The 288,358-nt window shown below is 43.6% G+C and overlaps 1 protein-coding gene and 1 long non-coding RNA gene across 5 annotated transcripts; both read left to right on the top strand.

The window, feature by feature from the left end:
• Positions 1–13,644: 13,644 nt before the first annotated feature.
• bnc1 (basonuclin 1) lies at positions 13,645–153,112 on the top strand. 3 transcript variants are annotated; one of them, XM_041175226.1, is made up of 5 exons: positions 13,645–13,665; positions 110,698–110,800; positions 115,597–115,832; positions 140,068–141,983; positions 151,303–153,112. In XM_041175226.1, the coding sequence occupies exons 1-5, from the start codon at positions 13,660–13,662 to the stop codon at positions 151,964–151,966; spliced, it is 2,925 nt and encodes a 974-aa protein (XP_041031160.1). In that variant the 5' UTR covers positions 13,645–13,659; the 3' UTR covers positions 151,967–153,112. The 3 variants fall into 3 exon arrangements, with proteins under 3 accessions (XP_041031160.1, XP_041031161.1, XP_041031159.1); XM_041175227.1 differs by lacking the exon at positions 13,645–13,665 and adding an exon at positions 56,229–56,473; XM_041175225.1 differs by lacking the exon at positions 13,645–13,665 and adding an exon at positions 56,485–56,742.
• Positions 153,113–167,972: 14,860 nt separating this feature from the next.
• LOC121269771 lies at positions 167,973–195,934 on the top strand. Of its 2 annotated transcripts, none has more exons than XR_005941409.1 (3): positions 167,973–168,128; positions 191,752–191,829; positions 195,604–195,934. It is a non-coding gene; the product is annotated as an uncharacterized LOC121269771 (long non-coding RNA). The 2 variants fall into 2 exon arrangements; XR_005941408.1 differs by lacking the exon at positions 167,973–168,128 and adding an exon at positions 168,446–168,803.
• Positions 195,935–288,358: the final 92,424 nt, after the last annotated feature.

Raw genomic sequence — 288,358 nt, forward strand, 5'->3', positions numbered from 1 at the left:
GTCGTGAAAAGTTAATGCAACTGTTGAGCTGCGTAAATTGGAATCAAGCAAGGGAGATGAGAAGTTTCTTGTGCGGCATTTTGAGAATGACTTTGTCCATTTTAAGAAAGTAAGTCATTTGTACCAGGCTAGGTATTACATCACATCCCTGAAACTTGCAAAGGAGTGTGAGCATACGGCATGAAACAAAATTGTTCTCATGTTTGTGGTGCTCTGCCTTTATTTTCCATTGCGAGATAACTTGAGAAGGTGAATTGCTGTAGGCTTTGTGGTGTTGGTGTTTCTACAAGTGCTGTATGTTGTGAAATCAAGTGTGTTAACCCAGTAATGAAGGAATGGAGATATGTATCCGAATCAGGATGTTATGTGTGCTGGAAGGGGGTGGGGGTGGGGGGGTGTGGTTCTTGTCCATTTTGGTGGTAGGGATCTTGGAGCAGGGAGCTGCTGTTGAAGTAGTAACTTGGGTGAGTTGCTGCAGTGCATTCTGTAGATTATGTATGCAGCAAGCATGGTGCAATAGAGATAGAAGAGTAGGTATTAAACCCAGTAGTGAGGAGGCTGAACAAACCAGTTATTTTGGATGGTGTTGAGTCATGGCTGTACCTGTTAAGGTGATTGTTGAATATTTTGCCACAGTCCTGATCTGAGTCTTGTGGAGTGGCTTTGAGAGGTCAGAAGGAGCAAGTTGAACTAAAGATCTCTGCCCTTGTGTTGTGTTGACATGGCTGATCCAGTCAGCCTCTGGTTTGTTGGCCAAAGTTTATTCCTTAATTAACATTAAAACTGTTGCTCTTTATGCCAGCTTGCATTGTGAAGGTTGGCTGCTGCCTTTCCCAATAATACGACACACTGTCTACTCTGTGAAGCACCTCGGGCTGTTCTAAGTGTCACGACTCACTGGGGATAGTGCGCTGTAATATCCAGCCCCACTGTTCCCCGAGCCATGACAAATGTGAAAAGTTTGACCAAACCACCAGATTGTCCCAATGCTACCGAATTGTTTAATTTAGGTTAACAGATACGAACGCTAGGTTTGTAAACTTAATAAGTAAATAACTGTTTATTGAACAACCTATCTTTAACCAGTGGCAAAAGAAAGAAACATGAACTGCTAATTTGTAACTCTACAGCCTAAACTCTACCCCTCGTTAAATTCACACACGCACACACGGATTTTAAGGGTGGGATAAAACAGTTCAATAACACCAATTCCAAAGTACAGAATTCGATGGGTCCAATTCTGGAGTACAGGATTCGATAGGTTGATTTTGATCTATGTTTTCCAAATTCCTTTCAGTTCTTGTTGATGACACAAGGTAGTCTTCCAGCACTTTCAGTATTTAGTTTACTGGTTGAGCGCTTGCCTTTCAGTGTCTCTAACAGTGATTTCCCACTTTTCCTCTTGACAGGGGTTTTGAGAGAGAACAGGCTTTAGAGATATGAGAAGAAAAAAACAACTAGATATTATTTTGGAATTACTGGAATCTTACACACACAGGAGCAAGAGGTGTTGGGTCTTGTTCCTTTAGGGCTAAAAGCTATTCAACTGCACTGCTCTTCCACAAAACCTGGTCAACTGGTCAGGAGCCAATTAAAATGCTGTTTTCAGGCAGCTCTCTTGGTCCAGGACTCCTTTCCAGCACCATCCTGCCTTTCATGGCACACTTCATTTCAGGACTGCAACATTGTATATATCTTTCATCCTGCTCCAGTGGACATGTCTTTCAACCTGCAGCCATTGTATTTTAATTCCCAGTCCAACAGAAAATAAAAAGATATGTTCTTTACAACAGTCCAACAGAAGTAAAAAGATATGTTTCTTACATAAGGTTAAAAAAGGCAATAAAGTTTATTATTTTCAAACATTGACCTCCAACATCTTGATATAAGGGGACTCAGTGTTGGTGCCTTTTTAAAGTTAGGGAGAGCCTGGAAGTTGTCTGGCTGAAAATGGTCATTATTTGGCATTTACGTGGCACTGGGTGTTGCGCAGGTCCTGTTAGAGGCTGGCACGGGCTGTTTCATTGCAGGTAATTTTAACGTGCGAATGCGTAGGATTGAGTGTGGGTAGGGGGTTGAATGAGGGAAAATTTCAAGCGTGTCAAGAAGCCAGTTCCAACTGGGCAATTTCTGGATTTCAGGGAAGCAGAATTGCGGGGTGGTGGGGGCGGGGGGATTGGAGGCAGCTAACTCGCACCCCGTTAACGTTAGCCTATATTAACGAGACTGACAGCCTTTAATTTACCAGCAATACAGGCTTTTCAGTGGGACGCCAGGTTTCCGAAGCTTTGGGTAACCCAGCAGCTGAAAGAAAATGAGGACAGCTTCGGGGAGAGAAGGCCTTCTTTTGGAGTGGTCTGTGCCTGACTGGATGCTAAGCCTGTCAGGGCCAAAGGAGGTGTAATATGCAGTTAAAACTCAATCAGCATGCAGGAAAACCCAGACTTCCAGTTTCCCATCCGAAACACTGCCCGTCCACCCTGTCTATGTGACCTGCCCCTTTTTTAATATCCAGACCAATGTTGGAAGAGTTATGAGTGGAAGTGAACACTGTGAAATCAGTAAGCAGCCTAGCTGTCATGAGTGAACATTATTGATGAAGCAGCTGAAGATGTGTGGGCTGTGGATGCTTCCCTGAGGAACTCTTGCAGCCATGTCCTGGGGCAATGATGACCGGCTTCCTGGTATAAACCCAGCAGCAGGTGCGCTGCTTGCCATGCAGGAACCGCAACAAGGAAACCCATGTGGAGCTGCTTGTGGTCTCCTGGGATGGGTCTTACACTCAGTGCCTGATTGAGATGCCCAGCATCGGGAAGGGGGGAGGTGCCTGCTGAGAATCAACCCCTACCCTTCCTGCCAAAACCCCTGAAACCAGCCCCCCCCCCCCTTGACCACACCATGTAACACCCTATCCCATGGCGTACTGCCCCCGCCGATGCCCATCCTGCGACCCCATCCCACTATCGCTCACCGGCGGTCTGGGATCCAACGACAAAACTGTAAATGTATAATACTGGGCCTTGGATGAGGTCATTACCAGCAGCGGCCACCCACTCCCCACTGGCACTGCTGGCTGTTAAATTGAGCTGCTGGCCTCTGACTGGCTGACAGCTCCTGGTGGGTTGGATATCTGCCCCCTGGGTCCTTAATCCAGGGAAAACCCACAACTGTCCAGTGAAGTGCCTGAGTAGCACTTAATGTGGGAGGTGCTGGGGTTCCTGTTGGCTCTTTAGCCAGTGGGTGAGACGCCCATCACCTCTATTTAAATACTGCCAGTTAACTCCATACATCAATGTGTGATATTTACATTAACTCCAAGCCGCAACGTGCTATGTTCACATAGTTAGCTCTAGACGACAACTGTGTATCTTACACAGGGCCTCATGATGACAATAAAGTCGTTTCTTTGTGAAGCAACAAACAATTTGAATTTGTCAGTTGTCCTAAGCTGAAACTTTGTGTAAAAAAATCCTATTGAAATATTTAGTGACATAACACATTTAGAGCTCCACTGTTGGGACCCGTGAGACACATTGGCCTATTGCCAAATAGTCACCAAATGTAGAGCTAGACTTATTTCTCTCTGTCAAATCACTTGTTGGAGGATGTTGCCTTCACATACATATAACAGTTTTTAAGGAAAGCGTTCCTTTTGGGGGTGGATGGTGGGAGGACAGGTTTTTAAGAATGTTAATCACTTGGAGCAGCGTTGGTTATATTTGAGTAAGATCCAACCTTTCATGCATTTTAGTACTGAATGTACAATCTATGCTGCCTTTGTTTCTGTTTGTGATATTAAGATATAAAGCAGATCTGACAACATTGTATCTTCTCCCTTCAGTTAGTGTGCTTTTAAGCACATTATCCAGATTTGCTATAATAGCCTGATGAGGTCTGACAAAGTACACAAAGTACTCGGTTTTAAATCCAGACTTGAGTTACTTACCATGTTGCTATTCTTTGTGGGGATGAAGGTAACAAATGTCATAGTGAGAGACGTGTCTTCCCAGCCTTGTATTCAAATCCCCCTGTAGTTACCCCCTCCCTATCTCTGTAACCTCCTCCAGCCCTTACACCCCTCCCTATCTCTGTAACCTCCTCCAGCCCTTACACCCCTCCCTATCTCTGTAACCTCCTCCAGCCCTTACACCCCTCCCTATCTCTGTAACCTCCTCCAGCCCTTACACCCCTCCCTATCTCTGTAACCTCCTCCAGCCCTTACACCCCTCCCTATCTCTGTAACCTCCTCCAGCCCTTACACCCCTCCCTATCTCTGTAACCTCCTCCAGCCCTTACACCCCTCCCTATCTCTGTAACCTCCTCCAGCCCTTACACCCCTCCCTATCTCTGTAACCTCCTCCAGCCCTTACACCCCTCCCTATCTCTGTAACCTCCTCCAGCCCTTACACCCCTCCCTATCTCTGTAACCTCCTCCAGCCCTTACACCCCTCCCTATCTCTGTAACCTCCTCCAGCCCTTACACCCCTCCCTATCTCTGTAACCTCCTCCAGCCCTTACACCCCTCCCTATCTCTGTAACCTCCTCCAGCCCTTACACCCCTCCCTATCTCTGTAACCTCCTCCAGCCCTTACACCCCTCCCTATCTCTGTAACCTCCTCCAGCCCTTACACCCCTCCCTATCTCTGTAACCTCCTCCAGCCCTTACACCCATCCCTATCTCTGTAACCTCCTCCAGCCCCCTACACCCCTCCATATCTCTGTAACCTCCTCCAGCCCTTACACCCCTCCCTATCTCTGTAACCTCCTCCAGCCCTTACACCCCTCCCTATCTCTGTAACCTCCTCCAGCCCTTACACCCCTCCCTATCTCTGTAACCTCCTCCAGCCCTTACACCCCTCCCTATCTCTGTAACCTCCTCCAGCCCTTACACCCCTCCCTATCTCTGTAACCTCCTCCAGCCCTTACACCCATCCCTATCTCTGTAACCTCCTCCAGCCCCCTACACCCCTCCATATCTCTGTAACCTCCTCCAGCCCTTACACCCCTCCCTATCTCTGTAACCTCCTCCAGCCCTTACACCCCTCCCTATCTCTGTAACCTCCTCCAGCCCTTACACCCATCCCTATCTCTGTAACCTCCTCCAGCCCCCTACACCCCTCCATATCTCTGTAACCTCCTCCAGCCCTTACACCCCTCCCTATCTCTGTAACCTCCTCCAGCCCTTACACCCCTCCCTATCTCTGTAACCTCCTCCAGCCCTACAACACCACCCCCCCGCCAATTCTAGCTTTTTGCGCATCCCCAGTTTTCATCACTTCACCGTCAGCCATACCATCAGCTGCCTGGGCTTTAAGCTACAGAATTCCCTTCTAAACCTCTACATCTTTCTGCTTCTCCTTCCTCCTTTTATAACACTCCTTAAAGCACACCTCTTCAACCAAACTTTTGATCACATAACCCCCTATGTAGTCAGTGTTAAGTTTTATTTGATGACATTCCTATGAAGTGCCTAGGGACGTTAAAGTTGCTACATAAATGCAAGTTGTTGCCATCACTAAATTTATCTGTACTGTTTAGTTTATTGTACAGTGTTTAAGTTCCTTATATGACATGTTAAGTTGCCGAATAATTGGTGTTCCCGTTGCCTTTAATAAAATCGCACCAATGTAGCACCAGGCTACTGGCCAGTGTTTATTTATACTAAACCAACAACAACTTTAGTACCCAGCAGTCACGCAAATTCTTACATTTCCTGAGATGTGTCACATTAATTTTTATATGCTCTGTGCAAAAATAAACTACAAGTAACACTTCAGCTTTGTCGCTGTTTTTCCTGCTCGGAACAAGTTAAAACCTGAATAAAGCTTTCAATGCCCATCACTTTTCAAAAAACTTTGAAGGAAACACAAACGTTTGTTTTTGGATGGGAATTTTTTAAAAGTTGGGACCTTTTTTTGTATGCCAAATCTGCACAGGGATCTGGGGTGCTCATGCTACTTTTGTTGTAGTTTATGGCCTTAGTTTGGAGTGAATGGCTTGCCTTCAGCTATCTAATTAGCAACATGTAACTGTGAAATGTGTGGAAACCTGAGTGCTGGTAATGTTATATCTCCAGTTTGGTAAGGTTGGTTGTATTAATAACCAAACACTAAAGTAATTACTCTTCCCCAAGTTCTAAATACAACCTGATGTCATGCTCTTTAAGCAGTTTGATCGCTGGCTGACTATAAGCTTGGCTTTTATACCCCTCTACTACACAATTTGTAGCCTTCCTACGTAGTTGTAACAGCCAGGTGTATACACAAAGATTTGCCTTAGACTAGATCAGGCTATAATGAAGTCATTATACATCACCTTTCTTGGAACCATTTAAAGAGGCTTCTGAGGGAGGGAGCGCTTAAGGGAAACGTCTAAGTCAGTGAAATATATTTGGAGAATCAAAGACAGCATTTTAGGTTAAAACTTTTCAAGCACTGTTTTGTCATGGAAAGAAGGAATTGCACTGCAAGTAATAAACATTGAATACAAACACATTTTGTACAGTTCAGTAATGAATGACAGTGTTACGGTTTGTTTGTCAGAATGGAATGGATGGATCAAGTCCCTCAGCTCCTTTATAGTTTAACCAGCCTTGACTTGCATTGTGGTGACACGCATCTGCTGACTCGAAGGATCGGCGTGTTAAGCTTCAGGCTGACTGGTGGGCCATGCTTAAAAGACTTTTGGCATGTGCTGGTGCCTGCATTTTTCACCCTTGACTGAAAGCATATGCTCTACACAATTGAGACAGTGTTAGTGTGTCGGTCCTCCGCAGTTTCCTACACATCTGGCAGTGCTTGGCCCTGCTTCCAGGTGAATCATTTCTCCTGGGAGGGTGACTTGCAGCTTTGTGGCATCTGCAGGGAATGGCGTGAGTGGCAGGAAGTGTCTGAGCCCCTCCGAGGGCGATTTTTGTCTACACATGCTTTTCCAATTTCATCAGACATTCACAGTACATTCTAAGTGACACGGTTTAATCAGCCATAAACAAGCTAGAGGCCGATTGATAGAAATCGCCTCTGACCCTTAAAGCTTAATGTCATGGGCACAAAAAGGCAATTAGGAGTCCAGATCAAGTTTTGCTTCAGCAGCTTAATACTGTGGCAAGGGGTAGATATTAACTGGCAAAAGTTGGCCAAATAATTAAAGAATCAAGCAATTTGCTTACCATCTTGCTCTTTAAAAGAAAGGTCAAAACATTTTCTGTCAACAATTTTTTTGTGTAAAGCTAATATTTGTGGATTACTGCAGAAAGCTTAAAAGTGATTTAAGTAACACAGCACAAAAGTTGAATAGATACAAATAGTAATGTTCCTTACAGAAAAGCTTCAAAAAATGGCATCAGTCTGTATGAGACAATTTTAATCCAGATGTTAGCTCATATGCAAATCTGTGAAGGTTGATTTGCATAGACTTTAGAGCCCAAATGTTAATCTTTACTTGGTGAGTGAGGTGCCATTGGATGGTCTACATTTTAGGGGTAGAACCTGCTTTTTGCAGAAGAGGTTAGCGATAATAAATGACAGCACAAGGTGTTCATGAATAGTTTCTATGTAACTTTATTTTTAATTGACTTTGGTTACAGCTGTGAATAGTCTTGTGTGTATGTTGGCACCACTACTGACACTTATAGGTCATTTAACTAGGACTTGGAGCGAATCTCACATGGTTTCACTGTGGGTCTAGTGTCTGCATTTATGCTCGAGCATGTCTTGGATCCTAAAACTCATTCCCAGCAAAACACTGGTGCCATGCTTGCATGTAGCCAGCAACGGAAAATAAAAGCTCATGGTGTAGGGGGTAACATATTGGCATGGATAGAAAATTGGCTAGCTAACAGGAAGCAGAGAGTTGGCATAAATGGATCTTTTTCTGGTTGGCAGGATGTGACAAGTGGTGTGCCACAGGGATCAGTGCTGGGGCCTCAACTTTTTACAGTTTATATAAATGACTTGGATGAAGAGACTGAAGGGATGGTTGCTAAATTTGCTGATGACTCAAAGATAGGTAGGAAAATACATTGTGAAGAGAACAAAGCAACATAGACAGGTTAAGTGGGTGGGCAAAGATCTGGCATATCTGGAGTATAATGTGGGCACATGTGAAATTGTTCATTTTGGCAGGAAAAATAAAAATGAATCTTATCTAAATGGTGAGAGATTGCAGAGCTCTGAGATTCAGAGGGATCTGGGTGTCCTAGCGTATGAATCACAAAGGGCTAGTATGCAGGCACAGCAAGTAATTAGGAAAGCTAATAGAATGTTATCATTTATTGTGAGGTGAATTGATTACAGAAGTAGGGAGGTTATGTTTCAGTTGTAAAGACACTAGTGAGACCACATCTGGGGTATTGAGTACAGTATTGGTCTCCTTATTTAAGGAAAGATGTAAATCATTAGAAGCAGTTTAGAGATACCAGGAATGGGCGGGTTGTCTTATGCAGAAAAGTTGACAGGTTAGACTTGTATCCACTGGAATATAGAAGAGTAAGAGATGACATGATTGAAACCTTTAAGATCCTGGGCGGCCTTGACAGAATGGGTGTGGAGAGGATGTTTCCTCTTGCGGGGGAATCTAGAACTAGGGGCCACTGTTCAAAAATAAGGGGTCGCTTATTCAACATAGAGATGAGAAATTTTTTCTCTGCAGTTAGTGAGTCTTTGGAACTCTTTTCCTCAAAAAGGCGGTGGAAGCTGAGTCTGAATATTTTTAAGGCAGAGCTAGATAGATTCTTGATTAACAAGGGAGTGAAAGGTTATCGGGGGTAGGAGGGAATGTGGAATTGAGGTTCCAATCAAATCAGCCATGATCTTATTGAATGGCGGAACAGGTTTGAGGGGCTGAGTGACCTACTCCTGCTCCTAATTCATATTTTTGTATGTTCGTATGAGATGCGGGGTGATGTTGAAGGGTCAAAATTGCGCAATAGTTCGGTTTACATCCAGGCTGGCCTGTTTGGATGAAGATTTCCTGCCGAAGGATTTGGGGTTGCTGATGAAATTTAATTTAGTTTTGCTGATCTTAACCCAGCTGCCGATGCACACGTGGTTAGTGCACGAAAAGCTGGGAATAATTTAGCAAATCTCATCCAGGAGAGCAAGATTCCTAGCTCTTGTGGGAATTGAAGTTTGGTGGTGTTCTTAATCAGACAAAGCAGACCCTTGCAAATAGGAACAGAATACATCGATCGTACTTGGTCACTGGAATGTATTTGTGAGGCCACTGTTAAATATACCGAACCTGCATTCATTCTGAAGTCTCGAGCAATGGTGTTGCCACTCCCATCCTTGAAAGGACAAGAATCCTATAATTATCTATCTCAGTTTGGTTTTGTTTCCCTCTAATTTGCAAATTAAATGTTAAGCATAAAAGATCTTTCTGCTTCCCAATAATTTTGCCCTGACAAGGTGTTCGAAAAGATGTCTTTGGCATCTGTTTCAATATAAATTGAATATCACATCTCATTGGCCAAGAATAATAGTGCGGTGCCAAATTTCACACACAATTGGTGCTACACAATTAATGCTTCTGAGATCCATAATTCTGAGATCTATAATTTAGGTATGGAAACACTGGCCCCGATTTTAACTTCCCCAGTCTGGAGGAAACTGGGCTTGGAGAGATGAGGCTGTTAAAATGATGGCAATCACTTACCCTCTCTGCTCCTACTGCCTGCCTTCCTGTCCTGTTCCAATAACTACTTTTTTTGAGCCAGTGAACGGGACACTTGCAAGAAGGCAGCAGCATCCTAATATAAGGCTGATGCACTTGCAACAATCTCCAGCGAAAAGTGCCAAGTGGATGATCCATCTCTACCTTCTTCAGAAGTCCCCAGCATCACAAATGCCAGTCTTCAGCTAATTCGATTCACTCCACCTGATATCAAGAAATGGCTGAGGGCACTGACAAGTGGCAAGTAACATTGGCGCCACACAAGTGCCAAGAAATGACCGTCTCCAACAAGAGAGAATCTAACCATCATCCCTTGACATTCAGTGGCATTACCATTGCTGAACTCCATTATCAACATCCTGGGGTTTACCATTGACCAGAAACTGAACTGGACTCTCCGTATAAATATTGTGGCTACAACAGCAATTGAGAAGCTAGGATTCCTGCAGTGAGTAACTCATCACCTGACTCCCCAAAGCCTGTCCACCATCTACAAGGCAAAGTCAGGAGTGTGATGGGATACTCCCCACTTGCCTAGATGAGTGCAGCTCCAACAACGCTCAAAAAGCTTTACACCGTCCAAGACTAAGCAGCCCACTTGACTGCCACAACATCTACAAACATTCACTCCCTCCACTAACAACAAACAGTAGCAGCAGTGTGTACCATCTATAAGATGCACTGCAGAAACTCACCAAGGCTTCTTCGACGGCGCCTTCCAAAACTCATGACTTCAACCATCTAGAAGGACGAGGGCGGCAGATATATGGAAACACCGTCGCCTGGAATTTCCCCTCCAAGCCACTCACCACCCTGACTTGGAAATATATCACAGTTCTTTTACTGTCACTGGGTCAAAATCCTGGAACTCCCTCCCTAACAGCACAGTGGGTGCACCTACACCAACATGAATTGCAGCGGTACAAGAAGACAGCTCACCACCACCTTCTCAAGAGCAATTAGGGATGGGCAATAAATGCTGGCCCAGCCAGTGACACCCACATCCTGTAAATTAATCAAAAGAAAGAAATATGCAGATTGCGGCACAACGTCTTCAAACTGTTCCAATTGCAGTTAAAGCCTTAGTGGGAGTGGGGGACACCAATGTTGGGCCAGGCCTGCTGGGCAGGTGATCATGGGTTGGAACAGGCCCAGGCAGATACATTTTAATGTTCAATTTCAGGTTTCATCTTGGGCCAAGAAGAACAGCAGTGATCCTCTGAGCCTCCCCTTGTCCCAGATTGGCCCCTAAACTCCCCTCAACTAACTGAAACCTCCTTATCCCAAATTCCCATTCCTGGCCAGGATTGTGACAACTTTGCCTCCATGGGCTGCATTTTACACGCCCTCCACCTCCCCACCGGGAGTGCTGTCGGGGGTAGAGGAGGACATAAAATACATGAGCACCCCTTCCTGTCCGTCCCTGAGCTGCCCCCAATATTACAGTCAGCGGGTGGGTGCCGAAATCGGCAGCCTGCCCACCATATTTAAATAAACAATTAAAGTTCAATTGAGCTTGAAATTGACCAGGATATTACTCTGCCATAACATAATATGGCCGGTGCGGGCAGGTGGATGGGAGTGGGCAAGCCGTTGTTTTGAGGCCAAGTTGAAGGAAGGGGGTGCACATCATTCGGGGAGGGAGGGAAGGTCACCCCTCCCTCCCTCCCAAGCTGTCACCACCCCAATTCTTTCTTTGCCATGTGCTCTCCAAAACCCAGGGCCTCCAGCCCCCCGCCACTTGGGCTCTCGGACCCCTGCCCCCCCTAAAAGCTTGGAACTTACCTGTCTCCAGCAGCCACTGCTCTTCTTTCTGCTCCTTCTTGCAGTCACAACAGCGCCCACTACTGAGCTCTGAATCTGATTTGGATGGTAGCCTTCCAGGGCACCCCCCCCCCCCCCCCCCCACCCCCCCACCACTGAGGGACGGAAGTCCAATTCTTTCCTGGCTTAGCCACAGGCAGCACTTTATGGCTGCAGGGTAAGCTTCTTCCAGGTGCATCAGCTGCTGGCTGACTTTCCTACAGTAAAATCTAGCCCCATTTCAAAGTAATGAATTGGCTGCAAAACGCTTTGGGATGTCTCGAAGACATGAAAAGCCCAACATAAATGCAAACTGTTCCTTTCCAACACCTGGAGTGTTTTGCTGTTGCACGTTGTTTAACATAAAGCCTAGAAGGAACCAGCAATATTTCTGAGACCAATCAAACTTGTATGTCTTTCAGACCAGAATTTGAACTCCCAGTCTTTTTAGATTGGGACATTTCTGCTGTAAGGCTGGGAGAATAGGGCAGTCCAAATACAAAAGCACCCAGCTGCTTTAAAATACCCTGAGTTTTTCAATTAAATTAATTTGTTGTGTTTAAAAATTTGGACAAGAAGGTTTGATACCTGTGGGAGTCCATTATGGTGAATTTTTAGTATATCTTGTGGAATGCACTTAATGATCCATTCATTGAAGAGCTGTAGATCATAATTATTGTTTTAACACATATTACAAAGTTGTATTTAATGGTGAGTATCATTGGACTGTATTTTTCAGATTTTAAATTGCATAAAACTTGTGTGCTGCACAGAAGATGGGAATATTTTTTGAAGTGAACCTTTAATGTTCAAGTGCAGTTGGTGTTCTGCACGATGGCGATCTAACTACTTGTAAATTTGTTTTAAAAGTAGATGAATTCTACCCCCTTATTATAAAGTGCGCTGTTTGGAATGTTCACCTGTACAGACTGTGACTTTATTAGTAGTTTAATAAGCATTTACGATGTACTTGTTTTTTAATCAGAACTGCCTGTGCATTGGTTACAGCCCCAGAGGGAGAGATGCATCCTCCTGAACTTTTCAGATGCTTTTTCGGCTAAAAGAAGTCAAAATATAGTGCTCAAAAAATATTCAAGTTATTTGATAACCTGTATGAAATGATTGAGAGTAGACAGTGTAGCCTTCATTTAAATTTGAACATGGTACAATTCAAGAGATGGGATAATGTAATCATGTACAGTCCAAATCAAAACTGAGATGCTTATTGTACCAGGAATTCAGTGGTGTGTGACTGAAATTTGCAATGGATCCTTACTTTGTGAATGGCCCAATAAATTCACTGACAACAAATAAACTGAATAATTAATAAGTCATTGTATCACTGAAAACAGAGCTCTTTACCTTGTCAGTGTTTTTTCTTCCCCCAGACAGACATCCCACAAGTTAATGTTTGTTTAACCTTGGCTCCCTGCTTTGAGTGGCAATTTTGTGTTGCCTTCATATGAAAGTATTCTGTTGCAGACAAAGGGTTAAGCGGAATGAGGAACCCGGTAGCTGTCTAAAGGGAGTGTTAAGCAAGAGTTTTCAGGCAAGGCTCCTCACATTTCTGTAATCTACTTCGTTTTCCCTTCCGTACACTGAATATAAACATTGGTGAATGATTCTGAATGGCACACTGTCTCCATGTGCATAAATTTAACTATTCAAGCACTTGATAAGCATATTATGCTTTTAAAAATGCAAATATGATTTCTTAGCCTATAATTCCCAATAGTGAATACTAGTTGGGGAGTGGAGGGTGGGATGTATGTTTCTCAATAAACCACTTAAACATTGTATGTTAATGGTAGGGCTGAAACATTACTGTAGTGTTCAGTTAAAATTAATTCCCTTACTTCAACCAATGTAGGTAGTTGAACATGAAGTTTTTTGGAAGGGCTTTTGTTTTTGCAGTAGTAATGAGCATAATAAACTGGAGAAGTTAGTACTACAGTGCTATTACGATCCCTTCTTTTCGCCCCCTTCATTAGAGCCCTGTTGATGAGAGCTGTCACTTGGCAGCTGAAAAGCCCATAGCTCACAGACAATCCACCTGGTTTGGCAGAAGATTGAGCTGGGCTCCCAGCACACAGAGCTTGCTCCAACCCTTTGATGTAAGAATGGAGGCTTGACAAACCCTGTGACAGGTTTGTCCAGGGGGCTTATAGAGTAACATCAGAGAACATGAAAGTGAGTTACGATAATTAATCTTCAATCACAAAAATAAACTTGATTCATTGCGCACATCAGCTTATGTGCAAGTAATAATGTTAGATTAGTGCAGAAATTATTGCTGTTGCGCATGTTAGGTACTTAACGAGTGATGTATTCGATATTTTGTTAGAATGTAAGCATGTTTTGAGCTTTTCTTCCCCTATGGTTTCCTTACATCTTTGATGGATGGGCTAATCAAAAAAAAAATGGCATGTTTGAAAATGTTTCAATAGCTGCAAATCGCAAGACACTGGATGAGACGAGGGAAAGACGACCAAGTAACAAGGCAGCTTTCGAACAATTATTTTACAGATTTTTCATTATTTCCTCTTTCTTTTCAACTGATGTGCATTAGAATTTCTGTCCGTGATTTAGCACCATCTAGCACTTAATTTGGCTGCAAATAGCTGCATACGATAAAAAATTAATAAGAGTTGGAAGTAAAACATGTGACCTACCATTAAGAGAATCCACACCCCAGTAGTAAGTCATTGCTATCAGTGTGTTACTCACTCTGCTTTCTGTTGAACTGCCACCAATACTTCTCACCTGTTTTACATTTCACTGTGATGAGAGTATTTTAGGGTCACTTTTTTTTTTGGTCACTTTACTTGCCAGAATTGTGGGAAAAGCATTTGATCGGCTTTTTTAAAATATATTTCTGTTTCGTTGCACTACGTAATATGCATGTGCTTCAATGTGCATTTTACTGCATGGTGGATCTCATTATGTAATTTCAGATGCAAGTATGTGTGTATGGACTTTAAATTATCCGAGTTCTGTAGAGAGTGCCTAGCACTTTGTAAAAACATTGCCTGTGACCTTTTTCTAGCATTTAAATAAGCAGAACATGAACGGATAGATTTTTATGCAGAACTTGGGTCTGCAGGAAAATTCCAGGACAGAATTCTTATGCAAAAAAAAATCACTGTGACTCGCAAGACCTAAATAAGTGAGACAATCGAGAAATACAATACTGTTGAGGAACTTTCACAGTAACCGAATGAAAATAAGTTGAATAGAGTGAAGCAAATAAAACTACGGAAGAATTTCAGTGCATTAAGGGGAATTGACAGGGTAGATAGAGCGAAAAGATTTCCTCTGGGTTGGCGAGTCGAGGGCTATAGTGAACATACTCTTTAAAAATTAGAGCCAGTCTTTCAGGAATGAAGTTAGAAACACACAGTGGTGTAAGTTTGGAACTCTCTGCCTCAAACAGTAGCTGATACTGGGTCAGTTTTTAATTTTAAATCTGAGATTGATTTTTGTGAACCAAAGGTATTAAGGGATATGGAGTGAGGGCACAGATTGGCCATGATTTAATCGAATGGCTGTGCAGGCTGAGGGGGTGAATGGCCACTTCCTGTTCCTAACTTCCCATTAGTTTCTCTCTTATTTGAAGGAAAGCTACAGACTTTAACGAACTTGTCTCTGAGGCCCAGAACACTAAAGTGTTTGGTTTTCCAGCTTCAGTGGTATTTATCATTTCAACATGGCAATGTTAAAGTGGGTGTTTTTCTTAATTGGCGGCAATTATTACCTTAACATTTTGTCATCAAGCATTGCAGTCTGGTCTTAGTTTGAATTATGGCTGGGAATTTCCTCGCAGCTGGTCCTGCTGTGCCAGAACTTCACACCGGAGATCACGTTTCCCATCGCACACTTGGTGGAAGTACGGTGAAGCAGGAACACGTCTAAGGAAATTCCCAACCTATATGCTAATTTGAATCGAGATTTTGTAAAAAAAATTGTCTGATGTGTGGTTTTATTAAGGCCACTTTATTCAAGCTACTGGGTAATATGTTTTTTAAAACAAAAAGTAATCAACATGAGTAGATAGAAATATGTTCCTACTATGTTCAAAAAGGGTTAAATACTCTTTCTTTTTGTTTATGTCCAGCAGACAAAATGACAAGAACCTGCTGTTTTGACAAGTGATTTTATTGAATGTAATTTTATTACTAGTAATGAAAGCCCAGACAACAATGACTCTTGTAGAAATGCTCCTTTAACACATCTCAAGGAGTTAATGAGCCATTTAACTGTAATAAATGGAAGTATTCAGCAGTCTAACTGTGGAGTGTGCAATATATTTAGTGAAATATCTGAGCAGCAAGTTCAAAAAGCTTGGTTTTCCTTTGAAGTCCCTCATGTGGTTGTGAATTGTGTTTATTGAAATGGCAATGTTTTAGATACCTGTCAAATGCCCTGCGGGGACATCATAGGTGGCAAATTTCATGAAGACTGCACCATCCTTGTCCACCAAACCTCACATCAGGATGAGCTGACAACCCTCCCAAGCCAGCATTGAGGGATACTGCATCATCGATTTTTGCCAGCCTTTGTGGGGCCTTGGGACTAAGGCTTCCATCGGATTATACACAAGGGATTATATAGGACATGGCACAGAAACAAGCCATTTGGCTCAACCAGTTCATGCCAGTGTTACTGCTCCACTCGAGCCTCCTCCCATCTTTTCTCATCTAAATCTACCATTGTAGCCCTCTTCCCCCATAAGCTTGCTGGCTTCACCTTAAATGCGTCTGTACTATTCACGTCAACGAATCCCTGTGGTAGTGGGTTCCACATTCTTACCATTCTTTGGGTAAAGGTTTCTACTGAATTCCCTATTAGATTTCTTGGTGACTATCTTAAATTGATGACCTTTATTTATGTTCTTCCCCACAAGAGGAAACATTCTCTCTGTATCCACTCTATCAATCTTTCATAACTTTAAAGACCTCTGATACTCCTCAGCCTTATTTTTTCAAGAGAGAAGAGACCCAGCCTGTCAGCCTTTCCTGTATACTCATGCATTTCTGGTATCATGCTTGTAAATCTTCTCTGCACCCTCTCCAGTGCGCCTCAATCCATTTTATAATGTGGTGACCAGAACTGCACGTGGTATTCTAAGTATGGTCTAACCAAGATTCAACACAGGCCTAGCATAACTTACCTGTACTTTTTAATTCTATCCCTCTACAAATAAAGGCTAGTGCTATAAGACTGTAAGGCGTAGGAGCAGAAGTAGGCCATTTGGCCTATGTAGTCTGCTCCGCTGTTCAATGAGATCATGGCTGATCTGATGATCCTCAATTCCACTTTCCTGCCTTTTCCCCATAACCTTCGATTCCCTTACTGATTATAAATCTGCCTATCTCATCCTTGAATATACTTAACGACTCAGCCTCTACAGCCCCTCTGTGATAAAGAATTCCACAGGTTCACTACCCTCTGAGAGAAGAAATTCCTCTTCATTTCTGTCTTAACTGGGCACTCCCATACTCTTAGACTATGCCGTCTGGTCCCAGACTCTCCCACAATGGGAAACAACTTCTCAGCATCTACCCTGTCAAGCCCTCTAAGAATCTTATATGTTTCAATAAGGTCGCCTCTCATTCTTCTAAACTCCAATGAGTACAGGCCCAACCGATTCAACCTCTCCTCATAAGAAAATCCCTCCATACCCGGGATCAACCTAGTGAACCTTCTCTGGACTGCCTCCAATGCCAGTTTATCTTTCCTTAGATAAGGGGACTAAAACTATTCACAGTATTCTAGGTGCAGTCTAACTAGTGTCTTGTATAGTTTTAGCAAGATGTCCCTGTTTTTATACTCAGTTCTCTTTGAAATAAAGGCCAACATTCCATTTGCCTTCCCCATTATCTGCTGAACTTGTATGCTAGTTTTTGTGATTCATACGTGAGGGCCCCTAAATCCCTCTGTGCTGCAGCTTTTTGCAGTCTTTTTCCATTTAAATGATATTCAGCTCCTCTATTCTTCCTGCCAAAGAGCAGAACCTCACATTTTCCTACATTATATTCCATCTGCCAAGTTTTTGCCCACTCACTTAACCTGTCTATATCCCTCTGTAGACTCTTTATGTCATTCTCACCACTTGCCTTCCACCTATTTTTGTGTCATCCGCAAACTTGGTGAAAGAACATTCACTTCCCTCATCTAAGTCATTAATATATATTGTAAATAATTGAAGCCCCAGCACTGATCCTTGTGGCACTCCACTAGTTACAGGTTGCCATCCCGAAAATGCGCCCCCCCCCCCCCCCCCATATCCCAAATCTCTATCTTCTATTAGCCATTCCTGTATCCATGCTGATATTTTACCCCTGACACCATGGGCTCTTATCTTATTAAGTAGCCTTATGTGCGGTACCTTATCAAACGCCTTCTGGAAATCCAAATATATTACACCGACTGGTTCCCCTTTATCTATCCTGCTTGTTACCTCCTCAAAGAATTCTACTAAATTTGTTAGGCATGATTTCCCCTTCATGAAGCCATGTTGGCTCTGCTTGATTATATTATGCATTTTAAATGCTTTGCTATTACAAACTTTATATTAGACTCTAACATTTTCCCAATGACAGATGTTAAGCTAACTGGCCTATACCTGATTTTTAACTCCCTCCCTCTTTGAATAAGGGTGTTAGATTGGCAGTTTTCCAATCCTCTGGGACTTCTCCAGAATCTAAGGATTCTTGGAAGATTACTACCAGTGTATCTACTATCTCTGTAGCTATTTCCTTTAATATTCTAGGATGCAACCCATCAGGTCCAGGGGACTTATTGCCCTTTAGCCCCATTAGTCTCCGTAGTAATTTTTCTCTAGTGATGGTTATTGTATTTATTTCCTCCCCCTCTTTTCCCCTTGATTATTTAGTATTGGAACACTATTAGTGCCTTCTACCGTGAAGACTGAAGCAAAATATTTATTCAACTCCTCTGCCATTTCCTGGTTCCCCATTATTATTTCCCCAGCCTCATTCTTTAAGGGGCCTACGTTCACCTTAGCCTCTCTCTTCCTTTTTATATATTTAAAGAAGCCCTTACTGTGTGTTTTTATATTACTTGCTAGTTTACCCTAAAAGTATACTTTTCTCCTTCTTTATTATTTTTCTGGTCATCTTTTGTTGGTTTTTAAACATTCGCAATCCTCTGGCTTACCACTAATCTTTGCCACATTGTATGTTTTTTCCTTCAATTTGACACGGTCCTTTACTTCCTTGGTTAACCAGGGTTGGTTTATCCCCTTCCTAGAATCCTTCTTCCTCAATAGGATATATCTTCTTGGCTTGCTTTTCTTATGGCCTTGCTAACCTGTGGCACAATGTTACATGCTTGGTGTATTTGTACTCTTGAGATCCCTTTTATTCCTCTACTCCACTTAGACTTGTATCTTCCAAGTAATAACTGACCTCCATATTCTTCCTATTAAAATGTACTATCTCCCATTTAATAAGAACATAAGAAATAGGAGCAGGACTAGTCCATTCGGCCCTGCAAGCCTGCCCCGCCATTCAGTAAGATCATGGCTGATCCAACCCAGGCCTCAACTCCTCTTTCATGCCAGCTCCTCTTGCCCTCAACTCCCTGATATTTAAAAAATTTATCTACCACTTTAAATACTTTCACTGATCTAGCCTCCACAACTCTCTGGAGTAGAGAAATCCAGACATTCACTACCCTCTGAGAGAAGAAATTCCTTTGCATCTCAGTTTTAAATGGGTGTCCCCTTATTCTGTAACTGTCCCCTAGCTCAAGATTCCCCTCACTAGTGGAAACATCTTCTGAACATCTACCCTGTAAAGCCCCCTCAGAATCTTGTACGTTTCAATAAGATCACTCCTCATTCATCTGAACTCTAACTGAATGAAGGCCTAATCTGTTTAGCCATTCTTGATAAGCCAACCTCTTCATCCCAGGAATTAGCCTAGTGAATCTCTTTTGAACTGCCTCCAGTGCCAGTATAACCTTTCTTAAATACAGGTACCAAAACTATACACCATACTCCAGGTGCAGCCTCAACAACACCCTGTACAGTTGTAACAAGACTTGCCTATTTTTAAACTCCAAACCTCTAGCAATACAGGCCATATTCCATTTGCCTTTTTAATTACTTGCTGCACCTACATGCTAACCTTTTGGGTTTCATGCACAAGAACACCCAGCTTCCTCTGTACTCCACTTTTTTGGAGTCTCTGTCCATTTAAATAATAGTCTGCCTTTTGATTCTTCCCACCAAAGTGCATGACCTCACGCTTTCCTACATTAAACTCCATCTGTCAAGTTTTTGCCTACTCACTCAACCTATCTATATCCCTTTGCAGATTCCTTATGTCCTCATCACAACATGCCCTCCCATCTATTTTTGAATCATCAGAAAATTTAGATACAATACACTCTGCCCCTTCCTGCAAATCATTAATATAGATTGTAAATAATTGAGGCCCTAGGACTGATCCTTGTGGCACTCCAATAGTTTGTCTTTCCAACCTGAAAAAGACCCATTAATCCTGACTATCTGTCTTCAGTCTGTTAACCAATCCTCAATCCACGATAATCCATTACCCCCAATACCGTGAGCTCCTATCTTGTGCAACAACCTTTTATGTGGCACCTTATCAAGTGCCTTCTGGAAATCCAAGTACACTACTGATTCCCCTTTATTAACTCTGCTTGTTATATCCTCAAAGAACTCTTGCAAATTTGTCAAACATGATTTCCCTTTCCTAAAGCCACGTTGACTATGTTTGATTGTGTTAAGCTTTTCTAAATGTCCTGCTATTTCTTCCTTGATAATGGACTCTAGAATTCTCCCAAGGGCAGATGTTAGGCTGACTGGCCTGTAGTTTCCTGCTTTTGATCTCCCTCTTTTCTTGAACAGGGGCATCACATTAGCAGCTTTCTAATCTGCTGGGACCCTCCTGGAATCCAGTGAGTTCTGGAATATTTCGACCAATGCCTCCACTATCTCTGGATGCAGGACATCAGGTCCTGGCTACTTGTCTACCTTTAGTCCCATTAGTTTGTCAAATACTTTGTCTTTTGTGGTAGAGACTGTTACAAGATCTTTTCACCATGAAGACCGATGCAAAATATTGGTTTAAATTATCTGCCATTTCCCTGTTCCCCGTTATCAATTCTCCAGTCACATCCTCCAAGGGTCTCAAGCTCACTTTAGCCACTCTCTCTTTTTACATACCCATAGAAGTTCTTGCTTTTTGTTTTTATATTTCTTGCCAATTTACTTTCATAATCAATTTTCTCCCTCTTTTTAGTCATCTGTTGCTGGTTCCTAAAAAAAAACCCAATCCTCCTGGCCTACCACTAGTTTGTGCCGCTTTGAATGCCTTAGTTTTTGATTGGACACTCTCCTTGACCACCTTTGTTAACCATGGGTGGTTCATCCTTCTCAATGGGTCCTTCTTTTTGACCGGGAGAAATTTTTGCTGAGTGTTATGAAACATCTGCTTAAATGTCTACCACTGCTCATCCACTAACCTTCCCCTTAGTCTACTTTCCCAGCTCGTTTTAGACAACTCTTTCTTCATACCACTGTAATTGCCCTTATTTAAGTTGAGGACACTGGTTTGAGACCCGAGTTGTTCGCCCTCAAACTGAATTTGAAATTCTGCCATGATGTGATCCCTACCCCTTAGTGGACCCTTAACTACAAAATCTCTTATTAATCCCACCTCATTACACATTACTAGATCTAAAATAGCCTGTTCCTGGGTAGGTTCTGCAACATATTGCTCTAAGAAACCATCCCTGATGCACTCTACAAATCCCTCTTCCATGTTACCCCTGCCAATCTGATTTGTCAAGTCAATATGCGGATTAAAATCACTCATGACAATTGTAGCGCCCTTCTTACATGCCTCAATTATTTCCCAATTTATACCTTGTCCTACAGTGAGGCAACTCTTCGGGGCCTATAGACCACTCCCACCCGTGACTTCTTCCCATTGCTATTCATTATTTCCACTCGAACTGATTCCGCATCACGATCTATTGCACCTATATCACTACTCACCACTGCACTGATGCCATCCTTTATTAACAAAGCTGCCCCACCTCCTTTACCTTTCTGTTTATTTTTCCGGAATGTCAAATACCCGTGAATATTGAGTTCCCAGTCTTGGTCACCCTGCAACCACATCCCAGTAATAGCAATCAAGTCATATTCATTTATTTCTATTTGTGCCGTCAACTCACCTGTCTTGTTACAAATGCTGCGTGTATTCAGATAAGCTTTGCCTTTTTACCATTATTACTCCATTCTGGTTCTAATTTTTGCTGCACCCTTCTGCTTATTTTCTGTCCCTTCCTGTCACACTTTGATTATCGTTCGCCTCTTTACTACCCTGCACCTCTGCTCTCTCCTTTCTTTTTGAGTTTTTAAACTTCCCTTCAATTGATCCTTCCCCCCTCCTCACCCCCACTAATTAGTTTAAAGACCTCTCTACAACCCTAGTTCTATGATTTACATGTACACTGGTCCCAGCATGGTTCAAATGAAGCCCATCCCTCAGCTCTCTCCTTCCCCAGTACTGGTGCCAGTGCCCCATGAATTGGAACCCATTTCACCCACACCAATCTTCGAGCCACGCATTTACCTCTCTAATATTATTTACCCTATGCCAATTTGCACGTGGCTCAGTTAGTAATCCAGAGACTATTACCTTTGTGCTTTTGCTTTTTAATTTAGCCCCGAGCTGCTCGTAGTCCCTCAGCAAAACCTCTTTCCTAGTCCTACCTATGTCATTAGTACCTACATGGACCACGACAACTGGATCCTTCCCCTCCCACTCCAAATTCCTCCTCAGCCCAGAAGAGATGTCCTCAACCTTGGCACCCGGTAGGCAACACAGCCTTTGGGACTCCCTGTCTTTGCTGCAGAGAACAGTATCTATTCCCTTAAATATGCTATCCCTATTATTATTACATTTCTCTTTTCTCCCCACCCCCCCCTTGAATGGCGCTCTGTACCATGGTGCTGTGGTCAGTTCGCTCATCCTCCCTGCAGTTTGTGCCCTCATCCACACTGGAAGCAAGAACCTTGCACCTATTGGACAAGGGCACTGGCTGAGGCTACTCCAGAGCTAAATTCTGGATCCCCATACCTGTCTTACTCACAGTCACACCCTCCTGTCCCTGACCACGGTCCAAATTTGATGTAATTAATCTAAGGGGTGTGACTGTCTCCTGAAACAGTGTCCAGGTAACCTCTTCCCCCTCCCTGATATGTCACAGTGTCCGCAATTTGGACTCCAGCTCATTAACTCTGAGCCAAAGTTCCTCGAGCAGCCAACACTTGTTGCAGATGTGGTCACCGCGGGTCACACCAGCCTCCACCAGATCCCACATACAACAGCTGCAACACATCACTTGCCCAGCCATCTCTATTCTAATTAATTAATTAATTAATTTGGATGTTAAACATTTTAAAATTAATTTCTTAACTATACTTTTCAGCTGTAATAACGTCTCTAGATTTAAACCACCTGGCCCATCTGTGTTGAACTAATGCCGATTATTTGCTCATTCTGCAAGTTTATTAATGTCCTCCTCTAAATTGGGTACAGTCCTCGTCAGCACTGACTAACCCACACCCCCCTCGAAATTTGGTGTCATCTGCATATTTAGATGTTGGGCAGAATTTTGTCCTTGGCGGGCAGGCTTGGTGGGGGTGGATGGTGACAGTTGGGAAGCCGCCCACCACCTGCGATTGGCACCAGACCCACGATTTCACACTGGCGGGTGAATGAAAGCCTGCTCTGTGTGAAATGTGAGCGGCAGCACTCAGCACTGCCTGTGCGGTGGGGGTGGGGGGGAGGAGGGGGGAGAAGGGTGAGCGGACCGAGCCCGAACTTCAGCACTTCACAATCTCCCTGAGGCACAGAGCTGCATCGGGGAGTTGAAGCGTTGTTTAAGAAAAGAAAATTAAGAAAATAAAAATGATGTAATAAAACAGTGCCCTCATATGGCTCTGTCACTTTCGGCCAACATCAACACACATCATTTCACTCGTGAGTGGGTAGGGCGTGCGCCTGTCCATCAAGTGAAAATTTCTGTCCGTTGTGTTTCTGATTCCATGGTCCAAGTCATTCATGTAACTTGTGAACAGCAGTGGTCCCAGCAGTGATCCTTGTGGAAAGCCACTTCCCACTTTCTGCCATTCCTGAATAGCTAACTATTATTCACTCTCTCTACTTTCTATCTTGAAGCCACATAGCAATCTATTCTGCCACTTATACCCTGACTCCATATTCTCTGACCTTATTCGTCTATTATGGGGCATCTTATTGAAGGCTTTTTGAAAATACGGATAAATTACATCTATTGCATTAACACCTTCCACTCTCTCCGTTACCTCAAAAAATATTTTAAAAAAATTTAATAAGGTTGGTCAATCAAGATTTTCCCTTTTTGAAATTCGTGTTGACTATTTATTATTATTATATTTCTCATTTCTAGATGTTCTCCTATTCTCTACTTTGGTAAGGAATCCATCTTTTTTCCTACCAATAATGTTAAGCTGACTGATCCAGAATTCCCTGAACGTTTTCTGTCCCCCTTCTTAGATATCGGGATTACAGTAGCTATCTCCTAGTCCCCTGGCACTACACCATTTTCTAACAAGTGCCTAAAAAGGGGATTCAGGTGGACATTAAAGATGTCATAGCGTAATTTGAAGAAGTGCAGAGAGGTTTCCAAAGCCAATATTATAAGCTAACACCACCAAAACCAGACTAACAGGTCAATCATCCCATTATTTTTGCGAGAATTTAACTGCATTAAATGGCTGCATTGACCTATTGCATATCAAATTAGCTACTGTGTGCATTTGAGTCATCTATAACTAGCAAACCACTTCAGTATACTTAAGGGAGGTGGACACTATACGAATAGAAGGAGGTGCAGAAGGTGGTGGGTGACCCAAAATTTACAATGGTAAAGGAAGACTCTAACTACGAAGGAGCAGTACAAAGCTCAATTAGCAGGATGACTTCCATTTATATCAAGCACTTCACAACACAGGATACCCCAAAGTTTTTCACAGCCAGTCAAGAACTTCTGAAGTTTTAGTCACTGTTGTAATGAAGGAAGGGGGGGAAGGAAAGGCACAGTTGTAAATGATAAATGCAATAAAGCAATGCATTGACACAGGGGACTGTTTATAAGAATGTAGCAAGCAAGATGCAAAAGTGACATGAGCAGCATTAGGCAAATAGGTTCAAATATGCCATGATAACAAAGAACTTGCATTGCAAGAAGGGAATCCTGTGAGACAGACCATCTACCCCCCCCCCCCCTGCCCCCCATGTCAGTCCACACAGCTCTTAAGGGCCCAAAATTGAGCATACTTTGGATTTTGCGCTCTGATGGCCCCACTGATTAAGAGAATTGTTGAACAGTTCTCTGTAGTGCCTGAGACTGCAAGTGCTGGGGAGTTGAGAAAATAGGTCATTGGTGATCAAGGTAGGTAGGGGTCTGTGAGTGACCGACAGGGCAAAAAGATATTTGGCAGGGATCAAACATACAGTGACAGTCTCAGTAACTTAGACCAAGGACTTAATAAAAGGAATTATTCTGAATCTTTCCATGACAGAAATGCATCTTTTCTTTTTAAGACCGTGCCAACGCGCATATAAGATTTTTTTTTAAATTACTCACAGGAATCATATTCAATTTTACTCATATTATTGCTCAGTTAGTTTCTGAACAGTTTACTTGAGGGAGGAACCAACACGTGTAATTTAAGCGCAAACGTGCTGTGAGATTTGTCCGGTTTTGTGTTGAATTTTGAGTTGGACAGTTTTTTTCAATTTGTCATGCTCCATTTATCGTTTGAGGGATTTTTCTCCCTTTTCTCTTTTCAAATCGATGTGTTTTATCTTGAGCCTTTGAAGATGGTCTGACTGTATAAATAGAGACAACTGATTCCTGTAGCTAAGGTTAAAAAGAATCAATACGTTATAAATATATCTACAGTTTAAATGTGAGTTGCAAGCTATGCATTCCACGTAAGATGAGCTAGTGATGCATAACTATTGCTGAAAATGTTATTTATTTTGCTATTATTTGCTTTGTCCTTTACCGCATTTAAGGTCTAAAAGTCAGGCCGGTGTAAGGGTTACTCTGCCCATTCTGAAGTTGCAGAAGGGGTTGGGAATGGTAGTAGCTGAGTACCTCTAACAGGGAACTGACACAGACACAGTAGGCTGAATGGCCTCCTTCTGTGCCGTAACCATTTTATGATTCTATAATGGATAAAGGAACTAGAAAACATAACTACTTCCATTAGCAGAAGGCATTTCCCTGCTAATAAGAAGGATGTGTGTTTAAAGTTCCAAAACACAATCATTTTTAGGCCTAGCTTACTTGAAGAATGATTGCAGACAACTGTGAAGAATGCATTCTGGGAACTCTTTGAATGCACAATGTGCTGTGTTGTCATTGATCAGTTGGTATCAGAAGGACATGTCATCCTTATTGCTTTTATGGAACATGCCTCCTACGCCAATTGTAATTGTGTGTCATCAGTTTAGAGACTCCAGGAGGATGATTAGTTGTATGTATAAGTAAGAGATTCCTTAGATCCCTCTGCAGTTAGGTGATTGTGCAGCTTTCTGTTTAATGGTATTTCTTTAGCTGAGTAAGTATGTAGTCAGGATTACATCGTAATGCATCATATCAGCAAACTGCACGTAGAAGTTAGTGGTATACCCACACAACATATTAAGCGCACATGCATTAAACATGAAATAAAGTTTATCAGTAATTCACCTTTGTAATCTATCATTGTTTCAATTCATATATGTGTCCAAAACCAAATGAATAGATCATAAGCAGTTTTCTGCACATATACAGATAAAGCAGATAGCAATTCTGTCCTTGTGAAGTGAGTGCATTAATAATCAGTTGCAAAGTTCATTGGAAGAATTGAGCAACAAGTTCCTCACTCACTTGTCTCCTATCCTGACTACACACTTGCTCAGTTAAAGAAGTACCATTAAACAGAAGGCTGCACAATCGCCTAACTGCACGAGGATCTAAAGAATCCCTTACTTGTACATGCAACTAATCATCCTCCTGGAGTCTCTAAACTGATTACACACAATTACCATTGGCATTAGAGGCCTATCTGTTGGTATTTCATTACTCTTCCATAGTTTACTGTAAAATCATTTGGGGTAGCCTGAGGTTGTGAAAAGCGCTTGATAAAAGCAAGTCTTCCTTCTTTCTTATTTGCAGGTTATCACCTTTTAAGTTGATAGTCCAATCTTCTTGTTCAAAATTGCTTCATTTAGGTTATCGGATCTTAATTTTTAAGCATAAAAATCCCAGTTTGCTGTGTTATTCATGTTGATTAATTGAATTATTGGATTATTCCATTTTTAGTGCAAAAATAGCTGAATGATCAGGAGTAGACTGTACTTTGAATTATCAGTAGTGTTTACTTGTATTAACGAGTAGACAACTTGAATTATCAGTAGGTGACAGTTTACTTTGACTTATCAGGAGTAGACTGTATTTACTGCTCTCATTGTTGTGGTTATGTCTTTGTTTTGATTGCTAATGCTACCTCTGACCCAGAGAAATTAGCTTTCTTCCTGGTTTTCTGGTCGCTGTATATTTTTTTGGCGTTTTTATCTTCCCTTTTCTTTTTGATGCTTTTCATAAGCCATTTTTGGATAGGTTCAGTCCTGAGGGCAGATCTTCCTCTGATTTGCACACACTGTTTGCATGTGCTATTCTTTCCCGATAATAAGGAACAGAAAAAGTGAAACCTTGGATGTTGGCTGCTTAAATTTTGAGGGACTAGGAGTTTGCTTCATTCGCTTTCTCTCTTTTCTCCCCCTAGTTGGCTGCATGATGACTGATGGCTATTAATTTGTAGAAAACATCAATTCCTTGAGGGGAGGTTTGATAGCAGTGTACAAGATTATGACAAGTTGAAGATAAGGTGGACAAAGAAAAGCTGTTCCCACTAACTGATGGTACAAGGTCTGGAGGACACAGGTTTAAAGCTTTGGCAAGGGATGTAAGGTGGACATAAAGAAGAGCTTTTTAACGCAACAAGTGGTAATGGCCTGAAACTCGCTGCCCACGGAGGTAGTAGAAGCAGAGACAATGAGTTGTCTTTAATAGAGGCAGTGGGAGTCACACAGACTGAAAAGCCCCGTTGGCTTCCTTTGGGGAAGGTCCACTGGTAGTAAGTGCATCTCATGTACAGTTATTTGGGGTTTTGGTAAGATCACATCTAGAATATCATGTGCAGTTTTGGTCTCCGCATTTAAGAAAAGATCTACTTGCACTAGAGGAATACAGTGAAGGTTCACTGAATTGGAAAGGGGTGGTTGTCCTATGATGGACTGAGTAAATTGGGTCTATTTTCTCTGGAGTTTAGAAGAATGAGAGGTGATCTCATTGAAATGTACAAGATTCTGCAGGGGCTTTAAAGGGTGGATGCTAAGAGTTTATTTCTGCTGATCAGGGAATCTAAAACACAGGGACACCAGTCTCAGGACAAGGGGCCAATCATTTAGGACTCAGATGGGGAGAAACTACATCACTCAAAGGGTCGTGAATCTTTTGGAATTTTCTACTCCAGAGGGTTGTGGATGCTCCATCATTGTATATATTTGAGGCTGTGATAGACAGATCTTTGGTCTCTCAGGGAAACAAGGGATATGGAGAGCAGGTAGGAAAATGGAGTTGAAGCTCAAGATTAACCATGATTGCACTGAATGGTGGATGGGCCATATGGCCTACTCCTGCCCCTGCTTCGTGTTCTTGTATTGGGGAATAGACTCTTCCTTTGCTTGTAAATATTAACACAGGTGTTTCATTTTAAATGCCTCTATTCTCTACTGCAATAGCAGACAAAGGAATTGCATTAAACTTTGTTGAGTTAATATTTACACAGCACAGTTTCCAGACCTATGACCCATACACCATAACCTGAAAAATATACTGTGTGAATATTGGTGGGCAAACCTTTAAGGTTCATGTGAAATCACTTTGATACTTTTAAGGAGACACTAATCTTCTTAAAAGAAAATGGTAGATGGGTAAATAATTTCTTAAGATCATATGTGTACAATATCACACTGTCATTTCTAGACTGATATCATTCTTTTAAAAATTATTTGCAAAGCCATTTATGTTTTCATGTCACACTAGAATAAGGGAAGACTTTATAGTAGGTTTACATGTCAGATGGAGTGACAGTATTTGTCACTTACAGGTTTAGCATAAATTGGAAGCAGTAGGATTTTGCAGTAGTGTCCAAATGATGATCGTGGGTCTTATTCAGCTTGCTAGCCCTGGAAATGCAGCTCATGAGCCTAGATGACTTCTATGCCCACTTTCTGGTTTGATGGTTATGTTTGAACTGGTGGGAGTTGAGGCATGTTCATAGTGCTAAACAATGCCTAAAAGCATTGTTGGTTTTAACTTGTGTAGCTCCCAGGGATCCATGATAAATACTGCTAAAGTGGCCCACAAAAGCTTGGACACACCAGTTTCAACATATCATGTGTCTAATGCTGCTTGTAAATCGTGTTATTGACATAATTTGGAACACACTGCCTTAAAGGGTGGTGGAAACAGATTTAATAACTTTCAAAAGGAAATTGGATAAATACTTGAAAAGGGAAAAAATTTTAAAGGGCTATGGAGAAAGAGCAGGAATGTGGGACTGCTTGGATAAGGTTTTCAAAAGAGCTGATACAAGCACAAAGGGCCGAATGGCCTCTTTCTGTGTTGTGTAATTCTGAGTGGATTCTAAATAGACTATGATCCAATAGAAAACGTTTCTGTCCTCCATGCATGAAAATTAAATGGTTTTAAATTTCTTACTCCTATGTTTCCCCTCTTTTCCCCATCCCTCCAAATTTTACTGAAATTATTTTCTGTCCCTCTTTTTTTACATCTGCTTGTGCCATGATTCTCTGAATGACATTTAAGAAAGGTGACCTGATTCTATCCCTCCACATGTGCCTCTTCTTTAACTGATTTGTATATCCTAATTTTTAGCTTTTCCATTTCGCTCTGAAATTTCCCTCCCTCTCCCTCTGGGGGAATACTTTGCTTTAGTCATGTAACCCCAGACAATCAGCTGAGACTGGGTGCTGCTTGATTCAGGGAACTATGGTATGCAAAGAGCCACAGACTCGATCCTTGACTGTCTGATGAGCAGTTTAAGAGTATTATGTTTGAAAGTGTAGGAGAAAAATGCTTGCAGGCAGCTTCCCTTCAATAATACATAGCACGATGCGTTAGCATTCCTTTTAAGATGACAGAAGGCGACTGTAAGGTGATATTGATGAGCTGTTTTTCCCTAGGGTGAAACATGCAGCCTCTGAAGAGAATTGTGACCAACACAGACAGAAATTGAGACAGACTTTGTTCCTTAGCTATGTCATAATGGCAGGATTGCACTTGAATAATACCTCCTACTAACTGTCACATACAACTGGCCACATTCCTGAGGAATGACATACAATTTAATGCTTAACGGAAAAGATCAGATATGTCCATATTTAGTTTCTTTCCTTTATACTGCAATGAAAATGCATTAAATTTTGTTCTGCAGTCAATCTGGCCAGATTTCAGTTGCCGATGGAGCCAGTACTTGCAGCAGCATTGAATAACATATCAGTATTTCATAAACTAATTGTTCCTAGCAAGAACTTTTCATTTTAGATATCAAAGACAGATAATCTTGCAATATCATTATGTTCAAGTTTTTTTTTCATTCATGGAATGTGGACGTCACTAGCAAGACCGACATTTATTGCCTATGCTAATGGCACTTGAGGAGATGGTGCTGATTCGCTGTGACGAATCTTTATGGTCTGTATAGTGAAGGCACTCTCATAGTGCTGCTAGGGAGCGAGTTCAAGGATTTTGACCCAGCAGCAATGAAGGAATGATGATATATTTCCAAGTCAGAACTGGGTGACTTGGAGAGGAACTTGGAGGTGTTCTCCTTGGTCTTGAGATCTTTGCGTTTGATTCTTTGTAAATATACACTATATTTACTCGGGGCTTTTTGTTCTGCTTGTTCTCAGTCTGTGAAGTTTTATCTCTGTTTCTTCAATCTGTCTCGATCACTACATGAGGTTGAACAGCCATGAAAACAGCATAAAACAAATTGAAAAACATATTAAATAGTGACATAAATTATGCATGGTTAGCAACCTACATTGCTTCAATGACATACCTGATGTACTTTCTGTTTATATTCGTAGGATTGATATAAATGACTTTTTAAACCAAGTATGGATTAGGAAATAGGAATAACAGTGAGTTTGCTTTTACTGCTAAGTTAATGCAAGGTGTAAGGTGATGCAATGTGTGACTATCAGAAGGAAATGCTCTGCCTGAGCAGCAGCTTACATCTACTGACTACCAGCCCAGGGTCTTTGGCAGGAGACAGCAAGTGTTGGGGAAAAAAATCAGCTGGTCTGGCAGCATCTGTGGAGAGAGAAACAAACAGAGTTAATGTGTTGAGTCCAGTATGACTCTTCTTTGGAACAGATTCACATTGGACTCGAAACATTAACTCTGTTTCTCTCTCCACAGATGCTGCCAGACCAGCTGAGTTTTTCCAGCGCTTTCTGCTTTGGATTTCAGATCTCCAGCATCCGCAATATTTCGTTTTTATCTTTGGCAGGAGAGATGGGTTCAGGTGAACCTCATGTTATTGGTACATTGATGAATTACAATAAAACTATGTACCCAAGAAATTAGATGGCAAACTCATATGGCCCCCAATTACATTTAGAAACCAAATGCATACTGCTATAGATTGAGGTGCTTTAAACAGTCCTTTGGAAAGGATGGCCTTCATGAATTCACTCCATATCAGAGAAAGTCTAAAAGTAGATTTTTTTTCCTTGGGTCTCTTAGCACGATCGAGTGCATCCCTGGCACTACCCTGACCTTTGCTAGGCCTTGTGCCTAAAGGTTGGTGAGGAAATTTAGACTCCTGCAGTAATGCACCTGGCTACTAACACTAAGATGCTGAAGAGTCCAACTAACTAGAAAGCCCCAAGATCTTCAGGTAATTCGCAACCGGGGAGGGAGGGAGGGAGGGAGGGGCGGGTGGGGGGTGGGAGAGAGAGAGAGAGAGAGAGAGAGGAGGAGCACTAGAAGAAGACCTGTTACTTCCCTGAAGAGTCCTCGACCAGTCGGCAGGAGTCCTGCAGCAGACCACTGCCTCAGTTTTCTATAGCTGCCCCTAAAGATCATGACTCCAACAAAATGAGGCAGGAGGAATGCAATACCACTCCCACCTCATTATAATAGGAAAGCTTGGCTTGTGCATTCTATAGATACAGGTCCAGTTTCAAATCCTGGGAAATTTGCGAGTAACACAGGACTGGCGGGGAAGAGCCGGAGATTTGACGTAACAAGTCTCCATTCAATTCTACTTCATTGCGCTGGGGGAGTGATTTCCCTGGCACAATGAAGAGAAACAATTATTTGTGCTCTCATATAAAAATGGCTGTGGAACAGGTGGTGTTTTTAATTGGTTATTTTGGGTCTCCTTGCTTCAATATGATTGCTAGAACTTCTTTTAGTGCACGATTTGTTTATTTAGGCAGTTGGAGAGACTATTATATACTGAGCATGTTCTGTTCTGCCTCTATATGCAACAAACGAATTTCATAGTTGAATGGTGGTACAAATCTTCTAAGGTTATAACATCCATAAAGGTTAAGTTCTTTTTTCTGGATGCCACTCCCATTCAATGACTGATTGTTTACTTTTAAAATGTGCTTATTATATTAGCTCAATCCTGGAAAAAGAGAAAACAATTGATAAATTATACACACCTGACTTTCCCCATTCCTTTATTGACTTTCCTAAGTGTAGGCGATAGAAGTTATTATTTCTGCAGAGTGAAATGTGGATGCAAGTATCATTGTGAATAGGAGGCCAGAGCAATGGCAAAGTCTATCAAGACCTTTTATCTGAGATTCCTTAAAAAATGAGCCAGTATTGACTTCTGCCCATTGAGAATTAGGAAGTGATGCATTATTGGTCACCAACCAGCCAGCATATCTACACAGAAGGCCAGACTAGAATGTGTCTGCACTTCTCATGTGGAACACTGATTATTATTTCAATTGTTATTGGAGGACAGAGGGCATTATAATTTAATTATGAAAACCAGTTTTTTTCAGTATTCTCACAAAAATGGAGAGATTAATTGTCTAAATTCTTGCAATTTACTTTATAAGGTGCTTCCTGCTACTAACTGAAATGACAGTATGCATGGACTGATAGAAGTTTTAAACCATACATCTAAAATGATAATTATATATAAATATATATATATAATATATAGAATGATAGAAGCTAATCGTGTGGATTGATAAAAAGCTTACATGTGCAAGTGAAAGCTGTATAGTGAACAAACACTATTGATTAGTTCTACAAGACCCATTCAGCCCTTAACAGACCAGTGTAACATACTGAGATGTCATACTTCATTTTTATTCCTTCTGAAGTTGCGAGTGTCATCTCTCGGTGAAAGATTCCAGAAACATCTCCACCTCTAGGGCTGTTAAGCCAGTCCGAGTGTCCTGACCTCTAACCTGAGCTAGTTGGCTTGCCAGGGTAGTTGTCAGTGCTGTTTATGCTGCAGGAGACTGATGACATCCAGGTGGCTTCCTTTCAGTACTGTGTTATTGACCAGCCATGTTTGACCTCTAACCTAACTGTGTAGTGCCTTGGTACTACTGCTCACAGTTATGTGTGCATTCATTATGAAACTCAAACATTCTAGCAGTGATTCTCTGAAGACTTTTTTTTCCCTCAGAGGCTGTTTCACATGCATGTTTCTTTTCTTTTATATCTTGCAATAACTTGTTGAATAAATTAGGAACAAATATTATGAAGATCTGATTTAAAAATTATAGTCTTAAGTAAAAGGTTTTTGAAATTGTATATTTTCCATTTTGACAGGAGGTTGCCTTTTGTAGCTCCTTGGTTTTGCATGACTTTTTACACTTTTAACATTTAGAATAGGTCAGGGACATAAACAGGACAAGAGGCTATGGACGAAAACTGAAAAAGGCTATTTCCCCAGCTCTGCCAGTGAACCAAAGAAAGCTGCATTTGCTCTTTTAATGTTCAAGCTGTCAATTCAGATTAAATAATGTATTTGTTGACAGATTGATAGTTAAAATATTATGGGGTAACTTTAAGTTAAAATAACACCCTTTATGATTTTGTTGGGGACTGTGGTATAGACATTGGTCCCAATATTTATGGGGTCAAATTTAACAGCAGGACCTCACTTATTTATTTTCTTCCCCTCCTCCCGGCCAGTAACCAGACAGATGAGAGACTAGCCAGAGACTGAAAGCCAATGTTGACATGCTGCAACTGGGAGGCAGAAGGGGAGACCCTGGATGCAAGGTCAAATTGCGTGGGAGGGGGAGGAAAATCATGGATTGAAGGGAGGGGGAGAGATCACAGATGGGAGGCGGTGAGATGTAACTGATGGATGGTCGGTGGGGGGGGGGTGTGAGATTGTAAATGGGGTGGGGGGGAAGCAGAGTAGAGTGAGGGGCTGAGGGAAGCACTCCTCCTCCTGGCACACTTGCAATACTGAAAGGCCACTTACCCTTTTTAGCCTCCCTTTAGCTGTTGTGTTTCCTGAGCCCCAGAAAACCCATGCTGGAGATGTTACATTTAAAGGTGAATAAAATTCTGTGCAAAAGGACCTCATTGGCATTTCATAAAGATATTAAATGCTACAATAATATAACATCAATCCATCTTTCCCTCCGCAAGGGTGTGTTCTGAGGTTATTAAAGGCAAAATTCTGAGAATGCTGGAGATCTTAAATAAAAACAGAAAGTGCTGGAAAAAAACTCAGCGGGCAGGATTTTACCGTCGGCGAGTGGGGGGAGTGGGGCCGGGCCCTCTCACCGACACGGGATGATGTCGGACGGAACTCCTGATGTCACCGTGCCCCATTTAAATTTTCAGGAAGGCGGGCACAGCAAATCAGCTGTGCACCCGCCGACCTGTCAATGGCCAATTGAGGCTATTGACAGATTAATTCAAGTAATTATTGGACCTGTCCGTCCAACCTTAAGGTTAGCGAGGAGGCCGGGAACCCCGGCGGGAATTAGAAAAAACATGAAATCTCATCCACCGGCGGGATGAGGTTTCATGTAGCGTTCTAAAAATTTTGATAAAGTTTTGTTGGATATTATGAACATCTCCCAACTCATGTGACATTATCACATGGTTTTTTTTTCCAATTTTAATATTTTTGCACGTAAAGCTGATCTCCCTGAGGCACATGTGTGAAAGAGCACACTCTTAATTTTAGGAATCCCCCCCCCCCTCCGGCCACACAGGGAGTGCATAGTGCTTCCCTGCGGACGTCACACTGGGCGGGCCTTAATTGGCCCACTCATGTAAAATAGCGCCGCACCTCCAATCGGGGAAAGCCTGCCCGCCCATCAACCTCTCCCCCGACAGGGGGAAATTTCAGCCCAGCAGGTCTGGCAGCATCTGTGGAGAGAGAAAGAGAGTTAACATTTCGAGTTCAGTATAACTCTACTTTGGGATGGTATTGTGGGATTTATAGGAGAGGGCCTATTGGTCTGGGCACCAGGAAGAGGGTCTAGACTGTCTTAACATTTTCTCAAATGCCATCCATACACCACGTGTTACAAACATATGACCCACAGGTATCTAATCCACCTGCCTGGGTGACTGGAGTATCATTTCACCATCTTCATGTTGCTAGTTTTCTGGATGCAGCCTCATTAAGCCTCCATCACCTTAGCAAAGCACAGCTCAGTACCAGTGTTGTTGATAATCACTTTCAACGGAAGTCGAATGGAACCACATTGGGCTGTATGGTCCAGTACCTCAGTCATACTGAGTATGTCTCCATTGAACAATCAGTGGGCTTCACACTTGAAATTAAGTGCTGCTGTTAGAAAGTTTGCTTTCCAAGAACGTTATTTAAATGTTTTCTTAGTCAGCAGTGGTTGGTTACTCCATCATTGCAATGGAAGGTTACTCCAAACCATCACCATCCACTTCCAGATGTGTTTTAGGCAGTTATAACTTAATTGTTTCATACAGGAAAGTGTTACTTTACAATACTAACCTACTCCTTTTCTTTCACCCAATTGTGCTTTTTATGTTTTACATTTAACCCTCTGATCTGGATCATCTGATCTTTTAATGTCCAGGATATTGGCTTCAGTGTGAAGTGGCCGTTCATGTGCCAACATGAACTATTGATCAATTTTCATCTTATTTCAGTTCATAATGTTCAAAAGCTTTCTGTCAGGCTGCATGTATTCTGGTATATCTGTCTCATCGCAAGACATTTTAGATTCATATCCACAAAGGGATCACAATGTAACTCGGAAGACTGCCAAGCACCCTCAAGGTCCAGGACACTGTCTTGCAACAGTTTGAGATCTTAAATTGTACAGTTTAATTGCAACTTCAGAGAACTTTACAACATAAGTGTCCTTATCTGGGCATAACATTAGAAAAGAAAATGATAATTGCCTTCACCTCAAACCTCTCGCCCTGAAGTGAGGACCTTATTCAGTTTAGCACAATGATGCATCCACTCTGGCTGGCCTTCCACAGAACCTGACCCCTCTTTTTGGCGGTTTTGCATAGAACCTCCCCACCTCCGATATGTAGTATGGGTGGCCATCCACAGAACATCCCCTCCTCCTCTATTGGACAGTTATTGATTTACAGAATGAAGAACCAAATTGCCTGTACAGTTCACATTATTGACACAACTATTTTGAAGATGGATTGGAATCTGTGTATGTCTGATCACAGTGTGGATTTCCACAATCACTGCACTGTAGACTAGTTGGTATTACATTTTAATATATAAACTACTCAACCCCTTATGGCTTTATGATTGAGTATAGCCTCCCTCACACCACCCCACCCCCCCACCACCACATGTGGATATGGCCTACAAAGTTGTTTAACATAAATTATATGATAATTCATTTTAGCATTAAATTCCCACTTTGCTACATTGTAACGTAGCTTAATTTAACTTTTCACTGCAAAATGTGTCTGTATTATCACAAGTAGACTAGTGAAATATCACCAACGCACATCTGCTTTGAGATCAAGTAATTCGGACAGACTGTTTCTCCAATGAGCAGACCAAAGTTCCTTGATTTTTATCTTCTCCGATCACCACAGACTGGGTTGTTTTACTATTTTATGTATTTGATTAAGATTTGAGTAACAGATTCTTTTGGGGCGCACGGCTTGAAAGAACTGTTTCCAAAGCAATTTTAAGCGAAGAGCTCAAAAAAAACTTGCATTGAACCAAAAAAGTGACAAACAGAGCAATGATTTGAATTACATTGCACCATGACAATATTATTGGCCCAGAATTTGCTAGGAAAGTGACAAAAGTTTAACATGCACACTGTTATTAATGTGTAGATAACCAGCAATTTGGGAAGAGATGCACTGAGTTGCAAATCATTGCAAATTGCTGGGTGATTTATGCCAATCTGCTGTTGCCCTCTCAACATCAATGGTTTGTGCTCAACCTCCCCTTGAGTTTCAAGGCATTGCAGCATTTACATTGTTAAAACAAGTACAATTTGCTGCAGAAGTTTAGGAATGGTACTTAATGATGTAAGGACCCTGGTAATGACAAAATTTATATTTATGCTAACTCATGCAACCTCTCCAGCCCGGAAAGGGAACAGTTGAAACTGTGGATTCTCATTCCTGCAGGAAGTAAGTTGCAATTTTAAAAACCTAACTTTTTCTTTCTGTCTCTCTCTGCTTTTATTCTCTTTTTGTATCTAATTTGGCTTCAATTCATCCCTCCTTCTCCTCCTCTGTCATTCCTTTGTTTCTTTCTCAATCCTTAAAACTCAATGGTTAAAGTGATACACTGTTGAACCTGTTGTTCACCAAGGTCCCTGTTACCCTAAACAAAAACAGAATTACCTGGAAAAACTCAGCAGGTCTGGCAGCATCGGCGGAGAAGAAAAGAGTTGACGTTTCGAGTCCTCATGACCCTTCGACAGAACTTGCGTTCGAGTCCAAGAAAGAGTTGAAATATAAGCTGGTTTAAGGTGTGTGTGTGGGGGGCGGAGAGATAGAGAGACAAAGAGGTGGAGGGGGGGGGGGGCGGTGTGGTTGTAGGGACAAACAAGCAGTGATAGAAGCAGATCATCAAAAGATGTCAACGACAATAGTACAATAGAACACATAGGTGTTAAAATTAAAGTTGGTGATATTATCTAAATGAATGTGCTAATTAAGAATGGATGGTAGGGCACTCAAGGTATAGCTCTAGTGGGTTTTTTTTTATATAATGGAAATAGGTGGGAAAAGGAAAATCTTTATAACTTATTGGAAAAAAAAGGGAAGGGGGAAACAGAAAGGGGGTGGGGATGGGGGAGGGAGCTTACGACCTAAAGTTGTTGAATTCAATATTCAGTCCGGAAGGCTGTAAAGTCCCTAGTCGGAAGATGAGGTGTTGTTCCTCCAGTTTGCGTTGGGCTTCACTGGAACAATGCAGCAAGCCAAGGACAGACATGTGGGCAAGAGAGCAGGGTGGAGTGTTGAAATGGCAAGCGACAGGGAGGTTTGGGTCATTCTTGCGGACAGACCGCAGGTGTTCTGCAAAGCGGTCGCCCAGTTTACGTTTGGTCTCTCCAATGTAGAGGAGACCACATTGGGAGCAACGAATGCAGTAGACTAAGTTGGGGGAAATGCAAGTGAAATGCTGCTTCACTTGAAAGGAGTGTTTGGGTCCTTGGACGGTGAGGAGAGAGGAAGTGAAGGGGCAGGTGTTGCATCTTTTGCGTGGGCATGGGGTGGTGCCATAGGAGGGGGTTGAGGAGTAGGGGGTGATGGAGGAGTGGACCAGGGTGTCCCGGAGGGAGCGATCCCTACGGAATGCCGATAAGGGGGGTGAAGGGAAGATGTGTTTGGTGGTGGCATCATGCTGGAGTTGGCGGAAATGGCGGAGGATGATCCTTTGAATGCGGAGGCTGGTGGGGTGATAAGTGAGGACAAGGGGGACCCTATCATGTTTCTGGGAGGGAGGAGAAGGCGTGAGGGCGGATGCGTGGGAGATGGGCCGGACACGGTTGAGGGCCCTGTCAACGACCGTGGGTGGAAAACCTCGGTTAAGGAAGAAGGAGGACATGTCAGAGGAACTGTTTTTGAATGTAGCATCATCGGAACAGATGCGACGGAGGCGAAGGAACTGAGAAAATGGGATGGAGTCCTTACAGGAAGCGGGGTGTGAGGAGCTGTAGTCGAGATAGCTGTGGGAGTCGGTGGGTTTGTAATGGATATTGGTGGACAGTCTATCACCAGAGATTGAGACAGAGAGGTCAAGGAAGGGAAGGGAAGTGTCAGAGATGGACCACGTGAAAATGATGGAGGGGTGGAGATTGGAAGCAAAATTAATAAATTTTTCCAAGTCCTGACGAGAGCATGAAGCGGCACCGAAGTAATCATCGATGTACCGGAGAAAGAGTTGTGGAAGGGGGCCGGAGTAGGACTGCAACAAGGAATGTTCCACATACCCCATAAAGAGACAGGCATAGCTGGGGCCCATGCGGGTACCCATAGCCACACCTTTTATTTGGAGGAAGTGAGAGGAGTTGAAGGAGAAATTGTTCAGTGTGAGAACAAGTTCAGCCAGACGGAGGAGAGTAGTGGTGGATGGGGATTGTTCGGGCCTCTGTTCGAGGAAGAAGCCAAGGGCCCTCAGACCATCCTGGTGGGGGATGGAGGTGTAGAGGGATTGGACGTCCATGGTGAAGAGGAAGCGGTTGGGGCCAGGGAACTGGAAATTGTTGATGTGACGTAAGGTGTCAGAGGAATCACGGATGTAGGTGGGAAGGGACTGGACAAGGGGAGAGAGAAGGGAGTCAAGATAACGAGAAATGAGTTCTGTGGGGCAGGAACAAGCTGAGACGATCGGTCTACCGGGGCAGTTCTGTTTGTGGATTTTGGGTAGGAGATAGAAGCGGGCCGTCCGAGGTTGGGAGACTATCAGGTTGGAAGCTGTGGGAGGGAGATCCCCAGAGGAGATGAGGTCAGTGACAGTCCTGGAAACAATGGCTTGATGTTCAGTGGTGGGGTCATGGTCCAGGGAGAGGTAGGAGGAAGTGTCTGCGAGTTGACGCTCAGCCTCCGCGAGTAGAGGTCAGTGCGCCAGACAACAACAGCACCACCCTTGTCAGCGGGTTTGATGACAATGTCAGGGTTGGACCTGAGAGAATGGAGTGCAGTAAGTTCAGGGAGAGACAGGTTAGAATGGGTGAGAGGAGCAGAGAAATTGAGACGACTAATGTCGCGCCGACAGTTCTCAATGAAAAGATCAAGAGAAGGTAAGAATCCAGAGGGAGGGGTCCAGGTGGAGGGAGAATATTGGAGATGGGTAAAAGGATCCGTTGAACTGGGAGAGGACTCCTGCCCAAAGAAGTGAGCCCGGAGACGAAGACGGCGGAAGAAGAGTTCAGCATCATGCCGAGCCCGAAATTCATTGAGGTGAGTGAGTTATCCCTGTTACCCTGTTGTCCTCGGCCCTACTGTACTGCACCGTTAGCAGCTCCCACTTCAGACAATTTGCAGTTTTAAAAAAAAACACAAGCTGAAAGAAATCTAACTGCCAGGGGACAAGCTATGAGGTGCCCTTCCCCAGGGTTATTATATACTGATGACACCGTGGCATTGTTGGACAGGAAATGATGCAGCTTTCTCGCTCATCAGACATGACGACAGCATTGTTTTTGCAAGTTGGATGAATTTTGATTTCAAGTGAAAACAATTGTTCCTTATCTTTATTCTTTCCATTACCTGTTGTATGGTGAAATCCCTCTTCTGGCTTGCATTTTGAAAAACTTAACACTCCCTTTCCAATTCTTCATTACTAATCCAGAATACTGTCTACAGGAAATTTTCTCTGAAGTAATGTGTGACCCCCACATTGACCTCAAAATTAGTTGCTCTTTTTCAGATTTTGGTAGTCATTTGAAGAAAAAAAGTAACATTTATTTTGATGCATTAAAATATTAGACCATGTACATTGCAGAGATTGGGATGTACAATATGTCAGATTTGGTAATAAATTGAACCTGGAAATTTTCAAACAGCTTGGAACTTAATGTTTAAATTATAACTTTTAAAAGATACTGTTCATGATGGGGGAGGGGGGCACATTGAGATATTGATCTTTAGTTTTTGAGCTCCCAAACACTGGTGCACTGCACTGGGAGAGGCCAATTATTTCCATCAAAGAAGTAAGGGAGCATTTTTAAAAAATTCTTTCATAGGACGTGGACTTGGCTGGCTGGGCCCAGCATTTGTTACCCATCCCTAATTGCCCTTGAGAAGGTGGTGGTGAGCTGCCTTCTTGAACCGCTGCAGTCCATGTGGTGTAGATACACCCACAGTGCTGTTAGGGAGGGAGTTCCAGGATTTTGACCTAGTGACAGTGAAGGAGCAGTGATATATTTCCAAGTCAAGATGCTTTGTGGCTTGGAAGGGAACTTGCAGATGGTGGCATTCCCAAGCTACCCTTATCCTTCTAGCTAGTAGAGGTTGTGGGTTTGGAAAGTGCTGTCTAAGGAGCCTTGGTGAGTTGCTGCAATGCATCAAGTAGATGATGCAACTGCTGCCACTGTGCATCGGTGGTGGAGGGAATGAATGTTTAAGGTGGTGGATGGGGTGCCAATCAAGCAGGCTGCTTTGTCCTAGATGGAAAATCAAATGGGAAGTCTGCTCTGTGTTATTATATGATGCACATGTACCTTTCAGGGTGCATACCTTAAACTGCTGTCAATCATTATTACTGAGGATGTGATTTAGTAGTCCCATGACTCTGTGCTCTGAGTACAGCAGCAGAAGTCAGATGTGTATACCTAGCCAGCAGAGTATGTATATGGATTTATCCTCTAATAAAGAACCCATATTATTGTTTTACCAATCTTTGTTGCATGATCGGTATGATTACGTTGAATAGAAGAATGCAACATGGTGGCAGTGTGGTTTTTGAAGATTTAACTGAGAGGTATACAAGTTTCCATGTAGCAGAAGAATTGGTATGTAAGTGAAACAACTATCAAGTACTAACTCGCCGTGTCTAAGAGAGATCTGTAGTACTGTAGGAATCCTACACACTGTACTTTCGTTCTGAGACATGGTACCTCACCCCAGCCAGCAGGCACTGGGTCCCAGTAAGATTGCTCAAATTTGGGAGAACTGATTAATATAAGTCTACCTGCTGTGAAGTTTGTGCAGGAACAGAGATTAATTAGCTGACTCTGGAGGATCTAGCTTTAAGCAGAACTCCAAAGAGAGAGGGATTTATTCCTATTTTTCCTTAGTTCTGATGAAGAGCCATACGGACTTTAAACGGTAACTGCATTCCTCTCCGCAGATGCTGTCAGATCTGCTGAGTTCTTCCAGTTATTTCTATTTTTGTTTTTGTTAGGGATTTATTCCTGCTGCTTGCTGTTATATTCTTCTTCTCTACAGCATAAACATAGCAATCATATACCAGAATTGGTGAAACAATAATGTGGGTTCTTTATTTGAAGATAAGTCTATATTTAACTGTGAAACTATGAATAGTACATCTAATCTCTATCATTGCAGCTTGCAGACTGACTTCACATCCCAGACTATTATATCAGGTCCTGCTGAGGTATGTAATAGTTATACTAGTTTAAGATACAGCCCCCTTAAAGTTACATGTCATCGTACCACAACACTAGCTGTCCCTTTGGGAGGGTGGTGGGTCGATTAAACACTGGGCTAGGGAAGAAGAGTCCTTCCAGTAACAGCTTCCAACAGCCCCTAACAACTAGAAGAAGGATGAAAAAGTCTCTTTTTCTGTTCAATACTCCCTTTGAAGTCTGCAATTTCTTTTCATGCTAAAATCACTTTGTTGGGCGGAGCTTAAACTAAGCCTGAGAAGACAGAAACAGGTCAATAGTTCCGCCATTGCAATTAAGCAACAGCCTATAACCATCTAAGGCTGCGGTCACATAAGACACTGCAACTCAGGGAGCCAAACTAAGTTCTGAAGAGCTGTGTAAAGCCTGAATAGCTGTTTTTGTGGCAGAAACTCCTAAATAATCCTGCAAGAGACCACAGGGTCACCACAAAATTTGCAACACTCAATTGGAAGGCAACAAATTTCCTGTCTGAGGTTACTTTGTTCCACTGACGCTCGAAGATCAATTATTAATGAAGCTCAGCTTCTGAGTACACCATCTGCATTCGTGTCTTTTAGGCAACAACTGATGGAGACCATTGATCAGTTCATAAGTAGATGCAAGTATAAGGGGCGTGATTGTGATTTGACAGTGTCGGAGCTAGCCAGCAATATAATCAAGCTTGTGATAGCATCTAGACCAATGGAAGCATTCCAAAAAGTCCTCTTGGACCAAGTCATTGGTTACAGAGTGGAAGCGTTACTGCATGTACAAAGGCATACTACTGGGTAGACAGAGTCTACAGTCTGTGCCTAATTTGTCCACCATTGGCAGGATAGCCAATGCAGGAAAGCATAGGAAGCAATTTGGGCTCATAGATGCAGCCAGAAATTGCCCAGCTTTTAACGATATATGTAAGGCATGTGACACCAGAGGACACTGAAAGGACCAATGCAGAAAGCAATAATCAGAACAAGTAATTCAACATCATGAGAAGTCACAACTAGAGGCCAGACAGGCACAGCATTCCAATCAACTAAGAGCATGTAAAATACATTGTCATAATAAGACCCATGAAATGTCTAGCCAAGCTATACGGTCAGATGATAAGGATAGCCAGATCATCAATACACAAAGTGAGCAGACGTTCTAAATGGTGAACATTAAAACGTATTGGCACAGTGGTACCAACAGAAGCGTTTGCCACTATCCAGATTATCCACCCACAAGTGCTTGGACAGCATAACTTATACGCAAAATTAGATATGGGTGCAAATGCAACCCCCCTTCCATTTTGCACATTGAAATGTACCACATACATTGGTTAGTTGAATCATCACTTCCACTGCCAAACTCACCATGTACAATGACTCGGAGATTCCATCCCTGGGATCCATTACACTCGAGTGTCGCTACGACAATTCACACTGGTCATTCCAAATATTTTTTGTGGACACCATAGATCCAGTGATCACAGGTGTGAAGGGACCTGTCCTTGGTCACCATACATAGTATTGTGAAGACAATGGCGAAGACCACAAACCAGAAGGAGTACCATTGGAAACCCATGCTTACACTGGAAGAAGACCACCTAATTCTGCAACACAGATCATCAGTTGACGAGCTACATGGCACAATTGGAACTGAATATGTATACACATTCCAAACTTGAAAACTTCACTACTGCAAAACCAATGCAAAATTACTAATTGGCAGTCAAATGTGGATAATGCTCCCCAATACTCCCAGGAGTACAACATGAGTTAATCAAAAATCAGGGGAAGGTGAAAGATACTGTGAAGTAGATATAATAATGTCGATAATGTTTTAAAATAGAATTTAGTGGTGTGTGTGTCTATGTGTTAATTGGATTAAAGCCAGCTGGTCTAGAGGCTTTGATGTATAGAAGAGAAGTAGGTTTGAAATTTAGTTGGATAAACATAGGGAAACAGAAGGTGAGGTGTGATGGTGGCAATTTGCATCTTTAAATAGACCGTTCAAAAGAGCGGATGAAATATTACACCTAACCACGTGAAGCTCAGAAACAATGTGTTTTTAAAGCTTACGAGTCAAGTGGGTATTATGAAAGTGGTTTATTGTTAGAAGATTTAAAGCTAAAAAAAACTGTGTGACAATGATAATTTGCATTCAAAAAGGAAAATATGTATAAAGGAAGATAAGGCTGTTGGTAAAAGGAGGAGGGATTCTAAGATCTAAAGCCTCCAACCTGTCAGCCTCGAGTCTGTCTGCAAGGACCCAGAGCTGAAAGAAACTAATTTTGAATGTGACTGTCCATAGTGTGCTTTGCCTGGGGTCTGTTTAAATCTGTGTTTTACTGTTGCCTTACCGGGGGTCTAACTGAGAGTCAGATTAATTAGAGAATTTTTGTAGTCATTATAGTCAAAATTTTGTAGACATATGTATTTACTTACAACCTTTCTTGTGTTAATAAATATTTAACTTAGTTTTACAAAACAAAACCTCTTGAGACTTGGTGGTCTTGTTACTACTGAATTCAAAGTCTGCATCTCGAAACGTACAAATTGCAAAAATGGGTTATGACAGTTCAAGTTTCCTTCTGGGATTTGAACAACTCAGCCTTTACCATCGGCTGTGTCATAATAATACCCATGACCAGCATGTGGGTAATGAATTACCCAACCTGATCATTGGACAAAAAGTTTGAGTACAATGCCCAACTGATGGCACATGAAATTCAGCAGAAATCGTCAGCATTTGCCCAGAACCAATATCGTATCAAATACGAACACCATATGGCATGATGGTGCAGTGAAATAGATGCAAAATCAGGACAATATCACAACCAGAAGCATTGAGTAATGTTATTGTGAATATAACATGGTCTAAGATGCAACACAGATAAAGCACTGCTCACCAGTGTTCTGAACACATACATCAGCCTCCAACCAAGATCGCTGGAACGAAATCTGAATGGGTAAGCCATCCACTGATACGTTTCAGAGATTTGTAAATTTATTGCTTTGTATAGGGGTAGATTCAGACACAATGGCCCGGATTTTCATCCTCGAGGTGGCTCAGTATGCTCACCTCAGAAGAAAGTGCACACCAAGGCAGGATCTTCACTGCTGGGGGCATGGTGCGAGCTGGAGTCGGGCCAGCTGATGCAGGAAGAAGTGCGGAGGCAGCCACGGGCTGCTGGGTGCTGAGGTGAGCTGTTTAAAAGGCCCGCCTCGGTGCTGGGGGACTTTGTCTCAATGAAAACGAAAGCAAAGGCCCGCCAGCCCTCACCCCTCACGCCCCCATAAACTGCCCATGCCCCCTATGCCAAGCTCTTGAACTTTCATGCCCATTGGATAACTACTTTTAAATGTTAGACAGAACTCCTGGATTGGTGAAAGGGCACAGGAACCCTAGATGATTTCCAGTCAGTGCATCAGACTCAACCTCATCCACTGCCTGTGTTAAACAAAGAAAAGAGGCGTGATCTTATCAAATGGTGGAGCAGGCTCAAAGGGCCAAATGGCCTACTCCTGCTCCTAAGTCCTATCTTAATATGGTCCAATGTACACTTTCTAGAACCAATGAACACCACAGTGTAAAGTGGTATGTTTAAAAAAAGCTTTGAAAAAATGTAATCCTTTGATCACTTTCTGCTTGTAAAAAAAAAGTCTGGACAAGCTACTAAAAGTGTCAATATCCTTGAAACCACTCGAGTTGTGTAAACAAACATTGTGAAATTGACCACAGGAGATCAGAGAGCCTGAGCTGTCAATCAAACATTGTTTCCTCTGGGGTGCAGATGTTCTGCTATTCTAATACATGTCTGGGATCTCAGCCAAACATACATGGGTGGGTGGGGGGAAGTGGGGGATGTAACTTGGCATGGGGGCAAGAGGAGGACTTTTTGAATTTACCTTTTAAGAGGTCTCCTCATGAAGTCTAGGGGTTCACAACTCCTCTAAGGGGCCATGAACCACGACTCTTGAAAAAGCTGGCCCAACTTCATGAAAACTGTGGAGGAGTCGGATATACCTATCCCTGTGATGGAGCTGATCTGGTCGGGAGTGCTGGATGCGAGTTCTGACAGGAAGCAGCCCGCACCCTTCAACGGCACTCCCAAAAATTGCACAGCTCGGGAATGGGGTCGGGAATCCCAGAATCTGGACTCGCCCGCCATTTTTAAAGGGCTCCCGAGTCAACACAACTCAAGTGAAAATCCAGCCAATGTTATTCTCTTTTGCTTTCATGTAAATTGTTTGATTCTTTAAGGCGAAACCTCCAGTTTAGAAAAAATGGAGGATGTTGCACTGTACCTTTAAGAGCGGTATCTTAAACTCATGTCAAACACTACCATCAAAACAGAATGTGATGTAGTAGATCTCTGTAATCCAAACACAGCAGCAGACGTAGAAGTCAGACATATATACCTCACCTCCTAGTTGACACAGTATGTATATACCACATTATTGTTTTACCATTCCTTGTTGTATGATTGACACGTATACATTGAAAAAAAGAATGTAACACTCTGGGTTATACCTTTCATGGAAGCTGGTGTCTCCTGTGTACTAATGCCTTTGTGGACAAGACAGTTTTATGCTCTCCTAAGTATGGGCATGTCCTCTCAAAGTTTAAAATTCAGGAAAATATTGATATTTACTAGATCATCCTTTAGGAAACAGTTTAAACTGCATCAAGATGTGTATGTATTTGAGGTGTCCAAACATAGTGCACTCCCTAACTTGTCCTTTTTTTAATAGTATTTTTGTTCATTTGCAAGGGATGGAGCGCAGCTAACAGTATGTGTAGAACAACCAAGCTCAAAAATCCACAATTACTTGGAAGTTGAACATGTTGAATTTTCCAGCTTTTAAGGTAAATGTTTAAATCCCAAAATGAAAATTCTTCAGCAAAAAGATTTGAAGAGCAGGTCATCCTCTGAATTTTGGAAATATGCTTAGACGGCTATGAATGAAGGATTATATCTAATTTGTACCTCAGACTACTGCATTTCAGGTCCTCACTAGAATATGTAATCATCACCAGATGGTTCTGTTTGGCATTTCCACTTCTGCCATGTGCTGAAGATAGGAATGGGATGTTGATGGCTATTTATAGCCTTCTGTACCGATATTGGAAATATTTAATAGAAAATGTCCAGAGGAGTTGAGATATGAGATCTCCTCTTGATTATTGTGTCACCAACGGTCTCAGGGTAGCAATGTTAAGTTGCTTCTTGATGAATATCATACATGAAAGCAGGAGATTAATGTGCCCGGGCCTAATTATTAAGAGGCTATCTGTCCAGACATGGAATGGTATGTCAGATGCATCTGTTGTATCTCCAAGTGCTGGACTGATGTGACAGAACTATTAGAGAGATGGCTTTTTGACTTCAGGGAAAGGTATGCTTCTCAAAAACTACATGTTCTCACTTACAGTCAGGGCTAATGAATTGTGATGTTCCAGGATGGGTATTTACAGATGTTGTAAATCTGTGGCTGGTATATGTAAAAAGGCTTTTTCAAAAAAAAAGCAAACTCACCAAGCTCGTAGGTATATAATTGCTTCTTATGTTAAAATAGGATTATGTGTATCACTCTGTGACGGATTTTGGTGCATACACAGCGTAATTAGGGAGGATTTGTTTTTATGTTCAACTTTTGAGTGTGTTCTCTCGAATTAAAACTTGTAATATAGTTTTTAATTAACCCCCGCCCCTCAACTGGAACAAGTATGTGGATGGTCAGAGTAAGAGCAGTAGTTTTGGTCAGTAAACCCATAGGCTTTATACCTGGGCTTTGTCACAAGTGCATAAACACTGTATCCAGCTAGTCTCACTGAGTGTGGTGAAGTCCAGTGTATTTCATGCCATGCAATTCCAGAACAAATTATCATTTAACTGTGCAGTCGACCTATGCAAATATACACTAGTTGACGAGAAAGAAAGTATACTGTTTCTTGGGAAAATAAGTTTTCAACAATTTTAAAAGCAACAATGTGATTTTAAAAATTAATGTCAGAACCTTGCCTCCATGTCTCATGATTCATTTGACAGGTATAAGTAAGCTGGTGCAAATGTGCCCATTATTATGTGTCTTATCAGATTGTACTAAAAGCATTATAATTTGCTAATGTACTAATCAATATTGTAATTCTATTAGTAATAAAGTAGAAGCATCATAAACTGGTATTTCCGTACCAATGGATCAGATCAGTCACCAATTTGACCTATGGTGTGAAGGAACACAGGTCATAGAAAATAGATCTCAAAGTGCAGGTCTCCTCAGATAAATCAGTTTTCTCATTTTTTTCAATAAAAATATCCAGTCTTTAGTTTTGCCTGCAATCGAAGCTTTCCAAATCAAAGTGTTAACTTTGCTATCTACAAAGCTTACACATGCAGATTAATTGTGGCACGTCCAATATTCCACAAGCCCCTCAGGTCATTTTGAAGTCGAGAAACACTTGTATGGGGGTTGAATAATGCACAAAGGCAGAGGTGACGCCAATATTTCATTGGGGGCCAGAAGGTGGATGGGAGTGGATATGGGAGCGTTGCAGCGAGATACCAGCAGGAAGGGAGCAGGGCCCTTCTTTAAATATGCAGATTGGGACCAGATGATCACATTGGGACCAACTGCAACTTTAGTCGGAGCCCTGAGCAGGGCCAGACCTGCTGTTTAAGGGGGCTAAGTGGAAAGAAAAGACTGCGGCAGATAACAGTTAAAATGTAATTTTAGGCTCCCATGAGAGGCAAGGAGAGCCTGACTGATTGGAGGGGGCTGTTCCCAAGGGTCCCTGGCTGTAGCCTCCTGCCACTGAACTCCCACTATCATGCAGCAGCCAGGTAGTGGATCTGATTGGATTTAGGCTGGATTCCAAAAAATTTAATGAGGCTTGGCTGTCAATCACAGCTTTCCAAAGTCAGCATTGGTAAGGAGGCAGTTAGGTTGGGATGGATATTTTTATTTGTTCTCTAGATATGGGTGAGATTGGCGGGAGGCAGAATTGATTATCCACCCCTGATTACCTTGAGAAGATGGTGTCAGATCATCTCCTTAAGTCATTGCAGCCATTGTACTGATAGTGGTGCATTCTGTTGTTGATAGATGGAGCGAGGCTGCTCTCTTTTCCCCCTCTGATCCAGGTGAAACTCTGTATTGCTTGCAGAATTTGACATATATCTTGATGTTTGTATGGTTATGATGTAGATAGGATGTCAGGTTGTGCTCAGGATGAGAAATGCAAGCAGTATCTGAAGTTCAGAAGCTCAGGCAGGCTCCAAAACAGCTCCTTTCTGCATGAACAATGGGCAGCTGAGAGTGCAGCTAAGGCAGTGGTATGACAGAGATTGCTGCTGCCTATGTAATATCAGACACTGGATTACTGTAACATAGAGTGCAGTGCATATGAGTGTCATGAGAAAGACCATAGAGGAGCCACATTCAGCAAACATTAAACTATCTATTGCACAAGAACACATTTGAGTAACAGCAGTGGCTCAATGTAACAAATAGCCGATTAACTAGTGCTGCAATCATTGAAATATATTTCAATGGGTGGAAGGTTGGTGTAATGAGTCAGCAATAAGTTATTTGATATCAGCCAGGCAAATGAAGAATATTTCTCTCCTTGTTGTGTTTGGCACCCATTTCAGTTAAGTGAATTTACTGAATCCTTCTCTGACCTCCAGTTCGTCCCATTCCTTTCTATAATGGAAGACACAATAGGGACAAATACCTGTTGCTTTCCTTTTATTGGGATTGCTGAATTATGCAGCTCATTAATGACTATGTATTTCTTGACATGAAATTACAGAGTAGTTACGATTAATTGAATCTGCCACTCCGTAATGACTTGAATTGCTGTTTCCATAACACTTAGATGCTGCTTAAACCTATGTTGAAAACTGAAAGACAGTTTCATTACAAGTAGAATTGCTTTGCCAGATGAGAGTAGGCTATCATCAAAATTACCAGACTTGGAAACTTGCCCTCTCTCAATTCATCAAACACTTAGGCTTTTGTTTCTACTTTCTATGGTATTACATTAGTTGGGGAAATTATTCTGTTTCTGTTGTCCTGTTTCTGTACTTTGTTATCACCCAAAGGTGAGATTCCCCAAAGTTGTTGATCCAGACGAGACCCCTCGATTTGTCGCTGTCTGGCTGGTACACCCTCAAATTGTATTATGCCCCAGGTGAGGAAGGATGCACTGGCTCCCTGCCTTTATTTAGAACCGCCCCCCCCCCCCCCAACAACCCACCCACCCCCGGTCCCTGTTGGTTGCAAGATTCAATCTAAAAAGAGTCCCTTTCGTGGATACCTTTTTCCCCAGACCCAATCATTCTGGCTTTGAAGGAGCCAATTTGAGCAGACTTTCTTGAGTTAAAAGTAAGAGTAAGTTTGTTGCGATTTGAGATTCCAGTAGAATTGACTTTGGTAGGCGAATGGTCGGTTTTGAGGTTCCAGTAGAGTTGACTTTGGTAAAGAGAGAGAGAGAGAGATCTGGATGCCTGTAAAATGGCGATTTGCATGGGTACTGTGTGTGCCTGTTACTTCTGAGCCAAACTTCCAGCCCTTGCTTTCTCTCAGAACACCCTCCAACAGACAGCTTTTCAGCTCATTTTTAACCCCCCCCCTTTGTATATTCCAAGCGGGAAGCCAATTCCCAAATCTGTCTGGGCATTGCGCACAGGATTCCTTGATGAGAATATACTCCTCTCCCGTTATGTCCCATTCTCTCTACTGGAGGGAGCAACTAGATTCTGGATGTCTTTAGAAGTACCTTGTCTGGCAACAGGGTCGGATTCCATTACCTCTTAGGGAGTCACCCTGTAGCATTCCAGCCAATGGCTGGGTGTGCATTTTTTTAAAACTCAGGTTTTATTTTTAAAGCCCAATATTTCCGGATGCAATTCGGTGTTTTCTCCTTCATTTTCATGACAACCTTGATGCATTGGATCACCTGGGTGCAGTGCCACAGTGGTATGTGGAGGATCATTTGGCACCAAAGTACCAGCCAAACTTTCCTCAGTTATGGGCATGTGATCTTAACCCACTCCATTCTTCTGAAGTTGGCCGATCGGACTGAGATGAGGAGAAATCTCTTCATTCAAAGTGTTGTGAATCTTTGGAAGCGCGGAGGGCTGAGGATACTCAGTTGTTGATACATTCGGGGCTGAAGTTGATAGACGTTTGGACTCTAAGGGAATCAAGACAGGAAAGTGGAGTTGCAGTCAAGAATCAGCCTTTATCCCATTTCACTTAACTGAAATGGGTGCCAACCACAACAAAGAGAGAAATGCTCTTCGTTTTTTGGCTGATATCAAATCACATATTGCTGACTCATTACACCAACTTTCCACCCATTGAAATCTATTTCAATGATTGCAGCGCTAACTAATCGGCCATTTGTTACATTGAGCCACTGCTGTTACCCAAGTGTGTTCTTGTTGCCATGCCTCATCAGAGATGCAGACTCAAGGGACTGTAAGGAACACTCCTGCTCCTATTTCTTATGTTTTTTGGGTCCTCCCTGTGTTGTGGCCAGGCACGGAAACAGGAATATCCACCCTATGTCAACGATGACAGGATCACCAAGACTGCAAAAAATGAAAGAAACAATTATTAAGTTGCAAAAACAGTTAAATTAGTGTGATTTATGTATACTTTGTTCTTAAGTTTGCTTTTGTTTTAAATGCTTCCCCTTTAGCTGTAAGAGTGGGATTCTGTTGGTAGATTTGTGTGTGCTAAATGAGTATCTAATCCTTTATTCCCCATCCCCCTCCCCTTTACGCAACACAGCGATGCACCGTTGACCCCAGTTCTTCAGATGTTTCGCTTTTGCAGTAGGAGGATTGACTGGGGAATGCACAGCTCTCAGTGGCCTGCCCTCCTGTTTTGTTTCATTTTCCATGCTTTATGGAGAAATATAAAAAAAAGCGTTGGGATTGAGGTATGTTGGGACGTCCTTGCCAACCTTGATGGAACTCCAGTGTAAATGATTTATTTTCTGATTGGCATCCAGAAGGGTACTGTGCATGTCCTGTTCCTTGTTGGGAAGGAAAAGGTGGCAGATTTGGACCTATAATATCAGTAACTAACCAATTTCATCTGCTTTGCTTCCTTCTCTTCTCCCTTCCCCTTGATTCTGATCCTCTTTGTGAAAGTGGAATTGTTTTTGTATTTACACATAGCGCAAACAGAACTTGAGCTTTGCATCTGAGTGGAAGTTGGCCCCATGATTTCTGACATTTTTGACAAGAAATAACAAACATCGCAGCAGCTTTCTGAATCGACTGTTTTTTTTTCTGTTCCATAATATAAGCTCCGGTGAAATCCTTTTGTTTTGTGTTTGGGGCTTATTATTGCTACAGCACAGTTTATTATTGTAGCTTAGTTTATGATTTCCTGTATTGTACCACATCAGGTGAGTTTGCTGTCCCCTTGTGTGCTGGGCACTCGTTCTTCTTTGAAGATATAACACAGCCCAGAGCCTCACAGGCCAAAAAACACAACACGATCAGAATTATTAAACTTAAAAACAATGCACCTTGGAGTTTTTCTTTTTATGGTTTATTCTGTTGTACTCATTACCCTTGACTGTAGTCGTTGCCCCTTGAGGTGCTGTCAAAATGAAAGGAATTGATTTTTTTTTTGCAGACAACTTCATGACCAAATGAACTAGCTGCTGTATCTTAGCTGCACTTCATTGAATCAGCATGTTCAGCTCATGTTCTGCTCCTTGCCTTTAAAAACACAGCAAAAGCAATTCCGTCAATACCCCTTGTGGCCTGGATATAGTGACCTCCAAAGCCCGAGGTGCTATGCTAGTTACAGATACCATGTGATATCTTGGTCTGTGTTTCAGCAGATTCCCATCCCACTGATAATTGTGCTGCCCAGCATGCAGTTAATTATATTGACTTTATCACAGCTGGGCTTTCCTTGAGCCTTAGGTGCAGTGTGCAGTCAAACCTCTCTATATTTTAACTCTCTACCAAGCTAGAATAGATCAAAATGAGCCCAGCATTTAACTGCAAACTATGGCACATTATTTAGCAGTGAGTTTATGAATCCAAGGAGCAGGCTGCATTACAAGGGAATTTTAAATGTGTAGGGTTTTGCATGAACAGAAATGGATTCTCTTCTCTAGTTTCACTAATGGATCAGGCCTGTTTATAACCGATGATTACTAATTCAGTAGGGTTCTGTGAAGATGGGTATTGCCATAATCTTTTTTTAAGTGCACTAATTTTTCTAACAAGTCAGAGCTGGGCTTTTTGTGAGGCTATTTTTTTGGTTCCTGAGAATAGTGAAGATATTTTAGTTTGTGTACTGTCTTAAAATGCACTTTTTAAAAAAAAATTGGCAAATTTATAACCTATGGAAGTCCACATGAAGAATGTGGTTTCTCATAAATGCAAGGCATTAGGAAGCACTTAGCCTGCAGCTACCAGCTTGAGTTTGAGTTTCAGCCAGATAGTAGGCCCAGCCACACTGCCTGGATGGAGGTTCTGCTCTGAGCTCCTGCCCTACTGGCTAATCTTCAAATCGTCAACACAAAGTGGTGGGCAGTAACTCGCACCCAGTGGCCACCTGAACCTGAACATGAGACCAGGAAGCTTTTCACTGTGGATCTGACGCAGCCAGATCTAATTCTATTCTCAACAGCCATCCACATTCCAGCAGGCTGCACTAGACAATGGTCAGGAGCAGCAAACCTGGACAGATCATCGGGCTAACTGGAGCCCTCTACAATTATCTCATAAAATCTCAGGTGTAGCCCAGTTTATAGTGCTCTCTGAATCAGCAGAGTCTTGAGCACGTAATCTGAGTTGATACTCCAGTGCAGTACTAAGGGAATGCTGCAATGCTGGATGAGACATTAAACCTAAGCCCTGTCCACTCAGCCTGTCAGACAGAAAGGAACCCATTGCACTATTTTGCAAAACAGTAGGGGAGTTCTCACTGGTGTCCTGGCTAATGTTTATTACTGAAAAAATTGATTATCTAGTCATTATCAGTGGACAGGAGCATTCCTGTGTGCAAATTGGCTGCTGTGTTTCTCACGTTCCAACAGTGACTGCACTTCAAAAGTAATCCATTGGCTGCAAAGCAATTAGCGATGTCCTGAGGTCATGAAAAGCATGATGTAAACACACGTTTTCTTTCTTGTCACTGCATGAGACTAAATAACTGATTCCAGACAGTGAATTGTTCCAGTCTGTATGACTTGGCATAAATTTAAATTGCTAGCTAATTTTCAATGGTGTTGCCTATGGTTGTGATGTTTGGTTGCTAAGGTGGAGCTGTTTTCAACCTGGCATGTCCCTTTAAGGGCACTGTGGCTCCTTGTGGTGGAATAGTCTGAATATGTACATCAAGTTAGAGGTTGTTTGTTAATGAGTGTGCCTGTAGGGTGGCAACTACTTTTAAATTCATGACTTCTGACTTTGAGAGGCCGGTTTATCAAGATCAGGAAAGTAAACAGAAAATGACCAATATATTTATGTGTCTGTGTGAGAGACATTTGAAGTGTGGCAAACATGCTGTTAATGCTGATGCATATTAATTTAGCTGTCAGCCTCGGTCCGGTGGGTAGTTCTTGTCTCTGAATCAGAAGGTTGTAGGTTCAAGCCCCAATCCAGTAACTTGAGCATACAATCTGGCTGCCTCTCCAGTGCCCTACCGAAGGAATGCTGCATTGTTGGAGTGCTGAATTTCAGATGAGACGTTAAATCAAGGCTCCGTCTTCCCTATCAAGTAAACGTAAAAAAATCCTGTGGAGTTATCTGAAGAAAAGCAGAATGTGTGCCCTCTGGTACTTTGGCCAATATTTATTCCTAACCAGCATTCACTAAAAGATTACCTGGCCATTGTCACATTTATGTTTATGGGAGCTTGCTGTGGGCAAATTGGTTGCCACGTTTCCTACATTATAACAGTAACTACACTTCAGAAATACTTAGATAAAAGCAAAAAACTGTGGATGCTGGAAATCCAAAACAAAAATACTTGGAAAAACTCAGCAGGTCTGACAGCATCTGCTGAGAGGAACACAGTTAACGTTTCGAGTCCCTATGACTCTTCATTGACTGTAAAACATTTTCCGGTTGCCTGAGTTGTGAAAGGTGCTATGTAAATGCAAGTTCCTTCCTTTCCCTTCTTGGTGATCCTGTTGAATTTAAGTTGCTTTGAGTGGGGGGTTTGTCCACTCACCCAGGACAGTAAGGCGACGGCCAGGGTGCTCCCAACAACTGTCTTTATATAGAGATGAGATTAACTCACCAGACAATAGGAAAGTGCTGCCACTCTGGAACTTCAAATGAAGGGTGAGTAAACACTACTGCCTTTGCATTGTAGTTGTACCGTGCTAAGAGCTTGGACCCATAAACGGCGACAGTCTGCAAACAAAATATGTAGGGCAGTCTCCGGCTCGGTGTGTGCCCTCTTCGCTGTTTGCACACGATCTTTTCTCAAAGCATAGATATGCTAACACCACCCCCCCCCCCCCCCCCATAGTAAGTGACTACTTTGCTATTCGATACATTAGTCTTAACCTGCAACTATTTGCAGAGAGCCGTCAGATCTTTTCTGGCAGGTCAGATGGCTTGCAGTTGCTTAGGTCAGTTTTACAGAGACTTTCTGCTTGTATATGCATTTCACTCGACGTGAGTGGTTGTCAAAAGCATTCACCTGTCCTATTCCCTGCATATGGCGTGTAAACCCTTCACTCTGCCCGCTCAGTCTAACGACTGATCAACCAGTCACTATGCCCGGCACATTGCTTGATGTTTCCCTCCCCCCATTCAAAAAAGACATATATTCCTGCATTTCTAGAATGAAATAGTCCGAAGGTTTCATTTATCAGGATGCTTTACTGCTAAAAGGTTAATCTAATAAATATAGCTTTTTTTAAAAAAAAAGTTCTTAGGCAGTGTGGATTAATGCGGATGTAAACCAAAGGGAGTCAGTGTCTGTTGCAGTGAGCAGGGTTTTTTTTAATCTGAAAAAGAAAGCAGAAAATAGCTGCATTGATATGTCATTCCAGCAGACAGGGCTGAGGTACAATCTGTTCTGCCTGCATTTCTTGGGATGTCGGAGCAGCCAACAAACAGCCTCTGCAATTCCTTTTGATCAAATTTGTGTGAAAGATAAGTGTCATGCCCTGTTTCAAGCAGCTGCGGAGGGAGTGCCCTGTGACTCAAGGGGCATGCTCGGAGCACACCACGCCGGGGCACTGAGGTGAGAGTTTGCTCTGGAGGTGAGCAGGAAACCCAGCCTCCCCCCCCCACCCCCCAAAAAAACTCCAGAGAACACCAAGTGGGAGGGTCTCAGCCCACTCCCCTGTGCCGTGTCGGAGCAGAAACCAAAACCCAGGTTCAGACACCATAAAGACACGTTGCTGGCTACTTGTACAGGCAGGCAGAGCTGATGCAAATCTTTTTAAATCGGCGAGGAATGGCCAAGTGGATGGTAGCTGTAGAGATTGATCACTGCTGACCATGTCCGACGTAAGTGATTTGCTTTCAACTCAGTTCGGGTAAACTGCCCGCACCAGCACCAGGGAGTAAATGAAAGTTTTTATATGTGAATTACTCGGATCTTCCGAAAGAAGTTTACGTAAATTTGAATCAGTGGCTCCTTATATTTGGGGTGGGGTGTGGGGGGGGGGGAGCAACTTGCCATAAGATTTTTGATCCTTGACCTAGTTGATTCTTTTAACATCAACTGTCTGGATACAATTCCTGCTTTGTTTGTGCATGTGGAGAAAATTGACAGGGGAGCCTATACAGTGAAAACATGTCATCCATAATAACTGACCTGTCCTGATGTGCATTCTGTTGCGATATCTCAGTTGGTATATTTCATTCGGTGATTTATTTTGGACTGGAACTCTGTCTTTCCAATGAAGCGAATTAACTGTTCGTCCTGACTTTTTATTTTGTTTTTTTTTTGTAAATTGGGCCGAAAATCCTTGAGGCGAGATGTGTTTCTTCTCTTGCGTGTGTGGTGTGTGTGTGTGCGTGTTTTTTTTTTGTCCCGCAGTTTGCCGAAGCAGTCAGCTTCATTAGTTTCATGTTAGCGCATCAGAATGTGCTGGCTGCTGTTAACTCCTAGAGCTTGTCCCGCAGCCTAGTGCGCTGGACGGGTTTGCGATGAGCTTGTACGGATTTGTCAGCCAGATGTGACAAGATCATCAGGAGGCTGGGAAGAGGGGGGTCTGATATTAATCAGCACATAGCTCCCAGCTAAACTTTCTGATGTGCTGTGTAGTAACATGTTTTTCTCGTTTAGTTGCTCTGCTTTGTGACCACAACACTGCCAGTGTGATTGCCTGTTCCTGAGTGCTTGGCTTTTTACAGCTCTGTAGTGGCAGAACTGTACAACATGCAGGTGACAACTTGCTGTTATGTACATCGCCCGTCTGCACTGAGTTCACAAGAAGCACGATAGTTTGATAATGTATTTCGATTTTCTGTTACCCAAGTTGAACGTTTTATTTATTGCATATGATAGTTTCAATTTTAGTTTTTTTTTCTCTCGCGATTTTGGGCTAAGGTTTCACACCAGAATCATGCCCACAAACCTTGCATTATCGGTAAAATACACTAGATTAACGAGACCTCGGGTCCTTACTTAACTGCCATTACACACCTCAATTATTAGATTCGGAGAGATTAACTCGCTTGTGGCTGGCAGGTGAAATTTTAGTTAAGCTGAAAAGCTTTTAATTGACCCCTAGCTTTTTTGTGTGTAAAACTTTCCCAGGCTGGGCTAAAGGCGTTTAACCTCTTTTATGAACAACTATGAATTACCATCTGTTCAGTCAAAACAGATGCATCTGTTGTACCTGCAGCTCTAATTCAGTTTAATTTGCATAGTTTTACAGCTTGCTTAAATACATGGATCTCAGCTATGTCAAAGTGTGCTTTTACTAATGTAAATTTGTTTCTGAAAGTTTAGATGTAAGAAGCCCTGTGGCTGCATGTTATTAGCTGATATTGTCCATGTTATGCCCTGGCATTTTTTTGCAGATACTGATGGTGAGAGTAGCTGTGACTTAATCCCTTTTAATACTTTGCGCAGTGTATTTCTTTAGGCTTCTCTACTGGTATCTTGCCACTACAAGCTTGGCAATTAGCATGTTCAAAAATTATAAAGCTGGAACAATCAATTGAATACTGCTGTGCTTAGGCTCCATTAAAGTGGATTGAAATGCAAGTTTGCAAGTATGGGGGGGATTCACAGCACCATAACCCTGAGGCCAACCTGCAATCCAAGTAGCATAAACCACGTAGGAGTACCTGGATAAAATTTTACATGGACTGGTAACTTGTTCAAGGCATTCATGCCAAGTTCCATATTAAAGGGAAAAAATAGAAATGCCGCTTTTTTTTGTTGTTCGAATCCAGTAAAACTACATCTGTGATAATGTCTGTTATAATAAAAGGGTTCACAAATCAAATGTTTCCTAAGATGCATTTGATTTCCCACCCCCCACCCCACTTCCTAGTTATCAAGGTGCCAAAATGTGTTAACTGCTAAATGGCTGAATATCAAAAACTAACGCACAAGCTGTTGACCGAGGTAGGCCATAGATTACAGTTTGAACCGTGATCAAAGTTACTTTAAACAGACTGTGGGGTTTGTGAAAGAATAAAATATTTAGTGTAGTTTCGGTAATCATCTGCAATTGAAAAGCCAGCTACGTGCCATGGCGAGATTTAGACAATGGCATTGTTGCTTTAAAATTAAAATTTAGACACACACAAAGACATTGGAAGTGAATATAAAAAATATTAGAACGATACTGGCAGCATTCTGCACATCATTCGAAGTTAGCTGCATTTCTCTGCCAGTCTTGCCTTCACATGTAAACTGTACCATTCGCAATTTGAGGAATATTTGTAAAGATCTGTGAGAAACCATTTAGACAGAGTTGCAGGTGGTTTCAGTGAGAGAGCAATGTTGTGAAATGAAGAGGCATGCACTATGGTTTTTAATCATTTTAAAGTTTAAGCTTCTCAATCAATACTTTTGGTCTCCTTCTGTAACTAGCCATCTACATTTTAGCTTTTATATTTCTTTAGCCAATACAATGAAAAAAAGATAAGTGTAAAGTCATTTTATATTTGTGGAGTACAGGAACTTAGTTTATACGGCAGAACTTGTGTCCAAAATCTGTCAGTATGACATTTATTATGGTTGGAGACAAAATTTCCTTTACAAGTTTAACTTGCAGTTTGGACCCATCTCCTAACCATTATTTCAGCATGTAAACCTACAGCTATTTTTCCTCTGTCTGCTTGACTGCTCCTGTTTTTGTTACACTCAGTGGTCTTCCTTTGAGAAATAACCTTAACCGACTGACTGACTGTTCTTACCTGTGACCAATGGTAAATTTGACGGTGTTCCCCCCAGCTGTGGTTTACTGTGCTTTAAAACATCTTGAATGATAACATTTAATGTGTATATCTGAGGGAAGGTTATGTTTCTTTGTCTTGTAAATTGCTCCTTTAACTTTTATTAATTGGGGGACCTTGCTCCGGTTATAGTCAACCACAATAGTTGTCAAATGTATCCTGTGGAACCTCCTTTCCTACATCTGGGGCCAATCGTTAGGCTACATTTTACATTGAAGAACATGGCCTAAATAGAATTGTAATTAAATATTGCTCAGGCCTTCAGGCTCAAAAATGTACAGTGATCTACAGAAATGCAAACAGTTGTTGCGGTGGCTGTGGACATTTTTCTCTGTACCTTCTCTGGGTGAAATATTTCCTCCATCCCCAATTCTCCATGTACACTGACCTCTTCGGACCTTTTCTGCACGACTGTAGTTAAGGTGACAGAATGTCTACAGAATGGAACATCTTTGATTGCAGAATTAGCATCAGATTTAGAGCGAAACTACCCCCCCTCCCCCAGCCTGTTCCATAACACGGCTAAGCCTCAGCTCTCAGTATACTCCTTACAGTATGTGTATGATTTTTTTTCCCCCCATTGCACTCACCAACTGTGCTGTGGACTCTCTGATTCAGCTTCTCTGTAAGAACCAGTTTTGGGGCTATGACCCACAATGATGGAGGCTGCCCAAACTTGCATCACATAGAATTTTGCAACCTCCTGTACAGGAGACATTCATGCCATCAGTGTGGGCTGAGGTTTAAGCTAGATCGTAGAGGCTAAAGGCACATATCTAGTTAATTGCACCACCCAATCCCCTGCAGCCTTTTTAATTTGTAAAATTTGGCTACTTCGGAAACAGATACAGAATATATGCAGTCTTTGTTTTTATAAAATATCATTACATGTGCATTAGTGTTAAATAATGTCAAGTTTGAAGCTTATGCTTTCCGTCTAGTTTTTGTTTTAGCTTAGAATCAAAATTTCAATGTTTGTAAGATGGCTATGAACACTGTTTTCTGCCACTGTACAAATATTTTTGCAAGTGTAGATTTTCAGGTTAAAGCAACGTCAAGGAAAGAGTTTAAACAACAATTGAGCAAGCATTTACCATTAATATGAATGAGTGAACTACTTTTAGTGGTGACATTTATATACAAGAAAAACTAACTTTAGTTGGAGAAGACTCCACTCTCTTTTGATGCAGTCTTCAAACCCAGTTCTTTCTGCCATCCCTATGTTGCTTCTATCTTATGTGAGGTCATTGCTGCACAATCTGACATTCGAGGCTGGTATCAAATTTGTCCATAATTAATGCAGGACTGCTGATATTTTTAAATGTTGTGTGCCCAGAATTATGACAGGTGAATTGTTTGCGTGAGTAGGCCGGTTCCTTTTAACTTGGAACCATATCGCACAAAATTATTTGTCCACTCTAAGCTCCCCAATCACCTTTGCTTGTGCTGTGAGGTAATATTGGCTGCAAGTGAATGAACACACACACACTTCCACATGAGGTGGCTTAGACGTCAAGTTATTGAAGTATTCTTTAAGTGGTTTGCCAGACAAGGCAAAGATTTATTCAAGTTGTTATCATAATTTTACAAAGCGAGATTTTTTTTTTAAATACTCCACTGATTGACTTGACCTATTGCATACTGTTTAATAGTCAGGGCATGTGTATATCTTCAATGGTCACGTCTCAACAATGATCTTTTGTTAATGTTAGTTGTGCGGGCAAGTTGCAGATTTATTTATGGTGCCATAAATTTGAAACTATATCAACCAGAATTAATAAATTATTAGCTAATTCCACTAAATACTGATGGCGTTACAAGCTGTAACCAGAATTTTTGATTTTAGGGCATATTTAAATTCCAAATTGAATAAATGTTTACAATGTAAGCACTTGAAACCCATTACATGCACTTAAGTTTTTCTCATGAGAACTATCTTTTTCTGAAAGCACATAAATGCATTAATCAATATTATAGAAAGTGATGCTTTAATTGGTGTAAAATGTGTTGGTAATATTAGCTGGGATTTGTTATAATGTTATTTATCTGTTGCTTTTAACTCTACAGAGTAAATATTTTGAAGCTTCCGTTTGCAGTGGTTCTGTAGATATATCATAGAGGGGCGGGGTGGCAGGGAATTTCCCTTTTTTCCTTTGGCGTTCCTCACTCAGTGAAAAAAATTGCACCAGGTCTCGCCCCCCATGCATTCCCTGGGACCCCTTTACTTAGAAGTCAATGAGCCTGCCCCTGTAATAGGCATCCAGCCAGGGTAACCATGTTAGCCAGATGAGAATGGGCCTCCTTATCCTGTTGCCTGTGTGACTGTTGGCCGAGCCTTCGCGGGGCACCGGAATAAACTTGCTGCAACAGCCTGTGTCAGGGCTGAAGAACAAGAAATTCCAGGAAACTGCTCAGTCTTCATTCCATGCTCCATCATTGGTCCTTGTGGCTTTCTGGCTGCTGTTTGTCAGTAATAGCCTCTCGACCCTGTTTCTTGCTGATTTACTTGTGCAAGATCAGGGCCCTCCTAGCTTCTATGATTGCCCTGGAATCTCTAGAAATTGGAGATTAATCTCCTGAGCATTGCTGCAAGCAACGCAGGAGAAAAATGTTCCAAGAAAAATGCTCTGAAGAAGGGTCATACAGACTCGAAATGTTAACTCTGTTTCCCTCTCCACAGGTGCTGCTAGACCTGCTGAGTTTTTCCAGCATTTTCTGTTTTGTTTCAGATTCCCAGTATTTTGTTTTTATCAGGAGAAAAATCATTGGGACATTTATTTTTCTATTTTTTTAAACACTACTTTACTCAAAAAATATCGGAGATAGTGGAAAAGGTTGTACAACTGGGCAGGGAGGTTCATGTGGTGAAAGCTCCAGGACTATGTCCAAGCAGTGTTGGTAACCTTATGCAAGGCCCAGCCAGGAGGTGGGTTTATATCAGAAACATGGAAGGCGATGAAAATGGCCTGCATCTGGAAAATCAGAAGAATCTGCATCATATATGGATGCCCACAGGAGGGAAGCAGCTTTGCTGCATTAAGTATCATTTCCTCACTAAGGTGGAGTGCTAGCAGTGTGTTAAATTCCAGTTAATTTGTATCTATCGGAGTTTCTGACACATGTGGAAACCTATGGATCCCTAATCACACTACTGTGGAACCTATAACAAGCACAGCCTATGCTTGCCTGATACAAAGTTCATATACTCCCCTGGTAGGACACCTCCATTTACCTTATCCCAAAGAATGTTAGGAATGGCTTATCACGATTCAAGGCACGGTGACTCCCAAATGTGCTGGAGCTTAACCAGTTGGTCATGCATCTTACCGGCACAGAACATTGCACTTCCAACTTGCCAGAAGCACCTTAGGCAGCAGAGCATCAGATTGTAAAGCTTCCTGCAGCTGAGTTTGTAAAGTCCCAGCACCCCCACCCCCCACCCCCCACAACAGTTACAGCGTCACCCTTCCAATGTTCAATCAATGAGTAGGCTGCACATCCAACTATCAAGGACACCCTGAGGTACCTCAGAGCTGCCTGGCTCAAGAGTCTGATTATGAGGCAAAAGATGGATTTGATTCCAATTGCCCATTGTGGGGCCAAGTCAACTAAACCCTAAAGAGACCACAATTACAGCTCACAGTTGGACTTTTAACTGAATGAACAGTTTAACCATTTGTAGTAGCAGCCGACAGCTCTTCCGAACTGAGACAGGAGTCAGTTACTGAGCTGAAATAACCCAGGCCTAGCAGCTGAGATTTATCATGGTAAATTGCTTCATTTAGAATATGTAGAGTCTCTGCGATGTTTCCTGTGTGTTGCGATGGGGAATATTTGCAGTGGCAGACCATTACAACTACTAAGAGTTACATACAAATAGAAATGAGCCACAGAAACAAAAGCATAGATGAGTTGGTCTTTAGTACAATCTGATTTATGTTGCATATAACTGTGTTGGCTGTTTAAGAGAGTTTGAGTTTGCCCAGGCTCTCTCTTCCAAAGGTAGGTACTGCTTATGGAGTTCTATCCACCTTCCATAAATGTGACATCAGGAAAGAACTGCAACTCGTGAGCGCAACAAGATTCTTGAGTAATGTGGATAGTGATGGATTGGAGGTCTGCCTTATGTAAGTCAAAAAGGACTAGATTTTAAGCATTTCTTTATGGGAATTTGTGTCTGGCCTGTATGGTGATTACTTTAAAATTGTTACAACATGGTCAGAAGCAGCCAGTCCAGATGGCATGCAGCCATTATGTGAACTAGGGCTCCCATATTCTAAGCTTGGTTGTTATGGAAATTGGGTATCTTTGGGTTCCTTTTCATCTCCGATCTCTTTACACACAGGCATTACACACAGGAGGCTATTCGGCCTTCCGAGCCCATACCAGATCTTGTTGGGCAGCGAGTTCCCGGTCATTACCACTTGCTGCAAAAGAAAAATTCCTCCTCTCATCCCCTATGCCCAAAATCTTAATTCTGTGCCCCCTCCTAGTCCTTGTACTATATGCTAATGGAAACAACTTTTCTTTGTCTACCTTATTCAAATTTGTTATAATCTTGTACACCTCTATCAGATCTTCCCTCAATCTCAGGAGGACAACAACTCCAGTTTCTCCAACCTAACCTGCACCCAAAACCCCTCATACCTGGAACCATTCTAGTAAATCTCCTTTAGTGATATTTCAGGAAATTATCCATGGTCATAGACTAGATATGGAGGTTGGAAATTTCCTCACTTTATTGCTTGTGAGTTGCTACCATGGTCACCTTGGCTGCAAACATCTAATTATCAGGCAATTAATAAGATTGAGGACTAACAGATTGCCGTTAGGAGGTTGTGGTCACAGTCCATATTATTTCCAATATGTGCCTTCCAGTGGTTCATCCCAGATTCCTTTGCTTTCCATGCGGTCACCTTTGGATCATTGGGAGTGTGGGCTCACCTAGTGGAAGGTATGCCTTTGCATTGCACCTGGAGAAATATTCTGGAATATAACTGCGTCCAAATTACATAACTTTCTCCTTTTGAAATTTGGACAATTTCTTTCATGAAAATCAACAGCCAAAATGCTGAGTCTTCACTCTCTGTTTATGTAACAGGTGTGTTTCCTTCTCTTCATAACAGTCCTTCTATTTTAACAACCAAAAGGGTAATTGAAAGTTACATTTTTCTTTGTTCTGTTGCACAAAAGAAAATGGGAGTAGCAGGTTCCCTAGAACAAAATGCACTCCCCAGCTCTGAGTTAGACCAAGGGCTGTATTTTCACGGAGGTGGGGAGAAGGTCAAGTCAAGAAACCTCCAGATCCAGCCGAGCCATCTCCTTTAAAAGCACCCCTGTGTTTTCATTCCGGGGAGGTGGGGGACAGGGTGGATTTGGGCCTGTGGCAACAACTGAGGTTGGCAAATGGCTAGGCTGGAAGGTTGGAATGTCTGCCTCCATTTACTGGGACTTTGGCCCTGTTTTGATGATTAATGCCATGCCCTCAAACTCTCACCCCTCCCACCCACCATACTATCCCCTTCCAATCCCTATGCCCCTCCCCATGTGTCCTCCTTAGTCATTCATCCAGCATCCACTATAGGCAGACCTCAGGATATCTTTGAAATGGACATTTTTTTAAAGTCTAACAATATAATAGAGCTCTTGTGTTCAAAGATACTTCATACTGAACAGAAACTCTTATCCATAAAACCCATTCAAAAATGTAAATGCCTCCCCCAACCACCAAATGTTATAAAAGCAGTTATCCACTTACAACATCAAAGACAAATAATCCTTTTGATAAGATCTTAAAACTATCAATCAAAATGTGAATACAACCCCTAAGCTGAGATAAATGGTTCTGGACCTTTTGAAACTCGGCCAAACATTCATAATAGCCCCAGCTATCAAAACAAATCCTGAAAAATGTCAACAATAGAGTAATTAATGGACAACTTTGCAGGTCAGAGCCCTATAATCAATCACTGTAGTAAAAACATATCTAACTTACAATACAGCAAAAGAACAATTCTTTTTGTATTTCAAAGTAAGCCATGAAAGAATTCCAGGAGCGGGTGGCTTTTGTTTTTGGTTCTTCACTGGGGACCATGATTACTCCATGGTTTGCGACTCACCTGAGATGCTGTGGACCACATTTCCTACCAAAATGGGCCCATCTCAATGAAAATGTCTGGGGACCTGAAATGCCCACCCCCTCAATGTAGCAGGCAAGGGCGGGATTTCTGAGTGTGGAGTCACTACCTGCACCCTTAGTCCAAGCCATAAAACACACAACGGGAATAAGAATAGAAATCCCTGAGCCTCCAATCTGACATCAAAGGAGACATGACACTCTGGGTCCAATTGTCTCACATCTCAGTGTAATCATTTCAATTTTCAATGAAATGAGTAGAGTCCAACTTAGAACTAAGGAATTGTCAGTTTTAATAAGTGTATGCATCTATACAATATACTTAAATACAAGATATCCATATAAATGATATACATATCCAGCAGGGCGTGCATTTTGTTTTCATTAAGTGTGCCTCTTCCCCACTGCTACCCGTCCCATGCCCACACCCAAAGAAAATAGCCACTAGTTGGCCATTGGTTTTAGTAAGAAAAAGAGATTAATCATTCCAAACATTGTTAATACTGCTGAATGCTATGTTCAGTAGCGAGGTGCGAAACAGTGATTTTATTTTTCTGTTGTACATTTTCTAAATCGAACTCCTATTGCTTCTTCCACTCTTACAGTTTGATTTACCAGTATAGCTTTTTGATTGAACTTCATATAAAGCACTTTTCAAATTCCGGAGGGTTATTAGGAATGATCTTCTGTTTTGGAAACAAATTGTCAGGATTATTTCTTATGGGTGTGGGGCAAATATTGTTTGGAATGCCTCAGAAGTGTGCCTTTGATGATGTTCTTATGATTATATGCATGGTGAAAATTTTGCATGATAAATGTTTGTGTACTGTAAATTAAGACTTTTTGTGCTGACACTTATAAATAGCAATTTAGGTAATCCATCATTCCAAAGGTTTTAAAGTCTCATTCTAAATGCCCACAAGGAATTTTCATTCATACACCATCCTACTGCATGTTAATAGACTCAACTATGTCTTATAAGTGGTTGAAAAAAATATCAGCGGCTGATCCTTCAAGTGCCTAATGTGCTTCAAAACCTGTACAATGCCGACTGCTGCAGTTTTTCCCTGTTAAATCACTGAAAGCATTGAAGTAAAATTACAGAATCAACTGGAAGTGTAGGTTCTTTCTAGATTCCTGAATATAGCAAAATGTTCACTAGGAAACAGTAAAAGTGGTAACATTTCAATAACAAGACTGTTCAAATTGTTCATACATACTACGTACATTTAAATAGTGTCTTTAACTTAGGGGAAAAAATTCTCAATGCACTCACAGAATGTGCAGGCATCCATGCCAAAATCCAGTTTATGCAATAGTTATTTTTAAAATGATTAAATTGTGATCTTGCACAGCATCACAAAAATGGGACTTTAAAAAAATATATTTTTCTCTGTATTAAGGAAAGCTAGCATTAAATTTCTATTAGACCAATGAAGGAAAAAATCTCAATTCTTTTAATTTTCCCCATAGATAACTGCCACTAGCTTCATTGTCCCATAGCTGAAGTGTAAAACCATTGATTTTCATTCCCCAATGGACAAAACATCAAACCCTTCCCATCTCTTGGAGTCCACTCATCAGGATCTAATCCCACATCAGACTCTCCAATTTTATCCAGTAGCTTATGTTCTTATAAAATATTCTCAACAATCCACTAACACAGTTGTGACCTTTTTTAACCCACTCCTCCCTGTCTTCCTTCAGGGTCAGCGTTCAGCTGATCAAAGCAAAGATAGCTGACCTATTTGATTAAGATTTACACAAAAAAAATGCAATGAGTAAAATAATAGGAAGCATCAAATTGGCAGTGAGGAACGAAGTCAGTACGAACTGAGCAGTGAAAGAAAATAGATAGGTGACAGAGGGAAGTATGAGTCCAGCTGATGTCCCATCTTCTACTGTAAATCAGTCCCGTAGAACATGGCCGTGTTCACTGATAACATTGTTCCATTCACAAAATGCGTTGCTAAAGCAACCCATGTTATCACGGTTTTGAATGGGATTCAGTATTTCTGGCCATTGTGACGGTGAATATCCGTAACAACTTTATATATCTCACTCAGTATTTTAGCAGTGGATCTTTGATCGTAATGTCTTTTTTCTCCCTTCCTTGTGTCTGTAACTGAGAGAAAATGTCATCATAAAAGTGAAAGGAGTAAATGCAATGAGTAACGATACGAAGCTGGTTAGAAGCGGCCAAATCTAACTTGTCGTCTGATGTAAGCTTATAATTGGGTTATTGCATTTGTTTTGCAAAGTAAGCACCTGTTTTTTATAATCATAATTGCACCACCATTGGTGGCCATGCCTTCAGTTATTACGGCCCCAAGCTCTGGAATTCCCTCCCTACACCTCTCCGCCTCTCTGCCTCGCTTGCCTCCTCTAAGACACTTCTTAAAACCTACCTCTGACCAAGTTTTTTGTCATCTGACCTAATATCTCCTTATATGGCTCAGTGTCATATTTTGTTTTATAATGCCCCTGTGAAGTACCTAAGGACGTTTCATTACGTTAAAGCTGCTATATACGTGTACGCTGCTTTTCTTTTTGTGTTTACTAACTTTACAGATTATCTGTTAATCATATCTGAGTTTAGTTGGACCATCCCTGGTTAGCCAAAACTTAGCTGTCATCTGATACAAGTTCATTTTTGAGTTGTTGAATCTTCCTACGTGCATTTAGAAACAAAACTTTGTGCAAAATTTGTTTTAAAAGTATATTCAGAAATTGGAGCCACAACACTCAGTGTGGGTTGCTTTTTTTATATACACAGTTTTGTTTTAGGTTGTTGTGATTGATGTTGGCTTGACAAATACAGTAGGCATTAAAAATGTTACCACATGTTCCGAGTCGATTTTTACAACAGTGCACTCATTTTCTTTCTGGAGACTTCCACACCCAAATATACCAACAGTGACGTATTGGTCTCCCTGAATTGCAAAGTGTTTTAAGAAAAATCCTCTGGAGAGTGGGGCTGCTGGAGATGCTCAAAGCTGGGGTTCCTTTAGATCACTGATCCTTGTGTCCACACTCTAAAGCTGAGAATACATCTTGCAGCAGCCTAGTTGAGCTTTAGAGAATACAACCTTTGCTGTAAGTTCATGTTAACTGCTCTGCATGCCCATACTTCAATATACTGCCCATTGGGAATAGTTTGATCAAAATAGCCTAATTGTTTATTTACAACACTTGGGGAAAATCATTAAACATTCAAGTTACAAGTATGTAATATGGTTTCAGTGCTTCAGGGTATTCTATTTACTTTGAGATATCCACTGTATAATATGTGCTTGCTGCAAATTGTCAATCCACAGTATCCTAACTTTCTGGCTTCTGTGGTATGTAGACTTAGAAGCTTCCCACATCTGTTGAAGCATGAGGCAGACAAAGCATGTAATTTATGTCTGTTTCCATAGCTAGTTTTTCCTGGAACAGGTCACCATGCTTTCACCAGAGGCCAAAGCTTAAGGGATGCCTCTCCACATCAAGCATGGCTGACCAGGAGATCCCCTGCTCTTACCACTTGCCACAGGCAAATTGAAAGGATTTACAGGTTGATAAACTGAGCGCACCTTCCGTGACCATCAAGTCCTAGAGTAGACTTGTACCCGGAGCCTCTGGCTCGGAGGCAGGGGCGCTACCCACTGGGCCACCAGGCCTCTCCCATGATTCCTCCTCACTAATACTCCCATCCTTAACATGTCCTTCTACTGTGCGGTAGGAGCATTTTTCTCTCGTCCAGAGCACATTTGAAAAAAGCAGTTCCATGCAGCAAATTTTCAGGTCAATTACTTCCTAAAAAATAATTTGTTTCAGTGAAGTTTTGTGGCGCCTCTAATTCTGCAGGTTGTCCCTTTCCCTATTTCTAAGAGAGTCTTGTGCTTCCAGACTTCCAGGAATGGTTGTGCCGTACGTATCGTGTTCCTGTTCCACCTGATAAACTACAGTTTATATACAAAATAGAAATAGTTTGGAGGCAGCCACGGGGTTTGCCGGCTGCCGAAGGGGGCTGGTTAAAAGGCCCACCTCGGTGCACTGGGACTTTTTCCTGGTTTAGTAAAAGCACTTAGGCCCTCCAGCCCTCACCCGTCACATCCCCCACACCCTCACCCATGCCCCATCCATGCCAGCTCATGTCCCCACCCACCCCCTTATGTCCTCCATGTCAACCTAAGTCCCTATATTATAACAGTGACTACACTTTGAATGTATTTTAACGGCTGTAAAGTACTTTGGGATGTCCTGTGGTCATAAAAGGCTTTGTATAAAGGCAAGTTTTGTGATAAAACTAGTTAGACTAATTATAAATTACGTGCCTATACCCACCTCCCCCAATATTGATAGTATAATGTTGAAATACAGCAGCCAGTTTTCACACAGCGAGTCCCCACAAGCAGCAATGCGATAATAACCAGATCATTTATTTTGGTAGTGATGTTGATTGAGGAATGAATATTGACCAGGGCACTGTGGAGAACTCCCCTGCTTTTCTTCAAATAGTGCCATGGGATCTTTAATATCCACCTGGAGAAGGTAGGCACCCAAAATACAATGGCCCAGATTCTTGCTCCCAAGGCTGATGTGCACAGTTGGGAGATTTCCCAGAATTGGGACCATGAACTATGGGATATAATTTGGGATGGGGGACAAGGGTGGGGGTGGCGGTGGGTGGCAGGTGAATGCTAGACTCGGGTCCTCTGGCTGCGCAAATAGTTCGGAAGCAGCCACCCCAGGCTGTCGACTGCTGAGGCAGGCTGGTTAAAGGCCCAACTCGGTGCACTGGGACTTTGTCCTGGTTTTGGTAAAATCAGTTAGGCCCTCTAGCCTTCACCTCACATCCCCCAAGCCCTCACCTATACCCCATCTATGCCAACTCATTCCCTCACCCCTTCATGTATGCCATGCCAATCTATGTCCCCATACCCAGATCCCAATAGCCCCTCATATCCTCCATGCCAACAAATGTCCTTATACCCACCCCACTTGACCCCTTATACAATCTATACCAACCCATGCCCCTCTTCCCACTTCCCATGGCTCCTTATAGCCCCAATGTCAGCTTAGCGCCAACTCATACCTCCTCACCCACCACCCTTTTCCATTCCACCTTCCATGCCAACCCACTCAGTATCCACCATGGATAGACCTCAGTAGTCATGCTGAGATGAAATAAAATAAAGTTCTAAGTATCTGTACAGACTTCATGAAATGAAAACACTCTCATTGATAAAAGCCCATTTGATACTTTTAAATTCCTTCAAATACTTAATCCCTGTAAACACAAGCATTTGTATTCATAGCCCCACATCAGTGACAGCTAATCCTTTAATAACCTCTTGGAACTGTCAATCAAACTATGAATTTGCAGTCAAGCAATAGTAATACTGCTTGGCTCTCAAGCTTAAGTCAAGCTATTGAAATTACAAGTTTTATTTTTCAACTCAGAAAAACAGTCTGTTGTGTCTCTTTCAAAATTTAAAGAGCAGGGGATTTAAATAACCAGATATCTTGACATTTCCACAGATCTTATCTACCTTTTAAGCACATCCATGTTTAGTTTTAAAAATTGTAAGTCACACATTGTGGGGAGAAAGATCTCACTCCAGCAAAAATGGGGATGGTTTGAACTCAACACTGACTTCAAATGGCCCTGCTGATTTCTAGCTTCTGTCATGTGTGTCAGCAACAACCATTCTCCCCCCCCCGACCCACCCTTGCAACCCTACCGGTGAAAATAGGATCTGTTGACAATGGAGGCAAGAGTCCTTATCTTGGGTAAGGCGTGGAGTCTCTACAACTCTGCATAAGTCCGCATCAGTATCTCTGACCATGCAGCACTCCCTCAGCACTGCAGTGGAGTCAGCTAAGATTTTTGTGCCCAAGTATCTGGAGTGGGACTTGAACCCACAACCTTCTGACTCAGTAGACAGTTTATGGTCTCATTCTAAACTATCTCAAGTGGACTTAAAAGATCCCATGGCATATTTTGAATCAAAACAGTGGAATTCTCCCTGTTGTTCTGGTCAAAATTTATCCCATCAAACAGCATTTCTGAAAGACCTTGTCTGGCTATTAACCCATTGCAGTTTTGTGGGAGCTTGCTGGGTGCAAAGTGGCTGTCGTGTATTTTGCGTTACAACAGTGACTGATTCAGAAGTATTTGATTCACTGTAAGCACTTCGGGATGTCCTGAGGTTGTGAAAGAAACTGTAAAAATGCAATATTTTACGTCTTTAAAGTGTGGCTTGTGAAAGAACACCAACTGTTAGTCAGTTTTTAAGGTCTTATCAATATGGGACACTGTAAATGCCTGTAACCTGGTGGACACAGTTTTTGATTAGAGCTCTGATGCTCCTCAAATGGTTTAAAAACATTAACAGTATCCTGAAACTCATCTTCCAGTAAGTTAATCATAGAAATATGTATATTGTCAGAAACATTCTAGTATAACAATTGTTAATCCAAACTTCGAAACCGTTTAATCGAAAAGCGAGCAACAATAAAAGTTAATAAATTATTAAATATGTATGGCCACATCTTTTGGCAGGCTTGGTTCTTACTTTTAGACACTCATTCCTCTGCTGCCACATTAACTGCTAGGAAAACTCAAGATGGGTAAGGGTGGAGGCCCTTAGAGCGAGGGTCCAGAGGACCAACTTGAATAGAACAGAACAAGCAGCATGTTAATCGGGAAGTGATGACTAAGAGACACAGAGGTTGGGTTCAGATAAACTAAAGGTTGTAATAGGAGTGAGGGAAATAAACATGTTGACATTTTGAAATCTTGAAAGAACGAGTCTTGACCTCAACCTAGTGCAGACATAGAGAAAAGGAATGATGTGCACTCAGCCACATTAGGAGTTGCAAGAGAAGGGGGCAGCACTGACCAAAATAATGTTGACTAGAATAGAACAAGCCAAGGAAGGTTGTAGCACACTGGAAGAGATTATAGGCTAGAGGTGAGAAAAGGATTCTTTGGTCTTTTTTGTCTTTCCTTCAGGAGCACAGAGGTGGAGTTAGGCCTTTCGCAAATATAGATGCATTATTCAATTCTTTGATGGATTTGGACTTTATAGAAACTCAGAATTGTCAAGAGGAAAGTGTTTGGCATGGAAACCAAGTGGAAACCAAACTCTTTATGAGCAGCTTCAGGAATGGAAGAGATAATGGAGTTCAGTTGAGGTCACAGGAAATAGTGAGAGCAAGACCATGATATTGACGAGGCTAGAGCAGGGGTGCCCATTACTGGTTCAGAAAGCTGGAAGTATGAGGAAAGCAGGAGTCCTGCTGTATTTAACAGCAGGACCTCACTAGAATCTGTTGAAGGGTCATGAGGGCTCGAAACGTCAACTCTTTTCTTCTCCGCCGATGCTGCCAGACCTGCTGAGTTTTTCCAGGTAATTCTGTTTTTGTTTTGGATTTCCAGCATCCGCAGTTTATTGTTTTTATCTAGAATTTGTTTATTGATTCAGAGACTGGCTGCCAAGCAGGAAAATATGCGATCTAAGGTACTGGTGGCAGGCTGGAGAGAAGATACAGTGAGAGAAATCAGATGTGGGTGCAGGGGAGATTATGAAAATCGCAGTAGTTTTTCTTTTGAGGCTTGGGTGTAGCACTCCTGCTCTCTTGACCCCCAAGCAGCGCTGGAAAAGTATTTGCTAACTGGATCCAGCAGTTCTCACCTCCCTTTTTAGCTGCCAGGTTTCCCGAGTCCTGAACATTGTGGGGTAAATCCAAAGGTCTTAGACACAGAACCCCATTAAAATATTATAATTATTAACCTACCTTTTGAAAGCTCATTACTCATCCACCACAGTTAAAGCAGAAGACATATTCATGGTGGATTGGGGTTAGCTTCACCATTTGTGATATTTAAACCTCCACTCACCAATGTAGCACCCATTTTGGAGGGGGTTAAAATTGCACCTCTATGCCCTGCATCCCACCTCCTCCCCCCCCCCCCCCCCACACACACACACACACACACACACACCCCCCCAATCAAGAATGCTGGCAGAAGAAGAGGAGGTGTGTAAAGATTGAGTAGCAGTGGCAAGAGGTGTTAAAGTTGCTTGTAAAACATGAATCTTTTAGGAATTGAAAACAGTAGAATTCTTTGGTCCCATTGGAAGGCATGGTTTAGGATCTGGTAATTCAGCATTACGCAGCAAAATGACTGGAAGTTGTGGTCACCTGAAGGTGTGCAATCTGTGCAAGGCCAACATCAACCATTTTTAGTTGATTGTTGGTATTTTAAACCCAGTTCCATGTTGGGCTTTCAGCATTTCGGAATAAAAACCAACTTTTTTCTGTGGCATTGGAGGTTATCAACATGAACCAATTAAAGTCATTGGAAGGTACAATTTACATTTCTTTCTCTAACTGTGGTTTGCCAATGAATTTGAGTCAGTAAAGTTTTAAGATGAGCTAATGGTTTGAGTGTCACAGCTACAGGATATATTTATTTAACATTCATAGAATCGCAGGATGGTTACAGCACAGAAGGAGGCCGCTCAGCCTGACCTGTCCATATTGGTTCTCTAAGAGCTACTCAGCTAATCCCAAAGTCTCCAAAGAAGTTATGCATAAAGCAAGCTGCTTTCTCAAATGATCTTTCAGAGACATACTTGTCTCATTTTCAGAAAATGTGGTTTGCTTTTTGTTCGAGCTAAGGATATTTCCTGATGTGCATGCTGTTATTTGAACATTCCTATCACTTCAATGTGGAATTCTTGTGTTTTGGAAAGAAAATGGAACATGAGTTGGAGTAGTCATGAGATTCAGTTATTTTTTTTAAATCAGAGATTCCCATATTTAATATTTAACCATGTGTGATGAACATTGGCCTGTGTAATGTAGACCATTGATATGTGTGTGTGTGTGTATAGCTTTGGACTTCCCAGTATTTAATTCGAGGGAATTACTGCTCATCCAATATTGGATGTCATAAAAGTACCATAATAATTTAGATATAATGTAGGAATCGAGAGAGGTGGCCCTGAGGTAAAGCTGGTTGTCATCAATGTATTTGTGGAAACTGATGCTGTGTTTTCGGGTGTCGTCACTGAGGGGCAGCATATGGATTACAAATAGGAGGGGTCCAAATGTAGATCTCTGGGGACACCACAGGCAATGGTGCCGGAGCAGGAAGCAGGTGGTACTCAGGCTATGAGCTGGGCAATGATGGAGAGGCTTGGATGAGGATGGTGTGGTCAACTATGTCAAAGGCTGCAGTCAGGCCGAGAAGGGCTAGTTTACCTTTTTTGCAGACATATAGGATGTTTTTTGTGACTTTGACCGTAGCCATTCTGGGCCTGTGGCAGGAACAAAAAACATGATTTGAGGGATTCAAACATGGAAGTCCAGGAAAGAGAGGCATGGATTTGGGAGATGAGAACATTTTTGTTTAAACAGTTGAAGAGGAAAGGAGGGGGAGGGGGTTAGGGATGGGCTGATAGTTTGCAAGGATGGTGTGGTGAAGGGTTGATTTTTTTTTTTGAGGAGAGGGGTGATGACAGCAGATTTGAAAGAGAGAAGGACAGAACCTGAGGAGAGAAAGCTGTTAACAATATCATCTTAACGTAGGGACAAGGAAAGGAAGTTGGGTGGTAAGCATTTAAATGGGAATAGAGTCAAGGGAGAAGGAGGTGGGTCGCAAGGACAATATAAGCTTGGAGTATTATGCAGTATTTATAGCTCAGAAACAGACCATTCAGTCCAACAAGTCCAAGCCAGTGTTTATGCTTCACATGAGCCTCCTTCCGCCCCTCTTCAGCGAACCCTATTGGCATGATCTTCTATTTCTTTTTCTCGCGTGCTTATCCAGCTTCCAGTTAAATGCATCTATGCTAGCTACTACAACCACTCCATTTGGTAGTGCACCCCACATTCTGTCTGCTCTCTGTAAAGACATTTCTACTGAACTCTCCATTGGAATTATTAGTGACTATCATATATTTATGGCCCCTAGCTCCAGTCCCCTCTGCAAATGGTTTCTCAACATCTACTCAATCATAAAAACAAAAAAACTGCGGATGCTGGAAATCCAAAACAAAAACAGAATTATCTGGAAAAACTCAGCAGGTCTGGCAGCATCGGCGGAGAAGAAAAGAGTTGACGTTTCGAGTCCTCATGACCCTTCGACAGAACTGGGGTTCTGTCGAAGGGTCATGAGGACTCGAAACGTCAACTCTTTTCTTCTCCGCCGATGCTGCCAGACCTGCTGAGTTTTTCCAGGTAATTCTGATCTACTCAATCATACACTTTCATAATAAGCCACAGCTGACACCACATAATGAGTTCTATTGGGTCATCCCCTGGCCTTCTCTTTTTGTTTAGAGAGAAAAGAGATCAAGCCTGTTGGATATAACCTCTTAACTCCGGTGTCTTCCTAGTAAAACTTGTTTGCACCTTCTCCCATGCCTCTCAGAATCACTGAATCACACAGTGCAGAAGAGGCCCTTCGGCCCATCGAGTCTGCACCAACACATGAGAAACATCTGACCTACCTACCTAATCCCATTTACCAGCACTTGGCCCATAGCCTTGAATGTTATGACGTGCCAAGTGCTCATCCAGGTACTTTTTAAAGGATGTGAGGCAACCCGCCTCTACCACCCTCCCAGGCAGCGCATTCCAGACTGTCACCACCCTCTGGGTAAAAAAAGTTTTTCCTCACGTTCCCCCCCGCCCCAAAAACCTCCTGCCCCTCACCTTGAACTTATGCCCCCTCGTGACTGACCCTTCAACTAAGGGGAACAGCTGCTCCCTATCCACCCTGTCCATGCCCCTCATAATCTTGTACACCTCGATCAGGTCGCCCCCTCAGTCTTCTCGGCTCCAACCAAAACAACCCCAGTCTATCGAACCTCTCTTCATAACTTAAATGTTTCATCCCAGGCAACATCCTGGTGAATCTCCTCTGCACCCTCTCCAGTGCAATCACATCCTTCCTATAATGTGGCGACCAGAACTGCACACAGTACTCCAGCTGTGGTCTCACCAAGGTTCAATACAACTCCAATTGTGTATCCATTTTTTTAATATGGTGAGGAGAATTGCAATGGTAAGAAAGAGAGACAGATTTACATTTATATAATACTTACCATATCCTCAAATTGGCCTCCAGACTTCCCAAAGTGATTTACAACCAATTAAATACTCCAAGTATAGTCACTGTTGTAAAGTTGGAAACATGGCAGGCCATTTGCACACAGCCAACAAAGTGATAATAACCAGAGAATCTATTTTAGTGATGCTGATTGAGGAATGAATGCTGAACAGTCTACCTAGGAGAGCTCCTCTCTCTTCTTTTAAACAATGACATGTGACCTTCTTTGTCCACCCAAGAGAATAGACAGAACCTCAATTTATCCCCTCATCCAAAAGATGGCACCACATGACAATGCAGCATTCTCTCAACACTGCTGTTATGACCAATAAAGTTGGTAAAGCGGAGTTATTTAAAATTCCCAGTGGGAAACTTTAAACCACTGTCATAACCTATACTTTTAAGTGTTGTGTTTGAGATGCGACTCTAAATTCAGGAATCAGACCACCAGCTCTTGCAGCTTTACATTAAACTAATTGAAACATTTTAGTAATTTACACAGGTTAAAATATATACACATGGCTACAAATTACTACTATGATCATTTTGAAAAAATTCCCAAACTAATCTCCATTAAGGCAACAGCGACCCAAAGACTTAACCAAACACCAGGCAAAGCATTTTCACCTTACGAATTCAGAATGAGGTTCTTTTCACTGTGGAGCCAGTTGGAGGCTTGCAGCTGCCTTTTGATCTTACATTGCCTCTGCTCTGCACACCCGAAAACTACTGAAGTTATACCTACCACCACTGATTGAATTCAAATTCTCATTGTCTCCCCAGCCTCTTTGAACTTCACCGTTTAACAATGAAACCCCTTTCATAATAACAATTTTATTGGTAATATAAACATATGGCTTGGTATCTGTTAGAAAGGCATCAAGTTTTCACCCCACTTCTTAAATGCTGTATTCAAAAAATGCAAATGCACACTATCTCTCTTCCATATCAAAACTAGCACCCATCAAAGCACCAATACTAACTTGCTTTAATCCAATTAAGACGCACCCGCATACTAAACCCATATTTTAAAAGAAAAATATTTTACGAAATATTATATACATTAATAGCTTCAAGACAACTGCATTGAAGTATCAATGCAAACTTTGTGTTCAGATCTCTGATGTGGGACCTGAACTCACAACCTCCTGACTTGGAGGCAAGAGTGCCAGCGACTGAGCCACAGTTGACACCACATAATAACTGTTTTGGTTCGAAGCACATTTGGGTGAAATGCATATTCTGGCACAGGTTTAGTGTTGTAAGTCGTGTTTTGCTGAGGAGTAAAAAATATCAATACAGCTACTATTGAGGTGGCAGCTCCAATAAGCACCACAGCCCTTTCCAAACAGATACATGGTGCCTGCATCTAAAATCATTAAGTCCTACTAGATGACTTAATTTGCATTTGAAGTAAAAAGCAGCAGCTACAGATGTCATACAGGTGTAGACTCATCAATCTTTGATCAGGGAGCACAATTCCAAGCAGTAACTTGTTTGAAGCCTGCAAGGTGACCTCCAAGATTTTAGTAAAGCTCCATGGTGGGTGTCATGACCAAGAGGGAATCGCCTAATGTAAGCAGCAGACTGCCAAAACTGGTTACAACTCCACTTTCCCTTTTGGCCAATCTTTCTTGGCCCTTATTCTTACAGTAGTTTTGTTTTTGCATATTGCTAACTCACATGCTTATGTCACCACACTTTCTCGGTTCTGTTCTTCCTGCTCAATTTAATTTTCCTCTTCTCCAAAGTGACTGTACATGTCTTCCTTTAGGATATTTTGAACTGATCTTAACTGTCATGAACAATTCTTTTGTTGGAAACAGATGAATGCAGAGAACACACCAGGAGTTTGTGCGCTAGATTCAAGAGAAAAGCAGTGGAGACAAAAACTGGGGGACACTCATCTTTGTCAGATTGTCATCCCCCAGTTATTGGGCAGCACTTTTGGAGACCAAAACTACAAAGTAGGCTCTGAAGAAGAGCCATATGGACTCTAAACATTAACTCTGTTTCTCCCTCCACAGACTTTGTCAGTCTTGCTGAGTTTTTCCAGCATTTTCTGTTTTTATTTCAGATTTCCAGCATCCACAATATTTTTTTAACTAAAAGTAGGCATGTTGAACATACATATTTTCTCCCACGATATATCAAGCCACTGTGCTTTCAAAGAGTGGGGGAAAATTGAGGATTGCAATAAACTGTAAGAAGCGCTTCCACCATAAATTAATGTATATAAAAATATAAAAACAAAAAACTGCGGATGCTGGAAATCCAAAACAAAAACAGAAATACCTGGAAAAACTCAGCAGGTCTGGCAGCATCGGCGGAGAAGAACAAAGTTGACGTTTCGAGTCCTCAAAAAATAATTAAATTAATGTATTTGGTTACCTGCATTGGTGGACTGTCAAGAAGCACTTTATGAATATTTAAATTTTAGAGATTTTGCAGTCTGCAACATGGATGTTGCTTATGCTTTACCGCTACTTTTGCTAGTTAATAGGCGCTTACTCCAAGTTGATTTAATGCTGCCAAAATAAAATGGATGTAAATGTCCCAGGAACATGTAGAAATCACTAGGAGCTGTAGAGCAGAAAGGACAGGGTGATCTTCTCAGGAGGAGGGATAAAAGTAAAACTAATTTACAAAGGCCCCTGTGAAACCCTTGTTGGAGAGAGAGGCTGTGCCTAAGGTGTTCTAGGCTTGGCTGACGACTCCTGAAATATGGAATGGAAATTTCACCGTCATTTATACTGAGATGCCAAATGTTGCTATGGATTTCTTTCCATTGATTGTGCAATTGGGAAGTAGCCCATGCTTGTAGACATCAAGTAAAACCCAATTTAAAATCTCTAAAGTCAAAGTATAAGTGCTTGCCAATAAGCTTTTGATTCTCGCAAAACTGAAAAGAATTTTCATAGAAGACAAAGTTCTGAAAGATATGTGATTTTTAGTACTTTTTGGACATAGATAATTCCACTCCCCCCCCCCCCCCCCCCCCCCCCCCCCCCACCACCCCCCCCTCCCCCGCCACCCCGCCACCTGATGGTTCACATTGGTTTACAATTCCTCAAGCAGTACCTCCAACCAAGTGGCTATTTTGACTTGTGAGCCAAAATTGTATTAAGAACCTATTGAAACAGGAGGGCCTAATAACCAATGCCAATCCTGTCCTCCGCTTTCATTCTCGTTCTTTTGTGATGAACTAGATTTCTGTCCATTTGCACTTTCCAACAAGGATAGGGATCCACAGAGAATTTACTTCTCTTTCTAAATATTGTGATGGAGGCTAATTGTGGTGTCACTCTGATACAGTTAGCTCCTGGCCATTGTAGCTCAGTAACACATCACAGCCCACCCAGTTACCCACTGGGCTTTACATGAGTGCAGAAATGTTCAGTTTCTTTCAGGCCAGATATTGGATGATATGTTTTCTTCTTTAATCCTTGGTAATTGTCAAGAACACCATACTGTTGAGCTATGTGTTTAGAGTTTGCAATTGTTTCTGTAGTTCAATGTGCATGGTGTTATAGAACTTTGCAAAAACAGAAGGAAGCAATTTGTCCCATGGCTGGCTTTTCAAAGAAAGTATTGGCTTAGTGCCATTTCTCTATCCTGTCCCTCTTTGAATTTCTGTTTGTCCAAAAATGAATGACTTCCTTTTAGAAAGGAATAGGTAAGGTAATTAGCCATAGCCCACATGGGATAATCGATATCTCTCTCTCTCTCTCTCTCTCTGTTAGAGAGACACAAGTGGTTACATAGCTTGAGTGATCATATAGCTCAAGGATTGGGCAAGGCAAGAAGGCAGCCTGCATGAACTATCTCAGGTGATACAGGGATTGAGCCTGTGCCATTGGCATCATTCTTTAGCCATGTAGTCTGTATGTGGTAGGGCATTCCATGTCCTATTAGGACTGGGTAGCCATCAACAATGCTAATCTCTCAGATAAAACTAAAATAATGTGGATGCTGGAAAGCTGAAACAAAAACGGAAAACGCTGGAAAAACTCAGCAGGTTTAACAGCATCTGTGGAGAGAGAAACAGAGTTAATGTTTCAAGTCTGTATGACTCGAAATGTTAACTCTGTTTTTCTCACCACAGATGCTGTTAAACCTGCTGAGTTTTTCCAGCAGTTTCTGTTAATGCTATTCTCTCCCGTTGTGCTTTTGCTAAAAACCTGAAATTAATGTTATCTTGTCACATGACCAGTGGAAATAGCTTTTTTTCTCTATTATTAAAACACCTCATAATTGTGAACATCTCTATCAGTTCTCTGAAGTTTTGTTACTCTACTGAAAAGGACTGGTCTCTTTAGTGGCACCTATTTCTTCCATAGTCCCATTGAGCTTGGAGTTCCCTGTCTCTTGTTGCATTAAGAAGTTCATAGGTTATGAGTTACAAGGCAGACTACTGTGCCTAAGGTACCACTTCAAAAAGTAGAGAACATTTCATTGTTTCATATTGATATTCTTCACTTTGAATAAAACAAAGTCAACCAGTTTTAGAACAAATAACATGAGGGAAAATCTCTCATTTATTGAGTATTCAAGAATAGATAGTGGAGGTCCCTCACCTTTGACTTCAACCACCTAGAAGGCAAAGGGTAGCAAGTGCATGGCAACACCGCCCTCTCCATGCTCCTCTCCAAATCACAAATCATTCCGACTAGAACATTTCTCAATGTTCCTCCATTGGCGCAGGATCAAAATTTTGGAACTCCCCCTGGAGCAACACTGTGGGAATACTTTCACCACATGGACTACAGCAGTTGAAGAAGGCAGCTCACCACTCACTTCTCAAAGGCATTGGGGTTGGGCAATAAATGCTGGCCTTGCCAGCAATGCCCACATGAGAATGACAATTTTTAAAAAGTTGACACCATTTTTATGAGGCAGCTGTACGTTTTGATTACACACATGTGGGAAGAGTGAAGTAATACATTAAGGTTTCTTGGCTTGGGTGTGCTTGAACTGGAAGCAATGAATGTTTCTGGAGTGAAGCAATGTGATCATGACCTCTTGGATTTAATTGAGTTGGAACAGAAGATAGTCTTGCAAATGAGTTGTCACATTGCTTGTGGTTATTGTCCTCGCCTGTCTCTGGGTAAGTTACTGTTGCTGATTTACTACTTCTTCCTGGAAAAAGAAATAGGGGGAGACCATTCTGCCCCTTTTTCCTGAACGGCCATTCAGTCAGATCATCCCGACCCAAATCTCAATTTCATTTTCCTGCCTTTGTACCATTTCCCTTCATACCCTTACCTACCAAAACCTATCAATCTCAAACTTGAAAGTTCCAGTTGACCTTCAACATCCACATCTTTTTGGGGGAGGGAGAGAAAAATGATGCCTGATTTCACTCCTAAATGGCCTATCTCTAACAATAAGATTGTACCCACTTTGAAGAAGCTTTAAGGTGTGGAATACAAAAGAATTGGGGGCGGGTGTGAGGATGAGACTTTGCACCACTCGAGATCCTAGGCTGCATTTTACATCTCCAGTTCCAGGTGGAGGCTGAGTACCTCTTGCTTATCAGGGCTGTGTCTCACTGATGCATTGGTCATATGGTCGTCACGAGGGACAGCTTGACCACAGAATTCAAAGCCATGCTAACCACCCAATGTGGAGGACTTTGTCCTCTAATGACTGAGTTTGGAAAGTTTTATACTGAATCTTGAATTATGAGGCTGGTCATAGGATCATTGTGGATTCCAAGAGCAGTGTGCAGAATGGCTTGCAGAATTACAGAATTGTTACAGTGCAGAAGGAGGCCATTTGGCCCATCGTGTCTGTGCCAGCTCTCTGAATGAGAATTATGACTCATTCTCCTGCTTTTTCCCCATAACCCTGGACATGGTTTCTATTTACCGCCTGCTTTAATTAAAATATATATGGGTAAATGCCCTCTCTTCTGTTCCAACATGTGCAATACATAAAGTGAACAATTGTGAATTGGTTCCTGTGCATTTTTCTGAAGGTAGTGGTTGAGAGGATGTTTCTGTACACTTTACAATTTACTCTTAATTGACCGTATGCCTGGGCTTCATTCATGTTTTCTGCTGGGAAGTGAAGTGGAATTGTCCTCTGATCATTCCTGTCTGGCTGGCTAGCTGCTTTGCTAGGGTGTCTTATAAGCTTGAGGAGTACAAATCATCAATGCCTGCATATGCCAAGGTATCTGTTTTTTTTGCGTGCACTCAGGTAGTGATCATTCTCTCTCTCTCTCTCTCCCATCATATTCAAAATGGTGCACTTTTGATCCAGTCATACTGATGTATCATTACATGACATAGCTGGTTTCCACTGAAATGTGATACACAGAGTGAGTTTGTTGAGTTTGTTTTAGCTTAGTCATTTTTAGCATTTGCTAGATTTAGTGAGCAAAATGCTGCATCCCACTCACTAATTTACTTCTGCTAAATGAATAACTGGTTTCTCACCGCTTTTCGTTACGAACGGGAGATGGTAGTATAGTGGTAATATTACTGGCCTAGTAATCCAAAGACCCAGGTTAATGCTCTCAAATCCCACTATGGCAGCTAGTAGAATTTAGATTCAATGAATAAATTATGGAATATACTGCTAGTCTCAGTAAGGGTGTCCATGAAACCATCAGCAATGATTGTAAAACACCATCTGGTTTACAAATGCCGATTAAGAAAGGAAATCTGCCATCCTTACCTGGCCTATGTTTGACTCCAGACCCACAGCAGTGAGATTTACTCTTAACTGCCCTCTGAAATGGCCTAACAAGCTACCGAGCTCAAGGGCAATTAGGGATGGGCAGCAAATCACCCACATTGCTTGAAAGGATGAATTAAAAAAACATTTTGGATTTTCGATGTATTTTTTTCCTCTAATTACTGTGTGATCTACCCGGGGAAGGGGAGAGGGATGGGAAGGGGGAGGAACAAAGCCTCCTGGCTAACTTTTCCCTGAATCCAAAACATTTTTAAAATTATTTCATAGGACGAGGGTGTCGCTGGCAAGGCCAGCATTTGTTTCCCATCCTTAATTGCCTTTCTTTTAAAAGGATATATTTGCAATTTCTTCTGGATTCTCCGAAGATGGTTTGTATGATACAGTAATCTTGGTATCTTGCCATTTTGAGTTCTGTGGGACATATTTTGCAAAACTCAACAATGAAGCCCAAGAATTTGGTGGTCAAGTCATGACATCAACAAATATTCTGGAAGCCAAAGGATCCACCAGACAGAGGAAGATCAATGGCGCCTGGAAGTAGTAGAAGGAGCCAACAAAATATTTAGTGAAACTGGGTAGCAGGAGGATTGAAAAAAGATGCAATACCTACTAAAATATGACCGTAATGGGAATCATGTAACCTAGAGGAGGATGTGGTAGTCAACAACCTTTTGAGAAGTTTGATGACTTGTGGGATCATAAAGCACCAGGCCAACGGTAAGGATTCCGAGAATACTGGAAGAGTCCTGGACGCTGTCTTTTTGAGACCATAAACAGGAAGACTTTGTTACAGTCTTTACTGCATGGCCCTGTTTCATGTCCTACTTTTACTACAGAATGGTAGTCTGATCGTCCAACGTGAAACCACATTGCACTGGCTATATAGGCATCCTTGTAAATGCAGCTGTAACCAATATGAAGAATGTAACTAAAGCTAAAATTACACAAGTCTAATTTAATCTAATCACACACCTGTATCTCTGATGCAATTGAGTCCTAGCACCTCTATTGATATAATTCTATACATACTAAGTTATTTTGTCATTGAAACTAAGTGCTGAGGTCAAGGTATATAGTGCAATCCATAGTTGTGGTAGTATTTGGATTCTTGGACAATTGTTGGGTGATTTCCTAAATTATATTTATTCCCAAGTTGCCTGGAGAAGGTGATAATGTAGTGACTTGCTAGGCCACTGAAAAGACCATTGAGATTTAACCACCATGGACATAAAGACCAGACTGCATGAGGATGGCAGTATTCGTTCCTTCCATTTAATGAACCAGTTGGATTTTTACAACTATCCCTACAGTTTCATTTTTACCAGCTTTTTAATTCCCAGGATTTTTAAACTGCATTCAGATACTCAAACTGCCATGGTGGGATTTGAACTGTTTTTGCGTAAGTTTATTTTTCGATTTGCTCATGGGATGTGGATGTTTCTGGCAAGGCCAACATTTATTGCCTATCCCTAATCATCCTTGAGAAGGTGATGATGCACTGCCATCTTGCATCGCTGCAGTCCTTCTGGTGTAGGTGCACTCAGTGCTGTTAGAGAGGAAGTTCCAAGAATTTGATCCTATGACAAAGAAGAAATGGCAAATGTTGATGTTCAGGATTCGGTGAAGGTCAAGGGTTGGTTAGATTCTATCTCAGAAGGAGGAAGACAAACTTGCATTTGTTGGCTCTGGACTCATTGTCACCATCTTGAGGTTATTTCATCAACTGTATCAGTGCAGCCTGGTTTTTATACTATCTGTAGTTTGCTACAATGTAAGCTGCAATTAGTGTACAATTACCTGGGGCTGTGACAGTGTTTTGAGTGTGGTCCATTTTAAAATTGTTCACTTTTAAAAGATGAAGTGTAATTGCACTGGCATTGCCTGGCACTTGTGTGGCACAAATAGCACTTGCTGCTTATCAGCACAAGCCTGAATGTTGTCGAAGTCTTGCTGCATGCGGGCATGAGCTGCTTCAGCATTTGAGGAGCTGTGAATGGCATTGAACATTGTGCAATCATCAGCGACCTCCCCACTTGTGACCTGATAACGGAAGGGCGTTGGCTGCACTTCTCCAAGTTACTGATGCAACTTTCAACTTTGTTTGGCTGGGGCACTCGAGGCAGGGAGCAAAATTCCTTTCCTTTCCCCATTCAGTATTCCTGATCCACTGACAAAAATGCAGAAAGTGTAATTTTTGTAAGATTTTGTTAGTGATAATGGGGAATTAGCAGCTAATCGTGAGGCACCTGAGGTAACGACCTTCTCACACTTAAAACACTTAACAAGCCATGTAACTATGAGAAGTGTCAAAAAGTTCATTCATACAACTGGGAAGCACATAATTAAGTACAAGTGAGGCAGAACGCCAGTAACAAAAACCCATTTTACCCACAAGGAACTGTATTATGCCCCTATTGGCCCTCTTCATTCTTCGAGACTCCTTTGAACGATATGTTAATTTTTAACCCTAGTTACAATATCTCTACAATTAACCTGTTTTGATCCATTTTATTGATTAAATTGTAACATTTTAACTTGCATCATTCACTGTGATGTAAAATTTCATGATACAGATTTTCTTCTTCATCACTGTGATGACTCAATGGAGCAGACAGGTTTCATAAAGAAACAGTAAATCTTTATTACGGAGACTCTAGGATGACCTGATCCTGTGTCAGGAAGACTCTGCCCCCCGCCCACCGGACTGCCTGTGCTAAGAGTTCACTGCTCAAAGCCCTCACAGAACATCACATGACCCATGATTGACAGAATGGAGGGACAATACATGCAGTTACCACACTTGGGTTGCAATCTGCTGAAGCGATTTGTTGCTCTTTATAGACATTTCCAGATTATCATTCCATTGGAATTGATGGGTTGCAAATCAAACATAAATCTGCTGTATTTTGTTTTCAGTGATGGATACTTTAAGATTGAGACACAATAGTAGATTAGGTAACAAATAGCTTATAAAACTCCTAATGCTGAATGGTGCAGTATATCTTAGATCAATAACAGCTTACATTGTTCCTATTTGTTAACTGGTTGATCACACTGCTGGCTCACCGGCTCTGCTGAAACCTCCGAGCACTTATATTAAAGGCATCAAAGTTAAACTTTATAGCATTGGCTTTTGAATATTGGCTGAAGAAGATGTTAGTGGTTGTTGGAGGTCAATTATCTCAGCTCCAGGACATCACTGCAGGAGTTCCTCAGGGTAGTGTCCTAGGCCTAACCGTCTTCAGCCACTTCATCAGTGACCTTCCTTTTGTTATGAAGTCAGAAGTGGGGATGTTTGCACAATGTTCAGCACCACTTGTGACTCCTCAGATACTGAAACAGTCCATGTTCAAATGTAGCAAGATCTGGACAATATCCAGGCTTGGGCTGACAATTGGCAAGTAACAATCACACCACACAAGTGCCAGGCAATGACGATCTCCAACCAGAGAGAATCTAACCATCATCCCTTGGCATTCAATGGCATTACCATCACTGAATCCCCCGTTATCAACATCCTGGGGGTTACCCTTGACCAGAAACTGAACTGGACTACCCATATAAGTACTGTGGCTTAAAGAGCAGGTCAAAGACTAGGATTCCTACAGCAAGTAACTTAGCTTTTAACTCCTCAAAGCCTGTCCACCATCTACAAGGCACAAGTCAGGAGTGTGATGGAATACTCTCCGCTTGCCTGCATTAGTGCAGTTCCAACAACACTCAAGAAGCTAGACACCATCCAGGACAAAGCAGCCTGCTTGATTGGCACCCAATCCACAAACGTACTCTCCCTCCACCACCAACGCACAGTAGCAGCGGTATGTACCATCGACAAGGTGCACTGCAGGAATTCACCAAGCCTCCTGAACAACACCTTCCAAACCCATGAATGCTATCATCTAAAAGGACAAGGGCAGCAGATGCATGGGAACACCACCACCTGGAAGTTCCCCTCCAAGCCACTCACCATCCTGACTTGGAAATATATCACTGTTCCTTCACTGTTGCTGGGTCAAAATCCTGGACCTCCCTCCCTAACAGCATTGTGGGTGTACCTACACCACACAGACTGCAGCAGTTCAAGAAGGCAGCTCACCACTACCTTCTCAATGACAATTAGGGATGGGCATTAAATGCTGGTCTAACCAGCAATGCCCACATCCCATGAATTAATATATTTTTTAAAAATTGACTGGAGATCTGTGATGAGAATTTGTGTGAAACCGGATATTAGGCTGAGGTACTCAATGTTAGTGTATTCTGTGCAGTGCCTGACACTATTATTGGGTCTTTTCCCCTATTCTGTATAAATTTGGATGGGAAAATAGTTTTTTAAAAGCATTTATATCTCCCATCACGGAAAAGTTCAGAAGCCTAATATATTTCCTTCACCCTTAAATTCTTGATATGCACTTTCAAAACTCAGTTAATAGCTTATTGGCTTTACTGTACTTAGTTACCCTGATACCAGAGACATGATCCTATTCCAATGGATGAAGTTTTAGGAACTGTTATTAAACAATCTGAAGGGACAATGAATGTAGGGCCAAATGACAGCTTTGGTAATTTTGTTACTTTGCTCGTGAGTGTGACATTGTATATGTGTCACAATAAGGACCCTGACTTTGTCAATTTGAATTAATTGCTTTCAGGTTTAAGAATTCAATATTCAAAGTTTTGGGGCGGAATCATCTCAGATTTGCACTAAATGCTGCCACGAGTGGGAAAAACGACGTTTTACCCACTGGCCGCAGTGGCGGCTTCTAACACCATATCATCCCAAAACTGCCGCAGTAATTGTGCATTCCCGAGGAACACGCTGTTTCGATGGTGGGTGGACAGGCATTCACTCGGCTGCCATGCCAACACCTCACTGCTTCACCATGCCGGGCACCATATTTCATTGATGACCTGTCACAGCGCTCACCCACACCCTCCACCAGCGCAGAGACACACACCTTGGTGGGACCTAGCTTTAGAGTAGCCCCGGGATCACAATCGGGTGAGCACATCACACTTTCTGATCCACAGCAGGTGGCGTCAGGGACTTCCCAGGTCTCTGGAACTCTGAGGACTGCTGGAGGCCAGGAATCTGCTGAGTCCGAGTCAGGTGATGAGCCTCTGGACTCAGTCACACCTCAGTTGCTGGAGCTGCAAAGGCAAGCTCGGCAACATCGGAAAGGGATGTCCGCTGCATTCCTCAGATTGCAAAGCATGATGGAGGAGTCCGTCCGCCTTCAGGTTGAGATGATACTGTCGGCATGCCAACACACTGAGCTCAACACGGGTAGGACAGTGGCTGCCGTAGAGACCTTGGTTCAGGACGTCGCTCTTGTACTGCTGTGTGGACTAAAACCCATCACTGATGCCATAACTGGCCTCCAGCAGTGTCCACATGAGAGGGATGCAGGGCAGTTCAGTCCCACTCCTGCTGCTCCTTCTCCTTAAGGGGTCAGCCTTGGGCTCCCATTGGGAGGAGGATCAGCAGGTACACACTCTGGGCCCATCCACCCAGGTGACTAGGAGAGTGGCCCATCCGAATCCCCTCTTCCTGTGACCCCAGCAGCTCCAGCTCCACAGGCTGAAGAGGGTGCCACTGCCACACAGGAGGACCGTGAAAGCAGGCCGGGGCCCTCCTGGTCTCAGCCTCCAGAGGATAGCCGCCAAGGTCATCACAGACAGGGTGTAGCAGTCAGCAGGCTGCCTCCACCTACTCTGTGGATGTCGGGAGAGCACCAAGACATAGCGGCAGGGTTAGGAAGGTTAAGAAGATGTAGTTGCACAGCCTGGGCATGGGTGTAAATCACTTGTACATAATGTTCACTATTGTAAGTAAACTCCCAGGAATTTCTCCCTGCCTATGGGTCCTTGTTCTGATGAGCAGTGTTTGTGTCTCTCAGATGTAGAATCTTGGTTCCTGCACAAGATAAAGGTTAGATGAAGCCACTCACCATTCTGACTTGGAAATATATCGCTGTTCCTTCACTGTCGCTGGGTGAAAATCCTGGTATTCCCTCCCTAATGACATTGTTGTTGCACCTACACCACATGGACTGCCCCAGTTCAAGAAGGCAGTTCACCATTACCTTCTCAAGGGCAATTAGGGATGGGCAATAAATGCTGGCCTAGCCAGCAAAGCACACACTCCTTGAATGAATTAAAAAGCAGGTGTCTCAGTCCAGGGCCTCTTCCTTGTGCAGTGTGTAACCTTAAGATCAAAGTGATGGTCCAGCCTCACACTCACTGGACACATTAGTGATGCCTGCACCTTGATGGTGCTGGTCATTGCTGCCAGGATGTTGTGGGCAGGCATCACAGAATTCCATCATTCTCTCTGTGTGGCTCCCAGCACCTTTGAGGTGGAGCTGGCCCCCATCTCATCGGCATCTGTGAGCGGTGACGCTGTGCTCCTGAAGGGGTTAGGGGCTGAAGGCTGACAAAGGATCAGATGCATTTAACATTTTATGGCTGTGTCGCTATGATATGAGCCTGTTAATTCAGAGTGCAAGCGAGCTACCCTCAGCCAGACAGGAGTCAGACATTCACAGAGATTATGTGAAGATCAATGGAGTGTCCTCACTGCATGTTGTCATCATCCTCCTGGAATATTAGGGCCTCCGCTACATCTCCATGTCAGGAGCCTTAACACAGAGGTTACTTGCACTGCCATCAGCAAGACTGCAGTCAAACGTTCACAGATACAATATGAAGATCTTTGGTGTCTCCTCACTACATGCCATCATCATCCTCCACAAATCTAGTGGTTATGAGGGCCTCCCAAGTGCACCTGTCTCTTCTGGCCAGAGCGATGGCCTCATCTCCTTCGAGGACTTCCTCAACCTCATCTCCATCAATGTCGTCCTCATCGGAAGAGAGCTGCAGCTCCACCATCTCTTCCTCAGCCAGATCCTTTCCACGTTGCAGCACCAGGTTGTAAAGGGTGCAGTGGACTGTATTGCAGGGCTTCACCAGGCTGGCCCAGGCACCGGAACCTCATTTTCAGCATCCCAATGGTTTGCACCACCAAGGTGTGAGTTGCAGCATGAGCCTCATTGTACCTTAGCTCTGCTGCAGTCTGAAGCCACCACACGGGTGTCATCAGCCTTGTCCTCTGAGGGTAGCCCTTGTCCCCGAGGAGCCATCCCTGCAGCCTCTGTAGACCCTGGAAGACATCAGGGGACTGTGACTGACTGAGGATGTAGGAGTCATGGACAGTCCCTGGAACCTGTGCGCACACCTGCAGGATGTGTTTGTGGTGGTTCCACACCAGCTGCACATTCAGCAAATGGAAGCCCTTGCAGTTGATATAGTGGACCCCTTGTTGTGATGAAGATCTGAGCACCACGTGAGTGCAGTCGATGGTACCCTGCACCTGTGGGAAACCCAACATCTGGAAAAATCCAATTGCTCTTGCATCCTGGCTTACCTTGTCCCAGGCAAAATGCACAAAGTTGTGTGCCCTCGTGAAGATGGCATTGGTGACCTCATGGATGCATTTGTGGGTGGGGACTTGTGATATCTCACAGAGATCACCTGTGGAGCCCTGAAAGGAGCCACTGACGTAGAAATTGAGCACTGTGGTCACTTTCACGGCCACTGGCAGTGAGTGCCCTCCATGTTCCCGTGGCGGCAAGTCCTGCAGCAGCTGGCAGATATGACTGACCAGCTCCCTAGACATGTGCAGTCTTCAGCGACACTGGTTCTTGGTCATCTGCAGCAATGAAAGACGGAGTCTGTAGACCCTGGGTCTAGCTGGGCACCGACCAGCGACGGCTCACTTTGGCTATTCAGCGGTTTCTGTGGAAGCCCCAGCCACCCATTCTTCCTGAAGGTGTCGCTCCTCCCTCTAGCAGCCAGGCGTCTCTTTTACTCCTCCTTCGTATCCACTCTCGGTAAGCCATGAGGCATACAGCTAGTTCACCAGGCTCCATGCTCCTGATGTTGTACTCCTGCAGGATGAAAGAGAGACTCGTAGATTAGTTTAGGTGCACTAAGAACCTCTCTTGGTTAAGTCTGAAGGCCCCTTAACACATCCTGGAGAGTGCTGGCCACCACTTGGATGGCCAGAGTTTAGTGCTCTGCGTGGCTGCCCGAAACCCCACCCACATCTGCCCCACTCCACCCGACTGATTGGCAGCAGCTTTGCCCACTGGACTACAGGCTGTGCTCTCAGCTCAGGCACAGGCATTCTCCTAACCCACACCGCAAGGCTACACTATTAGCTTGAACCATGGAGAAGCCTGGTCCAAACCAGGATGCTGATGTTGCAAGAGGCTGTGAGTGCCTCCAACAATGACTGCTCCATGGCCAACTTTAGCAAGAAGATTGCACAACATGTGCAGTCCAACTGTTCTGCAGCCCACTGAAACACTCATTAGTTTGCAGTCTGTGTCCGAGGGGGTTACTGTGCACTCTCCTCCAAGTTCCCCTCAAAGTGCAGGCCATCATGTGCTCACCTTATATATGCTGTACATGCCAATGTGCTCAGACGATCCAGCAAGTGGTGGGGGGGGAATGATTCCGGCAGGCTGGGCTTACAATGATATGCTGATGTATTACAATGATGTTGCCAACGTCTGACAGCAAGAAACATGGCCTGCCATTGATGGGCAGAGCGGACAGTTGCAAACTGGTTTCACAACGTTGTGAAACCGATTTTTGGTCTTCTCGCAGTATTGTCCACTCGTGCCACCGAACACGCCCAATGCCAGTGGGCATGGAATATTCCGCCCATAGTTAAACTGAGGACACATCAAAACAAGTGTTATCAATAAATTGAATTAGGTACAATTAATTGGAATAAAAACAAAAAAAACTGCGGATGCTAGAAATCCAAAACAAAAACAGAATTACCTGGAAAAACTCAGCAGGTCTGGCAGCATCGGCAGAGAAGAAAAGAGTTCACGTTTCGAGTCCTCATGACCCTTCAACAGAACTGAGTTCTGTTGAAGGGTCATGAGGACTCGAAACGTCAACTCTTTTCTTCTCCGCCGATGCTGCCAGACCTGCTGAGTTTTTCCAGGTAATACAATTAATTGGAAAGCTAGGGCACTGAAATTTTCTCCTCGGGGGAAAAATACAGTATCTAATTGTCAAAAGAGCTAGTCCAGGAGATTTTAAGAGGCATCTTCAAAAGGTGTGAGGCCTGGAAGTTTTTTTTTTTAAAGGCATAGAGTGTGCAGGGTATTGGAACAGCTGTGGCCTGGAATCCAGAGCTCAGAACGCTGACAGAGGAAGTTTAATTGGCTGACCCTCTAAAGTGCTGCCAAATGCAATGATTCAAGTGTCAAAAATCACAGCTTTTGGAAGGCTATTCCTCAGGCTCTCTCCTCCTTTTCCTCAACTCTGGAAAGAATGTTTCTGGCAGGGCTTTCATGCCCTTTAAGACATGTAGAATCCACCATTCCTGGTTGCCTGTTTTCAAAGTTGAAAAGCCAGGAATCTACTAACTGGCTAGAATTAGTTGTTCCATTGGCTTTGCATTCTCTTCTCTCTCTCAATATGGATGATGCGCCAGTTAAGACCAATACAATGGACCACTGAGCTATTTCCATACCCCGACCATACCTATATCCATACAGCTGACTCCCCTTAATTCAACGTTACTTCATTCATGTTATCTGAGAATTCAATGTTATTAAGACCAAATCCGTGCATTACTGTGTTATGTATGTGGTTTCATTCATATTTTTGGATCATTTCACAGTTTTATTGCAAAGAATGACCTTGAATTATTAAGAGTAGACTGCACTTTGAAATATTCCTGTTTGTTCAGCTCAGGAATGCTGGTTAAGAGCTGGAAGAAGTTCTCCATTTGACTGTGGAACAGAAGAATGGTTTCATAACCTCATTTAAAGTGCTAAACCAGCATATAATGGCTTTTGGTCAAAGTTTGTTAACCATCAGGGAAGCACTGAACATGAATTGAATCTATTAAGTATGCTTTACTTTTGCACAGCTGACTGCACAATAAAAAATGGCAGGATATAAGATGTATTAAAAGTGAAATAAGATATAATTTGTATGAGTGTTTGTGCTGGGTTAGTGTATTAATCACTTTTCAGTCATGGATTTCTCCAGATGTCCCATTCTTATGTGACCGCTCAGCTGAGGAAGCAGCAATGGCGAGTGGCTCTTTAGCTAATCAGTAAACTGGGATTCAATAGAGCTGCTACCTGTATGTGCACCTGAGCCTGATGCACCTGCACAGTACTTGGAACTTTCCTTTAAAGAAAGAAAGACTTGCATTTACTTACCTTTCACAATCACCGGACATCCCAAAGTGCTTTTTACAGCTTTACTGAGGCAAAATAGAACAAGTAGCACCAATTTGAACACAGCAAGCTGCCACAATGAGGTACTGGCCAGATTAGCTGTTCTGGTGATGTTGGTTGATGGATAAATATTGGCAAGGTCACTGTGGTGAACTCTCTTGTGCTTCTTTGGAATGGTGCCATGGGATCTATTATGTCCATCTGAGAGAGTAGATGGCACCTCATTTTAACGTCTTATCTGAAAAGCGGCACTCCTGACTGTACAGCCCTCCTTCAGTGTTGCATTGGGGTGTCAACCTGGGTTATTGTGCTCAAGCCTCTGGAATGGGACTTGAACCCACAACCCTTGACTCAGGGGTGGGAATGTGGCCAACTGAGCCACACCTGACATTCATTCATCGCTTTCAGAAGCAATCATTTATGTTGTGCTGTGAGCACCAAAGTTCCCGATGACTACTTCACCCAACTATGCAGGAAGGTGACTGAACAGTAGGGTCCATGTGTTGTGAGATCTGTCACTGGAAAGCAGACCCATGAAGATCTTTATTCTGAGAAAATGCAGAAGAGGCAGGCAGCTGGTGGCTGTGGAGGCCAACTCTTCTCACAACTTTTAGGGACATTCGAATGCCGAGGGATGCTTTAGGGCACAATCTTTTTTTTTGTGAGCTGCTTCAATAAGAAGGAAACTGAAGCTCTGTATTGCCACTCACCTCACTATATACAGCTCAGCAGCAACAGTTCTTCCAAATTGCTGGCTTTCCAGAGCGCTATTGGCTGTATGTGTACAGACTGTCATGTTCCCATTCATCCCATCGCATACCTAAATAGGAAGAGTATTATTCCATCAACGTGCACCTCAGTATGCGGTTCTTACAAGGGAGGATTGGCATATTCATTCTGAGGAAGTCAAATGTGGCACAATGTGTGGAAGACGACCAGGATCACTGTTTCTTGAGGAAATATGTTGCAATCATTGCCACTGATGTCTCATCACAGCCCCTATACACTGAAGTTCCAGGAAAAGTGCAGCTAGGTTTTTGGGTGAATTCAGGCCCTTATTGAACTTTATTGGGGTGCTACAGCAATACTTTAGATATTTTGATTGGGCAGAGGAAGCAATCTTAGGCTTTAACCCAGGGAGGGTTTGCAAAGCTGTAGTTATATGCTGTGTGCTGCCCAGTATGCCTTCTGAGATCCCTGTGCTTCTCAAATTCAGGACACTTATGCATCGCCAGTTTCAATCACTCCATCAATGGAGACCGAGCCCTCAACTGCCAAAAGGCTCTAACAATCCCTTCTCTTAAACCTCTCTACCGGTATTCCTTTTGGTAATTTATAGTAAAGTTGGGGGGGGGAGACTGGCAGAGTGGTAATGTCACTGGGCTAGTAATCCAGATGCCCAGGCTAATCCTCTAGGGCATGGGTTCAAATCCCACCATGGCAGCTGGGGGAATTTAAAGGCACTTAATAAAGTCTGGAATTGAAAGCTAGCCTTAGTAATGGTGACCATGGAACTGCCATCGGTTGTAATTAAAAACCCATCACGTTCAGTAATGTCTTCTAGAGAAGGAAATCTGCCATCCTCACCTGGTCTGGTCTACATGTGACTCCAGACCCACAGCAATATGGTTGACTCTTAACTGCCCTCTGAAATGGCCTAGCAAGCCACTCAGTTCCAGGGCAATTAGGAGTGGGCAATGAATGTTAGCCTTACACATAACACCTGTATCCCATGAAAGAATAAATTTAAAAACATTCTGGTACAATGTATTTTTCACATGTTTTGTTAATATCCTTTTTAAAAGGAAATAGTAATGGCCTTTGTAACCATATATGCAAAGTAAAAGAACAGTTAGAGGATGTTACTACTGGGGGATGAAAGAGGGGGTTGAATTGAGAAGGGTGAAGCAATGGCAGAGATAGTAAATATTTTTTGCATTGGTTTTTCATTGATGGAAGTGAGAATATAACTAGAAGGACCAGAAAAGGATATGAAACAATTGTTAGAGATAATTGAACAAAACAAATTGGTTCTGCAAAAATGAGCAGGACCAAGGCAGATACGCCACCAGAATCTGATGGCTGCACTCTAGGATGTTGAAGGATAGTCAAAGCTCTCGCCGCCATTTTTAATTCTTCCTTAATTATGCAGATTGTTCCATTGGACTGGGAAGTAGCCAGATCTCTACCCAGGTACCATGGGTTTTTCCATGTGCTCAATGTCAGCCAGCAGAGTGTTCCACGTGAGAGAAGGCAGTGCATGTCTAGGTGATGGATTCCCCCACAGTAGCCAGACCACCTTCTACTGTTCTGCGTGAAGAAACAAGTCATTTCTCTGTATGGTTCCACTACCGTATCAGCTTCAGTTTAAAAGCAGGGCTACTGAAGTCCATATCTTCATACAAATCAGAAAGAGCACTCCGTATGCTTGGCTTCTGCTCTGTAGCAGCTGGCCCTTTATCAAACAACATTGATATTCATTCCTCACCACTGCTTGGTGATTCATCAAGGCATTTTTTTTTTTTGAACATCACTATCTAATCGTCATCTATATGTGCTGGTGACTGCTTCCAGACACTCTGCTTCAGTGGATTATGGTTTCTGGGTTGGCTGTAGAATGGGATAATCATGCACTCAAATAGCCTTGTGCAAATCGTATGATATCAGAATAACATGGGGCCTAACATGATTTCTCTACTGCCCTGTAGTCTTCACAGGCCCCCTACCTTTCAAAAGCTCCCTATTATACAAATCAACCATCGTAAACTTGCACATTGCTGGTGACTTATTATTTTTGGCCTATTGCTTTATTCACCCTGTACCCTCCAATTATTGCTAAGTTTTGCTTTTAAAGGTATTGGACACAATAGTTTGGCCTTGGAAATTGCTTCCTGTTGTAGATAAATTTTCTACCACAAAGTCATGCATAATTTAACTTAAATTATACATCCCATGGGGTTGAGAAGCAAGCAGGAGCCAGCTGGGATTAAACTCAGTGACGTGGATAAAAACACACCACTGCACACGTGATGGACAAAAAGGGCTGTTTCAGTGTTGGAATGTTCGATGGTTCTGTATCGATGGCATAAACCTATTGATTTCTAATACTTAACCAGTTGCATTCTTTTTAATATTAACCTTTTTGAACTACATTTATTTACTGTTACAGCTTCTAGCATGTGCATTTATGCCCCGTGTTGGTAATTTTACTATAATGATTAGACTTTACCATTGTGCCCTAGACTTTCATTCATACCTCCAGCCAGTAACTGACACGGGACTCAGTGACCACCACAAGCTGCCAACTTTCATGGGTAGAATCATGGAAAAATAGATTCTTACCACAGAGGGAGGCTGTTCATCTTATGTCTGTGCCAGCTCTTTGTTGCCCTCTTCAAATAGATGCCCAGTTGCCTTTTCAAAGTTCCTATGGAATCTGATTTCACCACTCTTTTAGGTACTGAGTCCTGGTTCTTAACAGCCGTCTGTGTGAAGAAATTTCTCATTTTCCTCCTCCTTTTGCCAAATACTTCAAATCTGTGAACACTGGTTTTTAACTCCACTTTCCAAAGGAGACCGAGCAAATAAGGAGAACTAGCAAAACTTCTCATAATTTTGAATACAGTAAAGTCCTATCATTCTCCACTTCCTCTTTTGTGAATTCACTTATCCGTGCAAAGGTTTTTGTATGCCAGATCACCCATTGCAGACCCAAATGTTTGCTTATCCACTGTTTTAAAAGTAAAAACTAGAAGCCAACTTTAGAAAATGCTTGTGGTAAAGTGAGGTACCTTGTCCCTTTAAGAGAATGCATGTGTACTGATCATGTGATAGCACTGTTGAAGCACTGTGCAGCGTGGGCAACTGGGAACTATAAATCTAGTTCTGGAGGTTTGTGAGTGAGCACGTATGATCTGGTGCTCTGCCCTATGTCTCAATAAACCATCAGTGTTTATTCTTACATCTGCCCGTAATTGATTGCAAGCAGCAAATGATGAGGACATAGGAAAGGGGGCAGCTAGAGTTCGGTTGTCCAATAAACTCATTTACCCAAGACATAAAAGGTATGACGAGGATACAGGACAAAAGAAAATAAATTTCAAGACGGGTGGGCAGAGTGTTGGAAAGAACGTCTGCACTTCCCTTGTAAAATAGGCGACAGTCAGCAATTAAAAATTAAAAAAAAAGTTGCAGAATCGCGATCGTGGGGATCCTGCCAAAACTTGAAAAGAGCGTGAAACCCGGCAGAGAAAAACCGACAGCTGCAGAGTTTTTAAAAAAACGGTGACTGCTCTTAAAGCAGCAATACATTTAAAAGAGTAAATACATGAAAATTGGCTATGGACAGAAAATTATAAGAGACCCCAGAGAGAGCGTGAATCTGCAGTAAGCCAAACACCTAAACTTGTCATTACCTGGAAAGCCTATCGGAAGTGTAGTCCCCTTGCAGTTGTTCACGATGCCATCAGCTTGGGCATGTCGATCCATCCGACCCCATTTCAAACGACGGGTCTCAGTATGTTGAACGCCTCACGTTCTTTTTAACTGCTAATGACATGGCTGGGGAGGAGAAGGAGAGGGCAATTCTTTTATCCTCAAGCGGGAGCAAAACATACGGGTTGATCTGCAGCCTCATGTCACCCAGCACCCCAGACTCGAGGACTTTCGACAAGTTAATAAAAATTTTATAGAGCCACCTGAGGTCACTTAAAATTCAATTCAAGTTCAATTCCAGAGAAGACAATAGCTGACTATGTGGCTATTTTAAAGGCATTAATGGAGCATTGCAAATTGGGAACATCCTTTAGTGATATGTTGAGAGACCAGCTGATACGTGGGATTGGGGATGACACCGTCCAGAGGCATTTGCTAGCTGAACCTGGTCTAGACTTCAATAAGGCATTAGGATTAGCTACCGTGATGGAGCGCTGTTAGAAATTCCGAGGTTATAAAAGATACTCAAAATGGCGCCATCCATCTGGTTGAATGGGACAATCCGGCAAGAAAAGGCACGAGAACTTCGGACTCTACTGGAAGGCGGGAAATGCTCTCTAGCTCCAGACCATTGAAAAAGAACAGTACTGCAGTGAAAACCCACAAAATGAATGAGAGAAATACATCCAGGCCTCCAGTGAGTGAATGACAACTCAAACAAGTCAAGTGCTTTTTCTGCCACTCCTATGGCCACATAATGCATAATGCAGAAAAAGGCTAAAATAACACTATAAAGGCAGAAGTAAAAATCATGAAATATGCCTCATTGAAGAGCCAGAAGAAATAGAATCAGCATCCATTCATTATATAACCTCAAAATGGATAGAATTGAGCCAATCCAAGTTGCCATAATGATCAAAGGACAACCCATTAAGATGGAAGTTGATATGGGGGTGTCCATGCCCCTCTTTGGAGAGCAAACATTTAGATATCTGAGTAAAGGAACCCATCCTTTGAAGTTGGAAGTGTCAGACATGAAGCTGAAGACATACACAGGTGAAGAAATAAATATGAAAGGGATATGTCAAGTCAAGTGTAGTATGAGGAACAGTCTGCAAAATTACCCCTATTTGTAAAGTAAGCCAGGGGACCGAGTCTCCTTGGAAGTAACTGGCTGGGAGAGATAAATTTTGAGGGCCCTCTAAGTTCCCAAAGTTCTCAAAACCAGAAGTGTTGCTGCAAGAAAAAAAAATGAGTCCACAAAGACCCAACGGGGGAATCACTTAGAAGTGTTACACCGGGACAGAGTTCAAGCTGAAGTCAGCATCCTTTGAAAAAAAATGGAAAATCTATTAAAGGACTTGCGTGCACTACAAAATTCAATCAGCTCCCAATTTGTGCCACTGAAAAGATATAAAGAAGAAAAGGAAGAGTTAAACCTGTCTCTGGCCGAGTTAAGGAACGAATTAGCTAAGAAAGGTCAACAATATGCATTTCTCCAGGAAACTATTAATGAGAATAGGAAAGAATTGGAAGAGCAGAAGCAGCAACTGTGTAAAAACCCCGAAGTCATAAAGCTGGAAGATCCTGAATCCTCAGAAGAGCTGTTGGGAAACAGCTCGAGTTCATTCACGTTCAGCTCGTTTCTGTCTAGTCCAGCCAACAGCGAAATTAAAGCGAAGACAGAGATACAGGTCAGTGCTACCAAGAAAAGGACACGCAAAAAGAATAGAGAGAAACTATTGACAGTCCTCGGGAAGAAAAACAAAGATTTTTTTTTCCTTTCCCTCTTTCTCCTCACACACCATGTAGCTCATCACCGTATTGTTTTGTGTTTGTTGCCGTTTATCTGTTTCAGCTTGGAGGGGAGGGGCAGCAGGAGTGAACGTGACTGCACCTGAAAGATGGTGAAATCATCCACTGAGGAACATAGTGGGCAACTGCCCCTGAAAAAGAGGTTTCAGAAACACCAACTGAGGTTATTGGGCTGCGACACTCAACTCGTCAAAGAAGGCCTCTTGAGAGACTTGACCTGTAAATAGTTACTGTGCAAATAGTTAATGTGTTTTAAACTTGTTAGCCATACTTTTAAGTAAAGGGGGAGCGATGTGGTAAAGCGAGGTACCCTGTCCCTTTAAGAGAATGGAAGTGTACTGATCATGTGATAGCATTGTCGCATCACTGTACAGCATGGGTAGCTGGGAACTGTAAGTCTAGTTCTGGAGGTTTCTGTGTGAGCACTTATGATCTGGTGCTCTGCCCTATGTGTCAATAAACCATCACTGTTTATCTTTATATCAGTTGCTTCCCATTATTGATTGCAAGCAGCAAATGATGAGACCATAGGGAGGTGTGCAGTTAGAGTTTGGTTGTCCAATGAACTAATTTACCCAAGACATAAAAATGCTAAGAAAAGAAAAACCACTGAAATGAAGTTTCAAAAAAATGGAAGGTGACCATGATGTATTTTCTGCAGTAGAAAGTGCGCACTGCGTGTGTGTCATCTGCTGTTGTTTGCACATGAGTGTTCCTTGTTGCTGTGCTTTAATTCTTGATCACATTCCAGCTCCACTCAAGTAAAACACTTTAAGTGAGACAAATTTTACATTGTTCTTGTTTTATTGTTTTATTAAACAATTTCTGTAGTAAACTTCTCTTGAAACGTATTTAAAACATAGTTTTTATTGCCTTTGATCCTTTATACGTGTCAAATTTTAAGATGGCTGGCACCTATCAAATGGACTCCCATTGTAAATTATGTTCGTTGTTTGTGGTTTCACCACTTGCGAGGTTTCATGGGGGCATAACCCCTGCAAACAACAGGGTTCTAGTGTACCTCTACTAAATCTGCCCTTATCCTTCTGAGCTCTAAGGCGGACTCTCCCAACTTCTCCAACCCCTCCGCCGAACTGAAGTCCCTCATCCCTGGTATCGTCTTGCTGAATTTCCTTCTCTAAGCCCTTCACACCTTTCTGAAAGTGTGGTGCCCAGAATTGTGCAATGCACTCCAGCTGAGGCCACATGAGTGGTTTTTGACTGCTGTGGTTGCCAACCCTACAGGCTTGTCCTGGAATCTAAAACCTAGTCTGCAGGTCACTCACTGCTGCAAGCAATCGGGGGCAGGGGGGAGGTGGGAAGTGGGGGAAAAAAACTGAAGTTTGCCGTGAATTGCAGGACCTAGTTGGTTAAATGATTGAGACTGTTTGTTTTCTTTTTAGTGCAGCATTGCAACCCCACAACTAAATTAGCTAAACTAATAGCTTCTCTTGAATTTCCATAACATTATTGGGAATAACACAGTTCAAATTTTCTAAACCAATTTCTGGCAGTTTGTCTGTATGTGGGAATAATTGGGCAGTCGCAGTACATGACATGATCACTTTCGATTGTTTTACAAAGGAAGGTGATCCTCGCTTAATTCTACACTCATAATTATGCTTGGGGTATTATTTCAATTGGGGAGAAGAGGTTGCTTGGTAAGGAGAGGGACTGCGAAGCTTTGAATATTCTGAATAGTCCATTTTCCTTGGTTCTACTCAGCCTCGGTTACTTTTGCGTATTGATCAAAGCACCCTCTATTTAGCATGAAAACCCATTGATTCATGGTCTGCATATCCAGCTGCACAACTGAGTATAATTAGCAGAGATTGGCTCATTTTAAAAGCCACGGTGTGACCCAGGAACTGGTTGTGAAACCATGGAAAATAACGCTCTTTTAGAAGAAAATAGTGTGGTAACAATTTCATTGTGCTCCATGACTGACCACAACTGGGGCAGGAATCTGCACGTAATAAGTCCTTAGGAAGATAACAACATAAGAACTTGGTTTGCAAGTGTTGTTAGTGGTCTTGTCATTGCCAGCAATGTCTGCCCATTCCTCCTCACCGGAGTAAACGAGATAAAACAGCACTGCACACTTGGGGTGGGGGGGGGGCGGTGGTGAGGGGGAAATGATCAGCAGTTGCTAATCTTGCCAAGCAGAGATACCAAGGGATTACACTTTGTAATCGCTCAGAACCCTCCCACCAATAAATCACATCAGAGTGGAATGGTGAAGTGTTTTGCAGCTAGAGAACAGAACAGGCTGAAACCTCAACTGTTCTGGAGCAAGTCGGCAGCTTTGCAGGGAAATAAATAATGGTGCAGAAAATAATAGTCCAGACCCTTGGAAAACAGATGTGTTGTATTGGTTTTGTTTTTATGGCTAGGCAGGGCCATCTGGGAAGAAGAACAGTAATTTTCATTTAATGCAAATTAGTGATAGTACAAATTTTACATTTGGCTACAAATTCTAATCCTGTGTGCGTGTTTTTATATTTGTGAGGGGATGTACATTTTCATGTAACATAAAACCTCACAGCACCGATGTATGCCCTTCAGCCCTTCACACCTATGTTGGCTCTCTGAAAGAGCTGGCCATCATTTCTGGTCAAGCATTCCATCTACGACATTGGACAGGTTCCAAGAATGGGTGCTGGGTTTATGATGCAGGATTATCCTGCATCTATGGCTTCCGATGCAGGCAGCAGCCAAAACTTCATGCTGCCTGATAATTTAAATGATTTTAATGTCCGCCAGCTCTTAAGTGTGCTGTTGAGTACTTGCATGCTCAAGCAGGGACACAAAATTGTGACAGGCTCGCATGAGGTAAAGATATTGCCCCGGAGAGTGCCAGTGGTACTGTGGAGCACAAAACTGCAGTTCTGAGTGGCAGCATTCATCCTTCTCACCACTGCCACTCCACCAGTGCCTGCGCTGTTGCTTGTCAGTCAGCCAGCCCAGACTGCTGCTACCTATGTTGAGATGGCGCAGTCCAAACCCTGGTCTTTTAGGGTCAGAGCTACTCGAAGTCACCTTACAAGGCCATCTGCAGTCTCCCTCACTTCACCAGCCATGCTGCAGCCTGGGAGTAACATCGCAAAGGAGCACTAGGACAGGATAAGGCACATGGAAACAGGTACTGAGGGAATGCACAAATGTAATTGGTTGGCATTTGTATTTATAAATTTGGTTTGGAATGTTTATTCTGTTGTGGCATTTAATCTTGTATTGTGACCAAGTGGTGGTCAATAATGGAGAGAAGGTAATGTCTGGGACTGATGGAGAATTGGGGTTGTGTTTACTGATATCGCTGTCAGTTGAGTCAACCATCCATAGCACAAACCGAAAGGGAATGTTTGCCTTCTCCCTTGCTACTCCTCAGCTAATTGCTGTATAGCTAGTGTTGAGCTCTGTCCTCATGATAATGAGGCTGTGCAGCAAAAAGCAGAGCAGCGCAAGTCTTGGCATGTGCCCTGTTGAGTATCACAGGATTCCTCCAGACTGGTCCAGGCAGTGGAAGCATTGTTTACACAGCCCAGTGATCTGCTCTATCCCATTTACTGTAGCGACACAGCATTCATCTTATGCATCCTGTCATTGGGTATAAGTTGCATACCAGAGTCAGGTTCATGTCATCAAAAGATAGCCCCTTGGCCACTCTCTGGTTTGTTGTGGTGGCACAAATGCAAATGACACAGACCCAGAATGACTGACTCAGAATGAAGACTTTGTGGCTGCTGTCAGGATACTGGGCACTGACCTGCATGATGTGCTGCACATGGTCACACACCAGCTGGATGTTGAGAGAATGGAACCCCTTTCATTTGCGGTATGCCTCAGAGTTGACATGTAATGTCTGCAAATGGTGTGTGTGTGCAGCCAGTGGCCCCCTGCACTATTGGGAAACCTGCCATCCAGCTGAAGCTACGTGTTTGCTCCACCTGCCACTCTCTGGCAAGAGAGAATGACATGTATTCTGCTCTCTTGGATTACAGACACCCAGACCCAGATTTTCACTCTTGAGGTGGATGCGCAGCATTGGAAAAGTTCCCAGCTTGGTGCGTCCACCTCTGGAGAAACAACCGTGGATGGCTGGATTTTTGTTCTGGGTATGGGGGGCTGGGGTGGGGAGTGCATGCTGGGGTGGCCAGAAACAGTGTAGCGGCAGCCACAGGGACAAATTCTTGCCAACAAATGACTTTCCCACTCACCCCTATGTTCCCTTGTAGCCCCTGTTGCCAAGTTAGTGCCAGCTTATGCCAACCCATGACCCCTCACTCATCCCCATGGCCCCTTACACCCTCCCATGCCAACTCACCCAGTATTCACCATGAGAGATCTCAGGGGCCACTCAATAAGGTCATGGCTGATTTGATTTTGCCTCAACTCCACTTTCCCTCATCATCCTTGACTCTATTATAGTTTAAAAAAAAATCATCTATCTCAGCCTTGAAGACATTTAATGGCTCAACTGCCACAACTTCTGGGGTAGAGAATTCCAAGATTCATGACCCTCTAACAGAAGAAGTTCCTCCTCACCTCTGTCCTAAATGGCCGACCCATTATTCTGAAACTATGTCCCCTAGTTCAAGATTCCCTTGCAAGGGGAAACATTCTTTACCATCCAACCTGTCAAGCCCCCTCAGAGTCTTACATGTTTTAATAATATCACCTCTCATTCTTCTAAACGCCAATGAGTATAGGCCCAACCTACTCAAACTTTCATCATAAGACAATTCCTGCATCACAAACATCGATCTAGTGAACCTTCTCTAAATTGCCTCCAGTGCAAGTATATCCCCTCCTTAAATAACTATACACAATACTCTAGGTGTGGTTTCAACAACACCCTGTATAGCTGTGACAAGATTTCTCTACTTTTATACTTCATCACCTTGCAATAAAAGCTAACACTCCATTTGTCTTCCTAATTACTTGCTGTGCCTATACGGTAACTTTCTGTGATTCATGTACAAGGACACCCAGATCTCAGTCTCCTGCAGCATTCTGCAGCCTCTCTCCATTTAAATAATATTCTGCTTTTTGATTCTTCCTACCAAAGCGGACAACGTCACATTTTCCCACATTTACTCCATCTGCCAATTTTACACCCACTTATTTAACTTATCCTATCCCTTTTGCAGATTCTTTGTGTCCTCCTCACAACTTGGTTTCCCACCTATCTTTATATCGTCAGCAAATCTGGCTGCAATACACTTGGCTCCTTTACCCAAGTCATTAATATAGGTTGTAAATAGATGAGACCTTGGCACTGATCCCTGTGGCACCCCACTAATTACAGTTTGCTAACCTGAAAATGACCCATTTATCCCAACACTGTTTTCTGTTAGTTAGCCAATTTTCTATCAATGCTAATGAAAGCTTGTATATGACACTTCAATGTGCTTTTTGGAAATGTAAATACGGTATATCTACTGGTTCACCTTTATCCACCCTGTTTGTTATGTCTTCAAAGTAATCTAATAAATTTGGTAAGCATAATTTCCCTCTCTTTATACAATTGTCAACATGGTTTTATGATCTCCTAAATGTCCTGATACTACTTCCTTAATAATGGATTCTTGCATTTTCCCAGTGACAGGTGTTAGGCTACCGAATCCCTGCTTTCTTGAATAAAGGTGTTTTATTTGCAGTTCTCCAAACTGTTGTTACCTTTCCAGAATCTAGGGAATTTTGCAAGATTACAACCAATGCATCCACTATCTCTGGAATAACTTCTTTTAAGACCCTAGCATGCGGGCCAGTTAAGTTCCTCGCTTCTTTTGGCCCTTGATTTTCGAATACTATTGGAATGATTTTTGTGTTTTCTATCGTGCAGACAGATAGAAAATATTTCCTCAAAGTTTCTGCTGCTTCCTTGTTTCCTATTATTAGTTCCCCAGTTTCACCCTCTAAGGGGCCAACAATTACTTTAGCTATTCTCTCTCTTTTGATATACTTGTGGAAGCTCTTAATGTCTGTTTATATATTTCTTACTCCCACATTCTAATTTCTTCCTCTTTTATTTTTTTGTCATCCTTAGCTGGTTTCTAAAATTATCCCGACCACTGGCCTACCACTAAACTCTGCAGTGTTGTCTTCCTTTTCTTTCAATTTGATACCATCCTCAGCTTCCTTAGTTAGCCACGAACATCCTTACCGTAGAGTCCTTCCCTCAGTAGAATATGTTGTTGAGAATTATAAAAATGCTCCTTTAATGTCCACCACTGTTTATCTGCTATCATACCTTTTCATCTATTTTCCCAAATAGCCAGCTCAGACTTCATACTTCTGTAATTGCCTTTATTTAAGTTGTGAAGACCCTAGTTTCTTTTCAACAAAATCAATCACTCCAAAATCATTTGTTGTTCAGACCTACCTCTACAGCGTGGTTTTAAGATTGTCATACCAAGCGACTGAAGACATGTGTCTATATGTCATGGCAATTATAGTGTTGTTCATGCCTCCAATTGTATACAGTCATGACATGTAACTGAGTGCCTAAAAGCACAAAGCATAATTTTATTTAATACTCAGTGTCCTGGCATCATAAACTGTCTATAAACCCAAAATGGAGCTCAACGCCAACCATTGTGGAATGCCTGTCCCTTGCCTCTCTGCTACTGTACTTGCAATGGTCTGTACTCAGAGTTCCCAAACTGGTGCCAGCTGCTTTTAAGCCTATGTTATGGCCTTGTCCTGTAACTGCTGCGTGGAAATGTTGGAAGGTCCAGCTTGTGGACTTGGAAGTGCTGGGAGCTTGATTACTTGTGACCCTGGAGAGAGAGAACCATTTTTATTGTCTCTTTTTGGATGAACCTGGTGCCAGAAGGTGTGTGTTCATCCAGTTCAGGAGCTGTGAACTAGTTACATGTAAGTACTGATTTTCATGAGTGCTTTGCTGAGGAAATATTCCCATTGTACAGCAATGAAAATAAGTCCATAGGGAATTGAACTGCAGCAATTCAAAAGCTATAGAGCAACAAGTAGGAGCCATGTTTGGCGATGAAATAAAATCAATGCAGCGTCATTCTTAATTCTAAATAGGCTGCATGTTGTATTTGACAGCTGATGTACATTATATTAGATTAAAAGCTGATGCGTATGTCATTACTTATTATTACAAATCAAAATAAGTGGAATTATTAGAGGGGTTTCTGTCTTGCAGTGTTTGCAGTGTGCGCTGCTTACTGAAGAGTTATTCTTAAGAATCACATCTGTTCTAAATTTCATCGAGAAGTAACCAGAAAATCTGCAGTTAGCATTAAGCACAGAACGTTAGTCAACTTTATTTTCTTGTGAAGGTATAACTTGGTATTTCCGAGATATTGCAGGAATGTATCGGGATATTAGCTTGTGGTTAACAGACAATTTTGTCTCCAGGTTTAACATGTAGGTGTTTGTAAATCTGAGATTTTGCTGGTTTACCAATCCATTTAGCCTGTTTTGGAGCTGGATTATTGTATTTCTAACCTGCTGTCATGTCTATATGAATAAACATAATTAGGATTTCTCCCTGAAAGCCTAACCTATACAGTTAAGGTATATTCCACTGCTTTGACTTGTGTACTTTCAGGAAATAAAACAATCAATGGAGTGTGGCTAAAAACCAAATGCAGGATAGAATTTTACGAGGGAGCTAAAAGGTGGCATGGACCAAAGTGGGTGTATTGTCCGCTTCAGCGCAGTTCCGTTGTCCCCCCAGCTAGGGGTAGATAGTGGCATAGTGGTCATGTCACTGGCCTAGTAACTCAGAGACCCAGACTAATGCTTTGGGAGATGAATTCAAATCCCACCACGGCAGCTGGTGGAATTTAAGTCCAATTAATAATTCTGGAATTTGGACTGTGAAACTATCGTCAGTTATTGGAAAAACCCTTCTGGTTTTCCCCTTTTAAGGAAGGAAATCTGACATCCTTACCTGGTCTGGCCACATGTGACTCCAGACCCACAGCAATATGGTTGACTCTTGACTGCCCTCTGAAATGGTCTAGCAAGCAGCTTCAATTCAAGGGTAATTAAGGATGGGTGACAAACGCTGGCCTTGCCAGTGACGCCCACATCCCATAAAAGAATTAATATTTAACAGACCAGCTGACAGTGCTGGGACACAGCCAGCCCCCAGTGAGGATTGTCGTGGGAGCCGCATGGTAAGGCAGGTCGGTGCTGGGGTCTTGGAGGGGGGAGAGGGGGGTGGGGAGATGTTGCCAGGGCCGGAGTGAGGGGGATCAGGGGTTGGGCTGGACAGTGTGGGGAGAGGGGGAAACACGGAGATGATCAAAGCATGGGAGGGGAGGCCTTCAATGGAAACAGGAGGCTTATAAAGGAGGCAACCCCCTCCACTTCCCACCACATGCCCAAGCAATATTCTTGGCTGAGTTTCCCACCAGTCTCCGGCCTCAGCCCATTGCCCGTGAAATAGCATCAGAAGTGGGAAGTGGCCATTAACAGGCAGCTTAAGGGGCTCAGTTTGCACAAGGACAGGTGGTCAGGCCACCTGATGCCTCTCCCGCCACTTATAACATTGTGACAAGGGCAGGGGCGAGCAGGTAGGCACCAGGAAAGGCACCCATGGCATTTTGAGGGCTCCCCTCCCTAAAAACCCACCTGCAGGGGAGCATAACATTCTTCCCTCCCGTATCTGTTCATTTGGCTGCAGTGAAAAGTCCACCCTCGGAGATCCCAGAACATAGGTGTGTAACACGCATTTGAATCAAATGTGCTTACCCCTTATAACCGGTTTGTGTTTGGCCTCCTTATTCTTCGCTGAACAGAAGGACGTTCAGAGGAAAGGAACAGCCGAAAAGCAGCTTCATTATCCTTTCTCAATTCCCTGCCTGCAGACAGGAATTTGGCAATTATTTGCCAAACCACAGCAAAGTGCCGTGATTTTTTAATTGCGGGTAGGGCAAGGAGGCAGGTCTCAAGACTGCCTTAGCTGGAACGGGGATCGAACCCCATGATGTGATGTTAATCTGATCCATGTGTTAGCTGCCTAGCCAACTGAGCTAACCAGCCTCCTCATTATCCTACGAGGGACAAATGTTAAATCAATACAAAAGTTAACAACATTAAAAATGTTAATTGACAAACTATTCAAAACAACTGTGAAGTCATTACACAAGCTAGGGTTATATTCCCTGGAATTTAGAGGTTGAGGGGGCAATTTGATCAGGGTTTTTAAGATATTAAGGGGAACAGAAAAGCTAGATAGAAAGAAACTTCCCTCTGGTGAGTCTAGAACTCTGGGGCATAGTCCAAAAAATCTAAAAATTAGAGCCAGTCATTTCAGGAGTGAAGTGAGGAATCACTTCTACACAAAAGCAATGGTAGGAGTTTGGAACACTCTTCCACAATTGATACTAGGTCGGTCAGAAATCAGAGATCGATAGATTTTGGCTCTGCAAAGGCATTAAGGGACCTGGGGGGCAAAGGTGGGTATGTGGAGTTAGGTCACAGATCGGCCAATGTCTCATTGAAGGGCAGAGCAGATTCGAGGGTCCAACTGTTCTACTCATGTTTCTGTATTCCTATTTACACACTTTTTTTCTTGTTTGAAACTGCTTCCAATGTCAGCCTCGATGCCAGAAGTCAAAATAGTGTGTTGTTTTTGAATATCAAACAATCGATATGTTGTTGAAAAACAATAGCAACAGAACTCTTCTGTGGAATGGGATTGTATTCATTGGAGTGGGATCATTTTATTATGTTAAATTTTCTGCACTGAAACGGTTAGTACAGTCCAACTGGTTTATGTCGGTGTTTTTTATGCTGCGCACCAGCTGCTTCCCACCCTACTTAACAATGTAACTTAACTGTAACAATGGGAATTGGCCACTTTTTCAGATACCCAATTTTACACATCAATTTACTGTCTTCAAATGAAAATCCAGTGCCTTGCCACAGTAAGAAAGTTGAAATAAGACAGTTTTAGCAGCTTCAGTAGAGTCACTCTTGATCAAGATTGAAGGATTGTGTTGTGTTGCTATCTGCAGGAAATTTCATATGTAAGCACTATACTTACTTTACTATTTTGTGGCACAATTATTGAAGGTGAAACGCTTTCCTAAAATGTATTGTGAAACATTTCATAAATTTAATCCCTAAATCATACATGTAAAGCCCATAAACAAGCAGTTGAAAGATAATTGGACCAAGAGCTAAACCATTGTGTCTGCCAAAATACAAGCTTCACTGTGAGGTTCAAATACAATGTTCTTTCCAACCTGGAGTGTTTCCTTGCAATGGGAAATTAGATGCATGCTCAGTGTTCCCTTGTGCCATGAGGTAAGAGGGTGTTGTAGCCATTTATACAAGATGACTGATGCGTTCCATGATGTGCATCAAAAGGTATTATTTTTCGAATGGTTATTCCAGATCACCAGTTGTCGCTCTGAATAACCCAGTTAGTTTAAATGATTGGTGAAACGAGTAAATTTTCAATTGTTTAATTCTTAAAACATGTTAAAATGTATTTTATGTGTTCGTACATTTAGTGGTTTGTGTGGCGTTAATGGACACCCAATGTAGATAATACTTAATCCTTTCTCCGTTTTCAGGCCATTCGCTGCACACTGGTGAACTGTAACTGCGAGTGTTTTCAGGCAGGGAAGATCAACATACGTCAATGTGACCAGTGTAAACATGGATGGGTGGTACATGGTAAGTACTACTGGAGATGTTGATACTTGCACCCCAAGGCAACCTTGAGAATCCTTGCAGAGATGGAGTGACCTTACCTGTCCTGTTTTCAATTAATCTTATGGTATGCATTGCACTGTCCTGAGGATTGGTAGAATGACACTTGCTCACCTTAAGAGCCATCATAGATCTAAATTTTCTCCCTTTGGCACCCCCATTCCCTCCAGACCCTCAGCACAAAGCTGATGCTTTGGGCCCCCTTGAATGGATTTTAAACAATCAGCTTGGAATTGGAATCCAGGCTCAACTCTCATTTTCCTATGTGCTTTTACCTAGCCAGCACTGAGAAACCTAGGGGTGCAGACATGTAGATGATTAACGGTGGGAATGCAGGTAGACAAGAGACGCGTTGAACATAAAAGCAGCAAAGTTATGTTGAAGTTATATTGCCATTGATTATGCTGCAATTACAGCATTGCATATAGTTCTGGGCACCTCGTTAAAGGAAGGATTTTACAAGCATGAAAATGATACTGCAACAGTTCACTGAACAACATCAGGTATGCAAGATTAAAGTTGTTAGGAAAGGTTTGGAAATTTGGAACATTTTTCAGAGAATGTAGGGAGCTGGGAGAATTTCAAAATTGTGAAAGGTTAGTGCTGGGTTATGATCAGCTGAAGGCTTTGAACGGCTTCCCCCTTTGCCCCCTCCTTGTTCGACCGCAACAGCTTTTTTACGAAAAGGGTGTACTTGCCAATTCAGTGAGTATTTAACCATTTATAAGCTGTGGTCATAAAATAACCAATTGGACAGATTTTCTTGAGTTAAACAAAGAAAGAGATTAATTTTATTGCACTTAAACTAATTGACGTAACATAATAAAATACGCTCCAGCTTTCACTTGCGCACACTCGAAGTTCACATTTGCATACCAGTAGGTTGCAGATTAGAGAAAGATAGATTTGTCAGCATATCATCCAGAGAAATTTAATGGGTATACAGACTCTAGTTGGGTGATCTGGCTGGCTTCAGGCTTAATTTGGTGGCATTGCAACTTTCCTTCAGTGGTTCTAATGCTTCCGATTTAGCGATGTAGATATCTGATTTGGCTGTTCTCCTGGAGACGATAGTGCTGTGTTGAATTCCTTTAAGAATTCTCTGTCTGAAGCAGGGGCATCCCTGGCTAGTCACGATCAGCAAACAGGGGGTTTGCCCCCTTCTCACTGTCCAAATGATTATGCTTAATAGTTTGTCTCCACCAGTTGAATACCTCAGTTGATTGCCTTGATGCCTTGCTAATGGGGACAGGATATGTGGTTCATATTCCGAAGTCATTGTCCTTGATGTATCTTTGCAAGTGGGTTTGGGAGAGGGAGGAGGAGGAAGCTCACTCGGGTCGTCTCTCGTCAGTGTCTCAGTCACTTGTCCTTTTACTGTAGAGAAAGCAGAAGCTGAAACCACATAAAGGGTGGGTCTGTCACATGACCATCACCCAGGATTCAAATGTGTATTCCTCATTGCAACTTTAACCTGTTCATGTCTGGGAATCCCCTTCTCACAGTGAAGATCCTGTTGTTCAAGTGATTGGGTTTAAGGCGTTCCCATTATAGCTCGATGAGTTCATGTCTGGGGACCCCCCGCCCCAGCTAGTGTCCTGTTTCTAAGTGATTATGCTGAATAGCTTGTCCCCATCAGTTGAATACCCCAGATGAGTGCCTTGATGCCTTGCTAATGGGGTCAAGATATATGGTTCATATTCCCCAAGCCATTGTCCTTGATGTATTTTGCAAGCATGCTGTCTCCATCCCAATGAATTAGAATGTGTATGGGCTAGCCATCTTTAGCTGTGAGCTCAAGTCATCTTTAGTCTCTGCGTTTGAAAAGTCTTTGTCTTTAAAAGTTCGATTCAGGTTTCCAGCCAATGAATTAAAAATCGTGATTTGACATAAAGCACATTTTCATGACAGGTGAAAGATTGACTGGATTTTCAGTCAGGAGTTAGGAACTAGAAATGGGAGCTAGTTCTGGGTCCTGATGCCGTCTGGTGTGTTTTAGACATGCCCACCGCAATCTTCAATGCTCCAGCCAATTGAAAGACGGGGACTGAGCTTGTGGTCCAAACAGAGGATGGTGGCTGGACTCCAGATGCTGTGGGCCCAATGGGAAACCCTCCAGCATTTAGTGATTGGCAGCCCTACCAGCTGAGGTGAGAGCTGCTAGTCTGAACATGGAGACTGCAAGGGGCGAGGGCATGTAAAAAGCCACAGCTGCTTGGCCATGATCCAGGAGGGGAGACCGCACCAGGGGATGGCCAGCAGCCACAGATGTGGCTCGAAGACCATAACGGGCATGGTAGAGAGGGGATTCCTTGCATGATCTTTCATTCCACCCCTGCCCTCCGCCCACCACGTTGGCCTGGATGTGGTCCAGGTCACCGTGGGCTGCCCACCTTGCCAAATGAAATTCTGCTTCCTGATTCAGAGTCAGGATTGTGGCGGTGAACCAGCACAGAAGCCGGCAGCGCCGAATTGTAGGTCCGTCCACCTCCAATCCCAACCCCAACCTATTAAAAATCCTGGACAATGTTTCCACAGATTTGCAAGTCTGAAAGAAGGGAATGCAGAGTTGAGATTACCATTGGAAGAATGGATGGGGAATGAGAATAAGCTTTTCTACACAGAGGCTTATTAGAAAATGGAATGCTTTACCACAAATGTCCATTGGGATACACGTGATGACATTGTACAGAGGGGAACTGGATAAAAGAATAAAAACAGGTTACATGGAAAAGGCAAGGAAATGGGATTGGACTGGAATTCAATTAAAGAGCTAGCACTGGGCCTGACCACTTGAATGACCCCCTTCTGTGGTCTAAATTCCATGATTACTGTGCAGAAAATTAAATTAAATTATGTCAACTGGCATAAGCAAACTTTTACATGAAAGCAGAACACAGGAGAAAAAAGGATTACAGTTGATCTATTCCAGAAACAGTAAGAGCTTGAATAAGGTGAACAGACAGTGTTCTGTTTTTAATCTATACATAAAATGGGAATGGGAAAATTGCACAGATGAGACAGTAGAAACACTTGTGGCTGCAGTGATTAGATTAGAAAGAAACATGTAAGCAAAAGACCTGTGTAAAATTGGATAAATAAGTATGATTATAAAAATAACTCATTACCAAGTTTCAGCACAGCCATGATTTCCTGAAGGCCTCTTCCTCTACTTAAGAGGGTTCATGTTGCAGCAGATGAGCTGCAGTGAAAGATCATGCTGGTCTTCAGAGAACTCAAAGCACATTGGAGGTGCAATGAGCAGGTTGTTGTAGATCAACCCTCAGTTTGTGTTTGAGTGAAAAGAGGGTGCTTCTTGATATTAGAAGTGGCCTGAATTATATAGCCAATGTTCCCCAGTAGTCAGCTCTGTCTGTGTGGGGGCTAATGTTCATGTGTAGACTCTTTCCAGCCGGTATGGCGCTATCCAAAGATGGCTGTGTGAAAGCTATTCCCAGAAGCTTGGATTTCCCCCATGGGCTTGTAATCTAGATGAAGAATTTTTGGTTGATCCTTAGTTTTTGGGGCCTCCCCAGATGTTTAATCATCATCATTTTGATTATCATCAGACATCCTGAGGGCCTTGCCCAGAGAGTTCTTGATGAGATTCTGAAGGGATAGATGTGGAAGTTCAAATTTTATTTCCTTCAAGCACAGCTAATAGTTTTGAGCACAGGGCATCATGCAAATAATGTCACTATTTGAGGTACATCATTTAAAGGTAAATAATGAATCAGCTAGCAAGAACATCCTAGTTCACTGGCAGCTACACTGCAAATTTGATTTATGTGGAGTGAAGTATGTGGCCCACAAGAAAAGTTTTCATTTAATTATCTGATCGGCTGAGTTAAATTTTAACCCCTGTTTGAAGCAATTAATAATTCAAATTATCAATGTTTTTCCTGTACTCTTTTACATTTTTCAGAATTTGACAAGTTATGATTATTTTTTATAGATGATCCAGGCCACCTGACTCTGTCCTATTGTGCAATGCTCTATGCCAATTAAATATTACATTTATCTAATGCTTTACACCAAAACAAATTCTTTTTGTTTTGGATTTCCAGCATCCACAGTTTTTTGCATTTTCTTTGCATTGAGAAGTGGCCTTCACATTTGCCCCTATTTTCAGTCAGATTGCAGTTAAGTCACGTTAGCTTGCATAAATCAAGTGGTTTATTTTTGCTTCTAGAGTGGTGAGTTATTGAATAACTTCATAATACATTCAATTATTGTAGCTGGGCTGGAGTATTCAGCTTTATTGGCTTAATCATAAATGCCTGCCCATAAATGTCTAACATGCCTTTAAAACTGACACTGAGAGATTGAGTTTCTGCAGTGGTTTTCCGGAATTTCCCCTGTAACTTTCGTGAAGGATCCTCAGAATTCCCAATGCGAGAATGTAAACAGTGCTTATGACAAGGTTTTGATGGACGATTGTAATAGATTGCGTGAAGATTCGGTATCTGAACCTCTACACAGTGAGGATTTTGTTTTTTATTAAAGAGTTTTTTTGAAATATGTTTCAGTAAGTAGTCTGCAGTTTCCTTTAACGTAATTGGGAATACTGACTGTAGAGATAAGGATTTGGCTATTAAAAGCCTTTAAAATTGAGGCATAATTCTGATGGAGTATTGTGTTCAATGTATAGTAAGTTGCTTTGTGAAATGATGCATGGCTGGATTACACATTTCACAAAGTCCCAGTTGATTTTTTTGATTCTTCCCATAGCTTACCGATATCTGGTTTTTTTCTTGCAGCTCTGGACAAACTGCGAGTGAATCACCTCTATCAACAGAGTCAGGTGGAGATTGTCCAGTCTAACGTTGTTTTTGACATTAGTAGCCTAATGCTCTATGGTACCCAGGCTATTCCCATCCGCCTCAAAATCCTGCTGGATCGTCTGTTTAGCGTCCTCAAGCAAGAAGAGGTACTCCAGATCTTACATTCTCTGGGATGGACGCTTCAGGATTACATCCGTGGCTACATTCTGCAGGTAACACAGCCCTAAAAATTTCAGAGAGTTGGACCCATTTGAGATATTCCTTCACTGTAGTAAAACATCTCTTGTTTAACATTAGGAATGTGACATCACTATTTTTCTCATTTTACGCATAATTTGCATTCAGTGAACAGTTACTATTTTCTCATTGCAATATAGCAGAAGGAAGATGTCAAACTGAGGGGCAAATCCCCCCCCCCTTTATTATGGCACTTCTACTGTGCACCACTTAAAGTAGCTTCTCATGTGATTTAATTTCCTCTTGATGTGTAAGCAGTAAGTTCTTTAATTACTTAATGAAGGATTGATTATTAGACAAAAATTAACCACTGCCTTCTTTATTCTGATGCTTTATTCTTCCCATAAATAAGACTTAATGTGGTAGAGCTTCTGTTTTAGATACAGTTGACAACCCAGGTGCAAAATGCATTAGACTGGAAATGTTTTTTTCCCTAAGTTTCTACTCAAACATATGGCTGAATATCGCTGAGAAAAGACATTTTGTCAAAAGCTTTTCATCTTTCACTCATTAGGACAATCACAAGAAACCAAAATCAGGGGAAGCAACAACTTTATATTCTATGAGCAGAGAGTGCTGATTGGTTGGCAAGTGGACTCTAATTGATTGGTTGCATTCTCCATGGCAATGCCTCTATCAGATTCCACTTGCCAACCAATTAGCACTCTCTTCTCAGACAGTGTATAATTGTTGCTTCCCTGAATTGGTATTCTTGCAGCTGTCCTGTTCAGTGCAAGATGAAAAGCTTTGACAGAATTTCTTTTTTCAGCACTACTCAAGTTCTGTGCTGCTAAACGACTATTTATATGGCTGAATATAAAATCTGTCATGAACCAGTCCAATTGGGCAGTGTTTTACAATTTTCTTTTTTCATTATTTTGCTTTTAAGAGTTATTTCCCTGATATTTAGGTGTGGTAACCTGGTGCAGTTTTATTAATGCAGCTGAAAATGGGTTTATCACAAACATGGAAGCATTTTAATCAGAATGCTCATCCACTCTCTGTGAGTAACCCAACTTTAAATACCTGAAAATGACTTTAAAAAAAACAATGCAGAACCATTCGCTAGTTATATTAGTGTAGAGTGTTCAGGTTCTTAGTAAATTGAAAGACAAATATACTCATGCTTTTAAAGCATGCCTATTAGTGTCCTTACACCCAAAAGAAGCAGTTTAATTTTAAGAGCCTCTTCAAAGGCTCACAAAAGACACAATTATTGGAAATTCACCATGGTGATTAATTTGATCTGGGGACATGGTCAATTTTTGGACAGGGCCTACTTATAGCGATTTTTTATTTTAAAAAACTAGCACAAAAAGTTCCAGTAAACTCACTTTACATTGGGTCTAATTTGTGTTTGAAGTTCTGCAATCTCGCATTGATTTGATCGTGTTTGGGCAAGTTGTGCTAGACAAAACACACGCACAGACTAATGACCAATATTTGCTACAAGTCTATGTTCAAAAACAATTTAAAGGTAAAAGTGGAGTTTCTTTGCCTTAAATCCACTTATTGCACACTCCCTTTTTTTGGTAATGAACAATCCCGTGTCTGATTCATAATTGAATAGTTAACCCACTGGCTCTAAGTTGGTCTACTCTGGAACTTCTGCTTGAGTTAAGTCCTAAGCATGCCTGATTGGTGAGATCACTCATAAACAGGTTTAGTTAAATTGCCAGATTGAATTAAGTCAAAGTACTGCATTTTCGGGTGCAGATGCAGATGGTGTGTGAGGGAGTAAAGGAAAATGTATACATTCCACACAGCAGGTGCAATACAGGTCACTAGTGGAACGGTTTGTGACAGGATGACACTGGGATGGTTTACAGCAATTAACAAGGAGAAACAGGACACAGTAGTGTGGTAGCTGTTACTGTACTCGTAATCCAAAGGCCTGGGCTATTAATCCAAACAAAGTAAGCTCACATCCCACCATAACGACTTGAGAATTTGAATGTGGTCTAAAACGTCTAGAAATAAAAAGATTGGTGTCAATAGAAGTGATTGTGGAGCTGTCAAAAGGTCATAAAACTCCAGTGGTTCACTGCCTTTAGAACGGCAGCTCTTCAAGAAGAAGGCTCACCAGCACCTTCTGACAACAACTCGAGATGACCAAAGAATGCCAGCCTTGCTGGCAATGCCACATCCTGGGAATGAATAAGAATTTTAAAAAGCTGGGAGTTTTTGTGTTTTATGTGAATGAACTCACTGATACTTTGCAATTCAGACATTCCAACTCCACGATTTAGTGGTTCATTGTAAATTTAAGTATGCCCTAATATCACCTAATGTAGCTCAGTGTTAAATTTTGCTTTATAATGGAGCTGTGAAATGCCTTGGGACATTTTATTGTGTTAATAAATATATAAATGCAAGTTGTTGCTGTTGTAAACCCAATAATTTAGGGATTATGGGAATAGGTATAAGTTGAGGCCCGCGAACCTATTCTGCTATTCAATTCGTTTATGGCTGAATTGTATCTTAACTCCATTTACCTGCATCGGTTCCACATCCTGTAACATCCCTCCCTAAAAGAAAATCTCACTTTTGAAATTTGCAATTTACGTTGTCTCAATTGCTTTTTTTGGGAGCGAGTAAACCAATTTAACCTGAGAATTTTCTTATGCAATAATGGAGAATTCTTAAGGAAGTACAAGAAAGGCAGTTTGCCAAACCTTTTCCTGCTCTTTCCAAAGTGTAAGAGTTAATGGCATAAGCTATGTTGAATTGCTCACTGCAGTGAAAGTTACACATAAGCCAGAATTTAGCCCCTCGTCGGGCAGGCTGTGCGGGGGTGGGGAGCGGGAGTGGTCGGTCTGCCCACCGCTGCCCTTGGTCGGGCTGCGAGTGTGCTTTCTCGCTGGTGTGCCAATTAAGGCCTGCCCAGCGTGAAAAGCGAGCGGCAGCAGTCAGCGCTGCCTGTGGCAGGGGTGGGGAGGAGGAGGAGGGCGAGCGCACAAGTTCACACACGCACGCACACAGGTGCGCACAGGAAAAGCTCCCTGGGGCACAGAGCTGCCTCAGGGAGATGAAGATTTTAAAAAATTAAAAATGAAGAATTTTAAGATGTTAAAAAACATGCCCCCTCATGTGACTCTGCCAACTCCTGCGCGTACCCGCTGACGAAATATCGCATGGAGTGCGTGATGATGTTAGGACGCTTGCCCGATGTCATCATGTGTCACTTTACACTCGTTTGGGTTGGGTGCACACCCGCCTAACGAGCGAAAAATTCTGCCCATGATTTCTTTTGCCTTCTCTCCCTATCTGATACTCTCAAAACCCTTTGAAATCAACATTCTTCTGTAGTCAATATTCTTCTTCATTTCTTTAGTCTTCAAATACCATTGGATGACCTGTCATTGAACTTGAGAAAATAACCTCGATAGTTCCCTTCTTGTGATTTTTTTGGGTCTCACATGATGCCATAGAACATGTTTTCCCATAGTCTTGTACTGCACAATGACCCTGACCACAAAATGCTTCTAGTTTTTTTTTCCCTTCTGTCAGCAGCAACAATGACACACCAGTTACTTGTTCAGTTGGAAATTGCCCTAGAGGCAGTGCAACGAAGGTTCACCAGACTTGTTCTTGGGATGGCCTGACTGTCCTATGAAGAGAGAGTGGGGAAACTGGGCTTGTATTCTTCACTGGGCGGGCCGTAATTGGCCCACTGGCGTGAAATCACAGTCACAGCCCGATCAAGGGCAGCGGTCGGCTTACTGACTGCTCCTGCTCACCCCTGCAGAGCCCGCCCGACGAGGGACTAAATTCAGGCCTATGTGCAGTTTTCACTGCAGTGAGCATTTCAACATAGCTTATGTCATTAACTCTTACACTATGGAAAGAGCAGGAAAAGGTTTGGCAAACTGCCTTTCTTGTACTTCCTTAAGGATCCTCCATTATTGCATAAGAAAATTCTCAGGTTAAATTGGTTTACTCGCCCCCAAAAAAAGCAATTGTGACAACATAAATTGTAAATTTCAAAAGTGAGATTTTCTTTTAGGGATGGGTGTTACAGGATGTGGAACCAATGCAGGTAAATGGAGTTAAGATACAATTCAGCCATGAACGAGTTGAATAGCAGAATAGGTTCGCGGGCCTCAACAGCTTATGCCTATTCCCATAATCCCTAAAATACTAGGTGTACAACAGTGACAACTTGCATTTATATATTTATCAACACAATAAAATGTCCCATGGCGTTTCACAGGACCATTATAAAGCAAAATTTAACACTGAGCTACATAAGGTGATATTAGGGCATACTTAAATTTACAATGAACCACTGAATTGTGGAGCTGTAATATCTGAATTGCAAAGTATCAGTGAGTTTATCCACATAAATCACAAATCGTTGAAACCTACAAAATACTTAAAGGGATAGACGGAGTAGGTATAGGTTAGATGTTGGGGAGTCTAGCACTGAGGCACAATATTTGGGGAGGCCACTTAGGACCCTGATGAGGAGAATTTTTTTTTACTCAGAGGGCCGTGAATGTTTGGAATTCTCTACCCCAAAGGGCTGTGGAAGCTCAGTCACTGAGTATGTTTAAAGCAGGGACTGACAGATCTCTAAATGCCAATGACATAAAGTCATTGTGGGGGGAAAAGTGGGTGATCAGCCATGATCGTATTGAATGGTGGAGCTGGCTCGATGGGCTGAATGGCCTACGCCTGCTCCTACGTTTCTAAAAGCTCTTGAAAAAGTCACCAAGACCCTTGTGCAAAGTATGAGGTGCATGGTCAGCTCATAAGCACCAGCGAAATTTGTTCCCTGCGCAGGGAGTGAAATAAAGGGGCCTCACAATGTCACGAGCAGACTGGGCTACTGCTCCAAATTAATGTGATGCTGCCAAATTACGGTAAGTGGGTGCACGTGGTGATAAAAGGCCTCACAAATACTTCAATCACGTTTTCAGCTTTTAGAAAGGTTGGCAAAAAATGACGGCCAAGAAAGAAAAGGCGGAAGAGCCATTGTGGGGGCATGAAGTGTGTCTGTGTGCCGGTGGCAAAGTGTGCCCAAGCAATGCAATCAACAGTAGCATTAGAGTATTGGACTACACAGCCAAAACTGTAGGAATTAGCGCAGAGAAAATAATGATCAAATTGTACAGTATCTCATCAGACCACAGCTTGAATACTTGGTACCTTTCAGTTGACTGTGAATCAAGGGAAGCATTTAAGCACTGGAAGATAAGACAGTTATTTTCTTTTAGCTTGAATTTTTATAGTTGCGTTCAAGGACTGGAAAATTTAAGTCTAAAGCGTTACTTCAAATTAAATTGAGAGAGTAAGACCAGGTGACACTGATTTGAAACTAACAAAAGTAAAACTTAAGACTGGTATCAGGAAGTTGCTGTTCACATGGAGAGTGGTCAGCACTTGGAATGGAGTTTCTAGATAGATTATTGGTGCCAGAAATCCTCAAAACATGAAGTAACAGTTGGGTGCTGCAAGGGAAAACTATACAGTCTTTCTGGATGGATAAATAAAGATGGACTGAATGGCCTTCCTCTTCCATAATTATCTTATTATCTTACCTGGCTAAGTGCTTCAGACTTGGCTGGGGGAAAGCTGTCTCCAAAGTAGCCTCAAGTATTATTTTGATCAGGAAGATGTCAGGAACATCTTTGTCCTTGAGGCTATAATTGCTCAGCCTGTAATTGTAGCTCCAAGTGGATTGATGAACTGGCAAAACATGCATCTGTGTCATTAATTGAAGCATCTTTGAGATTATCAGATTCGCCACTCTTATCTGGAGGCTATGGTGCATTATTCCAGCGGAGTCGAAGAAATTTAATGCTGCACCTAATTGCATTCTACATAGGGGTGTTTAATGCAGATTCTTGGGTCCCTGCTCCACCACTGGTAGCTCCGAGCATTGGTGCCATCAACTAAGAAACAAGGTCATCTCAGGGCAGACACCTTATCAGCACTACCCTGGCAGGTTTTATGCAGCTCCAATGCAGCAGCCTGAACATGGAAAGGACCCCACAGAAAAAGAGTTGGAGAAGCTTAACCCCCAGAGATGCTCTCTGGTTACGTCCATTATCTAATCAATTGTCTCTGGGAACCTGTGGGATGGTTAGGTCTATCAGTTGGTAGAGTAGGCAGAACACAAGGCCAACTCCCCAATAATGTCCCAGCCTCTTGTCAATCAGGCTGAATTATGGTGAAGCAGGTTTGCAGCATGTTTTATGGTTCTCCTCCAGTAGTTAGGGTGCCCCCAATACCTGAAATGGGGAAAATGTGGAGTGACCTATTACTGATGTTCATTGTGAGGACAAATGTTCAGCAAAAGAAGACAAAACTGATCTGGGAAACTCTTCTGGTGAGGATACTGCTTTTACCCCACAAAATTCTTAATCATGGGTTGGCCTGGGTTAAAAAATTAATGTTCTAAATCGCTATCAGGAAGCAATGTATAAAAATCTTGAAATCTCCATTTCAGAGGGGTCATTGGGAATGTCTACAGTAACATTCCCTAATATCCCTTTTTTTGCTGAGTCCCATTTACTTTTCTCACATTCTCGTTGCTAGCATACTCCTTTGGGGAAGAGCAGCCTTTGACACCCACACTTTTGTCATCATTGCAGAATTATTTGATGGTTTTAGCATTGTCCAGTATAAGTTTTGGATAGCCCAATGCTGCTATCCCTAATGTTTAAGATCCCAACAAATTCTTGGCTTGAAGCTTCTATTTTCTGTTTCCACTCCTCCATCATGGCCACAGATATGATTTAAAATGGTTTCAGTGAATCTTTGAGCTCTGACCAGAAAAAATAGGGCGAAATTTAATAAAGACTCTGGGAGCAGGGAACATGGCGGGGCTGAGTTAATCAGCCGGGGAGGCATGTTAAAATGCAGAGATTAAGTCAACAGGATGGCAGTGGTGAGTCATGCCTCATGCCGTCCTATGGCAGGATCCTACTGGTGCTACATTTGCGTGCCATGCATACTCTTTATATTAAAACTTATTGAAGCTAAGTCCGACCTTCAATATTAAGTCAGCAGTGCATGCCAACGTTGTGACACCTGGTTCGCAGTCGTTTAAAGATGGCGTGCAGTCAGCTTTGTGCAGTTGGGTCTGAGGTGAGTGGTTGTTGTCTTTGTTGAATTCTGCGGCACAAGAGAGGAGAGCAGGAGAATGGCGGCTTGCTGGGATGAACGGAATGGACAAGGGCAAGTCAGGAGTAAGGTGGGGTGATGGGTTTGGGTGGGGACAAGGGAGGTCTTTGAGGGAGGACATAAGGTGGGGTCAGGATGTGGAAGTGTGCAGTGGCGTGGGCCTGGGTCTTGGATATGGTTGGGTGGGTGGGTGGGGGGGTGGGGGCCTGGGGTGGTGGTGGCTTCAGTCAGTGTACAGAATGAAGATGAGGGGCCTAAAGGCTGGGTCAGTGCTGTCCATGAGTGCAAAAAGCAGGGTGCTGGCTGGCATGATAGGGGACAGGTTCAGTCTGAGGTAGGGATATGTAGAGGTCTCGTAGGATGGGTCACAGGATCAAAGGGAACTCTTAAGGATGATGGGGAAGGATCTAGGAACAGAGGAGGAATCTCAGTAAGGATGGGGTGGGCTCAGGAGGGAGAGATGACATGCACACTTCCACAACGAGAGGTCCAGGGTGATCTGGGGATGTTCAAGGGTTACAGGGGAAGGCACACACTGATAATGGGAGGGTCAAAGATGATGGGGATAAATTATTAGGTTACAGGGGGAGGCTGGAGGGTTAGGGCTTGCAAAACCATGCTCACTCTAACTCGAGAGGTTGCTATTTTGGAAACCGCACTTGCAGCTTCCAGAAGTGCAGATCCAAGTGGGAGGAGGCCAGTGTGGGGCAGATGGAATTTTGGGTGTGGGCAATGTGACAAGTAGAAAATCTAACTGCTCAGCAGCTGTATGGATGGAACTGATGGACACACTGGTTCTCATATCTGCCTTTTCACACAATTGACTTGATAGAGTACCTGTGGGTCTCATATTCCAATCTTCCTACACAACCTCGGGGGCAGGAGGACAGGGTGCAACAACTGAGGCTACAATGCCAGTCGCAGGCAGCACCAGAGAGGGAGGCAGATATCTGTGGAAGGCATAGGAGAAGAAGGCACCTGGTGTGGCAGTGTGTCTTCAAGAAATGGTCAAGCTACCTCCAGGTATCCGAGAGGCAATGCCAGAGACACCCCCGCCTGAGGATGTCCTGGAAAAGCAGTCACTGTAAAATGCTCGATTCTGTAGCCACATGGATTCGGCAGAATCCAGTGCCAGAGGCCCTCAAAGCAACTGCAGCGCTGAACTTGATCATCACCAACTGCTTCCGGGATTCCGTGGACAACGTGGCATTTTGCTGGCTGGCGCACAGGTGCATCAAGAAGGTGACTAGTGCCCTCTTCCGTTGTGCCAATGAGTTCACAGGTTTACCACAGATGATGACAGCCAGGTGACCAGGGCAATGTGCTTTGTGGCCATCGCTCAGTTCCCTAGGGTGCATGGAGTAATTGTCTGCACTTACGTTGCAATTAGAGCTCCCTCAGAGCAGCCGGTGGTATATGTGAATCACAAGGGATTCTATTCTCCAAACCACCAACTGGTTTGCAACCAACATACCTATGACCACATGCAAAGAATCATGACAGTCTGTGGTCATTTCTCAGAGAGCTCTCGTGACTCATTTTCTGCAGAACCCTCAGTCTCCTCAGCTTTCCGAGGCCCCTGCCCAGATTGGCGGCCAGATTCTGGGTGACTAGGGCTATCCACTCTACCCTGAGAGGAAGCCCCCGGGGGCAGATGTCACACCTTCTCCTCTATCTGGGTGCACTGGCATCTCCCTGAGGAGAAGGAGCACCTGGAGGGAGGTCAAGCTGCCTCATTCCCCTCCCGCCCAGCCACTGCTGCACTGAGCCCATGTCTAGACTGATGGAATGGCTGTTCGAGCGCATATGGATCAGTTGTTCGACCTGGCTGTCCATGGAAGTTGCAAACTCTCCGTGGAGGAAGCCACACACTCACGTGCCTGAGACATGAGTGGCATGGGACTCCACCATACTCTGGGCAAAGCTGAGCATAACCCCTGGCATCTCCCCCTATGTCTCCCTAACCTCAGCTGCATTTCCAGCAGGCTTCTTGAGGCCGTGACCAGAGGCCCATCATCCGCATGGGGCTCAGCAGGGGCCTGATCCCCAGCAGCCCTCTGAGTGTCTGGGACGTGGGCTGTCACAGCCTTCCTCAGCTGCTGGGACATGTCTGTGCTCCGCTCACCAGAATGTTGATCTTGAATCGAATTTCGACCCCTCTGCAGCCTGGGTGGGTGTAACTGAGCTGGTGGAGGGTGCAGGGGAGGCGGGTAATGATGCATCCCCTGGGCCATTGGTGTCATCGTGCCCAGAGGTGGAGTCTTTGGTCTCCACTGGCTGAGTCCTGGGGTCTGGATTCCGGGCAACTGTAAAGAAGAACAAAAAGAAACACATTACAGTTCACAGAGTCTGTGAGCACAGCACAACGTCTCGTGTGGTTCTGGACGCCCATTATGGCAGCTCCAAGTTCGATCCATTCTCATTCTGCTCCCTTGCCAGTCCAGCATCACCATCCTCTACAGAGCGGCCTCCCTGTTCCCCAGCGATTTGAAGTGTTCCCTCTTCAGCAGGGGTGAGGACCCTCAAATCAGGCACCCCCTCTGCCCGTGTTCGCGCTTTCTTTCTGATTATGGGTCTGCTTGTCCTGCAGGAGAAAGTGGAGATTTCGTAACTTGATAAGTGCCAACTGACCCCCTTGTCTGCACATATCCCCATCGCACCTACTGGCTGGAGGTGTTACTTTATATCTAATCGCTCACTCAAGCCAAACTGTCACACGCTTTGGCCTCAAGTACCGAGAAGTCCTGAGGCTGATCACACATTTACCTGACTAGCCTTGCTGCACACTCTCACATATACATCGCCTGATGCCCACATGAAAGAGAATCCCATGCCAATATGCCACTAACCCAACTGGATCGAAGGAGGTTGTTGACCCATTCCTTGCAATGGAGCCAGGATCTTTGGTGGACCCCATAGTTGCCAATCACCTCTGCCCTCTCCATCCAGGCCACCTTGGTTAGTCAGGGGGCCGTTCTGTTGCCGTCGGTCAGGAAGCGCGCCTTCCTCCTTTCCCTGATTAGCCTATAGGAGAATCTGCAGAGAGACATCACTGAACCATTCTACAGCTTTGCTCCGATATTTCGGCTTTAACGTAATGGTGGAGGTGGGGGAGGGGTGTCGGGGGATAATGTGTTTTAACGAGGTGATGAGTGACAGGGGTGATGTTTGAAGGCAGCTGAGGGTTGTGAAGGTTTGGGGGGAAAAAATGGAGTAAACTACAAAATGAGCAGATGTGCAACCTCTGGCCTTGATGCAGAGTCTCCGTGCTTGTCCAGGTGGCTCTTTTATAGCCCACCCAGACTTGCTGAAAAGTCACCTGATGTCAGGATCCTCCAATGGAAAGCTGCCCATCATGCATTTGCACGTGTTTCATGTGCCTGCCGCCAGCCCTTTAAACATTTTTACGAATCATGTGGTTGCTGGGTTCCGCCATCGGGAATGGCACACCACAGGTTAAATTCAGCCCCAAAAGTTTACAGAATCCCAGAGGGAAGTTCTCTCGATTTGCACTAACTTGGTTTTGTTGGTGGTAATTGAAGTGCAGATGATGTACTGGGAAAGAACCCTGTTCCTATCCAGGAAGAAGTCCAAGAATTTGAATGTCTAGGGCAGGAAGGCATATTGCCAAGGTCATTTACCATGAAGGATTGATACATATCAGATAAACTCTAATGTTCATCCACCAGTAAATGATGACTGACTGAATCCATTGCCAGGACAGTCCAAATTCCTGCAAGTGCTAGTTCCGTTGTTGGATAGCATTTTACAGAACTGCAAAAGTTCTTCAGTATGTAACAATCCTGTTAGACACAGGTGCTCACCCAGATAGATCTTTAAATGAAAAATGTGAGAATTCTCCTTCTGTATCAATTAATATGCCTTCAAACAGCTCTTTGATGCCATTTGTGATTGACTCTTAACTGGCCCCTGAAATGACCTAGCAAGCCACTCAGTTATATCAAAGTCTAAAAGGAATGAAACCAGATGGACCACCCGGCATCAACCCAGGCACCGGAAACAACAACGGCAAACTCATCCCCGTCAACCCTGCAAAGTCCCCCTTACTAACATCTGGTGGCTAGTGGCAAAATTGGGAGAGCTGTCTCACAGACTAGTCAGGCAACACTCTGACATAGTCATCCACATGGAATCACACCTTACAGATAATGCCCCAGACACCATTATCGCCATCCCTGGGTGTGTTCTGTCCCACCAACAGGACAGACCCAGCAGGTGTGCGGCACAGTGGTATACAAGGAGTTGCCCTGAGAGTCTTCAACATCAGCTCTGGACCCTATGAAGTTTCGTGGCATCAGGTCAAACATGGGCAAGGAAACCTCCTGCTGATTACCTCATATTGCCACCAACACCCCCCCCCCCCCCCCCCAATCCCAGGCTGACTCTGGGCAACCATGAGGCACAATGGACCATCAGCAGTAGCAGAATTGTACTCAACCACAATCTTCAACCTCATAACTCATCATATCCCCCAATCAACCAAGTCCACCAACCCAAGTTCAGTGAAGAGTGCAGGAGGACATGCCAGGACCAGCACCGGGCGTACCCAAAAATGAGGTGTCAACCTGGTGAAGCTACAACGCAGGGCTACTTGTGCGCCACACAGCATAAGCAGCAAATGATAGAGCTAAGCAATTCCACAACTAACAGATCAGATTTAAGCTCTGTAGCCCTGCCACATCCAGTCGTAAATGGCAGTGGCCAATTAAACAACTCCCTGTAGGAGGTGGCTCTACAAGAATCACATGCCCAATTATGGGGGAGCCCAGCATATCAGTGCAAAAGATAAGGCTGAAGCATTTGCAAATATCTTGAGCCAGAAGTGCCGAGTGGATGATCCATCTCAGCCCCTCCAGAGGTTCCCAGCATCACAGATGCCAGTCTTCAGCCAATTCGATTCACTCCACATGATATCAAGAATCGGCTGAAGGCACTGGATACTACAAAGGCTATGACCCTGACAATATTCCGGCAATAGCACCGAAGACTTGTGCTCTAGCACTTGCCGTTCCCCTAGCCAAGCTGTTCCAGTACAGCTACAACACTGGCATCTACCCCGGCAATGTGTTATGTCCTGTATACAAAAAGCAGGACACATCTAACCCGACCAATTACTGCACCATCAGTCTACCCTCTATCATCAGTGAAGTAATGGAAGAGGTCATCAACAGTGCTATCAAGTGACTTGCTTAGCAATAACCTGCTCACTGACACTCAGTTTGGGTTCCACCAGTGTCACTCAGCGCCTGACTTCATTACAGCCTTGGTTCAAACATGGACAAAAGAACTGAACCCCAGAGGTGCGATGAGAGTGACTGCCCTTGACATCAAGGCATCAAGGATCCCTAGCAAAACTGGAGTCGGTGGGAATCAGTGGTAATGTCACTGGACTAGTAATCCAGACGCCAGGCAAATGCTCTGGGGACATGGGTTCAAATCCCACCATGGCAGCTGGTGGAATTTAAATTTTATTAATAAATCTGGAATTGAAAGCTAGTCTCAGTATTGTGACCATAAAACTATCATTTATTGTTGTGAAAACCCGTCTGGTTCACTAATGTCCTTTAGGGCAGGAAATCTGCCATCCTTACCTAACTTGGCCTACATGTGACTCCAGGCCCACAGCAATGTAGGTGACTCTTAACTGCCCTCTGAAATGGCCTGGTATGCCACTCAGTTCAACGGCAAATTAGGGATGGGCAGCAAATGCTGGCTTTGCCAGTGATGCCCACATCCCTTATTAAAAAAAAGTTATGGGGGAAAACTCTCTGTTGGTTGGAGTCATACCTGGCACAAAGGAACATAGTTCTGGTTGTTGGAGGTCAATAATCTCACTTCCAGGACATCACTGCAGGAATTCCTCAGGGTAGTGTCCTAGGCCCAACCATTTCAGCTGTTTCATCAATGACCTTCCTTCCATCATAAGGTCAGAAGTGGGGATGTTCACTGATAATTGCACAATGTTCAGCACCACTTGCGACTCTTCAGATACTGAAGCAGTCCATGTCCAAATGTAGCAAGATCTGGACAATATTCAGGCTTGGGCTGACAAGTGGCAAGAAACATTTGTACCACACAAGTGTCAGGCAATGGCCATCTCCAACAAGAGAGAATCTAACCATCGCCTCTTGACATTCAATGGGCATTACCATTTCTGAATCCCCCCCTGTCAATGTCCTGGGGGGATTACCATTGACCAGAATCCGAACTGGATGAGCTATATAAATACTCTGGCTATAAGAGCAGGTCAGAGGCTAGGAATCCTGCAGCAAGTAACTTACCTCCTGACTCGCCAAAGCCTGTCCCCCATCTACAAGGCACAAGTCAGGGGTGTGATGGAATACTCTCCACTTGCCTGGATGAGTGCAGGTCCAACAACACTCAAGATGCTTGACACCATCCAGAACAAAGCAGCCTACTGATTGGCACCCCGTCCACAAACATTCACTCCCTCCACCACCGACGCACAGTGGCAACAGTGTGTACCGTTTACAAGATGCACTGCAGGAACTCACCAAGGCTCCTTAGACAGCACCTTCCAAACCCAAGACTACTACCATCTAGAAGGGCAAAGGCAGCAGACACATGGGAACACCACCACCTGGAAGTTCCTCTCCGAGCTACTCATCATCCTGACTTAGAAATATATCACCGTTCCTTCACTGTCGCTGGGTCAGAATCCTGGATTTCCCTCCCTAACAGCACTGTGGGTGTATCTACACCACAGGGACTTCAACGGTTCAAAAAGGCAGCTCACCACCACCTTCTCAAGGGCAAGTAGGGATGGGCAATACATGCTGGCCTAGCCAGCGATGCCCACATCCCATGATTGAATAAAAACAAATTGTACAAAATAAGAATAACTGTATACAGGTGGAGGGCATTCATTAGCCAATTACTTGAGCACAAATAAAGAGACATTTATTGACAGTGGTGGTGTGAGGTAGAGTAAGGAGTTACACGTTTGTAATGCTTCACTCTGAGTAAACCTAAAACTAAGTAAAGATTGAATTTTAGTCTGCGGCTTCATTAACCAACTGCCAGAAGTTTCAAATAAAAACAGAAAATGCTGCAAAAACTCAGCACAGAGTTAACGTTTTGAACCCATGTGGTTCTTCAGAGCTCTGAAGAAAAGTCACATGGACTTGAAAGGTTAACTTTGTTTCTCCCTCCACAGATGCTGCCAGACCTGCTAAGTTTTTCCGGCATTTTCTGTTTTTTTATTTCAGATTTCCAGCATCCGTGATATTTTGCTTTTATGTCAGAAATTTAACATTTGACCTTGCCTTCCTCAGGAAGGGAATGATCCTAATTGGCAATCACCAATTAATATTGTCTTCTTTGTTGAAAGCTTTTGACACTGATTTGTTGAAGCTCGATTTTGGAAGCTTCAAATATTCCTCACAAGCCGAAAGCATAATCTCAGACTCTCAATTGTGCAGTAGTCTTCCACTCAGGAATTTTCACAGGAGGTGTACAATGAGTGCAGTCGGTGATTCATCTCCTAGGAAAAAGAAACAATTCAATAGTGATGTTTACTTTCGCTGGTGAACACTCAAGGCACCAAAAATATTACCCACTGGAAAGGCAAAATAATATGTGGAACAGAATGTTGCCAACATAATCCAGATTTGGCTCTAAATTGTAATATTGCAATAAACTTCCTTTTATGGGATGTTATTCCATCAATGGCTCAGAGTAAGCACTAGTTGATTTAATTTAGAGGCATTTACAGCCTCTACATTCCTTGGAGATCAAATGCAGATTTTACTGCATAAACTCGCAAATTTGTATACTTTCAGATAGTTGATACTTTATTTGGTTATGGTCTTCAGATAACTTCGTCACTGAGCAATATATTTCAGTTTGATGATGATGATACAAAGCAAATTGGGAAAGTAATTTACCAGGAGGAAACAGGGATGCATTTGTTTCAGGCAATGGCAGGTGGATTTGGGTATTTGGGTACCTGAGGGGAGTTAAATCCCCTGAAAATGATGTCCGGCACAAGTTGCCGGCATCATCCACCCTCTTCCAGGTTTCACTTGGGCCGGTTTGCAGGCATGTAGGAAATCACTCCCCGCCCCCTGCACCACCGCCCCCTCACCTGCTCTTCCTCATGGCAGCTGTCAGGTAAAGCATTTAAATATTCAAGTAGAGCAATATGTTCTGTGTCTTAGCCAAGGATTCTGGATTTAACAGTGAGTGGGCCTATTTCCTGCACTGTCAACAACTTGCCAGGGTCAGCAAGGTGAGTGCACAGCGGGAAATGCTTCTTCAGTGAAAGAGGGACAGCGAACCCTTTGATTGGCGAAGCTGAAGAGCTGCAGCCACGGACAGGTGAGAGGCTGCTGTTCACAGCGCACTCTCTTTCTCAGCGAGTACTTCTTGGAAGTCACTTCACCTGGCTTGCTCTTCACCCACCTCCCCTGCTGCCCTTTTTCAGCACAGTATGGGAGCAACTTTTGGAACCCTGCTTTGAACTTTTGACAAGGAGCAAGAGGAACAGTGATACCAATACCACCAACACCAGTAGGAGCAGCAGCAGCTGCCTACTTCTCCACCACATGCCTTTCCACAGGGCAGAGGGATGAACACACAGATCCAGCTCCAAGAAGGTTAGACCCCCAACATAGGTTCTACAGGCAGAGGATCAGCTCTCTCAACCTGTGTAAGCTCCAGTACCTCAGGAGGCTCAGGTCTTCACCGTAGGTCTTCACTGACATCTTCAGCCTCCTGGAACAAGACTTGATTCCCGGTGAGCCGGTTGGACTCTGTTGCCAACGGCCATCGAGGTTCCTGTCACTGGAGGGCCACCAAACCAACCCCCCCCCCCCCCCCCTTCCCCCCCCCCAACTCCACCACCACCACCAATTTCTTTGCATCTCCACTAGTTAGTTGTAGATGAGAATGTGGAAATCGAAACACAAGAAGATCAGCCATGATCTTGTTGAATGGCTGAGCAGGCTCAAGGGCCCGAATAGTCTACTCTTGTTCCTATTTCTTATCATTATGTTCTTGTATGTTCGCCTGCAAGGAGAGAGAGCAGAGAGGTATGAGTGTTCAGAATGGTTTGTGTGGAGAGGAGGGAAGGACAGCGTTTGCAGAGAGCGAATGTGAGGCATGGGTGTGAGAGAGCAATAGAATGAGGGTGAGTAGCTGCACAGATGGGGTTGTGAGGTGATAGAGACAATGAGCAAAAGCTGCAATGTGTGTTGTTCTGAGGATCACTGTGTGGGAGAATGCTGGGAAAGTCAGATTGTGGGACTTGGCACCTGAAAGTGCAATGCCACTCACCTGCCATTCCCTGCTCTTGTTGCACTGACTTCAGTTTGGACGGACCACATTCCCTCGGCCACTTCCGTCTGCTTTTTCAGAGAGGTTGTTCTCCTCTTCTCAATCTTGGGAAAGATCACCTATCTACATGTCTAATGCCAAGAAAGTGAGTATTCACCTGCATGATTCGCTGCCTTTGGCCACACACCAGTTGGGCTTTGAGAGATCATTTCTATTTCATGGCAGAATTGACATGCAGTGCTGTAAAGAGATTTACATGTAATCACTGGCACCCTGCAGTATGGGAAGCCTGCAACCCTAACAGAGCCCTGTGCTTGCACCTCCTGCTTGTATCTGGCAAGAGAGAATGATATGTAGTTATCTTTCCCTGAATAGAGCTGGAGTAAACTCCCTTATGTAACCTTGGACAGCAAACTCCGAGATGTTGCAAATATGTCCAGGTGCAGTCTGGAAGGAGCCAGAGACACAAAAAAGTTCATCACAAAAGTTACTTTCACATCCACTGGTAATGCCATCCTCACCCTGCTCTGTACTTACAGTTGTGGCTGCAAATTTCAGTGAGGCCGTGTTTACTGAATAGTCAACATTTCTCAAGTTGTTCCTCGCTGAGGTTCAGGTCGGAGAATTGCTCGCTGAGCACCCTGGCAGATACAGCCTCCCACTGATAACCCTCCCCCCACTACCCCACCCCACTCCTCCCACTCCTTCTTCCAGCAGCTTGTCCTGCTCTGCGTGGCCTTTGTTCATTCTTTCATGCCATGCTGTCTTCCAAGGGGAATACCTACTAGTGCACCCATGTCTAGGTGCATCTGGTTTCTGCAGAAGCCTTGAAGTCACTAAAAACCATGCCCTCCATACTTTTGCAACTTGGAATAACAGTAGAAACCACAAAACACTTAGAGAATCATCAGAAAAACCATAAGAAATCAACCAGAAACTAACCTGTAAGTAATTGATGATCCTTCTAAACAATGATGTATCAGGGGGTTGGGGTTGGGGGGGCAGGGTGCTTCCTGCAGCTAAATGTGTGTTCAGCTGGGACAAAGTTAAGAGAGGGCATTGGCTGGAATCTTTTATACACTGATTGACCTCATGCTGTGTCTGCTGTGCAAATTTTGGGAAGACATTCAGTACATGCACACTAATGCCCTCACCAAATTGAACCCAATGCAATTCACAACGCAAGTGTGCGCCACAGGCACTGTTTTGGCACTCGTAGCACCCAAAAAGTTGGGTCCAGTTGTAAGATACCCTTATTAGTGTCTGAACAATATTCCAAGGTAGAAACTCTCTACATCTGTCTTTACAGCATGGTTTGGTATCATAGAATTCTCCCTCTCCCATTTTACTATAAGGGGCTTGGATGATTTTAATATACAGCAACAATAATAATGGTTGTGAGAAAAAAATGACCAAAATATTTTTTATATTTTACATTTTAGTAAGATGGGAGGAACTGTCAAGTAAAGGGAAATAGACTGATCAAATACAGAAGGATCTGGGTATATTGGGAAGTTGGGCTGTGTTGTGTTCAATTATTCAATAGTTCTGTGTTTAATTATGAGAATCTGGTAGCTAAGTGATCTATCCTCACTGTGCTTGATTGGTTAAGCCTGGGTGTGGACTCAGGGCAAGGGAAACGGACACCACAGAAGTTTATAAAAGCCAGAGCTGGGTTAAGCATAGTGCAGACAGTTTGTGATTGCAGAGATATTTTTAAACTCTTGTAAGTAAACATGTTGCACACTTAGCAATGCAGAGATGGCACTAGATACATAAAATATACAACAGGCTGAGAGTGGTAAGTGTCGCTCAATGGTACAAGCTAGATTGGGAAATGATAATAGATAAAGGCAATGCAAGCTAAGTGGTATTATTGTGCAGGACACAACCTTAAGGAGTGACTTGGGGTGTTGGTGGGTGGAATGGGGGTAGCTCTTCCCTGCACATAGATCAGTGAAGCTATCAACACAGTGTTTGCTAACAGTAAAGAGGGAAGCACAGCCCATTGTCCTGCTGTACTTATCAAATCATCTGAATCACCATGAGCAGTGCCACAGGAGATTCACTAACATATTATAAATGATGCACCAAATGCTCACAGGTTCAAGACTCCAGATGCAAAACAATCACAAACTGTTATTTGGTTCTGATTTGTGGCCCAAAACTGACAGGAATATTCCAATTTGCAAAGGTTCCTGACCAGGCAAAATGAAACTTTGACCCTGAGCATGTAACAGCAATTTGACTTTACAAATCGCATGTCTACATTTGTGAACTTTCTGCCATCCTATCACTCACTGAATTATAGACAACCTTCAGCTAATTTATTCCTAAACTGCAGCAGAAGACCAAGGAAGATAGTCATTTGGACACAGGGAAACTTTTCCACCAACAGAAAACAGCTCACTAATATGGAACCCAAAAGAAAATGCAGCCAAAAAGCAACTACCCTTCTTTTCAAATTGGAACAAGGAAAAACCAGGCGCTTAATCCTGAATCCTGATTTAAAGCATGCCCAAAATTCAACTCTCAATGACATCACCAACAAACAATTATACTCTTACTACCACTGTGGTTTTTTCCAGAGGAAATTCACCTTAGCGTCAGAAGAACACTTTTTGTATGTTACATTCTTATAAAATTACTAATTATTTGGTTCACTGTAAACAATGACCCTGATATTCTGTTCTCCGGATGGTCGTGCCCTGAAGGTACCTGGGAAGATGTACTGGGGGGGGGACCTTTTGGAAATCCCCACACGAGGATTGCACAGGAATTGCCTGGGACGTTTCAACTTCTGTTGGGCAATTACCCTGTGTCTGAAACTCTGATTTTAAAGTCAGAGACTTAGTGTGGTTCCAACTCCCTTGGCACAATAGTTGCCCAGGCAAAGTTAGTAGGATTACAATCACTTTTAACTCCTAGGTAACTATGGAACTGCACCCCCCCCACCCCCAAAGAAAACCTCCCCACCTCCCCACCATCTGCCTACTCCCCCGATCCAACCATCCCCCCCACCCTTCCACATCCTGACTACTCCCCGTCCTTCAGAACATTCGACCCTGCCCCCGACCACGTGACACCTCCACCTCCACCCACCTCAGCTATCCCACAACCCCCCTGAACAATCCCTGAACACCACCCCCCCCAACCACCTGATCTTCCAACCCATCCTACTCATTTACCTTACACACTTACCTCCTCTCCTGTCGAAGTGGCTGGGACATTTAAACTTAGCACTTGACAGTTCCACATGCCCCGATGCTGCTGCTCCCAGAGCAACCGCGCTGCTCATTTCTCAGCAGACCTTAGTCAGAAGTCCTGGCAGGAAATGTGCAGCTGCAGTCTAGGGTAAGTAAAGAGAAGCAGAGTGGCAATCCAGTGCCGATTATCACTCCATAGAAGATTCAGCCTAATATTACAGGAGATCCCCTAGTGAATATGTGGACATGCGTATGCATGCTTTCTGTATCACACTTCTGGTTTGCACTTCGCAAGTTTTTTGTTGCACTTGAATCTGATTGGCTTCACTCTCATGTGCAGAAAATGGCAAATTATGGTAATAAAGGAAGGTGCTGATCACCATGTAAAAAGCAGGACAGGAAAACAAATGAAAAATGGGCAGTCAACAAACAAAAGAAAGATAAACCAATCCAATAGGTCAGAATAGACATTCCAAAAATTATTTCATCCAAGCCCCACACAATTCTGACTTGGTACCATATTGCCGTCCTTTCACTGTCATTGGTTCAAAATCCTGGGAATTCTCTTCCTAACAGCGCTGTTAGGAAGGTGTCTCACCACCACCTTCTTGAGGGCAGTTAGGGATTGCAATAAATGCTGGCCTAGCCAGCGATGCACGCATCCTGTGAATGAATAAAAGAAAATGCAAGAACCTGTCAGAGGAGGTCTTTCGTCACTGCTTTTTTCACAATACAGGCTGGCGGAGAGTTATGCAACTGCCACAGAGTGAAATGCAGACCACCTCTGGATTATTTTTCCATAGAAATCACATGTACCGCAAGCTTTTGTGTGACCTGATCCTTCCAAATGATCCCAGGTAATGGCTGGCACATCAGGCAGCCTGAAGTACATGCAAGTATCAAGGAAATGCCAATTGCAATGTTTACTGTCAGGGAGAGCAGCGCAGCAGACAACATCTGGAATGCAGGTACCAGAGACTAGGATGCAGAGCTTTCACCAGGTGCCAAGATTCTACGTGCTGCATGTGCAAATCCAGGTTCTTGATATTAACCCCATAGCCCTTAGGAGCAGAAAGGGTTTGCACTCAACCACAGTCGAAGTGATAGAGTAGTTGCAGCACAGGAGGCCATTCCATCTATTGAGTTGGTGGCAGGTGACCCTATCTACCCAATCCAGAGATGTGTGAGGTAATGCATTTGGGGAGGGAAAGCAAAGCTAGGGAATACACAATAAATGGGAGGGTAGAGAAAGTGAGAGACCTTGGAGTGCATATCCACAGGCACCTGAATGTGGCAGGATGGGTGCATTAGGTGGTCAAGGAAGCACATGGAATGTTTTCCTTTACTGAACAAAGTATAAAATACAAACGCAAGGATGTAATGATGGAAGTGAATGAAATGCTGGTTAGGCCACAGCTGGAATTTTGTGTACAGTTCTGGTCACGGCATTACAGGAAGGACATATTTGCCCTGGAGAGAGTACAGAGGAGGTTTACAAGAATGTTGCCAGGGCTGGAAAATTGCAGCAATGAGGAAAGATTGGATAGGCTGGGGTTGTTTTCCTTGGAACTGAGGAGGCTGAGGTGTGAGCTGATTGAGGAGTACAAGATTATGAGGGGCCTAGATTGACAGGGAAGCCCTGTTTCCACTAGCAAAGAGGACAATTACCAGGGGACACATATTTAGGTGATTGGTCGAAGGATTAGAGGGGACATGAGAATAAACTTCTTCACCCAGAGGCTGGTGGGTGTTTGGAATTTGCTGCCTGGTTTGGTGGTGGAGGCAGAAACCCTCAACTCATTTAAAAGGCACCTGGATCTGCATCTGAAGTGCTGGAACCTGCAAGGCAATGGACCAGGTGCTGGAAGGTGGGATTAGAATAGACAGCTAGTTTTTTCTTTTTTCTTTTTCAGCCGGCGCAGACACAATGGGCTAAATGGCCTCTTTCTGTGCCGTAACCTTTCTGTGGTTCTGTGGTATCCCCTTCTTCAGGCTTTGCACATAGCTCTGCAATACTTTTTTTCCCCTTCAGGTGCTTATCCAATTCCCTCTTGGAAGTCACACTTGAATCTGTCTCCACACTATCCTTTCAGACAGTGCATCCCAGATTAGCCGTGCAACAAAATGTTTTCCTTTGAATCTTCTGCTCGCTTCTATTTCTTTCTTTAAGACGGTGCTTCAAACCTATATCTTTGATCAAGCGTTTGGTCACCTGTCTGAGGATTTCCTTATGTGGCTCAGTGTCAGATTTGGTGTGATGATGTTCCTGTGAAGCACCTTGTGATGCTTTACTACGTTAAAGCTGCAATGTAAATGCAAATTGTTATTGCTGAAGTGAGGAAGAAACTTACCCTTTCCTCATCTGATACCATCAAACAACTTCTTCCTTTGAATGGAGGCATGAGGCACCTATGGCTGCATTGGCTCACTTGATGACTTCATGCAATGGAAACTTATGGCCCTCAACCCCAGATAGGACAATCCTCTTTTGTTGTCTCTCCTGTGGCAGAAGTTCCAATTCAACAGCACCCCTGACTACAAAAACAAAAAAAACAATGAGACATGCAAGGGAATAAAGGAGCTGAAACTGTTCCCAATTTACCCCAGATGCTCTCTTTTGAGACTTGAGAAGAGGTAATTAGAAACTAATGATGATAGCTCTAGCTCTCTCAAACCCTGTCCCTAAGAATGCCCATTACAGACTGCCTACAAACAGCATGAAATCCCACAGTCAGAACAGATTGTCCTGGAACCCTGCAGCCCCCTCCTTCCCCACTGCTGAACCTCTTATGGGCAACTTTTATTACCGCTAGATGGAATTTCTTCAGCTCACTTTTTGCTAGTTTCCCAAATCCCATCTCACACAGATTCCACCCAATGCACCTTGTACACAGTCTCATTTCCACCACCCCAGAGTGAATTAGCCCCATTGCATCACTTCCAAAATCCTTACCCTTATTTTCAAATCCCTTCATGCTCTCACCCCACCCTACCTCAGCATCCTTCTCCAGCTGTATGTCCCAGTTTGCATCTTCCTCTCTCCTGACACTGGTCTTCTGTGTTTTTCTCTCCCTCCCCACCCCCAAGCGTCATTGCAAGCTGTATCATCGCAAGCTCCATCATCAGCGACACAGCTTTAAGCCATTATGTGTCTGTACTCTCAAATCCTCTTCATGAACCCTTTAGACTTACTCCGTCTCTAGTTTCAAAAGTCACCTTAAAGCCTGTGACCAGGTTATAGATACAAATTGGGTCAGTAGTTTATTTGAGTATGTATTGGAGAGGAACCGTTATAACCATTGTTATATTGGTAGAGCAGCTCTGTTTATTCATTTTACCTCAGGAATTGATGTGTGCCAGTACGTTTTATAAATGTTTATTTACTTGAGAGTGCTTACTTTCGGGTGAGTACCCTTTTCGCTCTGAGGTGCAGCATCTTCCTTACTCTTGGAAAGGTAAGTTTTTCAAAAAAAAAGTTTTCCTATTTTTCCTCACATTTGCCAATACAAATAATTCTTATTGCTTCAGCTGGGAGGGAGCGCAAGCCGAGAGAAAAACTATCCCCCTTCTTACCCTAATCCCATAGAATGAGTTAAAAATGTCTAGCTCTACTGGGATAATTAAAACTCGATTTTGCCTTTGCCTTGCTGCACCTTGCTTTTATATCTTGTTCCATGTAACTGCTTGAGTGGAAACAGATCCAGTTCATCCAATTGAAGCAAGAATGTTTTACTGGCTTTTTGAGTATTTGAAACCTTGAGTATTTTGAAACCTCAACAATCAGTTGATAAACCATGTGAGAACTATAAGAAATGCTTCCTCAAAAACTGGTCCACTGTTTGCTGCAGTTGATCGAATGGGAGCAATTTTTCTGAATCTGTGGAAATGAGTGGGACCCTCGCCCATTGCCAGCACATGGGGTCATGCATAGGAACATAAGAAACAGGAGTAGGCCATTTGGCCTCTCAAGCCTGCTCCACCATTCAACTAGATCATCTTCTACTTCAACATCATTTTCCCGCACTATCCCCATGTCCCTTGATTTCTTTAATATCTAAAAATCTGTTGATCCCTGTCTGGAACATACTCAACGACGGACCCTCCACAGCCCTCTGGGGTAGAGAATTCCAAAGATTCACCACCCTCTGAATGAAGAAATTCCTCCTCATCTCAGTCCTGAAAGGCCTACCCCTTATTCTGAGATCACGTCCTCTGGTTCTAGACTCTGCATCCCTCCACCCAGTCAGGGGAAACATCCTTCCTGCATGTACCCTGTCGAGTCCTGTGAGAATTTTGTATGTTTCGAGGAGATCAATTCTCTTTCTTCTAAACACTAGAGAATACGGGTCCTGTCTCCTCAATCTCTCCTCATAGGACAATCCCACCATCCCTTTTGGGATTCTTTTGCCCATAGTGTTCCAACATGTGCCCTTCAGTGGTGAAGGTTCCCATCTCCAGTGAGAAAATGTGAAGCCACTTTTAGGGACATTATCAATGAAGTAAACCATGCCAGGCTATGATAGAGTTTTATTCAGTGCTAATTCTTGTGTTACAGGATGCCTCAGGAAAAGTGCTCGATCGGTGGAGCATAATGACTTATGAGGAAGAAATGGTCTCTCTGCACCAGTTCCTTCGTTTTGGAGAAACCAAATCCATCGTAGAGCTCATGGCGATTCAGGAGAAGGAGGGACATGCTGTTGTGGTCCCGCCTACCAAAAGTAACTCCGACATCAGAGCATTTATAGAAAGCAGCAATCAAACCCGAAATCCTGGTCTAGCCACTCATTCTGAAAAAGTGAACGTGAACAGTATTCATCACTTTGAGAACATTGTAAACAACCTGGCATTTATGTTACCATTCCAATTCTTCAATCCTATCCCAATGCCCCTTCTGGGGACATCTCCGAACAGCTTCCTTCTTGATCAATCTCAAGATAGACCACGAGAAACCAAGCAAGAAATTCCAATTCCTATCAGTAAAAGTTTTCTTTTAAATACTCATGCTGATTCTTTCCAGAGTGCTGAAGAAAACAGCCAGAATTCCCAAGAGGACATTAACCTAGATCTGAAGAATAATTCCACCAATGAGTCCAGCGCTGTGGCTTCTCCTTCACTCAGTGTAACACCAAAACACGAGCTCGAGCAAGCACATGTGCCTTCTCATACCAGAGTCAAATCCATGGAAAAGGCTAGTTGCCTAACAACCAAGGGACGTGTTTACTGCAGTGCATGTGAGAAGACCTTTTATGATAAAGGCACGTTAAAGATTCATTACAATGCAGTTCACCTGAAAATTAAACACAGATGCACAGTGGAAGGTTGTAATATGGTTTTCAGTTCCCTACGCAGCCGTAATCGTCACAGCTCCAATCCCAACCCCAGGCTTCACATGCCAACCATGAAAAACAATCGTGACAAGGATCTAAGAAACTGCTCTTTAACAACCGTTATCCAGGTCAGTAACAAAAAACTTGACATCGCTAACTGCCCTAGCACGGACACCTGTTCTCTGACAGGATTTGATAACCCCCGGGCAGAGTCGAGCCTTCAGAACAATGCTCTGAGCAGCGTTCCTAACGCCGGGCATGGCACCATGTTTCAAAACCTGAAGACCGTGCAGCCAGTCCTTCCTTTCTATCGCAGCCTTGTGACACCGTCTGAACTTGCTGTCCCTCCAGGCGCCCTCCCTTCTTTACCTGTCACAGCTCCTTCGATCCCTGAGCAGCTTCCAGCAAGAGACCCATCAAGGGATCCCGTACCAAAAAAGAAGTCACGTAAATCTAGCATGCCTGTTAAAATCGAAAAAGAAACTATGGAAGAACTAGAGGACCCCGAAAGTGGAGCTCCTGACTGTGGCATGGCTGCACAACTTAGAAGTGACAGTGAGTTTGAGGATATGAACAATGGTTTAGAAGGAACTGAAAGCAGTTTCAATTATTTGTCTGATACAGAAGAACAGAGCCTTAAAGTGCAGCAACAAGACTTGATGATTGCTAATATGCGAGCAAGTACTGAAGGAAAATCAGACAATGTCCCACTTCACTTGGAAAATGGAGATGCTTATGTGAAGACAAAAACTGTAATCATTTCGTCCCTTGGGGATGAGCAAAGGGAGTCTGAACCAGACAGTGGCGAGAACTTGGTATCTAAAGCAGAAGGTTGGTTGCAGCCAACAAACACTTATAAGGAAGTGCAGTGCAGGCTGATCAATGGAGACTTCAACAGTGCATTATTGCATCAGAGGGCTGGTTCACCATGTTCCGACAGTCCAGCGGTGAATGGCTGCACATGTCCGCAGCCAGTTGCAGATAAGGGTACTTCTAATCCTAACTATTGCTATGTCTGCAAGAAGGTGTTTAAAAGTTCTTACAGTGTTAAGTTGCATTACAAAAATGTGCATCTAAAGGAGATGCACATGTGCACAGTTGGAGGTTGTAACGCAGCTTTCCCTTCAAGGCGCAGTAGGGACAGGTCAGTGAAAAGTTGCTTCTTGTCTTGTTTTTAAAAGCTGAAAGCAGTTGCTTCAATAATGTTCTGATTCACTTCAACTTGCATTCTCAAATTGGTCCTCATATTTGCATGTTTTGAAAACCTTTTGCCTGGATTCTCCTTGGCAACCAGCACTTGTGTCTGGCGCAGGTACAGAAAGCAGAGTTGTGTCTGAGACGGTGCTGTTGGAATTTTGGCTGCTCCACCTGCTTTGGCCCTGGGGAGCCAGAACTGCAGCTGTGGAGGTGCAGAGGAGTGGGAAACTAATAAAACTGGGGGCAGTGGGGAGTGGTGACTGAGGGAAGATTGTCCCTTCAATTTTGCCTTCTAGTTATTATATTGAAACAAAAATCACCAAAGATTTTGAAGCCTAAAATTAAATGTCTTGCACAGTGTCTACTTAAAATAATATATAATGAATGACTTTGGGGCAGAATTTCAGCTTTCAGTGAAATTTAAGAAAGACTGAGAGAGGATTCCCTGCTGTTCTACTGAGTTTAGACAATGACTAGTTGAGTCCGACAGTCCAAGCATATATATCCAGCCTGATCCTCTGAGTTACCTAATGGCAGCCTCAGTGTCGATGGTATAAAGAGGGGAGAAACGCAGCCTCCTGCTGGGAACTGCGTCAGTCGAAGATGGCTGGTGTGATGCCCTTCCCTGTCGACTAGCCTACTGAAACCAACTTGACTCTCAGATGAAGAATGGCCACTTGGTTAAGGAATTGAGGGACTCCTGGTATCTGCGGAATAATGTCCCAGCAAATATTCGGGCCTTCAGTGTAGGAAACCTGGGGAGGGGCAGCTGGCACATGTCCAAGTGACAGTCATTGGTGAGTGGCTTTTTGAAATGTCACTGAAACATTTTTTTTTGCATTTCTTTGTCTGGGAAGTGGTAAGTTTGCTTACACACTCCACGATGGGGAGGAGGTTTGGCCAGCTGTGTCTTCCTGTCAGTTTTGTAACACTGATTTTCTTTTACCTATTTTGGATGCATTATCAACATTGGCATACCTTAATAGATGCCCCCTTAACTTCGCCACCCGCCAGAAATCCTTTCTGCCCTGTAGGTGGGCAGAGTCGGATGCCTCCAGTGGCCTTTCTGCATTTACTTGCTCAGGCAACTATTGCTGGGCTTTCCAAATGTGAGAAGGTAATCAGCCAAGCCTGATATGGTCCCCATCTATTTAATGTGCCTCTCACTTTCATGCCACCTTATTTGAATGTTTCCTTTCACATTGAAAAATGTGCCAAGGTACTTGACAAGAGGTGTGATCAGGTAAAAAATGAAGAAGTGGGAAATGAATTAGGCAAAGAGGAAGATTGAGGCCAAAGAGCTCTTTAGAATCTAAAATGAGACGAGGGAGGCGGAGTGCCATAAAATTTTAGGGAGCAAATTCTAGAACAAGAGGTTTAACTGGCTGAAGGCATGGCTGCCTGTGGAGGGGCAAAGGGAAAAAGGAATGCACAAGAGACCAGAACAGAGAGCTGATAGAAGGTTATAGACTGCGTGGTTATAGGTTTAGAGGTGGTGGTTATAGGTTTAGAGGTGGCTACAGAGATAGAGACCATGAGGCCATGAAGAGATTTAAATGTGAGGACGAGCATTTTAAATTGGAGTGAGTGCAGGACAGAAGGATAAACCAGTAAAACTTAGAAATGAAGGGTACCAGTAAAGCTCGTCCAAACTGGCCTTGTATACCTTAAAATGGAACTCCAGTATGGTTTTCCCTGAGATTTGAAAATTTTGAACTAGTTTTTCCTTCTGGGTGGGGAGTTAGTGTAGGTCAGTAAGAACCGTAGAGGTGGGTGTGCAGGGCTTGGTGCAGGCTAGAACACAGACAGCAAAGTCCTGATTTAGGTGAGGTTTACAAAGCATAGAGAATGGGCAACTGGCCAGGAGAGCACTGGAATAGTTGAGTTTGGAAGTGGAAGAGATTATGGGTGAGAGTGTCAGCAGCAAGGGTGGAGGCAGATAGAGGAGGAAGTTAGCTATCCTTGCAGTGGACATAATATGAGATCAGAAGTTCACTTCAGGGTCAAATGTAGCACCAAGGTTTCTAGTAACCTGTCCAACTAAGACAGTGGCTGAGGGGAAGAGAAGGAATTAATGGTAAAGCTATGGAATTTCTGACAGCTTTCAAAGGCAGTAGCCACTGCTGCACCCCACCCCCCCCTTCTCCGAAAGCGTTTAACTGGAGGAACTCAGAGCTCATCCAAGATCCTTTAAAGGCAATTAAGGATTTAAGACAGATGGTGTAGAGGCAAGGCTGGGTGTCATCAGCAATATGTGAAAGCAGATCTCATGTCTTCAGATTATGTCGCCAGGAGGCAGCATGCAGATTCTGAAGAGGACGGGGCCAAGGACAGATAGTGGGGGCCCCCAGAGGAAACGGGTGCAAGTGCAGGAAAAACAGGTCAAAATAAGAGCAGAAAGTGCTGGAAATACTCGGCAGGCTTGGCAGCATCAGTGGAGAGAGCAACAGAATTAAGTTTTCGAGTCAAATGTGACTCTTCGGAACTGAAGGGAGGTGGGAACGTGAAGGGTTTTAGGCTGTTGAAATGGGGGAGGAAGAACAAAAGGGGAGGTCAGGGATAGGGCAGAGGGTGGGAGAGATTGAATAACAAAAGAGGAGGTAATGGTTCTAGTAAAGAAACAAAGCATTGGTCCAGATTGAGTGTTAATGGCACAATAATGAACAGCCCTGTATGAAGGCTAAAACAGGAAAACAAGGTAAGATTGGCACATGATTTAAAAAAAAATCAAAATGGAGGACAGAGTTCATGGTCTGAAGCTGTTGAATTCGATGTGTCCTGAAACACGAGAGCAGGAGGTGGATCTTGTGGACAGTATGAGCTTCAGGAGGGTAATGAGCTTGAGGAGGATGTATGGGACCTTGCAAGAAGGTTTGTGTTGGTGGATGAAGAAATAATACATAACCTCAATCCTAGTGACAGCTAAATTTGACAATTTGTCACGCTTGTTGCTAGAGTTGATAATAAAGGGGGCAGGGAGAGAGGATTAATGAGCTAGTTGGTACTGGAGGTTATTTTTCCAAAGTAGTGAGCAGTTTTGGAAGAGGAGATGTGGTTCGGCCAGATCTGCTGATGGCTGCCTAAATTAACCATTCACCAGATGCACCAATTCTGTGAGTACTGAGAGGATGAAAAAGGGCATACCAAAGGAAGCTACACCACATTACACCAAGTCCACAGCTCCATGTGAGCCACCTCCTATCCCTCTACCAGTATATTCTTCTGCTTCTTTCTCCCACATGTGCTTATCTAGCTTCCCCTTGACAGAACGGAATCAAGTGAAGATGTAACTGGAGGCAAGAGCATCAAAGCTGGTGGTGAGAGAATGACTGAGCAGATCAACAGGCAGAAGTATTGTAATGAATGGGAAGCCAAAGCCTGGCAGTTAGCAGTTTGGAAAAGCAGTTGCAATTGCTTAGGGAAGTTGATTTCTCCAGGAGAAGGAAAGGAAGTGAGGTTGGAAGGGGATAGGGGAATGTAGGTGGTGGTTTTGCCAGTGTTTGGGACCAGGTTATAGGCATTGGTCAGTGGGTGTGACATGAATATAGATCAGAGTGTAGGTTGAGGGAGAGCTTTAGGGAGGACGAGGTCTGTGAATTTAGAATGGAGAAGGCAAGGGTGAGGTAAGGTGGAATTTAAATCGTTGAGGCTGGAGTCGTCTAGTGCGGAGGCTGACGGATGAAGCATACCTTGATGAAGAGCTTGGATTGGGTTTGGGGATTGATAGAAAGCTTTTGAAAGAGTGATAAAAGGGATGAAACAAGGGTACAGTTGCATAGTGGTTATGTTAGAATAGTAATCCAAAGGCCTGGACTAATAATCTAGTGAATTTAAATTGAAACCTCGACATTGTTGTCTGAAATTATTTGAATTCAGTTTTTTTTTGAAAATAACAAGCTGAGGAGTAAAAGTGAGCGTGAAGCTGTCAGACTGTCATAAAAACCAACGGGTTCACTAATAGCCTTTAAGGAAGGACCGGCCTTCACTACCCTGCCTGGCCTATGTGTTAACTCTTAACTGCACTCTGAAGTGGCCTTAAAGCCATTCAGTTGTATAAAACCACCATCTGCGATTCAAGAAGAAGGCCCACCACCTTCAACTTCTCAAACATTATGGGATGGACAGTAAGCCCTGACCTCACCAATGTCACCCACATCCCAAGAATTATGTAAGATGGTCAATGGAGGAGAAGTTTCTAGAGAAGTAGGTGGAGAGATCGGGTAAGGTGTGACTTAGTGATAAGGGCCATGGTGCTACCAAATGGTTTGGGCAGACCAATGATGGAAAAGTTTTAACTTTCAACAACACAGCAGTAAAGGACAAACGATCATAAATATGTGCAGGACTGGGCCATTTGACCCATTGAGGCTGCTCCGCCAGTTAATAAACCATGGCTGATCTGATTGTGGCTTTTACGCCACTTTTCTGCCTGTCCCCCCAACCCTTGGCTCTCTTATCAATCAAAAATCTGTCTAACTCAGCCTTGGGCCCAGCCTCCACTGCTCTCGGTGGAAGAGAATTCCAAAGACTCACGCCCTTCTGAGAGGAGAAATTCTTCGCCATCTCCATCTTAAATGGAAGACCCCTTATTTTTAAACCCTGCCCCCAGCATCTACCCTGTGCAGCCTCCTCAGAAGCTTTTATGTTTCAATAAGACCACCTCTCATCCCTCTAAACTCCAATGACTATAAGCCCGACCTGCTCAACCTTTTCTCGTTAGAAAGCACCATCATCCCAGGAATCAGCCTAGTGAACCTTTTCTGAACTGCGTCCAAAGCAAGTATATCTCTCTCTTAAGTAAGGAGGCCAAGACTGTACAGAGTACACCAGGTGCAGTCTCACCAATGCCCTGAACAGCAGTAGCACGATTTCCATACTTAAATATTCCATCCTGCTTGAAATGAAGGCTAACATTCCATTTGCCTTCCTAATTACTTACTGTAGCTGCACACTAACTTTTTGTGATTAATGTAGCATATTAGCTTGGATAGAGGATTGGTTAGCTAACAGGAAATAGGTCATTTTCAGGTTGACAAGACGCAGCAAGTGGAGTGCCACAGGGTTCAGTGCTGGGGCCTCAACTATAGAAAATCTATATCAATAACTTGGATGAAGGGACTGAACGTATGGTTGCTAAATTTGATGATGACACAAATATAGGTAGGAAAATTAGTTGTGAGAAGGACGTAAGGAGCCTGCAAAGGAACATGGATAGGTTAAGTGAGTGGACAAAAATTTGGCAGATGGAGTATCATGTGGAAAATGTGAACTTGTCCACTTTGGCAGAAAGGATAGAAAAGCATTATACTACTTAAATGGAGATAGATTGGAGAACTCAGAGGTACAGAGGATCTGGGTGTCCTGGCACATGAATCACAAAATGTTACTGTGCAGATACAGTACAGCAAATGATTAGGAAGAGAAATGTAATGTTGGCATTTTTGCAAGGGGAATGGAATGTAAAAGTAGGGATGTTTTACTACAGTTGTGCAGGGCGTTGGTGAGCCTGTATCTGGAGTATTGTGTACAGTTTTGGTCTCGTTATTTAACAAAGGATATAAAAGCGCTAGAAGCAGTTCAGAGAAGGTTCACTTGACTAATACCTAGGATGGGGGTGGGGTGGGGATTATGTTATGACGAAAGGTTGCACAGGTTGGGCCTTTATCCATTGGAGTTTAGAAGAATGCGATCTTATTGAAACTTATATGATCTAGAGGGGGCTTGATAGGATGGATGCTGACAGGATGATTCCCCTAGTGGAAGAGACTAGAACTAGGGGGCACAATTTAAAAATAAAGGGCCTCCCATTTAGGACAGAGATGAGGGGAATTTTTTTTTTTCTCAGAGAGTCATAAGTCTTTGGAACTTTCTTCCCCAGGGACTGGTGGAGGCAGGGTCATTGAATACTTTTAAGGTAGAAGTAGATAGATTCTTGACTAATAAGGGAACCCAAGGCTACCGGGAGTAGTCAGGAATGTGGAGTTGAGGCCCCATCAGTTCAGCCATAAACTTGTTTAATGACACAGCAGGTTCAAGGGGCCGAATAGCCTACTTCTGCTTCTAATTCACATGTTTGTATGTACAACAACACCCAGATCCCTCTGCACTGCAGCATTCTGCAGTCTCTCTCCATTTAAACAGTAGTGTTTTTCTATTCTTCCTGCCAAAGTGGGCAACCTCATGTTTTCCTAAATTATGCTCCATCTGCCAATTTTATTGTCCACACCCTTAACCTATTATCCCTTTGCAGGCTTTGTATCCTCCTCACAACTTGCTTTCCTACCCCCTTTGTATCCTCACAAACTTGGCTATAATGCGACCTATCCCTTCATCCAAGTCATTAATATTGACTGTTTTCCATTAGTTAGCCAATCCTCTACTCATGCTATTATATCAACCCTGTGGACAAGGTATCATTTCCTGTAAGCCGGGTTTCCATCAATGTCATGATAGTGCAGTCAGCCAGAAAATCTTCATGGTGGCAAGGGCCTTGTTCATAAGTGAATGGACATTCCGCAGGGAAATACAGAGGAGGGCAGTGATGGTCATTGGACAGATTGCAGGGAGGCAGTGAAGCATGAAGCAAGTGGGTGGACAAGAATTGCGAGCAGTTTGTATTTTAACACTGGTAAAAGTGGAGATGGACAATTGCTATTGCTCATCCCAAAGTCTCAATCTGTCCGTCTCTCCCTCTCCTTCATACACAGCCCCACACACATGCATATCCTGTCAAGGGTCAGCAGGAAGCCTAGATGATTATTTATTTCTTTCTCTCCATCTTAGTTGTCTTAGCTGGGGCTAAAGTCAAAGTCACTGCCATTCTTGAACCTTCAAGGATGAAGAGTGATTCATTCAGCATTCTCTAGAAGCTTAATACTGGACCTACTGTTCTATACACGTCATGCACTTTGTGTCTATTGCATTCATGTTTCACACTTTTGCATCACAATTTGGCTGTTGTACCTGCTCTTGCACTTGCAATTTATTCCATCTTGGTTCAAATTTCTTCCATAGATTCAAAACAATGAGACCAGTCAAATATATTTATTTTTAAAAGACACACAAACCAATTATCTTGCTCAGAGTGTTTTATTTAAACCTCAGCTAGCTGACCACGTTCAGGAAAAAAAGTACAATTAATATTGTCTAACCATAATAAATTTGCAAAAAGATCAATTAGAATTTACACACACGTTGTGTAACTTCTGTCAGATATGTGTCTTAGCTCAACCCCCTGAGGCCTGACATCTGTGACCGTTACCCACATTTACCTACTAAGATTGTCCCACCTATCCACCTCTTTGTGTATGCAATTGATAAATAGGGAATTGTCATGAAGGAGCCTTAAAACTGGCTACAGACTGCAATCCTGACCAATGATTACAAGCACTTGTAATTGCTTGGGAGACAAGTTCAGTGGGGTGACTGTGAATATAGGTAGCAGAGCTTATGGGGAGGATGATGCTTAATGAGGACTGAAATTCAGTGAATTTGGAATAGAGAAGGCAAGGTGAGTTAAGACAGAATTTAAGTCATGGAGTTGCTTAATTTAGAGGCTGGCGGAAGAAGCGTACCTTGATGAGGAGCTTGATATGATAGGAAATGGGCTGGTCAGGCTACCTCTCCTGAAACCCCACTCAAATGCTTCCTGAAGCTCCCCAAGGAATCAGGCGCCACCAGAAATGTTACAGGAATGCCCTCCCAACTCCATTTCTGAGACAAGTGCTTCATATCCCATTATCCCGTCCAATATTGCTAGAATACAAGACCTTCCCCCAGTGCTGTCCAATGTTACCACACCTTAACTCTCCTCCCCAGGACCACTTCAGCTCAGGTTTCCAATTCTAATTTTGGATTTCCAGCATCCGCAGTTTTTTTTGTTTTTATCTCTGAGTTTTTCCAGGTAATTCTGTTTTTGTTTCCAATTCTAACTGCTGGATAACGTAAAATTCCCTCAGTGTTCAAGGCATTAAGACCATCCTAACGGCTACCACCCAAACACTTCCCATAATGTTCTTTGACCCTTGGATAGTATACCCCATAGCATTTCCATACTCCAGGAATCCCTTTCCCTTCCCACCCTTTCAAAACTATGGGCTGTTGCCCAATATCAACAGATCCTAGAGGTCACCTGGTGAATCAAACCTCATGTTCCATCTTCTAGTGCTAGGTTTCATTCTGCAATGCTGGCATCCCATATTAGCAACACAGTAGTCCTGCTCCCATAATTACGATAAACCTCAGAACACCATTAGCTGACATAGTTACCTACATTATAACAGCAATTGCTCTTTAAAGGCAATCCTTTGGTTGAAAAGCAAAACACTCTGAGGATGTGATAGGTGCTATATAAATACAAGTTATTTTCTTTCCTTTCTTGACTGTTCCTAAATATACATGGCTACTGTAAACCTCCAATATATTGTCTACCACCCTGATTTTTTTTTTAAATGATGTAATAAAGTTAAATTCAAAGGTAAAGGAACATACAATAATTAAGGCCACTTATAATCCTCCATGATAAAACGGGCATTTGCAGAATTCAATCCCCAATGCACCAATTAAAAATCTCTGGTTACTGTGTAAAGCAAAACACATTTGATTTTGGCTCCTGAGCTACAGTCTGAAATTGATTATCACATCCCATTTTGCAAAGTTCCCTGATAAAACAATTAACCTTTGATAGACCTAAGCCCCTATATTTATAGGGCAACACTTTGGACTGAAGTCACATTGTCAACTTAACGGAGTAATACATTGAGCTTTATAACACCTGATCTGGATACAGTTATCCAAGTTACTGTGTGCAGTGCTGGGGAGATCCACTGATGAATAAACACATCTGACATTACACTTCATATGTCATACGGAATCACACATTTACATTTTTTTTAAAGAAAGGAAAGCCTCTATTGGCCTGACGATCCACTGAGCCTCCAGTTGTCCTAAAGGTTGCACAGCGAATATGGCTTTTGCACATTTGCAGTGACAGGCTAGGTTGCCCACAGCGTTGCATGATAGAAATGTACAAATGCGCATTCTGTGATCAGCGAGCAGTATTTCAGGAGATCCACTGATTAAAATAATACTTTCGAACTAAACTGGAGAGAAATGCATGTGCAAAGGATATCAAGCCTGTAGCTCCAATTTGACACATTAGCAGAAGATTCACATCTTTTGGTGTATCACAGAACAGATTATTACATTTTAACCCAGTGCCAGAAAATTGATTAATTTATTTGATGTCTCCTTTTGCTCATCTTTAGACATAGTGCGAACATCAATCTTCATCACAAACTTCTGACCAAAGGCTCATATGAGACTCAAACCTTCTTCACCAGCACCCCTATAACAAAGGAACTTTGCAAAGATGTTCTGGTAAGAACTCACATGGGACAGACTCCAGTAACACTGAAAGAAAAGAGCAAAAATGAACATTTTGTGTTTTCTCTCAACAACGCTCAGGAGCAGTCCAGCGATGCCCAAGGAGGAGATGGGTTTTATGATGGGGCTGTGCTGGATCTTAGCACTACATCCAGCGTCAAGTCAGGAAGCAGTATCCATTCATGGGATTCAGATGCCGGGAGTGAAGAAGGGGTTCCTGTAAATGATGTGGAAGGTTTTGAGCGCTCTGATTTAATGGTGAAAGATAAGTTATACCAGCTAGCTGCTGTGGTCAAGGAGCCTATTGACCGTTTGATACAAACCCCTTCTGCTAACTCACCAATCATGTGCAACATCTGCCAGAAGATGTACAGTAATAAAGGGACCTTCAGGGCTCATTACAAAACTGTGCACCTTCGTCAGCTGCACAAGTGCAAAGTGCCTGGTTGCAGCACCATGTTCTCATCTGTTCGGAGTCGAAACCGGCACAGTCAGAACCCTAATTTGCACAAAGACACATTTTGCAGCTCCAAAGAAAATCACTAAACTTCCCTGACATCTCTAAAGATACTGGATTTAAAAATTCCTATTGATTTGTCTAACCGGCATTCGTTATAGCGAAAGATAGAAAATTTTGGAAACTTTCAAGAAACTGCCAAGACTTTTTGTATTGTGTGGCAATATCAACACATTTTACTGCCTTCTGTGGTCCTCCAAATGTTTCAAACTTTCTTGTTTTATAGGTGATGAAGATGGGAATCAAGTGGACCTCATAGTCCCCTAAAACTTCAATTTTATGAATTAGATTTTTTTAAACAGCATGAAAGGCTCTTTGTTGCAATTCTTTGATTATCTGGATCAAAAGGCACTTTCGATACTTGCTTTTGGCTCTCGCTCTGTTTGATTAAAGATGCCTTTTCATGTGCACTTATGCCACCTTTTTCACATTCCAGCTTCCTGATTAAAAAGTTTCTTCACTTATGGATTGGCAAACGAGGCACAAAAACATGACCAGATGCAACCCATACATTCCACTTCAACAACAACCTGAGTCTTCAGAACTATGATTCCAATTTACTTCCACAATGTTATTGTCGAGAAGTTTTCCTGAGATTCTGTTACTGTGAATGTAACTCCCAATACACAGAACACAAAAAAAACCAATCATTTAATTAAGGCCCTTTTGTTGAGTGATGGTTCCTCAATCTGAATAGGTTGCGTTTAGGCAAAGTGAAGGCTCAGAGAGAACTGAATTGGAACATTTTTTTTCGGATTTTGGTAAGGCTTTGTGAGGTATATTGAAATTAAGGATGTAACGTGTTTTTCTGGTTGATGTTTTTGTTGGTGCTTTTAACTTATTCCATAACATTGTAAATGTTCGACCTTTTTGCTTTTGTAATATGGAAAGATATTTGGTATTGGGGCATCCTAATGCTCACAAGATGCCTAAAAAAAAATCACAGCTTGCCAAAGATGTATCCAGTGTGCTAATCTGTATATAAATACATCAACAAGTAATAGTCTTGGCAACAAATTCTGTTTAAAATAATAAAAACATTTTTTTGTTAATTCCAAATATTGCTTTGTAAGATTAAACGATGTATGATTTAAAATTGTGCTGTGTTTCTATTTAATGTATGTAAATGTGTTGTATCCAATTATTTAAAAAGGAAAATCTAAACTTAATTACAACAGCCGAGTTGAAAAGTCACTTTCTCTTGATAGTTTGTTTCTGGGTCTATAAACACTGCTAGTGATGAAGATTATACCAATACCACAATGCACAAGAGTATCCTGAGGCAGGAGTCCATGGGTTCGAATCCCACTCCAGAGACTTAGGCACAAAAATCTAGGCTGACGCTCCAGTTCATTACTGAGGGGTTGCTGCACTGTCAGAGGTGCCATCTTTCAGATGAGATGCTATACCAAGCTCTTCTGCTCACGCTGGTAATGGTGAAAGATGCCACAGCACTATTCCAAATAGAGCAGGGGGAGTCTCCCCGATATCCTAGCCAATAGTTAGCTCTCGAACAACATCACTAAAAGAACAAACTACCTGGGCATGATCACATTTCTGGTGTAGGAAACTGCAAGTCTTCTTTCTTTCTTTTTACCAGTAAAGAAAGGTTCTATCAAACCTAATAATTTAGTCATCATCTGTGATTGGCTGTTATAAATACAATTATGTAACGTTGGTTGACCACTTCAAAATAGAGAGCAAGTGTTTTACTTCTACCCGAAGAAGCCTAGCTGGAAATTCCTCAGCACAATGCTACAACCGACTAGCAAGTGACCTATCACCTACACCTCCAGTTATAATTAAGCTTGAACCCCTGTTGGAGCTGACTGCCTCCTTTTTGTTAATAGCAATAAAAAATGTTTTTTTTTAAAGTGACTATCACTTTGACAGTGGCGTGAGACGCTAGACTCCGTTCTGGCTAACGTTTGTCTCTCTCTCTTGTATACACTGTAATTCTAAAGCTTCATGTCGAATTTGAAAGCACCTTCCAGCTTTTCTCTCTCCTCGGTTGCAATCATGCAATTTGGCAGAAGGAGAGCAGAAAGAAAATGATACTTCAAGCACTGAAGAAAAACAAGCATTTCTTTGGAAATTAGCTGCTTTTAATTAAAAAAATAATCCACACAGCTGTTTGTGATTGTTCAAAGTCACATTACATCATCATTACACCCATAACTTGAGTTGACGTTGATTAAATTAATTTGTTTATGTTGGCAAGAAACGTTTTTCATGTGAAACATTTCTATATCCTTGTCATTTAAAAATATACTGTGATTAGCAATTAAACTTATAGCATGGACACCAGGACATCCATTAAATTAAGTTTTTACACCAAAGCATTTTGTGTAAATCTTATTGATCGTGAACTCCAAATATGCTTTTTCATAAGAGGATCATCATTGAAATTACACCAAAGAAATATCACTTGTTTCAGATTTTACTGAAATACATTAAGACCTGATTCTTACCATCTACCCTCAAAAATAATTTAAGTTGAAGTTGATTTAGAGTCCTGAATGAGACTGTAAAATTCAATATTATATTACCAGAGATTTAATATCCAACCCTTTTCTCTGGTCAGTTGTAATTCATGTAAACTTACCCAAAGTTTTCCACCTCTAATATAATGGAATGTTTCTGCTCATTGGGCTTGTTTTTAACCCAACCACTCCAACCCCACAGTCCAACAGGAACATTGGGGGGAACTAATGGTCGCAGTGGGTGCCCCATCCACCAGCTGGAGAGCCAGCAGCAACCCTGCTGTGGCCATTTCTGGGAGACCTACTAGGATTACGTCCCAATCAGGCAGTCAGCTGGCTGCCATCAGGGTTCCTGGCTCCTGCAGGGTGGATGGTCTGGCTCTGAGAGCTGCTTTCCAATCAAAGGTCACCAGCTCTCCAATACCAGCAGCACCACCGGGAATGGAGGCAACTGCCAGTAGGCCCCAGGATGAGGGATGTCCCTGGAGCTCTGGAATGCAGGAAAATGAGGTGCGATTGCCAGGCCAGTCAAGAAGACCCCAGTGAAGAGGTGGGGAGCAGTCAGTATAAAGGACAGTGCTGCCTTTCTGCGTATCCCTCCCTTGCCATCAACAGGCCCCTCTAATGGGCACAGGGTGCACCCCCCCCACAATGAGGCCGCAGGCATATCCATCAGGTTTTACCCGATGGTTTGCCCATGTGACATAGCTCCCTCCCACCACTGAGTGAATACCTGTGATAGCAGGATTCGGAGTTGACCACCGGGCAGGAAGGCTGTTCTCGACCCTTCCCATCCCAGACTTAATTGGGGGGAATCAGGAAGGTAACAGGTTCTACACCCCAAGCATTTGCACCCCATTATATAGCCCCCACTCCTGGGAGACATTAAATATTGCCGAATGTGGGTGAGAGATTAAAATAGTGAGAGGGTTTGTGCCACGCCATCTAACTCACCTCAGAGCAGGAAAGAAGTGGAGCCTGGCATGTGAGAGCCTGCTTCAAAATTGATATCGTCAGGCCAAGACTCCAAGTAAAATTTTAAAAAATCAGGAGGCCCAAATTGGACAACATTTGAAGGCATAATCTGCCATGCATAAACAAAGTGGTCCAAAGAAGCTAAAGTAATCATGCAATTGTGAACATTTCGGAGGATTCGGTGTGGACCAGAGAGGCAAATAGTGCTTCATCAGGCCCTGAAGTAGTGCTTGGGCCTTCCCACCCCCCGACCTTCCCTTCCAAGTGCCAGCATCTGCTGTCAATCCACTAGCAGCATGCACATCAGGCTTAGGGATCATTCATTTGGGATCCTGGTGCCCGCAGGCTCCCCTCTCCCAATGGAGGCCCTGATGTCACACTCACTGATTTCGGTCAAGACACAAGGCTGTAGTACCTAAATGAGGTCCAGGTGTTAAAATGGCCTGGACCTCAGGCTGAACTCTGCACGAGCGCCCCTGCTACCTGCCCTGTCCCCTCTCTCAGTTAAAATTGGTCCTATGCGTACTTGCACTTTGTGGCGACTTTACCAAAAAGACCTGAAATTTTTGAAGGACGGCACTTGAAAACACATGGTGCTACTAGCAAACCTTGTTGTTATTTCTTGTCTTTAGTGCTTGAGAATTCAGCAGTGTGCATATTACAATATTTATATTCAAGTGTAATACATCTATTGATGTGTGGTGACATCAATAATGTTCCACTTTAGTGGTGCTTCAGCAGAGAATAAACCATATGATTTATTAACAAGTTACTCTTCATTTCTCCTGCATCTTTTACTTATGATGCAAAACTGAATTTTAAGTGAAACATTGGAAAGATCAAAGCCAATATCTTCAGCCTCTGTTGCCAGCTGTTGGTTCCTGGCCCCTTCCTGGCCATTGCCTCAGGCTGAACCAGAATATTTGAAACCTTATCTTCTATTTGACCCTGAGCTGAGTTTCCAAGCCCATACCCTCTCTATCGCCAAGACCTCCTGCTTCAACATTTGCAACATCACCCATCTCTGCTGCTGCTTCAGCCCATTTACTGCTGAAACCCTCATCCATGCTTTTGTTACCTACAGACCTGACCATTCCAATAATCTCCCCTCTCACCTACCATCTTCCACCATCCATAAGCCTGATGTCATGCAAAATTCTGCTGCCCTTACCCTAACCCCCCACATCTCTGTTTACTAACCTACATTACCTCTTAGTGTACCAATGCCCCAGTATTAAAAATTTCCATCTCCATATTTAAATCCCTTTGTGGTCTCACCCCTCCCTATCTCTGTAACCTCCCCCAGCCCTACAACCCTTTGAAAACTCCTGGCCTTCCAATTCTGCGCTCTTGTGCATCCCCCATTTCCTCCACACTGCTCTTGACAGCTGTACCATTCAGCTGTCTGATTTCTGAGCTCTGGAATTCCCTCTCCAAACCTTTCTTCCTCACCTCCTTTAAGACAGCCCTTAAAATTAAGTGTCTGTGTTTGGGCACCTTCCCTAATGCCTTTTTTTGGCTTCCAGTCAATTTTTGACTGATTATGAACCTGTGAAGCACCTTTGGCATTTTACTATGTTGAAGGTGCCGTATATGTGCAAGTTATTGTCGTATTTGACTTTGTCTCACTGTACTTTGTTACATTAAACTATTAAATGTACACTATAAAACTATTTTACCATTCTACATCTGTTTCCATCACTGCAAATTTACTCTTAATAATTTAATTACATGGTACCCAGTTAGCAAAAGTCATGGTTAGGGTTGGTTATGGCTTGCTCACTGTTCTGCAACTTGGGCAGAGAATGTTGGACGATGTGTCACTGAAGTAAACTGTGTGAAAAAAAGAAAGAAGGCTTTCTCTTTCTGTTAGTTGTGCAACAGTCTGACTCCAGCTATATTGCCTCTGAATGGTGAGATGCCCATTCCGTTTTGACATTTTTTTTGATGTAGTTGCTCCCCCAGCAAAAGTTATTTCAATTCTGTAAGCATTGGAGCCCTCAGACTATAACATCTAAATACTGTGAGAAGGGAGTTGTACAAAATTCTCTTATTAAGACATCAAAAACCAATGTTCCAGCATGTTAAATATAACCAACATTCCACAGTTTATATTGAAGCCAAGAAAGTCCACATAAACGTGGAAATGAAACACATGAAAATAACCAAATGAACCTTTAGAGTGGCTTCAAGAACTGATTATAATTATAACCACCTGCGCAGCAAGAATTCCATACTGAGGAAGTTGAGAGACTCTTTCTGTGGCCTGTGTTCGTGTGAACTCTCTATCTACAGTAGCTATTAACTTTTTTTTAACAAAAAGTGTCATCCAAGTATATATTGTTAACAGAACTCATGATTGCTGAAGATAGATGATATATTAGGATATAATTTATCTAGTAACAAAGATTTCTTTGTTTCCCTTCTCCCCCACAATTCAGATATTTAAACTGCATGAATATATTAACATTGTGATTTGGACTCTGATTTGAATTGTGCATGGAAAACACTCCAGGCAAAAGTATTCAAGTGAGATCACATGCAACAGCGATAGTGCTTTGCAAAGCCATTGCTGTTTTAGAAGCTCTCTACTTGTAACATGCATATTTTTTAATTCTCCCTGTCTAAGAATTGTGTAAAATGCTGTCCCAATTCAGCCATTGCAGACTTGTATTACTGTCTATGGTAGGATTTATATAATTGAACAGTCACATCTTTGAATGTTGGCATTGCATTGTTGTATGGAAATTAGAACCATGTACTGGCTATTTTTTCATAATTATGACCCATGGTTTAATAAAAGGCCAGAAGGCTCCAGGTTTGATTCTGGTCTCCGTTGACCATGGCAGGGATCAGAGTACTGCAGTTGGCTTCAGTGTCCTTGTGCCAAGATGAAGAATCAGTCCAGGTGCCTTGCTACTGAACAACACCTAATGACGCTTACATCAAAGAGTTTACATGTGGGTGTCAGGGACAGGAAGGAGCTCAGTCATATTAGTGTCCATGAACAGCGATAGCTCAATGAGTAGTACTCTGAGTCAGATGGTTGTGGGTTGGACAAATGGACTACAGTGGCTCAGGAAGGCAGCTCAGCATCATCTTAAGAGCAATTAGCGATGGGCAGCAAATGCCGGCCCAGCCAGTGATGCTCACATCCCATGAAAGAATAAAAATATGTTCAAGTTCCACACTGGATATTTGAGCAGAAAAATTCAGCTGACACTCCAATGGAGTTCTGAGGGAGTGCTACAATGCCAGGGTGTTGTCGTTCAGCATTGAACCAAGGCCCTACTGGGTGCCTCAGGTGGACATGGCACTATTTTGAGGAAGAGCAGGGCAGTTCTCCTTGGTATCCTGGCTAATATTTATCCCTCACTAAAAAAACAGATTATCTGGTCATTATCACAATGCTGTTTGTGGAGTCTTGCTGTGTGCAAAATGACTGCCATGCTTCCTACATTACAACAGTGACTACACTCCAAAAAGTACCTCCGTTGGCTGTAAAATACGTGGGTGGTCCTGAGGTTGTGAAAGGCACTATACAAATGGAAATCTTTCTTTGTGATTGAATCGGCTGCTGATATTTACTAAGTGGGCACAAGCATGACGACACCAGAGAACTGCAGCCCCAGCAGTGTCAAGTAACTGCTGGAGGGGAAAAAAAAGCACTGGAGGAAATGAAGAACAGTTCTCCTTATTAGTTAATTATTGTTATAATCTCTGATGACTATTGTTTATTGGGAACTGAAATCTGCTGTATGATCAGGCTACGATCAAATAAAATATCCCATTTTGCAATTTGGGCCAAGTGGCTAGAACTAGACATTAAATCATAGCATTAAGTAAAAGCTTTTAGTTTTGTTTTTGTCGATATTTAAACAGGCTGCAAGGTACTTGGGTGGGCTGAGAATGTTGAGGTGATTTATAATATCCCTGAGGTCACTCAACTCAGATGTGAAACTTAACACCTGCTTACTGTATTCCTTAGAAAATTGAATTATTCATTGAGTGACATAGAAACAAGCAAATAACTCCTCCAAATTCTTTATGGAATCTTTTATTTTTTCCTCCTACATTGCCTCCTGTAGGTGATGTCTTGTCCAGGTAACCCTCCAGGATCACCTGCAGTCTCTCAGAATTGAAGATCAGCCTCAGGGCAAGCAGCCCAGGAGAAAAATCATCCTACATTGAAAGCAAATTGTGTTTTATTGAATGTTGTTTGGTGGGGCAGAAAGATAATTTGACTGAGAATCATACATCATCTAATAGGATAATGGGGGGCTGACTTTTAACGTAGGTTTGAGAGCGGGTGGGAGGTTAAAACCATAGAAATTAGCAGCCCGTCCGCCAATTTCCACATCCAATTGTAGCACAGCGGGCGGTATGTTAGCACTTCCCTCGGGAGAGCCGGGTTGTCAATATCAATATGTTAATTGCTCAATTAAAGCGATATTAACATGACTTTTGCAATTTAACTGTGGGTCCACGGGTTTCCTGGAACACGCCAGGGAAAACAAGGTGAGAACACAGCGGCAATTGAGAGAGCTGAAGACATGGCATGAAAATGTGCCAATAAATATGGAAACCTCCCAGCTGCTTTCTTGCCGGCTTGAGTGAAAGACTTTGTTCACAGTGCTTTTGCTGAGAAGTTATTTTACAACTTTGGAGGTTTGTACATCTGATCTGCACTTTGCAGCTCTGAAGTATCAGATCAGCATGGATGTTGTTTATGCTATGTTGCTTGGGACATTGGATGGGCACCAAAATGACCAACAGGAGCAATGCCAACAATATCAGGAACAGCATCAGCAAGAGCAATCACTGCCTGCTCCTTACAGACCTGCAGCTTCACAGGAGAGAGGTGATCAGCAGAGAGGTGCAGCTCACAGGAGGCCGACCCACAGCACACTGTGTAAAACTAGGGAAATGGTGGCCTAGTGGTAATGTCACTAGACTAGTAATCCAGCGGCTTAGATTAATGTTCTGGGGACATAGGTTTAAATTCCACCATAGCAACTATCATAAAATGGCCTACATGTGATTCCATTGTGGTTGACTCTTAAATGACTTAGCAAACCACTCATTTCAAGGGCAATTAGGAATGGAAAACAAACACTGGCCTTGCCAGCAATATCTACATCTCATAAAAGAGTAAAGGGCAATAAAATAACCTTCCTCATCATGTCAGAACATCAGTGTCTCTGGAGCTCAGGGTTTAATGTCAGATGGTGGCAGACTAGAACAAGACCTATGGCTAGCTGCAGCTGGTAGCCATGCTATACCAGTGCCTAGCAAAGTCACCACCGTCCTCAATGTCTTTGCTACTCTGCCCTTCTGGGGTCCTCTAGGAGACATTTACAGGATCTCCCAGTCAGCTGCCCACAAATGTATAAACCATGTGGCTGATGGGTTGTTTGCCTGGGTTGGCAATTATGTGAATGGATGATGCCAGTCAGAATGAGCGAGTGGTCTGGTTTGCTGGCTTTCCATAGGTCCAGGGTGTCATCTAGGCACCCATGGATCACGCAGGCATTTTAATCAACCACAAGGGCTTCCACTCCATCCATGTGCAGCTAGAGTTTTATTCATTCCTTCATTGGATGTGGGCGTCACTGACAAGGCCAGCATTTGTTGCTCATCCCTAATTGTCCTTGAACTGCTAGGCCATTTCAGACAGTAGTTAAGAGTCGATCATATTGCTGTGGATCTGAAGCCGTATATAGCTTAGAACAGATAAAGATGACCTTGTTAGTCAAGGATGAAATCAGTAGAATCAGCCTGGGTGGAGCTAAGAAGCAACAAGGGGCAGAAAACATTAGTTGGTGTTGTCTATAGGCCTCCAAGCAGTAGTGGTAAGGTAGGGGATGGCATTAAACAGGAAATTAGAGATGCGTGTAACACAGTAAATATGGGTGACTTTAATCTACATATAGACTGGGCAATTCAAATTAGCAATAATATTGTGGCAGATGAATTCTTGGAGTGTGTACAAGATGGTTATTTAGACCAGTAAGCCAAGGAACCGACTAGGGAACAGGCTATCCTAGATTTGGTATTGTGAAATGAGAAGGGATTAATTAAAATTCATGAGTGTGGGGTCCTTTAGGGAGCAGTGACCATAACATGATAGAATTCTTCATTAGGATGGAAAGTAAAGTAGTCTGATCTGAAACCAGGGTCCTAAATCTAAACAAAGGAAACTATGAAATTATGAGATGTGAATTGGCTCAGATAGATCGGGAAACTTCGTTAAAGGGCATGACGGTGGATAGGCAATAGCTCATATTTAAGGAATGAATATATGCATTGCAACAGTTTTACATTCCTTTCTGGCACAAAAACACAACAGGGAAAGCGGCCCGAACAAGGGCTAACAAAATAAATTAAGGGTAGTAGTAGATCCAAAGAGGAGTCATATAAAGTTGTTAGAAAATGTAGTAAGGCTGAGGATTGGGAGCAGTTTAGTATTCAGCAAAGGAGGACCAAGATATTGATTAAGAGGGAAAAAATAGAGTATGAGTAAACTTGCAAGGAACATAAAAGCAGACAGTAAAATCTTCTATAATTATGTAAAAAGGAAAAGATTAGTGAAGACAAATAAGGTCCCTTACAATCTGCAATGGGAGAATTTATAATAGACAAAAAAGGAAATGGCAGAGCAATTAAACAACTACTTTAGTTCTGTCTTCACAGAGGAAGACACCAAGGCTCCTTAGACAGCATCTTCCAAACACACAATTACTACCATCTAGAAGGACAAGAGCAGCAGATACATGGGAACACCACCACCTGGTAGTTCCCTTCCAAGACACTCACCATCCTGACTTGGAAAAATATCACTGTTCCTTCACTGTCACTGGGTCAAAATCCTGGAACACCCTCCCTAACCGTACTATGAGTGTACATACACCACATGGACTGCAGTGGTTCAAGAAGGTAGCCCACCAACACCTTCTCAAGGGCAATTAGGGATGGACAATAAATGCTGGCCTAGCCAGCAATGCCCACATCCCTTGAATGAATAAAAACAACTTCCCAGAAGTACAAGGGAACCAAGGGTCTAGTGTGAAGGAGGAATTGAAGGAAATTAGTATTGGAAAACAATAGTCATGGAGAAACTAATGGGACTGAAAACCAATAAATCCCCAGGGCCTGATAATCTATATCCCAGGATACTAAAGGTGGTGGCCATGGAAATAGTGGATGTGTTGGTTGTCATCTCCAAAAATCCTGTAGATTCGGGAACAGTCCTGGCAGATTGGAGGATGGAAAATGTAACCCTATTATTTAAAAAAGGAGGGAGGGTGAAAACAGGGAATTACAGACCGTTTAGCCTAACATCAGTAGTAGGGAAAATGCTGGAGTCTATTATAAAGGATTTGATAATAGGAAACTTAGAAAATATCAACAGGATTAGACAAAACCAACATGGATTTATGAAAGGAAAATCTTGTTTGACAAACCTACTGAAGTTTTTGAGGATGTAATTAGTAGAATAGATAAGGGAGAACCAGTAGATGTGGAATATTTGGACTTTCAGAAAGTTGTTGATAAAGTCCCACATAAGAGGTTAGTGTGCAAAATTAAAGCACATGGGATAGGGTGTAATATATTGGCATGGATTGAGAATTGGTTAGTAGGCAGGAAACAAAGAGAAGGAATAAATGGATCTTTTTCAGAATGGCAGGCAGTGACTCATGGGGTAACGCAGGGATCAGTGCTTGGGCCCCAGCTATTCACTATATATATCAATGATTTGGATGAGGGAACCAAATGTAATATTTTCAACTTTGCTGATGACACGAAACTAGATGGGAACTTGAGTGCTGAGGAGGATGTTAAGAGGCTTCAAGGCAATTTAGACAAGTTGAGTGAGTGGGTAAATACACAGCAGATGCAGTATTATGTGGTTAAGTGTGAAGTTATCCACTTTGGTAGGTAAAACAAAAACACAGTATTATTTAAATGGTGACAGATTGGGAAATGTTGATGTACAAAGGGACCTGGCTATCCTTGTACTCCAAGCATTGAAAGCAAGCACACAGGTGCAGCAAGCAGTTAAGAAAGCAAATGGTATGTTGGCCTTCATTGCAAGAGGACTTAAGTACAGGAGCAAGGGTGTCTTACTGTAGGTGTACAGGGCCTTGGTGAGACCACACCAGGAGTATTGTGTGCAGTTTTGGTCTCCTTATCTAAGAAAGGATGTGTTTGCCATTGAGGGAGTGCAGCAAATGTTCTCCAGACTGATTCCTGGGATGGCAGGATTGTCGATTGAGGAGAGATTAGGTTGACTAGGCCTGTATTCAGTGGCATTTAGAAGAATGAGAGGGGATCTAAGTAAAATGTATAAAATTCTGACGGGGCAGGGCAGACTGGAAGAAGGGGTGATTTTTCCTCTGGTTGGGGGGTGGGGGCTAGAACAAAGGGTCACAGTCTCAGGATACAGGGTAGGCCATGTAGGACTGAAGATGAGGAGAAACGACTTCACTCAGAGGGAGGTGAACTTGTGGAATTCTCTACCACAGAACACTGTGGAGGCCAAGTCACTGAATATATTTAAGCAGGAAATAGATAGATTTCTGGACTCTAAAGGAATCAAGGGGTATGGGGAGAGAGCGGGAGTACAGCATTGAGATAGAGGATCATAATCATATTGAATGGCAGAGCAGGCTCAAAGGGCCAAATGACCTACTCCTGCTTCTATTTTCTAGATGGGCTTTTACAACAGTCAATGATAGTTTATAGATCACCATTACAGGGACTAGCCTGATATTCCAGATTTTATTAATTAAATTTATTTCCACCATGGTAGAATTTGAACCTGTGTCCCCAGAGCATTAGCCTAAACCTCTGGGATTACTGGTCCTGTGACATTACCACTTACACCACCATCGTCCCAACCACAAAAAAAAGGTTTCAGAAGGTGTGCATGTGATTCCTGGATAGCTGCCGCAATAATTTCATCTTGCAGCAGTCCACACTCCCTAATCTCCTTCCATCTCAAGGCAGACTTACCAGCTAGCTGCTTGGAGACAGGATTTGTTTTTATATTTGTTTATGGGATGTGGGTGTCACTGACTAGACCAGCATTTATTCCCAATCGCTAATTGCCCCTGTTTAGAGGGCATTTAAAAGTCAACCACATTGTAGACCAGGTAAGGGCAGCAGATTCCATTCCCTGAAGGGCATTAGTGAAACAGATGGGTTTTTACAGCAATCATTTCATGGTCATCATCAAACCTTTAATTCCAGATTTTTATTGGATTCAAATTTCACCATCTGCTATTGTAAGATTCAAACCCAGGTCCTCAGAGCATTACACTGGATAACCAGTCCAGTGACAATACCACTACACCAACACTTCCACTTATACACCCACTTAAAGCATGGCTAATGACACCTGTGAAAAATGCAACCAGTGAGGCCCAAAGCACTACAATGAAAACCAAATGACAACTAGATGTGCCATTGAACAAGCCATTGGGCTGCTGAAGATGCTCTTCAGGTGCTTGGAGAGATCTGGGGGTGTCCTTCGATATGAATCAGTCAGAGTGGCCATGGTGTGTTTGCCCTCTGCACAACATTGCGCAGCCACTTGGATCTGCAGGAGGAACAAGGCAGAGAGCACAGAACCTCTGCAGAGGAGGAGATGGAACATGATGCAGCCAATGCAGCAGTGATGCCCAATACTGCCTGGAATGCCCTCATTGCTGTGAGGTTCACTAAGATTTCACTGTGTGCCCATCTGACAAGCACAGGAAATGTCATTTTTCCCTCCACCCCGATTCCCTAACACAAAGCACCTCCTGCAAACAACCAAGCACCCCTTTCACAGCCCCCTATTGCTTGGCATCAATTCTTGTCTTACCACCTTCACAAGAGGAAAGGCCACATGCCAGTCAGCAGGTAAAAATGGGCAATGTAGGAAACAGGTGGAAAGAAAAAATAAATGTGATGGTGCATCCTGAGTGAGTGAGCTCCTCTGATGAGTGATCATTGTCCTCCTGGACCTTCTCCTCATGGCCCAGTGGAGGATTGAAGATGTGAATTAAAATTGTCAAGGCAGAACTGTATTAAGTGACCATTATCCACATGATCATATTTCACTCACTGCTGACAATCAGTTTAACATGAGTGAGTGTTGCGTGGCTGATATTTAATTCTGTCACCAGGTAGCTTGGAGACTCTCATCTCCCCATCACTGACAGCCAACTACGCAGTTCTGCTGATGCCCAGTGTCCCCTCTTCTGCAGCGGTGAGTTGAGTGATGGATGGAGGGCCTCTGTGTTTCTCTGCCTTTCCTTCAGATTCTCTGCATTCTTCTCCTACAAGGATGGAAAGAAAAGACTTATGAGTGAGAGTAATGGCATGTGCTCAGCCAATGGATGGAGATCATTTGTTGAGGTTGACTACGAGGGAGGGGCATGATATTGCATAAAGATGAAAGTGACTCTCAGTGATGGGGGGACAGATGGGAATGTGAGTAAGTGCATAAGATAGACGGATGAGGGTAGGTGAGTTGGTGTGAAGAGTGAGGAGCTGGAGTAGGCTTGAAAAGCAGAGTGAGGGATTTGGAGTGATACACATATCAGGATGAAGGTGACTGTGTCACTGTACTCACCTTTCCTGCCCTGCTTGTGTCATTAAATTGCTTGTGACCCTGAATGAATGACTATGGCACACACTACAGCTGCTGAACTCCTGGACAAACTCTAGCCATGTCTTCCCGGTTTCTCCTGCAGGGTTCTTCCTCACCCCTCCCTTAAGTACCTCCTAGCAGGTACAGCTCCCTGCAGCACACCAATTCAGCACTCAATCGAGGCACTGCCTTTGAATATCTGAGTTCCATTCTGTTAATTCCTTCTGTTGTGCTCCCAACTCCAAACTCCATCATATTGCATGTTTGGAGTGTCCCATTAAATAATGGAATTGAAATTGGCTCACGAGGGTTGTTACCATATTCGCTCACACTAATTAGTTGGAAACCTGGAAATGATATAGTGATGTAGTGACAGGATTGAAGAATTGAAGATGGATGTGCTGCACTTACATTCAGGTTTCCAGTGTGTTAATGAAACACCACCACCCAATCCCCCCTCCCTCCCAACACCCCTGTTCCAGTGAGCCAAAAACATTCAGCTCAAAGTGTCTGTTTATTTCCCATTTGGCATGTGTTCACTATGCATGCAGAGACTGGCTGTGTTGCAAGACCAATGATGGAAGTGTGGGGGTGGGGCAGATGTGGACAGGAGGTCATGTGACAAAACCAGAAATACCTCCAGCCAGAATTGGTGACACTAATACAGGGATATGGTTCCCCAGGCACTTTGAAACTGTATCCATCTGCCCATTCTTCTCAGGGGCGATCTTGGACAATGGACATTGGAGGCCAATTCACCAGTAAGTCCTATCATAGCCAATCCCACTTCTCCCTGCATCCAGTACATAACACAGTTACTAGAGGGAGGAGTGCCTGTGGTTGCCATATCTTTCCTCCCCCTTTCAATCTTCGGTGAAGATGTACTGGTCGGTTTCAATGACATCTTCCCCTTACTGCTGGCCTGGTTCAGAGCAGTTCATTTAACACAGGCCAGACCCTGAACCTGGGATGTTTCCAGACTGTATGTCTTAGAGTCCCAGCACCATATAACAGACGCAATGTGAGGCACTCCCTTACAACTCCTTTAAAAAGTCACATTTCATTCAGCAGCACTGTGGTAAAAATATATGCAGCAGTTTACCCCACCTCCCCCCACACATATATCATTGTGTACACGGTTGTGAAATCTAAGATTGAAGTATGAATAAATATTAAATACTATATCAATTCAACCAACTGGTTCACAATATTACAATTTAGATGGCCACGTGATAAAGGATAGAACTGGAGCCAAATGTTTACAGACTTTATAAGCTTTAATTTACAGAAATATACATTACAAACATGCACCTCCAAACCCAACAACCACAGTTTCAGTCTGCTCCTATACACAGAAGCACAAGTGAATCCCCAACGCCTGAATGCAATTAAACACCCACTAATATACAATTAACACACAACTCTCTGTGAGGAGATCAAGTAGCACACCTCTCACTTTATTCTACTGGCAGATGTGAAGCCACCGATCCATCAGCAAGAATTTGGTGCAGACATCAACATGTTACTGAGATTGAAAGCAGGTAATGTCTGGATTAGTTACTTAACCACACTATCAATGCGAAATGAAGTAATTTGACCTCTGTTTGGATACATCTCTGAATCAAGTAAAGTTGGGGGAGGGGAGGAGATATAGGGGAAACCGATCGCTGAAGAATCCTGAAATAGATGTCAGCCCTTCAATTTGCTTGCGCAAAAGTGACATGTGTGGAAGATACCTGGCACGGAATGAGTGAGAGCACACTGCATGCCCAGACGCTTCTGTGAAAGAAAAAAAGTTCAAAATTTTCAAATCTGAGTAAAAATCAGTGATACTGGCACCAGTAGTACTGGAGTTCCATTTTAAGGTATGCAAGACCAGTTCAGACAAGTTTTACTGGTACCTTTCATTTCCAAGTTTTACTGGGTTTTTTTTCCTTGTAGGGAACAAGCACAGCACAATTTGTGGGCCATTGTGTGTTGAAGTTTCCTTCTGGCTGTGAACAGCGACTAGCAACGGAGCCAGAGATACAGACAAGCAGTCGGGTCCAACCAAGGCTACAAAGTCAGATCAGGCTTTAAACAGGAAGTAACAAGGTGAGTACTTGGGCAGGCTTGAAGCTCTGGTATTGCTGTCTATTACAAGTTTATTGCTGTCTATTACAAGTTCAGGCTTTGCCTTGCATAATCTCTCAAGTACAGCAGTGTTAGTTATTTCTGTAAATGGTCTGAGCATCTTGCAGTGAAAGTGTTTATGTAATTTTCAATATTTAACAGTATGATTATGTAACCCTTGTGATCTGAACTGATCGTTTATGTCTTTCCGATGTTTGTTCCTTCAACCTCAATTCAAGAAAACAGCTGGTAAAACATAGCTAAATACAAATTATTAACTTATTCACAGCTGGTGAGCATGTAAAGCAACAGTTAGGATCAGACTCGCTTTGTTCAAACAGCACAGCTACGTTTTGCATATCAAAGCAAAATAATAAACATGCTACACTTAACCGTACAAGGGGATCATCTTATTTGACTTAAGCAAAATAACTTCTAACTGCCCTTTTCACTTTCTGTTTAAAGCCTGGCCTAACTCGGCTGGACCTGACTGCTTGTCTGTATCTCTGGCTCCGTTTCTAGTCGCTGTTCACAGACAGAAAGAAACTTCAACACACAATGGCCCACAAATTGTGCAGTACTCCTCCTGCAAGTGGACAGTGGGCACAGAAGGGTCCAATATGAGCGTGCAGAGTGCACCCGCTCACTCAGTGCCAGGTATGCTCCGCACGTCACATTTGCGCGTGCAAATCAGAGGCCTAACGTCTATTTCAGGATTCATCATGAATATCAAATCATGACTGCCTGCAGCAGTTATCATGCAGTCAATTTTCTCGGGCAAAGAGAATCCAGGGTCTTTAAAGGAAGCTGCCAGCAAATTGCTAAGTTTAAAAAAAAAGCTTTACTTGCTTGAACGTGGAACGAAGTGGAGGAATGCAAGTGTTGTTTGGTTTGTCAATATAATTGGAATGGGGAATGTAAGATAGTCAAAGCTAGTTTAGGCAACCTACTTGAAAAGCACCTTACATTTATTTGCAATAATAATAACTATTTGCATTAAAAAACACCTTTAATGTAGTAAGATGTCCCAAGGTCCTAAACAGGAAATCAAACAAAATTTGATACCAAGCCACATAAAGAGGCATTGGGACAGAGCTTGATCAGTGAGTGGTTTTGAGGAGCTTCTTAATGGGGGAAAGAGAAAGAGAGGGAGTGGTGTAGAGATTTAGGGAGGGAATTACAGAGCATGGTGTTTAGGCAACAGAGGCAACACCACGAATCGTGGAGTGATTAAAATAAGGAATGCACAACGAGCAGAGATCTCAAAGGGTTATGAGCCCGCAGAAGGTTACAGAACTAGGTAAGAGCGAGGCTGTGGAGGAATCTGAAAGATGGGCAAGAATTTTAAAATAGAGGCATTGCTTAACTGGGAACCAGTGTAGATCAGTGAACCCACGAGTAGTGGATGAGTGGGATTTGGTGCAAGGTAGCATATGGGCAGCAGAGTTTTGAGGTTAAGTTAATGGAGCATAGAAGATGGGAAGGCAGCCAGGAGTGAATGTAAAAAGTCAAGTCTGGAGAGTTTCAGTAAGAGAGGAACTGAGAAAGGACAGAGTCGGACGATGTTGGGGAAGTAGCCAGCCGTGTTGTTGTTAATGTAGGAAAACACTTCGTAGAATTACAATTTGTTATGAGTACCAGACTTATCTTAAAGTCAAGAGCGGGAGTCAGGAACTCCCAAGTCCCAACAGACCTCGGAGTTTCTGCACATGCGCAGACTGGGAGCAGGCCGCACATGAGCAGTTCAGCATTTTGAGTTCTTTGGGTCGAATATGGGCCCAGCGTGCCTGCACTGGAAGGGAAAATGGCACGACAACCTGAGTCATGCAACCAGGAGCAGAGCACCATTGCAGATAAGAGACCCAGGCAGGGAACAGGGAGACTGGACAGGGAGAGATTCCAAGATAAAGGTCAAAAAACAAGAGTCCCAGACAGGGGTCAGGGACAGGAAGAGGTCCCAGTTAAGCTAAAAGGAAAGGAGCAGAGAAAGAAGCCACAAACAGGAAAAGGGCTGCGGTTAGCATACTTTAAGTGAAGAGGGCTCAGGAGAAGTTCTGGCAATTCAAGAGGGTCGAAGAAGGTTGGTAACTCCACGCTGCTGTTAAGGCAGAGGTACCAACTTGGAACAATAGCGTTCTGCTCAGCATGGCCAAAGAACTGAAGTTGTGCTCGCGAGTTGGCGCTGAAGTACAGACTTGGGAATCCTCGCCAGTTGGCGCTGTAGTACAGATTTGGGAATCCTCGCAAGTTGGCTGGCGCTGGAGTACAGACTCGGGAATCCTCGCGAGTTAGTGCTGGAGTACAGACTCAGGAATCCTTGCAAGTTGGTCATGGAGTACAGACTCGGGAATCCAAGTGAGTTGGTCAAGGAGTACAGATTCGGGAATCCAAGGGAATGGGAACTCGGGAGACAAGATTGAAACCCTGCGAGATGGTCCATTGTTGATGCCATCTGAGTTGGAGTGACTTTTGGATAGAATTCCAAGTCAGACCTTCAAAAGTGAAGACTGGAAGCCCAAGAGAGAGAGTGAGAGATTCAATGAGATTGGTTGACTCAATGTTTACTGATATTTGGATGGGTTGTTAAGAATCTGTGGAATCTGTCTGGATCGCATCTGCCATTTATTGTGCAGTGTGGTGTGTTCGACCACAGTTTCCCTGTTAATTCACACGTACCTCCTATTTACCCTGAATGTTACAGTAGAAGATAGATATTGTAAATTGTTTTATCCTTCTGATCTTGTATAGTAAAGTTTATTTTTCGTGGTTCAAAACTCATGGAATCGTTTGGCTTTATTCGTTTAGCATGTATCTTGAATCTCAAACATTATCTACTTTAAATAAAACATTATTGGTCCCTAACTGGATCTTAACAAAAACTTGAAGACATGGTCCTGGATCAGAACATAATTGGGCAAAAAGGGTTGCTAAGGCAAAGAAGGAATATTAGGCCAATCAAAGAGATTGCTTTTGAGGAGGGCTCTAAAAGAGGAAATAGTGGTTGAGCGATGAAGGGATTTAGGGATGAAATTCCAGAGCTTGGGCCTAGTTGGCCAGAGGCACAACTACAGTGATGGGGTAAGGGGAGGAGGGGATGTACAAGAGACCAAATCCAAGGATGGAGAGTTGTAGGAGTGGGGGGATTACTAAGGCCATAGAAGGATTTAATCACATAGATGAGAATTTGAAATTGGAGGCATTGGGAGATGCGAAGATAATGCAGGTCAGTAGCGGCCAGATATATAGGTGGGAGGGATTAGTGATGTATAGGTTTCTGGTATTGCTGGGGACGAGGGCATTAAAGGTGGATTTGATAGAGTAGATGAGTAGATTAACAGCTGTGCAAGTATCATGGTATATGAAAGGCCTACAGCAGTTTACAGCTTTAAATGTACATTTGTAATTGATTAGGTGGAGAATTTCTCCTGGGTGGATGCAGTAGGAAGTTGGTGTGGCAGAGTGTAAGGACTGGGAGCGGTGCCGGATACAAGAAGCAGCTTAGTGATGGCCTTGACCGTGATTGAAACCATGGGAGTAGAGCATCCCCTGAGATTAGCGCTCATACTTCTGGAGGTTGTCCCATGAAAACAGAGGACAGAGGGAGAGTGGATATCCAACCAAGAGGCAACAAGTGTTGATCCAAGGGTCTGTGTAAGTTCATAATGGCCTCTATGTTACCAGTGGACCTAGTTTACCAGTAGAAATGAAAGGAAGTGAGGTCCAAGGACCAAGAATGGTGAAGTCCTGGGAGCCTTGGGGCTGGTGAAAGGTAAATCCACAGGATTAGTGCAAATGAAAGAACTGGTCAGAGGAACAGAGATGGAGTGATGCAGAGGACATGAGCTCAGTAGTAGCAGTAGGACTCTGAGGATCCAGTCCAATTCACTCCAGTGAAAGGGGACAGAGGAACTCTGAAGGATGAGTAGATTCAGCAGCCATGGAAAACAAGCAGAAAGCAGTAAGCCACAGATTATCCAGCAGCAAGGGATTCGAATCCAGAGAAGAATGGAACCCATCAGGAACAGATCACAGCCAGCTCAGTGTGAAGTGAAGAAACCACAGCTGAGAAGCAGAAAACTGAGCTGCAGGAGCAGGTCGGGTGATGGAGTACAGGCAGTGCAGCAGACACTGCAATCTCAGGAGGAAATTGTGGTCAAGGCGGAGGTCACAATAAAGATCAAAAGCCAACAAAGAAATTGGGCGGGTGCCAGGAGAAAACTGTTTTCTGCCTATCAGGAGAGTAAAACTGAGGTCAGCAGTGCACAGAAGTACATATCTTACAACCCTTAGCCATGAATGGTAAATCTTTATTTCAATCTTAAACTTTGATCTGAGCTGAGAATGGATATGCGTCAGCGCTCTCTCCTAGCATAAACATTGATTTGGAATTTAGATTCTGCTTAGTTGAGCCCTTGCATGCGTGGAGCTCACTATTGCTGGGCACACAATTCACAGTTGCTGGACATCACTAGCTATTGATAGGCACAGGGCGCATTTGCTGACTACAGTCCCACACTCTGAACATAGGGTTCACTATTGCTTGGCAAAGAATTCACTATGGATGGGCACTGGGATCACTGTCTTGGCACTGGGGTCATTATCTTTGGCCACTGGTGTCACTGTCACTGAACACAAAGCTGAATAGGAACTGGCCTTATTGGTTGACCTTGGCACTTAGTGTGACTTTAAAAGAGTTACAGTCTGGGTTGGTATCTACTAACAGGTTGGTGTCCTGAGCTATTTTTCCATCTCAAAAAAATACATAGAGGTTAAAATTCAACATTGTGGGAGCAAAATAGGCGGTATTGGATTACCAGTCATTTCAATGGAAAGGATACTTGAGTTAGGAGTATAACACATGTTGATCCACTGATCATATTGCCTGTCTGAGAGTTGAATTTTACCCCAATATTTTTGTAGCAACAATAGGACATTTTTGCTGGATTGACCTCTTAGTTGTTGCATTCAAGCCTTTTCATGTTGATTACAGTTGTTAATCACCATTCCTCAGTAAAACCTATCAGTGCATGACTAACATACATTGTGGATGGTTTGTATGGAGCATTTCTTGACAGTATTTGAATCCTTTGAGAATTATGGATTGGCATTTGCATGCAGTTTAAATTTGGGATAGAGATAGCAATTATCCAAAGCCACAAAATGTGGTTTACTATGAGAGAAGAGATTGCAGAAACTGGGAATCTTGAGATTGAAGGTTAAGAGAAGATCTGAGAGAGGTGTTCAAAATTGTGAGATTCAAATTAGATAAATTTGAAAACGATTATATGCACTAGTTACTGAGCTCATGCAAATAATGAAGGGAGAGTTTAGAAAAATACTCACATAGGGACTTGTTAGGATATGGACTGTGCTACCAAAAAATGATGAAGCAGAATTCATAACTTTTAGAAGTGTAAATGGATTAATACTTGGAAAAAAGAGTTTTAAGGGGTATGGAGAATGGGTGGGGGTAGTGAGGAATGGGATTAAATGACTATTTCTTTCAAAGCTGCCAAGCACATGGGCCAAAAGGTCTCCTTCTGTGTGGCAAAATTGTATGATTCTATAATAGTTAGGTAAAGACATTGCAGTGCAGGGGATGCTCAATGAATGTTGAGCATGAATAATCAAAGGTTAGGGGTGAAATACTGCAGGCTGCATTATAAATGTAATAGGCTGGCCTTGTAACAACAGTTGATTTTCATGAAGAATCAATTATTTATGTCTTGAAACGCAACTTGGCCTGTAGCTATGTAATATAGAAAAAACATGGGAAATCATGACTATAACTGGTAGTTATTCACAGGTGGGTTTACTTCTACCAGTGAAAATCACTTCAAAGTGTCCATTTTTTTTTCAATGTATGAATATAATGGAAAAATTTATGTTTCACATCATGTGAAATGTAACCGAGAAGCTGCTTCTGATTATGGAAATACTTCTGACAAAATTACACTGTCTGTGTCTGGTAAGATTTGTAAAATTCCACCCGGCAATATGCTGAAGTCCAGGTGACCTCATGAACTCACAGGATGTAACAAACTCCATTCCTTTAACTCTACTCTTGCTTGTACAGGTCGACTCTGCAGCCCGCCATTAGCATGCTGCTAGCGTTGTTAACTTTAAGTTTCATATTGACGCATTTACATTTAATCCATGTTGACACACACACAGCCTTTTAGACGGGGACAGTTTCACCTTTTCCATTTTATGAACCCAAAATCTAAGATTTTTCCTTGCAAAAGGTACTGATACAAGTCATTTCACCTTTTTCTCTTTTTTTTCCACATTTTCTTTCTTGTTGGTACACTTGTTTCATAAGTGGCCTGAACATCAAAGCAGACAGAATAGCTTTACTTCTTTATTTCTAATTGTCCCTCTGCTCTGCTTCCCATGCCTGCTCTTATTAGAAACCAACAGTTTTCTTTTCAAGTGCTAGTTGCTTATACAATGAAATCCGTGCACAGGAATTGTTGATTTAAGAGAATTATCAAACCTCAAATTTATTCCAATGGACTCCAATACATTTCTCTTGTTTAGTGGAATAAGTGAGAAATGTGCTGTAATTATGTATGGGATGTAATTAAGAGTATCTGGCTTGAAAGAACGGTGACCACGGTTAGCTGAATTATTCCATGCAATCATTGTGGGAGGGAATTTTAATCTAACCCACTCACTGGGAAATTGACAGAATCGGGTGGAATTTTACATCACGCACAATATTCCTTGCATTATTTTGCGAGATGTGTGCCTCACAGGCAAGGCCAACATTTATTATTCATATCTAATTACTGTTAAAAAGATGGTGGTCAGACTTAGTAGTCTTGAACCGCTGCAATCACGTGAAGCAGGAGGCCAGAAGTCAATTTTCACTCCGTTTTAGATTTATTCACAAAGTGAGACAGTACAAATGTATAACTCCTAATTCTACAACCCACCACCAGTGTCAATAAGAGTCTCTTTACTCTTTTGAGCAACCAATCCAACTAAATTAAGAAAACGAGGGGCAAAGTAAGAGGCAGGCCCTTAAAGGGATAATGCAAAAGAAAACCAGAATCACAAAGGAAACTTACAACATCAAATCAAAAAGTGAGTTTAAGGGGATCAATAAAGTACCCTAGTCCCCATGGTGCCCACCAGGCACAGAAGGCCTCGATCATGCCAGCAGACACCACGTGCTCCCTCTCCAGGGACACCCAGCCGTGAAATTAGCTGCAAAAGAGGGAAGACAGTCGGGCCAGACGAACCCCTCAATTGCTCGCTGCCTGGACCTGTTGATGACTAACTTGTCCAGGCCCAGGAGCAGGTTCATGAGGAGGTCCAAGAGTCTCTTTCTATATGCACATATCCAATGATTGCCCCCACCACATATACCCACAACCACAGTTTATACAATTAACAGATTCCCGTTTCTTACTTCTTTAAATAAAACTTAACAAACAAATAATATTCATGAACAATGGCCTGGATCTTCCAAGCAGCAGCAATGATGGCCGAATTGTCGCTGCGGCTTAAGTTCCCTCCACTCGACGATGCTGCCCATTTTTTTCCCCAGGACCTTCCATTCCTAGAAATGCACAGCATTCCTAAAGGGGCTCTGTTGGAAAGCCTGGGCAAGACAGCACACAGCCCCTTTTTATGGCACTAGCTGCCTTAAGATAAGTTTAAAGGTCCAGTCTTTGAATGTTAGTGAGTGAGTGGGTAGTAGGATGGTCAGGGGGTAGTCAGACCATGGAGATATGGTTGGGGGGGGTGGGGGGGGCAGGGTTCAGGTCAGGCTGTGTGGTAGCCAGCGGCTCGGGGGTAGCTGGAGACGATGGTTGGGGAGGGTGGTTAGGTCAGGTAGGGTAGCCGGGTGATTGAAGGTATACTCAGCGGGTCAAGGGCATAATTGGTTGTGAGGGTGGTGGTTGGAGTGTGATTGGGGAGTTGGTTGTGTAGTCACCCAGGCATTGGATTAGGTTTTAACCTGCCTAACATTTTCTGGGTAATTACTGTCCAAAAGCCTCTGACTCTAAATCAGAGTTGGAGAAATTCACAGAGGGTCCCAGGGGGTGGGGGAATTTCCCATTGGAAATTTAAACTTCCTGGGCAGTTTCCACTTAGGCCCCACACATCAGGACTTCCATAGGATCATGACATGCATCTTCAGTCATACATCTGGTCTCTGACGATCTGGAGACCAGAAGATTTGGCTCAATATTTCAAAGGAAGGGAAGAAAATTATTTTTCATATTTTCTATAAAGCCTTGCATCATGGCACTTGTCGTCTAGGACCCCTTCTTTGCATCTTTTGGTGCAAGCACTCCTTTTTGTATAACAACCAGATAATGTATAACTTGCATCAAACCCATTTGAGCTTGGAGATTTCCTTTTCTTCCAACAGTTGTTTCACTCTAAAAGATCAATCCTTAATACTTTTTTACTTACATATTTTGTAGAATGTACATTATCCCAGAAGGAAAGATGACTATGTAACCTTCAATGGGCAAACTCTTTTCAGTACACCCCTTGTATAGAATTTCCCGTAAAATATTTGACAAGGAGAGCCCCGTATCCACTGCTCCACAAGAGCCAGTATTTCCACAGCTAAAGTACTTTTAACAACCGTTCTTATCTTCGCTTCCCAGACTAAAGGGCAACATTTCCCATTTTCACCCACCAAAAATATTATGGAACTAGCTGCACTTGAATCCCCATAAGGAAGATCGGCATGAGAAGCATCACTTTAAAAATAGCTAACTTTGTGTTCTTTTGGTCACCCAGTGATGGAAACTTAAGTACACATTTCCCCATATATTTTTTAAAAATATTTTATTTGCCTTAGACAAGACCGAATGCTAGTTTTGATGTATTGGAGCTGAGTACTACAATGAAGTTGTGGATGTTTTAAGGCAAAAAGTACATAACCAATTCACTCGCTCCAAACCTATTCTGCTTGATTTCCAAACCAGTATATTTAAAAGCCCCTAAAGCCTGGCTTCTGATCTTAAATTCCACTTCAATCTTATTAACCACAGGTTTCTCAAATTCCACAGTATCAACCCATGAAAAATCATCAACATGCATCATGAAGATGCCGCAAAGCTTCCCCTTTTAATATCAATAAAACAATGTAGGATCTGCTTTTATTGGAACTCAGCCTATTTCCAGAAAAGCAGATCTCACTGAAAAATACCACACCCTCGAGAAATCATTCAGACCATAAATGCATTTGTCTAGGTTCCATAGTTTCCCCTCTGTATCGCTGGCCTTTTTAAGCAGCTTCAGAAACACTTACAGCTGAAATTTTTCACCCTGCAGAATCATGGCTTTTTTGTCAATTGATGTACACCCCCAGGAATATGTGGCCAAAAGAGCTAAAAGGACTTTCAGGATTACTTACCCAGCCATGAGAGACTCCACTCTATTAACATTTGTATCGCCCAGTGACTCTTCAAAACCCTGAGCAACTTGCCTCGCTTTAGCCTTTAGTCATTTTTGAGTCTTCAAGTTCCCTGTGTCATGTGTCACTTCAAGAACTCTGTTGCTCTGCTTTTGGCAGTTCATCGCATCATAATATTAAGTCACATCTGAAGCACCTGTTAACGGATCCCTGGGCATTTCTGGGATTCTTTCACCTCCTATTGCTGCTCTAATCCTGTGGCATCCAGATCTGCTGAAAGTGCATTCATCCTCATTCCTCCTGTCTGTCACTCTTCCTTTGTACTGAGGCCTGTGTCCAGCTTCTGGAAATTCCCGAAATGCCACAATCATTCAGAACTCCATCCTTAGTGACACCACAGGATGTCCCACTTGTGCCATCAAGACTGCTGGAAATGATTGCTTCCCCAGGAATTTTTGCAAGGTAGCATACACCTGGTCCAAAAGGGAGCCTCCTTCCGAGAACTGAACCACAGTTAAGACGAGGAGCTTGTCAATATGTGACACGTTGTTATAATCCAGTGATTTAAATACGAGCGCTGAAGGAGGACTGTCCAAATTGAACTTCTGCAATCTTTTATATAATCTGTTAAAGTCCATCATGTATTCCTCCTCGGAATGACCGTCCATCTTCAAAATCCATCCAAGTCTGATCATGTCTCGTATACGTCTAATAGATCATCCTTCTGGTAACTTTCATCCATGAGACCTAAAAGAAAAGCCAAGCCTTCCTCGGTATCCAACTGATGAGCTTCCAGCTCACAAAATGCTTTGCTTCTGATTGTGCATTTGTTAGGCAGTGACAATGCCAAGGCCATACCTTGTTTCCTCTTTGTTATGGATGTGACCCATGTCCACACATCCATGTCCTCCTCCCACTGGTCATGAGGTTCAAACTCTGAGAACGTCGGTGGGAAATCATCCCCTGACAATTTGCACTTGCTTTCAGCCAAATCTTCACCAAAGTTGCTCCGATTGTAATCTTCCGTCTCAAAAACATTGGGCGGGATTTTCAGAGCCCACTGGTGGCAGGCGTGATAGGTGACCTGCGTGGAAAATTTGGCGGGACTCACTCCACGACAGCGTGAAGGCTGGTCGTGATCTTTTGCTTAGCCTGCCAATGGTGGGCCATGTTTCCCACCATCGGTCTGCGGGAAGCTGATTACAATACGCTTTCCCGCCGGGCCCTCGGAACCCCGCCGCATCATCCCTCCGCGTCGACGTGTTTCACAACAGCACACAGGCCACGTGCACTTGGCGGCCTTCGCTTTGGGGGAATTGAGGTGAGTGAGCAGCAGCGTTCTCCACAGCTCGGCCTGTTGTTTACAGGCGCCGGGAGGAAGGCAGAGAAAATTGATGCCTGGACCCGCAGCCAACTGCTGAGGGATGGGAGCTGCCTGGAGGCAAGTGCTGCCCTGGTGCTGCATCCCACACACAGGCAACTGATGTGCAGGGGGGGGCAGGGTAAGCGAAGGGAAGAGGTATTAGGGGCACCTGTATAAACTGACCATGCCTCTGCACCTGAGACAGATCAGGCGCAGCCACAGTGATATGATTGGGGACAGGCTCCTAGCCTGCCCGTTCATGCAAGCAATGTGGAGGCACCAAAGGGCCAGAAAGTGCTCCATACCTTATACCCCAGCCCCCCACCACCAAGTCCCCCACCCCAGCATTGACTTTCTGTCGGCCACCACTTTATTGGACCGCAGAGCAGTTGGACTGCACACGTTGTACAATCTCCTCACCAACGCTGGCCATGTAGCATTTATTGCTGGAGGTGCTCTCAGCCCCTTGCAATCTCAGCATCCTAGTCTGGACCAGTCTCCCCCATGTCGTAGGTTGACAGGGCAGCCATGCAGAGCACTCATCTCTGGCTATCCAAGGGGTGACCAGCTGGGAAGCATTAAGGGGCAGTCACACAGGGCCAGGAAAGGTACTAAGTACAACCACGATAACCACATTTCTCTCTTTCATGCTGCAGGAGGACCACGTCAGGATCACGAAACCCGGTGACCTAGCTTCCTGATGGCCTACAGAGACCATAGAAGATGGAAGAGAGAGTGACTGAGGCTCCTGGCTGCACAAAGGCAGGAGCAGCAACCTCAGGAAGAAGGAGCAGCAGGGGCTCCTGCACATACTGCCCAGGAGCGACAGTGAGCCGTGGCTGGTCGGCGCCTAGCGACACCCCGGGTCTATAGACACCGCCTGCCAATCCTGCAGATGACTGAGAACCAGTGTCGCCGATGACTGTGCATGTCTAGGGACCTGGTGGCTCACATCTGTCACTTACTGCAGGACTTGGCACCAAGGGGACATGGAGGGCATCCACTGCCAGTGGCTGTGAAAGTGACCACGGTGCTCAATTTCTATGCCAGTGGCTCCTTTCAGGGCTCCACAGGTGACCTCTGTGGGATTTCACAATCAGCCACCCATAAATGCATCCATGAGGTTACGGATGCCATCTTCTCGAGGTGAGGAGCTGGCTGAGGAGGAGATGGAAGATCTGCACATCTCCTACGATGAGGAGGACGCTGACGGGAATGAGGGTGAGGGTGTTCTTGGTGGTGACGATGACGGGGGCTCTCGCACTGGCTAGCTGAGGCAGGCACCCTCAGGAGGCCCTCATAGCTGCCAGATTTGTGGAGGATAATGACGACATGCAGTGAGGTGTCCCCTTAGATCCTCACATCGCAGTTGTGAACGTTTGACTCCAGTCTGGCTTATAGCAGCGCCAATACCTTCTGTGAGAATGCTCCTGTCATGGAGTGGAGGTGAAGCCATAATAGTCACTTGATCGCAGGAGGATGATGATAACATGCAGTGAGGCCACTCAATAGATCTTCACATAGACTCTGAGAATGTCTGACTCCTGTCTGGCCGAGGGCAGCTCGCTTGCGCTCTGTGGTCAGGGTCATATCATAGAGACGCAGCCATGAAACTTTAGACGCACCTGATGTTGTGTCCGCCTTCAGCACCTCAGCCCTTCAAGTGCTGGTGCACAGCATCACTGGTCGCAGATGCTGGTGTGATGGGGGTCTTAAAGTCGCTGAGTGCACACAGAGAGAATGAGAGAACTCTATGGCGCCTGCCCACTACATTCTGGCAGCAATGACCAGCACCGCCAAGCTGCAGGCATCAGTAATGTCTCCAGGGAGTGTGAGGCTGGACCATCACTTTGGTCTGAAGGCTGCAAAGAGCACAGGGAAGAGGCCCTGGACTGAGACACCTGCCTTTATCATGTACAGAAAGGTTTCACATCTGAGTGACAAGAACACTGCTCATCAGAACAAGGACCCATAGGCAGGGAGACATTCTTGGGAGTTTACTGACAATAGTGAACATTATGTACAAGTGATTAACATCCATGCCCAGGCTGTGCAACTCCAAAAGAATTAATCCTCCTTAACTTTCCTAACCCTGCCTCTACATCTTGGTGCTCCCTGGACATCCACATGGAGGTGGAGGCAGCCTGCTGACTGTGACACCCTGTCTGCGATGACTTTGGCGGGTGTCCTCTGGAGGGCTGAGACTTGGAGGTCCTCGGCCTGCTTTTGGGGTTCTGCTGTGCAGCAGTGGCACCTTCTTCAGCCTGTGAAGCTGGATCTGTGGAGGTCACAGGGAGAGGGGCGTCAGATGGGCTGGTCACTCCCAGAATCACCTGGGTGAATGGCCCCGGAATGTACACCTGCTGATCCTCCTCCCTATGGGTGCCGGGGGGCCCCAGGTTGACCTCGTGAGCGGAAGAGGTAGCTGGAGCAAGATCGAGCTGCCCAGCACCCCTCTCGTGTACACACTGTTGGAGGCCAACTATGGCATCAGTGATGGAGTTAAACCCGCACAGCAGTGCAGGAGTGACATCCTGGACCAAGGTCTCCATGGCAGCCACCATCCTGCCAGTGTTGACCTCAGTGCATTGGCATGCCGGTGCTATCAGCTCAGCCTGAAGATGGACAGACTCCTCCATCGTGCCTTGCAATCTGAGGAGTTCAGTGGACATCCCTTCCTGCTGTTCCCGAGCTTGCCTTTGCAGCTGCAGCAAATGCGACATGACCGAGTCCAGAGGCTCATCTAACTCAGACTCAGCAATGTTCTGGCCTCCAGCAGTCGTCCAAGTGCCGGGGACCTGGGAAGTTCATGCCTCTGCCTGCTGTGGAATCAGAAAGTGCGATGTGCTCACCAGATTGTGATCCCGAGGGTACTCTAAAGTTAGGTCCCACCGAGGTGTGTGTCTCTGCGCTGATGGAGGGTGTGGGTGAGCGCTGTGACGGGACTTCAGGGAGGGTGCCTCCAGATTCCTCTTCAGAGATTTTTTTGGGGCTTGATTGGAGGCCCTGGGTCATGGACCTCGTTGGCTGTTTGGCAGATGTACCTGTGAAAACAAGGGGAGATAATTAGTGCATGGCAGTGGCCTGTGAAACAGGACACATCACTCACAGCATGGTTGTCTGATGGATGTTGCACTGCTGGACCCTCACTTGGTAGAGCAGCGCCGACCTCACTGTCAGCACAGGACCGATCCCGGTCATTGCCGGCCAGCTGGATGGCTCTGTTTTCAAATTTTTTCAGAACTTTGATTTCCAACATCCCTCCACCTGTCTGCGACCTTTCCCTCCTGTTGTGAGCCAGTTTGTCCTGCATGGATAGAGATGGGGAGAGTGTATCAGGACGCCTGCTGGGCCAGATGATAAGTATGCCTGGTCTGTGTAGGTAGCAAGTGGTCCCATGGATGGGGTGAGGACAATGAGGGTGTGTGTGAGAGTGAATGGTGATGTTGCTTGCACTGGCAGTGATTGAGGGCCCTGTGGGTGTGTGATGGGTTTGTAAGTGTGTGAGTTGGGAGTGATGAAAAGAGTGACTTAACCTGGCAGAACGGAAGAGATCACTCATCCTTTTGCAGAACTGGGTGGTTGTCCTCTGCAAGGCGTTTGCACTGACCACCGCTGCTACTGCCTCGCAAGCCGGGTTGGTGACATTGCTGCCTATCTTGTGGCCAGAGCAGGGGTAGAGGACATCCCGGCGGGCCTCCATGGCATCCAACAGTCGCTCGAGGGTCCTGTCGTTGAAGTGGGGGGGCTGCAGTCTTTGTTCCTTTGCTGGCCATATCTCCTGGGCAGCGGTGGTGAGCTGGTGGCGATGAGCGCTTTGCTGGCGGCTGACTTTTAAAGATGGCAGCCGATGTGATGCAACAGCAGGTTGACGGCGAGCAGGCGAATGAGAGCCTGCTGCCATGGAAACGGCGTATTTCACGGGAATGAATATATAATGAGGTGGGCGCGGGAAGATACGGTGTGAAAACCCGCCATTTTCATCGGCAGGTAGGACTCCATTTTACCCGCCCGCTACCGCACTTAGTGCAATTCTGGGAAAATTCAGCCCACTTTCTTAGTTTCCAACCTTCATTTTTAGGTAACTGTTCTCTGCTCCCATGTTAAACTTCTTACAGCCAGGGCTGAAGGAGGAGTCTTTACTCAGTGTTATTTTTATTCACAAAGTGAGACATTATAAATGTATAGCTCCTAACTCTACAACTTACACCAGCGTCAATAAATGTCTCTTTATCTGTGTACAAGTAATTATCCAATGGCTGCTCCACCCTCCACCGTTATGCACTTAACCTTACTTTACACAGTTAACAGCTGGGCCTCAGTTTAATCTCTCACCTAAAAGTTAGTACCTCTGACCGTGCGGCATTCCTTCAGCACTCAAGTGACAGCCCAGATTACGCGCTAAGGTCTATGGAATGGGATTGTCTTACAGCCTTCTGACACAGATCAGAGTGCTACCAACTGAGCCAAGGCTGATACCACATGGTAGGTTCGTTCCTCAAGATGCTGCATGTTGCTCTGCTAGCTGCTGGTGAGTTCAGCCAGCTTTTGTTTGAAGGCCGGAAGACCACTTCCACAATTGAAATAGTGACAAGCTTGCCGGCAGACTATTTTTGCTGCTCTCTTTTGCCATTTCTAATTTCTTACAAAAGGGGCATTGAATACAGAAGCAAGGAAACCATGTTGAAGGGTTTTGTTGGGCTGCAGTTGGAGTTGAGTGTGCAGTGCTGGGCATCCTATTTTTGGAGAGATACTATAGCCAACAAAAGATTTCAGTGAAGGTTCACTCAATGAGGGGAATGGGAATAAGACTTTGCCATTATGGTGGAAATCCTGAAATACTGAGGCCTTCACCATAGAATCAGAGACGGTTAAAGGAGGGGATCTAATGAAGGTGTTAAAATTATGAAATATAGGATAAAATATTGGAAATCTCTTTGTACCCGTTGGTCAATCAGCAATGGACAGATATAGAAAGGGTTCTGAGAATAATAAAACAAATCAGAATTTTTTTTCCCATGTACAGTGTTATTAGAAGATCAAATGCTTTATCACAACTGAGCTATTGAGGCAACGACTATTCTATAATTTTAAAGGAAAAATGAATAAATATTTGAAAAGGAAGGATATAAAAGGATAGTGTGACACTTGAAATGACTCAGCTTCAGTCAAAGAGCTAGCACAGGTGTGATGGGTAGAATAGCCGCCTTCCGAGGTATGAATGGGATCATTCTACAGAAGATGTGAATGACGCCTGTTATTTTTAAAGGAGACATGTTTTTAAACCAAAAGAAAGTTTCCTTTTCATTTCTTTTGGGGCATTGGTTCAAACCTGCTGTGAATGTTGTGCAAGAATCTTGCCTGCTGGGAAGCTTTCGAGGTTTACATTTTAACTCGACCTTAATTTAATTAACTCATGCTTAATTCAAACTCCACAGTGGAATTCTTCACCACAGAGGGGCTGTAGAGGCTGGGTCGTGAAGTATATTCAAGGCTGAGATAGACAGATTTTTAATCGGTAAGGGAATCGAGGGTTATGGGGAAAAAGCAGGAAAGTGGAGTTGAGGATTATCAGATCAGCCATGATCTCATTGAATAGCGAAGCATTCTTGATGGGCCAAATGGCCTACTTCTGCTCCTATGTCTTATGGTCAATATAACTTTGTGAGAGATTTTTTTCCAATTTTTACCTTAACTTTTGATAAGCCTGCTTTGCAAATGACTGTCTGGAAGCAAGTGGCATTAAGGAAGCAGTTATATACATTTAGTAAAACAAAAATCAATGGATTAAACAAAAATCGATAAGTGAGAGGGGATGACAGCCCCTCGTAGGGACTGTAACAAAAAACAAAAACGTCAGAGGAAACTTAACTAATTAAACCAAAATATCATTCCCGGGGGGTGGTGATGCACCCCAACCCCCACAGTGCCCATGGTTGCAGAAGGCCTCGAGCTTATCAGTGGACACCGCAAGCTCCCTCTCCAGGGCCAGCTGGCCGCAAATGTAGCCGCGATAGAGGAGCAGTCGAGTCGGACAACCGTCCTTGACCGCCCACTGCCTGGACCTGTTGATGGCCACCTTGGCCAGGCCCAGGAGCAAGCTTATAAGGAGGTCCTCCTCCTTCCCCGCACCCCTCCCCTCTGCACCAGATGGTGAAGCAGCAGTTATATAGTCACATTAGCAATTGTCCTGTCTGTACAAATGTGGTTCCTTTAGCATAACAATACGCACTTAGGAAATATCCTAAACCATGTAATATCATGGATCCAAAAGGGGACATTTTTACATGGGTCCCTCTATAGCTTAATGACTTGGGCCAGAGTTTCCAAAGTAAACATTTATGGGGAAGTAGTGATAAACAGTCTTAAAAAGTATCACGATATATCCCTAGTCCTCTTCAAACTGCCATCAGGAAGTGAAGAGAGAAAGCTGAGTATGGCTTGAAGTAACCCAGGTCCAAAGGTTTGCTGCTACCAGTAGGCACACAGCAATTGGATCAGTATCTAAATTGGGGGGTGGGGGGATGGGAATTGTTTGTGAATACTACCTAGTGCCCAAGATGGAATTGCATGTGTCAACATCAAGTGAGGACATGGTCTATAATGTCCCCATAGTCAAATATCCCCACTGTCCAATATCATACATGGATATTTGTCATTCTGGCCCAAGTGGATCAAACATCAGTGGGAGACCCTCTAAGGGACAGTGACCATTCTATCATAAGGTTTAGGTTAATCATGGAAAAGGACAGAGAACAATCCAGAGCAGCGAGAATTAATGGCAGAAAGCCAACTTCGATGGGATGAGAATACATCTGAATCGAGTGAGTTGGAAACAAATGTTGACATAAAAGATGGTGCCTCTTTTGTCAAAGAGAAAGTATTGCAGGCAATATCAAGGCATATTCCCTTGAAGGGGAAAGGTAGGACAAATAAATCCAGAGTGGATGATGAGAGAGATCAAGGTAAAGACGAAAAGGAAGAAGTGCACATACGACAAATATCAGGTAGAAAATACAATGGAGAATTGGGCTGAATATAGAAGGACCAGAGGGGAAGAGAAGAAACTAATAAAAGCAAGGAGAGAGCATGAAAAGAGACTGGCACCAAACATAAAAGGGAATCCTAAGGTCTTCAATAAGTGTATGAATAATAAGAGTAGTAAAAAAGAGAGTAGGGCTGATTAGGACTTGCATGTGGAGGCTGGAGAAATAGTTGAGGTGTTGACCGAGTCCTTTTCTTCCTTTTGCAAAGACAGATACACTTGTTACCCAGGCTGAGGTGTGAAAGGAGGTAACTGATACACTAGAAGATCATACAGTCGCAAGGAAGGAGGTGTTGGAAAGGCCATCTTTACTTAAAATTGATAAGGTATCAGGACCAGATGAGATGCATCCAAGGGTACTGAGAAAAATGAGTGTGGAGATTAGAGAGGCACTAGTGATAATCTTTCCTAGACACAGGGGTGGTGCCAGAGGACTGGAGAACTGAGAATGTTACACCCTTGTTCAAAAAGGGGTGTAAGGATAAAGCTGGCGACTACAGGCCAGTCAATTTGACCTCAGTGATAGGGAAACTTCTGAAAACTATAATATGGGATAAAATCAATAATCACTTAGACAAGTGCAGGATAATTAAGGAAAGCCAGCATAGATTCAAGGGAAAATCAAGTTTAACTAAAGTTTTTTAAGGACATAACGGAGAAGATTGATAAAGGAAACATTGTTGATGTGGTGTATATGGATTTTCAAAAGATATTTGATACAGTGCCTCACAACAGACTTGCGATCAAAATTCTAGGTCATGGAAAAAAAGGGAAAGTAAGCACTTGGATAAGAAATTGGCTGAGTGACTGGAAACAGAGTAGTGATAAATGGTTGTTTTTCAGATGGGAGGAAGGTTTGTAGTGGAGTTCCTCAGGGGTCAGTGTTGGGACCCTTGCTCTTCTTGATCTATATTAATGGCCTAGACTGTGGTGTGCAGGTCATGATTTCAAAATTTGCAAATGATATGAAGATTGGAAATGTTGTCAACTGTGATGGGGACAGTCTTGAACCCCAAAAGGAAAAAGACATGTTGATAGATTGGGCAGACAAGTGGCAGATGAAGTTCAATGCATAGAAGTGTGAGGTGATTCATTTTGGCAGGAAAGATATGGTGAGACAGTATAAAATAAAGGGAGAACCTGTAAAATAGGTGCAGGAACAGAGGGACCCTGGTGTATCCATACATAGGTCATTGAACATAGCAGGGCATGTTGCGAGAGCAGTTAGAGCAGTTAATAAAGCATATAGTATATTTGGCTTTATTAATAGGAGCATTGAGTACAAGAGTAAGGAGGCCATGTTGAATTTGTATAAAACACTAGTTAGACCTCATCTGGAGTGCTGCATCTAGTTCTGGGTGCCATACTTGAGGAAGGATATGAAGGCATTAAGGAGAGTCCAGAGAAGATTCACAAGAATGATTCCAGGGATGAAGAACTATAGCTATGAGGATAGATTGGAGAGGTTGGGACTGCTTTCCTTGGAGAGAAGAAGGTTGAGAGGAGATTTGATAGAGGTACTCAAGATCCTGAGGGGTATGGACAGGGTAAAGAGTTAGAATCTGTTCCCTCTCGAGAGAACATCAAGAACTGGAGGGCACAGATTCAAAATAATTGGCAAAAGAAGTAAATGTGATGTGAGAAAACATTTTTCACCCAGAGGGTGGTTGGAGTCTGGAACAAATTCCTGCAAGGGTAGTGGAGGCAGGTTCAATTGAGGTCTTCAAAGGAGAATTGGATTGCTACTTGAAAAGAGAGAATGAGCAAGGTTATGGGGATAAGGCAGGGGAGTGGGACTAGGTGGAATGCTCTTTCATGGGGCCAGTGCAGACTCAATGGGCCGAATAGCCTCCTTCTGCACTGTAAAGATATTATGATTTGAGAGAGGTATCAGAAGGTGACTAGTGCCTGCGAAGTTACTCCGCAGCATAGAATCAGCCCTGCAAATGTACTATACCCACAGGATCAACTGTAGCAACACGCCATGACATTTTTGACAGTAATCCCCCAACTTCCCACCTACAAATTCAAGTGCAGCAAGTACATGGGAAGACCATCACCTCAAAATACCCCTCCAAGCCATAAACGATCCCAATTTAGACATATCGTCGCATTCCATCATCATAGTTGGATCAAAACCCTGGAACTCCCTGGTTAACTGCACAGTGGAAGCACTGTTACCGCAGGGAGAGCTGAGGTTCAAGGGGGAAACTTAATAGTGCCTTCTGAAGAGCAGTTTGGGATCTGCAAAAAAAAAAACAGGCTTCGTCAGCAGTGCCCATGTCTCTAGATTATGTTTTAAAAAAAAAATGGTGAGTAAAACAGTTTAAAACAATAGTTTAAGATACTCTGTTTTGTGTGCAACATTTTGTCTGACATTCCTTTTAGAGTCACTGACTGCTGAATTGTCTATTTTATTCAAACTTTTCTGAATTAACAGCTTCAATAAATACAAATTATTTATACTAGGCATCTTGTCGCTTCCTTCATGAATTCTGAACCACTACTTTCAAAGGTGTTCTATTCTGCAATGATTGGGTTTTAATCCAAATGATCGTGTGCCTTATTAATTGTTAAAACCATTCAATAATACAGAAAGAGAAATAGAAACAAAATGTGAGGCATGTGGTGTTGATGGATTGGGCCTTCATTACAAGAGGCAGCTGAACCCTGAAAAGTAAATATTAAAGTGAATTTTGCTTTTCCTTAATGTACAAAAAGGTAAAAATAAATCCTTGGAGCAAATCCTAATGAAGCCACGAGAGTATTCATCAGGCAGACCATTACAGAATGATTCTTTATCCTTTTGCTACACATCAGTGTCCCTTGTTAATAATTCACATCTGCCAGAATTTGCGCCTTCTTCAAAAAATTGATTTATGGTTAGACTTTACAAACAATACAAAATCAACAGCTATTGAGTCAGACAGAAACTGAAGTTGTTCTCCATTACATCCTTCACTGGATATCTATAGGTACACACAGAGAAAAGGTGCTGCTGCAGAGAAATGTTTAAATATTGGACAGATGCTAACATTTACCATCCTCTTGTGCAATCTGAAGGCCCATATGAAATAAACTCATGTGACACTGTAATGGTTTTTTTCACAAGACCAGGGCTGATGCACGGGCTGATGTTACCAGGTCAGGATATAATTATTTGCCATCTTTCTGCTGCAATTGGATAATGGGATTTATTTTGGCAAAAGGGTGAAGATGGGTGCTGTGCTAATAAGATACTCCTGTTTGAAAGTCTAGCTTTGGCCTGCAATTTTAAGGTTAATTGATCATTACCATGAGTTAAACATGCCTGGATGTGTTAAAATAGGCACTTGTTGGTTTAGCGCTCAAGCAGTGATTAGAAGCAATTTTCGTGGAGTGACATATATGTAGCTTCCACATTTCTACTTTCACTGAAGGTGTGAGTGCACTGGGTGAAACACAATGAAACAGTTAAGATAGCTTGTGAACCTCGTACAGATTCCTGGAGGCAGCACTGGAGGACGAGGTCCAGAGAAAGGTGTATATCCTGACCTGTGGCATGGGTGGGAGTTTTGGGGGGCTGGTGGGATAGAAGAGCCTACCTCCCTCCCTTCCTCCACCCTGTAGCTAGTCTTGCTCAGCTTGGCCTCCCATTCCTCCTCTAGACCAAAGGGAACCCTGAGCTAGATCCCCATCACCAAACAGCTGCATTCTCCTTGTGACTCCGATAAGGTAGAGCAGTGCAGTCCTGACTCTTTTTAGGTAAAGTCCTCAGAGTTTCCAGAATAACTGTTGATAGGGTGTTGATGAAGTCTTCACAAACTGTCTTAGGAAGTATTGCGATGTATCTCAATTTCTCTTCAAACCACTTGCAGCAAGTGAAAAGTGAAAGCTGAGCATGTTTTGAAGTAAGGCTCACAATCTTCAGCACCAAGATCTTTCCTCCTGTTGAGCCGGTATTTGTTAGGAGAGATTGTTAATTGAAGTGCTCGCAACCAAAATGCCATGCGGCATCTTTAATGAACGCTAGCAGGCAATTTAATTGTCAATCAGCCTTAATGATCCTCTGAGCTGCCTTGCTAGTGCACACTTCAATCTTTACCAAGTCAGCATCTTGCACTAAAGGTGAGCTAACCAGCTTTCAGCTCGAGGTCCCATCTTGGCCACCTTGGACGCTCATCGGTGCCTAAAGTATTTGAGAAATATCGCCTCCAATGGCTCTTAACTGATTTGTAACCTGTAATTAAAAATGAAAATCAACTTTTTTAGCACTCAGTGCTTCCTGAATGTAAAGCAGTTTCCAAATAGATTCATTACAATCAGTGATGTAATGGACCAAGGCCATGGGCACAGGCAATCTCCAATTGAAACAGAAGAAATTCCTCATTACTTTGCCAACAAGTGTTTGACAACTGTGGACCCAAGGATGAATAAAATTAACAATTGAATAGTATTTTCATTCCTAAACATGGTCAAGAGTAGTGCTCAACTTATAGCTCAGCTCTGGACATGTATTTTCAATATTTCTTCCCAAGCAGCTTGATTAGATCCCAGTGGTAAACTCTAAATATAGATCTTGTTATATTTATGAAGCAAAGCTTGATACACTCGTGTGCTAGTTATACTGCATCAAGCATTGGGTACATTTTAACGGTAGTTTAAGCAGCTAACTGTCTGCATCTCCAACAAGTGATAGGAGGTAGAGTTTCAATGTTGAGCAATGCCTAAAATCCACAACCTGGCATTGATGCATTGATTAACCCATTCTGGGCTGGTTAGACAGTGGTTACATCAAAGTTAGAAACAGTCATTCAGCTCAACAGGGTCTTAGCAGTGTTAATGCTCCACATGAGCCTCCTCCCACACTCCCTCACCTAACCCTATCAGCATATCCTTCTATCCCTTTCTCCCTCATGTTTATCTAGCTTTTCCTTGAACGCATCCATGCTATTCACCCCAACTGCTCCATGTGGTAGCAAGTTCCACAATCCAATCATTCTCTGGTTAAAGAAGTTTCTTCTGACTTGCTTATTGGATTTACTCATGACTATGTTGTATAGTAATTGCAATTAAATTATTGGATAATATTCTGTATCTGGGATGTTTTAAACAATGATATTCAGACTATTGGTAAGTGTAGTCTGGAAAATATGTTAAAGAGTCATCTAGTCAGACAATTTCCATTATTTCCCTCTAAAAGAATATGGTATCCAGTAATCACAGAACAAATCGATGAATGTATGCCCAACCCATTATCGTGTCTTTAAGATAATATAATCTCGCAACCTTTCCAAATTCTCATCTGATTAAGTTTGATTAGCATTAAACTTACTATCAACAATTCTGTCAAGCATGAGATGAGACATAGCCTGGAGTTGGGCGACTGCTATAAAGGTTTCTGTCTCTTTTTTCCTCTGCAATCCTCTAGTTAGGAAACATGCTACCCTGTGACTAATGAGCCGCACAAGGCCAACAAAATGTAATTAATGGGCTGTTTTCCTCCATGAGGAACCAGTCCACGGCAGATAGTTGGGGCACATATGAATGGATACCGTAACGAGAAAGGTGCAATTTTTATAGCACAACATGACTAGAAAATGCTGTGCATTTAAAAGTCTGGAATTACTGTCAATTATCCCATCTTTATTCGCTTGTGTTTCTTATAATCTCACAATTTGACCATAGGGGTTGAGCCTGTTGATAATAAAATATATTGTGGTGCTCTATATTTCTGGATCAATCAGCTTGCAATCACTTTTCCGCTGTTAAAAATGAATTTTTTTAAAAATCAAGGTTCCTGCTGAATGAACACTTTTGATTTGTTTTTCAGGTCACTGAACAACTGCAGAAGTTCAATTCGGCTGTGGAATATTTTATTAAATGTGACTCAAAAGCTTGTATCAAAGAAGTAAGTTGTTCTTTTGTTACTTGATCCAAGACCAGCTTTGATTTGGTGTTTATTTACCATTGGAATAGGAACGCCAATGGAGCTAGCTCTAAACTTAATCTATGTTGCAATATATAAATGAGTTAAAAAAACTCAAATACAGTTTTTTTTTTAAAAAAAGGCAACCTGCAGCATAGAACCATTCCACAAAACAAAAAATTGTTTTTTTCAAAAATTCATTCACAGGATGTGGGCATCGTTGGCTGGGCCAGCATTTATTGCCCATCCCTAATTGCCCTTGAGAAGGTGGTGGTGAGCTGCCTTCTTGAACCGCTGCAGTCCCTGTGATGTAGGTACACCCACAGTGCTGTTAGGGAGGGAGTTCCAGGATTCCAGGAGGCAGTGGCATAGTGGTATTGTCTTGGGACTGGTACTCCAGGGCAATGTTATGGGGCCCTGAGTTCGAATTCAACCACAGCAGATGGTGGGATGTGAATTTAATAAAAATCTGGAATTATAAGTCTAATAATGGCCACGAAACCATTGTCGATTGTCCCATTCAGTTCACTAATGTCCTTTAGGGAAGGAAATCTGCTGTCCTTACCTGCTCTGGCCTACATGTGACTCCAGATCCACAGAAATGTGGTTGACTCTTCAATGCCCTCTGAAATAGCCCCACAAGCCACTCAGTTGTATCAAGTTGCTAAAAAGTCAATAAAAAGGAATAAAACCAGATGGACCACCTGGCACAGGCCTTGGCCCCAGACCCTGTCACCCTTGCAAAGTCCTCCTTACGAACATTTGGGGGCTAGCGCCAAAATTGGGAGAGCTGTCTCACAGTCTAGTCAAACCAGTGCCTGCTCTTAGAAAAAGCCATCCAATTAATCCCTTTCCTGCTGCTCTCACCCTGTAATGCACAAGACCTTCCTATTCAGGGATATATTCAATTCCCTTTTGAAAGTTTTCATTGAATTTGCATCCACCACTGTTTCAGGCAGCACATTCCAGATCATGACCGGTCACTGAGAGAAAAAAAAATATCTGGGCCTCTCCCCTCTCATTCCATTTTGCCAATTATTTTAAATCTGTATCTCTGATTATTAACCCTCCTGATGGTGGAAAAATCCTTCATAATTTTGAAAACCTTCCTTAAATCTCCTCATAACCTCCCTTGCTCTAAAGCCCTGCTTCACTTAAGTCAGGGTGGCCGACAATATATGCAGAGCAAGATCTCAAAAACAACAATGACTTAAATGACCAAATAATTTGTATTAGATGTTGGTTGAGGGGTAAATATTGCCCAGGAGACTGGGAAAATGACTCTGTTCTTGGAATAGTGCTGTGTGAGCTGTTACATCCATCCGAGAGGGCAGACAGGGACTCTGTCTTCATGCCTCTTCTGAAACGTGGCACCTCATGAAGCTACGAGGAGAGATTGGATAGGTTGGGGTTATTTTCCTTAGAACAAAGAAGGTTGAGAGGTGACTTGATTGAGGTGGACAAAATTATGAGGGGAATAGATAGAGTGGACAGGATAAAATTGTTTCCCTTGGTGGAGAATTCTAGAGCCAGGGGACCTAGATTCAAGATAAGTGGCAGAAGGTGTAGGGGGGACATGAGGAAGAACTTTTTTACGCAGAGGGTAGTGGGTATCTGGAATTCGCTGCCCAAGTTGGTGGTAGAGGCAGAAACTTTAAACTCTTTTAAAAAGTACCTGGATCTGCACCTACTGTAAGATACAGGGCTATGGGTGCAGGAAGGTGGGATTAGAAAGGGCACCTGGATGTCCTCGGGCTGGCATGGACAAGATGGGATGAATGGCCTCCTTCTGTGATGTAACTTTCCTATGCTTCAATGGTTCTAATTCTCTTGGTAATGTCCTGGCGATGTCAATCGAGATTGTGTTCTCATGTTTGCAGAATGGGACTTGAACCTTCTGACTCAGAGACAAGAGCGGTAACACTGAGCTGCATCCAACACCTCAGGTATCATTCTGGTACATCCCCTTGCAATCTTTTGACATCCTCTTTAGCATTTTGCTTAAAAGGCACAGGACAGGATTTTCCAGCCCCGACAATGGCAGACATCGCCGTGGGCAGGACGGGAAAATTTGGACAGCCGGTGACTTTTAACAACTCCCCATCCCACTCTCGACAATATCCACTGGTGTTGAGGCTGGAAAGTCCCACCCGTACAGGGAGCGATGAGAAATTGGATTTAAACTCAGCTTTGGAAGTAAATCATTAGGAGGCAAATGGAGCTGCCTTTGGTGAATACGGTGTGGACTTTCTAATCGAATAGTTATTTGTTCGCTTGACCAGACACGGGCTGATTACAATAAAGGTGACTGTGTTCATGGTGCTGTTGTGCAGTCACTCGAAAGTTACATCTGTGCGCGATTGTAAACATGAGCCAAGCGTCTAAGATATCAGCAAATAATCGGTTAAAATCTTTCTAAACAGCAAACCGAATAGGGAGTGTTTCTATCAGCTCTTGAGGCATTTTGTTTTAAACCTGAACACTGGAGAAAAGCAACATAGCTTCCATTCTTTTTATGATGTCAGGGAAATTTGTTTAAGGGCCCTTTAATTTTTTTGAATGGCTGCGCATATGAGGTAACTTGTGCACAGTCTGCATAGGAACACTCGGGCTGCTGCAATGACCACATAGCTTAGAAAGGTAAAAGATGTTTCAAATATTCCAATCAGGAAGTATTTCTTTGTAGAGTCAGCCACATTGGGGAGAGTTTGTTGAAGCGTGTGCTTAGCTACAGTGCACCACCCTTCAGAAGGAAGCTGGGTGCAGCTGATGTTAGTAGAGGGCATCTTGTGTTATATTAGATGGTGAGGTGTACCTGGGATTGTTAGCATGAATTATTGCAATCTCCTGGAGCTTGCTTGATTGCCTTTGGGAGTTGGAGAGGAATTTGGTCTTCAGTTTATTTTTCCTCCCTGGCTTTTTGTCTCTCCTGGGGACATTGCATCACTGTCAGCAAGGGAAATTAATGATGTACTGATGGTCCATGTTTGAATGGTGAGCTTGCTGGATTCAATGGTCTTTCCTGTCCTTCTGTTTCATATGTTTCGAACTCTGTACAGTAGAGTTTTATTAAATACAGTCAAGCAGGCAAAGGTAATGGCAAATTCCTACAGACATATAAAAGGCAGAATAATTACAGTACTTATAAAGGTTTCAGAGAAACAAATATAATATTTATTTTATCTGCTACATTGACGCTTTTTGTTATGACGCTTTTTGTTATAACATAAACCTAATCAAAAACTAAAATAATCAAAATAATGTTGTAGTTAAGGAAGGGTAGCGGTCAATTTACACAGAGCAAGTTCCCAAAAACAACAATGAGCTAAATGACCAAATCATCTGTTTTAGATGTCGGTTGAGGGATAAATATTGACCAGGAATCTGGGGGAATGTCCCTGTTCTTGGAAAAGTGCCATAGGATCTTTTACATGCACCTGAGAGGATAGAGTGGGACTCCATCTTAATGTCTCATCTGAAACACAGTAACTCATTCAGAATTCTTTTAGTAACGTACCAGAGATGTCAACCTAGATTATGTCCTTATGTCTGTAGAATGGGACTTGAGCCCACAACCTTCTAATTCAGAGGCAAGAGTGGTAACACTGAGCCAATCCAAGAACGTATTTATAAGTGCATATCATTTGGTATATAATTGAATAAACTATGAGATATTGTTAGTGTATTAGAATCTGTTTTTGGTTAATTCAATTTTTGCATATCAACCATTATTAATTGGTTCTTCCTTGTTTCTAGGTGTCTTGGTGTCTTCATTTTGCTTCACCTCGAAAGCTGTGGGAATTAAAATTCTGCCCAAAGTCAATGGACTTTTGGCTGCCTCTCCGAATTTTCCATCCCGCCTGTGATGATTCCTGCCGCAGGCAGGACCAGGAATTCCGGGCCACATGTCTTAGCAAAATAAACCCACCTGTACGTGAATAGCGATTGAGTGGCTTGATACAATGAATTTAACCCTAGCATGTAATATCATGGCTGCAATACTACTTCAGGATACCACAAACATTCGTAGTAACAGGGTCAGTAACTGGAGCACTCTGAATTAATTAATGAGGAAAAAGATTTTGTTACAATGTAAGTATTGATACATCCCCATACTGGCAGGCCTGTATGGTATATTTTTACAGCTCATGTATCTGACCAGAAATAACACATGTGGCTGGTGTGTATGTTATTTGTACACTCATCATCTGACACCAGTAACCATGGCGCATTCTATGTACAGCCTCAGTGAATGGCTTGACTTTGATTCCTCATGAGGAATAAAGCTGTAAGAAGGTTTTCATGTTTGCAGATATACATGTGGAAAAATCCCGCAAAGCAATGCCCCCAATTATACGTTTTGCCATAAATGCAGACCACCTGTATAAACAAAACTACAGATGCATTCCTCGACTGACAGTACTTCCAGTTAATGAACATCAATTTCCCAGTCACTGGGGAGAGTGCTGCTCCTAACTGAAGCTGTATTATGCCTCTGAAGTATGAAGGTTTGGGGAAATACACTGACCAGGATTGTATCTGTAGAACAGTTACTAAGCCAGGTATCCTCTTATTAAGAAAAGTCACAAAACCTGCTATGCAATCAGGAATGATCCCAAAATTCAACACAATTCAACATTTTGATATTTCATTTTTTTTTGTTGCATTGTTAATTCAACTGTTCATCAAATAATGTTTCCTTTGCACTCTTTATTGCCCAAATTTCAAGTTGAGATTTTCTGTGGTCAAACACAATGACAGTAGTTTGCTTTGTTTCTGAAGAAGAGTCATATGGATTTGAAACATTGGGCAGAATTCTCTGCGCCCGACCCGAACAAGCGCAAAACGACGCGCGATTATGTCAGGCGAGCATCCCGACATCATCGTGTACACGTGCAATATTTCGGTTGGCAGCCATGCACCTAAGTCAGAGCTGCACCTGCCATTAATTAAGACACCAATTAAGTCCCTTAACAACCTAACTGATGCCGATTTAATGTTGTACACGTGATTTTTCGCTCGTCGCATGGTCAGAGTGGACAGGCGGGCAGCCTGCAAGTTGCAAAACCCCATCTGTGGGTGGGATAGAAAGGGTCAGCAGCTTTGCCCGTGTGAGTAGTGAGGAGTTTTGGAGATAGTTTGCAGCTGGTTGCTTATTGGTATTTGGCAGCTTCATCTCTGTTCAGGGCCTCATTCTTGGCATTTCTAGGCTTCACTTCAGGGCTTATTGGTGTCTCCAAGGCTCCCGAAGGATTTGGACCATCTGGATCCTTCCAGGTATCAGACAGCCTTCCCTTACCCTGCTCTCCATGGGTGGCATCCCTTCTGAGGAGGAAAAGAGTGCCAGAGGGAAAAGAGGCCAGATGTCCCAATGCAGTTTCCAGGGGAGGAACCTGTGGGAGGAGAGACGCAGACATGAGCGGCACAGGGCGATCAGGTAGTCCAAGGTGGAAGGGGCCGCAGAAGACGCCACTATCCTGCTGCCAAGGTTTACAGGCGGTGATGCAGCTACCTCAATATGTCCGAGGTGCAATGCCGAAGGTGAGTCCGTCTCTCCAGGGAGACAGTGACTTCCATTTGTCAGATGATCGGGCCTGAGATCAGCTCTGACTGTGTGGGTGGACACCCCATGCCAGTGGCTCTGAACGTCACAGTGGTCCTCAACCTCTATGCCAGCATCTCTTTCTAGGGCTCAGTGGGGACCTCCCTGCTTGTCATTGATGGATGGATAGGCACCTAGCTGGGATACTGGGTGCCTCGTCCATCTCACACACAGACATTGACTACCTGAGGTCATTGCCTGTGCAAGGGCTTGCAAGTTGGAGCGCAACTCCAGGCACCCCAATTCTCTTCCTGGAGCTGCCTCTCCTTTAGAGTGACTACTCTCTCAATGGGTGAGGCATTGCATGGACTCTTCCACAACAGAGACCATGGCACACGTACCCTCATGGATCTTCGCCAGATTCTCCTCCACACCTCGCTGGACATCCAGCATCTGCCGCCTAATGGATGACTCCAGAGGCTCATCATCTGCCTTTGACTGAGCATCATCCTGGTCTCCAGCAGTCCTCCAATTGCTGGCACCCTGGATACTCTCTGCCTCTGCCTGCACCTCAAACGAGTGTGAAGTGCTCTCACCGCAGCCAATCTAATTCCCACCAAGGTGCTGGTAGCTGCACTGGTGCCTGGTTCATAGAGTGGGTGTAATGCGGGTGCCTCTAGAGCCTGGTGGTGCTCCAGTGTCAGGGGTAGCTCCTGGAGGTCCTGAGATTGGCTGCTTGGTGGCAGATCTGAGGGACAACAAGGACATGTCATTAGATTAAGTCATCACACTGTCACTGTGTGCGCCAGGCACCCTGGTGAGACCATGGAGATCTGCATCATGGTGCCATCGTCTTTCAATGATCGATGAAGAATCCAGTCTGGAGGGTCCCATCAATGATGAGACTATACAAGAATGTTTGCACCAACCGAAACTCTCACCTCAGTGCATTGCATCCTTGCCTTCATCTGACACCCCAGCCTCACCACGGCCGGTTGACTGAGGTTTTATGGCATCTCTCGAGCTGTAAGGCATCTTGTTCGTATCTGGAGAGGATGAGGGGGTGTGGGGGTCTTCCGCCAGTCCGCAACCTTTCAATATTGTTATGGGATGTCTTCTCCTGAAAGGACAGAAGAGCATTGATGAGTCCACTCTCCACCTGCAGCGCCATTGCAGTCTGGCCAACCCCACCTGAGGAACAACTTGCAGGGCACATCCGAGTCATGGTCCTCGAGCCACAAGACACTCAGTCCAAGCAGCCAGGGCTCACCCCCTTGGCCAGCTCCTTGGTCATCGACAGTTGGCACTCAGACTCTAACACCGCTGAGCTCCATGGGGGGCACAGCCCAAAACACTTTAACACACTGACCCATGCCAACATGGTACTCACCCTTCCTGAGCGCAGCAGGTCATTAAACCTCTTCTGGCAGTGTGCCCAGGTGCACCGCACCATGTTGTGGCTGCTCACCTGGGCTGGCACCTCCTCCCATGCCCTCTTGGTGAGGTGCGATGGCCTCGTCCTCCCATCCCTGGGGACAAGTGTGTCCCTCCTGGCAGCCGCCTCCCCCAGGAGGGCAGCGAGGCGCTCATCCGAAAGACGAGCGCCCACCTGACCTCACCTCCCCCCCTGGCATCTGCATCTTCGCTTGCAGCCATGTCGCTGCAGCAACTCCAATGCGGGCAGCCACCCAGGGGCTGCCTGTGCCGTTTTTGAACCGGCCGCCGGGTCACCATTGGACCCAGCGACTGACAGGCCCTCGCCCACGCCTGCCCCTTCTTGAACATTCTGCAGCCGCCGCTCACGCTTTGTTGGGGGGCCTTAATTGGCCTGCCAACGTGAAATCACAGTCGCTGCCCGATCGCAGGCGGCAGTCCGTTTCGTGGCCGCTCCCTCTCGACCCCGCCAAGCTCACCTGATGAGGGCAAAATCCTGCCCATCAGTCAGTATCCGTGGAGAGAGAAACAAACCTGCTGAGTTTCCCCAGCATTTCATGTTTTTATCTCAGGTTTCCAGCACCTGCAGTATTTTGCTTTCATCTTTCTGCTTTGTTTCTGTTGAGCTGGTTGAACACTGGACCTGTACTGGATAACAAGTTACTAAATCATTTGCAATGTGTCGATTGGATGATGTGAACTGCTTATCTTAAAATCTCAAAGCATAAATATTAAATAGTGTAATTGCACATATGTTTAATGCAACTCAGCAATGATTTAAGAGGAATATTGCAAATAATTTAAGAATCTACTTTTGATTCTATTTTTGAAGCAGTTTAGCTTGTAGTAATGCTGTAGCAATGATATTGTCATTGGACTAGTGAGCCAGTGGTCCACGCAAAGGACATGGGTTCAAATCCCACCATAGCAGCTGGTGGAATTTAAATTCAATTAATAAACATGGAATTGAAAGCAGGTCTCAGCAATGATGATCGTGAAACTATCGTTGATTGTTGTTAAAAACGCAAATGGTTCACTAGTGTCCTTTGGGGAAGGAAGTCTGCCATCTTTACCTGGTCTGGCCTATATGTGACTCCAGGTCCACCATAATGTGGTTGACTCTTAACTTCCCTCTGAAATGGCCTAGCAGGCCATTCACTTTGAGGGCAATTAGGGATGGGCAACAAATTCTGGCCTTGCCAGTGATGCCCACATCCCCTAATAGAATGAAGAAGAAAAAATAAGTGCCTTTGGGGTTAGTAACCAGAATGAGTTTTTAACAACAATCAGTGATAGTTTCACGATCATCATTGCTGAGACCTGCTTTCAATTCCATGTTTATTAATTGAATTTAAATTTCACCAGCTGCTGTGGTGGGATTTGAACCCATGTCCTTTGCATGGGCCTCTGGCTTACTAGTCCAGTGACAATATCATTGCTACACCATTACTACAAGCTAAACCGCTTCAAAATAGAATCAAAAGTAGATTCTTAAATTATTTGCAATATTCCTCTTAAATCATTGCTGATTTGCATTAAATATATGTGCAATTACACTATTTAATATTTATGCTTCGAGATTTTAAGCAGTTCACATAATCCAATCGACACATTGCAAATGATTTAATAACTTGTTATCCAGTACAGATCCAGTGTCCAAATTAAGACGAAGTGTTGGAAAATCTCAACATGTCTGGCAGCACCTGTGGAGAGAGAAACAGAGTTAATGTTTTGATTCCAATATCTCTTCAACATTCCAAGAAGAGTCATATTGGACTCGAAACACTAACTCTGTTTCTCTCTCCGCAGATGCTGCCAGACCTGCTGAGTTTTTCCAGTATTTTCCGTTTTACTTCAGATCTCCAGCATCTGCAGTATTTTGCTCCTATTTTAGTGAGGAACATTCAAATTGATTAAAGATCTAAACAAATGCCCATTTCTCTAGACATTAGAACATTAGCACTGCACTTGTTTATGACAAGTATTATGATGCAGTACAAGGATAATATTTTATTGGGTTAGTGGACTTAGTACATTCAAATTGTTTTATCAACATTGCTAGCAGGATGCAGTTATGTTTGACAGGTTCATTCATGAACTAATATATTTTAAAAGATACATCTAAAACTCTCTTCAATTAAGCACAATTTCTACTTCAGTCTGAGAACTTGGATAGCTTAGGCTATATGAGCTTTAGATTTTCCATCAAAACTACTCCATGATGAGCCAAAATGAATAACTCCACTGTAGGCTATGGTTGTACCAGAGGTCTCTCTCTTGACAGTGATTTACCTAGATAACTGGCAATCAATTGTCAACCCTCACTCAATGAGATCCAGGATTTTATAATGTCAAAGCAAGATTTATAATTTCACTCACTGTCTGTGGGTGCAAAACATATTATAAGAAGGACATTGGAACAGGAGGATAAAAGCAAAGTACTGCGGATGCTGGAAATCTGAAACAGAAACAAAAAATGCTGGAAAATCTCAGCAGGTCTGACAGCATCTGTGGAGAGGAAGATAGAGTTAATGTTTCAAGTCCGTATGACTTGAAAGTCTGAAGAAGAGTTATATGGACTCAAAATGTTAACTCTGTCTTTCTCTCCACAGATGCATATAGGAATAGGAGGAGCCCATTCAGTCCCTCAGGCCTGTGCCTTAATTCAGTTATGTTGAGGCTGATCAGTGCTTGGACTTCACTTATTCGACTAGCTCCGTATCTCTTTACATAACAAAAGTCCATCAATCTCAGCCTTGAAAGTATCAATTACCCCAGCATCCACAACCTTGTTTGGGGCAAGAATTCCAGATTTAAAAAACTTGTCATGTGAAAGAGTCTTTCCTAATTTGTCGCCTGATTGGTCTAGCTCAAATTTTAAGATTATGTCCTTTTTCTTTTTGATTCCCACCATAGGCATCAAGCTATTTAGGGCCAAAATCTCATTTTTATATTGCAAACATTTTGTCAAATCTGTTACTAATATAAACTTTTATAGCTAGCCCTATATATCTAATATAGATCAGAAGCATAAAATCATGCATAAATGTCCTGTTCATTAATTGAAGCCACGATTAAAATGTTAGCGGTTAATAAACTGTAAAAGAATTATGACATGGGAAAGTTACAAAATTTTGTTTTCCTGTCTAGGGATAACAGGTTGAAAGCTCAGAGCTCCCTCGACTTGGACCTGTTGGAGTGAAACTTCCCACAGAAAAATTACTCCCTGGGATTCTATCAATGAAACTCCTTTCTCAACTATTTTGATAGTTATATTTGAATTTCATTTGAATGCACTAAGTGTTCCCAAGCTAATGTCCCACATAGAGGCCAACATATAAGTAAACCCCACTGCTGGTTTTGTCCTTTTTATGTTCCAAACTCAGAAACATTGCTCATTGTTAAAAAGAAATTTGGAAGATGGGCCTCTCTACACTGTATTAAGATGGAAACTTTCTTTTATGATAAGGATGGGGAAAAGTAGGGGTGATTTGACTACACACGCCTAGGGCCTTATTTTTGCAATGATGGAAAGGGCCTCTGGCTTTACCAAAATGGTGTCGGAGCCCCGATTCCAGAGGTCCTACCCCTGAACCTGGCACCCACCAATTTCCACCAGGCAGGGAATGGGGGTGGGTTGTAGTTTGTACATTGTGGTTCATGGAGGCAGCTATACATGTAGAAATGCAGCTGCCTTGAAACAGATGCAAATTTTTGTTTAAGAGGATGTGCAAAACATGAATCGTGGGCTATAGACATTTAAGCAAAAAATCTAAAGTTGCAAGAATTATTTGGAGAGGTAGGGAGTCCTTTTGAAGAGGTAAGGGAACCTTTCAGAAAGGTCCAAGGACCCATTTTGGAGAGGTAGGTTGCCTTTTGGGAGAGGTCAAGTGCACTTGGGGTTGTTAAAAATAGACATGAATGTATGTAAAAAGTGAATAAACTCATTGGAACTCTCAAGCTGTCAAGGCATTTAAACTCCCCAGCTCTTTAAGTTTAGAAAATAAAGACATACTATGACTGCTTGCAATTTCACTACTTCTGTCTGTTGAGGTAAGCCTGAGGGATATCATTATGAAATTAGCTCTCCATGATTGGTTCCATAAACTGTCATTGTCACAGTGGGGTGCCTGTAAGTTCACAGTTTGATTGGCTGTTTCAAGCAGTTATCAAGTCTGGTATGGGGCTGTGAATACAGATGGCTGTGTTCATGAGGAATTATGTATTTGGAGGGATTTAAATGTACTGAATGTGTTTTACCAATGAGTGTGTTTTTATTTTAATAGTGAAGTCATCAATAGACACTTTGTTTACTTTATCTCAGCATTGCTCTGGATATCTGTCCATGCTGGATACTGGATAAGATGGCATGGAGAGTATAAAGGCAAAAGATGGTGGGTGGGGGCATGAGTTGTCATTAAGTTGGCATAGTGACTATAAATAGCCAATAGCAGAGGAGCATGGGGTGGAATGGAGGGAATGAGGGGCCATCTGGGGTTTGATAGAGGGGCATAGGGTGGTATGGATGAGGTATGGGGAGTGCTAACTTCAGTTAGCACCCAGAACAGCCCGCCCCTCCCCACCCACAGCAACCCCCCACAACCACCCACCACCCCAACAAACGAAAACCCGATTGTTTGGAACACTTTCTCCTGAGTTGGTCTTGTGGAGCCGGGAATTTCCCTGAATCTGTGCTCCCCACTTGGGACTAAAAATTCAGCCTTAAGTAATAAAAGCAGGTTTCAGACATAGAATTATAGGAAGCGGAACAAAAGGTCCACTTTTTAAACATTGCACAGCTATGTTGAAAAATGATTTGCCTCTCTTCAGGGACTATCCCCTCTTTTTTTCAAAAGCGTCATGATCAACAACTCCTAAAAATAAATATTGCCCTTAGGCCGTCTCTTCCCTAACTAGAGCCCCATCTCCAACTTCTCTTTCCACTTCAAGGTACTTGAATATATATCACCTCCCAATCTGTGCCAATACCCTGACAGTATCTAATTGAACCACTGCAATTGGATTTCCATCCCTCCCACAGCACTAAAATAAGAGTAAAAAAAGTCATGATTGACATCCAAGGGATGGTTACTGTTTCTCTGCCATTTTCAACTGCCAGGTGCCTTATAAACAGGGAAGGAATTGAAAATCATGATCTTTGAATAATTGAGAGAAGCCAAATATCCAGGTAACTGCATGGAGCGAGGACCTTCCTGGTCTCTTTACCTCAATGTTAGTCACATTTTGCAATATGCTGTATGGGAGGTGGTGGTAAGTGGATCCCAAATATTGTTTAAATTGTGCTTTTTGCCTTTTGAATGTCAAATGTTTTGTGCTAATTAGTAAAATAAAGTTTGACACCAGTAATGTTTTACAGTTGGCTTGTCAGACTTCTAAGCCTTGAAAATTAATAATTTTGCAGGAAATTTGAAATGAAGTATACTTGTGATATTTGGTAACAAGGTTGTTAGCTCAGCATGCAAAATCATTGGCCACTGGAGAATTGATGTAACTGCTATCGCTTTTAAACATCTCTTTCCTATGCAAAATAGCTCCCCCAACCTTGCATCATGTTTGACATTGTTCTGCGAGTTCCATCTGGGAATTAACCAAGCCTTATGTAATACTTTTAACTGCATACATGATGCTTTTAATTGGAACATGAGCATTGATCCAAATTAATAATTTACCCTATAATATGTAGGAATTATTGCCTTATGTCAGTGTGCAGACACCGTTAACAGAAAACAATTTCTCTCAGAACACTTCACAATGACTTAACTCCATTGGTTTCCAAAGTTAGGGATTTGTTGGATTTTCTATGACTACAATAATTTTACTGTGTATGTTTTAATAGCACAATTTTGCTGTGAGTAGCAAAGGAAAGACTTTTGCCATTTGTCTCATGTTTCCGACAAACTTTTCAGGGGCTTGTCAATGGAGATCTCCATTCATCTAATGACTGTTTGAATGCAGAACTTTCTACAGGATCTGTGGCACCAATGAGTAAGGTGAGCAGCAGGGAGGCTTTTCAGCCAATCAGTTTGGAGAATCCTCACTGATACACACAAATTGCAAAGCAGGAAATAAAAAGAGGAAATGTAAATTACAAGTGAAATAAGCATTGGGACATACAAATAGGACTAAAGTAAAATATAAAAGAATGAAAGAGGAAAACCATATTAAAAAATAAATCTGTAACATTAATTTTTGCTCTGAGGGAATGAGACTCCACACTTAAAAAATTAAATGTTCAGGTTCAGAGAGATTTTTCAGTAGTAATTGTCACTTACTATGTTAATAACTCAGTTATTACTGATTGAACAACCCCTAACTTTTTTCAGTAGCTTTTAGTGTGAACAATGTGAATAATGAGTCTAAGTTCACACCATGAGAGTGATTGCTGTACACACTCCATCAGCAAAAACTACAAAACACACACTGTTGAAGAGCAAGGTATCACTGACAGCAACTTTAGACTTCTGCACTTAACTGTGCATGTGTCAATGCTAGAAGTTGCTGTCAATGTTATCTAGTAATAATGATAGCCGAGCAATTAAGTATCTGTTTTCGATGGAGATCAAGTGCTTTAGGCACCTATTTCTGATTGGCTGACAAGCCTCCCTGCTACTTGCCTTACTCACAGATGCCACAGACCCCTATAGTAAGTGTTGCATTCAAACAGACACCAGACGAGTGGAGCTCTCAGCTGACAAGCCCACAGACTATACATGAGGTAAATGGTGAACACCATTACTTTGCTACTCACAGAAAATCTGAGCCATTAAAGTATATACAGTCAAGTTATTGTAGCCATATAAAATTCAACAAATCCATAACTTTGGAAAACAACAGCGCTGAGATATTGTCGAGTGTCCTGACAGAAATTGCATTGTGTTAACAGTGTCTGCATACTGACATCAGGCAATAATTCCAAATGCTATTGGGAAAATTATTCACCTAGATCAATGCTTATGTTCCAATTAAAAGCACCAGATTAGTGTATAGCAAAGTTTGAACCAATAACTTTATTAGAATTCAAAGAGCATTTTGAAGACCTGAAAATAGTTTCTGTTCTCCATATCTATGTGAAGCTCAACTGTTACCTTTTCATTCCTTGGAATGATTTGGCTTACTAGCAGTTATCAGTTATGGATATACCATATGGCAGGCATCAGGTGTTGACCTAAGTATCTTCATGTTGATTCTGGTTCTAAGCAAGCAGCTTTATAGTATAAAGTTTTATGAGAATATTGAGCAAAATTCAGCATGGAAGATCTTTTTGAAAGAGGTCCTCACAATCTCCATTATCAACTACCCTGGGCTTTGCTGTCTTGGGAAAGTCTAGAATCCTGTAGATCTGAACTGTAATGTGGGGCGCTGTAGCATTGTTTCCAAGTTCAGTCCTACTTCCTCCCAACATGGTGCATACTGAAGTATTACTGCACCATAAAAGAGGAGACTGAAAAATCAGTTCCACGTGTTGGAACTTTTTCTGACTGTGAAATAGCCTGACATTTTGTTGATGTTATGTGAATTGACCGCTTGTTTCAGATGGAAGTCACACTTCTTTAATGCCCCTTTCTGATATTGGAAATGAATTGGGGTAACTGTCAGCAAAACTGCCATTAAAGAAAAGAGCTTGTATTTGTATAGCACTATCAGAGCACCATCATACATCAGACCAATTTTTCCATTGAATCGATTTGGAAGAAGAGTTGCCTCAAGTGTTGTGTTTGAAAGCACGGTGTATTAATGTAAGATTTAACAATAAAAAGTCTCTAAATGATACATAGTTAATATTTTATTGATCTAGTTTTGTTTCTTCATGGACAATAAGTATTAAGAAATAAATTGTTGCAGCAATTGAAATAAAAATCCACACCCATTGTGGAAAAGTCATTGATCCCATTGGCTTTGATCAGTTGAAGATTAGACAGGTGCAGATGCAGGCCAGCATTCAAACTTTGTTAAAAGGAATAGGTTCTGCTTTGCAGCTGCACCTAAGAGGTTACACATTCTGTGAGATGTTGCTTTCTTTAATTCAAGTGCGTTGACACTTAATTTAGGGATGCGTGTGGTCTTCATTATTTTTGTTGCTTGTTCAATGGTGTTTTTGGAGGAATATACAGTACTCTCTAATATTGGAGTATCTGGGTGAGGAATTGTGTGCACAGTTACTGTGAAAATGTTCCCTATCTTCCACTGAAAAAACCTGAACAAATGTAGACAGGACTGCCTAATGCAAGGGGTAGTTTACATCCATGATTCCAACCTCATGTCTCTGTAGAGCTTTGCTTAAGTTATCAGTGGTGAACTTCACTTCGTATTAGTCACTCACACATCTGAGGACAGGAGAGCCTGCATCGAAGAAGGTTAGTATAACACTGTGTCTTATAGTTCACTGCCTTCTTTTTCTAAGCCTGTCCACCATAGCAGCAGCTGGGTCATTCTGGAATGATAAACCATATTCCTCAGTTATTTGGTCAATGAAATTTTCATTGCTGCCACCATCTGAGATTGCCCTCCACTCACTAAAGTCAAACCAACCATTGATCCAGCATATTATGGATAACTGAGGTAGATGTGCAATGCAATCAAATATAAAGTCATTGAATGGCATATCATCAAAATGAGCTCCATACCTGACTGAACACTACAGCCAAAGTTAGATGCCCAAATTCGGTTTAATTACTGTAAACACAAGCTAGAGTGTGACCCAGGCCCCTCCAGCTTCATGGCAATTGCTCTGCACTTGCATTGGCACAGCCATGACCGTCGAGTATTTCAGTTCCACTATCAGCTAGTTTTAACCACAAAAAGCTCAAATATATCTGAGTCTGAGCAGAATTGCAAGGGGCTAATTGGCATTTGTTGGTGGGTGATGTTCCTGCAGCAGTAAGGCAAATAAAACTTTTTAAGCTTCAGTTTTATTCACAGCTTCAGGCTCCAATTTTGAGCAGAAGAGTTGACTAGTAGTGAGCATCACCAGTAGTTGTGAAAACATAGCATTCATTGCAACATGATGTTGACATTGAAGCACAGCATCTAAATGGCCAGTTCAAATGAAAACAAGCAGGAATGAAACAATTTGATTGATTGTACTGCATTCATCTCTCAAATGGGCATCTCCATCCTGTCCAGCTTCTACAGTATAAACATCAATCATAGCATTCGAACCTGTGGCTTCTCCACCCTTCACCAATCTTTCTATTGAACATTCCCTCCATCTGGGCCCAGCAGGCATGCAATTCCTCATTGTCCTCTACAAACCATTCTCAACCATTGGAATTTCCATCTCTTCCAGGGTCAGTGACTAAATTGTAAAAATTCCAGATGTCCCTTTGTTGGTCCCTGGTACACTGGTGAAGCAAGTTCTGTGGAGAGGGTACTAGGACAGATTGATACTCGGTCATAGTTGATGTAGTATAAGAGGATGCTTGAATTTCTCATTTCTTGCTACAACAAGGCAAATAAAGCAAGCCAACTATTATTGCAGACAGTCCATTCAATACAGTGCATGTGAAGCCTAGCGTTAAAGAGAAGGCACTGGCAAAAGCTCATGACTAGCTCAAATTTTCAGGCCAAATAATTCCACAATAACTTCTCCTGGTGTCTGCATATTGATCTCCTGCAGTATAACACTTGTATAGAATCACATAGCACAGTCACATATTCTTTCAAAGCTATCCAACCAGGTCCACTCTCCATCTTTTTCCATACACTGCGAATGTTTCCTATTATCCTGCAATCTTGTGTATACAGTATATAAGATCTAGCTTTGATTTTTTTTGTACAAATGAAATTTTTTTGCTTCTTTCCAATTTTCGCTTATTGCATATGGATTTTTTAAAAACTCTTTGTGCATGTGAGTGTCATTGGTCAGGCCAGCATTTGTTGCTCATCCTTAATTTCCCTTGAGCAGGGGATGTTGAATTTGGGGAGTTTGGCGGAGGGCTCCTGCAGAGATATTATTACACTCCTGGCTTGGACCACTTCTGCAAACAATTTGACTTCAGCACTATCAAATCACACTTTTCCTGTTCAGTTTCCCATCGTGGTTGTGAAATATCCAATCAGCTCATTTGTGCCAATGGCCATCTGGTTCCCTACAAGGGGCCTATTGGCATGGATCCGGATTTTTAAGGTGCCAAACTGTGATTATGATTGGTTTGCTGCGACTGTGCAGCACTTAGTGAACAGCATGGGGCAGCTGAGAGGAAATTGCAGAGTATTTCTAAATCTTTTGAGGTACAGTTAGCTTTGAGTTCCAAACCTGTGGCACTTTAAAACCTGTCCTCAAGGTGCTCAACCATTCCTTTTGGAAGAAAAGTTGTTTTAAAGCCTAACATACTCAGAAGGAGAATCAAATAAAACTGTGGCCAGTAGCTAATTGAACAGGGGATTATATTCATTTCAATACTACAATCTGAACTGAAGGCTTTGACATCTTGCTTTAATATCTATTCATTTGGTTTATATAAATCATATGTTTTGTAAACTTCCCTGAAAAGTTTTCTGATCACAGTTGGATTCAGGTCGAAATTAAAGGGAAAATATTTTACTTGTCCCAATCAATCCTTTGAAAAACCCTCCTCTCAAACAAATGTAGGTAATCAAAAAAGCCAATAATGATAGAAGGTAAAATACCCCAGTAGATTAAAATGCCAGTGGATTAAAATCTAAACTTTAAATAAGACCATAAGACATAGGAGCAGAAATTAGGCCATTCAGCCCCTCGAGTCTGCTCCGCCTTCAATCATGGCTGATAAGTTTCTCAACCCCATTCTCCTGCCTTCTCCCCGTAACCTTTGATCCCCTTACCAATCAAGAACCTAGCTATCTCGGTCTTAAATACACTCAATGACCTGGCCTCCACAGTCTTCTGCGGCAATGAATTCCATAGATTCATCACTCTCTGGCTAAAGAAATTTCTCCTCATCTCTGTTCTAAAAGGCCTTCCCTTTACTCTGAGGCTGTGCCCTCTGGTCCTAGTCTCTCCTACTAATGGAAATATCTTCCCCACGTCCACTCTTTCCAGGCCTTTCAGTATTCTGTAAGTTTCAATCAAATCCCCCCTCATCCTTCTAAACTCCATCGAGTATAGACCCAGTGTCCTCAAATGTTCCTCATATGTTAAGCCTTTCATTCCTGGGATCGTTCTCGTGAACCTCCTCTGGACCTTCTCCAGGACCAGAACATCTCTCCTGAGGTATGGGGCTCAAAATTGCTCACAATATTCTAAATGTGGTCTGACCAGAGCCTTATAAAGCCTCAGCAGCACATCCCTCCTTTTATATTCTAGTCCTCTTGAATTAATGCCAACATTGCACTTGCCTTCCTAACTACCGACTCAACCTGCAAGTTAACCTTAAGAGAATCCTGGACTAGGACTCCCAAGTCCCTTTGCACAGATTTCTGAATTCTCTCCCAATTTAGAAAATAGTCTATGCCTCCAATCTTCCTACCAAAGTGCATGACCTCACATTTCCCCACGTTGTATTCCATCTGCCACTTTTTTGCCCATTCTCCTAACCTGTCCAAATCCTTCTGCAGCCTCCCCGCCTCCTCAATACTACCTGTCCCTCCACCTATCTTTGTATCATCTGCAAACTTAGCCAGAATGCCCTCAGTTCCTTCATCTAGATCATTAATGTATAAAGTGAAAAGTTGTGGTCCCAACATTGACCCCTGCGGAACTCCACTAGTCACCGGCTGCCATCCTGAGAAGGACCCCCTTATCCCCACTCTCTGTCTCCTGCCAGACAGCCAATCTTCTATCCATGCTAGTAGCTTGCCTCTAACACCATGGGCTCTTATCTTACTGAGCAGCCTCCTGTGCGGCACCTTGTCAAAGGCCTTCTGGAAGTCCAAGTAGATAACATCCATTGGCTCTCCTTTGTCTAACCTACTCATTACCTCCTCAAAGAATTCTAACAGATTTGTCAGGCATGACCTCCCCTTGATGAAACCATGCTGACTTTGCCCTATTTTACCATGCACTTCCAAGTATCCCGAAATCTCATCCTTAATAATGGACTCTAAAATCTTACCAACGACCGAGGTCAGGCTAATCGGCCTGTAATTTCCCCTCTTTTGCCTCACTCCCTTCTTAAACAGGAGGGTTACATTAGCGATTTTCCAGTCCTCTGGGATCCTCCCTGACTCCAGTGATTCCTGAAAGATCACCACTAATGCCTCCACTATCTCTTCAGCTATCTCCTTCAGAACTCTGGGGTATAATCCATCTGGTCCAGGTGATTTATCCACCTTCAGACCTTTCAGTTTTCCTAGCACCTTCTCCCTGGTAATGGCTACCATACTCACCTCTGCCCCCCGACTCTCTTGAACTTTGGGGATGTTACTCGTGTCTTCCACCGTGAAGACTGACGCAAAGTACCTATTCAGTTCCTCCACCATTTCTTTGTTCCCCACTACTAATTCTACAGTGTCATTTTCCAGTGGCCTAATGTCCACTTTTGCCTCTCTCTTACCCTTTATATATCTAAAAAACTCTTGCAATCTTCTTTTATATTACTGGTTAGTTTACCCTCATATTTAATCTTCTCCCTCCTTATTTCTTTTTTAGTTGTCCTCTGTTGGTCTTTGTAGGCTTCCCAATCCCCTGGCTTCCCACTGCTCTTTGCTGCATTGTTTGCTTTCTCTTTAGCTTTTATGCTGTCCCGGACTTCCCTTGTCAGCCATGGTTGCCTCGTCCTCCCTTTAGTATGCTTCTCCTCCCTAGGAATGAATTTTTACTGTGTCTCCCAAATTACTCCCAGAAATTCCTGCCATTGCTGTTCCACTGTCTTTCCTGCTAGACTCATCTCCCAGTCAATTCTGGCCAGCTCTTCTCTCATGCCTCTGTAGTTGCCTTTATTCAACTGTAATACCGTTACATCTGATTCCAGCTTTTTCCTCTCAAATTGAAGGGTGAATTCTATTATATTATGGTCACTTCCTCCTAAGGGTTCCTTCACCTTAAGCTCCCTTATCAAATCTGCCTCATTACACGTCACTAAATCTAGAATTGCCTGTTCCCTAGTGGGCTCCACCACAAGCTGCTCCAAAAAGCCATCTCGTAGACATTCTACAAATTCCTTTTCTTGGGATCCACCACCAACCTGATTTTCCCAGACTACCTGTATATTGAAATCCCCCATGATCACTGTAACCTTGCCTTTCTTACATGCCTTTTCTATCTCCTGGTGTATCTTGTGCCCCACATCCTGACTACTGTTTGGAGGCCTGTACATAACTCCCATTATGGTTTTTTTTACCTTTGCAGTTCCTCAACTCTACTCACACAGATTCTACATCATCTGAGCCTACGTCATTCCTTGCTATCGATTTAATTTCATTTCTTACTAACAAAGCAACCCCATCCCCTCTTCCAACCTGCCTATCTTTTCAATAGGATGTATATCCTTGGATATTTAGCTCCCAGTCCTGATCCCCTTGCAGCCATGTCTCCATGATGCCCACCACATCATAACTGCCAATTTCAATCTGCGCCACAAGCTCATTTACCTTATTTCGTATACTGCGTGCATTCAGATACACCTGTATTTCCGGTCCCCTTTCTCATTGTCGTCCCTTTATCTGACATGCTTGAAGTTAGATTCCCAGCCCTGAGGCCCCCAGTGAGCTGGATTGTTCTCATAATCTGCCAGACCTTTGGTCACATAAAAGCTTTCATTTGTATAGTGCCTTTCAGAATCTTGGAACAACCCTGCTGAGCCAATGAAATTTTATTTTGAAGTATGTTCACTGTTGTAATGTAGGAAACGTGACAGCCAATTTGTACAAAGCACAGTAACACAGTGAAATAACGGGGCTATTGTTTCATGCTGGATGCCACTGAGATGGTTCTGAACTGGAAAGATAACTTAGATGTTTTGTGTTCAGGCTTCCAGATTCTCTGAGCGAGCCTGATCCTGAGCTGAACGCTTTTGCTTTTCTTTTCAGTAACATTCTATTCTTCAGTGTCTCCCATACCCTGAGGCCTCCAGTGAGCTGGATTGTTCTCATAATCTGCCAGACCTTTGATGGGCAACAGCAGAGACATTCTAATATGCACAGGGCTTTGGGAAAGGCAGTGCCAGCTTAACGTGCCACCTTTTAGTGCACTTGTTACAACCAACACATGGGAATCTGGAAGTGGTATGTGGTAAAATGATTTACCAACCCACAGTTTAAAGAAAGTAAATGGTCTGCTGTTCAATTAACGTCTTCAGACACTGGTTCTATTAGAGTGGCAGTTTCTGTGTGTAACTTCCAGCACTAATTAGCTTGCTGCCAAAGAAGCAAATGATTGAGATGCAAACATGTTTTCACTTTAATCTTTACGGCCAAGATATTGCTTCTGGTTTGTAGTTCATTTCTATTTTCTTAGTTTGAATTGCAAGAGAGCTACACAGACGTTACCGGACGATCAGTGATATCTGGAAAACAATTCACAAGATGCCAGGAAATAGACAGATGAGAGTGGCGTCCATCGGAGCTCCACTTCTGGTTAGGCATATGTTGTTTTCTACATACTGAAGTTGATACATCTCGCTCTGCCCAGCTCCAATGTTGGTGACTTTTAATTCAAAATTTTCAGCCATGTACTGTGGAAATGGCTGTTGCCCTCATCTTCTTTGCATCTGTGAAGCAGCTGATGAGCTAGAGTTGAGCTGTGTTAGAGTTGAGCAGAGTCGACGGTCTTGCTGATGTCCCAGTAACAGGCGCACACACAGCTCACTTTGCAACCTAGACTTACCAGTTTAAATGGATGCTGTTTTTGTAAAGAAGCCAGATAGTGTTTGTCACAGTGTTGGGGGGGGTGGTTTCAGGGTGGGTTTTAGGGGGGAGCGGTGGGGGAACACCTCACTGATTAACAGAAGAGGCAGGCTACAGCCCAAGAGACATGCAGCAGATTCATTGCCAGCATGTGGACTGGATTTTAGGAGGGGTTTAAAGAAGCAGTTCTACTATTTGAGAAGGTGGCATAAGAATGTTCTCACTGTTCTAAGGAAGCCACCATGTTTATTACAACATAGAGCCAGTATCCACATGTTTGTATGTTAAATCCAGTTTGTTGCAACATGCCAGTTATGAAGGATAAAATGTCAGTGTTCAGAAATGTAAATAGATGGGCCACACTAATTGCAGTGCATATGGGCAATCAAAAGGAATGGAAGTGTACTGATCTCATGAATGAACAGGGATTACATATCCTGTCAATTGATGCCGATTAATTCTCTATTCAATGGCCAAATTGGCAAACAGTAGAGCACTGAGAGGCACAGGAGGTGGATCAAACACTCAAGAGCATTTTGAGCCTCATGAAAGAAGGATGCAGTTGCACCTGCAGACAGTGAGAAGCCTGTATCACAGGATGATTCAAAGTTACCACAGCAAACAGCTATCACCCCTCAGGTACCGAGAACAGGCAGCACACAAGATCCAAGATCAAGCTGCACACTGAAAACAAGTTACTTTAATACACTAAAGCATAACATTCATAGACGTTGTATTGAACGCCTAGGAAAAACAAGAAGTGTCTTCAAAATATTGAAAGTAATGAAATATTTGCATTAATACAGCACCTTTCATGACTGCAGCAGTCCCTAAGCTCTTTACAGCCAGTGCAAGTGCATTTTACCTGTTGCACTGAAACATGGGTGTCAGCAATGTGATAATGGCCTGGTGACCTGATGTCAGCTGTGGTTTACTTATTGATAGCATTCTCACCTCTGTGGCAGGAGGTTGTGAATTCCAGTCCAAGGACTTGAGCACAAAATCTTAGCTGACACTCTCAGTGCTGTGCTGAAGGAATGCTGCACTGTCACACGTGCCATTCTTTGGTTGAGGCACTAAACAGGCCTTTTCAGGTGGACACCGGGACATCACAGATAAGGTAAACAAGTCCAGAAAAAGTATAAACTTGAGGGAATTTCTCTGCCGTGACGATAACATACCATAAGTAATGAACTCAAATGCCACCTTGCAAAAACCAATGAAACCAGCTGGTTCGCCTGGAAATTGTTCCAAAACTGACATTGAACATCAAAGGGAAATCACAAAGCAGAATGAGTGACTGCAGCTGTGGAGAGAGTTATGCCAGATAAATGCACAGGTTAAGACACTCTGATGACAGAGAAACAGTTGACACCAATGAGGGATCAATCTTACAGCTCCTTACCTCAGAGGCTGTAATATGTCTGAGAGGCTCCAGAGTTGGCGGCAAGGAGAGAAGACATCAAAGAAGTAAGTGTACCTTTTTTTCTCCCCTGTTGTTGACAGTAGATGATCTTATCTGAACTACTGAACGCTGGCCTCAATGACAGCGCAATGGTACATGTTTAGAATAGTTACAATGAGCTCTTCTACAATTTTTCCAAAAATCAACAGCCTGAAGCTTTAGACTGAGAAGCAGTGTAAACCCAAAATTTAAGCTCACTGAAACCTCTGAGGGAGTCAGGACCTGGCCGACTTATCACTTGGTTTGCTGATGTGGTCTAGCTTAAAGCCTCAGAAAACAAATAAGCCTTAACTTAAAACAATGTGGGGTTTGTATATATTGAGAGAGGATGATATTGCAGAAATAATGACCTTGAACATGTCAATGTATTGTGTTTAACACCCCCAGAATTCTATTTTATGGGATGAAACTTTAGTTCAAATGGGATCCAGTTTGTTTGAACAGAATCAAATGCCCAACCTCACTTATTATTAATAATCCAACAAGATAGTCTATGATTATAACAAAATATTCTGTTCATCTATGTTGCTCTGTTTGTTAGACAGCAACAAGAAATAAAAGGCAGCATGTTTACTTTTTTTGAAAAGACCCTTGTTCTCTGGTAACTGCCAGTAAAGTACGTTCTCCAGTATCAGTTCCTTTTTGTCCGGAATAGTGAATCTCAATCATATGACATGGGCATCTGTTTACGTGACTGGTGGCACCATGATCAAGTTGGAAGATAATTTTGGACAAGAATTTTCCAGGCTGGCAGAGGTGGAGTGGAGGTGGGGTGGCAGGGAACATTGGGCTAGTATCTTGTCTCCTTCCATCTTTGCCAAGGGCAATCATCTGCTCAGTCCGCTGATGACAGGTCATGTTTCCCGACATTGGGCGTTGGGAAACTCATTATAATACATCAGCTTATAATTATCAGGCCAGCCCACTGGAATTGTTTGCTGCCCCTCCCCCCCAACTCCCCACCAGCTGGATCATCCATCCACGTCGATGGGAAAGTACACCGAAGTGTTTCACAACAGCACAATAAGCGACATGCACTTGGCGACCTCCACTTTGAGGGGGAAATCTGCGATCAGTACATAGTAACATTCTGCAGCGCTTGCCAGGGTCGCCTGTTGGACTTTAAGCTTGAAGGGGACCAAGGTGGCCGGGGTTAAGGGCAGCCCTTCCATTAAGGCGACTTGGAGGGGTGGGGGGGGTGCGAGGACAGCCCTGAGCACGAGCATTCGAGCTGGGGGTAGGGTGGGTGAGGGAAGTGGCCACGCATCCGGGAAACCTGTATAAAGTGACCATTCCTCTGCAGCTGAGACAGTTCAGACACAGCCACATTGATATGACTGGAGTCGGGCTTCTAGCTTATCTGCCCACTCAAGCAACGCAAGGGCATCAAAGTGCCACCAAGCGCTCCGTGGCTTTTCAGCCCATCCTCCCCCACCCACTCCACCCCAGCACAGACTGCAAATTCATGAGCATTTAAGTGGACGCAGAGCAGTTGGACTGCACATGTTGTACAATCTCCTCACTGAAGTTGGCCATAGAGCAGTCACTGCTGGAGGCGCTCATAGCCCCTTGCAATGTCAGCATCCTGGCTTAGATCAGTCTCTCCCATGGTTCAAGCTAACAGGGCAGTCTTGCAGTGTGGATTAGGAGAATGCCTGTGCCTGAGCTGAGAGCACAGCATGCAGTCCAGTGGCCGAAGCTGCCGCCAATCGGTCAGGTGGAGTGGGGCGGAGGTGGTTGGGGTTTCAGGCAGCCATACAATGCACTGAATTCTGGCCATCCAAGTGGTGGCCTGCACTCTCCAGGATGCATTAAGGGGCCTTCAGACTAACCAGAACAGGTTCTTAGTACACCCAAGCTAAGCGTGTGTCTGTCTCTTCCACCCGCAAGAGGAGTACATCAGGATCATGGAGCCTGGTGAACTAGCTGTATGCCAGATGGCCTACAGAGAGTGAAGACAATGGAGGAGAGAGTGACTGAGGCTCCTGGCTGTGCAGAAGCAGGACCAGCAACCTTGGGAGAAGTGGAGGCTGGGGCTTCTGCGCACACTGCCCAAGAGCCACAATAAGCCGTCGATGGTCAGCTGGTCTAGTGACACCCAGGGTGTAGAGATGCCGCCTGTCATTCCTGCAGATGGCCGAAGACTGAGCATGTCCACTGAACTGGTCAGTCACATCTGCCAGCTGCTGCAGGATTTGGCGCCACGGGGACCTGGAGGGCCAGTGGCTGTGAAAGTGACCACGGTGCTCAATTTCTATGCCAGTGGCTCCTTTCAGGGCTCCACAGGTGACCTCTGTGGGATCTCACAAGCCTCCACCCACAATTGCATCCATGAGGTCATGGATGCCATCTTTGCAAGGGTACACAACTTTGTGCATTTTGCCCGGGATCAGGACGGCCAGGATGCAAGGTCCATTGGGTTCGCCCAGATCTCGGGTTTCCCACTGGTGCAGGGTGCGATCGACTGCACTCATGTGGTGCTCAGATCTCTGGTGCAACACACGGTGAACTACATCAACCGCAAGGGGTTCCACTCGCTGAATGTGCAGCTGGTGTGTGACCATCAGAAACGTATCCTGCAGGTGTGCACACGGTTTCCAGGGAGTGTGCATGATGCCTACATCCTGAGTCACAGATCCCTGAGTCTTCCAGTGTCTACAGAAGCTGCAGGCTCCTTGAGGACAAGAGCTACCCATAGAGGCTGTAGCTGATGACACCCGTGCAGCGGCCTCAGACTGCAGCAGAGCGACGGTGTAATGAGGCTCATGCTGCAGCTCGCACCATGTTGGAGCAGACCATTGGGATGCTGAACATGAGGTTCTGGTGCCTGGACCAGTCTGGTAGCGCCTCACAATACAGTCTGCAGAGAGTGTCACCCATCGTTGTCGTCTGTTGCACCCTTTACGACCTGGTGCTCCAATGGGGAGACAAACGGTCTGAGGAGCTGCTTGTCTCCTCCGATAAGGAGGATGCCAAAGGGGATGAGGGTGAGGAGGTCTTCAGAGGCAACAATGATAGGGATGAGGCCCTCGCACTGGCTAGACTAGGCAGGCGTGCTTGGGAGGCCCTCATAGCTGCTGGGCTTGTAGAGAATGATGATGACATGCAGTGAGGTGACCCCATAGATCCTCATATCACATCTGTGAACTTTTGACTCAGTCTGGCCCATGGCAGTGTGAATACCCCCTGTGAGAATGCTCCTGTCATGGAGAGGCAGTGGAGCCATAATAGTCACTCAACTGCAGGAGGATATTGACGACATGCAGTGAGGACACTTCATAAATCTTCACACAGCCTCTGAGAATATCTGACTCCTGCCAGGCTGAGGGCAGATTGCTTGCATTCTGAGATCAGGTTCATTTCATAGAGATGCAGCCATGAAACTTTAGAAGCATCTGATCCTTTGTCCGCCTTCAGCACCTGACCCCTTCAGGAGCACAGCATCACCAGTCACAGATGCTGAAGAGATGTGGGCCAGTCCCACCTTAAAGGTGCTGAGAGCACTCAGAGAAAATGAGAGAACTCTGTGGTTCTGCTACATTCTGGCAGCAATGACCAGCACTGCTAAGGCGCAGGCATCAGTAATGTTTCCAGGGAATGTGAGGGCAGATCATCACTGTGGTCTGAAGGCTGCACAGAGCACAGGGAACAGGCCCTGGACTGAGACACCTGCCTTTATCTTGTGCAGAAAGGTTTCATATCTGAGTGACATGATCACTGCTCATCAGAACAAGGACCCATAGGCAGGAAGACATTCTTGGGAGTTTATTGACAACAATGAACAGTATGTACAAGTGATTAATACCCGTTCACAGGCTATGTAACTAATTCTCCTTAACTTTCCTAACCCTGCTGCTATATCTTGGTGTTCCCCAGACTGCGAGGCCCTGTCTATGATGACCTTGGTGGGCGTTCTCCTGAGGGCTGAGACTTGCCCCGGCTACTTTTGGGTCCTGCTGTGTGGCGGTGTCACACTCCTTGCCTGTGGAGCGGGAGCTGCTGAGGTCACAGGAAGAGGGGAGTCGGATGGGCTTGGAGTCACCTGGATGGATAGACCCAGAGTGTGCACCTGCTGATCCTCCTCCCTATGTGTGTTCAAGGGCCCAGGGCTTACTTCTTGAGGGTCAGGGGTAGCTGGAGTGAGATTGAGCTGCCTGGCATCCCTCTCACGTACACACTGTTGGGGGCCAACAATGGTGTCAGTGATTGGGGTTGAGGCCGCGCAGCAGTGCTGGAGCAAATTCCTGGATCAAGGTCTCCATGGTGGCCGCCATCTTACCAGTGTTGACCTCAGTGCGTTGGCATGCCGGCGCTATTACCTTAGTGAAGACAGGTGGACTCCTCCCTTGTGTCTTGCAATCTGAGGAATGCAGTGGACATCCCTTCCTGATGTTCCCGAGCTTGCCTTTGCAGCTGCAGCAGCTGTGACATGACCGAGTCCAGAGGCTCCTCATCTGACTCGGACTCAGCAAAGTTCTGGCCTCCAGCCGTCCTCCGAGTGCCAGAAACCTGGGACGTCCCTGCCTCCACCTGCAGTGGATCAGATGATGTGATCCCGGGGCCATTCTTAAAGCTAGGTTCCGCTGAGTTGTGTGTCCCTGTACTGATGGAGGGTGTGGGTGAGTTGCTGTGATGGGACTTCAGGGAGGGTGCTTCCAGATTCCAATTCAGAGGTTTCTTTGGGGCTTGATTGGAGGCCCTGGGTCGTGGACTCCATCGGCTGTTTGGCAGATGTGCCTGCGGAAGCAAGGAGAGATAATTAGTGCACGGCAGTGGCCTGTGAAACAGGACACATCACTCACAGCATGGTTGTCTGATGGATGTTGCACTGTTGGGCCCTCACCTGTTAGACCACTGACCTCACCATCAGCACAGGAATGGTCCAGGTCCTCGAACTGGCCAGCTGGATGGCTCTGTTTTCAAAGTCCGTGAGGAAATTGATTTCATGCATTCCTCCACCTGTCTGCAACCTCTCCCTCTTGTTGTGTGCCAGCTTGTCCTGCATGGATAGAGAAGGAGAAAGTGTAAGCAGGATGCCTGCCAGGCCAGATGATAAGTATGTCTGGCCTGTGTGAGTGGTGAATGGTCCCATGGATGGGATGAGGACAATGACAGTGAGTGTGAGAGAGTGAATAGTGAAATCTCTTGAACTGGCAGTGAGTGATGTGCTTTGGAATTGTGACTGTGTGAGTTGAGAGTGATGAGAAGAGTGACTTACCCTGGCAGAATGGAAGAGATCATTCACCCTCTTATGGCACTGGGTGGCTGTCCTCTTTTGAAGGATGTCTGCTACCACCTCCCAAGCCGAGTTATTGCTGTTGCTGCCCGTCCTGTGGCCAAAGCTGGGGTAGACAATATCCCAGCGGGCCTCCACAGTATCCAAAAGGTGCTTGAGGGAACCGTCAGTGAACCTGGGAGCTGCAGTCCTCTTCAGTTTCAGGGCCATGACTTCAGAGCAGCAGTGATGAGCTGGAAGCACTGAGATGTGGGCTTGAATCTGCACTTTAAATATGGTGCCTGGTGTGATGGAGTGGCAGAGTAATGGCGGGCAGGTGAATGAGAGCCTGCCTGCCATGGAAATGGCCTGTTTCCCGGGACTGCATAAAAATGTGGTGGGTTTGGGACAATACAGCATGAAAACCCACCATCGTGACCTGTGGATTTTACCAGCCCACTACCGCACTAGGTGCAAACCTGGGATGATTCTGCCCACCATTTGTGTGTGTGTGTGTGTGTGTGGGGGGGGGGGGGGGGTGGTGACAGTGAGGCATAGGTGTGAAAGGGCATGAGGCTGAGGGTGAGTATGAATGTTGGCTGCTCAGATGATGATGACCATAAATGGAAATTCGAGTTGTGAACATGGGAGGAGATTTAATGTCATGGATTTCTCTCCTCTCTCCCATTGTGAGGTGCCTGTAGAAAGAGGAATGAGTGAGTACCCATGAAGGAGAAGGCTGGTTGAAGAGTAAAGGGGTAACACCAGGAGCACCTGATACTGATGTAACTATGATGCAATGTCACATGATTAAGAGGTGAGACCTAGTGGGAAGCAGAAGTGCAGCCAACACAGATGCACATAGATCTGTAAATAAACAAGAATGTATTTATGAATAACAGTTTCCAGTAGCATACTTAGGGTAACAGGCAAACCTTAAAGAAACCCCATCTAGACCCCAAATCCAAGACAAAACATGGTGGTAGCTGGTTGTTTCTGTTGATTGTTCGTGTGCACCATCCGGAACATGGTGGCAGCGGTTAGGGTGTAAAGACCCAGAAAAACTCCAAGAGAAGACTGCAGATCTGAAAGACTGAAATCCTTGGGAAAAGGACAAGAAGAAAAAAGATTGAAGACTCATCTGAGAACAGAACATTGTGGATGCTGCAGAGGTGAGCAGGCACACAGACCCAGACTCCAGGCAACACTGAGCACAGATCACAATCTACAAACCATTGAAGTAGCAACAGAACCAAAGCTTCGGTTAAGCATGGAGTCTACATTGCCACTCTCAGAGCCGTTCCAACGTGCTAATAGCTTGCAATAGGCTCAACATTGGGACAATTGGAGGAAGCAATTTTCTAAATACAGAACAGTTTCAGGTTTGGATAAGCAGGACCAATAAGGATCAGGTCAGCACTTTATTCTATGCAGTGGGGGTGCCACAGCAGACAATGTAATTGCAAGACAGGGTGTCGATGGGGGTTCGAGCTCAGTTGAGGAAGTCCTCCAGGCATTCAATTCATACTTCAGTCCTCGAAAAAAATTGATCAATAAGCGAGCGAAATTTAATACGAGGTGGCAAAACCAGGTGAATCCTTGGATTCATTTATAAATGACCCAAATAGAATCAGGAAGAACTGCGACTATGGGATCCTCAGAGATCAATTAATATGTGATTATATAGTGGTTGGTGTATTAGATGAAATGCTGTCAGACTTTAACAAACGAGGGAAGATTTAAATCTCTCAAAGGCAGTACAAATACCTGCACAAGTGGGAAGAACACTCAGCAGGGGAGCTGAGTGCCGCAACGGTGGGAAGTTAGGACGTTTTCAAATAATCTGCAGATCTAAAGTTTCCATAGCTCACAGGAAGAAAGGGATTACAACAAAACCAAGTAAAATCCAAGAAATGGAAGGGTCGCACAAAGGACAGATAACCTTCTTGGGAGAAGTTAACAAAGCAGAAAATAATTTATGGGAGCATTAAATTCGAAGTTGATGGTCACCCCACGGACTCCAAGCTAGATAATGGAGTTAAGTGACTCAGTATTATCTGATGAAGTTAAATGGCTCACAAAAGATCCCATTAGAGCCAAACTCCATCCAGTTGCAAGATCCAGGAGGAACTACACTAAAAGTAATAGGCCAACTCTTAACAAGATTAAGATACAATAATAAAGAAATAGTTGGAACTCTGTATGATGTACAGAACCAGGAGGCATCATTATTGAGCAAAATGGCATGCTTACAGCTGAGGCTGATTTACAAGATTCATGAAATTGCTGACAAACAGTCTAGACAGGTATTCAAGAGTGAATTTCCATCCCTATTTTCAGGTTTAGGAAAGCTGAAGACAGAGTATCCCATAACTCAAAGGGCGGATGCTAAGCCTACATGTCTCTTCACAGCGAGGAAGATCCCTCACCACTCTTGGGTAAAGTCGAGGATGAGATTGAACATGTTATTACAAGGAGTCACCTCACCAGTAACCATGCTGACAAAGTGGTGTTCTGGACTGGTCACAGTATCACAGTCTAAAGGTTCAATTAGAATCTGTGCGAACTTGACTTAAATAAACAAGTCAGGAGAGCGTGAAAGCCACTCGGTGGCATCAGTGGATGAAAGTCTGGCCAAATTGGATGCTAACAGCGGCTTTTGGCAGTTGCCCCTGGACAATGAATCCTAACTACTAGCTAACTGCTTTATCATTCCATTTGGTTATTATTGTTTTAACAGGTTACCATTCGGAAATTGCTCCTGCCCCTGAGGTATTTAAAAGGACGATGTGTCAGACCCTGGAAGGCACTGAAGGAGTAATATGCCGTATGTCTGACATTCTCATACACAGTTCATAGAGGGAAGAACATGGCTGTCAAATCAGAGCAGTCTTAAAGTCCTGCAAGAGGGGGGCTTGATTTTAAACAACAAATGTGAATTTGCAAAGATCATGATAAAATTCTTAGGGCACCTTGTGCAAGCTTCAAGAATTATGGCCAACTTACAGAAAACCAAGGTCACTAGAGAGTTCCCACAACCTAAAAACATCAGAGAATTACAGCAGTTTATTGGGATGGTCAATCAAGGAGGCAAGTTTCTACCAAACTTGGTGGAAATCAACAAGCTGTTACGACAGCTAATGAGACAAGGTCAACAGTGGTACTGAAATGTGGACCAGCAGAATGCTTTTGACAAGGTCAAAATTCCACCAATTTCACCAGAAATTCTAGCATACTACAATCCTGAGTTGCCAACAGTTTGTAGCAGCAAACTCATCAGCTATAGGCTGGAGTGCAGTGCGGTTTCAAGTTCAAAAAGAAGGACAAAGAAGAGCAGTTTGATTATGCCTCAAAATCTCTCGTGGACACTGAGAAGGGGTATGCAACCATGAGAAAGAAGCATTAGCAGCCGCATGGGCCTATGAGAAGGTCTCTGATTATGTGATGGGATTAATGTTTAAAATTGAAACTGACCACAAACCCTTAGTTACTCTCCTTAACCAAAAGAAAATTGCAAAAATGCCACCAAGAATTCAATATTTTTGACTGAAACTCATGAGATACGAGTCAGTTACTGAGCAGGACCAGGGAAAGTACAGACTGCAGATACATTGTCAAGAATTCCAGTGGAATACTGGAAGATTTAAATTTTATTGAGGAAGTGGAAGCATACACTTCACTCATTACTAAACACTTACCAGCCACAGAAAAGAGATTACAAGAAATTAAGCAAGAACGATAGCTGGATGACTAGTGCATTAAAATGAAAGAATTTTTGTCAGAATGGATGGCCAGAGTACACTCGCTAATACTTCTAACAGAGAAAACATCTTACAATCATCGTTGATTTTTTAGTTTTCAATGACAGACTAGTCATCCCTAAAACACTGTGACTCAACATTCACCAGAAAACCCATCAAGGTTCACTTTGGAATAGCGAGATGCTGAGCAAGAGCCCTACGGTCAGTCTGGTGCCCATGGATCAGTCACTGTATTGAAGAGATAATCACGCATTGCCTTCCATGTGCAGTGCATGGCCAGCCGCAGAGCAAACTACTTACACCATCCACTTTTCCTTTGAGGCCATGGCAGCACCTGGGAATGGATTTATTTCAGTTTAAAGACAAAGTTTTCATCATCACTGATTACTACTCCAGGTGGTTTGAGGTAAGTAGGCTGCATAGCATTACGGTGGAGGTAGTCATTACATCACTAAGAAGAGTCTCCATGACACGTGGCATCCTGGACGTTGTGGTGTCAACAATGGTCCTCAGTTTGTTAATGAACCATTCCATAACTTTGCGCTGGAATATGGCTTCTTGCACATGACTAGTTTGCCTGGATGCCCTTAGTTAAACGGAGAAGCAGAAAGAAGAGTTCCAACAATCAAGGAATTCAAGATATTGACTTAGCCCTTCTTAACGACAGAACCTCACTGCTGAAAAATGGTTTCTCACCATCAGAACTATTGATGGGAAGAGGACTGTGAACACCACTTCCAGCTCTATAACAAACACTACAACCTATTATTACCTCAGATGACCATGAGGGAGTTAGGAAGCCTGAGGAGCAACAAAGAGACAGTCAAGCTCGTAATTTCAACTTCAAGCACAGAGCCCAAGACTTGCAAATGCTACAGCCCAGGAAGAGAGTGTGGATATGAAATCAACAGAAAGAAGGCATTGTAATAGAGAGAGCCCCACAGCCGAGATCTGAGATTTGAGACCGACCAGGGAAATATCAGAAGGAACCGAAGAGCTATGATATCATTGGGAAGGAAACCTTGGTTTCCATTGGAACCAAGGACCAGAAACAAGTAGAAACTCCACAACCAGCCAGGTGAAATTTGAGGGAGTGCATTTCATACTAAATCTCAAATGAAATCAGGAACAGATCAAGGCTATTGGTCAAGGCAGCATAGAGACTAACCCTATGAAGTCTGAAGCTTTGGGGGGGATGTATACAGTTGGGATAAAGACTTGCAGGGAGACAAAGTGTCTGATACTGATGTAACGACTGATGTAACTATGATGCAATGTCACATGATTAAGAGGCTGAGATCTGGTGGGAAGCAGAAGTATAATCTCATGTAGAGTACTGAGATGTATATAGACCTGTAAATAAACAAGAATAGTTTTTACGAATAACAGTCTATATTACCATTCTTAGGGCACAGACAAACCCTAAAGAAACCCCATCTAGACCCCAAACTCAAAACAAAACACTGGTTAAATTCAGAATATGGGGTTTGGCACCAGAGGTGTTATGCCACTTGCCTGCCATGCACTTCTGAGGTCCTGGATCCTTTTGGTGCCCTGCCTCCAGGTTAAAGGGGTCACAATATTGCTGCTCACTTCCTTGGCCACTTCCATCCATACCAGCTTGCTTGGAGATGTTGTCCACCTCCTCCCATCCTAGGGGGAGCTCACTTTTCCAAGCAAGCAGGTGCTCCTCAGCTCACTCAGCTGGACCTTTGGGTAAGAGCGAGAGACGTGCAGGGTTTAAAACTTAACTCTCTAAACAAGCTTTTGGTCACCTTATGTGGCTGTTGTCAACATTTATCTAATAAGGCTCCTGTTAAACACTTACATTAAAAAACCCCTGCAAAATACAAGGTTTTATTGTAATCTGGGAAACCTGGCGATTGCAAGCCATTTCCTATTATTCAGCGATAAAAGCAAAGAACTGCGGATGCTGGAAATCCAAAACAAAAACAAAAACAAAAATACCTGGAAAAACTCAGCAGGTCTGGCAGCATCGATGGAGAGGCACAGTTGACGTTTTGAGTCCTCATGATCCTTCAGCAGAATTAAGTAAAAATAGGAAAGGGGGGAAATATAACCTGGTTTAAGGGAGGGGGGGGGTGTTGGGACAAGTAGAGCTGGATAGAGGGCCAGTGATAGGTGAAGATAACCAAAAGATGTCACAGACAAAAGGACAAAGAGGTGTCGAAGGTGGTGATATTAAGGTGCTAATTAAGAGTAGAAAGCAGGACAAGCGAGGTACAGATAGCCCTAGTGGGGGTGGGGTGAAGGAATCAAAAAAGGCTAAAAGGTAGAGATGAAACAATGGATGGAAATACATTTAAAAATAATGGAAAAACATGGGAAAAGAAAAATCTATATAAAATATTGGAAAAAACAAAAAGGAGGGGGAAAACAGCAGTCCTAGGAGCGTTGTATGTCCCAGAGATACCTGTAATCCTGGGTGGGTTCGAAACATGAGGGCAGTTGAAATCCACGTGGGGTAAGTCGGAGACGGAGACAGTCACTGAGAAAGGAAAGGAGATATGGCTGTGAAAGCGGGTTTTAGTAAACACCTTGTCAAACACCAGGAGAGAAATGGAAAGCAATGAAGGTGAACAAGGCAAAAGAGAGATATGAAAATCCTGACAGAGAGAAGAGCAAAACTTCTTCAAGGTAAGCATTCCTTGAAGAGAAGTGGCAGTCAATTAAACACAGAGATAAAAGCAAAGAACTGCGGATGCTGGAAATCCAAAACAAAAACAGAAACAAAAACGTGTCAATCTATTAACATTTTGATGACCTGATTTTTTTGGCAGAGACAGTTTGAAGTTCAAAGTGGTAAATATCCTTACAACCCATAATGTTGTATTTTACATCAGCTTTGATCATCATCAACACTATGTCCAAGATGCTACCTCCCTTTTTATATACCACCGCAAACTGTAGCTTAGATTTTACACTGGTGTCTGTCTGATTTTTTTTAACAGTAATCAAGAGTCAGCAGTGGGGAAGGGGAGACAAATCCTTGGCATTAAATCCCCCACCAAGTTCATACTCCAATTTCCATACCATTTCTAGTTATTATCACATTGCTGTTAATGGGAGCTTGCTGTTCACAAATTATCTGTGTTCCTGCATTACAGCAGTGACTACACTGGTGACTAATAGATGTTTATTTCTGGGCTGGCAGGTGAAACAATCATTTCCACCTTATTTCTATTTGCATTGCTGTAAAACAGGAATCCAGGTTCAATAAGCACAAAAGAGAAGCCTGAAGAGAATATAAACAGATGAGATCCAAACTTTACAGTGGGCAATTAGGAATTATTTGTCTCTGCCAAAAAAATCAGGTCATCAAAATGTTAATAGATTGACACGTTTTTGTTTCTGTTTTTGTTTTGGATTTCCAGCATCCGCAGTTCTTTGCTTTTATCTCTGTGTTTAATTGACTGCCACTTCTCTTCAAGGAATGCCTACCTTGAAGAAGTTTTGCTCTTCTCTCTGTCAGGATTTTCATATCTCTCTTTTGCCTTGTTCACCTTCATTGCTTTCCATTTCTCTCCTGGTGTTGAACAAGGTGTTTACTAAAACCCGCTTTCACAGCCATATCTCCTTTCTCAGTGACTGCCTCCGTCTCCGACTTACCCCACGTGGATTTCAACTGCCCTCATGTTTCGAACCCACCCAGGATTATAGGTATCTCTGGGACTTACAACGCTCCTTGGACTGCTGTTTTCCCCCTCTTTTTTGTTTTCTCCAATAACTTACATAGATTTTTCTTTTCCCACCTATTTCCATTATTTTTAAATGTATTTCCATCCATTGTTTTATCTCTACCTTGGTTGCTGCCACCTGGGAGATGAGAGTTACACTCTGGAGTTGTGGCTGCTGACACCGGCTGTGCACTTTCCCAAGGGACTCGCTGAGTTCTAGTAAAGCCCGTTCAGCCGCTAGGGTTGCCACTGGACTCACCATGGCTGTCTTTCAGGTGCCTGTGTCAATCTGGAAGCATGCTGCAAGTTAGATTAGGTTCTCAAGAGTCATGGTAGTGGTGCTACATGCTGCAGAACTTTGACTGCTCACACATCTCCAATTGGAGTCTGCTGCGGATGTGGAGGACAAGCTAGTCACAAAATGCATTTGGAACAAGTGACATCGAAACCCCTCTGCTGAACATCACACCTATTTTTTTTAAAAAGAAGGCCTTGCATTTATATAACTCCTTTCATGACCTCAGGACATACCAAAACCCTTTGGAACCATTAAGTGCTTTTGATGCCTCATTGCCATTGTGCACAGCAATGTAATAATGACCAGATAATCTGTTTCAGTGATGCTGGTTGAGGGGTAAGTATTGGCCATGATACCAGGAATAACTCCCCTGCTCTAATACAAAATGCCATAGGATCTCTCATATTCACCTGACAGGGCAGCCAGGGCCTCAGTTTAACATGTCATTTGAGAGAAAGCAAGGTCAACTGTACTAACACTGGAGTGTTTGACAACAGTGTGTAGCCCTCGTGTCTCTGGAGTGGGATCCGAACCCACAACCTTCAGGCTCAAAGCTGAGATGCTTCTAACTGATCCACAGTTGAGTGCGGCTGAGCAGAGAGATATCTGCCATCTTTGCAGTTAACAGGCAATGTGTTCTTCAGTAAGTAATTTAACTTGCTCATGGTTAATCATTAGATCCGGGTCATGCCACCTCAATGTAACAGAGAAGGGCGGGTGAAGGCATCAGTTCACCAGGTTGTTTGCAAAAACTGATTAAGTCACAGACATGGGATAAAACTGTTGGAGAAGCAGTCCATGTCCAAATACAGCAAGACCTGGACAGCTTGGGCTGACAAGTGGCAAGTAACATTCATGCCACACAAGAGTCAGTTAATGATCATCTCCAACAAGAGAGAATCCAACCATCACTCCTTGTCATTCAATGGCATTACTGAATCCCCCACTATCAACATCCTGGGGGTTACCATTAACCAGAAACTGAAATAGACCGGCCATATAAATACTGTGGCTACAAGAGCAGGTCAGAAGCTAGGAATCCTGTGGCAAGTAACTCGGCTCCTGACTCCCCAAAGCCTATCCACCAACGTACAGTGGCAGCAACATGTACCATCTACAAGATTGCTGCAGGGTAGCCGAGCTGTGTCATTAATGATCAAGTTGATCCACAGACAAAAATAAACATTGCGCTGAAATTTTCACTTGGCGGGCGGGCTCCACCCACTCGAGTGTAAAATGACGCCTGTTGATGCCGGCCAAGTGTGCCAATGTCAACGCACAGTCACGTGATAGTTTGGTCAGCGGGCACAAGCCGCAGTCGGCAGCACGCCTGCTGGTAATTAAAAGGCCTGTTAACGCCATTAAATAATCAATTAAGGTAAATTTTTCGCTGCCTGTCCAACCTGACGCATTTGGTGGGCAGGTGAAAAGGCCAAGCAGCCTTTGGATTTTTGTGGAAACCTCATCCACGGGCAGGATGAGGTTTCCACAAAAGCAAATAAAAATAAAATAAATGTTTTGCAATTGAATTAATAACATGTCCCTGCTCATGTGACAGAGTCACATGAGGGGATGTGTGTTTCATTACATTTTTATTTTCTTTATTACTTTTTGTTATATCTCTTCATCTCCCTGAGGCAGCTCTGTGTCTCAGGGAGATTATGCAGCGCTCATTCATGTGCAAGCATGAAGTTCACGCTCGGCCTGCTCGCCCTCCTCACCCCTAACTCACCCCTCCGCACCCCCCCACCCCCGCCTCCACACAGACAACGCTCAATGCTGCTGCTCGTGTTTCACACTGGGTGGGCCTTTCGCCCGCCAGGGTGAAATCGCAGTGTGGTGCCAATCGTGGGCGGCGGTCAGCCTTCCGAACGCCCCCACCAAGCCCACCCGCCAAGGGCAAAATTCTGCCCATTAGTGCATTTACAATATACTCAGCAGCATCTATACTTGGGCTTTCAACTCCAACTCTATCTCTACACTGACTGCTGAGGTAGCCCGAGCTACTCTCCTATTGGTTACTACAGGTCATGTGATCTTGCCTAACAAGTATTATTCTTAAAGGTACATTGCATATTAAATAAAACCATAATTACTACATTCTTCCCTCTTTAACTCGACTATACATATTATATTTACAAGTACATATTTTTCAAGACAACATAATATCTACGCTGGGGAAGGAATTCACAAATTCAGTCTTCCAGGTGGTTTCCTGGTATGTATGGAATGTCGCAGCTCCACAACTTCCAGTTCTTTGTCAGGAACCCCCTTTTCCGGAGTTGTCTGAACATCAGGTGCTTCAGTGGACACTTGCAGTTCTGTATCCTCAACTCTCACAGGAACATCAGACATGTCAGTCCTGGGTTGAGTATCTTGGTGATTTGTTTCTCTCTTCCTTAAATGGTCCACATGTTTCCGGATGATCCGGCCTTCCACCTCCACGTGGTAAGATAGAGGTCCATTCACCACATTTATTTCACCCGGTAACCACTTTGGTCCTTCCCCAAAATTTTTCACGTATACCAGCTCTCCCCGGTCAATTTCCTCTCAGGACTATGCCAGTCATGTCTAGTTTTCTGCTTCTCTGACGTCTCTCCACCTTCCCCTCTAAATTCAGCATTATTAAGCTCCATCTTGTCCTGGGATGTCATTTCAACAATCACTTTGACAGACCTGTAATGAAAAAGAAAGCGTGCTAGCTTGGTTTGCAAGGAATTGCCAGTTAGTTTTTGCATGCCTGCTTTGAACGTTTGAAACTCCCTTTTGGCCAGTATGTTTGAGGAAGGGATGGACGGTGCAACTTTAACATGAGTGATTTCATCGAGGCTGATAAACCGTTGAAACTCAGCACTCGTAAATCCCATGCCAATATCAGAAACTACTTCTGGTAGTCCGTGAATGGCAAAACTCTGATGTAATTTCTCGATTGTAGCGGCCGACATTGGTGACTTCACTTATAAATGTCCAACCATTTTGAATGGACATCATGGCCAGGGAAAGGTCCAACATAGTCAATGTGTAACCGCACCCAGGGTCTACCTGGCCACTCCCATGGGTGTAATGGGGCTGTCACTAGCAACTTTTGCAGTTACTGACATTGCACCCAGTGCTTTACTAAACTCTCAATTTTGACATCCATCCCAGGCCCCCATAAATAGTTGCATGCTATGGTCTTCTTCATTCGGGAAATTCCTGGATGCTTGTTCAATTAAAAGTGGCTCCCATCCCTTTGAAGGAAATATCACTTGTGCTCCCCGCAATAAAATGCCATCTAGGCTGGTTATTTCATGTCTTCTGTTGAAGTATGGTTTCATGTTGTTAGATATGGTCTCCTGTAACCAACCATGTAGCACTTGTTCTGATACTTGAGATAAGACTGGGTCTGGACTTGTCCAGTCTCTGCCCTGTTGAGCACATACCAGCAAGGAATCTAAGAAATTTAACAGTAAAACAAGTTTTACTAGAACTGGAACGTGCTCATCATTTTCTTGTAAAGGTAAACGACTGAGGGCATTGGCATTTGCAATTTGATTGCCAGGCCTATGTACAAAAGTGTATTGGTATGCTGCCAGAATTAAGGCCCGTCATTGTATTCTTGCTGAGGCTATGGGTGGTATAGCCTTGTCCTCACTAAACAATCCTAGCAATGGTTTGTGTTCTGAAATGATTGTAAAATGGCGGCTGTGTATGCCCTGGTGAAATTTCTTGACACCAAAGATGATGGACAGGTCTTCTTTTTCTATCTGTGAGTAACCCTTTTCCGCTGTTGTGAGCGTTCTTGATACATAACCTATTGGTCGTTCCATGCCATCGTACATCCAATGAGAGAGCACTGCTCCCACTCTGTAGGGAGATGCATCATATGTCAGCACCAATTCTTTCATCTGGCCATAATGAACTAATAGATTGGATGAGTACAACAATTATTTCACCTTGATGAAAGCTTCTTTCTGGGGCACCCCCAAAGACCAACATTGGTTCTTTTTGAATAGAGAATGCAGGGGGGGGCAACACTGTAGACAAATTGGGTAAGAGCTGCCCATAATAGTTGATCATTCCTAGGAATGGTTTGAACTCTAAGGTGTTCTTTGGCACGGGCTCCTCTCCAATGGCTCTCACTTCCTCCTCAACCAGGTGGAGGCCCTGTGAATCTACTTGGTGACCCAAATAGATTAGCTCCCTCGCTTGGAATGTTCACTTTTTTTTTTTAAACACAGTCCAGCTTGCAAGAAACGTTTTAAGACATCTTCTAAGTTTGCCAAATGCTTTTTTCAGTGAATCCTGTCATCAATGCATCATCTAAATGGACTACAACCTGGCGCATTCCCTGCAGTAAGTTTTTCCATTATTCTCTGAAAGATGGCACAAACGGAGGAGACACCAAAAGGCAATCGTGTGTATTGGTACAATCTTTTGTGGGTATTAATTGTGGCAAATTCCCCAGAGGCCTTCTCTAACTCTAATTGTTGATAAGCATGATTCATGTCAAGATTTGTGTACATTGATCCTCCTGCCAGCTTAGCATACAGGTCTTCGATTTTTGGAATGGGGTGTCTGTCTAGCTTAGCTGCTTTATTAACCATCAGTTTGTGGCCTCCACAGATTCAACGCTTTGGTTGGGTTTAAGGACAGGGACTATGGGTGCCGCCCATTCTGAGAACTGAACAGGTTATATAATGACCAGTTTCTCTAGTCTGTTCTGTTCAATGTTGACTTTTTCTCCCATGGCATACGGCACCAGTGGTCTCGCCTTCATGAAGCGAGCGGTTGCTTCTGGATCCACATGAATTTTGCCTGCAGGCCCTGTATTTTCCCCAGTTCATCCTTATAGACGGCGGCGTACTTTCTAAGTAGCTCTGGTAGCCCACTTGCTCTCACATGGAAAATTTTAGACCATCCTAATTTAATTCCCTTTAACCAGTTTCATCCCAGGAGGCTTGGCTCTTCACCTACTACCACCATCAAGGGTAGCTTTGCCAATTGCTTCCATAATGGACAGTTACTCTGCTTAAGCCTTTTACTTGAATATCTTAGCCAGTGTATGTTTTTAGCTTGGCATCTGTTTCTTCTAAACTTAATTGAAGTTCACCCCTATTCAAATATCTGAAGGTATGTTCCCCAATTACTGTAGTGGAAGCTCCCATGTCTGCTACCATTCTAACAGGTTTGCCATTTTCACTGTGATAAATATTGGTTCTGTTTTTCCAACTTTCAGATTAAACGAATAAATGTCTGAATTTGTTGTTTCAGGCTCTTCTACATTGTAGATTTCATTGGGCTTCTTCTTTTGTTTACAAGCCTGCTTGAATCTTTCCTTGCACTGCCTCGTCATATGTCTATTTCTGTGACAATAGTAGCATTCGATTTTTTTAAACTGCCTATCGCCAAATGACCATTTCCACCTCTATTAACTTAGCAGCAAAATCGAAGAGTAATTTTATTTTTCTTTATTCTTTGGCTAGTGGGGGCTGTTTCCTGCTTCTCGGTGGAGTCTTGCTTTTTTGTGCCTCTTTAGCTTGAGGTTTCCCACCGGATTTGGAGGACTGCACCATCTTGCGCACCCTGTATTGCTTTTGAATCTCTTATTGTGCTTTCCATGACCAGCATCATCTCTACTGTCTTCTTAAAATCCAGATTCATTTCGGACAATCTTTTCTGAATAGAGTCCTCTTTCACACCACACACTAAACGATCTCTGAGCATGTCGTTCACAGTTGTGCTGAACTCACATTGTTCTGTTAGCTGTTTCAACTTTGCCACGTAGCATGCAGGTGTCTCACCCAGGGCTCTATTTCGCGAATTAAACCTAAGCCTCTGCATTACGACTGAGGGCTTCCATTGAAAGTGACCCTTCACGAGGTCCACTAATTCATCAAAATTCTTAGAATCTGGGGCACTGTGTGCCAGCAAACTTTGAATCAAGCTGTAGATTTTTCTCCCATAAGTACTCAAGAGGATCGCTCACCTCTTCTCTTCCCCTGTAATCTCATTCACTTGAAAAAAGAACATGAGGCGTTCTACATATTGAGACCAATCGTCTGTGGCTTGTTTGAAAGGATCAATTCTCACAAATTTTGAGAAGGGATAACTTCTTCATTTCTAATAAAGCTTACTACTTTCAATCACTGGGTGAGGTACAGCGCCGATTTCTTTTTAACTTGATTTCTTCTGTTCAAACCTGTTTTATCCTTATTGCCAGTTTGTTGCAGGGTGGCCGAGTTATGCTATTAATGATAGCGTTGAAATGCAGGCACTTCTTGGGTGGTAAATTTAAGTTTATTTACTCAGCAGCAATGCAAATCAATTACTCAGAAGCAACTATACTTGTGCTTTCAATTCCAATGTTATCTCTACACTGACTGCCGAGGTAGCCTGAGCTACTCTCCAATTGGTTATTAAAGATCATGTGATCTTGCCTAACAAGTATTATTCTTAAAGATACATTGCATACTAAATAAAACCATAATTATTACAAAGATGTATTGCAGGAACTCACGAAGCCTCCTTAGGCAGTACCTTCCAACTCACGACCACTATCATCCAGAAGTACAAGTACGATAGACACATGGGAACACCACCTGGAAGTTCCCCTCCAAGCCGCTCACTGTCCTGATTTGGAAATATATTGCCGTTCCTTCACTGGCACTGGATCAAAGTCCTGGAACTCCCTCCCTGACAGCACCATGGATGTACCTACACTACATTGACTGCAGCAGTTCAAGAAGGAAGCTCACCAACATCTTCTAAAGGGTTGGCTGGGCCAGCCAGCGAAGCCCACATCCCATGACTGAATTTTAAAAAACCTTAAAAAAAAAGAAAAAGGAACAGAACTAAGCCAATCAATATCAAAGCAACAATTTTGTTTTGATATTTGTTAATGGTGCTAATTCTCACAATATTCTTTGTGCAATATTGCAAAGAAAATCCCACGCAATGCTAATAAGGTGGTCCATTTGAAAGGTCAGTGAATTTAAGTGCACAATATTTGACCCCTATATGACCTTCTGACTACAAATCCTCACCAGCACTAAAACTGCCTATTTACACATCTGTAACATTGCCCAACCCTGCTTCTGCTGCTGAAAGCCTCATTCGTGCCTATGACATATCTTGACTTGATTTTTCCAATGCTCTCCTGGTTGACAACCTCCCATCTTCCACCCTCCATAAACTTAAGCTCATTTAAAACTCTGCATCCTAATTCACACCAAGATTCATTCACTCATTACTAATCTACACCGGCCCAATTTTAAAATTCTCATCCTCAATTTCAAATCCCTCCATGGCCTTGCTCCTTCCTAGCTCTGTAAACTCCTCCAACCCTACAACCCTCTGAGGTCTCTGCATTCCTCCAATTCTGAACCCTTGCTAATTCCTGATTTTAATCACCTCACCATTGGCGACTGTGCCATCAGCTGCTGAGACCTTAAGCTCTAGAATTCCCTCCCTAAAATTTTTTACCTCTCTATCCCTCATTTTTTCTTTAAGACATTCCTTCTTTAAACCTGCCTCTTTTTGCTCTAATTTTTCCTTATGTAGTTTGGCATCAAATTTTGTTTCTTAATGCTCTTGTGAAACACTTTGGGACATTTCAATACATTAAAGGTGCTGTATAAACGCAAGTTATTGTTTTCAGATCATTAATTCACAATAAGCTAAAATCCACAACGCTAGATCCTTGTGTTATGGAGCTATGAGTCAAATAAAACTTCTTGAAACCATATTTTAGATTTTAACAAAGCTCGATGCGTCTTAGGTCTGGATTACCTCAGCTTTTCAAACATTGACATAAAATAAATTTCTTATAAACTTAAGCTCAAACACACAAATTTGCTAACTGCAAAAGGGATTCCAGATTTCACACCATTGAGTACAACTCATTTCCTTTCAAAGGGAGTTGGCTAATTAAGTAAAATTAAGACATGAGAGTTGAGGCACTTTGAAGCATAGGCTATAGTCTGAAACCCTAGTTCTAAACACTTAACCTAATTAACCTTTGGTTGGGCATAGCTGGTATTTTCCACTATATTTTAAAAAAAATAAACCAGCTCAAATGTCGCAGTTTGCAACAGACCCTATTATGCCTTCATTGCCCTAACAACAATCAGACTGGGATGGGAGAACCACAGTTCCCCTTTGGATTTAATGAGCTACTTGATGATATGCTGCACCGGCAAAATGTGTGAAATGTCACCCTTTCTGAACCATTTAACATGTTATATGGGGGTCAGGCGGTGCAATATTCTTATGCTCGGGTCTTTTTAGTCTCTGTTTTGCAGAAGTGATTAATAATGGCACGAAAGATCTGAATGAAGGTGTGAGCATCAGATTTCAAACATCTGGCAAGTTCTTCAACCGCAGCACACCCAACACTCCTATCAAGGTCAGCAAGGAGCACGCTTATGACCTCCAGTTTGCACTTGAAATGCACACCAAAGAGGATCTGCAACATATCATGGACAGAGTTATTGCCATTGTACAGTACTGCAGTCTGACTATGAGCCTAAATACAGCAGGACCAATGCACCAACCTACACCCAGTCAACAGGCAAGCCATGGCCAAGGATATTGAGCTCAATGCTATTATGGCGTTCACCAGGCTCGGAAGAGTACTGTTCATCATTATTCCCAATGGTACAGAATTGATTGTTTATTGGCATCAGGAAGACCAAATGCTCCTTCAACATATTAGAAAGAATGCTCCATGGGGTCAGACTAGTGTTGGGTAGAGCTGTGTGTACAAGCAAGCACGGAGACAGCTCAGAGCATGAATCCTTTACTGTATTTATGTACATAGTTCTTGTCGTTAATAAATACGTGCAGTTAACGTACTTAAGATTATGAGGGCTTCTTTAAGACTAACTAAACGGTATCCAACACCATACAACAAAGGACGACATAAAGAAAATTGGGAAGCTGAAGATATCTCAGAGTTTGCTTTCTAACTTTCCTTTGTGAGGGCAGGAGGTATGGTGTGGTAGCACAGTGATTATGTCACTGGAGTAATGATTTGGAGTCATGAATTGAAATCCCACCATTGCAGCTGGGGAATTTAATCTCATTTAATTAAATAAAATTTAGAATTTAAAAATAGTGACCCAGATTGATGAAGAGTCATACGGACTTGCAATGTTAACTCTGTCTTCCTCTCCACAGATGCTGTCAGACCTGCTGAGTTTTTCCAACTATTTTCGTCTTTGTTCCAGAGAAGAGCCAATTCTCTTCAAAATTTAATGGGAGCTATTGACTTGGTGACTTTAATAACCCAGTAATGTGTTGTAGGGCTGTACTATATTAAATATTTCTGAGGGTGTTACACGTCAGGAGAGTAAAGCTAGAACAGTTTATCAACACCACCTGAATTCCCTGTGGCTCTACTTTAGCCAAGGCAACAACAAGTTAATTTTATTTAGTGCTTCAGATGCAATGAAACATCCCAGGGCGCTTCACAATTCAAGGTCAGACCCAAGCAGGAGTGGGGGATGAAATTCATGAAAGCCATGATATCAGGATAACTAGCTAATATTTATCCCTCTGTTTACACCACCAAGACAGATTAATTTGTTTCCATTTATGGGATTGTGCTGTGCAAAAATTATCTGCTATGTTTGCCTTCATAACAACAGTGACTACTCTTCAAAAGTTAAGACATAGGTCATCCTGAGAACACATCACAAAGATAAGAAAGACACCATAAACATGTGAGTCCTTCTCCTGAACGTTGTGCCTCAGATTGCCGGGCAGAAGGAAGGGACGCGCACAGTGGATCAGTGTCAGAAGAGCAGAGGAGACGAGCAGGGATTTAGCGCAGGAGGAGATTGCACAGGTTTGTAAACGAGAATGAGGCTTATGAAGTCACTGCTTTGAGAAATGGGGAACTGATGGAGGTCACGCAGTAGGGTCAGCGTGATAGGTGAGTGAAACTTTGAGCAAGTTTTGATTTAGTGATAGAATGTTAGAATGGAGCTTGGTACGGCAGTGTAGATGGTATTAGCTACAATAATGATGATGGGGTAAAGCCATGCTATATAAGCAATGACAACAGCAGCAACTTGTATTCGTATAGCACCTTTTAATGAGTAAAACATCCCAAAGTGCTTCACAGGAGTGTTATCAAATTTTGGCACTGAGCCACGTAAAGAGATATTAGGACCGATAAGCAAATGCTTCTTCAAAGAGTTAGATTTTCAGGGTTGTTATAGAGTGGGGAAGAGGAGCAGACAGGTTTAGATAGGGAATTTCAGAGCTTAGAACCTTGGTAGCTGAAGGCATAGCTACCCACGGTGAAGAATGAAAACCAAGGATGCTCAAGAGGCCAGAATTGGGGGAGCTAAAATATCTTCAAGATTGTGGGGCTGGTGGAGATTACACAATGGGGGAGGAGTGAAGCCATGGAGGGATTTGTAAACAGGGACAGGAAATTTTAAATCAAAGCACTGTTAACCGGGAGCTAATGTAGGTCAACGCGGCACAAGGGTGATGGGGGATCGAGATATGGGCTGGGATTTTCCGTTCCCACCCTTGGTGGGGATTGTTGCGGGCCAGACGGAAAATTTGACGGACCAGCCAAAGGCCTGTTGGCTTTGGCACTGCGGGACTGGAAAATTCTGGCTGTGGGGCAAGCTGGGACACAGGCAGCAGAGGTTTGGATGAGCTCAAGTTTACAGAGGGGAAAACATGGGAGGCCCGTTGATACATTCGTGTGAAATTCCCTGTTGGTTATTTAAGCTCCAGCTTTAATCCATTTAATTTAAAAGCAAGAGTTGTGGCCATAGCCTCCTCATTTCAGGTACACTTCAAAGGAACTAAACATCCCACAACAACCCATCTGCTTGAGATTTCCATTTGTCAGCTCTCTGTGGTTTGTTTCCTGTAAGCCTTCTCATTTTATTCTTCATTAATGTTCCCTATTATTCACCATTTTCCATTATCTGCATATTTTCTGAGGAATTTCATGTTAAACTTCCTTCCTCCCTTGACCAAGGTCACCAACAAAAACAGATTTTTTCAGTTATTCATCCATTCGCTGTCTGGGGGATGCCTGCTGAGAGCAAATTGACCACTGTGTTTGCTGACAGAAGAACAATTTCTCCCAAAATAAAACTAAGTGTGGTGGTGGGTGGTTTCCACAGCGCCGAGCCCGCCGTTTGTAATGGCAGCAGCTCGCGCCCGATTCTGCGCTTGGAGCCTCATTAATTACACAGAGGCGTGTTTCACTCCCAAGCAGCTGGTGGCTCAGGAGCTGATTTGTCCGCCCACCGTCAGCTGGTGGGTTCGAAGTTCCGGGCACCGTATTTAAACCCCAGCCCAACACACATTCGTGATTTCTCCAGCCCGCCAGAGATGTCTGCAACCCATAACAGAAAAGCTGAGAGCTTCAGGATGAAGTCCTCACCCCGCTTCACCCACCAGGACCTCCAGGCCTTGGTCAGAGGGGTGCAGGAACAACAGTACGTGCTGTACCCAACGAGTGGCTGCAGGAAGCACAGCGGCTTTGCCTTTTGGGTCTGGGACACCGTAGCGGAGCTGGTCAGCACAGCTGCCACCCAATACAGGGAGAGGATGAATGATCTCATCTGCTCTGCCAGGATAAGTCATCCTTCAACACCCTCCGATATCAAACTCTCATCATGGCATCATGCACTCAAATGGCTACCCTCCTCAGGGGTGTCTCACAGCCATTAGCGGGGGATACAGATCAACACTCATTCTCTCACTGAGACATTCACATCACCACCCTCCCCTCTATTATGTTGCTCACACTCCATCCTCTTGCCCTTCTGGGGAGGGCTCACCACACACAGGGGACAAGCATCTCACCCCAACCTCTGCTCCATCCCTTCTCATCACATGTCTTTCTTTCATCTTCATACAGGCCAGGCTGGTGCACAACAGGCGCGAGAGATGGCAGACCGGGGGAGGGACAGCCAACATCCTCGCCTTCATTGAGTTTGAGGAGACTGTAGCCGAGCTGTCTGGGGGCAGGTTGGTGGGGGTGGTGGGGATCGCTCCTGTGGGGGAGGGGAGATCAGCCTCTCCCACCAACCTAGTATGGATCACAGCTCCATCACTTCATCAAATCCTGACACTCACAGTGAGTCACATCCAGTCTGATCTAGCTCATGCTCATTAACTGAAACTCTCTTTTGTATTTTCTAGGCACCAGCAGATCAAGGTCCCCCAGCCAGTCCAGCACCACCAGTGCGAGCCCCTGGACCACATCCAAGGACCAAGCTCCAGAAGAGCTGTCATGGCGTTCACAGCACCCTCCACCAGCTCAGAGACACACACACCGGTGGGGCTCAGCTCAGGCTCACTTTCCGGGGAACATCTCACTGACACGTCCCCGCAGCAGCCGGAGGCAGGGACAGCCCAGGTCTCCGGCACTCGGTGAGCTGCTGGAGATCAGCCACCCGCTCGGTCCGAGTCAGATGATGAGCCTCTGCAAGGGGCTGCCAAATCGATGCTGGAGATGCAATGGCAGGCAATGGAACATTAGGCAGAGAATCGACAGTCACTCCAGCAGCGAATGATGGAAAAGTCCGCCTGTGTTCTGTCTGATGTCACAACTCCGACATGCGAGCGCCTCGAGGTCACACTGGGAAGGAAGGCGACCACCATGGAGACCAATTTCCAGTAGGTCTTGTCAGATTTGTGCTTGGCCCTACACTCCTGGTGGGTACCGTCAGGATGTGGGCGAACTGGGCACAAGTCACCTTGACCCCCCTCCAGGTGCACCATCTCCTGCAGGAGTCAGGGCAGGGCCTTTGGGCACACACAGGGGGGGATCAGTGTCAGTCAGACACCCCAGGGGTTTCCTCTCAGGACACTCCAAGGGTGAGCAGCCACTCACAGCCCCTCCCTGCCTGTGACCCTATCCACTCCAGCTGCTCAGGTCACCGAGGGTGCTCCTGCCCCTGAGCAAGTGGCCCTTATCAGGCCCCGAGCCCGCCAGGCCACAGGCCACCAGAGGACGTCTGCAAAGGTCATCGCAGACATCAGGACAAAGCAGGCAGCAGGCTAACTCCACCTCTGCTGCAGATGTCGTGGCTGCACCCAGGAACAGCAGTAGAGTTAGGAAAATTAAGAAAAATGATGCCAAAGTGAATCTTCCTGTCAACTGAAGACGTTGTGATTTTGTACTTTGGAATCCTCTTATTTCGAGGTCTAGCCTTTCTCCCACTCAGTGATAGTGTCCCACTGTGAGATTCACATTCCTGTGAGGCCAACCTCAGTTGAACTAGTCTCTGCACCCCTTGTGCAATGTCAGGGAGATTTGTTTAAATCTTTATTGGAAATGTGTGATGTAAGCGTTTCTCACCTTCTTCCTTCAGGAACAGCATTGAGTGAGGGCAACTCATCAGCACTGATATTCTAGCGGTATGTGTGTCTCTTCAGTGGTAGTGGCACAAGAAGAGACATGCACGGGAGGAGGAGATCCCTGGGCATGTCCACATTTCAGTCACAGCAGTGTTTGCATCATTAGATGTCGGCAAAGGTTTCAAGTCTTCTCACGATCGCTCTTGTTCCTAAGTGGACTCTCAGTGCCCAGAGTCAGCTCACTCACAGGGCTCCACAGACTAATGGCCTGGTGATTCATGAGGCAAGTGTGAATGTGGGACTCACTCTCGCTGCAAGTGGGTGGACATCCCCTGAGTTGAAAGAAAATGACATTGAGGACTAGGAGAGATGTGGCCATATTCTCTCACTTAACTTTATTCCTCCTGGAACCTGTCAGCGATTAACGTATCACGGGCACGTCTCCCACGTCTTCCTCCCTCCATGGTGTGATCACGCTCATACTGACCCTCAGCAGCATCTTGAGGCTCCTGGGCCTCCGGATCTTCATCCTCCCATGAGCTGTCATCCTCCTCCAGGTCATCCTCTGGTGGGGGGTCACCTCTTTGCATTGCCAGATTGTGAAGGGTATAACACACTGCGATGATGCGGGAAACCGTGTCGGGAGTGTATTGGAATGGGTCACCTGAGCGGTCCAAGCATTTGAAATGCATCTTCAGAAACCCTACAGTCTGCTCTATAAGGGAGCGTGTGGACCTGTGAGCAGCGTTGTAACTCTCCTCGTAACGACTCTGAAGGCGATGCACCAGTGTCAACAGCCAATGTTTCAGTGGGTGCCCCTTATCCCTAAGCAGCCATCCTTCTAAACATAATGGCCCCTCAAAATTCTCAGGCACCTGGGAGTGACTCAGGATGTTCGAGTCACGGCTACTCCCAGGGTACAGTGCTTCCGGTGATCACACACCAGTTGTATATTGATGGAATGGTAGCCCTTGCGATTTATAAACATTAGGGGCTGCAGCCATGGAGCCTGTATAGTCCCATGGGTGCAGCTTATTCTATCCTGCACTCTTGGGAAGCCTTAGATAGTGTTGAAGCTGGTGAATCTTGCAGCCTGGCTAGCTTCACCCAGAGCAAACCTGAATAATGATGGGCCTTCCTGTAATGGGCATCTGTGACCTCCTTTCTGCATCGATGTGTTGCGGACTGAGCGATCTCACACAGGTCCCCTGTTGATTCTTGGAAAGAACCAGAGACCAGGAAATTGAGTGCAACGCTCACCTTCAAAGCCACTGGTGGGTAATACCCTCCAATTCCAAGTGGTGTCAGGTCTTCATGTGATTTGATGTGCCAGAGCTCAGGACAAGCGCAGACGTGCACAGCATTGCCTCTCACTCATTTGTAGATAGGAGACTCTTCTCTGATAAATAAACCCCAGGTCTGGCAAGTCACCCCTATTGTCTGGGTCTCTCCTCCTGATCCTCCTGTTCATGCTCTGGCTCCACTTGACCACGTCCCTCCTGCTGGAGCTGTGCGCGGAGTCGCCTCTCCCTTCTTCGCCTCCTCCATTGCATTAGGAGCCCTGGATCCATATCAACTTTTACCTTCTCTCTGAAGGGCAACATTGAAGACATTAATGATTCAATGGACAAGAAATAGAAGCTTAAAAGATGACATGTTTGGAGACTGTAAGTGTCCATTACTTTTCCTGCCCTATTTGCATGGTGGCTGATGCTGTCTTGTCCCTGAGACACCAGCACACACATCGAGGTGACCAAGATGGCATCGCTGATGTAACATTTCGAGCCCTGGGATGCTAAAGCTGAAGTGAGATGACTGACTCAACCTAGCTCTGTGTTCCAATCCCTGCTGTGGTATATTAATGACCAATCAGTTGCTTATGGTTAATGAATGGATGCCCTTTGGCCCATTCAGAGTGCAACATCTGGTGAACAGGTGACAGACATTCAGCAATGGAATGCCATATATGATAGTGCTGTGTCTCCTTCACTATTGCTTGCATTCCCAAATTCTACATTCCTATGTATTACTCTTGAGATGCAGCGACTGTAATGTGAAGCCACTGAGTTCTGAGTAGCCCTTTAACAGCGCTAATGTAGCCAGTGCCTTTCAGTGACTTTCATCACAAGGAGGTCTTCCTCCTTTCTTTCTAAGTAGACCCCTGCTCACTCCAGTGGCATAAAGAGGTTAGAGGGTGACCCCAGAAAGGCCCCATTCGTTGTCAGCCTTCCCCCCGACTACCATTCCATAACCTTCCCCCCAGTTCCCCCCCATCGTATTCACCCTTTCTCCTTCACTGCCTTTCCACAGACTTCTCTCCCCATTGACCGCCTCCTCTTGATCAGCCCAACTCCTCGCCTTACTGCCTACGCCCCGGTTGAAGTGCTAGTCTCTGAAAGTGGAGTACCACAGCACAGTTGTGTTCCTCGGGACAATGAAAGCAAAAAGGAGCAGTCCGACACACCAATTCCAGCAGTGTGGCGTTCATCGCAACGAGACCAGCGCAGCGCTCTGGCAGGTTATGTTCCACTCGCCCCGAAGTTGCCAGCGAACTGAGTTCCGACTTGTGCACGTGACCCCTTTTCAAATGGGTTTGACGCTGATGTAATTTCCCACTGGCATGGTGGAAGATTGGAAGGTGTGGCAAGATTCCGGTGGATGACTGTTTTAATGAGCATTCATGACAGGCTAATGAATGTAAATGGCGTCCGCGCCACTAGTCGGTGCCACTGACCCCGCCATGAACACACCATCGGGAGAATTGCGGCCTGCTTTCACAATGGCGAATTTCCAAATTTTTTTTGCCTCCCGCTGGATTCTCCGCTCCCACCTGCCACGAAACCCACGGTGGGCGGGATTGGAGAATTCCGCCCAATGAGTGCATTTCAGAAAATAATCAATTTATGAGGTGCTTTGAGATGACAGTGTCATAAAGTTTTCCATAAAGGTGTGATCAACGAGGGTGGTGGGGGGGGGGGGGGCAAAGTGACGATCTGGTGGCGGTTGGGGGGTGGTGGTTATGTGGGGGGGCGGTTGGGGTGATGGGGGCATGTCAATTTGGGAAGGGAGGGGTGATCTGGTGGGGAGCAATGATGGGGAGGTTGGAAGAAACATAATTTCTTTTAAGAAAACATATGTAGGCCTGGTTTTCCTTAATGCAGGTGCCAGCTACCTGCAGGAGAACCAAACATACAGTGGAGGCTTTAAACGGGTGTTAGGCCTCTGGTTTGGATTTACCTGTTTCGCCACAAGCCGGTTTTTTGGCCTTCACCAATATGGCGGGGGAGCGCACATCTGGCTCATAATGACATGCTGTTCCTGCCTGCCATAGAGAAGGTTTACAAGGCTGTTTAGCGCCTGAGAGATGGACTCCACACGCTCGACTTCCTCAGCCATGATACCACATGACAAAGAAATATTTGCACGCATTGAAGATTTTAGGAAATCAGTTTACCACAAACAATTAATTTTGGAAGGTCTTTCCATTGCCTTGATAGGTTTGCATGTTTTATATTATTAAGAACGACATAAGCATCATCAATGAGAATATTCTAAATACCGACGGAGGAAAACTTTTCTCTGAGCAAAAACTCCTACTATTTATTTCTGAAAAAGCTTTAACCTTTGAGTTACGACAGTCTGATTTTACTAACCATTGCACTCCAGGCAATGAATCGCCAAACTGGGCAGAGGAAATCAATTCAAGGGGGCTCGGGATATGTGGTGGATCCTGCTCAAAACAGGCTGCCAATGAGTTCTTCGATTGGAGTCTCACTACCTGCTAGGTCACTCTGGTGACACCATTTGAGGGCTTGTCTCATTTGCACTGGAGTAGACAATTAGTGGATGATTTCAGAACAGCCTAATGTGACAGGCCAGGAAGCCATATTGCCCTGACGCAAGGTCATCGACCTGAAGTATTAACTCTGCTGATCCTAAGCCAAATTACAGACTGGAGATTCGAATTAGGAAATGTAAGATTCCAGAGTGACCTCCGGCTAGGCTAAAGGTCCACAATAGATCACTCCAGGTTGGACCACATAAAGCGCTCTAGAAAGCCCAAGAAGGAAAATAACTGTAAAAACTGGGAAATGAGAATACTGCTCTGAGCTGTTCTTGTATACCTTAAAATGGAACACCAATAAAAACTGGGAAATGAGAATACTGATCCGAACTGTTTTTTTTTCTTCTGGGAAAGGAGGGGGTGGTGGGCTGGAGCTTTTTGAGAGTCTCTGTGGCACAAGTAAAATGTATTTTTTAATATATATAAAAGCATTAAATATTTAATCAAAGTAAAGTTTTCCTCAGTAAGGAGAGTTCTCTGGTCAAAAGTACCTCCTCTGCACTTTATTTCCCTTTTATCAATATCTACAAAGGAATTATTTGTGTTGACTTGCAAGGTAGAGCAGCTCCGAGGGATAGGAAGACAGACTTCAGTTGTTGCTGGGGATAGGAGGGAGTGGGCAACCTGGAATGTAGCCCCATGGAGAGAGGGGCTAAGCTCAGGTAATGCTTGAGAAATGGTGCTCTGAGGAGTGGCAGCATTGGGGAATGGAGGGTGGTGGTGGAGAGAAGTGGGGCAAAGATGACATGCCACTGTGGCATAGGACTTCATTTATCATTATGATATTCTGCATGAGATCTCATTTCCTAAATGTGCCATTTAAATGAGCCTCATATTCACCTCCAAAAATGCACCAGGAAAACTGGGCATGTCACAAATTGGGTACATTAGTATTTTTCAAGCTGCACCCGGTGAGGCTAACTGCATTGCTGATGGAGGCTTGTAAAATCAGTCCTTGTGTCCATTCTTTCCTCAGGGTTTGATTTGAGCAAGGAATGGGAAAATATAAATGCAGCTTACTAAGACTGTGAACAGGAACTCAAATAACTGCCTTGGCTCAGTAAAGGTGATTATGCTGCATTTTGAAACAGTTGTGTTTGATTTCTCTGACCATGGTCACAGTTTGTCAAACCACAATAGGAACAAACTGCTTCTCTCCCAGCCATCGAAGAGGGATTATATTTTTGTCTGGAAGGGAAGCCAAAATGCCACAATGTGTGGTAATATAACGAGGAGCTTATCCAACCATAAAACAACTGTAAAACTTTGTGAGTAATGTATTGTAACAGACTGTTACATGGTCAATACAGCTTCATCTTGAATTTGCTAAATGTCTAGTATATATCATTACTGATAGAGTGACCCACCTCTGTGGTTCAGTCTTATAGTGCAAAAGGAAGCCATTCAGCCCATTGTGCCTGTGCTGGCTCTTCGATAGAGCTATCTAATTAGTCCCACTGCCCATGTTCTTCCTTTTTCAAACATATGTTCTTTTCAGCATTACTATTGAATCTACTACCAACATCTCTTCAAATAGTGCCTTCCAGATCATAACAACTTGCCGGATAAAAAATAATCTTTCTCATTCTCACTCTGTTTTTGTCTTGCCAATTGTTGTAAATATGTGTCCTCTCGTTACCAGTCCATTCACTGGTGGACATAGTCTGGTCCTAGCATTCTTCCATACCAGTCTAGTTGTGAAGCCATTGAACAATAAATCTCAACCTTTCTCATTTCACAAAATCAAACCCTAAGACAAGACCCAGATCAGACTCCTTTGCATGAGATAAAGTTATGCAATTGCTTACCAGCCAGGCTTACGAATTGGGGAGAAATCTAGCTCAAAACCATTTGCCTGAAGGAGTGCCACTCTCTCTGGTTATTATTGTCAAAATAATTCAACAACAATGACCTACATTTATATAGCACCTTTAAAATAGCAAATAATCCCAAGTCTCTTGGCAGAGGTGTAAGGAAAGTGAACACTGAGCCAAAGCACTTGGTATTTTCTTGTGTTAGTCAAGGTTGTCAAAATGAACAGCTGTTACCTATCTCTTATGTCCAAAACTGCAGGCTGGTTGATATGGTAACAACAGCAACAACCACTGTGAAAGGTGAGAGCAGGTAACCCTTTCATTAGTGTTGGAAAGGTAACAGTTAGTCAGAAGCCGCTTGACAACCTTGTAATCGCACTTGGAAGAGCCTTGCTCTGGAGTTTGTGAACACTGATTGTTAACAGAATTTAGGTGTAAACACCTATAAGTGAAGGGATTGCACTCATCAATCTCCCTTTCCTAATCTATCATCTTTTAGGGAAAAAAGTAATGTTGGTCTTTTTGAATGAATAAATGAGGACAGTTTTAAATATGGCTTGTTCTCGTAACAATAGATTTTCTTAGTACATATAATATGTAAAAATCAGATTAGAAATTGTTCATTCTGAACAAAATGCTGCTTGTACACAGTAAGAATGGGTTCATATTTAGCCAACTCAGATATCTTGAAATCTTCCTATCTTTCAAATCAGCAGCTCAGCAATAACGTGAGTCTACTGACCTCTCCTGGTAATGGCAAACAGAATGGAATTAAAAGATTCTCAATCACACTGTTTAAAAAGTACCTTTCACATTTCAATGGACAAGGTATGTACTTGGATAGTTTTTTCTTGCAATTGTTTCTACAGTTAATTTTATGGCAAGGTTTCTTTGAAAAATCTTTATTTTTCAGGTGTCTAGCAAATTGTAAATCTAATTGTCTGCAGTAATTAGGAAGTGGCCGGGTAAGCAAATGGCTGCTGAAAAAAGCTGGAACATCATTTTTAAAGCAATTAAACTAGTCAGTTTTGTGGTGCTTACTGGCGCATGAATGGTGAGTTTGAAAAAATGACTGTAGGGTTTAATTATTTGGTTTTATGCTGGTTGCTCCATTTTCATTGGTATCTTGTGATACCTGTCATGTGCAGAGAACTGTTCTTGATTTGTTCACATTTAATCAATTAGGTATTTAATCATCTCAGAGATCACTATCCACTGTCACTAGTCACTGTCTTTTTGTCTGACAGATGTTTAACATATTTGAGGTATGATGCCTCTGAGATGAGACACATTTAAGAGCCACAACACTACTGAAGCACATTAATATCATAAGATCAATAGAAATAGGAGTAAGAGTAGGTCATTTGGCCCATTGAGCCTGCTCCGCCATTCAATAAAATCATAGCTTCACATTCCTGCCTGTCGCATAACCCTTGTAGATCAAATGTCTGTCCAACTCAGCCTTGAATATATTCAATGATTCTGCCTCGGCTGCTCTCTGGGGAAGAGAATTTCAAAGACTAATAGCCCTCTGTGAGAAGAAATTCCTCCTCATCTCCACTTTAAATGGGACACCCTTTATCTTTAAATTTTCATGGTTTCAGTCGGAACCAAACAGGCGTGACTGGAAAAAATGGCTACCAGATGTCCCACCTCTGTTTCTGCCTGCGGCCAGTTTCGTGAGGGTGGGGGAAGGAGCAAGCCCCAGAACCTGCCCGCTCCAATGAAGGAGGCAACTAATAGCATTGTGGACTCATCAGGAGCTCACCCCAGGTAAGTTTTTCATGAAGATAGCCGAACTTTAGCAGCTGCCCGGTTTTACACTGGCTGTGTGGAGTCATGAACTATGGATTGGAGACAGGAAGAGTTTAAAAGGTAAGTAAAATGGTTTTGCTTTCTTTACAGTTCACCATGAAATCTTGTAGTATTAGTTGCTTCCACGTTCATTAAGGTGAATATGACAATGCTATGATTGAAAGATGTAACTACCCCTAAAACAATAAGGTTGCAGATTGTTACTTCTGCCATCTGGCAAGGTGTCAAGGAAAAAAAATCAACATTATAAATGTGGAAAAGTCTTCAGATGAGTTTAAAAAAAGTTAATCTACTAGATAAAAAGGTAGAGTACATTTCATGCTATTGAAAAGGTAGGATAACCAAGTATAAAGTTTAATCTTTTCCCATTACTTTCATGTATTCAGTCTAGACATCTGTTAAGATGGCAGTTCTGAAGTCTGTTTGCTTGTTTAGGGAGTTTTATGGGCTCTTGGCTGCAATCCAGCTGCCTAATCATTTTATAAGTGCTTCATTTTGTTTACACAGTTACTTTGAAGAGTCTAAAAGCAAGATACTGCTCTGAAGAAGTCATACAGACTCGAAACTTTGGGCAGAATTTTCCCATCCCTCCTGCGGCAGGTTTTGTGGTGGCAGGAGTGAAGAATTCAGCAGCAGGCAAAAGTCGCAAATCTACTGTCGTAAAAACAGGCTGCAATTCCCCCGATGGTGTGTTTATGGCAGATCAGTTATCCCGCCTTCTAGTGGGGCGAGCGCCATTTGCATTCATTAACATGTCATGAATGCTCATTAAAGCAACTGCTTGCCAGAATCTTGTGATGCCTTCCAATCTTGCATTGCACCAGAAGAAAATTACGTTGGCCTCAAATCCGTTTGAAAAGTGGTGGTGCGCACAGATTGGACCTTAGTTCACTGGTAACTTTGATGTGAGCGGAACATACATAGCCTACCTACTATAGTGCTGTGCCGATCTTGTTACAATGAATGCCACACTGCTGGGGCTAAAGGGCTGGTCTGCACCTGCTCTTTGCCGACATTGTCCCGAGGAACACCACTGTGCTCATGCAGGCTTCCACTTTCAGAAACTAGCATTTCAACCAGGAGTGGGCTGTGAGGCAAGGGTGGGGTTGATGAACACGAGGGAGGCAACGTGGAGAGAAGGCTGTGGAATGGCTGTGAGAGGAAGCGCGGACAGGAGGAGGGCCTTTCTGGGGCCGCCCTCTAACCTCTTGTGGTGGCAGGAGTCTGCTTAGAAAGAAAGGAGGAAGACCTCCTTGTGATGAAAGCCAATGGCTTCATTGGCACTGTTAAAGGGCTATTCAGAACTCAGTGGCTTCGCATTGCAGTCACTACAATTCAAGAGTAACACAGGAATATAGAATTTGGGAATGCAGGCAATTGTGAAGGAGGAACAGCTGTATCATATGTGGTATTCCATCAATGAAGGCCAGTCACGTGTTCATCAGAATTAGCACTCCTAATGGGCCAAAGGACATCACTCACTGACTGTGAACAACTGAATGGTCATTAATATGCCACATCAGATATTGGAGCACAGAGCTAGGTTGGGTCACTTGTCTCACTTCAACTTTAGCATCCCAGCCAGGCCTCAAAATGTTACATATTTGCAATGCCATCTTGGTCACCTCGATGTATGTGCTAGTGTCTCAGGGATAAGGCAGCATCAGTCACCATGCAAGTAGGGCAGGAGAAACTATGAAGCCTTACAGTCTCCAAACGTGTCATCTTCTGAGCTTTGCTTTCTTGCCCCTTGAATCATTAATGTCTTCAATCTTTCCTTTCAAAGAGATGGCAAAAGCTGATATGGATCCAGGGCTCAATGCTGCCTTTGTCAGTGTCCTAATGCAATGGAGGAGGTGAAGGAGGGAGAGGACACTCTGCGCGCAGCTTCAGCATGAGGAGCATGGTCAAGCGGAGCCAGAGCATGAACAGGGAGGGTCAGGAGGAGAGACCCAGACAATGGGGTGGCTCACCAGAACTACTTACAAATGAGTGACAGGCAGTGTTGTGCACGTCTGCACCTGTCCCGAGATCTGGTACCTCATATATTCCACATTCTTTGTGAAGACCTGACGACACGTGGAGTTGGAGGGTATCGCCTGCCAGTGGCTTTGAAGGTGACCGCTGCACTCAATTTCTTGGCCTCTGGCTCTTTCCAAGGATGAACAGGTAACCGTGTGGCATCTCTAAGTCTGCAACACATTGATGCATAAAGGAGATCACAGGTGCCCTTTACAGGAAGGCCCATCATTATGTCAGGTTTGCTCTGGATGAAGATCTGCAATAGAATGCAATAGACGACACCCATGTGGCTATACAGGCTTCATGGCAGCAGCCCCTAACATTTATAAACCCCAAGGGCTACCATTCCATCAACGTGTAACTGGTGTGTGATCACCAGAAGCACATACTGAACGTTTGTGCACTGTACCCTGGGAGTTGCCATGACTCCTACATCCTGAATTACTCCCAGGTGCCTGAGATTTTCAAGAGGCCATTATATCTGCAGGGATGGCAGCTTGAGGATAAGGGGTACTGACTGAAACGCTGACTGCTGACACTGGTGCATCGCCCTCAGATTCATTCCGAGGAGAGGGACAAAGCTGCTCACAGCTCCACATGCTCCCTTATAGAGCAGACCATAGGGCTTTTGAAGATGCATTTCAGATGCTTGAACCGCTCAGGTGGCTCACTCCAATACACTCCCGACACGGTTTCCCACATCATCGCAGTGGGTTACGCCCTTCACAATCTGGCAATGCAAAGAGGTGACCCCCTGCCAGAGGATGAGAGCTCATGGGAGAATGAAGATCCAGAGGCCTAGGAACCTCATGAGGCTGCTGAGGGTCAGTATGAGGGCAGTCACACCATGGAGGAAGGAAGATGTGGGAGATGTACCCGTGATACTTAAATCGCTGACAGGTTCCAGGAAGAGTAAAGTCAAGTGAGGGAACATGGCCACATCTCTCCAGTCCTCAATGCCATTTTCTTTTAACTCTGGGGATGTCCACCAACTTGCAGTAAAAACGAGTCCCACTTTCACACTTGCCTCATGACTTGCCAGGCTTTGCTTTGCTTTGCTTTTGTCCATGGGGCCCTGTGAGTGAGCTCACTCTGGGAACTGAGAGTCCACTTAGGAACAAGAGCGGTGTGAGAGAAGACTTGAAGCCTTCGCCACCATCTGATGATGCCAGCATTGCTGTGACTGAGTTGTGGACATGCCCAGGGATCTCCTCCTCCCGCGTGTGTCTTTTCTTCTGCCACTACCACTGAGGAGACACACATACTGCTGGTATATCAATGCTGACGAGTTGCCCTCACTCAATAGTGTTCCTTAAGGAAGAAGGTGAGAAATGCTTACATTACACATTCCCAATAAAGATTTAAACACATCTCCCTGACATTGCACAAGGGGTGCGGAGACCAGTTCAACTGAGGTTGACATCACAGGAATATGAATCTCATAGAGGGACACTATCAATGAGTGGGAGAAAGGCTAAACCTCAAAATAAGAGGATTCCAAAGTATAAAATCGCAATGCCTTCAGTTGACAGGAAGATTCACAGTGGCATCATTTTTCTTAATTTTCTTAACTCTACTGTTACTCCTGGGTGCAGCCATGACATCTGCAGCAGAGGTGCAGGTAGCCTGCTGACTGCTACTCCCTGATGTAGCGATGACCTTGGCAGACGTCCTCTGCTGGCTCGAGGCCTGAAGGGCCCCGGCCTGATAAGGGTCACCTGCTCAGGGGCAGGAGCGCCCTCGGTGGCCTGAGCAGCTGGAGGGGGCTGTGAGTGGCTGCTCACCCTTGGGGTGTCCTGAGAGGAAGTCCCCCGGGATGTCTGGCTGACGCCCATCCTCCCTGTGGGTGCCTAAGGGCCCCGCCCTGACTCCTACAGGAAATGGTGCACCTGGAGGGAAGTCAAGGCCCCATGTCGCCTACATCTTGATGGTGCCCACCAGGGTGTGTGGCCATGGAGTGCCGGGCTAAGCGCAAATCTGGCAAGACCTCCTTGCCCAAGGCCTCCATGGTGGTCGCCTGCCTTCCCATTGTGACCTCGAGGTGCTCAGTTGTCGGAGCCATGACATCAGACAGAACACAGACGGATTCCTCCATCGTTCACTCTAGTCTGCTGAGTGACTGCCGAATCTCTGTCTGATGTTCCGCCGCCTGTCGTTGCATCTCCAGCATTGATTTGGTGGCCGCTTCCAGAGCTCATCATCTGACTCGGACTGAGTAGGCGGCTGGTCTCCAGCAGCTCTCCAAGTGCTGGAGACCTGGGCTGTCCCTGCCTCCGACTGCTGCGGGGACGTGTCAGTGAGGTGTTTCCCAGACAGTGAGGCCGAGCCTAATCTACAGCTGTGCCCCGCCGACACGCATGTCTCTGAGCTGGTGGAGGGTGTGTGTGAGCACTGTGGTGCTCCAGGGCTTCATCTTCAGATGAAGTCTGTGGGCTTACACTCATGCTGGACTGGCTTGGAGGCCTTGATTTACTGGTGCCTAGAAAAGAGAGTTTCAGTTAATGAGCATGAGCTTAATCAGACTGGATGTGACTCACTATGAGTGTCAGGATTTGATGAAGAGATGGGGCTGTGAACCGTATTGGGTTGGTGGGAGAGGCCGATCTCCCCTTCCCCACAGGACCGGCCCCTGTCCCCCCACCCCCCCAGCCAGCTCGGCTGCAGCCTCCTCAAACTCAGTGAGGGCAATGATGTTGGCTGTCCCTCCTCCGGTCTGCCATCTCTCGCGCCTGTTGTACACCAGCCTGGCCTGTATGAAGAAGAAAGAAAGTTATGTGATGAGAAGGGATGGAGCAGAGGTTGGGGTGAGATGCTTGTCCCCTGTGTGTGGTGAGGCCAGAGGATGGAGTGTGAGCAACATGATCGATGGATGTGGGATGTGAATGTCTCAGTGAGAGGATGAGTGTTGTTCTCTGTCCCCCGCTAATGGTTGTGTGAGATCCCTGAAGAGGATGGCCATTTAAGTGCATGATGCCATGGTGAGAGTTTGATATTGGAAGGAGTTAAAGGTTATTTTACCCGACGGAGTGGATGAGATCGTTTATCCTCTTCCTGCAAAGGATGGCATTTCGGGCAAGGGTGCCAGCTGTGCTGACCTGCTCCACGACGGCTTCCCAGGCTGAAGAGGTGAGGCTGCTGCGCTTCCTGCAGCCATACCTCAGGTGCCTGTGCACCTTCATCCCTCAGATCAAGGCCTGGAGGGCCTGGTGTGTGAAGTGGGATGCGGCCTTCTTCTTCAGGCTCTTGGCCTTCCTCTTCTGGCCGCCAGGCATCCCTGGTGGGCTGGAGAGAGTGAGATTGTGTGTTGGACTGGCCTTTAAATATGGTGCCCGGGCCTTTGCACCCATCAACTGATGGTGGGCGAATGAATCAGCTCCCGACCTGCCAGGTGATTAGGACTGAAACGTGCCTTTGCATAATTAATGACCCTTCAAGTGCAGAATCGGGTGCAAGTTCCCGCCGTTCTGGACAGTGGGGTGGGCACTGCCAAAACCGCCCGCCACCGCACTTAGTCTCATTTCTGGAAAATTCCACCCATTAAACTCTGTTTCTCTCCATAGACCTGCTCAGCATTTGCTATTTTCCATTGTCTGCAATACTTTGGTTTGATAAGAACAGAACTGCACGACCTTTAAGTAGAATCATTGAATGATACAGCACATGAAGAGACCACTCAGCCCATTCGGTCTGTGCCAGCCCTTTGATAGAGAAATCAAATTAGCCTCACCCACCCTGCTCTGAAGATGCTTTGAATTTTTATACCCAGAATCTCATGAAAAACAAATCCTGCTTCGCAGACCATTCTGGGGAACAAACAAAATGACTAACAATTCATCAAACAGAAAGGGCCTTTAGATGGCAGCCAGCAGGATCTGTCAGAATATACAGTGTGTGTGGTCAAGACCACCGATTTATTGCCATGGCACCCAGTCCCAATCCCACTAGCAGTACCTTTGTTGTGAATAACTTTATATTCAAATTAAGAAGGTCTTTATTTTATCAGATAAGTCCTTTAATAATGCTGGTTCTTGAATGATAGAAAGGCTTTTTATTGGCTGCATAGCCTCTATCTGACTGACAGATTTTCAAGCGGATCCATTTCAAACCAGGAAATCCCTTAAAGAAGAAAAAGATAAAAAAACAACGGAGAAACTGTCACATTGGCGGGAATTTTCTAGCCCCTCACGCTAGTGGGAATCTTCCTGTCCGATGTGAACAGAGGTTTCAATGGCTGGCCAGCCCCTCCGCTGGGGAAGTTGGAGCGGGGTTGGGGGGCGGGGGGGGGCGGGGGCTGGAAAATTCCGGCCATTGACTCTTCTGCCAGGTCTTGTGGGCAGTGTACTTAAGGACTGCCGTTGGATGCCAGCTCCTGCCCACATGCTGCGTGACTGTCTTTAGGAGACGGTGACCTGAAAGGCCAAGTCGGGCAATTCCCAAGAATGTTCATGCAGCTGCCCACTTCACCAGCCATCAAATGGAGGTTTGCCTGCTGTGCCACTCCATTACTTGCACCTCCTTCAATTTGGTCTACTGCATTCGCTGCTCCCAATGCGGACTCCTCTACGTTGGAGAGACCAAACGCAGACTGGGTGACCGCTTTGCGGGACACCTTCAGTCTGTCCTCAAGCATGACCCAGACCTCCCTGTCGCTTGCCATTTCAACACCCCACCCTGTGCTCATGCCCACATGTCCATCCTTGGCCTGTTGCAATGTTCCAGATTAAAGATCTTCCAATTAGGCACTTTACAGCCTTCCAGACTTAACATTGAGTTCAACAACTTCAGACCATGAACTCTCTCCTCCATCCCCACTGCATGTTGATCCCTCCCTTTTTTCTTATTCATTTATATTTATTTATTTATTTTCCCCACTAATTTTCATTACTTTTTAAATTTATTTCCATTTTTATTCATTGTTTTATCCCCAGCTTTTAGCCTTTTCGATTTTTTTTCCACCACTGTCCCCTCCCCCCAACCTCCACCTCCACCTCCACCTCCACTAGGGCCATCTGTCACTTTCCAGAGTGCTTACCCTGCTCCTGCCATTATCACATTCTGCTTTCCACTCTTAATATCACCATTAGCACCTCCTTTAGCCAGTACCACCACTATTAATAACGCTTTGACCTTTTGTTTATGACATCTTTCGCAATCCCTCCTTTGCCTCCACCTATCGCTGGCCTTTTATCCAGCTTCATCCATTCCACCCCCCCCCCCCTTAAACAGTATATATTTCACCACATTCCTACCTCCCTTTAGCTCTGAAGAAGAGTCAGACAGACTCGAAACGTTAACTCTGTCTTTCTCACCACAGATGCTGTCAGACCTGCTGAGTTTTGCCAGCATTTTTTGTTTTTGTTTCAGAGTTCCAGCATCTGCAGTATTTTGCCTTTACATTAAGCTGGCCCATCAAGCCTGCTCTGCACTCATGAAGGATGGAGCATCATAACAGAACATATTCTCCCCTGACCACACCCTCTGCAACATTGTAATCACCTGGGAAATGCAAAAAAAAAGGCTGATTATTGGCCCTGCGCCTTCCTGGAGATTCCCAGACCTGCTGTACCATTCTAGTCATAGATGCCATTTTTTAAATTGATGTTTTCTTCAGTATTTCCTTAGTCTCTTGTTCTGAGCAAAAGGTTTGCTGATGAAAGTACCTTGTGCATTTTTTATATTGGGCATGTGCATGGGTAATTTTTCACATGTAATTGGTGTGTTGGATTGTTCAGCTGTTCTGTGTTTGATTATGAGAGTCTGGTAACTTGATCTCTGCTCACTGCGCTTGATTGGTTAAGCCTGGGTCTTGACTCCGAGAGATAAGTAAATTGATACCCCAGAAGAACGATCAGTAAAACTTGGGAAATGTATGGTACTGGTCCGAACTGGAACTCCATTTTAAGATGCACGGGATCAGCTCAGGCAACTACCAGTTATTTCCCAAGGTTTACTGGCTTTTCCTCCTGGTACAAGAATTACTAGAAGCTGGGCTGTTAAGCATAAGTGTAGCCATTTTGTGATTGCAGAGATATTTTCAAACTCTTGGAAATAAACCTGTTGCACACTTAGAAGTTAGTATCATCCCTGCATTGCTCTGAGATTATATAAAATATACAACAGTAATCTTGTACCCATTTGGTTGTTGGGCGTCAGCCCAGATTATGCACTAAACTCGCTGGCGTGAAGCTTGAATTTCTTACCTTCTGACTCAGTGGCAGGAGCAATGCCCACTGAGCCATGGCTGGTATTACAATCCCTGTGGGGCAACTATAAACCATAATAATCAAGTTTACTGAATGACCCCAAATGAAGAAATTACCAACAAGATTTCGATTTTTATAGCATTTACTTTAACTTGAATCAGAACCAATGCAAATTGAAAGGTAAAAGATACTTCAAATGAAAAGCTAAATATCACTTTAAATAGTCAATACATCTTACACAAATACAAGCAACCGCATCACTCCCCGCTCCACAGTTCCACAATATGCTGTTCTTTATTCATGTAGGGTAGGTAAGGAGTCCTATCTGAACCAGCTTTCAACTTCAAGTTTCATGGGTATAATTATCTTCAGCAAGGCACACTTCTATGAACTCTCTCTCCCTCGGGTCAAGACAGTCCTGATGGTGTAGTTTTCCAGAGTTCCTTTTCAATCGGCCAACCAATAACATCCTGGTTCACAATTTGGACCCTGCTAGGAAAATATCTAGCGCTTTAATCTCTCCAAGCTAGTCACACAGTTTTCCAGATTTTAATCAGTTTACACATTACCCCCAAGAGTTCCTGTTTCCTTTTCTGCCAAACAGAAAAACTGACCTCTTCCTGAAAGAGATTTGCTTCTTCTCCTCATGAGATTTTGGTGTTTCCTCTTTCTTTCTCTGTCTGCTTTCTCTTTATGTAACTCCATCTGCGAGCTGATCACCTTCACCCTCCAGCTCCTCTGCTTATAGCTCTCCTTTGTTGCTGCTAGCCACATAGCTTCTTTCTTAACTTTCTGACCTGGTACTGCTCCCAGTTCAAGGGTTGCTGCTAGGTCACATGAACCAGTATTTCATACTATCCAAGAAAATTGCAATTGAACCCTTTACAATTGATGCAAATTCTTAAAAGTATTTTTCCAATGTTCTTAAAACAATTACAAATCCCACAGACATTTAAAAGAAATTATAAAATTTCCTTACTGTACTGCTTCCAGATCAAAGGTCATCACACTAGTTATCATTTTTGGAATAGACTGGAAAAGCTGACGGATGCTTAGGGTGGAGACACACTGGCAGAACAGTGCACTGGGCAGGATGTAAGAAACCCCCAGGCTTTGATCCTACTGGAGTCTATGCCATTTATCTTGCCTTATTTCACAGTTCCCTTTCAGCGCCCCTCATTTCCCCACAGTTTTCTGTTATTCAGCTGTTCCCTGAGTCTCCTGATCATCTTTGATACCTTCATCATGCCTCCTGTGGTATAGGATTTTACCCTTTTTGCTGTCACTACTGCAGCAATCCTTCTATGATTTAATTCTCCTAAATAGATTTGGGCCTCGCCTCTGACTTTTACGTGAGGGAATGTAACCACCACCCCCAGTGTAGAATTCAGCTCCTGAGAACACAATCTAGGCTGATACTCAAGTACGGTACTTTTAGTTAACAATGTTCACAAAGTTGCAATAAGAGCTGTGCAAAATTGAGCAACAGGAGAAAAGGTATTTACCAACAAGCTTATGATGTTGGCAGCTACGATCTGAAAGCCTAATTTTACAATCAAAGTGTAAAACATAAACTTGATCGCCAAAAATGTGTTATTAACGTATTGCGATGAACATCCGGTAACTGAACACCTTATTGATTACACTATTGCAAAAAAAAAACACCAAAAAGGAATCAGTCACAAAAAGCAATAAATTTCAAGAAATGATGTAACAGAAATAAATAAAGCATGTTAGCCATATTGGTCTTTAAGTAAATGTCCTTATTATTCATTGTTGACTAATCCAGCAGTACTTTCTCAGTGAAGTATCTGCGGAAGATCTTTAGTTTTGTGTAGTAATTAATGTTTTTTTCTATTAGTGCATTATGACCACACAAAAGCATTGATGTTGACATGTGACGCATCCCCCTACGGAGTGGGAGCAGTGCTCTCTCATTGGATGGGCGACAGCACGGAGCGGACAATAGGTTCCGTATCAGGAACACTCACCACAGCAGGAAAGGGTTACTTGCAGATAGAGAAAGAAGGCCTGTCCATCATCTTTGGTGTCAAGAAATTTCACCAGTACATACTCGGCTGCCATTTTACAATCGTTTCAGATGTTTCAGACCACAAACTATTGCTTGCATTGTTTAGTGGGGACAAGTCTATACCACCCATAGCCTCAACAAGAATACAATGATGGGCTTTAATTCTGGCAGCATCCAAATACACTTTTTACATAAGCCTGGCAATCAAATTGCAAACGCCAACGCCCTTAGTCATTTGCCTTTACAAGAAAATGATGAGCATGATCCAGTCCCACAGGGATTTGTTTCATTGTTAAATTTCTTACATTCCTCATTGGTATGCACTCAACAGATCAGAGACCGGACAAGTTGAGACCCAGTCCTACCTCAGGTATGAGAGCAAGTGCTGCAGGGTTGGTCACAGGAGCCTGTATCTGATGAAATGAAACCATACTTCAACAGAAGACATGAAATAACTAGCCAGGATGGCATCTTATTGTGGGGAGCACAAGTGATAGTTTCTCCAAAGGGAAGGGAGCCACTTTTAATTGAACTACACAGTGCCCATCCAGGAATTTCCCGAATGAAGACCATAGCACGGAGCTATCTAAGTTGGCCTGGGATGGAAGGCGAAATAGAGAGTTTAGTAAAGCACTGTGTGCAATGTCAGCAACTTCAAAAGTTGCCAGTGACAGCTCCGTTACACCCATGGGAGTGGCCAAGTAGACCCTGGGTGCAGTTACACATTGACTCCATTGGACCTTTCCTGGTAACAATGTTTCCGCTCATTGTCAATGTCCATTCAAAATAGTTGGTCGTATATAAGATAAAGTCATCAATGTCGGCAGCTACAATTGAGAAATTACGTCAGAGTTTTGCCATTCATGGACTACCAGAAGTAGTTGTTTCTGATATTGGCACAGCATTTACGAGTGCTGAGCTTCAATGGTTTATCAGCCTCAATGGTATCACTCATGTGAAAACTGCACGTACCACCATTCCTCAAACGGACTGGCTGAAAGGGCGGTTCAAATGTTCAAGACAGGCATGGAAAAGCTAACTGGCGATTCCTTGGTAACCAAGCTAGCACGCTTTCTTTTTCATTACAGGACTACCCCTCACACAACAACAGGTGTCATACCCATTAAATTATTGTTAAAACACCGTCTCAGGACAATATTGAGCTTAATAATGCCGAATTTAGAGGGGAAGGTGGAAAGAAGTCAGGGAAGTCAGAAAACTTGACATGACTGGCATAGTCGCGAGAGGAAATTTACCGTGGGAGAGCCGGTATATGTGAAAAACTTTGGGGAAGGGCCAAAGTGCTTACCGGGTGAAGTAAGTGCGGTGACAGGACCTCTATCTTACCACGTGGAGGTGGAAGGCCGGACAATCCATAAACATGTGAACCATTTAAGGAAGAGAGAAACAAATCATCAATATTTTGTTCCACCGGTGACCATGACCGGGTCTGCGTTTCCTGTCGAGGATACTCAACCCAGGACTGACATGTCTGATGTTCCTGTAAGAGTTGAGGATACAGAACTGCAAGTGCCCACCAAAGAACCTGATGTTCAGGCAACTCCGGAAAAGGAGTTTCCTGACAAAGAATCTGAAGTTGTGGAGCTGCAACATTCCACACGTACCAGGAAACCACCTGAAAGACTGAACTTGTAAATTCCTTACCCAGTGTGAATATTATGTTGTCATGAAAATATGTACTTGTAAATGTAACATGTATAGCCATGTTAAAGGGGGAGGAATGTAGTATTTATGGTTTTATTTAGTGTGTAATGTACCTTTAAGAATAATACTGATTAGGCAAGATCACATGACCTGTAGTAACCAATAGGAGAGTAGCTTGGGCTACCTCAGCAGTCAGTGTAGGGATAGAGTTAGAGGTGAAAGCAGAGATAGAGTTGCTGCTGAGTATGTTGTAAATAAACTTAAAGTTTCCAACCAAGAACTGGCTGCAGATCAACTCTATCATTAATAGTAGCAACCCAGCCACCCTACAGCATTTTGGAAATGAAATAGATGAGGGATTAAACATACACAAAGCTTAAAGACATTGTAAAGCAATACCATGTGTTCCCAGTAACATGCCATGAAAGCTGAAATGATAATTCAATGAATCATCCAAATTAGAAAAGGGTATAAGTTGAATTTATGTGGCGCTGCATTGGATAGCCCTGAAATGGAGATAGAAAACGCAATACATGATGAGCCAAGACCATTCGATGTAATACAGCAAAACAGCATCTTCACACTGCATGCTCAAAATCCTGGGGCTGAATTTTACAGCCCCATCGTGTTTGGGGTGGGGCCATAAAATGCAGTGAGCAATTCAAAAGTCCATAAGACCATAAGACATAGGAGCAGAAGTAGGCCATTCAGCCTATCTAATTTGCTTGCCATTCAATGAGATCATAGCTGATCTGATAATCCTCAACTCCATTTTCCTGCCTTCTCCCCATAACCCTTGATTCCCTTACTGATTAAAAATCTGTCAATCTCAGCCTTAAACATAGTTAACGACCCAGCCTCTACAGCCCTCCGCGGTGAAGAATTCCCCAGATTTACCACCCTCTGAGAGAAGAAATTCCTCCTCATCTCTGTCTTAAATGGGCGACCCCTTACTCTGAGATTCTGCCCTCTGGTCCCAGAATCTCCCACAAGGGAAATAACCTCTCAGCATCTACCCTGTCAAATCTCCTAAGTATCTTATATGTTTCAATAAGGTCATCTCTCATTCTTCTAAATTCCAATGAGTACATGCCCAACCTACTCCACCTCTCCTCATAAGAAAATCTCTCCATTCCTGGGATCAACCTAGTGAACCTTCTCTGGACTGTGTCCGATGCTAATACATCTTTCCTTAGATAATGGGACCAAAACTATTCACAGTATTCTAACTAGTGCCTTGTATAGTTTTAGCAAGACTTCCCTATTTTTATATACTCTATTCCCTTTGAAATAAAGGCCAACATTTCATTTGCCTTCCCTATTACCTGTTGAACTTGTATGTTAGCTTTTTGGGATTCATGCATAAGGACTCCCAAATCCCTCTGTGCTGCAGCCTTCTGCAGTTTTTCTCCATGTAAATAATACTCAGCTCCTCTATTCTTCCTGCCAAAGTGCATAACCTCACATTTTCCCACATTATATCCCATCTGCCAAGTTTTTGTCTACTCACTTAACCTGTCTATACCCCTCTGTAGACTCTTTGTGTCATCCTTACCACTTGCCCTCCCACCTATTTTTGTGTCATCCACAAACTTGGCGATTGTGCATTCATTTCCCTCATTCTAGTTATTAATACATGTTGTAAATAATTGTGGCCCCAGCACTGATCCCTGTGGCACTTGGCTAGTTATAGGTTGCCATCTTGAAAATGCCCCCCTTAACCTAACTCTCTGTCTTCTATTGGTTAGCCAATCCTTTATCCATGCTAACATACCACCCCCAACACCATGGACTCTTATTTCACTAAATAGCCTTATGTGTGGCATCTTACTGAGACCCTTTTGAAAATCCAAGATATTACATCTACTGGTTCCCTTTTATCTATCCTGCTTGTTTCCTCCTCAAAGAATTCTAATAAATTTGCCAGACATGATTTCCCCTTCATGAAGCCATGCTGAACTCTGCTTGATTATATTATACATTTCTAAATGCTCTGCTATTACATCCTTTATAATAGATTTTAACATTTTCCCAATGATGGATGTTAAGCTAACTGGCCTATAGCTACCTGTTTTTTTGTCTCCCTCCTTTTTTGAATAAGGGTGTTACATTGGCAGTTTTCCAATCTCTGGGACTTTTCCAGAATCTAAGGATTCCTGGAAGATTACTACCAGTGCATCCACTATGTCTGCAGCTACTTCTTTTAATATCCTAGGATGCAACCTGTTGCCGGAGGTCACTGGTAATGGTTATTGGCTTAGTACAAAGAGGAGAAGAGTCAATTCTCTCTTAATTCTAAATTCGCTTTATTCACGTCGTTAGATCATCTACATATAGCTTATACGTCTGGTTAAATATAGACATGTAGTTTACAGCAGGTTGTACAGTTTTATATCCAAAACTAGGATCTAAACGCACACCCACTAGGTTTCTCTGACACTCCCTGAGTGGTCACAGAATATAAAATCTAATACCCGAAAAGGAGAGTTGATGCTGGCCAGGCGTTCCGTTCTCTCTCTCTCTCTTGCGTCTCTACGTTGCTGACGTAGGTTCTTCCGCTTCCGCGATGGTTGTTCTCTGGAGTTCTCGCTGCCTCCATGCCTGAAATTCCTCATTCCTATTCCGAAATCTTATCTCTCCTAGCTGTGCTGTCTCTCTCCCGTTGGTTTAGACCTGCTTGCCTAGTCTGTGGCATTTCCTCATTGGCTCTGTCCCAAGAACTTAGGTAGCATTACCTTGTTACTCCTTTCCTAAATAAGGACTTGTGTCTTATCACATTCCCTTTTGTCCAAGAAACTCAGCTACTTCAAACTGGTTCCAGCCAGCTCAGGCCAGTGACTGGACTCAGGTTACTTCAGGTCAAAAGTTGCTTTTGCCTGTGTCAGAAGTTCGGCTGCAGCCCCTGGCCAACAAATCCATCAGGTCCAGGGGACTTATCAACCTTTAGCCCCATTAGTTTCCCTAGTACTTTTTCTCTAGTGATAGTTATGGTATTTATTTCCTCCCCTCTGCTTTTGGCCCTTGATTATTTTGTATTTTTAGAATGCTGTTAGTGTCATCCAAAATGAAAGCTGATGCAAAGTATTTATTTAACTCCTCTGCCGCTTCCTGGTTCCCCATTATTATTTCCCTAGCCTCATTCTCTAAGGGGCCTATATTGACTTTGGCCTCTCTCTTCCTTTTTATATATTTAAAGAAGCTGTTACTGTGTGTTTTTATATTACTTGCTAGTTTACCCTCAAAGTTTATTTTCTCTCTTCATTTTTTTTGGCCATCTTCTGTTGGTTTTTAAAACTTTCTCAATTCTCTGGCTTACCGCTAATCTTTGCTGCATTGTCTATTTTTTATTTGAATTTGATACTATCCTTAACTTACTTGGTTAGCCACGGTTGGTTTATCCCCTTCCGAGAATCCTTCTTCCATAATGGGATATATCTTTGTTGTGAGTCATGAGCTATTTTCTTAAACGTATGTCATTGTTCATCAATGGTCCTTTCTGCTAAACTTCTTTCCCAGTCCAATCCAGTCAACTCTGCCCTCATTCTTTTGTAATTACCCTTATTTAAGTTTAGCACAGTTGTTTCTGACCCAAGTTTCTCAGTCTCAAACCGAATGCTAAATTTTACCAAGTTATGGTCACTGTTTCCTAGGGGATCTTTTACTCTGAGATTGTTTATTCAACCTCCCTCATTACACATTACCAGATCCAAAATATCCTGATTCCTGGTTGAATCCATAACATATTGTTCTAGGAAACTGTCCCAAATACACTCCATGAATTCTTGCTCATGCCTACCTCTGCCAATTTGATTTTACCAATCTACATGAGGAATAAAGTCACCCATGATTAATATACTGACTTTTTTACATGCCCTCATTATTTCCTGATTTATTCTATGTCCTACAGCATAGCTACTGTAAGGGGGCCTATAGACTATTCCCACCAGTGTCTTCTTCCCCTTGTTATTTCTTACCTCCACCCATATGGATTCAACATCCTCTGATCCAAGACCATGGGCAGAATTTTGCCCTCGGATGGCATGTGGGCCCCACCGGCTCGGCGGTGGGTGGCCAGCTGACCCCCGCCACTGAAACGGGGCCTGCTGCCATTTTAAGCGGCCTGCCCGATGGGAAGCGCTATGTGCTTCCTGTTCCGGGGCGGGGGGGTGGGGGGTGGTGGGAGGATTCCCCATTTGTCAAAGCACGAAAGAGTGCACTGCTCCCTGAGGCAAAGTCCTGTCTCAGGGACATTCGTGACAGGTAAGTTAAGTGTAAAAATAGAAACATTAAAAAATTATTAACATGTCCCCCTCATGTGACCATGTCACACGAGATGGGGCATGTTAATAAAAAACACATAAACTTTACTACTTTTTGACGAATCAGACATGAAACCTCATCCCGCCAGTGGATGAAGCTTCGTGAATAATCTGGAGTCCGCTGGGGCTCCTGGTCTGCCCGCCAGCCTTAAGGTTGGATGGGCAGGTTTTTAATTACTTTAATTAGCCTGTCAATGGCCTCAATTGGCCATTGACAGGTCAGCAGGAGGATGGCTGATTTCGCTGTCCACCCACCTCCTAAAAATTTAGAGGGACCGGGATGACATCGGGGATTCCTCCCGACATCATCCCATGTCATTTTCCCCTTGGTGAGCGGGCCCAGCCCACAGATCGCTGAGGGGAAAACCCTGGCCCATGTCTTACTATTGTCCTTATTCCATCTCGCAATAACAAAGCTACCCCACCACCCTTTCCTTCCTGCCCATCCTTTTGAAAAGTCACATGCCCCTGAATAATTAGCTCCCAGGTTTGATCTCCTTGTAACCATGTCTCTGTAGTGGCTTTAAGATCATACCCGTTAATCTCTATTTGTGACGTTAATTCATTTATTTTGTTCCGAATACAATGTGCATTGAAGTAAGGAGCCATTAAATGTTACCTTTTTACCACTTTTTCCCCCTTTGACCCTATTTGCTTCTGTTTTTTAATGTTTGTACAGTTTATCCCTTCCTGTCACAATCTGGGCTTCATTACCCAAATAGCCGCCCTGAAATGCTGTCACATCCTATTGCTTTGTAAACCTATGTATCCCCTCTCCAGAACCCTCCCCCATCCCCCATTTAGTTTAAAGCCCTCTCTGCAGTCCTAGTTATTCAATTCACCAGGACGCTGGTCCCAGCACAGTTCAAATGAAGCATATCCCACTGGAAAAGCTCCCTTCTATCCCAGTACTGACTCCAGTGCCCCATGAACTGAAACCCATTGCTCCCACACCAATCTTTGTGCCACGCATTTAACTCCTTGACTTTATTTACTCTGTGCCAGTTTGCCCGTGGCTCAGGTAGTAATCCTGAGATTATTACCTTGGAGGTTTTGCTTTTTAATTTAGCTCCTAACTGTTCAAATTCTTTCAGCAGGACCTCCTTTCTAGTCCTATCAATGTCGTTGGTACCAATGTGGATGATGACAACAGCTGGATCCCTCCCCTCTCCCTCCAAGTTGCTCGCCAACCCCAAGGAGATGTCCTTAACCCTGACACCGGGCAGGCAACACAGCCTTTGGGACTCATGCTCTTGGCTGCAAAGGACGGTATCTATCCCCCTAATTATACTGTCCCCTACCACTACTACATTCCTATTTCCTCCCCCCACTTGAATGGCTCCCTGTACCACAATGCCATGGTCAGTTTGCTCATCCTCCCTGCAGTCCCTGCTCTTGTCCACACAGCTTGTAAGAAACTTATAACTGTTGGGCAATTACAGGGGCTGAGGCTCCTCGAATACTACCTCCAGGTCCCCATATCTGCCTCATCTGCAGTCACACCCTCCTGTCCCTGATCACAGACCAAATTTGAATACCTAATCTGAGGGGTGTGACCGCCTCCTGGAGCAGTGTCCAGGTAACCTTCCCCCTCCCTGATGTGGCGCAGTGTCTGCAGCTCGGACTCCAGCTTCTCAGCTCGGATCCAAAGTTCCTTGAGCTGCAAATATTTATTACAGATGTGTTCGCTCTGGATCACGTTGGTATCCTGCAGCACCCACAAGCTGCAGCAGCAACACATCACCCATCCTGCCATCACCATCTTATTTTATTTAATTTATTAATTAATTACTCTAGTATCCCTGTTCTTTGCACTTGAAGAATCCCACTTCACACTTTATAGTAATTTTTTTTTTACACACCTGTACCGATCTTACACTTAACAAGCTATTTTTATGGAAGAGAAAATAAAGACTAGAGACTTAAACACAAACTATAGACCTTAATTTTACTTTAGACTAGAAATACTCACCAACCCAACTCACCAATCAGCTGCTCTCCCTGCACTTTTTAAATAAAGTCTCCCCGCTCTTTGATTAAAATGAAGTCTGAACACTCACCCCGCTCATATTTAAATGAAGTCTGCACACTCGTCCTGCTTGTTTTTACTGGAATCCAGCAAATATTGGAACACCCCACCAGGGAATACCTGTAAATACAGAAACACTCCCAGGGAGCCCATTGACTTTGGTAGGGCCATAAAATTCCGCCCATGATCTCTACATGCAGCCACGCTACACACGTCAGCAGGGGGCCCCAAATTTAATATTTGCCGGTGCTACTTAAAGCTAGCCTGCAACTCTGGAAGGGCAGGAAAATGTGGCTGGAGCAGGTGCGAGGAGTCCTTTGTGAGCTGAATCTAACTTGGGAAAGGGAGAAGAATGGCTGAACACGGGAGAGCGCGAGCACCCTGTGTTTTCCGAGGCTTGGTGGAGGAGGTGGAAAGAAGGCGAGATACAAGGCTGGGTTGGAGAAGCTGGGGTTGCGCTCCTTGCAGCAAAGAAGATTGAGGGAGATTTGAAAGAGGTGTACAAAATTATGACAGATTTAAATAAGATAGTCAAAGAAAAGCTGTTCAAATCAGCAGATAGTATAAGGACCAGGGGACACAAATTTAAGGTGAAAGCAAAAATCCAATTCTTGCTATCCTATCTCTACAGTGGGCCTCATGACCAAGCGCATCCAAGGGATACTCCAAAAGGGCACTGGAATTGTAGCAGGGTTGGGCACTCCCAACGAGGCTGCCCTCAACAACCACAGTCACCACAGACATCAGGCATGGTGACCCCGTCCGGCTCATCTCCATTCCTCATCCCTCACCAGAGAAAATTCAGGTCCGGCAAAGGAAATGGGAATGCTGAGGCCCTCAACCAGAAGACTGAACATGGAAAGTGACCCACTTTTGCCAGGGTAGAGAGGATTACGGCTGAGGCCTCTGTAGAATCCGGGCAGGGTGTCGTCAAAGTATCGCCAATGTGGTTATGAGCTAGATCCAAACCCGATCCAGAAGTGTAGAGCTATGGACAGTTTCAACTTTGCCATCCATCTCAACAGTGGACCTCAGGCAACTTCAGCTGGGGGTCTGCTGACCTTGGCAGGCTTCACCACTACTGGAAAGTCCAACATCCACCAACCCGATGCCAACTGATAAGGGAGAGCAAACAGGCGTGGAAACGTTGAGGTGCTGGAAGAGGATCAGGGAGGAGGATGGAGTTTTCCATTAGCTAATTCATGACAACAGGAGAGAGGTGAAGCAACTTATCCTGCCTGGCAGTCACAAGCTTCAAGCGTTGACCATGTTTATGACTGGGCGGGACACTGAGTGTCAGACAAGACAGTGACACTGACAAGAAGATGGTGTTACTGGCCAGGGATGGCTGTCAATATTGCCACCTACTACCAGAACTGTGAGGGGTGTACTTTGGCCAAAGCAGGGAAGTGGCTCGACACTGGTGGTCACACCCATGATGTTGAACTTGTTGCTGGAGGACGACCTCAGAAGATCATTCCCAGAGGGCAATTGCTTGATGCCAAAAGTGTGGTGGATGATGTGGGGACAAGCAGCCATTAACAGCGTAGCAAACCCGGAAGTGGCAGCAAGAGGTGGGCTGAGTGAAGGGGAGCCGGATAGCGATTGTGAATCCTGGAATGTGTGTGTCAGGGATTTTGGGGGTGCATCTAGTGTGAGGAAGCCAATTCCAGTGCTGGAGGGAGATGCTGGATGTCAGGCAGGGAGGCTGCAACAGTAGTAACCAGTGCTGCTGATCATGCAGTCCCTGGAGACATGACCAACATTGACCCCTATGTGGCTGACACATCCTTGAAAGTGCCAGGTCGGAAGAGAGACTAAGACGGTCAGTCCGATCAAATGCCAAATATCATCCCAACCCATACCATGTGCCCAGATCAGCGAGGCACAAAGGGAGTGCCACCACAAATGTGGACTCGGATATGCTAGTAGTCGTAGCTTAACTGAACGTGCTGAACCCACAATTGCTCAGTAAACAGTCACCGTGTGATATATCTAGATGCCAGGATGGCAACTTTTAAGCAGGGAAGTGCATAGCAAGGCCTTTGGCAGCAGGTGGCAGATGTGGGAGGGCAGCACGCAGGGGAACTGATTGGTCCATGTGGGCTCCTCCCTGCAGGGAGCAGGGTCTTTAATAAGCTGAGGGATGAAGCCAGAAGCCATGGGGTGAGGGAGAAAGCAGCAAGGACAAGTCTAAAACTTGTGAGTGGCAATGTGGCAGGAGCCTAGGGCAGATTGAAGCCCCTGAGGGTGGCTAAGGAGCCAGGAAGGGGAATTGGGGACCTGGTCAGCATAACTGGAAGCACCCTTGAGTCTGAGAAGCCTCGTGGAGAAAGAGGAAAGCAGGACTGCAGCCAGGAGCTGGGCAGCAGAACAAGCCTGGTGAGTCACTGTGTTGAGGAACCGAGGTCCAGAATAGGGCAGAGATCTGGAGCATTAATGGTGAATATCCTCTGTAATTATTTTGTTCCTTGCAGTTATGCTTTCCCTTGAAAGTTTATAACTTGGAATAAAGGACATCCAGTCCGTGTGCCTAAATCTCAGGTTACAATGAGAAACCTGAACAAACAAGGCAAAATGCTGCAGCTGCTGGGCGCCTGAAATAAGAACAGAATATGCTGGAAACACTCAGGAGGCCAGGTAGCATATATGGAGAGAAAAACAAAGTATTGTTCAAAGCTACAATTTAATATTCCTGCCCTCCTTTCGGAAAATGGTGGACAGTCTGATGTGTCCACATTCGAGAATCCGTGGGTTAATGGCACATTTCTCTCATTCTATATAGTGTGAAAGTTGGCAATATCTCAATGTTTTCATATGCCTTGTCCAAAACTCCTCGATCCGTGTGATTATTTTCCATCTAAATATAAACCAAGTATTCTTGAGGGAAGAAAAGTTAATTTGTTATGCCTGCCCCTAAAGAGACTGCCCCTGCTCATTGCTGCTCATTGCACTCTACTGAGGCTCAAAGCTCCACACACAGGATCAGCTCCCTTTACCATGAAATTATCCTGCAGCATGTGGCCCTTCTGTCACATGAGCCAGCTCGTGAGCTCCATTCAGGAGTGCGTCCAACAGGTTGATGTGACGCGGCTGGTGCGTGGGTGAAGAGAGTTTGCGTTCTTTCTGCTTTTTTCTGTTTGTTTGCTTCTCATTATCAGCCCACACCGCCGGCTAGCAGCAAGTGTGAAAAACAGAGACAAATACGTAAGTCTCTCCCTGTCAGTGCACAGCTTCTCCATCTGCAAGTGCTCAGCAGTGCCTCTTTGTGGTGACACATGGAAACTGGGTCCCTCACAGCCCCAGGCGAAAACTTCAGAGGAACGCAGAAGATATTTGGCTCCCAGACATGCAGCCTACAGGCCCACACACCCTGGCACTCATGAACCAAACTCCTAGCCATGGGTGAATAGCTCCACCGCCTTGCGGCAGAGTTGAAGACTTTGGGATTAAACCCTGACATAAAACCTGCAGTGGAGCCCAAAGGCGGACCGACATCTAAATATGTCACCTTACTGGCAACTGCCACCAAGCTGGTGCCAAATGTAGTATGCCAAACTTTGCTTTCCGTTAGACACCGCTGGGGAGTTTGGCAGGGGGACCCTGACATTTGGGCTGCCCGGTTCCTCCATAAACTTTGCTCAGGCTTGTGCCCTGGAGAGGACATTACAGTCTCACACTAGACCATCAACACATACACAGGAGGACATTACAGTTTCACTCTAGACCATCAACACATACACAGGAGGACATTACAGTTTCACTCTAGACCATCAACACATACACAGGAGGACATTACAGTTTCACTCTAGGCCATCAACACATACACAGGAGGACATTACAGTTTCACTCTAGACCAACAACACATACACAGGAGGACATTACAGTTTCACTCTAGACCATCAACACATACACAGGAGGACATTACAGTCTCACTCTAGACCATCAACACATACACAGGAGGACATTACAGTTTCACTCTAGACCATCAACACATACACAGGAGAACATTACAGTTTCACTCTATACCATCAACACATACACAGGAGGACATTACAGTTTCACTCTAGACCATCAACACATACACAGGAGGACATTACAGTCTCACTCTAGACCATCAACACATACACAGGAGGACATTACAGTCTCACTCTAGACCATCAACACATACACAGGAGGACATTACAGTCTCACTCTAGACCATCAACACATACACAGGAGGACATTACAGTCTCACTCTAGACCATCAACACATACACAGGAGGACATTACAGTTTCACTCTAGACCATCAACACATACACAGGAGGACATTACAGTTTCACTCTAGACCATCAACACATACACAGGAGGACATTACAGTTTCACTCTAGGCCATCAACACATACACAGGAGGACATTACAGTTTCACTCTAGACCATCAACACATACACAGGAGGACATTACAGTTTCACTCTAGACCATCAACACATACACAGGAGGACATTACAGTTTCACTCTAGACCATGAACACATACACAGGAGGACATTACAGTCTCACTCTAGACCATCAACACATACACAGGAGGACATTACAGTTTCACTCTAGACCATCAACACATACACAGGAGGACATTACAGTTTCACTCTAGACCATCAACACATACACAGGAGGACATTACAGTCTCACTCTAGACCATCAACACATACACAGGAGGACATTACAGTCTCACTCTAGGCCATCAACACATACACAGGAGGACATTACAGTTTCACTCTAGACCACCAACACATACACAGGAGGACATTACAGTTTCACTCTAGACCATCAACACATACACAGGAGGACATTACAGTTTCACTCTAGACCATCAACACATACACAGGAGGACATTACAGTTTCACTCTAGACCATCAACACATACACAGGAGAACATTACAGTCTCACTCTAGGCCATCAACACATGCACAGGAGGACATTACAGTTTCACTCTAGACCATCAACACATGCACAGGAGGACATTACAGTTTCACTCTAGACCATCAACACATACACAGGAGGACATTACAGTTTCACTCTAGACCATCAACACATACACAGGAGGACATTACAGTTTCACTCTCGACCATCAACACATACACAGGAGGACATTACAGTTTCACTCTAGACCATCAACACATACACAGGAGGACATTACAGTTTCACTCTAGACCATCAACACATACACAGGAGGACATTACAGTTTTACTCTAGGCCATCAGCACATACACAGGAGGACATTACAGTTTTACTCTAGGCCATCAGCACATACACAGGAGGACATTACAGTTTCACTCTAGGCCATCAACACATACACAGGAGGACATTACAGTTTCACTCTAGGCCATCAACACATACACAGGAGGACATTACAGTTTCACTCTAGACCATCAACACATGCACAGGAGGACATTACAGTCTCACTCTAGACCATCAACACATACACAGGAGGACATTACAGTCTCACTCTAGGCCATCAACACATACACAGGAGGACATTACAGTCTCACTCTAGACCATCAACACATACACAGGAGGACATTACAGTCTCACTCTAGGCCATCAACACATACACAGGAGGACATTACAGTCTCACTCTAGGCCATCAACACATACACAGGAGGACATTACAGTCTCACTCTAGACCATCAACACATACGCAGGAGGACATTACAGTTTCACTCTAGACCATCAACACATACACAGGAGGACATTACAGTCTCACTCTAGACCATCAACACATACACAGGAGGACATTACAGTTTCACTCTAGACCATCAACACATACACAGGAGGACATTACAGTTTCACTCTAGGCCATCAACACATACACAGGAGGACATTACAGTTTCACTCTAGACCATCAACACATACACAGGAGGACATTACAGTTTCACTCTAGACCATCAACACATACACAGGAGGACATTACAGTTTCACTCTAGGCCATCAACACATACACAGGAGGACATTACAGTTTCACTCTAGACCATCAACACATACACAGGAGGACATTACAGTTTCACTCTAGGCCATCAACACATAGACAGAAGGACATTACAGTTTCACTCTAGGCCATCAACACATACACAGGAGGACATTACAGTTTCACTCTAGGCCATCAACACATACACAGGAGGACATTACAGTTTCACTCTAGTCCATCAACACATACACAGGAGGACATTACAGTTTCACTCTAGGCCAACAACACATACACAGGAGGACATTACAGTCTCACTCTAGGCCATCAACACATACACAGGAGGACATTACAGTTTCACTCTAGGCCATCAACACATACACAGGAGGACATTACAGTTTCACTCTAGGCCATCAACACATACACAGGAGGACATTACAGTTTCACTCTAGGCCATCAACACATACACAGGAGGACATTACAGTTTCACTCTAGACCATCAACACATACACAGGAGGACATTACAGTTTCACTCTAGGCCATCAACACATACACAGGAGGACAATACAGTTTCACTCTAGGCCATCAACACATACACAGGAGGACATTACAGTTTCACTCTAGGCCATCAACACATACACAGGAGGACATTACAGTTTCACTCTGGGCCATCAACACATACACGGGAGGACATTACAGTTTCACTCTAGGCCATCAACACATACACAGGAGGACATTACAGTTTCACTCTAGGCCATCAACATATACACAGGAGGACATTACAGTTTCACTCTAGGCCATCAACACATACACAGGAGGACATTACAGTTTCACTCTAGGCCATCAACACATACACAGGAGGACATTACAGTTTCACTCTAGGCCATCAACACATACACAGGAGGACATTACAGTTTCACTCTAGGCCATCAACACATACACAGGAGGATATTACAGTTTCACTCTAGGCCATCAACACATACACAGGAGGACATTACAGTTTCACTCTAGGCCATCAACACATACACAGGAGGACATTACAGTTTCACTCTAGGCCATCAACACATACACAGGAGGACATTACAGTTTCACTCTAGGCCATCAACACATACACAGGAGGACATTACAGTTTCACTCTAGACCATCAACACATACACAGGAGGACATTACAGTCTCACTCTAGACCATCAACACATACACAGGAGGACATTACAGTCTCACTCTAGGCCATCAACACATACACAGGAGGACATTACAGTTTCACTCTAGACCACCAACACATACACAGGAGGACATTACAGTTTCACTCTAGACCATCAACACATACACAGGAGGACATTACAGTTTCACTCTAGACCATCAACACATACACAGGAGGACATTACAGTTTCACTCTAGACCATCAACACATACACAGGAGGACATTACAGTCTCACTCTAGGCCATCAACACATGCACAGGAGGACATTACAGTTTCACTCTAGACCATCAACACATGCACAGGAGGACATTACAGTTTCACTCTAGACCATCAACACATACACAGGAGGACATTACAGTTTCACTCTAGACCATCAACACATACACAGGAGGACATTACAGTTTCACTCTCGACCATCAACACATACACAGGAGGACATTACAGTTTCACTCTAGACCATCAACACATACACAGGAGGACATTACAGTTTCACTCTAGACCATCAACACATACACAGGAGGACATTACAGTTTTACTCTAGGCCATCAGCACATACACAGGAGGACATTACAGTTTTACTCTAGGCCATCAGCACATACACAGGAGGACATTACAGTTTCACTCTAGGCCATCAACACATACACAGGAGGACATTACAGTTTCACTCTAGGCCATCAACACATACACAGGAGGACATTACAGTTTCACTCTAGACCATCAACACATACACAGGAGGACATTACAGTTTCACTCTAGAACATCAACACATACACAGGAGGACATTACAGTCTCACTCTAGACCATCAACACATACACAGGAGGACATTACAGTCTCACTCTAGACCATCAACACATACACAGGAGGACATTACAGTTTCACTCTAGACCATCAACACATACACAGGAGGACATTACAGTTTCACTCTAGACCATCAACACATACACAGGAGGACATTACAGTTTCACTCTAGGCCATCAACACATACACAGGAGGACATTACAGTTTCACTCTAGACCATCAACACATACACAGGAGGACATTACAGTTTCACTCTAGACCATCAACACATACACAGGAGGACATTACAGTTTCACTCTAGACCATGAACACATACACAGGAGGACATTACAGTCTCACTCTAGACCATCAACACATACACAGGAGGACATTACAGTTTCACTCTAGACCATCAACACATACACAGGAGGACATTACAGTTTCACTCTAGACCATCAACACATACACAGGAGGACATTACAGTCTCACTCTAGACCATCAACACATACACAGGAGGACATTACAGTCTCACTCTAGGCCATCAACACATACACAGGAGGACATTACAGTTTCACTCTAGACCACCAACACATACACAGGAGGACATTACAGTTTCACTCTAGACCATCAACACATACACAGGAGGACATTACAGTTTCACTCTAGACCATCAACACATACACAGGAGGACATTACAGTTTCACTCTAGACCATCAACACATACACAGGAGAACATTACAGTCTCACTCTAGGCCATCAACACATGCACAGGAGGACATTACAGTTTCACTCTAGACCATCAACACATGCACAGGAGGACATTACAGTTTCACTCTAGACCATCAACACATACACAGGAGGACATTACAGTTTCACTCTAGACCATCAACACATACACAGGAGGACATTACAGTTTCACTCTCGACCATCAACACATACACAGGAGGACATTACAGTTTCACTCTAGACCATCAACACATACACAGGAGGACATTACAGTTTCACTCTAGACCATCAACACATACACAGGAGGACATTACAGTTTTACTCTAGGCCATCAGCACATACACAGGAGGACATTACAGTTTTACTCTAGGCCATCAGCACATACACAGGAGGACATTACAGTTTCACTCTAGGCCATCAACACATACACAGGAGGACATTACAGTTTCACTCTAGGCCATCAACACATACACAGGAGGACATTACAGTTTCACTCTAGACCATCAACACATGCACAGGAGGACATTACAGTCTCACTCTAGACCATCAACACATACACAGGAGGACATTACAGTCTCACTCTAGGCCATCAACACATACACAGGAGGACATTACAGTCTCACTCTAGACCATCAACACATACACAGGAGGACATTACAGTCTCACTCTAGGCCATCAACACATACACAGGAGGACATTACAGTCTCACTCTAGGCCATCAACACATACACAGGAGGACATTACAGTCTCACTCTAGACCATCAACACATACGCAGGAGGACATTACAGTTTCACTCTAGACCATCAACACATACACAGGAGGACATTACAGTCTCACTCTAGACCATCAACACATACACAGGAGGACATTACAGTTTCACTCTAGACCATCAACACATACACAGGAGGACATTACAGTTTCACTCTAGGCCATCAACACATACACAGGAGGACATTACAGTTTCACTCTAGACCATCAACACATACACAGGAGGACATTACAGTTTCACTCTAGACCATCAACACATACACAGGAGGACATTACAGTTTCACTCTAGGCCATCAACACATACACAGGAGGACATTACAGTTTCACTCTAGACCATCAACACATACACAGGAGGACATTACAGTTTCACTCTAGGCCATCAACACATAGACAGAAGGACATTACAGTTTCACTCTAGGCCATCAACACATACACAGGAGGACATTACAGTTTCACTCTAGGCCATCAACACATACACAGGAGGACATTACAGTTTCACTCTAGTCCATCAACACATACACAGGAGGACATTACAGTTTCACTCTAGGCCAACAACACATACACAGGAGGACATTACAGTCTCACTCTAGGCCATCAACACATACACAGGAGGACATTACAGTTTCACTCTAGGCCATCAACACATACACAGGAGGACATTACAGTTTCACTCTAGGCCATCAACACATACACAGGAGGACATTACAGTTTCACTCTAGGCCATCAACACATACACAGGAGGACATTACAGTTTCACTCTAGGCCATCAACACATACACAGGAGGATATTACAGTTTCACTCTAGGCCATCAACACATACACAGGAGGACATTACAGTTTCACTCTAGGCCATCAACACATACACAGGAGGACATTACAGTTTCACTCTAGGCCATCAACACATACACAGGAGGACATTACAGTTTCACTCTAGGCCATCAACACATACACAGGAGGACATTACAGTTTCACTCTAGACCATCAACACATACACAGGAGGACATTACAGTCTCACTCTAGACCATCAACACATACACAGGAGGACATTACAGTCTCACTCTAGGCCATCAACACATACACAGGAGGACATTACAGTTTCACTCTAGACCACCAACACATACACAGGAGGACATTACAGTTTCACTCTAGACCATCAACACATACACAGGAGGACATTACAGTTTCACTCTAGACCATCAACACATACACAGGAGGACATTACAGTTTCACTCTAGACCATCAACACATACACAGGAGGACATTACAGTCTCACTCTAGGCCATCAACACATGCACAGGAGGACATTACAGTTTCACTCTAGACCATCAACACATGCACAGGAGGACATTACAGTTTCACTCTAGACCATCAACACATACACAGGAGGACATTACAGTTTCACTCTAGACCATCAACACATACACAGGAGGACATTACAGTTTCACTCTCGACCATCAACACATACACAGGAGGACATTACAGTTTCACTCTAGACCATCAACACATACACAGGAGGACATTACAGTTTCACTCTAGACCATCAACACATACACAGGAGGACATTACAGTTTTACTCTAGGCCATCAGCACATACACAGGAGGACATTACAGTTTTACTCTAGGCCATCAGCACATACACAGGAGGACATTACAGTTTCACTCTAGGCCATCAACACATACACAGGAGGACATTACAGTTTCACTCTAGGCCATCAACACATACACAGGAGGACATTACAGTTTCACTCTAGACCATCAACACATACACAGGAGGACATTACAGTTTCACTCTAGACCATCAACACATACACAGGAGGACATTACAGTCTCACTCTAGGCCATCAACACATACACAGGAGGACATTACAGTCTCACTCTAGACCATCAACACATACACAGGAGGACATTACAGTCTCACTCTAGGCCATCAACACATACACAGGAGGACATTACAGTCTCACTCTAGGCCATCAACACATACACAGGAGGACATTACAGTCTCACTCTAGACCATCAACACATACGCAGGAGGACATTACAGTTTCACTCTAGACCATCAACACATACACAGGAGGACATTACAGTCTCACTCTAGACCATCAACACATACACAGGAGGACATTACAGTTTCACTCTAGACCATCAACACATACACAGGAGGACATTACAGTTTCACTCTAGGCCATCAACACATACACAGGAGGACATTACAGTTTCACTCTAGACCATCAACACATACACAGGAGGACATTACAGTTTCACTCTAGACCATCAACACATACACAGGAGGACATTACAGTTTCACTCTAGGCCATCAACACATACACAGGAGGACATTACAGTTTCACTCTAGACCATCAACACATACACAGGAGGACATTACAGTTTCACTCTAGGCCATCAACACATAGACAGAAGGACATTACAGTTTCACTCTAGGCCATCAACACATACACAGGAGGACATTACAGTTTCACTCTAGGCCATCAACACATACACAGGAGGACATTACAGTTTCACTCTAGACCATCAACACATACACAGGAGGACATTACAGTTTCACTCTAGGCCAACAACACATACACAGGAGGACATTACAGTCTCACTCTAGGCCATCAACACATACACAGGAGGACATTACAGTTTCACTCTAGGCCATCAACACATACACAGGAGGACATTACAGTTTCACTCTAGGCCATCAACACATACACAGGAGGACATTACAGTTTCACTCTAGGCCATCAACACATACACAGGAGGACATTACATTTTCACTCTAGACCATCAACACATACACAGGAGGACATTACAGTTTCACTCTAGGCCATCAACACATACACAGGAGGACAATACAGTTTCACTCTAGGCCATCAACACATACACAGGAGGACATTACAGTTTCACTCTAGGCCATCAACACATACACAGGAGGACATTACAGTTTCACTCTGGGCCATCAACACATACACAGGAGGACATTACAGTTTCACTCTAGGCCATCAACACATACACAGGAGGACATTACAGTTTCACTCTAGGCCATCAACATATACACAGGAGGACATTACAGTTTCACTCTAGGCCATCAACACATACACAGGAGGACATCACAGTTTCACTCTAGGCCATCAACACATACACAGGAGGACATTACAGTTTCACTCTAGGCCATCAACACATACACAGGAGGACATTACAGTTTCACTCTAGGCCATCAACACATACACAGGAGGATATTACAGTTTCACTCTAGGCCATCAACACATACACAGGAGGACATTACAGTTTCACTCTAGGCCATCAACACATACACAGGAGGACATTACAGTTTCACTCTAGGCCATCAACACATACACAAGGAGGACATTACAGTTTCACTCTAGGCCATCAACACATACACAGGAGGACATTACAGTTTCACTCTAGACCATCAACACATACACAGGAGACAGAGCCTCTGTTCAACTGGTGGACGAAATTCATCACACCAGGCAAACAAATGAAAAGCAAGAAGGTGCCAACTCTTTAGTTCATAAACTGGAACATCAGGACTATGTACACAGGGTTGATAAATGACTTACAACTGGGCGAAAAACAGCTGTAATTGACATGGAACTTGATAGCTTGGAAACCAACTTAGCATCTCTACAAGAGACCAGGCTCTCCAATAACGAATCTCTGAAAGAAAAGTACTACTGAACAGCATCCAGAGGAAACACATGAGCGAGGTGCAGACATCATTGTAAGAAACCTGTGACCATCAATGATAGAACATGTTTTAAGTTGTGTCCTTCTGTCTGGCACTCTAGACAAGGGCTTTGGTTCGTAGATAGACAGTAGGTATACTCTGGTATCTGCTTAATACTTGTTTATTAGCATGTCTAAGCAGGTTACAGGGTAGGCATGTTCCCCCAAACCAATAATTCCAAACTCTCTCGCTCTTGAGTCTAACACATGATGGACTAATGCCAGAAGGGCCCAGGAGAGGTGCAGATGAACCACATGGGCCCGGGCTCCATGTTTAAATAGAGTTTCTTGTCATCCAGTCTGAGCAGCCAGAGCCACAGAGAAAACGGAACCAGAGAGTTCTAATCTTTTTAAAACAAAAAATAAAAAATACCTGGAAAAACTCAGCAGGTCTGGCAGCGTCGGTGGAGAGGAACACAGTTGACGTTTCAAGTCCTCATGACCCTTCAAAAGAACTAAGTAAAAATAGGAAAGGAGTGAAATATAAGCTGGTTTAAGGGGTGGGCGGAGGGGGAGAGAGAAGGTGGGGGGTGGTTGTTGGGACAAGCAAGAAGTGATAGGAGGAGATAACCAAAAGTTGTCACAGACAAAAGTACAAAGAGGTGTTGAAGGTGGTGATATTATCTAAAAGAATGTGTTAATTAAGAATGGATAGCAAGACAAGCAAAGTACAGATAGCTCTAGTGAGGGGGTGGGGGGGGGGGTGAAATAAGACTAAAAGGGCATAAAAGGTATAAATAAATGATCAGTGGAATACATTAAAAATAATGGTAATAGATGGGAAAAGAAAAATCTACATAAATTATTGGAAAAAACAAAACGGGGGAGTGGGGAAGAAACAGAAAGGGGGTGGGGACTATTAGGTTGGAAGCTTTGGAAGGAAGATCTCCAGAGGTGCTGTTGTTGTCTGGCGCACTGACCTCTACCTCGCGGAGGCTGAGTGTCAACTCGCAGACACTTCCTCCTACCTCTCCCTGGACCATGACCCCACCATTGAACATCAAGCCTTTGTTTCCAGGACTGTCACTGACCTCATCTCCTCTGGAGATCTTCCTCCCACAGCTTCCAATCTGATAGTCGCCCAACCTCGGATGGCCCGCTTCTACCTCCTACCCAAAATCCACAAACAGGATTGTCCCGGTGGACCGATCGTGTCAGCCTGTTCCTGCCCCATGTCTCGCTGTCTTGACTCCCTTCTCTCTCCCCTTGTCCAGTCCCTTCCCACCTACATCCGTGATTCCTCTGACACCTTATGTCGCATCAACAATTTCCAGTTCCCTGGCCCCAACCGCTTCCTCTGCACCATGGACGTCCAATCCCTCTACACCTCCATCCCCCACCGGGATGGTCTGAGGGCCCTTAGCTTCTTCCTCGAACAGAGGCCCGAACAATCCCCATCCACCACTACTCTCCTCCGTCTGGCTGAACTTGTTCTCACGCTGAACAATTTCTCCTTTAACTCCTCTCACTTCCTCCAAATAAAAGGTGTGGCTATGGGTACCCGCATGGGCCCCAGCTATGCCTGTCTCTTTATGGGGTATGTGGAACATTCCTTGTTCCAGTCCTACTCCGGCCCCCTCCCACAACTCTTTCTCCAGTACATCGATGATTACTTCGGTGCTGCTTCATGCTCTCATCGGGACCTGGAAAAATGTATTAATTTTGCTTCCAATCTCCACCCCGCCATCATTTTCACATGGTCCATCTCTGACACTTCCCATCTCTTCCTTGACCTCTCTGTCTCAACTTCTGGTGATAGACTGTCCACCAATATCCATTACAAGCCTACCGACTCCCACAGCTACCTGGACTACAGCTCCTCACACCCCGCTTCCTGTAAGGACTCCATCCCATTCTCTCAGTTTTTTCGCCTCCGTCGCATCTGTTCTGATGATACTACCTTCAAAAACAGTTCCTCTGACATGTTCTCCTTCTTCCTTAAGCGAGGTTTTTCAACCACGGTGGTTGACAGGGTCCTCAACCGTGTCCAGCCCATCTCTCGTGCATCCGCCCTCACGCCTTCTCCTCCCTCCCAGAAACATGATAGAGTCCCCCTTGTCCTCACTTATCACCCCACCTGCCTCTGCATTCAAAGGATCATCCTCTGCCATTTCCACCAACTCCAGCATGATGCCACCACCAAACACATCTTCCCTTCACTTCCCCCCCCCTCGGCAGCATTCCGTAGGGATCATTCCTTCCGTGACACCCTGGTCCACTCCTCCATCACCCCCTACTCCTCAACCCCCTCCTACGGCATCTCTCCATGTGCACACAAGATATGTAACACCTGCCCCTTCACTTCCTCTCTCCTCACCGTCCAAGGGCCCAAGCACTCCTTTCAAGTGAAGCAGCATTTCACTTGCGTTTCCTTCAACTTAGTCTACTGCATTCATTGCTCCCAATGCGGTTTCCTCTACATTGGAGAGACCAAACATAGACTGGGTGACCGCTTTGCGGTCTATCCGCAAGCAGCACCCAGATCTCCCTGTCGCTTGCCATTTTAACACTCCACCCTGTTCTCTTGCCCACATGTCTGTTCTTGGCTTGCTGCATTGTTCCAGTGAAGCTCAACGCAAATTGGAGGAACAGCGCCTCATCTTCCGACTAGGCACTTTACAGCCTTCCGGACTGAATATTGAATTGAACAATTTTAGATCTTAAACTCCCTCCTCCATCCCCACCCCCTTTCCGTTTCTTCCCCCTCCTTTTTGTTTTTTCCAATAATTTATCTAGATTTTTATTTTTGCACCTATTTCCATTATTTTTAATGTATTCCACGCATCATTTATCTATACATTTTATGCCCTTTTAGCCTTATTTCACCCCCTCCCCCACTAGAGCTATCTGTACGTTGCTTGTCCTGCTATCCATTCTTAATTAACACATTCTTTTAGATAATATCACCACCTTCAACACCTCTTTGTTCTTTTGTCTGTGACATCTTTTGGTTACCTCCTCCTATCACTTCTTGCTTGTCCCAATAAGCAGCCCCCCACCTTCTCTCCCTCCCTACCCCCCCACTCCCTACCCCCGCCTTAAACCAGCTTATATTTCACCCCTCTCCTATTTTTACTTAGTTCTGTTAAAGGGTCATGAGGACTCGAAACGTCAACTGTGTTCTTCTCCGCCAATGCAGCCAGACCTGCTGAGTTTTTCCAGCTATTTTTTAATTTTTGTTTTGGATTTCCAGCATCCGCAGTTTTTTGTTTTTATCTCTGATCTTTTTAAAGCTGCTCTATCAGTGTTACTGAGTGGCTGCTGCTTCCCACCAGCAGTTTCATGGGTCCCATTTATTTTCTTCTTCTTGTTTTTTTCTGAAAATCCTGCCAGAAAACGGAAGCTGCCCGAAGGTCAACAGCATCACAGCAGCTGTCAGGAGGGTGTCCTTGCTTGAAAAATGGTCAGTGAAATCCATGCAATTTTACAACCAATTGAACGCTGCGTTTTAGTTGGGGGTGGAGTGGGGGTGGATCGGGGATTTAGGTTAGAGGTTGGAGCGGAGGTTGGAGTCGGGGTTGGGGGGAGGTTCGAGTAGGGGTTGGGGGAAGGTTGGAATGGGGTTTGGGGGAGGTTGTAGTGGGGGTTGGGAGGGAGGTTGGAGTGGGGGTTGTGGGGAGGTTGGGGGGAGGTTTGAGTAGGGGTTGGGGGGAGGTTGGAATGGGGGTTGGGGGGGAGTTGGGGGGAGCTTCAAGTAGGGGTTGGGGGAAGGTTGGAATGGGGTTTGGGGGATGTTGGAGTGGGGGTTGGGAGGGGTTGGAGTGGGGGTTGGGAGGGAGGTTGGAGTGGGGGTTGGGGGGGAATGTTGGAGTGGTTGTTGGGGAGGTTGGAGTGGGGTTTCAGGGGAGGTTGGGGTGTTTCAGGGGAGGTTGGAGTTGGGGCTGGGATGAGGTTGGGGTGGGGGCTGGGAGGGAAGTTGGAGTGGAGTTGGAGGGGAGGTTGGAGTGGGGGTTGGGGACATTTCTAATAGGGGGAGGTTAGACAGGTTGGAATGGGTGTTGGGGGTGGTTGGGGGACCAGTTTAGCTACAGAGTTGAATTGTGTTTGTAAATATCATGATTTCTTTGTAGCCACTTTCCTAACATCCTGTGATTAATTATTCTGAAAGGATCAGCATTGGGCCTCCAATTTCACCATTGTTACAGTCACTCTGCCTACTGCATGCAGGTGTAATGAAAGAAAGACAAAACCTGCAATTATACAGCACCTTTCACGATGTCCCAAGTTGTTTTACAGCCAATTAGGTACTTCTGAGTTGTAGGCAATGTTATCAAATGGCAGACCAGGCTCAAGGGGCTGAATGGCCTACTCCTGCTCATAAGATGTTTGTTTGTGTGTCATTCTGGGATGGATGAGATGAACTGGGCTGGATGGCCTTTGTCATCTATAATTATCTTGTGAACAGAGGGTGGAATCTTGGCTGTAGTTCTGTTTATTTTGTGCTAATGAAAGTCTATTGTGAGCAGGCTTTGTGGGGTGATATTGCCAGGACAGGAGTGTGTAATGGGTTCATAGTGAATCAGTAACCTGTTTTACATTGCACATAATTCTCAAAAGTTTCTTCCATTGACTTCAATCTTGCCCTTTTATCTACTTACTTTTATCCCACTTTTGGTGCTTTTTATGAGTTTTTTGTGGTATTGAAATATTGCGATAAAGTTGCACAGTAGATATTGAAAATATATTGTAGTGAAAAGCAGAAATCAGCAGAGTCTTCAGACTTGCTGATAAAGAAAACACAGATACTATTCAGTCTTTGTTCCCTTCAAAGTTGTGTTGCATAGAGACACTTGAGGGCTCCAACACTTCTCACGGACAGTGAAGTCATATATTGTTCAATCACTTCCATTTTGTTGCTCAGGAGTCATTTGATCTTTCTACCCTGTGAGATTACTGAAAAAATAGAATCCAATTACACCACTTGTATGAAATAATTATATGAATAATAACATGCTCCCAGGCAGGAGAAAGTCTTCCACTTCTACAGAATGGAAAAGATCTTGTGCAGTTTATCTGGGTTGCTAGTATTGAATTTTCTCCCCAAATGTGAATTTACTGTCACTGTGTCCATAAGTTGCAATGTGCAGAACATGTTAATGAGGGCTAAGGCAGTCACCAAAATCAATGTTATCATCTGTACAGTGTTATAAATAACTAACAATGTATTTTCCCGTCAAATTAACAATATTGCACAATGCTGCTAAAGTAAAATTTGTACTTTCTGATTTGTTTAACAGTCATGGTGGGACCAATTATAGACTGAGCACAAACTAACACTACATTATATCATTGCTGCTTTTAATATTAATGACCCATGCTGCATATATATCGGATAAAATTTTGTAACCAGATGCCAACAATGGGTGCCATCATTTTCCTAGGATGTATCTGTGATTGTTTGGTGAATTGATTGGTGAACCTTGAAAGGAGGGAAAAATCATGCATGATTGAGGGAGGGGGTGGGGTTAAAGTAGTGGGGGGGGGGGCTGCGGTGGCAAGAATAAGGAGCTCGGAAACAGGAGAAGCACTGGGACTCATGATTTCCCTCCCTGGCCCTGGATGTCAGTGATACACCATCATCTACATCATATATTAACATATCCCACCTGTTAACCCTTTATACTACACCTCCCCCTAAGTGCACTATTCTACTTTTTAAGAGCAACATGAAACTATATCTTTAACTATTTGTGTTACGTTTCTGTAACTCCATTTTTACAACTACAGATTCTACTCAACACTAAATTATTATAACATGGCAGATGATGTGTCCCAGGTGGACCAAATCCATAAGAGAAACTTGGTCACACAATCACAATGGTTTTGTAATTTGCATTTATTACAAGATGTGTGCACTGAATTCAGAAATAATGAGTCCACCAAGACCTTTAGAGATCTGTCAAAAATTAAATTAAATTTTTTTAACAAAATATAAAAGATTTCAAGCATATACGTAAGACTACAAGTACTTACTACTATAATAACTCCTAAAATTCTTAATTATCCTAACCCCCAGTTAAACTCCCTTTAAGGCAACAGCCCAAACAAGATTTTAGATTTAAAACAAGCTCAGCAAGTTAACACAATACTCTGGAGAGATGAATCCCAAATAGCTTTTCCACAACTTCAGTTTTGTTACAAAGCAGACTCATGCACACATGCTGGAGGCTTCATTAAGGTTATTTCATACACTACTGTTAGATCTTACATGGCCTTCTGACACATAGCCTTTCATTCTCCTTTATATATGCTTATCTCTTTTTATTATGTAAATTCCATTTTTCCATATGTCATTGAAACTATACCTTCCTCAGAACATAAAAACTCCCATGTTGCCAATATTGCCAGTAACCTTTGGGAAAAATAAACACACTCCTTGGTCTTGCTTATCTGGCTAGTTGTAAGCAGACTAAGATCCCTTTGAAATCCAAATATCCCTTCACTTATCTAAAAATGCAAACACCCTTTACACTTTACATGCTAAGCCAGCATCCCTGTTTACTCATTAGCATGTCAGTCACCTAGCTTCTTTCGATGATTTCAATCTTGCAGTCTACCTGACTCCAAATGTAATTACATCACCCACAGACCCAACTCTACTTACCCCCATAAACCTATTTCACAATAAACCAGAAAAATATTAAGGAAATTATTATACTTCCATCACAATTATTCCCCTCCCCAAGTCACAGTCCTAGGGAATTCAATCTCCCACAGTCTTAGGGAAGACGTCTTGGAGACTTAAGAGTTTTCTTCTGTACCTGGTAGGACATCATTATCAGTATTGCTGTCAGCATTGCTGGGAAGCAGAGTGTAGGTTGCAGGGAGACTGAACTGCAAGGACAATGAAGATGTGTCAACAAAAAGCTGACCCAAAAAAGACTGAAGAGTATCCTTTGGGACAAGCTTTGGAAGAGGAATGATCTTCAACTCCAGGGAAGTCTGTCACAGCTGTACCATCCACTGCTAGATCAAAGACTGAAAGGTATTGAAGATCTGTGATTTTAATGCACTTGGATGACAAAGGGAAAAATGACCATGAGAGGGTGCTTGCACAAGGTTCTGAAAAGCCCTGCCACACATACACCTCTCTCTACAGAATCACTCCTGGTCTGGCTGTGTGCAGCTGAACTGAACAAAATAAGAGAGATTAAGTGTCCTGTCATGGAGTACAGTGTTGCAAATTGTCCTGTGTTTGGTGAGAAGGAAGTGAATTTTTTAAATTTTAAGGGCTAATCTTTCATAAAATCAGCATTTTACTTAAACTTACAGCTTTTTAATTGTTAAGCTTCTTGGAGGCTTCAGCAGGTTTAACCAGGCAAATCAAGCCCTCTGCTGGTGAGCTGGTGAGATCAGGAAATTAAGGAACTGGCCTAATCGGGTTCTGTAACTGCCAGATAGAGGATTCATTTCAATCTCAGAAGTATAAACAAGAGAGTTTAAGTGCTCTGTCACAAAGTGCGCTGTTACAAAGCGGAATTGCTGCGAGTTTGGTGAGAAGGAAGTTCAGGGAGGATGGAGGGAGGTGCAATTCTCTTTTTCTTTCTCTATCTTTCTCAGCCTGCAGGAGACCAGGAGTTGAAAAGCTGCGCAAGAGGGCTGAGTTTTAAAAACATCCAAGAGTGACATCACAGGAGGAACACAAGTTCATCGGTTGGTGAGAAACTGCTGTTAGGGAGAGTCTTCAAGTAGCTGAAAATGAGAAAAATGCATTATTCTTAAAAGAAGGAGCTACTTAGATTTCAATAAGAAGCACAAGCAATAGGGAAGTAAAGTCAAGGCCAGGTAAAATAAAGTAGTACAAGTAAACCAAAGTAAAATAAAGTTAATATAAGGGAAGTAAATTGAAGCAATTGCAGGACAGCTCGGCTGTGTGGAATGTGTATCCTATAATATGTGGCAAATCATGGACGCTATTAGTGCCCTAGATGACTACGTATGCAGGAAGTGTCACCAGCTACAGAACATTGAACTCTGGGTTTCAGAGCTCGAGCGGCAGCTGCAGTCACTGTGGTGCATCTACGAGGCAGAGAGCTACTTGATAGTATGGGAAGTTCAGGGAAGTAGTTACACCGCAGCTTAGG

The sequence above is a fragment of the Carcharodon carcharias genome, chromosome 26, assembly GCF_017639515.1.
Source record: "Carcharodon carcharias isolate sCarCar2 chromosome 26, sCarCar2.pri, whole genome shotgun sequence".
Lineage (NCBI taxonomy): Eukaryota > Metazoa > Chordata > Chondrichthyes > Lamniformes > Lamnidae > Carcharodon > Carcharodon carcharias.

Bases quoted from the DNA above. Each gene is read 5' to 3' on its own strand.
- bnc1 (XM_041175225.1), top strand. The intron at 110,801-115,596 runs GTAAGTACTACT...TTTTTCTTGCAG, and splicing joins ACATGGATGGGTGGTACATG to CTCTGGACAAACTGCGAGTG. The intron at 141,984-151,302 runs GTCAGTGAAAAG...GCTCATCTTTAG, and splicing joins TCAAGGCGCAGTAGGGACAG to ACATAGTGCGAACATCAATC.